The sequence below is a fragment of the Phascolarctos cinereus genome, unplaced genomic scaffold (assembly GCF_003287225.1).
Source record: "Phascolarctos cinereus isolate Bilbo 61053 unplaced genomic scaffold, phaCin_HiC Scaffold_5;HRSCAF=322, whole genome shotgun sequence".
NCBI lineage: Eukaryota > Metazoa > Chordata > Mammalia > Diprotodontia > Phascolarctidae > Phascolarctos > Phascolarctos cinereus.
The window spans coordinates 71343592-71631949 of NW_027555958.1; the positions used below are offsets into that span (position 1 = coordinate 71343592).

A 288358-nucleotide genomic window follows, 5' to 3' on the forward strand; every position below is an offset into this window, starting at 1 on the left:
ATGGCCTGGGATGAGAGTCTAAGAGTTTTGCCCAGGTTCACACACCCAGGAAGAAGCAGAAATAGGATTTGAAACCAGACTTTACTACTTCCTAAGCTGGCTCTCTATCCACAACACCACACTGCCTGTGATATCTTCAACACAGTAGGTACTTAATGAACTTCATGAATGAATGTTGGTTAAATCAAGCTTTCATTTAATTGCTTATAGATCTCTACTGTAGTTGTTACTGTCATGCCCCACTCCATCAACTTGCCCTTCTCTCAACTCAGGCATCACCTCCTACAAGAAGTCTTTCCTAATCCTCCTAGTTGCTCCTTCAGGATTTGAACCCAGGATTTCTTAAACACAAATCTATCTAGTACACAATGATCTTTCTAAATATAAAAAAGGGTTTTCTAAAATTTTGCTGAAAGTAATTGGTTAATGAATGGACCTCCTAGGTTTCCTATTGAAATAAATTATCTTTAAGGACATTTCCAAGTCTTAGGCTCTAAGGCTGACACCAACATGTGGCAGGGTGCTCTTCACCACTAATGCACAACTCCCTGTCTATTTCACTGCCATTCCACATGTGTGTCACAATTACAGATTCAGCCGGGCTCTACATTATTTCTGATCTCCTAACAACTGGGTGTCAAATTTCTCCATGCACCACCCCCATTCACAACAAGATTAGACATCAGCTTCTTTGTTATCCATTTCTATTAAAGATTTCTGAAAGCTAAAAGGAATAAATTAGCCACACTGCATCTGTAACAATACGTATGTCACCATCTGACTGCTTGTGATAGTTTGCTGGTGTATGGCAATCCATATCAAAAGAAAAACTGCTTTTGTTATCTTAAAAGGATGATCAGAAACGGTGACAAGACATACACACACTTATCTCTTGAAGGCCCTTCAATGGAATGTGTAGCTTTATCAAAACAACTGACAAGCATTAAAACTGGTTTTTTCACAAACCTCAATGTTAATCTCATAAAACTAGAATTTTCTGGAATTTCACTTGACTCAATATATATTTTCTTCTTCTTTCTCCATTCACACATAGCCCAAATACAGACTTCCTACCTTACATTTTTCTCTGAAATTCTCTCATTTAGGGTAGTGAATTCAGACAGTATATATGCAATTCTTAGAGTATCATTGGATTTAGAGCTGGAAAGGACTTTAAACAAGGAATTGATTAAGTGACAATTAATGGAAAAAATGTAGAATGGTATTAAATGGCCATAAATCTGAGGCTCTGGAGAATGGACACTAAATATATCTAACAAATGATTGTCTTTTCACTTATCCTGGTTCCCCAGGGTCACTGAACTCTAGGTCAGGTGGCAGGGAACATCACAATTGTTTGCTTGTCAGTCAATGACTTACCAAAACTATTTGGATTTGCATTGGTCCAAGATCTGAGATCTTCAGCCGACCAAAAATTTCCCAAACACCTGCAGCTTTTTGAGAGTAGTTATTACATACTTCTTCATGCCTCTGTGAGTTCTAAGTGCTGTGAGCTGATGAGTTGCTATGACTACAATTTTTATTTGTTCATAAGACAAAACCAAAAGGTTGGCATTTCTCCATGCTTGCACTTGGCTTTGAACCAAAGCAGGATCAAAATTAATAACAGAGAGGTGAAAGACGTATATATAAATGAGAAGTAGCCATTTTATACTGAAAAAAAGTAGAAATTTTCCACAAGTTAATCAACCTAGATGCAAGGGGCAAACTACATAGGGGATGGATGGTCAGTCTTTTTCAGTCAGACAAATAGTTCCACGATGGTACTTTATTTGTAACAATCAACCCCGCCCCCCAAAAAAAGATAGTTGATCTCAAGGGTATTGAGGCATGAAAACTCATTGTTTACAATGTAGAATACAAATCAATTAAATATTTTATCCTATATATTTGTGAGAAACCTACGCAAAGAGAAACTTCATTTGATACAGAGAAATGTGTCTCTACAGAGCAAGGTGGCTTTCCGAATATTAACCATTTCTCAAAGGCACTTATTATAAGCAGAAAGAAAGAAGAAATAGTCATACTGGGTTCATAACTGGTCAGTCATTAGCCTTGGGGGAAATTTGTTGTTTATTGGAGGGAAGACTTTTTTTTTAAAGGCAATTGGGGTTAAGTGACTTGCCCAGGGTTACAAAGCTAGTAATTGTCAAGTGTTTGGTCTGAGGTCAGATTTGAACTCAGGTCCTCCTGACTTCAGGGCCTGTGCTCTTTCTACCATGCCACTTAGCTGCCCCTACAAATATTTTCTGATCTGTTAATCTATCACTGTCTTTGCTGGTCCCAAGCAGGGTGGTCTCTGTTCTTCTTTTGTTTGTCCTTGTACAAAAACTAGGGCAAAGAAAAGTAAAATACAAAAGAAAGATGTGACTGCTCATTTATGCTTGAAAATAGGCTTAAACTAAAATGGTATTACTCATATCCAGTAAAGCACAAATATAACATCATCTCTGCCACAACAAGGGCTTAAAACTATGTTCTTAATAAATGGAAAAAGGCGATTAGTAGTCTTTTTAAACATATTGTAAAACCATTTTAAACTTTAAATACTCTAACATTCAAATGGGAATCCATCGATAGATATACCTGAGACAAGCACCATGAATGGACAGAGTTGGACCCAAGGAGATCCAAAAGAAGGACAGCAGGCTCAGTTGGCAACCTATAAGAAATGCAAAGCTGCTTTAATAACCCCCAAACTTCTCACAGAAATATACGCCCATCCGTTTAGTACCAATATTCGACCACTGTTGCCAGGTGGTTGCAAGTGATCAAACATTGAAGTCTTAAAGAATTAAAAATTAGTTTCACACAGAGAGCAATGACGTGTGAGCACCCTGCAACACAGAATAAACATTAAATTTTGAAGAATTCAAATACAGCTTAAACTTTAAAAATGTATGCATCATACCATTACTTGGTATGTTATCCTAAAGAGGGCAAAGAAAATGAAAAAAAGACCTATTTGTACAAAAATATTTATAGCAAAAATATTTATCTTTTTGCGGTGGCAAAGAATAAAAATTGAGGGGATACCCATCTGACGGGGAATAGCTGAATAAGGTGTGGTATATGATTGTGATGGACTACTATTGTGCAACAAGAAAGGATGAGGATGCTTTCAGAAAAAGCTGGCAAGACTTATATGAACTCATGCAAAGTGAAGTGAACATTGCACACAGTAACAGCACTATAGTAAGGATAATCAACTGTGAAAGACAGCTATTCTTATCAAGACAATGATCCAAGACAATTCCAAAGGACCCATGATGAACAATGCTATCCACTCCCACAGAGAGAACTGATGAACTCTGAGTGAATTTTGAAGACACTTTTTTACAATTTTCTTGATTTTTCTTGGGGGTTTTTTTGTCTGATTTTTCTTTTGCAACATGGCTAATATGGAAATATATTTTGTATGACTTCCAAAAAAAGAAAGAAAGAAAATTTATGTATCCTCATTGCTTAACTCTGATAATGTTTTTTCACTCATGTTTTGAGGACAATCTAGTTGGATCATCATCATCATCATCATCATCACCATCGTCGTTGTTATTGGTCCTTCATTCTCGAAGAGGACCAATGACATCAGGAGGGTGATGTCTTGACTTGCAAGTGAATTGGATTTAAGGATCATTATTACAAGGATGAGGACCCCCAACAGAAAATAGTTTGTGTAATGGGTTGGTGGAGGAGGAAGGTGACAAAACCCTCAAGAAACATGAAAAAGACTGAGGAACCTGACTCCAGAAAATATGATGATAAGTAATGGAAGTACCCAACCACACAACAAGGAAACAAATTGTTAATTATCTGTATAGCCAGAATTGAGGAGAGCTTAAAAGGCACTAGTACTATATACTACATAAAAGGAGTTTGGCAGATTGTTTTTTTCTCAATTTGTGAGAATAATTTAGGTAGTATAGGTATTAATTGCTTTCTGTACATTGGATAGAATTCACCTGTAAAGCCGTCTGAACTAAGTTCCTCCCTACTGTCACTTGGTGATTTCTTCATAGTTGGTTCAATTTCATTTTCTGAGGTTGATTAACAAAGTAATATCTTGCTCTGTTTCAAGTTCAAATGTTTGAGAGTTGTTTTTTTTTTATTTTTGTAGCTAATCTTCTATTTCTTTTGAATACTAGGTTTTGTTGTCAAATAACTGCATATAGTTACCTTACATTTTTAGTTGTCTAAGTACACAGGAATTGAACTTAGAAAACTAGTTTGAATTTTTGCTGTCACCTATTACCTGAGTGACTTTGGTGAGTCCCCTAATCTCACAGGACCTTGGTTCCTTCACCTATAAAATGAGTTTAAATAGATGACCTTTAACCCTTTCCGGTTGAAACTAGGATCAAAGGGTTTTTTTTTCTTTTATACATGAATTGTCAATTTTCTACTTAGATTATGAATATTCATAGGCCAAAGTTGGTTCTAATACTTTGTGTAATTTATAGTAGTGTATAGTGCCCAGTTCAGGTTTGCTCAATTAATTTTAGTTCAATTCAATTTATTCAATGCTTATCTTATTAACAAGGCACAGAGTTAGGCTTTGGGAATGCAAAGACAAAAGTGAAGAAGTCCTTGCCCTCCAGGAACTTTCATTTAACTGAACTGTTCAATAAATATTTCTCCATTTATTAGAAGGTGATTTTAGAATTTTTAAAGTGAGTTACCCTATCAGGCAGGAGTGGGGAAGCTGCAAGACCACATGTGGCCCTCTAGGTCCTCAAGTATGGCCCTTTGACAGAATCTGTGAGGTTTGTGTGGCCTCTAGGCCACAGGTTCCCCATCCCTGCTCTAGGGAGTACTCAGCCTCAGAAATAACTTGTTGCTCTAGGGTCAAAAAGTATGTGTGTAAATTTAAATCAGCAGCATCTGTCTTTATGATGACCTAGAAATGTACCAAAATATCTTTACAGAGATTTTGAAAATGAACAGTGACTTATCTGAGCTGCTGGCTTATTTACTGAGGTTTATTTTTATTGCTGGGATAGTGAAGCTAGGATGTGCAAACAAAATTCCCAAGAGTATTTCAGAAATATTTTAGGATTATCTTAGACAGGGTAATCCACCCCAAAGACAAGGACAATTTAATTCATGGATTATTCACTTCAGGAAAGTGTTCTGGATAGAATATGTCACTTCATTTATATAAAATGTGGCAGATGTTTCCTCAGCAAGGCCTTCAACTTAATGCTAGTTGCGTCTATAATTTATGCACAATGAAATATGAATCTACGGATTATATGAATATAAAGGAGAGCATGATTCAAATGACAGAAATCTGTCCTAGGAAGTAGAGGACATGCATTTTCACTAAAAATATAAGAAAAGATTTGTCAAGCAGTCTTCAACAGGAAGAATCAACAGCAGAGAAGCATAGAAAATATCATAACCTATGACCTACCATGATAAAAATAAGTTTGGTTTTTACCTTTGTGCCCCTTGCATCCAAAAGAGTGACATACATGGATATAAGAACTATATTTATTATTTCATTGCTACAGAGAACTCCTGGGTGATGAAATAAAGGTTGGCAATTTTCTGCCATTTGTAGTTGTAGAGAGTTGTTGAGAATATTGAGATGTTAAGTGATTTGCCCCAGGTTGCACAAGCCAGCACGTGTCACAAGTGGAACCTGAACTTAGCTCTTCTTGAATTATCAAGAAAACCTGCCCTGATATATTAGAACCAGAGGGCAAAATAGAAATTGAAAGAATCCACAGATCTCCTCCTGAAAGAGATCCCCAAAGGAAAACTCCTAGGAATATTATAGCCAAATTCCAGAGCTCCCAGGTCAAGGAGAAAATATTACAAGCTGCCAGAAGGAAACAGTTCAAGTACTGTGGAAACACAATCAGGATAACACAAGATTTAGCAGCTTCTACATTAAAGGACTGCAGGGCATGGAATATAATATTCTGGAGGGCAAAGGAGATAGGATTACAACCAAGAATCACCTACCCAGCAAAACTGAGTATAATCCTTCAGGGGAAAAAATGGTCATTCAGTGAAATAGAGGACTTTCAAGCATTCTTGATGAAAAGACCAGAGCTGAATAGAAAATCTGACTTTCAAATACAGGACTCAAGTGGAACATGAAGAGGTAAACAGGAAAGAGAAATCATAAGAGACTTATTAAGATTGAACTGTTTACATTCCTGCATGGAAAGATGATATTTATAACTCATGAGACCTTTGTCAGTATTAGGGTAGTTGGAGGAAAAAAAATTATATGTATGTATATGTAGATAGATAGAGGGCACAGGATGAGTTGAAGATTAAGGGGTCATATCTGGAGAATAAAATTAAGGGATGAGAGAGGATTATACTTGGAGAAGAAGAAAGGGAGAGGTAGAATGGGGTAAACTATCTCACAAAAAAAAACCCCAGAAAATTCTCTTACAGTGGAGGGGAAACTGGGGAAGGTGAGAGGGAATGAGTGAATCTTATTCTCATAGGATTTGGCTTAACAAGGGAATAACATACACATTCAATTAGGTGTGGAAATCTGTCTTACCCTATAGGGGAGAAGGGGAGAAGAGAGCAGGGGGATGATAGAGAGGAGGCAGATTGGGAAAGGGGGTAATCAGAAGTAAATACTTCTGACAGGGTATAATAAATGGGAGGGCAGGATAGGATTAAGGGAAATAGAGTTAGTTTTTCACAACATGTCTACTATGGACATGTTTTGCATAACTGCACATGTACAACCTATATTGAGTTGCTTGCCTTTTCAATGAGGGTGGGTGGGGAGGGAGGAAGAGAAAAAATTTGAAACCTAAAGTTTTAAAAACACATGTTTTAAAAAAAATGTTTTCACATGCTACTGGGAAATTAGAAATACAGGAAATGGGGTACAGAAGTCTATCCTGCCCTACAGGAAAATAGAAGGGGAAGGGGATAAGAGAAGGGGGGAGAGATAGAAGAGAGGGCAGACTAGGGGAAGGGATATTCAGAATGCACGCCATCTTGGGGCGGGGGAGGGGGGAGATGGGGTGAAAATTTTGAATTCAAAAATTTGTGGAAGTGAATGTTGAAAACTAAAAATTAATAAATCAATAAAACAAAAGAAAAAAAAAACTTAGCTCTTCTTAGTTTGGGAGGCCAGAATCTTTTTCATTACTCCAAAATGCCCAGCAAATAGAAGGCGTTATTAAATTGAATTGAATTGGGTCCAAATTTTCCTCTTATATTTTCTTCCCATCCTCCTATTTGATAATATTATATATGCATATGTATGTATATACATATATATGTATCTATATATATATGTGTGTGTGTGTAGATATAGATATAGATATAGATATAGATATAGATATAGATATAGATATAGATATAGATATAGATATAGATATAGATATAGATATAGATATAGATATAGATATAGATATAGATATAGATATAATGATGGCAATAAGATTCCTACAAAGAATTTTTTTAAATCCTGAAATATTTAATAAGACAAACTTTATATTTATAATGAGAAAAGGTATCCTCAAATTCTCCTTTGGAACTTTTTTCCCCATGGACTATGCATATTTCTCAAAAGGCTAGCATGCAAATGACAAAGCATATATTAGAGATGGTTTTACTGAGAAACAAAGGTCAGTACTTAAAAAAAATTCTTCATCACATACAAATATCTCCACCTGGCCCATTTTCACCATAGAAAGGTATTTGGGTAGAAGAAGATGGCACAAAGTGAGCTAAGATACCAGATAACCAAGTGCATGACTGGAGGAGGCCCTACACTGGCAAAGATGGCATGTTTGATGGAAAGACAATTATCCAAAAAGGGGGCTAAGAAATGGGGCAAGGGACATAGTTACCTTAAACAGTGTTTAACCTGGGCCCCATCCTTCTGCTTACATCCTGTTTCTCCTTGATCTTGTCATGGAAGGTTCTTAGACGTGGTACTTATCTATTTATCATTGGCCCAAGTGGGTTTTAGAATAAGCCTACCATTTCTACTTGCTAGATCAGCAGGCCTAATAATAAAACAATCCACAAATGAAATCCCTCTATAAAAAATCTTCTACAATCAGCAGTCATTTTGACTTAGCAGAGGAGATAGTCAATCTAACTTCTTGGGTCATTTCTCTTCTAATTCCTGCCATTCACCTACTCCTAAAAGATTGTTTGACTGATTGTACCTTTAAGAGACAAAGGGGCAGGATAAGTCCTCAGAAACAACAAAAAAATGAAGTATTACATATTTTGTACCTTAAAGCTTATAAGTGGTTAATTTCAGTTCATGGCTAATGTGTATGTGGGGGTGTGCATGTGCTGTTTTAGCCTTCCTATGTTACAAATTCTGAGATGAAAAATATGCTATCAAAACCCATGAAAGCTCCTTAGAAATAAAGCCTTTTTGCTTTAACATGAGAATTGAGAGGTTTTTTTTCCACTGACAGATGTCCATTTTAATTTTAACCTTCTTTTCCCCACAGATAAGAAGAAAAAAATGGTATCATCAACATGGCAAGCCAAAATGTAAGTAACAGGAAGAATCAACATGGCAACAAAAAGAAAGCAGACATCCCCTAGGATGGTGTTGCTCAAAAGGCAATGTCACACAACATTTTGTGTCAAAGTTTTTATGTTTTCATTTTAATCAAAGGAAAATAAGACATTAAATGGTTAGCTGAGATAGACATGGGTATGTCCCTCTGGATCCTGAGGACTAAGACAGTGGTGACCTTTTTTTCCCAGTCTGCAATATTTTTAAAAGAAGAAGCTGAAGGCAATTTGGCATAGTGGGTAGAGGGCCAACCTCAGAGTTGGGGACCCCTATGTGAAGCTTCTGCAACTGACACAATTCTTAGGTCTTAGGCTCAAATGATTCCTGTAATCTACCATCACAGAGAATGTTCATTTTTGCTTTGATTTCACAGGTTTTATTGTAGAGAAAAGTTTAAAATCTCTAGCTATCCCTAAGCACTCAGTGATACTTGGCATAGTTCACTTGGCCAAGAAATGTCCTTTCTGCCCAAGGATGGGTCATCCTGTTCACACAGCATAGGACTTCTGTTAAATCGGAAGTCTCTGTGGCTGCTCAAATGGGAATAACTAGGCAAAAGATAATAGACTTGTTACTGTATTAGGAAAGATACCTTTAAATCTGAGGCAACCTCCTAACGACTAAGCATATGTAACAGTGGCTCTAAGTTATAGGATCATAAAATGAAAGCTGGAAGGGACCTCAGAGGCCATATCATCTAAACCCTTATTTTACAGATGGGGAAACTGAAGCCCAGGGAGATCGCATGTCTTAACCAAGGTCATATTGACAGTAAGCATCAGAGGAAGGAGCAAGAGGTAATGCCTCTCCCCTCCAAATACCAAATGAAACAGCAAGCAGAGAGCTGGAAAGTTAAGGGGATGGGGACTTTTGATAACTTTTATGCTTAATTCAGCCAAGGCTGGCACCTAGATATAAATTTGGAGGGGTCATTTGAATTTCACATATTGGACAGGACATCTTGGGAAGCTAAAAAGCATATCAGGATTCTAATTTCAAACATGAATGTTGACTGAACAATAACTGAACATGTTAGAAACTTGTACTCTTGCTATTGTTAATATGTATCATGGATATTTGTAATGCAATGAGTTATGAAGAGTTACCTTATTTTGTATATGAATGAGTTGTGGGGATGGAAGCTTTAGTCCAAGGAAAACAACAGCTGGAACTTTGGTGAGGTGTCAAAAATTTAATGGATAAAAAATTAGTTTCCTGCTATATATAGTGGTCTAACTTGGTTATAGCTGAAAACTAGCTGGGCAATTGGTAAAACTGATGTTCATAAGGAACAGCATAGCCAGTTATATACTATTGGTAGAGATGGTATGTGAAATGGTTTGCATTACCACACAGGTAAGCTGTTGATTAGATTCAGTGGTGATTGGTTCAGCACCAAAAAGTCCTCACAAGGATAAGCTCATTGGTTAAGACAAAGAAAAATAGAGGGAAACCCTGGCAGCAACATGATGTTAGAGCCACAAGTTGTAAAACCTTTGGAGAAACTTCCTAGGATGACAAGAAAAATCTTTATTATAGACTTTAGTAGGCCTTCAGGAGAGAAGTTTGATTTCGGGCTCTTGTGGTCTTGAGGAAAGGACTTCAATCCAGACAAGAAAGGCAGAGATGTGAGATGATGTGAGTGGCTATGCATATTAGGGAATGATGAGCTCAGGAAATTAGAGTCATAGGTGGAGGAGTAGGAAGCAGTAGACATTACATCCCCTCTACAGTTACTCCACAAACACCTAGAAAATGCATCATACCAAGTCCTATTGGGAAAACCGGGGGAGAAAAGTAGTGTCATTTTGTGAGTCAAGGTCAGAACAGGGAGACAACCAGACATCTTCAGACACAGAGGAAGGGGTCTAGCCAGGAATGTGGACACAGAGCTTGATGATCTTAGAAAAATATGGATAGACTTGCATGAAATAATGAAGAGTGACATGAGCAGAACCAAGAACACATTGCATATAGTAATAGCAATAGTGTTTTTAGAACAATTTTGAGCAAATAAGTCATTTTGGGTTTTTTGTTTTGTTTTGGTTTGGTTTCTTATATTAAATATTTATTAATTTTTAATTTTTAATTTTCAACGTTCACTTCCACAAGATTTTGAGTTCCAAATTTTCTCCCCATCTTTCCCCTCCTCCACCAGAAAACTGCGGGCATTCTGAATACATCTTCCCCTAATCTTCCCTCCCTTCTATCACCCTCCCTTCTCTTATCCCCTTCTATTTTCTTGTAGGGCAGGACAGATGTCCATATCCCATTGCCTGCGTATCTTATTTCCCAGTTGCATGTGAAAACAATTTTTAACACTTGTTTTTAAAACTTTGGGTTCCAAATTTTCTTCCTTCTTCCCTCCCCACCCACCCTCATTGAGAAGGCAAGTAACTCGATACAGGTTGTACATGCGTAGTCATGCAAAACACTTCCATAATAGTCATGTTGTGAAAAACTAGCTATATTTCCCTTCACCCTATCCCCCCCCATTTATTCTATTCTCTCTTTTTAACTCTGTCCCTCCTCAGAAGTGTTTGCTTCCGATTACCCCCTCCCCCAATCTGTCCTCCCTTCTATCATCCTCCCATTCTCTTATCCCCTTCCTCCCTATTTTCCTGTAGGGTAAGATAGATTTCCATACCCAATTGAATGTGCATATTATTCCTTCCTTAAGCCAAATCCAATGAGAATAAGATTCACTCATTCCCTCTCACCTTCCCCCACTTCCCCTCCACCATAAAAGCTTTTTCTTGATTGTTTTATGTGAGATAATTTACCCCATTCTATCTTTCACTTTTTCCTTCTCCCAGTATTATCCTCTCTCACCCCTTAATTTTCAAATAAGTCATTCTGACTATTATAAATACCCAAATTAACTACAAAACACCCATGAAGGAAGATATTATCTGCATCCAGACAAAGAACTGATAAATAGAAGAATGTATTGAATGATTTTACACATACACAGACCCTCACACACGTATATTTGTGTCTAATGGTAGCCATCTCTAGAGGGAAGAAAAAAGGAAAAAAGCTACATTATAACTTCTTATTTAAGAGGAATAACAAGTTGTATATAATAGATTTGCAGTTTCATGTAAAATCATTTTTTTCCTATTCTACTATGTTATGGAAATGCTTGTTTTATTTCTTAAGTTCAGAATGAAATAAATAAATTTTTAAAAGGGGGAAAAAATCTGCCTCCCAAATCAGGATGACCTGGGTTCAAGTCCTGCCTCTGCCATTTTGGCTTGTGTCCCTAGTCAGTTACCTTTCTTTTAATCCCTTAGCCAACTCTCTAAGACAATAAATTGCAGAGAACACGTTCACCTGCATTGATAGAGGCAGTTTCCCAATCTGGGAGTTCACTGAACTAATTACATCACTGCTCCAATACCTAGCCTTTATCCTAGCTAGTCTGGATAATTCTTAGAATTTAGTGGATTTATATGCTAGTTTGCAGTAAGGAAGCATGAAAACAACTAATATAATTCACCTCTAAACTCATACACACACATATAATACCATAATATAATAATTCCTATGTTATGCTCAGTTAGAATGTAGTTTTAATTTATGAAGAGTATACCAGCTAATAGGTTTGATGGGGTCAAAAGCAGCAAAAGTTTACTGAGTCAAAAAGAAAAACAATATAGGAATTTAAAGCATGTCTCAGATAGTCTTGGAATTGAATTGTAGGTATTATAACTGGCATCTTTAATGCCCCATTGTGTAGATCAGGAGATTATGACACAGAGATTGAGTATCTCAGGATGTTAGGTACTAAAATGTTCAAAACCCAATTTCCTCTCTAATTTACTTTTTCTAACAGGGTGATCAGCAGTATTCCCATCATCTGTTCTACTACATCATCCTCATAGAGTTCGGTATTTATGCTATGGCTTCACAGAGAGAGTTAAGTCATGGCAGAAGGACTTTCGTTTTGGGATAATGCAATGATTTTTATTGGCTTCCATGACTATAGGATTGTGTTAAAAAATGATTGGTGGCTGACCTAGGAAGAACCTCCCAATGAGTAGGCTATAAGAGGAATTGAGGAGAAACAGCTTTCTTTTTATTTCTCTATTGAACATGTAATTTGGAACTCTGTCAGCTCTATCTTGGATTTCTAAAATGTGTGTGGGGGAATTTCTCTCTCTTCTCTTTGTCTAGTAGCAACTATGGTGGCTACACACACATGGAGGCAAGACATAGGCTTTGTGTTTCTTTCCCTGAAACATAATTTGGTAATACGGCTTACCAAATTGTGATCCCAAGAATGAGACATTTCTAACCTTGATTGTACCTCATGAATTTGAAACCCATCAATCAACAATAAATGTTACCTCTATTTTATTCTCCTGGGTACAATCCCTTTCCTCAATGAGATTACATTTTATATAATACATATGGGAAAGCAGTGGCCAGGGAGGGTATATTGTTTTGGAGAGTCACAGGGATGATCAAAGGAGTCATAGGAGAACTGACTGACACACTCTTTCTTAAAGAAATGTAGCACCCTGTTTTAATAATTTATTTATTTTACACTTATGGGGAGATATAAGGGCACCTGTGTTCCACTTGGCTCCCTTCTCTTCAGCTTTAGGGTAGATGAAAAATTCTGAGTTTAGCCATAATCACTCCAGGTACCCAACACATAAATGGAGGTTGGACTCTCTGCCTAACCTTACATTTATACTTATCAACTTGTAGCTGACACAAAATTTGATTTACTGGAAATATATGGGTAATGAAAGATCATATTATATCATATCTGTCAATAGGCATCAGTAGGGGAAGCTGGGGAAAGAGCTGATCTCTCCTTGGGGCTTCTCTCAATCTTGTTCTTCAGTTCTGAGGTCCCTGTAGAGCCCTGTAGAGATTTTTTATCAATATTTCCCTTCTCTGCAATAGCTCGTCCTCCCTTTGCTCCTCAAAGATGTGCAGGAAATGCTATGCTTGCTCTAAATTCTCAAATCCAGACTTAGAATCTTTGAGACAGCATCTTCTTTTTATATAGATTACTTAGGGAGTGACTCCATCTTTCACCAAATGGCTTTGTTCGATTCAAGCAGGTATACCAGGCCTGTTCAGACCCAATTCTGATTGATTCAAGCAAAAAATGTTCTTGATGAAGGTATCTGACCAGTCAATTTGATTATAGTTCCTATATCAAGAGATGGGAAAAGATTGGGGAAGGTGAAAAGAAGGTGCTGAGTGGCTGAATGGGATGTGAGGCATGGTATGGTTGGTCTGGGGTGATCTAGATATAATGTAGTGAAATGAGTAGAGGCAATGAGTACAGAGGCCTTTTTCTAGGAGTTTGGCTGGGAAAGGCAGGAAAGACAAAGGGTGATAGCTTGAGGCTCTACCCTCAAAGTGCTAGCGGCCTCCTTCTAGGTCATTTAATATTCTGATTCTAGGGGTACCAGGACAACACTCATGACATCCATCTAGTATCATTTGCTCTTATTATACGGTCATACTATACCTTTTTTAGCTAGATATTTCCTATATATTTTCTTCATATGACACCTTTTGTGTATTTCCCAGTCACATGTACCAGTACAAAATGATTAAAAACTCAAATGGTATGGAGACAGCAAAGCTAAAATAAATGGCTGCTATTATACCTTTTCTGAAGCTCAGTTTAACCATATCAGGTTTTTCATTTAGAATGCAACAACAGAATTGCTTAGTGGGTCATTTTCCTTTCTAACTGGATGGTCCAGATCATTCTGGGAATTTAGTGAATTGATATGCTAGTTTGCAATGAGGGATCATGAAAACAATAGTCATGGTTCATCTTTTGGTTCAACTTTGCTTTAATCATTAGCATTCACAGAACACTTAAGATTCAGATCTTGCCCAGAAGCCTGCCCTAGAGCTGATCATTTCATTACAATCAGAGCTGGACACGAATGCAGAATCAGAGCTGCTATCTTCACTGCTAGGCTGGTGCAATGATTTTACATTTGAGTCAATAGATAAGATACTAAATGGTTCACGGAGTTAAGTAATGCAACACACTCTTCTGATGATTCAAATTCCCCCCTCCCCCTCAGCCTGCACGTAATCTAAATGCCCTCTTGCTATTTTCTTGCACCTCAGGGCAGATGCTCATGTTGAAGTAAGAGGGAACATTCATGTCATAGAAATTCTTCAGACTAGTACGCCAAATATAATCTAGCAGCGAGTTTTCAATCAGCTGTGTTAAGAAGGTATATTGATACTAAATTCTCATTCAGTCTCACTTTTCAAATGACTTTCTCAAAGAGTCACTAGGAAAATGACAACTGAATGAAATAGTTATCAAGCACTGTGCTTAATAATGAGCTCTGTGGCGCAGTGGATAGAGTGGCAGGCCAGGAGTCAGAAAGACTCATCTTCCTGACTTCAATCTGGCCTCAGACACTTACTAGCTGTGTGACACTGTGTGACTAGCAAGTCACTTAATCCAGTTTGCCTCAGTTCCTCATCTGTAAAATGAGTTGGTGAAGGAAAAACCACTCTAGAGTCTTTGCCAAGAAAACTCCAAATGGGGCCATGAAGAGTCAGATACAACTGAAAAACAACTAGCAGACAGTCTGAAGAACCTCCCACACTAGAATATATGTACATGAAACTAGAGAATATTATAAAGGAATATATAATTATGTCTATAGATGAAAAAGGACTTACTACATCAACAAGATCAGATCTATAAACATGGTGGCAAAAAACTGACTGAGGAATGCCTATTGCCCAGATTATGATATAGTATTTATATCTTTGACATGAATCACAGATGGATAATAAGCTAGGCTTAGAATTCAACAGGGAGAAGAATATGGACTAGACTGCAGTTAGCTAGATGGTGCATTGAATAGTGTTGGGCTTAGAGTAAGGAAGACCAAAATTGGAATCCTGCTTCATATGAGAAGCTATGTGATCTTGGGTAAATCATTTAACTTTTCTCAGCCTTGGCTTCCTCCTCTGTAAATTGGGATAATCTGAGCACCTACTTCACAGAATTATTATGAAGATCAAATAAGATCACATTAAAAGCACTTTGAAAACCTGGAAGTACTATAAAAATGCTAGCTATTTTTATTATTTGGGGAAGTTATACAGTACTTTGAAAAATCTCAAGTTCGTTTCCAAAACAAAAAGCCCATCTTTTTAACAAAAATAATCCTTTAGTGATGTCATGTATGTAACTAAAAAATGATAAGAGATACTAGAGTGGTTTACCATTTACTTCTCCAGCTCATTTTACAGATGAGGAAACTGAAGTAAAGAAGGTTAAATGACTTGCCTGGGATCACACAGCTAGTTAAATCTGAGGCCAGATTTGAAGATAGGAAGATGAGTCTTCCTGACTTCAGGCCTAGCGTTTTATCCACGGTGTCATCTAGCTGCCCTGTACCCATCTAGCTACGTGGTGCAGTGGATAGAGAATTTAGTCCAAATTCAGCCTCAGTATCTTTGTCAAGAAAACCCCCAAATGGAATCACAAAGAGTCAGACACAACCACATTAATAGAATAAGAAGAAGACTATTAACAGCTACAATTTATATAATGCTTTAAGATTTGCAAAGGACTTTGTATATCTTATCACATACTACCCTAGGATGTAGATGACACTATTATCTCCAATTTTATAGATAAGGAAACTGAGACAAACATTAAGTGACTTACCCAAATTCACAGAACTAGTGTCTGAGGCTAGATACGAACTCAGGTCCTCCTCACTCCAAGTCCAGTACTTCATCTATTGCCCCACCTGCTTTCAAATACCTAAGTGCCACAAATACCACAAGCTGAATCTTATTGTTTTGGGTGCAGCTAGTCGGTGATACTATTTGTTGTTTTTGTTTTCTTTTATGGTAGCCAGGTGGAGTGGATAGGATGTCCAGCCTGGAGTCAGAAAAACTCATCTTCCTGAGTTCAAATTTGGCCTCAAACACTTACTAACTGCGTGACTCTGGGCAAGTCACTTAACCTTGTTTGACTCTGCTTTGCCTCATCTGCAACAAGGGCAGGAGAAAGAAATGACAAACCACTCCAGTATCACTACCAAGAAAACCCTAAATGGAATCACGAAGAGTCAGACAATACTGAACAACATTATTAATCCATTATACTAATAAGAAAACTGGGGCTAGAAACTTAAATGTCTTGTCCAAGAAGGCATGATTTGGGATTCAAACACTTTCCATTACATTGTACTGCCTATTCTATAAAAACAATGTATAAAATGATTTGGCAGAGCATTTGCAGACTAGGCACTAAGATAACACAAATGGATATTAAATTTATGGACAACTAAAGTGCTTTTCTATATTTGATATCTTGAATGTTTTGTTTTAAATCATAGTGAAGTGAGTATGAGTCCAAATGACTATAATTCTTCCCTTTTCTCTTTCCCCTAACATCCTACTGCCAGTTGGTAATTCCCTCTTTTTTTCCTCCTTTCTCCCTCTCGGATCAATTTAGCTAATATTTCGTCATTATTATATCACTCCATTAGTCTTAATTATTTTTCAGTTTTCTATGCCTCCTCTAATTTTCAAGACTTCTTCTTCTATTCTTAATTTGGGGTTACATGATCATTGATTTTCTAACTTTTAAAAGCTACATACTCAGGCCATTAGTTCTCTTTTGCTATTATATTAATATTGCCCGACATAAAGTTTTATTTTAGGACATAATTGGCTGCTTCCTATCAATTTTGAGATGTCTCACTATCATACTTTTAACACAGTTAATTATTTTTTCCATGATTTTCCTTTGACTAATTCAGGTTGTCAATACCTAGCCCTCTTTAATTTCTCCATCTTTTACTTATGTTCCCTTTAGCTGTTTTTCAAATAAGGCAAACTGTTACGTTTTGATTTCTCAACAATCTGGCCTCTTTATTTTTTGGGGGGATGTTTAATCCATTGATATTTATGGTTACAATTCTTAAGCTTGGGTTTTCTTTCACTTAATTTAGTGTTCATTTTTTCTCTTTTAAATCCACTTTTAAGCTAGTCCCTCGCTCACTACAGTTCTCTTTACTTACTCTACGTATTTACTTAATCTATTCTTATCCCAGACTCCTACAGATTCCTCATCCATCTACCCGGTTCCTGATTGTTGATAGTTTTTGGTGATGTGTATATGCTACTGTTCACTAAGCTCAGGGGGAAAAAAAAACATTATCCAATTAAGACAGAACTTCCCACAAAATATTTTCATTAAAGTTTTCTTAAAATGTAGGTATATTTCATGGAATACAATATTGACTTCTACATGGAATATCAACTTAGAATTAGTCCTGTTCTTTTGACTCTCCCTGAAAGTATCCACATAGATGTTCTTTCTTTATTTGCCCAATGGCTTTGAAAGAATGTGAGATTTAAAAAAACAATAGCTTTTTATAGCATTAAAAACCACGAAAGCGTTAGTTTGAATTTCAGAATTTTTTTTTGCAAGCTGGATTTGATTAGCTCTTTAAATGTTTCTTTTGATTAAAATGATTGCATTTCAGATTTCCTGCTCATTTCTTTCTTTTGAAATAAGTAAAATTCTTCCCATTTGTTTCAAGTCCATATTTTTTTTCCACTATTGCCTAAGTTTTGTTTAGCAGAATATATTTTTACGTAAACTTTTTCCTTCACTTTTGAAAAATGACATTCTAAATATTTGTTGTTAAGTCATTTTTCAGTCCTGTCTGGCTCGTTTCCTACCCCTTTAATGGGTTTTCTTGGCAAAGATACTGGAGTGGTTTGTCATTTCCTTCTTCATCTCATTTAACAGATGAGGAAACTGAGTCAAAGAAGAGTTAAGTGACTTGACCCAGGTAACACAGGTAGTTTCTGTGGCCATATTTGAACTCAAGTTTTCCTGACTCCAAATTCTATCCACTGTACCACCTAACTGCCTCATCCTACATATACTTTATCATAAATGAGGAGGGTGGAATATTTTTCCTTGACTTCTGAGTTTTCTCTTATCTACTTGATATGCTTATTATTTGCTGTGGATAAGAGTTTGACCAGATGTATATGGTTGAATTAAATTTAGGGTTCCTTCATGTTGATATTACATAGTTTCCATTTTTTAATATTTGTCTTGTTTCTATTACTTCCAGAAAAAAAAAATTCATGATCTTTTTCGAAATTTAGTGTTCAGAATTTTTCTTCTTTTTTTTTCAAAGAACTATAACTTTTAGATGATCTCTGCGAATTCGGGATCAATTTTCTTGACTTATAGAGTTCATGTGTATTTTTCTAATATTGTCATTTGTTTTCATTCAGTTGATATTTCTTTCACATCTGCATTTTTTAGGTCTAAATCTTTTTTTTCAAAATCTCAACTTTTTTGCTTCTTAAGCATGTGATCTAAAAAATTTCTTTGGAATTCTAATTTTCCCCTTTATTTCTTTTCATTTTTCATTACTCTTCTGGTACATTTCATAAGTTCATGCTGTTATTATTAACCTTTCCGTTACATGGTATTTGTTGTATTTTCTCTTTTAACAGACTGTCCCTTCTATTATTGACACTCTCTCACTAATCTTTGATCATTTCTTGTCCACTGGCTGCTTCCACCCTGCCTATAAACATACCAACATCTTCCCCCATCTTCAAAAATTCCTCAATAGATCTTTCAATCCCTGCTAGTTAGCTATCATCCTATCTCCCTCCTCATTTTCACAACTAAATTCTTTTAAAAGAAATCTACAATTATTGCCTCTACTTTCTTTCCTTTCACTCTCTTCTTAACTCTGTAATCTTGTTTCCCAACCTCATTAGTAAATTAAAACTACTCCCTTCATGTAACCATCATCTCTTAATTGCCAACTCTACCAGCCTTTTTCAATCCTTATCTTTGATCTTTCTTCAGTCTCCGACACTGTCAGTCACTCTCTTCTCCACAATATTCTCTTCTAAGTCATTGTGACATAGCTCCTGCTAGTTCTCCTCATCCCTCTGGCCATTTGCTCTCAGTCTCTTTTGCTGGAATAGGATTAGGAAGAATAATATTCTTTCTTTCCTCTTTATCCAGGTAACATCTGCTAACTGTGGGTGCCCCCTACGGCTCTATCATGTGTTCTCTTTTCCTTCTATATTATTTCACTTGGTGATCTCATCAGCTCCCATAGATTCAGTGATTATCTCTATGGAGATGATCCCCAGATCTATTTATCCAGCACAACCCCTCCCTTGCTTTCTATTCTTGTATTTCTGCCTATTGAACATCTTGAACTATATGTTCCACAGAAATCTTATACTTAACATTTCCAAAACTGAACTCATTATCTTTCACCCCAAACTTTCCCTTCTTCCTAACTTTCCTATTAGTGTAGAGGCCACCACCATCTTGCCAGCCACGCAACCTAGTCGTCATCCTCAATTCCTCACCTCTCTCCCACATCCCATCTGTTGCCAAGTCCTACAGCCCCTATCCTCACTGCCACCACCTTATTATAAGTCTTCATCACCACACACCTGGACTATTGCCAACAACAGCCTGCTGGTTGGTCTCCCTGTCTCAAAGTCTACCCAATACCATAGTAACCTTTCTAAAGCACATCTGAACAGACCAAACAACTCCAGTGGTTCTCACTTACCTCTAAGATCAAATATAAAACCTTGTTTTTGCTTTTAAAGCTGCTTATAACCTGAACTCTTTCTATCTTCCTAGGTTTCTTCTATCTTGTATTCTTCATGTATTCTATGACTGGCCTCTTTGCTGTTGCCCAAACAAGACTCCATCTCCCAACTCCATACATTTTCACAGACTATTCCTCATACCTAGAATGTTCCCCTTTCTCACTTCCACCTCCTTGGTTCTTTCAAGTCTCAGCTGAGAGAAGTATTTCTTTGTCCCCCTAAATACTAATGCTTTCCCTTTGAAATTATATCTGAGTTACCCTGTATATATTTTGTACATTGTTGCCATGTGTTTCCCTCCACATTAGATTGTGAGCTCCTTGCAGGCTGGGCTGGGACTGTTTATTAATTTCTTTGTATTCCCACAATTTTTCACAGTGCTTGACACATAGGACATGCTTGGTAAATGCTTTGCTGGCTTGATTTGACTTTAATGTAGCATGCTAATCGGGTGCCTTCACTGTATTTACTTTTTATTTTGTAATTTATAATTTACTATTTTTATTATTTCTTATATTATTTTAATATTATTTATTCATTATTTTAATATTTTATTACTTTATTTTATTAGCATTTATTATTTTAATAATGCTTTCTTTTTAAAAAAAAAAGTTCATTATTCTTTTCTTTTGAATTACCTTACTGTTATTCCGTGATGTTATGGTCTTTTCACTCTCTCTCTATTCTCCCTCTGTTATTTACTTTTCTTTTTAAACTCTATTTGACACATTCCTTTCTATTTTGAGGGGACAAAGTAGAACTGAACATAGCCAGGACCTCTCACTCAGCCCTTTTACCGGATGTATCACTCACCTTTTATTTACTTGGAGCCTTTTCTGCATGTTCTGGGGTAGTAAGAAGGGTTTCATTCATAACCAAACTTTCAATCTAGCTTCCTCCTGGAAGCTCCCTCTCTTTTGTTATACCTATTACTGGATGCTTGGTACTTAAGAAAACTACCCAAAGTGCAAATGCTTGTTAGTCATATAACGCAATTCAAATTCCAACTTTTTCTCTCTTTTTTTTTTCCTGCTAATAACTGTCATCTCAGGGATCACGCACAGTCCTCTGTGCATGGTAGGGGCTTAAATATATTTTGAAGGAATTAATAAATCATCTAAATATGCTGCAAGATCAAGTAACCAAGATTAGCTTGTTTCATTAGGTAATACCCATCTCTCAGTGATGTCACATGTATACTCTTCAATAAGTCTGCATAAATAATCAACTAATTAAGTTTCTTGATGTAACTGCAAAATTAATAAAAACAAATCAAAATGAATGAATGACTTAAAGTATATCATATGTACTTTCTAAAATAAAATATATTTATATTAACTACATGACATATATTAATTATAAGTATATATTAAAATGTTTTTATATTAATACATATTAATTGTAAAAGTACAAAAAAAAGGGTATCTTTAGTGGAGGAAAATATTGTCAAAACTTTTCTGTATAATTGTCTTAAATCTACCTGCTTTTTTTTTAAGGAATTTTATTATATCATACATTTACCCAAACTACTATGAAGGCCACTTTTCTTCTTATTATTTTCATCTTATGCAATACTTCTTAGCATGTCACCATAAAAACACATTATCAAAAAGACCTGATTCTTTTGAGAAATATCAAGGAAATAAAAAATGAACACTCCCAGTACATTTGTTAACTCATGCTTAATTCATGAGCAGGGTACACCACAGTACTGTCAGGTTGCGAACGCAGCATCAAGACAGTAAAACACCTGAACAGAAAGCTACTGAATGCATCATAAACATCAGATCACACAGATTGTAAATTCAGAAAGATACTATCTAAGTTCCCAGTTTAAATTAATGCCACAGAAGCTTCAGTAATGTCAACATCAGGACTTTCTGAGAAAGGCATATTTATTTAATTGGGATAATGAGGAAAGGAATGACATTGATTTCCTTTGTCAATGTAAGAAGGCCCTAGAGAAGAAAAAACAGAATTCCACTGTTAGCACATATTTTCCAAACCAAGGCAAATGTTGGCATTATCTTCAGATGAAAGTGATGTTGTACAGTTTAGATAACATTCTAGGCAAATTAAGGCTATCCTTTTTGGTAATATTTCTCATCTCTGAATTCACCCAAAAGACAGACAAATACTAATATCTCTAAATTCACCCAAAAGATGGACAATAATACTGATATTCTGACAGCACTTTAAATAACTCTCAAATTTGATATGCCCAACAATTCTGGTATGTTGGTGCTAGTTATTATAATCTTTAATTACTGCTGAGGATCTTGGTATCACATAACTCTCAAAGGGACCTCAGAGGCCATCTAATATAACCCCCTTATCTAACAGATGAGCAATCTGAGGGTCATCGAAGTTTCAGTGGACACAAGGTAAATACGTATCAAAAATAAGATGCAAATCCAGGTCTCATTTCCCTCCAAGCCCTGTGTTCATTCAGTTACACTATTCAGTCTTTCGAGCAATGCACACACACACAAAAATTGTTCTCTATCACATGCAGACAACACCTTCAGCGAAAATATATTTCATCTGAAACACATCCAGGTGTAGATAGGAACCATTCATGAAATTCAGGAGTTTCTTATTAAATGTTTTTATTCAATAGAGCCTTTACAACCTATTTAAAATGTTACATCCCAAGTGCAGAATGTTTGAGAAAACAATTACCAAATGCAAGTACTTACAGACAAAAATTTTGGAATAAATGAATTGAAACTAAGCACTATATATATGTATACCACGATCAAAATGCAGGTAAGAACCCTGGAGTACCTGAGTTTTCAAATTATTGGCTTTCCAGATACAGTGACTGCATTTTGACCCAGTTATATTAAACGCAGCCCACCCCATGAAGAATGTCTTTGGTTGGCAGGCACTATATCACCAAAGGTTAGGCAAAAGGTCCTTAGGTATGCTCAAGGTTTATCTTCAGATATTTCTTCCAGATGAAGGTCGGTTTGAGTTGTAAGGAAGGACTCCCATGTGGCAAGGCACTTTGAAAAAAGAAAACACACAAGGTAACATGAGCTATCCTTTCTTTAATCTTGACAAAAACAACACTAGTTGAAAAATGTTAAATTTCACCTCATTTTCTCTCACTCATCTAATCTGGAAACCTTGCAATTATTTTAGCTATTTCTTCTCCCCTCACATCCACTCAGCCAATTCTGCTTTCATAATATCTCTTCCTTGTACCTAATCTCACCTTCTTAGTTCAGGTCCCCATCCCCTCTCCTTAGTATTTGAGAAAAAGTCTTCTGTCTCTACAGCTTAGTGTCTATCCTTTTTAATCCATTTTACTTCTTGATGCCATATTGATCTCCTTAATGGTCGGCTTTCTTCAAGTCACTAGTCTGCTTAAAAAATTCTTTAATGACTTCTCATTTGGTGGTGCAGTGGATAGAGTGTGGGGGCCTGAGAAGCGTACAAGCTGTGGAACTCAGGACAAGTTACTTAACCTTTGTCTGCCTTGGTTTCCTCATCTGAAAATGGGGATAATGAGAATCAAATGACAGAATATATGCAAAGCTCTTAACACAGTGTACTGTGGAGCTGAATAAATGCTTATTCCCTTCTCTGTCTAGCATATAAAATCCCCACTCCTTAGCCTGGCATTCGAAGTCCTCTATAATCTGAACTCCAACCCGTTTTTCTTCCCTGTCCCATGCTACTCTCTTTCCCACGTCCTTTATCTTATTAAATTGGATTATTCAACATTCCCTGAACACATCCCATGTCTACCCACCTCTCTGCATTTGTCTGTACTATTCCCAATACGAGTTTCTCCTCTTTCACCTCTATCTGTTAAAAACCTATCAACCTCATATTGTGCTCCCAAATGGCTATTTCCTCCAGTGAATACTTTCTGATTCTTTTTGTCCCATCTTCCTCGTACACTGACCCAAATATGACAAAAATAGGAGAAGTGATGTGGGAAGGGTTGTTGAAAAATGGACACATTAATGCCCTGTTGATAGAGTTGTGAATCAATTCAACTATTCCAGAGAGCAGTTTGGAATTATGGAAATATAGTGACAAAAATGTCCATACCTTTTGACCCAGAGAGTCCAGTACTAGGCATATAACCCAAAGAAGTTATTGATAAAAAGAAAGTCTCTTATTCAGCAAAATAGTTTTTTGCAGGAGCAACTAAGTGGCATAGTGAATAGAGCACTGGCCGGGCAGTCAGGAGAACCTGAGTTCAAATCCAACCTCAGACATTTGACATTTACTAGCTGTGTGACCCTAGGCAAGTCTCTTAACCCTGACCGCCTAGACAAAAAAAAATATGTGTGTGTGTGTGTGTGCGCACACACGTGTGTGTGCACACCAAGACAGCTATTTATAACACCATTTTTTTTTGTGCATTGGTACATAACTGGAAATAAGATAGATGCCCATTAATTGGGGAATGGCTAAACAAACTGTGTTACATGAATGTAAAAGAATATTATTGTACTGCAAGAAACAACAAATATGATGAATAAAGAAAAGCATGAGAAGACTTATATGAACTGATGCAAACTGAAGTAAACAGAGCCAAGAACAGAGATAATGAGTACAACAATGTAAATGGAAATAATAAAACAAAACAAAAAAACCCAAAAATGTACACTGTCAATATGACAAAAGATAAATATAATCCCAAAGAAAAGATGAAAGGGGATTGGCAGAGCCAAGATGGCAGAGTAAAGGCAGGGACTCACCTGAGTTCTTCCCCAACTCCCTCCAAATACCTTTAAAAAATGACTAAACAAATTTTTGAGCAGCAGAACCCACAACAAGATGGAGTGAAACAAATTTCCAGCCCAAGACAACTTGGAAGGTTGGCAGGAAAGCTCTGTTGCACCAGGGTGAGAGAGAAGCAGTCTAGTGCAGGCTGTGCCAGTATAGACCTGGCCCCAGCAAACCAGGAACAGGCATTGGGGTGACTGAATCAGTAGGGGTAGAAGTGGCAGCAGCTTATGGAGCTCTCAGCCCACAGATTGGTAACAGGGCTGAACAACTGGTCAGAAGGATTTTACAGGGGTCTTTTTGCTAGCACTGAGGCAGTACTCTGTTGCTTTGCACACACTTGGACCTGAGTCCCAGTCCTGGGTGGCAGTCCCAGGGCGAGGAGGAGCACTACTAGCATAGCAGAGCTTGTGGCCATAGTGGATGGGGGACCCTCGTCACAGTTCCAGAACACAGACCAGGAGAGTAGTAAATCCCTCTCCTTTCAGTTCCCTAGAAGTATCTCTGAAAGCAGTTGCACAAAACCCATGAAGCTTGGGACAGTGCACCCTCCACCCTGAAAGCAGAGCCCTACTTTAACAAAGAGTTAAAAGTCAAGTAACAGACTAGAAAAGTGAACAAACAACAGGGGGAAAAAAAAGAAAAACCAAAAACCTTGACTATAGAAAGTGACTATGGTAACAAGGAAGATCAAAACACACACTCAGAAGAAGACAACAAAGTCAAAGTCACTACATCCAAAGTCTCCAAGAAAAGCATGAATTGGTGTCAGGCCATGGAAGAGCTCAAAAAGGATTTTGAAAATCAAGTAAGAGAAATAGAGGAAAAATTGGGAAGAGAAATATAAATGATGCACAAAAATCATGAAAAGTGACTCAACATCTTGGTAAAGGAGACACAAAAAAATACTGAAGAAAGTAACACCTTAAAAAACAGACTAGGTCAAATAGTAAAACAGCCAAAGAGGAGAAGAATGCCTTAAAAAGCAGATTAGGCCAAATGGAAAAACAGGCACAAAAATTCACTGAAGAAAATAATTCCTCAAAAATTGGAATGGAGCAAATGGAAGCTAATGACTCAATGAGAAATCAAGACATTGTAAAACAAAACCAAAAGAATGAAAAAAATAGACCCAGAAGAGATAATTTAAAATTTATTGGATTACCTGAGAGCCATGATCCAAAAAAGAGCCTAGACGTCATTTTTCAAGAAACTGTCAAGGAAAACTGCCCCAATATTCTAGAATAAGGCGGCAAAATGGAAACTGAAAGAATCCACCCATCACCTCCTGAAAGACATCCCAAAACGAAAACTGCCAGTAATATTAAAGCCAAATTCCAGAGTTCCCAGGTCAAGGAGAAAATATTGCAAGCAGCCAGAAAGAAACAATTCAAGTATGGTGGAGCCACAGTCAGGATAATACAAAATTTAGCAGCTTCTACATTAAAGGATCAGAGGGCTTAAAATATGATATTCTGGAGGACAAAGCAGTTAGGATTACAAACAAGAATCACCCTTCAGGGAAAAAATTGGTCATTCAATGAGATAGAAGACTTTCAAGCATTCTTGATAAAAAAAACAGAGCTGAATAGAAAATCTGACTTTCAAATATAAAAAGGTAAACAGAAAAGGGAAATCATAAAGGACTAAATAAGGTTATAGACTGTTTATATTCCTACATGGGGAGATGATATTTGTAATTCAAGAGTTTTCTTATTATTAGGGCAGTTAGGACTATTTATAGACAGAGGGCACAGGTGTGAGTTGAATATGAAGGGATGATATCTAAAAACTAAAGTTAACGGGTGAGAGAGGAATGTACTCAGAGAAATAGAAAAAAAGCAGAAGGGGGTAAATTGTCATCTCACTCTCATCACAACTGGCTCAAAGAGGGAATAACATACACATTCAATTGGGTACTGAAATCTATCTTTCTCTACAGGGAAGTAGGAGGGGAAGGGAACAAGAGAAGGGGGGTGTGATAGAAGGGAGGGTAGATTGGGGCAGGGGGCAATGAGAAGCAAAACACTTTTGAGGAGGGACTGGGTGCAAGGAGAGAGAGTACAGAATAAACAGGGGAGGGAACAGGATTGAGGGAAATACAATTAGCATCAGTAACTGTGAAAAAAATTTAAAAGCAGGTTTCTCTGATAAAGGCCTCATTTCTCAAACATATAGAGAACTGAGTCAAGTTTATAAAAATAAGCGCCATTCCCCAACTGATAAATGATAAAAAAGATATGATTAGTTTTCAGATGAAGTGGTCAAAGCTATCTATAGCCATATGAAAAAATACTCTAACTCACTACTGATTGGAGAAATGCAAATTAAAATAACTTTGAGGAACCTCCTCATACCTATTAGATTAGCTAATAGGACAGAAAAGGTAAATGACCAATGTTCGAGGCGATGTGGGAAAAAATGAGACATTAATGTTGTTTGTGGAATTCTGAACTGATTCAACCATTCTGTAGAGCAACTTGGAACTATGCCCAAAGGGCTATAAAATCATGCATACTCTTTGACCTAGCAATACCACTACTAGGTCAGTATCCCAAAAGATATTTGAAAAAAAAAAGGAAAAGGACCAATATGTACAAAAATATTTAGAGTAGCTCTTTTCTGGGGGCAAGGAATTAGAAACTGAGGGGACGCCCAGCAATTTTGGAATGGCTGAACAAGTTGTGTTATGTGATTATGATGGAATACTATTTTATTATAAGAAATGATGAGCAGGATGCTCTCAGAAAAACCTGGAAAGCTGATACAAAGTGAAATGTACTGTGTACAGAGTAACAGCAACATTATAAGATGATCAATTGTCGATGATGTAGCTATTCTCAGCAATACAAAGATCCAAGACAATTCTGAAAGACTTACGATGAAAAATGGTATTCATCTCCAGAGGAAAAAACTGATGGTGTCTGAATACAGACTGAAGCGTAATTTTTTAAAATTTTCTTCTTTTAAGGGTTGTTTTTGTCCATGTTTTCTTTCACTACATGACTGTTATGTGTCTATTTTACATAACTACACATGTATAACATATATCAAATTGCTTGCCTTCTCAATTGTGAGGAGGGAGGAAGGGAGAATATCTGGAACTCAAAGTTTTTATAACGAATGTTAAAAATTGTTTTTACATGTTAACGGGAAAAATAAAATACTAAATCAAAAAAAAAGAAAGAAAAGATATAAGAAAACATATGTTCTGCCTTCCCAATAGTTTTAGATCTAGACAGAATCTTAGAGGTTAAGGCAGATAAAATTAATAAAAAATCAGGTGTGAGGAAAATCAAGTTACTTATTCAAGGTCACAATTCCAGGCACATTTGATTCCATACAGAATGAGCTAGTGTTCACCCTACATGTAATCAAATATTTTATTTCATTATCAGTGTTTTCTGCTACCCCACTACGATAGATGGTCATAAGGTCTATGGACAAATACAACTTCAAAACTCAGCTCAATATAAATGCATTTTAAGTTAATTGTGATGGAAATTTATTGTAATGCTTTGAAAATATTTTTAGCCAAAAGGAAAATTTATCAGTGCAGTCTGGTTCAAAGCAAGTTTTAAGAAGAAAAAATCAAAGTCCATGAATGTTATTTAAATAGCAGAGGCAGGAAACCTAGGGGAAAAGGAAGAGGTAGGTAATATTTAAAATTTATCTCATCCTATTTGGTGTCTCTGAGTATATAAGTCCAGTGAAGAGTGTTGAATAAGCAGGAACACGTCATCAGCATAAGATGTACATAATGCTTCACTTGGAGAAGCCATCTAGTGATCTTATCTTACTGCTAAGTCTGCTATTTATAACACTCTAGTGCTTGGAGAGAATTTGGTGGAATTCAGTTTCGAATGTGGCACCCAAATGTCACTTAGTAAACCCATCATTAATCCGTAGAAACATTTGACATTTAAATATTCCATCTCCAAACATTTCAGATTTCTTTGTGGTTTGAGGTCCAGAAATCTGAACATAAGATTTATGGAAATATATCAATTTTAGACAACTGAAATTTGGGATAAAATACAGACATTTAGGACTAGCAGTTTCTTAAGGTCATATAGTCAATCTAGTGAAAGCAGCTTAATTGATTTTTAAACTCTTCCAGGAATATGTAGAAAATATGCACATATAAGACCCAGTGGATATGGCGCAGGAGCTAAACTCAAGAAACCATGAGTACAAATCCAGCGTTAGGCATTTATTAGCCAGGTAATGAGGGTCAAAGTTATTTAACCTGATTCTGCCTCAGCTTCATCTGTAAAACAGGGATCATAATATCTGCCTCCTAGGGTTGTCAGGACATTTCCAAAGCGCTTTGCAAACCAACCTTAAAGTGCTATTATTAGCTATTACCACATGGGTAAAGAGGCAAATATATCCATACTTATTTAAAGATTAAAGCTCCATTATTGAAAATGTCCATTTGTAAAAACAAAAACAAAAACAATAACCACCACAAAATAGCCCTACAGGCTCAAGTGAACACTTTGTTTAGGGACAATTATTTGCTTGCTTTTGCAAGCCTTTGAAATTGCTCTCAAACTTTAAGTGTTATTTGAAAAGTTTTTGATTTAATTTGCTTTGTGATTTGCTTAGTCTGTCTCCCATGCATGGAATGTGCTTCTTCCTCATTTCTGCCTCTTAGAATCTCTCATTTCCTTCCAAGCTCAGTACAAACATCAGCTCTTCATGAGGTCTTCCCTGATCCCTGCCAAATTGTTCTGGATTTACTTAGTATATATTCCATACATACATTTAGATGTGCACATTTTGGTTCACTGATAGAATGAAAGTTACTTGATGAGTGGGGCTACTTCCTTTTTTGCCCCTGTATTCATCTCAAAAGTTTGGCACCAAGTAGATACTTAATGAATGCTTGTTAATTAATGCTTTTTTGGATAAAGTGACTACTTTTCTTTCCCATAGGGATCCTTGGCAGATATTGAGGTGGTGACAGTGAAGAAAGCAGAAAGAAACTTGGAGTATTACAAAGTAGGGAAGTTTAACAAACAAATCTTCATAAAGGTTCAGCAAATGTAACTGTTTTGAAGGCCTCAAGTTACTCTCCAGAATCCTAGTTTGAGAAAGTTATGTTTTTATTATTTTATTTCCCCCATAAAGTATCTAAAATGGATATATATATATATGTGTGTGTGTGCACACATATGCATATGTGTATATGTATATGCACATACATGTATGTGTACACACATGCACACATATATGCATATATGTGCGTGTACATACATATACATGTGTGTGTGCGCGCACACACATACACGTATATATTTGTTTATTTGAGGTTTGGGGTTTGTTTGTTTGTTTTGTTTTGTTTTTGGCAGAGAGGACAGTCATTTGGACCTCTGAACCTGAAATGAGGAACATGAGGAAGGGTGTTCCTATAACGGCAGAACAAATGTTGTTAGGCAACTATTATGGCGGATGAGAAAGAGCAAGGCCTTGTTATCTCTGTCTACTTCACTCCTCTCTGTCCCAACCCTCATGAAGTTACTTCAAAAATCTAAAAGAAAGGGGCAGGTAGGTGGTGCAGTGGATAGAGTTCCAGTGTTGAAGTCAGGAGGATCTGAGTTCACATCTGGCCTCAGACACATGATACTCACTAGCTAAGTGACCCTGGGCAAGTCACTTAACCCCAATTGCCTCGGGGGAAAAAAAGGGAAAAAAAATCTAAAAGAAAAAAAAGACCTCAAACGTATTTCAAGAAAATAAGTACCCTATGTAAAATCCCTTCTGCTTCCAGTGATTTTCCAATAAAAAAAAAAGACGGGAAAAAAAGGAACACTGAATCATAAACTTTAAAAAAAAAAAAAGAATATCTTTCAAAAAGTTTACAAAGGCAAGCAAACAACTAAATCTGCCAAATGACCAACGAGTAGGCCATTGGTTAGTTTAGGTAGAGTAAGCCATTATTTTAAGAAATGTTTAAATAAATAAAAATAAGATAAAATATCAAATCCTGCTTATGTAGAATTATATTGAAGAAGGGTTGTCTGTCCCAAAGAAAGCATTCGAAGACACTTTAGATTAGATGGCCTCAACTAACTCTAAGACTGTAATTTTCTGAAAGATAGGCTCACTCAGGGTCACACAGCTACACAGGTGGGACTCAAAACCAGTTTTTCTGTCTCAAAATTCCATATTCTTTCCATTATATTACCCTGTTTAAGTGGGTTCTATTGATTTACTCTTTGGGTATACTAAATCTCCAGGTCACTCACCTTTATCCCCAATGTTAATCGCTTGGGTACTTTACCTTACATATGAGAACCCAAAAACAGTTTAATATCCTCCCTTACTTCCCAAGCCAATTAGGTGGTAAGTGAAACCACAACACAGAGCCTCCCCTATAAAGTATTCTAGATTGGTTGCTTCTCTTAGAAACCCAAGGGAATCAAGTGGTCCTAGTATCTTCCAAACAATCAGGTCTTAGAAAGCCCAAGAAGGAAGCAAGACGTTTCCAGAAATACAGGCAAATCAGAAAGTCATCTCTGCTTCAATCCTCTGGAAAATTCAAGCTCAGCTCAGATGCAAATCCCAGGGAAAGAGGTAAGGAGTAGAGCTCAATACAAATACCTAACTTGACCCAGGAGTCTCCAGCTCAATCCTGTTGCTCAAACTAAGGGAGGTCAAAGAAGTCAAAATGGATTGCATGAAAAGCTAACCCCTGCATATGACCTAAAGGTTATCCTAGTCATCTATCACTTGTTGATTATGGACCATATTTTTAGCAAGATTTGAGTTGGGGTATTCACTTTGAGTCACTTTCCTATGAGCAGTGATCTGGTAAAGAAGGACCTGTGTCCTATTTCTAGGTTCCCCAATGTATGGTTTGTACAATTACTCAAATAACAAGTACTTATTAAAGCACTACAAACATTATTAATTGTCAGGTATTAATGTAATGAGCGTACAAACACACAACAGCTCCTGCCCTCAAGGAAAATGCATTTTGTGGGCCCGGGGGGTGCAAGTAATTGTTTGAGATCAGAAAGGTTTCCTATAGGTGGTGGCAGAAGTGAGGAGGTAATGTATTCTATTGAGCCTGGGCAAAGATCTCAAAGTGGGACATGTAATGTTATGCATAAGCAAGAGCAAATGAGGCAATTTGGCTAGAATACAGAGTACACAAAATGGAGTAATGTGTAATAAATCTGGAAGAGTAGGCTAGAGTAGATAGTGAAGGGTTTTAAATGCTGAACAGAGGAACATGACACTGAAGAGGTAACATAGCTACCCTGAGCCTCGATGTTAAAAACTTCTGGAGAAAACAGGCTATAAAGCAATATACAAATGTTCCCACAGCGAACTGTGATTTAATAAGCTTATGGAATTCCCCCTTCCAAACTGAAGCCTAGGGATTTTCTTGAGGCACAAAAATGATTAAGTTACTTTCCTGGGGTCACCTGCATCAGAGGTGGATTCAATTTCAGGTTTCTCTCATTTTAAGCTCAGAGCTCTATCCACTAAGCAATGCAACCTGCACACATATACAAGCTATATTGGTGAAGGGCACATTACAAAGCAAAATAATCTACATTCAAGTATAACATAAGTATAACATATAAAGACCTGTTACTCATACATTCATGTCCTTCAGCCACAGCTATACAGAGGAAAGTAATTAGCACCAGTGACATCATTCTTAATGTCAAAGGGCAGAAGTATTAGTAAGAGTTTAACACCAAACTCACTGGCACTTCTCTTCAGAAAGTTAATTCAACAGCTATCTGATTTACTGACATACAAAGTTCAGACGTGTGCAAACCTCCCAAAAGGAAACACAAGATGCACTTGTTGAATTGGCTACACTTGCTGATTCGACTTTGGCTAGTCCTGTTACAAGCCAACACAGTTCCTCAGCCCTCTGGCATCACGGTACAGTGGAGAGTGTACTAGCTCTCAAGTCAGAGGTCCCGTATTCAAAGTCTACATGGATACACTTATGACTTGTGTAACCTTGTGCAAGTCACAACCTTAGCTGAGGTCCCAGTTTCCTCATCGATAAAACGAGTGGACTGAAAGGTCTCTGAGGTCCTTTCCAATTTTAGATTTCTGATCCTATGACTCTTTTTTGGATTCTTTTGAATGGAAAAAGAAGAGGCATCACATAAAAACTCAAGAAAGGAGCTAGGTGACATCATCATAGAGAAGAGGTGACAAGTATAAACAGACAAATTCAAGAGATCTGTTATTCTACTTCAGACAAAAATTTCAGTAACAAAATGATTTACTAAAATTATAGTTCAAATTATTCAGTAAGGCTTCACATAATTCTTCACTTCACAAAACCAATTCTGCTTTCTTTTCCCAACTCCCCACCCCCGAAAAAAGAAAAAAAAACGAAAATCCAATCCGCTGGGAGGTGGGGTGGGGTAAAGAGTGGAAAGTAATCACAAAGTCAAGCTAACAAACATTAAGTTCACAAATCACAAAATAGTCAGCTTCCTTCTGAATTCTCTTACCCCTCCTAAGACATTAAATTTAGAGCCAGAAGTAAACTTAGAAGTCATTGTAGTCCCTCTTATTCATTTTATAGATAACTGAGGTCCAGAGAGTTAAATGACTTGTCCAAGCCAGTAAGTTCACAGGACCCAGCTTGGACCAGGCTACCCAACTGTCCTTTGAGGCCAAAAGTCTGAATCCTTTTGAAGGACAGTAATACTAGGACACTTCTAGGTGTCTGTGATCTCATAGGTAGGGGTACTCTCTCCACTAGTGTGGACTGGGTGGAGTAGGAAGAGGCCCGGATATGAATTTAAAGGATGTAGATTCAAAACGTGATTCTCCTATTTCACTGTTTGCCTTCTCTGCTTTTTCATAAAATGAAGGGACGAAGTAAATTAGATGACCTCTAAGGTACCTTTCAGTTCTAAATCTATGGCCTCTATGATTCTCCTCCTGTGAGATTCTCTCCCACATCCATGTATAAATGCTCCACAGAAATTTTTTTCTCAATGCATTGGAGTTCATCCTCTGTGTCTGTTTATATTTGAGGGGATACAATGCATTGCTTGGGACAATGCATTAAAATAAAAAATAAGTTATCAAGATTAAGGGGCTGAATAAAGGAATGAAGAGAAATGGAGTAAACAGAAAAGTAAAAGATAATTTGGGCTTAAATGTCTAAAACAAAAACATGGAAAGATTGCTTAGAAAATGAAATTTTGACTTCAAAATTAAGTTGATTTGAGTTTGACTCTTATTTCTGCTACTTATAACTTTGGGCATGCCATGTAATACTTAAAATTCTCCCTTTGCACTCACTGCACATATCTGTTCTGAAGCCAAGCACAGTTATTTTGACCTTTGCAACATCTCTCCTATATATCCCCTTCTCTTCATAGACAGTGACCACCTTGGTACATGTCCTCATCACCTCTCTTTGGCTTTTAAAGCCCTGTAAAACCTGGCCCCTTCTGACCTTTCCAATTGTTTTACGCTTTCCTCCTATCAGGTGTACTCTACAATCCCAAAACACTGGCCTTTGTGCTGTTCCTCACACAGAACCATCTGTCTCCTGAGTCTTTGTCTTCGCACTGGCTCTCCCCCATGTCTGGACTGCTTTCCTTCCTCATGTCTATCTCCTGGATTTCCTGGCTTTCTTCAAGACTCAGCTCAAGGGTCTCCCCCATCTTGCTTTTAGATCCTTCCCTCTGAGATCATTTTCTGTTTGCAATGTATACATCTTGCATGTCACAGTTACTTGAAGGCTGTCACCTTCGTTAGAATTCCAGTACCCTGAGAGCAAGAACCCTATTTTTGCCTTTCTTTGTATTCTCAGTCCTTACCACAGTATATGGCACAGCACTTAAATAAATGCTACTTACTTGATTGCTAATTTTCCTCAGCTTCAATTTCCTCATCAGGGAAAAAAATGATAAGATAAAATGATCTCTAAGGTCCCTTACAGCATTAAATCTTATGGTCAGAAATAATTCTAACAAAATTAATGTCTAGGTTGGCAAGAAAGTTTTACTATTTTCACACTTATTAGGCAATGCAAAATAATGAGGAGCTCTGGCATCAATTCTAGTTAGCTCTGGTTTTCCACCTCAGTTGGTAGATCAAAGATTTGTATGGAGAAAATAAAAAAATACTAATTTCTAGAGTTTTCCTATTGGGTTAAGTGCTAAATGGTACCGATTTTCCTATAAATTTTCTTATTAAAAAAAAAAACTAAGCAGGTCACACTAAGCAATAAACACTGAAAAATTATAAACAGCCTAAAAAAAGACATGCTGGAAAAGCTCTAGATGAAAGATTTTCAATGGAAGCATGGTACATACATCAAAGAGGGAAGGGATGAGGGCCAGCTCTGCCATTAACTAGCCTGATGCCCTAAGAAACTTACTTCTGGAGGTCTATTTCCTTTTGTCTAAAAAGGGGTTTGGACTAGTTCTCCTCTAAGCTCCCTTCTAAGATGCCATGATTTGTTTGAGTATTAACTTTATTCAGCAAGGAGGACAGGAAGTAAAGAAAATTTTAAATTTGTTCCCTATGCCTGGAAAATTCTTTAAAGTTAGCAAATGACCACAAATCCATATCATTTTAAATCTGAAAGATTCTGGAGGGCAATAATGCACCCATACACTTTCATTTTTCCCATAGTACCTTGAGGAAGGAGTCTAGGATTTTGTGAATTATTGAACAACATGGACAACATTGAACAACAGAATTATGTCATTAATGCATTTGCTATACGTTCCAGATCACCCCTAAGTGAAAAATATTGTAATGCTATTTTCTTATCTCAGCTTTTCTTTTCTTTTTCTTATTTATTTTTAGTTTTCAACATTCACTTCCACAGGATCTTGAGTTCCACATTTTCTCCCCATCTCGTCCCTCCCCCCACCCTAAGATGGCGTGCATTCTGAATGCCCCTTCCCCTAATCTGCCCTCCCTTCTATCTCCCCCCCTTCTTTTATCCACCTTCCACTTCTATTTTCCTGTAGAGTAGGATGGATTTCTATACCCCATTGCTTGTACATCTTATTTCCCAGTTGCATGTAAAAACAATTTTTAACATTTGTTTTTTAAAACTTTGGACTCCAAATTTTCTCCCTTCCTCCCTTCCCACCTCCCCTCAATGAGAAAGGAAGCAACTCAATACAGGTTATACATGCAAAACACTTCCATAATAGTCATGTTGTAGAAAACTAACTGTATTTCCTTTCATTATAACCCGCCACATCCCATTTTTTATATTCTCTCTTTTGACCCTGTCCCTCCACAGAAGTGTTTACTTCCAATTCCCCCTTCCTCAATCTGCTCTCCCCTTTATCATCCCCCCACTCTCTTATCCCCTTCCCCCCACCTATTCTCCGGTAGGGTAAGATAGATTTCTATACCTAATTAAGTATGTCATTCCCTCCTTAAGCCAAATCCAATGAGAATAAGGTTCACTCATTCCTTCTCACCTTCCCTCCACTGTAAAAGCCTTTTCTTGTCTGTTTTATGTGAGATAATTTACCCCATTCTACCTCTCCCTTTCTCCTTCTCCCAGTATAATTCTCTCTCACCTCTTAATTTTATTCTCCAGATATCACCCATTCATCTTCAACTCACCCTGTGCCCTCTATCTATCTATCTATCTAGCTAGCTATTATCCATCTATCTATATGTACGTATCTATCTATCTATCTATCTATCTATCTATCTATCTATCTATCTATCTACATACACATATAATTTTTTCCCTACAACTACCCTAATACTGACAAATGTCTTATGAATTACAAATATCATCTTTCCATGCAGGAATGTAAACAGTTCAACCTTAACAACTCCCTTATGATTTCTCTTTCCTATTTATCCCTTTATGCTTCTCTTGAGTCTTGTATTTGAAAGTCAAATTTTCTATTCAGCTCTGGTCTTTTCATCAAGAATGCTTGAAAGTCCTCTATGTCACTCAATATCCACTTTTTCCCCTGAAGGATTATACTCAGTTTCGCTGAGTAGGTGACTCTTGGTTGTAATCCTATTTCCTTTGCCCTCTGGAATATTATATTCCAAGCCCTCCGGTCCCTTAACGCAGAAGCTGCTAAATCTTGTGTTATCTTGATTGTGTTTCCACAATATTTGAATTGTTTCTTTCTGACTGATTGCAATATTTTCTCCTTGACCTGGGAACTCTGGAATTTGGCTGCAATATTCCTAGAAGTTTTCCTTTGGAGATCTCTTTCAGGAGGTGATCAATGGATTCTTTCAATTTCTATTTTACCCTCTGGTTCTAAGAATATCAGGGAAGTTTTCCTTGATATTTCTTGAAAGATGATGTCTAGGCTCTTTTTTTGATCATGGCTTTCAGACAGTCCAATAATTTTTAAATTCTCTCTCCTGGATCTATTTTCCACATCAGTTGTTTTTTCCAATGAGATATTTCACACTATCTTCTATTTTTTTCATTCTTTTGGTTTTGTTTTACATCTTGATTTCTCATAAAATCACTAGCTTCCAATTACTCCATTCTAATTTTTAAGGAAGTATTTTCTTCAGTGAGTTTTTTGAACTTCCTTTTCCATCTGGCCAATTCTGTTTTTAAGGCATTCTTCCCCTCCTTGGCTTTTTGGACCTCTTTTGCCATTTGGGTTAGGCTGTTTTTTAAGGTGTTATTTTCTTCAGTATTTTGGGGGGGTTTCCTTTAGCAACCTGTTGACTAGTTTTTCATGATTTTCTTGTATCACTCTCATTTCTCTTCCCAGTTTTTCCTCTACTTCTCTTACTTACTTCTCAAAATCCTTTTTGAGCTCTTCCTGTGACTGATTCATATTTTCCTTGGAGGCTTGGGATATAGGAGCTTTGACTTTATTGTCTTCTTCCGGTTGTATATTTTGATCTTGTCACTAAAGAAAGATTCAACAATCTGACTGTTTTTTGCACAGTTTGCTCATGATCCCAGCCAATTACTTAAGTTTTAAAGTCTTTGTTAAGGTAGGGGTCTGCTTCCAGAGTGGAGAATGTACTATTCCAACCTTCATGGGTTCTATGTAGCTATTTTCAGAGGTACTTCTAAGGACCTGTAAAATTTCAGTTCCTCCCAGATGCTGTGATCAAAGGCCAGGTGTTTACTCCTTTCCTGGCCTGTACTCTGGTCTATGAGTGAGCACAAGCACTCTTTTCTGCCTTGGAACTGTGAAGAGGATTCCCTTTGCACTGTCACTACACACTCCACCATGCCAGCACTCCTCCTCACCCCAGGACCACCCAGAACCACAACCAAGATCCAAGTATGTACAAAGCAAAAGAATCTTGCATCAGCACCAGCAAAGAGATCCCAGCAATCCCCCTCTGATTAGCCACTCGATTCCCCCTCAGCATGTGGGCTGGAAGCTCCAGAAGCAGCCGCTGCCCAGGGACTATGCTAGGACTGGGGCTGGGACCAAGCTTCTCTTTCACAGCAGTCACAAACCTTTCCTACTGACCTTCTAAGTTGTTTTTGGCATTTGTGGGTTGAGAAGTCTGGAAACTGCCACAGCTGCCTGTGATTCAGTCCTCTGAGGCCTGCTCCAGGTTAGCTGAGGCCTGGTCTTTACCTGTGTGCCCACACTGAACTGTGTTCCTCTCCCAGCCCTGTGCAACAGACATTTCCAATCAACCATCCAGGCTGCCTTGGGCTGAAAATTTGTTTCACTCTTTTTGTGGGTTCTGCTGCTCTAAAATTTGTTTAGAGACATTTTTTACAGGTATTTGGAGGGGTTTGGGGAAGAGCTCAAGCAAGTCACTGCTTTCACTCCACCACCTTCACTCTGCCATCTTGGCTCCACCCCCCATCTCATCTTTTCTTTCCAAATCCACAATTTCTCTTCTGATGCCTCGTCATAACACAGTAGTGCTACTGAGTTCTCAGAGAATTCCAAAAGATTACTTCAGCAGAAACTAAGTTCCAGAAGCTCTTACTGGAATGGCTCAAAGTGTAGATGGCCTTTAGAATGTTTCAATGCAATAAAAAATTCTTTGTTTCTTTTTCCAGAATTCCCTAAACACTCACCCTAATAATTCTCCTCTACAGTTCCAAGTTTCCTCATGTGAGTATACCTTCTTAATACAGAATGCTAGCACCCTCTCCACCACCACCTTTTATCTATCTTGCTTCTTTTGAATAAGTTATATCCATCCAGAGCTTATGGTCCAGTTGTAGATTTCTTTCCACCAAGTCTCAGTGATAATTATAAATTATATATAACAAAGCTATGAGGTCAAATTTGCCTCCTCAATTAGGACTTTCTCTTGCTTTTTCTTTGCCTAAACTTTGAGCATTTGCATATACACATTTGAGGTCATGGGCTTTATTACTAGTTCCTTTCTTGGAGTCTGTGTGAATTTGTGGATCCCTTAGTCTTCTTTCATGCTATTTGTTGTTTAGTCTTTTTTCAGTTGTGTCCAACTCTTTATGACTCCATGTGAGGGTTTCTTGGTAAAGATACTGGAGTCATTTGCCACTTCCTTCTTTAGCTTATTTTACAGATGAGGAAACTGAGGCAGAGTTAAGTGACTTGCTCAGGGTCTCATAGCTAGTGTCATAAGTCTTCCTGACTCCAGGCCTGGTGTTCTATCCATTGTGCCATCTAGCTGCCTTGTCATCCTATTACATTCTAATTAACTTCATCCAGCCTCTGGACCAATAGCTGGCCCTGGAAAATATTCTCCTTCAAATGGTCCTCAAATTCTCCCAAATTTTGTCAAATTTCACCTCCCCAAATTCAACCTCTGAACTATTTTACTAGTTCAAAGGCCTCCAAGTTACCTACATAATTTCCTTCTCTTTCTCATTTGGCTCAAATCCTTTTGACTTTTTCTGCTGCTTCTCTCACAATCTGCTCCCACGGAGGCTGGAAGTAGAAGCTCATGCAATTTTGTTTACTGTTGCTATTGGATGCATGATAACACCAATCCCTGAAACTCTTTTATCTGCCTCTTCCAGCAAAACATTTGAATCACTCTTCCATTTAACTGCAACTTCCTTTTGTCTTCTGGTTGAACATATAGGAAGATGTTAGCACTGCTGTACTTCAGTTAACCTAGAAGACCTTACTGGTCACTACAAAGGGATGTCAGATTTGAAGTACTAACAGTTAAATGAAATTCTAGATATGATTTAAAAACTGCATGATTCTTAGCACCCCCTGCTCTCTCTTTTTGCTTCTGTGCCAGTCACTGAAAAAGCAGAGGGTGGTCCACTCAGACTCTCTGTGTTTAGATAGATTGGTCCCCAAAAAGCAGATTAAGTCTGTTCCTGGTACTGTACTCAGAACTCTTCTACTATGGTAGAAACTTCTACAGACTTACACCCCAATGGCAACCCCTCCTAAGAGTCAACATCATTATTAATGCCATGATGTAGCTTCAGAGTAAGACTTCCTGGTGTGAGTCTTGAAGTATTGACATATAACTGAAAAATCAGTATTAGGGCATCAATTTAATAGCACTGCCAATATAGGTAGAGGAAATGTGGTTGTGACCAAAATTAGGTTCAATGCTGACCAAAATGAAAACGGTGTTTATAGGTCTTAATCATTAGTCCTATTTTGGTTACTCCGTAAGACCAAGTCTAAGATACTACATATCTAAGCTGCAACTCAATGAGTCCATAATTTTGAAAACATTATTAGATTGTTTACTATATATAAAAACAAAAAAATGTAGGCAAATTACTTTAGAAAACAGCTTTAAGTTCAGAGCAGTGATGATGAAGTATGCCATTCATCTTTTCAAAGAGGTGATAGACCAAAGGTACAGAATGAGACACACATTTTCAGATATGGCTAACGTATTCATTTGTTTTGTTTGGTTGTACTTAAATGATATTCTGTTGGGGAATCAGATATAGGTAATATGAGAGATAGAAAAAAGAAAGAACATTACTAGAACACAAATATCAGAAAACAAAAAAAAAGTTCAGGAAGGATACAAAATAGGAAAATTTTGTCATCATGTGAAATTTAATATGCAATTAATAAACACATTGTACATAATATTTTTATATGCAAATCTCTTTTTTGTCCTCTGTATATTGAGTTTGTTTGAGTGTTAAATTCATAATAAGATATTTTTTAAAATAGTCATTTATAACTCATTAACTGTTTTTTTAAATTATGACTCAATTAACTTTAATTCAGAAAAAAAAATCACACTATGGAAAAAAAATTTTCCTAATATTGCAGAAATCCAAATTTAAATTTTATAGTTTTGAAAGATTATATAGGCACAATTCCAGGAAATCATCTGTTGTTTTGCAGTTTTTGAAATATTAATACTACAAAAATTACTTGGAGTAGAATTTGATCGCATTCTCAGTCTAAAAATTGCTACTTCGTCCCACTCTGTCAAGGCTGGGTATGAAAGAAGTTTGCACATAGAACAATGCCAGAACACTCAGAAGAATGAAAACATCACGGTACAGTACTGGAAATGTCTTATTGGCTATAAACGCCACCTTGTGGTCAATGTTTACAATTTTGCATAGATAAAGCAAATTGGGATTCATTTGTTAAGCTGCCACTTATAACATTCTGTCCTTTAAAAGAAATTTGCGTAGTGATGTGAGAAGCTGCAAAGGCATATTTGCATTGCAGGGGCAACTATACATAATCTTAGGACATTTTCTGTCTTTTTTTTTTTAAGAAGTCACAGTTAAGCTTAGGGGATTGTTTTCAACTACCTTGATATAGTATAGTAACAAAAGCAGCAGCAGTAAACTTATATTTATATAGTGTTTACAATTTTTCAAAGTACTTCCATATGTTATCCTTTTTATCCTTTTATCCTTTGGTACTTCAAAAGATTAATGTTTTTATTTCGATTTTTAAAAAGCCACCCTGATAAAATTGGGATTCTTCCTCCACACTTAATTCATACATACATTCTTATTACAAATGTAAACAGAATAAAGTACTATTATATTCCTATTAGAAATGTAAACAAAATTTGCAGCTAACCAGAAAAAAATAGGTCACAGGTTCTCCTTAAAGAGGCAAATGAAAGAGTTGGCCTAATTGTGTACGTAAGGACAAGCACAGATCTAAGATGTTACGGTTGAGGGGATTGAAGGGATCCATGCTTTTGCCAGGTATCACACAATAAATATTAAGAAACCCCATGGAGGGGAAAAAAAAGAAATGAATAACACAGATGAAAATAGAAACCAACAAAATTTTAAAATGAAGAGAGTATTAATAATGTCTTTAAAAAATAACAGAATGCAAATAATCAGCTAAAATAAAAGAGATGGGAAAAAACTATCAAAAAAATCCTCAACACAATTAAGTAAGAATTGGCAGTTTTAAGACTAATTACATGGCCAAATGAAAGACCTTATAATAAAAAAAATTTTACATATCAGAAAAGAAGTTAAGAATTAAAAGATGTGAGGGGGGAGGGGAATGAGTGGAATCAGTGACAAAAATGACCAATAAATATGTAATGGCATCCTCGGGCTATTTCATCTTGCAGGTCTCCTCCATGAGACCCAGAGCAGCTGCAAAGAGAACAGCATAAAAATACACACAAACAAAACAAACAAAAACAAGTGGATTAAGAATGCCAATTATCAAGATTATGATGCGTAGCTGGATGGCATTGAATTATTTTATTGGTACAAATAGGCACTGAAGATATATGATGAGCTTGGTCCAGAAATAAGACTAGACTCAGAAAGATAGCACTTGGGAAACTGTACAATGTTTTCATGATCCCAAACTGTTATGGACACATAAATCCATCTTTTTAAATAATATTTTGCTAGTGAAACTGCATACCCAAAAAACATAGAGTACCATGATCTCCAAAGAATCAAAAGACAATAGAGAAACTCATGATGGGTATAAATGTGTTATAGCACATTACCAATGAAGACTAATGCAAAAACACATTCTTTCTCTTTCTCTGTCTCTGTTTCTGTCTTGTCTCTTTCTCTCTCTCTCTCTCTATCTCTCTCTCACACACACACACACACACACACACACACACACACACACACACCCCAGAAATACATACGTGTAGTGGAAAAATTATGCACATAAATGAGTTCATGGATACACAGAATACAAAACATTTAATACTTCAAAATACCTATGATTCTTTTACTCTTCACTGAAACTCTCGAAATCAGCAACAATAACTAACCATCAGGTGGCCAACTATCTAGTTGATAAGGCTACACTAAGTCACTTGGGCTGGCAGTCTTCTACCTTATGTGATATCAAAAAAAAGCCAAGGTGTAATCATGACTGCAGAAATGTCGACAGTAAAAATAGACATGGTTAAAAGAGAAGAGCAAAGAAACTAGATTTTGCTTAAAGGCACCATAAGTAATTAAATAATATCTGTGCACCAAATGGCATTATACCAAATTACTTAAAGTGAAAGTCACTTGAATTACAGGGAGAAACAGGCACCAAAACTATTGTAGTTGAGGACTGCAATGTGTCTTTTTCTTACTAAGACATATCTAAGGATAAACAGAAAAGAAGTTAAGGACTTGAACAGAAATTTAAGAAAAATAGATATAATAGACTTCTGGTGATTGCTACAGCACTACATTTTAATTCTTTAAGTTTAAGTGGCTTTTTGTTTAGCCTAATATGCATTAAACTATGTCTTCTCAATCTGTTTTTAAATTTAGTTGCTTTCATAGTAAATACCTCATATATTCTAATTTTTTAGCCATTTTGCTTTGCCTAACAGTTCTTGTCACATTGAATTGGAGTTCTATCTATCCATTTTATTTTGATATTTTTCATGTTATTTTATTTTGTGTGTGTGTGTGTGTGTGTGTGTTAATACAACCTATTTTTGGATTCTACTTTCTTTTCCATTCTGTTACTTCCTCCATTTTATGGGAGAGTTTGCCCATTCACATTCATAAATATAATTATATTTTTTTTCCTTTTCCTTTTGTTCTATTTTATAATTTTAACCTTCCCACTCTCACAATTTTACAAAGAAAAAAGGTTGAAATGGAAAGAAAATAGGATTGACATCAATTAGCTAAAATTGAAGTCATTCAATCCATCCTTGGCCCCTCCTCTCTTTATCTAACCCAGATCCCAATCACTGATTTTTATACTCTTTTCCCCTCTCTTTTTAATATTTCCTTTATCATCCATTCTCTACTCTTGATCTAAACTTTTAATCGATCCACCCTTTGTTGAAGTTTGAATTGTGACTATTCTCTCTTACTCTATCCTTCCTCTTAAACCTTCTTCTTTCTTTCTCTGTCTCTATTGCATTAATTAATTTCTATACTATACTGTGTGTGTGTGTGTGTGTGTGTGGTTTTGCATGGTTCAGTAAAGGGGAAAGTTCACAAGATGCTCACTTTCAACCTCTCCCAACTTTTCCATGTTACTATATTCTTCTTCTGGCATACTCTGATTATGAGAATTCTTAAGGTATTCTCTAGTCTTTATCATTTTTTCCCATGTGTATTCCTTTTTCTTTCAAACAAAAGAGAACAAAATCACCACCACCCTCTCCAATCTTGTGTTAATTTTCTTTTATTCTCTCTATGACACTTGAAGATGGTGGACCTGTGAAGGGACATAACTTTTCTCACCCTAATAGAATTTATATACTCCATTTAGACCCCTTCTAATCACTTGAATACATTTACCTTTTTGGTCTTGTCTCCTGTGTTGAGTTTGAAAGATTCTACTCTGATCTTGTTTTTTAATCAGGAAAGCTTGAAAATCCTCTATGCCATTAAAGATCTTTCCTCAAACCCCATAAAATTACATTCATTTTTGCAGGATAAATTATCCTTACTTGTAAGCCTTTTTACTTGTGCCTTGGGAATACTGTATTCCAAGATTTCCTCTTCTTTAAAGTATAGTCTTAGGTGATTCTGTCATTTCTAGGTCCCTGTATTATTTTTTTCTGGTTGCTTATGGTACTTTTTCTTTGACTTGGAAGTTTGAGATTTTGGCTTTAACACTCTTGGATATTTTAAATTTAAGATTTGCTTGCAAAAGCTGATGAGCAGATTCTTTATATTTTTACCTTGCCCTCTGTTTCCAAAATACCTAAGAACTTTTCTTTGGTGACTTCTTGGATATGGTATTTGGCTTTTTGTTTGGTCTAATATGCATTAAACTCTGTCTCCTCACTCTGTTTTTAAATTTAGTTGCTTTGATAGTAGATACCTCATACGTGCTAATTTTTAGTCATTTTGCTTTGCCCTATTAGCTCCTGTCACATTGAATCAGAGTTCTGTCTGTCCATTTTATTGTTGATTTTTCTGATATCCCACAAACCTGGATAAGACTTTATACTTCTTTCAGCCTGTTTGTTATGTCTCACTCAGTTACACTCCTTTCAACTGGACTCCATAATGACCATGGCCCTGAGAACTTCATCATGCATCACTCTTGATACTCATACCTCATCGCTGCCTTCAGGACCTCTGACTGGAGGGCAGAGTAAAGCACACTTCACAAAGCTCTTTCTAAAGAGAGCTCACAGACCCCATCATGCCGCAGTCCCTTCCCTACTCTCTTTTTCTGTTTTTTTCCTTTTTTTTTCCTCTCCCATTAGAAAGTGAGCTCCTTGAAAGCAAACATTCTTTTTATATTTTCATTCTCAGCACTTATCACAGTTCCTGGCACAGGCTGTGGTTCAGCCATTCAGTCTTGTCTTGATTCTTCGCAATTCCTTATGGGGTTTTCTTGGCAAAGATATTGGAGTAGTTTGCCATTTCCTTCTCCAGAGAATTAGGCAGGGTCATACAGCTAGTGAGTGTATGAAGCCAGATTTGAACTGAGGTCTTCCTGACTCCGGGCCTAGCACTCTATATATGGAACCATCTAGCTGCCTCTAAGGCGAACGGAGGTTAAGTGACTTGCATAACCTAGGCTACAATCTCTGGTTTCTGATGCTACCTCCTAGTTTCCTGATAGGGTTGCTACCCTTGATCCCAATTCTGCTTCCTCCTCTTGAAATCCCCACAAGGGAATATTGCTGCACTCTTCATAGGCCTCAGCCATATAAAGGAAATCATTGTGGTCTTAGGATTCCAAAAGGATTCCCAAGTACAGGCTATGCCTTTCTTCTGTTGGCCCTTTGTCTCCTGCTTTGATTCCAACAGGAGTGCTGGCTTCAGGCCTTTCTGGGGGCCTGAGAATAGCTATAACCTCTGCTGTGCCCTCAACCAGCGTCCCTCCAGCTTCCAGCCTTATTTACAGGAGATTCTGCTGTCTTTAGGCCCCAGATTCACAGCCTTGAGGTCCTAATTACTAGAGATCCATCTGGCTTCTTGCTAACTGGATCTTTCCCACCCAAGATGCCTGAAGGTTTCTAGCTACATCTTGTACAGTCTTTGTAATGTAAGCAGGAATTCACAGGTGTTTCTCTTTGAACTTACTGATCTTTGTTTCAATTGGTGACCTTTTACATATTTTGCTGGGGCATTTGTTAGGACACACATCTCTAACATCTTTCATGCTGCCATCTCAGTGGAAGTCACTATTTTTTTTTGCAGATGCTAGTCCAGAATACATTTGACAATATGTAGCAAAAAATATTAGAAGATAATTCAATGGAACAAATATGAATGTGTAATCAAAGGACCTGGATATAAATGTCAGTTCTGTTTATTGTGTGAACTTGGAAGGTAACTTTAAATGAACCTCAGCTTTTAACATAATTAATAAATATAATGCTCACTTTGGGAAATCACATACCCTCAGTGCAGCCAAACCTAAATGAATAAAATGGGAAGGGCAAATTCTTACCCACACTAATTTATGATACATAATTACTTGGGCACCAAACAGACTGAATGAATCAATCTGTACAGCTAGGTACAATATCCTCCTAGAGTCCCAGTTCTGCCTGTAATTAGGATCTTATGCAGCTCATGATTCACATCTATAACATGATTTTCCTCTGCCACTTAGATATTAAAATCTGACATTCTAACTGAGCCATGAACATTCTGTTTAGTGTGAGGTAACCCAAGGACAAATGATTGGGTCCCATTTCATCTCTTGCTTTAACAACAGGGATCTCTTTTTTGCCTTATTTACGTGTACAAATCAGGTTCCTCAATATGAATTTGATTGAATTACAAAGGAAATGGGAAGACTGGGAAATATTCAGCTTTCATGTCTGGGATATTTTGAACTTAATAGAGAATAGCAGATTGTCCATGCTCATGCCTTGCAGACTTAAAAAAAAAAAAACAATAATAAGACTTGATTATTTAAGGGAACTGTCCTCACAATTATGCTTTCCTAGAGTGCTATAACAAACAAATTTAGAATTATCTATGAAGGGAACAACAGACAAATAACCTCAAAATAAGAGTTTTGATGGCTTCTAAAGTTGGAATAAAAAGCAAAGAAAAAGATTCATCCTAATTTACAAATGTAAAACTCAAGATACTTCATGTATTTATGAAGGTTTAAAAGATAATTTCTGGGGGGAGCTTAAAATGAAGTATACAGAAGCTGCTAGAAAGAACTAAAGAGCATCATAAGATAATATAATTAGGTTAAGTGTTAAGGAAACTAAGAAGTATTCCACATGGGGGGAAAAATGTAAATATGCAGATGATAAAAGTACATGTTCACATAAAGGCAGCTCTAACATTCTAAGCAAATATAGCAGTTTTTGTTAGTATGTAGGTTATGTAACATTTCATAAACAATAATAGCCCAACCTTACCTCTGAATAATTTTCTTAATTAAGCATTTCCACACAATTATCTTATTCTGTTTTCCCAATAACCCTGTGAAATGGGATAGGTCGGTGGCACTATCTTCACTTAACAGATAAGAAAATGAAAGCTTAGAGAAGCCAGTGCAGTGACTTGCCCAAAGGTACCACAACTAAGTGGCAAATGTAGCACTGGAAGGCAGATCCTATTCATTTTCAGTACAGACACCTTCCACTATGTCAGCTAAGTTCTAAAAGAGGCAGTAAATCATCGTGGAAAGAATCCTCAGCTTGGAGTCCAGACACCTGGGTTCAAATCCCCTATCTCTAAACCTGGGCTAATCACTTAATCTTTTATGTTTATCTTTATTTTTATCACTTTAACCAGAGGCAGTTCCCTAAGACTTATCTACTAAGTCACAAGTTTTCCACCGGCTTTCAGGGTGCCTCCATCATCTGGAAAATACCATGCTCATCATTTGCATATTCAAGTAATGATGGTCAACTATTAACGTAAAGAATTGTGATGATACACATTGTTTATTCAACTAAAATATTTTAAATTATTTCATTGCTAGAGACTTTTAGGTATTTATGCTTACGGATTAAAACAAAAACTAATTAAATGAATACTAAGAAAGCATATGTACTAATTACTGCTCCCAAAGAGGCAGTACTTTATTTCCAAACATCTTAGAAATCTTGGACATAGTAGAATGTAAAACAACTGCATAATTTGTCAATGAATCATTCCCCTATCTTCATTAAATTCATATTATGGAATCTATATTTTCTTAAATTACTTTTTTGGAGAACTCCAATTTGTATTCAGAACTGGAAAATTATTATATTTAAAGCAAAATGAATGGTTGGCTCTACCCTGAATCAAGAAATAGTGTTAATATTCTTTAACTAACCTCATAGCTCCCTTTATTGTCTCTTAACTTAAGGAAAAATGAGGCAGTAAAAGAGTGGAACTGAAATGGTTTTCTCCTCAGTCCTCCTGACAGTTCTTCATTCCTTCCCACCTGATCTCAGATCTCCAAAATATAAGGAAGGAGGAAAAAGAAAAAGAGGCACAAACGGGAGGAGAGGTCGAAGGCATTACAGAATATTTTTTAAGATCCCAGGAAAAAAGAGAATGACATTTAAAGAACTTTCCTTCCCTCCCTTAATACAAAAGAAAAGCAAAAAGTAGGGCCAAACATATTATTATTCTATCTCCCTTTCCCAATTTTCCTTATATCAAGGCCTGAAATCTATCTAATTCTTAAATTTTGGCTACTAAGACAATTTCCTTTGTGTGTTTTGGCTACGCCTAGTTTCTGATCTGCAAATCTGAGAAAAGTACAGGAGTTCTTAAACTTTTGTAGGTGTAATGGGACTCTTCGGCAATCTGGCAAAGCCTATGAATCCATTCAAAGAACTATGTTTTTAAATGCAAAAATACATACATACATAGGCTAACAAAGGAAATCAATGAAACACAGTTTCTCTCTCTCTCTCTCTCTCTCTCTCTCTCTCTCTCTCAAATCCTATACCATGGTATAGAAGAAAGTCAGTCCATAAACATTTATTGTCTACTGTGTGCCAGGCACTGTGCCAGTAATGGGGATAAGCTCTCAAGGAACTCACAGTTCAATGAACTGAGAACTGAGAGAGCTTGGTTTTATTTATGTTTTATTTACATCTTTTGTTTTTATACTACTATTACTTCCCTTTAAGTTTCCACTCTCCCAAAGAACTCTGTCTTAAAACATCAATAAATAAGTAAAAGTCACCCTAACTTTACTATAGTCTGCCTCTGTAGTTCCCCATACCCTGCTGTGAGAAGAAAGAAGTGGTTTGTTTTTCAGTTCCCAGGGACTGAGAATAATATCTGGGTTTTAATTCTACCTCTGCTGTTAATTAGCTGTGAGATCCTGTATAAGTTATGTTGCCTCTATGTACCTCAATTTTCTCCCTTAAAATAAAGATGGTTATATGAGTACAAAAGTGCTCTCCAAATCTAAAATTCTGTGATTCTGCCAAACAGACAACAATAACAACAACAGTGATGATGATGATGATGATGATGATAGCCAACACTGATGGAGCACCTACTATGTGTCAGGCATTGTGCTAAGTGCTTTACAATTATTACCCATTTGATCTTCACAATCACCCTGAGTGGAAGGTGCTATTATTATCCCCCATTTTAAAGCTGAAGAAAATGAGGCAAACCCCATTTTACTGGTAAGGAAACTGATGCAGCAGTTAAGTGACTTGGCCAGCTAATAAATATCTGAGGTTGGATTTGAACTCAGGTCTTCTTGACTCCAGGCCCAGCTCTCTATCCAAGGCACCATATCTAAATGTACAGATCTGTATGATAGGGAACAAGGCAGTTTGAATTCTGGCTCTGTCATTTACCTCTCTGTCGTTTCATGAGGCTCAATTTCCTTATAGTAAAACAAAGGGCTAGAATCAAATAACCCCAAAGACATGCCACTTTTCTCTAACTCTGCCCATGTACTCAAGCTGAATTTAAAGCACTAACCAAATTCACTGTTACTTCTGTGCTTCATAAGCTACTTTTTGTGATATATAAATTTTAGAGATGGAAAGGGGGTGACACAGAATAATGCTGATGTGCTTGTGTGAGAAAAACTGAGGTAAGTGTTCAAGACAATTACCTGTTCGTAGTAGCTGATATTTTTTTCAGCCATATCTGTAAATGCCAACTTGATATCATTTTGCATGTTTTGTTTCCATCTGTCCCAGTCAGCTTTCAGAGCATTATTCGCACATTCCACTTTATCTTCTAGTTTTCCAATCTCTTCTGTAAGCTGAACATAGTTTCAAAGAAAAAAAAAACCGATTAGAGAATTCTTTTTTTAAGATTTTGTTTATTTTTGACCTTTAATATTTTATTTTTTCCTCAGTGACATGCAAAGATAATTTTTAACATTCATTTTTTTGTAATTTGAGTTCCAAATGTGCTCTCACCCTCTCTAACCTCCCCCTTCCTGAGACAGTAAAAAATTTGATACAGATTATACATGTTCAATCATGCAAAACATATGATTAGAGAAATCTTGCAATTAGATGATTTCTTCTTTTCTTGGTTAAATATGATACAAATACTATTTAGGGATAAAATGTTGAGACATCACCAACCTCAGGGCATTAACTATGAGGCCTAAGATAATTCTGCTCTTTTGTGGTTTGACCAACTATTAGCTCATTGCATTGTGCTCTTTTGTAGTCCAAATCCTATTCTAATTAAAACAAAACAAACAAACAAAAAAAAGAAAAAAAAAACCTTTCCTATATCCTTAAACTTTTCAAACAAAACCACTTTCACTTCCTAGGGTTAAATGAAATACCAAACACACGTCTTCATCTTTACCCTAGATATTTTCTGCCTTGATTCTGCTACTACTACCTGAGAGGAGCTAATCCGGCTAAACCATTCAGCTTTAAACTCCCAGGGACCATGTGTGCTGCTGACCAAAGCATTTCCTCTCCCTTTTCCCTCCAGTCCCCTTCAGCCTCTGTGAACTGCAATCATTTCACACACACACACATACATACATACATACATACACACATACATACATACATACATACATACATACATGTGTGCATAGGTACATATACACATACACAAAAGTAAGGCAGTAAGGAACTTTTATTCTACTAGAGATTTAATTTGACCTGAGAGTGCCACAGTCCAGCTACTCCTTTACCATACCCAAGATTCTTAAGGCCAAGAAGCAGGGTTGACATATGCCTTGTTTCTAGCATTACTGCTTCCAGATCATTCCTCTACTTCCATCCCCTCAATAACCTTTCTCTCCTTTGAAATCCAAGAAATCTATGTATACAAACATTCAATTTGGCAAATGTGTAGTTGGTAGTACTATGTTGTCTACCCAGCAATGTATACTTATACAAGAATGTCTTCCCTGCTGGTCTCTAGGCTATAGCTGTTATCCTTTAATTCTTAATCTACTGCTCTGAACAGGCCCAAGAGGATGGAAGAGGATATAATATAGCCTAAGTGTATTCAAGAGAAAAGGCAGTGTGGTCTGTGGATAGGACATTGGACTTGGAATCAGTGAGATCTTGGTTTAAATCCCATCTCAAATATAGCTTAACATGAGAACTTAAAGACAGATTTGAGCTCTTCCCAAAGAGAGGTGAACTAGATGCTCTGCTCATCTTGCAGAGAATGTAGCAGAGCCACAAAAACCATCAAAGAGAGGTGAACTAGATGCTCTGCTCGTCTTGCAGAGAATGTAGCAGAGCCACAAAAACCATCAGGCAAGAGATCATACGGTAAGGAATAAAAAAAGAAACAAAGCATAGGAGTTGATGATTCCCTACTCAGGGAGAGAGGCAGTTATTTGTCAATTTAATAACAAAAATAAAGAGACCTGTTTTCTTCTGGGGCACGTATCCAAGATATAACAGAGAACTTCCCTCCCCCATCCTAAGCTTATTAAAATGGATGACAATTATATATGTCTGGTGATTCACATGGGCACAAATGAAACTACCAGAAGGCTTAAACAGGAAAGTATTGCCAATGATTATGGGGACTTGAGCAGGAAGCTGAACAAAGTGGTACAGATGTTTTCCTCACAGTTACCCATTGAAGGCAAAGGATGCAGAAGAGAAAAAATAATTAAGGAAGTGAACAGGTCACTTAAAAATCGGTGTCTGAGAAAAGGTTTTGGATTTCTGGATCACAGCTTACAATATAAGGTTGAGAGATTCCTGACAGGGATGGAATCCATCTAACTTACGGTATGGCTGGTAAGAATGCATTTTCTTGGTGTCTTCAATGGGACAATGAGTAGGGAGAAGGCTGTCTATGTATACTCCCAAAGTTAGATACTATATCTACAAAGAAGGAAGAATAGCAACTGACATACTCAGAAATTCACGGGAGACAAATCCAAGAAAGGAGTTAGTTATAAAAAGCCCTGACTTCAAATGTCTATACATAATCACACCAAGTTTAGGAAACAGATAGGAGAAACTGTAAGTCCTCACTTAAGGAACCATATTTGACCTGGTTAAAACTTGGTGAGGTGAAGCCTATGACTAGACTATGATTCTGAATGGATATACCTAATTCAAAACAAAAAAGGATAGGCAAGACGTGGTGGGGATGAGATAACATAACAGACTAAGAAAGTAAACTCACATGAGGAAATTCAAAAGCCAGAGCAAAAATCACCATGGAGAATATTTAGGGGAAGGTCAAACAGAGGCAATTTTGTCAATGAAGTGTACTATGAACCACATGAACAGAAGTTGGAATTAAATAAGGAGTCTGGGGAAAAGATCACAAGCCCTTTTAGTAGTATGATACGGACGGTAGAAGTGATGGGAATCTTGAGGGAAAGTGATCACTTCACCCTAAAATTTGTGATTCAAAAGGAGAGGACATCTGGGTAAAGTCTGACATGCAAATTAAATTTTAGAAGGGCAGATTGGAAGGATTCAAAGGAAATATAGGTAATGAATGGGATGTCCCAGTGAAGACTTCTCAGTGTAATTAAGGTAATGAATTCAGAAGGTAGTGTGAGAAATGAACTCTCAGAAGTGAAAGCTCCTCAAAGGGTCAAATAATTCTTGATTCCGACTTTCAAAATCCTCCCCCACTCAGACCCTGTTTTTAAGCACTTAACAGAAAGAATAAGCCCTGCCTCACCCCCAACCTAAGCCATTTGCCCTTGGGCCTCTTTCCTTGTCTTTGAATTTCGCACCTAGAATGTAAGCCCACTCCCAGTTAAGGGGGTAAGGGATAGTGGTGGGTGGAGACTTATTTGCGTAGGGGGTGGAGACTTTGCGTGGTGGGCGGAGAATTGCTTTTATAAGGCAGCCCCTGTTACTCTCGGGTGTATCTCTCTCCACGTGTATTGGAGGAGCAGACAGCCATCTCGAGAGATTGTAATAAAGGTAACCTTTGCTTTCCACCTTGAGAAGTCTCTGAGTTTAATTTGGGTAGCAGTCGCTGTCCCACACAGTAAGATCTCAGGAAGTAAGAAGTGCTTCAAGGGAAGTTGCCTCAAGAAGGGAGATACTCAAGAATGAAATTCTTAAGATATAATGGGAAACAATTCCACCAGAAAGGAAAAGTGGCATTTGTCCAAAGAGACATATGGATACACAAGAAACTCAACAATCAATTTAGATTCTTTTAAAACATGAATGGATGGATAGATGAATGGATCAATCAATCAATCTAAAAGAAGATAAATGAATGAACAAATGTGCAAAAAAAAAAAACCAGAAACAAGACCAGGTAACAGAGGTAAACACATAAGAATATGGCACGATACTGTAAAAAGAGCAAATGAAATAATAAAGATCAAAATGAGATGGAACTGAAGGGAGATTCATGTCAACTAATACATCATTTAAAGTTAAATGGGAAGAAAAAGAAGGATCAAAGAAAACAAAGGATCTTGCTTGGGGTAGATGGGATTATGATAAACAACAGAGAGCAGGGATGTTCAGTTAGTATTTTGTTTAGGTTTTCTCTACAAAAGACAAATGACCTTTACATTGGCAATCAGAAAACAAAAATGTGTAACAGAGAGCTGATATCAGAGATAAGTAAGGAGATAGTGAGATAGCACCTTGATGCCATTGAAAAACTCATGTTGCCTGTCTGGGGTGAGCTATAACTCAGTAATATAGGAGGAATATCTACCCGAGCTCCCTAAAATGTGAGGTAGGTTCATTCTTCTCTTTGAAAGATATTAAAACTATCCTTGATATTTAACAGGTTCATGATTTGGTCCATGTTGCTTCCTAGTTTCCTGAGTACAAAGTCCTAAAGAAGCTCCATTTCCTCTTTGATGCTTGAAAGATGGTCTAGGACGGGCAATGCAGAGGGCAAGAATGCTCTGCTTGTAAGATATCATATTATGGCTAAGTACATCTTCCTTTCCTGAACTGCCAAATCTTCTATATTTTGCCTTATTCCAATATCAAACAAACTACCAGGGAACGAGCCTGAGCAGGGCCTTTCCTACAATACTTAAATCCTGAAAGAATCGACAAATATGACTGTTAAGGCACTGTCAATGATATTTGAGTTCTTGGAAAATGGGAAAGTTATTACAATATTGGAGAAATCCAAATGTTTCCCCAATTTTCAAAAATGGGAAGAGAACAAAGCCTGCAAATTATAACTCAGTTGAGCTTTATTTAAATTCCTAGGAAAATTCTAGAATGAATCATTAAAGAGATGATTGGTGAATATCAAAAAGGGGAGTGATTACAAAGAGTCATCATACCTTCAGAACAACTCATTCCAGACTAGCCTTATTTCCCTTTTGATAGGATTCCTAAAACAGAAGATGAAGCAAATAACATTGACAAAACACACCTAGACTTTATCAATGCACTTGTAAAGCATCCCAGACTAGAGAAGACGGAGAAACAAAAAGACAATACTAGATAATAATTAGACAAAGAAATATTCATATGGCTTTAAAACTTATTGAATGGCCTGACCCAGAGTAGTTGTGAAAAGTTCCATGTCAGTGGCATCAGATCTCCAGTGGAGTATCCCAAAGTTCTGTACTTGGTCCTCTACTAGTTAACATTTTTGTCAGTGACCTGGATAAAGACACATGGTATACTCATCAAATTTGTCAATGACACCAAGCTGGGAGAGATAACTAAGAATGGACGAAAGAGTCAGAATTCAGGAAGAGCACTGGGATGAATCTAATAAGCTGAAATTCAAAAGGGATAAATAGAAAATCTGGGCACAAAAAAAATCAGCTTTGAAAATATAATATAGGGTAGCATGGTTAGAAAGCATTTGTTCCAAAAGAAATCTGAGGGTTTTAGTGGTTCGTAAAGTCAATACGAATCAGTAGCGTGATACAGTGACCAAAAGAGTTATTGAGATCTTCAGCCACATTTAGAAAGGCATAGCTTTTAGGAACAAGGACTCTCAAGGTTCAAACAAAGAAACCAGCTTTTTTAAGCACGTTGTTTATGAAATGCACTAAAAATCATGTTGTTATTGGCTAGGCTTCCTATTATTGTTTGAGAGCTTTAAGTTCAAATAAAACAATAACTGGGCTTTCAAGTACTAAACGTTCTTGGATTTTAACTTCCTATGCTTTGAGTGCCTGAGTACATCTCCAGAGAAGAAGCGATAAAGACACACATGACTAGAACATGGGATAGCGGATGAGAAAGGTGCCATACTGGCTGAGTGGTGAGAGCCTATGAACCCTTGTTCCCAGAGGGCTGTTGAAAGTTTCTCTGGAAGAGTAAGCCATTAAACAATTTGAATCTAACTTCTTATCATAGATGGGGGTCAGGGTTTGGGGAGGGAACAGAATTCCTGGAGAGGAAGAACTGATTTGGAACTGGAAAATGGCAGCATCAATGCCTCTCTAGTAACTTTTGGTCTCAAGAGTTCTAGAGTTGGGCCTTCATTTGAAATGAGGAGTTACTGAGGGTTTCTGGGAAGCTCCTGATAGCAAGAGAAGAGGGATTTCCTGGGCAGCACCTTCCTTGATGGTAGCATTTCTAGGAATCCAAAGCTTAACCACAATCAGACCTTCTATGAGAAAACAAGTTCCGAGGCAGAGGTAGTTTCTTAAAGAAGAGGATGATGCACATGCCCCCCCCCCTCCACCAAAGCATGAAGAATGCCAAAGGCCTAAATGTACAATATGGGAGAAGAAGGCATCTGGATTTTACATTTCACTATGAGGACATATGGTTCCAATAGAAGAGGGATGCCAATATGGCATCCTCAAGTGAATTTATCTTTTGGAAACATCGAGACTTCAGAGTAGTACCATAGAAGTAAGTGGAATGGAAGTGGGAACCATATATTCTCAATGATGTAGCAGTTATAGAAAGGGAGATATACTTGGGATAGATCTAGATAAGGAGACAGGTAACATTTCAACTTTTTGGTGAGTCCTTTTTGACCTCAAAAAATCATATACACTTCCAGCCTAATAGAGAAAAGGAACCTTAAGTGGGGGTTCAAGCTACTTTTTTCTGCCACAGGATTAGATTCGGAAATCAGGAACTACCCTTATCATCAGACCAGAACCATCTAAATAATTTAGCATCCTCTAAATTCACCAATATAATCAGAGAATTCTCATGATTAGTCCCCACATTCAACTTAGGTTACCCATTCACAGTTACAAATATAGAATAAAACTATTTCTGAGACTTGGGTCTTTTATTTTTGGTCTATTGATTTTTGAGATATTGGTCAGATTGCATATAATCATCGGGGAATTTATCATAATTATTTTTAATGTGCCCTAAATTGTTATATTCTAATTTATTGTTTGGGGCATATTTGTTTAGAAATAACAGTAGAAAATGACAAACAAGCAAAAGAAAAATTATCCAAAATGCAATCATAAATAAATAAAATAGGTATCTGGTTAAGGAAATATGAATTAAGAAAAATAGGTAACTTGATTGGAGAGACTGATTCATAGGAAAGTAAAGAATCAAACTTGTCCCCTTCCTCCACAAATACTGGGCTTCCTGCCTTACCGCACTTAAAAATATGTCTATAATGAAAACAACTAAAGTACTGCCCTCTTGTGTTGGGATAAGAGACTTGGCATATAAATAAATAATTTAATTTGGCAGTTTATAATAGATACATTTAATTTTTTAAAAAAAATACTATTTATAACAGAAGTTAGTACTGGGCAGAAAATTTCAAAGTTGGAGGAAAAAAACGATTGCTTAAAAAAAAAACCCAAAACATCACAAACCACCACCAACCACTATACCCTCAGCTCATTAAAACACATAAGTGCATTTGCTGTAAACTCAGTTATATTTACTGCTCAGGAACTATTTTTAAAATAATTGTTTTGTTTTTTAGTGCTATGCTTCAGTGTTAGGAAAACTGAAAACTAGCAAATAGGGATGTGCATTTTAGGGTTATAAGATATTTAGATGTGCTGTCTAAATTCAATTAATTGGAAGCTTTCAAATACATTTCACCTATTGAATTACAGTAGAGTGGAAAATGTGACAAAAAAAAAGGAAGTTCATACAGCAACCTTGTAAGCCTTCAAGCCCTATGTAAATAGCTATTTATCTATCATGTCATGTAGTGCCTGAAGAGCTGAATTCAAAGCCAGGAATGCATGAGTTCCAGCTCTGCATCTGAAACATACTGGCTCAGACACTGTGGGACAAGTTGCTTAATTTAATTACTCAGTGCTCTAGACAACTCTCTAAACTATAAGTTTCAGAGTTTCAGAGAAGGCGATCAGCATCAGGAGAGGGTGTTTCCTCAACCAGCAGCTCCCTAGATTAATGAAATAACAGGTTCAACCTTTATAGCAATCTGTCAAATACACGAATATATGTGTGTGCATCTTGTTTGTACATATTCTTTGGCTTGTTGTTTCCTCCATTAGATTGTGAGCTCCCTGAGGGCAAGTTCTGTCTTTTGCCTCTTTTTATATCCCCAGCGCTTAATACAGTGCCTGGCACATAGTAGGCACTTAACAAAAGTTTACTGACTGATGGCCAGAAATGGAAGAGAGTTCTACTTGAATCTCTACATGAGTAGATATTCTCCAAGAATCCCTTCTCCAAAGTAGCTGACAAATGGCTAACCACTGCCCGCCTAATGACCTCCAGTGATAGGGAACTTGCTACCTCCCCACAGATGACAGGGGATAGTTAAAAAAAAAAACATTAAGCTCCTACTATGTGCCAGGCACTATACTAGATGCTGGGGATACAAATAGAGGGAAAAACCAGTCCTGCCCTCAGAGAGTTCACAATCTAATGGGAGAGAAAACAAACAAGCAAATATATATGTACAAGCTATATACATGACTAATTAGAAATAATTAAGGGAGGGAAGGAACTAGAATTAAAAATATGTGGCAGGGAGTAAGGTATAAGAAAACAGGAAAGGTGGAGGAAGCTAAGTTATGTAGGACTTCTAACAACAAACACAGGAATTTTTTACTTGATACTGAAGATGATAGGAAACCACTCGAGTTTATTGAGTAGGGGGAGGTGATATGGTCATACTTGTGCTTTAGGAAAATCACTTTAGTGGCTGAATGAAGGATGGATTGGAGTAGAGAGACACTCAAGGTAGACAGACCCAGTTTATTGTAATTGTTCAGACAGAAGGTGACAAGGGCTTGCACCAGAGTGGGGTCGTTGTCAGAGGAGAGAAGAGAGAATGTTCAAGAAATGTTGTAAAAATGAAAACAGGGGCAGTTAGGTGGCACAGTAGATAGAGCACTAGCCCTGGAGTCAGGAGAACCTGAATTCAAATCCATCCTCAGACACACAACACTAGCTGTGTGAATCTGGGCAAGTCATTTAACAGCAATTGCCTCATCAAAAAAAAAAATTTAAAACAACAGGCCTTGACAATAGATTAGATATGAGGCTTGAGAGAGTAAGGAGCTGAGGATTTCACCTAGGTTGTAAGCCTGAAGGACTGAGGATAGTATTATACTCCACAGTTTTAGGAAAGGTAGGAGGTAGAAAGGGTTTAGTTGGAAAGATGAGTTCCATTTTAGACATGCTGAATTTAAGATGTCTACTGGACATTCAGTTTGAGATGTATGAAAGGCAGTTGGAGATGTGAGACTGGAGGTCAGAAGAGATGCTGGGGCAGAATAGGAAGATTTGAGAATCATTAGCATAACAATGGTAATTCAATTCATGGGCGCTGATGAGATCACTAAGTGAAGTAGCATAGAGGAGAAGAGAAGAGGGTTCAGTACAGAAGTCTGTGGGACACCTAGTTAGAAGGTGTGATCTGGTTGAGGATCCAGCCAAGGACACCCTGAAGGAGCAGAAGAAGAACCAAGAGAAAACTATGTCCCAAATACATAGAGAGAGGAAAGTATCAAGGAGGAGAAAGTGTTTTCTAGTGCCAAAGGCTGCAGAAAGGTCAAGGAGATTAAGGTCTGGGATAAGGCCATTGGATTTGGCAACTAAGAGACCATGAGTAACTTTGGAAAGAACAATTTCAGTGGAATGACAAGGTTGGAAGCCAATCTGTAAGACATTAAGAAAAGATTAAGAGAAGGGAAAGTAGAGGCATCTATTATACATGGCCTTTTCAAAAAGTTCAGCCACAAAGGGCAGAAGAGATAGAGTAGGATCAAGTAGGTGTTTTTTTCAGGATGGGGAAAACATGAGCATGTTTGTAGACAGTAGGGTATGAGGCATTAGACAGGGAGATATTGAAAATAAGTAAAAAAAAGTGAGAGTGACAGAAGGGCAATGTGTTGGAAAAGATGGAAAGGAGTGGGGTCACTTCAGCAGGTACAGGCATCAGCCTCAGTAGGGAGTAAGGTGAAAGAGAAGAGAGTGAAGAAGGCAAATGAGTGATAGGAGATGAGGAAGAGGGAAGAAGAAGGAGTTCATGGCAAATGGATTCAGGCTTATCTGTAAAATATATACAAGGTTCTCAGCTGAGAGAGCGAGGCATGTGGAGTCAGGGGAAGTTTGAGGAGGAACGAGAAGGTTTGGAAGAGCCACCGTGGAGCAGTGAATTGATAAGGGAAATACAGCAGCACCGTGTAGCAGCAGTAAAGGCCCAGCTGAGGTCTGTAGTGGAACCAGTCACAATGGTTGCACGATTTTCTCTACCTTCATTCAGCAGCATCTATGTAAGAGCAAAGCAGGAGAAAGGTCAAGGCTGAGGCTTGAAAGAGAATAATCAGTGAAATGATAAGGGGGCTAGAGATTCAAGAGAGGAGGACAGTGTGGAGTTGAATTAGTTCCCCAAGAGGTCAAGATGGAGAAAATGGGGTGAGAGAGGCTAGTGAAAAGGAGATGGTGAGACAGAATTGAGGGGTCAAGGAACTAGAGGTCATGGTGTGGACAAAAAGTAGGATTTTGTAAAGGAAGACAGGAGAAGTGGAAATTCAATAGATTATACTTGGATTAAGGGGATATAGGAATTCTTAAATGTGGAGGTGGTATATTTGTGGGTGATGACAAGATCAAGGATATGACCATCATCTTTGTATGTGGCTGAGAGTAGGTCATGGGAAGTAAGGAGGCTGAAAAACTAAGTGGTTAGGGTGTTTGAGAGAGTCAATATATGCTTGGAAGTCCCCCTAGTATGACAGTAAGAAAAAAAATGTCAGTCAAGGTTGTATAGGGGCTCTACAAGCTAATCAGAGGCATTCATATTTTATTTTGCAGGCAATAGGAAGTTATAAGAGTTGGTGAAATAAGAACATCACGTGGTTAATCTGTGCATACGAAAAATTACTTTGGCAGCAATATGTAAGAGTGGAGACATAAGAGACTGAGGCAGGGAGACCCAAAATGCAACAATCTAGGTAAGAAATGTTAATTTAAGTGTGAGTGAAGATAAGGGGTCAGATACGAGAAATGTTATAAAGATAGAAATGTCAAGATTTGGGAATGGATATGTGGGGTAAGAGAGAGTGAGGAGTCTAAGATATTGTTGAAATCACAAACCAAAAACACTGTAAAGATAGTAGTATCTTCAACAAACTGGGAAGGTTGGAAGATGAAGGTTTATAGGGAAAGACAATGAGTTCAGTCTTAGACATACTGAGTTTAAGATGTGTGATTATTTACATTAAGTGAGGCATAAAACAGGAAGGTAGAGGCTTTGCAAAGGTGCTCACCACTTTCATGCTCAAGGTCTAAATAGAAAAAAGGTTATGCTGTTGTTTGGAGCATATGTTGCATTAATTGCTCCAAATCCTCAAACTCTATTAGTTCTTAAGTGATATGTAAGGTTTATATATGCAAGAGGGAGAAGGCCTTTGAGCAATGAAATGCCATGATGAAAGTATTAACTTAGGAAGATCTAGCATCAACATCCTGGATGGATTAGAAAGTTGGAGTCATGAAGGCCAGTGAGGATGCTATTATAGTGGCCTAGACCAAGGTAATAAAGGCCTGAAATAATGGATACTGATAATGGGAATGGAATGAAGGGAAGATGTGAAACTGGGAAATAATTGACAATGCTTAATTATTAATGAGATCAGAAATGCAGGAAGACATCAAGGACATCCCTCAGGTTCTAAAGTTGATGTTTCAGTGGTGGGAACACAGTATCTCTCACATTAAACCACTTCTATATTCCATTCCCATCGCTATGATTCAGGCCCTAATTGCCTCTCACCTAGATTACTGTAATATGAACCTAATCATACGTCAACATGCCTCCACTCACTAAACTAAGTCACTTGTTAAAATAAGTATCTTAATGTACTTCCCTCATCATAGCAACTGCTCTGCTCAAAAACTTACAAAGCTTCCCTACTGCTATAAGACAAAATAAGTACTCTTTGGCTTACCTTTTTAAACTATCTGTAATAGGCTCCAATCTTTCTGTCCAGTTTAATTTGGAACAAATTTTACTCTAGCCAAACTTCATTATTTACTATCCCATAGTCCCATCCTTACTCTGCCTACCTCCTTGCATTTATTTATACAGGCCTCTTCCCAAATCTGGAGCACAATCCTTCCTCAGTTCCACCTGCTAAAATTCTTTTCTCCCTTTAAAGTTTGGCTTAAGTACCACTTTCTTTAAGATGTCTTGTTTGGCACCACTAGCTAAAAGCACTGCTATATTTTCAACTGAAAATCCTATCCCATGTTTTATAACATTGATATATCCTCAATCAATTGCACATCCATCTCATAATTCTGGATATAATTCCCAAGATCTTTAGAGACCTATTTTTATTTCTATAAAGTAATTTGATACAAAGAATATAATCAGCTATTTTCAAAAACATTTGATTTGAAAATAAATACTTAATTTGGTTGTATTATGAAGTTAAACCCTTTCTCAAGTTATTCTAGATCTCTTTGACTAGACTCTGCCCTTTGCCCCTACTATATCTTACCTTATATTTATTTGTATATACTTCATATTATCATATATTAGGTTGTTGCATTTTCATCTTTGTATCCTCAAAGGCTATTACTATTCTAGGCACATAAGAAATGCTTAATATTAGTATTTACCGAATTGAATTAACAGAAATGGAAAAGTGATGAAAAGTGATGACAGGTTAACTTATTGGCTGAGAAGCTCTAATAATACTGACTACTGCTTTGTTTTCTGCCCTTCTTTCTGCCATCTCTCTCTCTCTCTCTCTCTCTCTCTCTCTCTCTCTCTCTCTTTTACATATTCTCTTCCATCCTTTTTCCTTTCATGTCTTCTTCTGCCAAACTATTCTTTTGCCCATGCCAAAAGTTTCCATAGGCATCACTTATCTCCAGTTATCTCTAGAATGAAGAGACTACTGACCTTGAGACGAATAGATTCTTATCAAGAGTGAGATTCTTACTTTTGGGAGACTTACAAGATTTTTTTAAAGGTTTGGATTAAATAGTATAAACATTTCCTGACTTTATGGCAAATGTCTTTTCTCCTTCCTTGATGAGAAATATATAATATAGATAAAATTTTGATTAAAATAACAACAATAGATAACATTAATAGAAAATTTTATACATTGCTTGCTATGTGCCAGGCATTATACTAAGCAGTTTATAACTATTATCTCATTTGAGCCTCACAATAATCTTGGGAGATAGGTGCTATTATTATCTACATTTTATAGATGAGGAAACTGAGGCAGAAAGAAGTAAAGTGACTTCCCCAAGGTCATACCGCTAGTAAGTGTCTGAGGCTGGAATGAACTCAGGATCTCCTAACTCTAGGTCGAGCACTCTATCCTCTGAGTCAAGCACGATGTCTTTTAATATTGTATTGTTAGTCAATGTAAAAGTAAAGATGCTGGTTTCTGAGAAGTTAAGAAATGACTCCTCCTCTGAAATCTCAGTGTGTTACATAGGAGATTCCTAACTCTCCAAAGCTGAGATGGTGGAATGCAAGTTCTCACAACTCCTACCAATATAGAAAGGTTTTCACATAGGCCTCCTGACAAATTGTATGTTTTCCACCTAAGGACCAGCCTAGCTAAGCATGGAGATGCTCACTGTCATTTGGCTGTATGTTGCAGTTTTTGTTTTTTCCATGCCAACTCTTAAAGACTATCTTGCTGTTCAGTCATTCAGTCTTGTCCAACTCTTCATAAGCCCTTGGACCATGTTGTCCACAGGGTTTTCTTGGCAAAAAGAAAGACTTTCTACAAAGCTGTAAATCTATAGGTGAAGGATGTTCTCCACTGTGAGGAAATCATCTCACTGAAGTATTAGAAAAGAAATGTCAAAGAAAAAAAAAGGAGGGGAAGCTTAGAATGATGTGGTCATCTTAAAGAAAGAACTAATAATAATTCCAAATCCTTATCACCTAAAATATAATATCAATTCCTTATCTATGACAAGACTAGCTTACAAACCGCTACTAAATGGAAAGAAGCATAGGATTCCCATTACAATATACTCAGGTGTCCTGAGAAGTTCATTTATGTTCATAGTACTTCAAAGGAAACATTTTTGCTTGACTGCCCAGGTTGATTTCTTCCTAGACTCCCACTCTCAATTCCAAGCCAGCCCAAAAATAAGGGCCTTGAGATTACCTATCCATATGACCAACCCATCAGAATCCTATGGTTGTCTTCATCTTGCTTTTTAGGGTCTATGTGCCAACTTAAGTCCGATAATAATGAACCACTAAATAATGGATACTGTTGGGAAATTTTTATGACAAATTGGTAATGTATCAGTACAACATATGTATCTGACAAATCTGCCTGAACATGTAGTACCAACCCTGAAATAAGTTTGTCTCTTATATGCTTATTTGATATGACTTAACCTAATTGATTTCCTTTTCTGTTGATTTTTTTTGAGACCATTTCCCTTTGACAATACTCTATATGCCTAATTTCAGCACAATACCTGCTATACAATAAAACTAAACACTTAACTACAAAAAGTCCTTTTATCTGTAAATGCCCACAAAGGAATGAAAACAGTATTCATCAAACAGTACATCCCAGTGTAACCAACCCACACATGCACTGAGATTGCCTTTATTTCAACCTTAACATTGACCTTGCCTTTTCCTCCCACCTCTAGATCAATTGATCTGTGAGTACCACCCACTTCTTTCTCCTAACAACTTTCTTAATGATGCCTTCCTGAAAACTCTCATTCATGCCTTTCTTTCTTCTACCTTGACTTTTATTTTTCTTTCCCTTCCCCCTCACACATACTTTTTTCTGACTCTAGCTTCATTTCCAGGCTCAAGATAAAGAAATACAAATTTAGGAGTTACAGAATTTAAAATTAAGTCAACACAAATAAAAAAAATACTGAGGCTTTATTATTCTGTATAAAACTGGAATGAATTGGATAAGAAAGTCCATGCAGCAAAATAATTCCTTTGTAAGACAATGTGGGAATGTAGTAGGCAAGTAGTATGCTCCTTAGGCTGAAACTGTACCAACTCAAGATCAGGTAGCAATTAGGGAACTAAATCTGGAGTCAGAAAAACATTATATTTAAATCCCACCTAGATACTCATTAGCCGGGTGACCCTGGGCAAGTCACTTAACTATTCTAGGGCTCAGATTCTTCATCCATAAAACAAGGGGTTGGCTTCACTAACCTCCAAAGTTCCTCTATACTCTAAATCTATGATTATCTGATAAGATGATTTAGTCAATTCTTTTTTTAATGGATCACCTTGGTATAGTAGAAAGAATCTGGCTCCAGACTGAAAGGACTGGGATTCAAATCCTGTCTCTCACATATTAACTATATGACTTTTGATAAGTCATTGAACATCCCTTTCCTCACCTGTAAAATGAATGAGTTGAAGTTGATGGTGTCTCAATAGATGGTCCAGCTCTCTATGATCTAGTCAACTAGGGAGCAGCACATTGTATAGAATGCTGGTCTTGGATTCAGGAAGACCTGAGTTCAAATTCTGTTCAGACACTTACTGGTTCTAGGAACCTGGGCAAACCCCTTTCGCTGTTAATTTCCTCATCTATAAAATGATGATAATGGTAGCACTGACCTGATAGCATTGCTGTTAGGATCAAATGATATACATGTCCATGACTGCAAATCTTAAAACACTATATGAGTGGTAACTATTGTATCTATTATTACCTATGATTTGATATGTACCCAGAACATAGCGGAATTACCTTCATGGTTGGGTTGCAATTCCACTGCTGACATAATAAAGAGAATCCTCAACTCCCTAACACAATGTCTATACTATATTAACACAATGTCTATACTATGGTTTTGAGGCCACATATAGTCTGGAGGCTGCAGGTTCCCCACCCCTGGTATGCTCCTTTGACAGCTCTCACACTATTCTCTAGTCCTGTCATGAAAATATCTCTCTACTTCTTACTTCCTCTATCACTTGCAATCCTAAGCTCCGGCCTCTCCTTTGTCATCTCCTCCTGGACTCTCTCTACCCAAATAAAAGTATTTTACAAATAGCAAAACTTCTAAATGAACTAAAAATGTTTTTTCAACAAACTTTTTTTTCATTTACTCATGACTTCCTAGTCTTTTCTATTGGAATTTTCTGCTACGTGTTAACACTGAAAAGTGGACTTTATGATGCATAATAGAATGCAAGAATTTTTAATGTGGAAAACACATTGTAAAAGTTTTCTGGCAAGAAGACTGTTCCAAGAAACTTTCCACTTTTCTAAGTTCTGTTAAGGACACCTTTCCTCCTACTATGAGTTGTTTGTTTCAAACACACGGAAAATTACTATGGTAATAGCTTATCCATACTACTTATATAGTAACAGTATATTGTAAAGTATGGTAACAATATATTTTATAGTATACATTATATATACACAAATTCACATGTGCATATTTAGAAATAAAATATACATACATACATATATATATATATATATATATATATATATTATATACATGCACTTCACAGGTTGCTATTTATTATATGGCACTATGTGTTCTGTAAAGTATTCTACCTATATTATTTCTGGGCCTCCAACACACTGAGTCTTTAATAAATAACAAATATTACTCCCTTGCTCAGAAAGATTCAGTGTCACCCTGCTGCCCATGGGATAAAATAGAAATGCCTTTGGTTTGCATTTAAATCTCCTGACAATCTGGTAAGGTGATGATATAGATTCTGTCTTTTGCCACAAGAAACCAATTAACCCTTTTCAGTATACATGTAGGTATGCTCTTTCATCCTATCTATTGACTATTCCACCCTACTTCTTGTAAGGGATCTACATACATCACAGAGAATGTGGGGGCTTCTAGATGCAAAAGTTACAGGTATCTGTAAAAGTGCTGTAAATGACTGCCAATCAGCTCTTAGAAGGGGGCTATTCCCAGGAGATGACTTGCCTATATTAATTTCCCTGTAATAATCACTGCTGGAAGGAAACCTAAGTTATATTTTTGGTCAGACTTCCCAGTCTGCATCAAAGATCAAGGACCAAAAGACATCTGGCCAAGTAAACTCATCTTCCCAGATCTAGGAGAGTGATACAGTAGGAAAAGCATTGGATTGAGTCAGGAAGCCTCGGTTCAAATTATGGCTTTGCTACTTACCACCTGTGTGACCCTGAGCAAGTCTCCTCCCCTTTCCCAGCTTTCACTTGTAAAAGAAAGGCATTGAACTAGAAAGGTCTCTAAGATGCTTTCCAGCTCTAAATCTAGGATCCTATGATACAGGAGCTCTTTTCACTTAACCTTTTTTAATTCAGCCCGTGATTTTATCCTTTTGATACCTTTTGGAATCCTGGATATTATTCAGTAATGTTAAGTATCCCACCTGGTTTCAAGTCATTTGCAAATTTTACAATCATTCCATCAACAGTTTTATCCAAAACACTAAAAAAAATCCAGCTACACAGATTCAAAGATAAATCTCTTAGGCATTACATTACAGACATTACTCCAAGGGGACAGTGGCCCACTAATGCCTATCCTTTAGGTCCAGTAACTCAATTAATCATAAATTTACTGTATCATCTAGCCAGTATCATTATGTTTATTATCATCTTATTCATAAGATTATCATGGAAGACTTCAGATTTTACTCTGTGATTAATGCATATAAAGTACTTTGTAAACCTTAATGTGACATAAATGTCATATAAAAAATTGCTATTTCCTTTGCAGTCAAAGATTATTGTCCTTGGAAGAGAAACAGAAGGAATCACATTCAGGTCTCCCTATTTGTAAAAACTCTTCCCTTGTCCCTTTGCAGATTCAGCTTCTACTGGATCTCTCTCCTGTCCATCACTGAAATATTTCCTCCCATGGAAAAAAAAATTTGATTCCTTTATTTCCTTGTACATTCTCACATTCTCAAAATCCTTGCAATCAAGTGCCTGTTACCAATAATACACTGAAACTACTCTCTCTCTCTCTCAAAAGTTACCTCTCAAACATCCCCTTTTAATACTCAGTCTTGGGGCAGCTAGGTGGTGCAGTGGATAGAGCACTGGCCCTAGATTCAGGAAGACCTGAGTTTAAATGCAGCCTCAGACACATAACACTTACTAGCTGTGTAACCCTGGGCAAGTCACTTAACCCCATTGCCTAGCCAAAAAAAAAATACTCAGTCTTCTTGACTTGTCTGACATATTTGGCATTATTGATCATCTACCCACAGGTTCCCAAAGTGGGCGATACCACTGGAACGATCCGGGGGAGGGGGTAGTAGTCTCCGGTGCAATTCGGGTCTGTTGAATAAAAGGTGGAGGTGGGAAGAGATATGTGAGAGGGACACTGAATAATTTTTTTTGAAAAGGGGGTGGTAGGCCAAATAAGTTTAGGGACCTCTGAGTCACCATCTCTATCTTTACTTGATAACCCCCTGTCAGCTTCAGAAACATTCATTTCATAGTTTTTTTATCAAACAATAAACATTTTCTACTTCACCTGTTAAATGAGGGCATTGGACTTGATATCTACAGTCTATAAGCTCCCTTCCAATTACAAATCTATAACCTATTATGTACCAAATATGTGCGAGGCACTATTCTAGACAGTAGGGATAAAAAAAAAAATCTAACTGCTCCTCCAACAGACCTTCATTTTCTTCCTAACCTCTAAATGGGGTTATTACCCCAAGATCTATCCTTGTATCTTTTCTGCTTCTCATTCAGCATTTTAGTCACTCCCTCTGGCTACAAATACTGTAGCATTTCTATGCCCCATTTCTAATGTACCATTTCTATCTTCCAAGTTTATACATCCAGATTTAACTATAGCTAGATCCCCTTTAATGTGAATCATTAATGAAACCTTGGAATTATTATTGAATTATTTGAATTTGTACTGTTCATTTCCATTGGGCTGGAACCAATTACTATATTTCACATTATTATAACTTTGAACAGTGGAAATTTGAATATCTGTAACCACTTCAGGGTGTTATTTACACTAATAAGGACCTAGTTGTATCTCTAGATATCCCACATTTTCATCTCCAGCTACCTCAAGCTGGCATTTATCTTGTAACACAGAGCATTACACCTTGTGTTGATATCATATTCTCCTATTAGGTCATAAGATGCTCAAGGGTAGGTGGCAGGTCTATGTTTTATCTAATCTTTGTATCTCCCACAGTACTTAGCACAATGTTCTCCACAGGACAATTAAAGTCTATCATGGTGTATTCCTTCTCAGTCAGCCTTCTGCCATATAAGACAGGAAGATGGTACCAAACAGGATGGCAAGGATCCCTGCCCCTCATGGGTCCACCTGGCAGAATTTTCCAACACACAGCTAGGCTGGAATCCTATAATATCCCTCCTAGATAATATATAATGAAGAATCAACCGTATTTCCTTAGCTGCTTTCCCTTGGCTTTTCTACATAGTTCATTTACAAGCTATCTTGCTTATGGAATTATTTAACACCAAAGGTGCCTTTTTTCAAGGTCTTGTTGACGTTATAAAAACCACTTTCTTTGCATATGTATGTTCAGTCAAGTATATGCATATATATATAAAAATACAAGCAAATATGTATATATGTTACCAGTGGTGTCTTTCTATATGTCTTTTTTCATTATTTTTCAGTATAGTAGAAAAATCAACAGAATAATATGCTCATTCACATGGTAAAATTTCTCTGGTATTCAGGAAAGCTAACAGATTTTTTTTAAAGTTCTCAGAAACACAGCAGAATGTACAATACCTAAATATAGGGATTTTAGATTGGCACTCAATCACAAGACAATACCAATTATTTTTAAAAAGCAGCTCTAATCTGACAGTTACATACTTCTGAAAAAAAGGTGTTAATTTAATTGTAGAAGAGAGATAAGAGCCCTCTTAACTATAAAATTATAGTATTTTCTAAAGTATGAGAGAGGAAAGATGTGTCTGAAGAATCAGATCCCTGAACATTCCTGATTACATACCACTCTTCAGGTATAGGCATGATTAACAAGCTGCATCTCTTTTTCAGATACCTTTCAATGCATTAGATTTCTTTTTCATTTTCAAATAGAAGCCTTTACCACTGAAACTCATCACTTACTTGATAAAAAAATAAATACATTCTGCCAGAGTCTTTCTAGAAAAGGAAACAATGATAACTCAGAACTCCACAAAATATAATTCAAACCTCCAAATCACTACCTTTGATACGAATATAATTTTAAATAAAATAGTCTAGTTTTCTTTTGGCAAAAGAGGAAAAACTAAAGGACAAAAGAGTTAAGTGACTTGTTTGGATAGTAGGAAAAGGCAGTAGTGGCCCTTCCGTATTTGTTTCTGCCTTACTTTTTTTTCATCAGAATTTCAAGTTTCCTGTTTTTCTTTTCTTAAAGTCTTTAAAAAGGAATGAAGCATGTCTTTAAAGAATAAATCCTCAGTCTTGAAAGTTTTCATATTTTTCTGCCTGAAAAAAAAATTGCTATTATCCAAGGTAGGCTTTGAAAAATGATGTCATATATTAATTTTTGTACTTTTTAGATTAATAGATTATTTCTTGAAAACGTGGAAGATCCATTATTTTGTCTGTGTGGGTACTCCTTTCGAGGACAGATTGCAACTCTCCCTTACAACTTGGTAGAAGACGTCATGTTTCACAGAGGTTATAGATGTGGTGGTACAGTGCCTGCTACTGAGAAGGCTAAGATTGGTAGATTGCTTGAGTTTTGAAGTTCAAAGCTGCAGTGGGGCTAAAGCTGACTGGGTGTCTTCACTAAGTCTGGCACCAATAGGATGACCCCTGTAGGGCTAGGTAGAATAAACAGATTGCCTAAGGAAGGGTGAATGGAGCAGATCAGCTACTCATCAACTGTGGGGTTAGGCCCATGTGAGCGGCCACTCTACTTCCAGCCTAGACAAGACAGGGAGACACAGTATCGAAAAAGAAAAATTTTCCAAGGCACAAAATACTCATCATTCTGTAACTAATCTAGCAATAAACCTCTGAGGGGCATCTAGGTAGCACAGTGAATAGAGCACCAGCCCTGCAGTCAGAAAGAACTGAGTTCAAACCTGGCCTCTGACACTTACTTACTAGCTATGTGACCCTGGGCAAGTCACTTAACCTCAATTGCCTAGCTAAAAAAAAAAAAAAAACCTAAGGCTCTGAGAAATTAGTTAAAAAGCCACTGAAAAACAAAACAGTTTTCTGAACCTGTACTCACAGTCTCTCCCCTTTGGTGGAATCTGCCAGAGCCTGAGTTCCAATGGCAGAGTTTTGAGAATCAAGTATCACTTTCATACCAAGATGAAGAACCAAAGGAAGACTTTAATGGGATAGTTACAAGCTGACTTTTTCTCAGATTTCCACAGACTTGTAAACTATTTTGTGGCCTAGTTAAACATATGATTTCCCAGGTAAATTTCAACATTCTTCCATTTATTGTGTACCTCTTAACCTTGAGACTTGAGGAATAAACGATAGGTTCCTCTACCCCACAGAATATCACATTTGGACCAATTAACCAAATCCTCCCCTCTCTCCACCATTCTAAACTGCTTTTCAAAATGGCATCTACATAAAGTTTTCACTAAAACATGCGACTGAAAAATGGAAAGTAATTCACCCAACCCATAACTTCTAAAACTCCTAGTGCTTCAACCAAACAATAAAATGCAATTATTATTTTGCTACTACCAAATGTAAAAAAAGATAGAAATTGGGACCGTTCCTGTGATTTTATTGGTATGGGAAACTCCACGGAAAAGGAAACTCCCTCTACCAATGTAGGTGGACCTTTCAGTTTTAGGAGATTCCTAAGGCACTGAAAGGTCAAATTTATTTTGGGTCCCACAGCCAGAATGTGTCAGAGCCTGGATTTGAACCTGATTCTACTTAATTCTGAGGCCAGCTCTCTATCCATGTTGTCATGGTGTATCTTCAATTGTAAATATCTGACTTTTGATTTTTAAACATTTTTATTGTTATCTTTTGTTTTTACAATAACTGCATTTCAGAATATAGTTCTTCACCCTTCCCCTACACAGGCAGCTATCTCCTGAAACAAAGAATAAAAATTTAAAGCAGGGAGGAAAAAAATGGTAAAACACATTGATCAGGTCTACCAGTATATATAATTATACAAACCTATATCTCCCCTCCTCTCAAGGAATGAAAGGGGATATAATTTTTCTGCTCTTCTCCAGGGCCATGCTTGGTCATTAAATTACAGAGCATTTTTAAAAATTCTTTCCATTTATATTTAGTTAGCGTATATATTGTTTTCCTGGTTCTATTCTTTTCAGCTTAATATCAGCTCATAAGTCTACCCAAGCTTCTCTGAAATCACATTTACTTTTTCTTATATGACACAGTAATGTGTCATTATATTCATGTACCACAATTTGTTTAGCCATTCACCATATGATAAGCTTTGTCTGCAGGTTTTTGCTACCACACATTCATACACACACACACACACACACACACACACACACACACACACACACACACACACACACACACAGCACTGCTATAAATATGTTGGTATCTATGACACTATGTCTTCGATCTCCTTGGAATACATATTAAAATATATGGATATTTTAGTCACCTTTTTTTTTAAAGCATAATTTCAAGTTCTTTCCAAAATAGCTAGATCAAGTCCAAGTCACAGTTTCCCAAATATTGAATATGCCAATTTTTCCACAGCCCCTCTAACACTGGCTATTTCCATCTTTTGCCATCTTTCCAAATTTGTTGCTTGTAATACCTATAAGTCAGAGGTTCTTAAGCTGAGCGCCACGAAATTTAAATATGTGTGTGTGTATGTGTGTACGTATATATAATATATATGTATGTATACATATATACATGTGTGCGTATTTGGATAATTATATTTCAATATGATTGCTTGCCTTTATAATACTATGTATTTTATTTTATTGATTAAAAACATTCTGAGGAGGGATCCATAGGTTTCACTAGACTGCCATAGGGATCCATGACAGAAAAGTCAAGAGCCATGTTCCAAGTTATTTTCATTTGCAGTAGGGGTTTTTAATTGTCAGTGATTTGTAGCAGTCTTTCATATGATTATTAATAATTTCCAGTTTAAAATGCTGTCCACATCCAAAGAAAGAACTCTGGAGTCTGAATGCAGATGGAAGCATACTATTTGCTCTTCTTTTCTTTTGTTGTTTTGTTTCTTCTTTCTCGTGATTCCTCCCATTAGTTCTAATTCTTCTTTACATCATGACTAATGTGAAAATGTTTAATACAAATGTATAAGTGGAGTCTATAATAGATTGCATGCCACCATCTTGGGGAAGGGGGAGGAGAGAGTGGGGGAGAAAATTCAAAACTCAAAATCTTATAGAAGTGAATGTTGAAAACTAAAAATAAATAAATTATATAGTGTTTTTAATTAAAAAGGTTTCTTGTTTATATTTTTGAGAACTGTTTGTTAATTTTATTGATACAGGGATTTCATAGGAGCCTAGAATTTCTTTGGTACAGGGAACTCTTGGGTGAAGAAACTCCCTCTATCAAAGCAGAAAGTCACTTTATCTGTAGCTGAGTCTCACAGAATTGCCTGGAGCTGAGGTACCAAACACACTTGAATGGCCTGAACCAGATTAAAATGTAACTAGGAAATATTTAACAAAATAAATAAAAGTATAACAGACCACAGATAATGTTAATATATGATTTCTAAGTCAATATGTAGCCCTCGGAGAAACTTACATATGGTTTAGTGGCCTTGCTTCTATTTGAGTTTGACACCAATGGCCCAGTTACTGATATAATTTGTCCAGGGTCACACAGTCACTATTATGACCCTTGAACAATAGCTTTATTAGCTTCAAGATGGGCTCTCTATCCACTATACCACACTCCTTATATTTTCTGTGTCTTTCTATACAATAACATAACATACATTTATTCCTTCAATATCTTAGATATCAGATGCTTATCAGAAATACTTGATGCAAAGCTTTTTTTCTCCCCAAGTGGTCATTTCCCTGTTGTTACCTCTCTTTACTTAATTCTTATTTGTCTCAGAATACAAGTATCTAGACCAAAGGCAGAAATTAAGCCTGCTTATCCCATTTTATGCAAGACAGTGCCCTCTATCACAAATGTACTGAAACTGATGGTTTGTTGTAATAAAATAGTTACATTCTTCACAGTCTATAATAACAGTCCTTAGTTATGAAAAAATTCTATATAATAAGATTCCACAAGGGTTGGGAGTGGGGCTTGATGTCTGCAATATGATGTCTGCAATATGAAAAGATGTATGTACCTTGCCCTCCCCCAACAGAAACACACCTCTAAGATGAGGTCAGGACTAATGGGTATGCAACACTGCAAATCACATCATATTCTTCTAATATTTTAGGGTGTTTTTTTTTTCCTGCTGTCTCCTAACTCTTTTAATATCAATGACAAGAAATGCTTCTCTGGAAGGGGGTGGGGATACAATGGGGAATGTGAATGATGTAAAAACAAAAGATAACAGTAAAATCCTATTTTTTTAAAAGTCATTTCATTTTAAATGAAAATCATCTTATTCTTATTCTTGACCACGTTCTTTTCCACTGCACTGCTCATTTGAAAATTTATTGCCCCATTTAACTTACAATGCTTTGTATATAGAAAATATTTAATGAATGTTAGTTGTGTTGTGTTTCTCATATTCCTGTGAAAAATAGAAGGGAGAAAGGAAAAGATTTCTTCACGGTTCCTAAATTTTGCTCAGAAACCAAAAAGCATTCCTTCAACTTTCCTCATAGTTTTCACCTCAAATCCCTCCCACAAGTGAAAGTCAACCTGTAACCAGTACACCTGCCCCCATCCTGTGGGATTTAGAAATTTGGTGATTAAAAAATAAAACAAAACAGGAATAACACTTCCTTAAAGTGAATGGTAATTTGCTTAGAGGAAAGAGGATTTTATTCCACACAGAAGCACTTAATAAATTCTAGTGGGGGGACTGCATTTTCCTTATTGTGCTCAGAACACTTATTTTTACTTGCTAACTGACTAACAGTCAATATCCAGAAATTAACAAGAGGTAAAGCCAAGAAGGGAGCCCAGGATAAAGCTCGTGGCTCCGTATGGCTATTCACAAATGCAAAATGTATGGGCACTATGAAAGTGAACTAGAGGGATGATATATAATACTAGGAAGCAAATTTTACCACAGAGGCACCTCTGGGAGTTGGAGGGATCGAAGAAAGATTTGGCTCTGAAAGGGTGTGCCTTATTCAAAAGGCACAGGATAGGAGAAAGAGAGGATACAATAGAATTGCATAATAAGAAGCTATGGCATCTTGAGAAGCTATTTTGGGAAGCATTTTGACAAAATCAACAGGGCAAGGGAAGGGAGAAATGTCCTAAGCATATACTACAAACCACATGAGAGATTTAGGAATAGAGGAGGAGTCTGGAACATACAATTCACAAAGAGGCACAGCACAAATGAAAGGAATTCATTTGTTCACATATCTGCTGGAATGCCCTCTTTACCTGAAGAACAGCAAATAATTTCTAGATTCACCCTAATGATAACTTCATTCTTCAAAAAACAAGAGAAAACAAGTAATTACTTTTAGGTCTAATTCTCACTGACAAAAAGGAAGTAGCTGGTAGAATAGAATGATGGGAACCTTGGGAGTAAAATGACTACAGGAACTTAGAATTTATGAGATAGAGAGAAAGCTGGGCAGTCTGACATGCAGCCTTGATTTGGGAGAAGAGATTTCAAAAAGTTCAGAGAAAGCCCAGAGAGAAGTAACTCTTGGGCCAAAAATTCTGTTGGGGAGGGCAGGAAGGATGATAAGCTGTCATGAATGAAATACTGAAGACAAAACGCTTTTGTTCTGAAAGTTAGGGATATAATTGTCCTGGCCTAATAATAAGGAATCAATCGAAAAGTAACTGAATATTTCCTTTGTCCTAGGCACTCTGGAGGATGCAAGATATAGTGTCTCAACCAAGTTTCCTCATTTAGACAAAACCTAAATACAAAAGGAAATTTGGATATCTTTTGGATCATTATATACAACATCTGTGCTAACCATCTTATCTGTTTTGAGTACAAACTTGAACACTGGTTCACAAAAACCTCAGAGATAACATTTCACAAAGCATAGGGTGGGAATCACCAGATTTTTAAACTATTCAATGGTTCTTCTATGTTGTTGTAAAACCATTAAAGATGCACTACCAGAAATATTCATAGCATTCATTTTTCTTCACCAAAATAGCTATAAAAATGTGACAACGCCTCTTTCCCTGCCACCTGCCCTCCAAATGGCTCCACCCCCACACAAATGAAGCACGCATCAAAATGTAGGCAGCAGAAAGCTGGATTTCTACATGTATTCTAAAATGAGTTGTTCCCAAATGTGGTAGCTTCATAATCCAGACTGCCACTGTCTGATAAAAAAATTCAGAATCAGTAAAAAAATGTTCTTCCTTCTCACCACAAATCTTACATATAGTTTTCTGGAAAATTACCCAAACACTTTGAAAATTGTCATCTGTAAAATCCATATGAGTCAATGATCAAGTTTTAGCTTACATCATGGATAGTGATTTTAAACAGACATTAATTGTCACCTAAAGGAGAATTTTCTTTCACAGTTTACAACTCTCGATTTTGATTTAGGAAATCTAGATCCACATTATACGTTACAAAAACCTAATGTGAAGTGTCTCTGAACTTTCAGTTGGATGAGTCACCAACAGAAACAAACCTTCAGGAACTGTCAACAGTTAGCTGGAAAATGTTTTCTTTATCTATGAATCTCCAGGGAGCTAAATTCCATGCTAAGTAGGAGCTTCAGAACTACAGAAACTACTTTAGATTACTTTATACTAAGTTTAAATCTGGGTACTATAAACTTGCTTTTAAAAATATTTTGATAACTATATTTCAATGTAATTGGTATTTATTTTTAAAATGTTATTTTGAAAAGAACTGCATGGACTTTATGAGACTGACTGCCAAGGGTTTCCCAGACAAAAAAAAAAAGGAAAAAAAAAGGTTAAGAACTCCTTCTATAACCTTTTGCTTTTCTTGAATAATAAGATTCTCCTAGGATCCCCCTCTGCCAGAACATAATTCACAGAGAACTACATCAGAGAGTCCTGGTGGCTGGCATAATAAATTAACCCTGACACAGCTTTATTTTAAACCTTAAATTCCAGGTATAATACATATTTAAAGAAAAGCCATGCTTCATATCCCTGTAAAGGCTCAATTTGTTATTTAAATATAACATGTGTCCCATTAGCAATAAAAATAAGCATATTCTTCTCTATCATAATAATAGCTCAGTAATTTAGAAATCTGAGATTTAATCCAAATGGTACTCCTCTTTCTACTGAAGCAAGATCGCTGGACTAGAAAAAATTTTAAAACCCTGTTTAAAACCCTGGTGATATAATACCCCAAACTTATGCAGGCCAGTCTACAGACAAAACATGTATGACCTATCACTTCCTTTCCACCTTCATTGAATCCAAAAGAGCCTGAGCTCTACCAAAAGAGCTTTTGGCACCTCGGGGTCACCTTCACTTCATAATGAGGTGAAGGAGTAAAACAATCAGAAGAGGAATCCACTGTAATTGAAGATAAACGAGAAATGCTTACATGTACTGGTAGCCCAATAAACACTGTAAACGACAGACTCAGAGTTTCCACCTTTAAGCTTCTGTTTAGGGATAAAATAAATATTCTACGAAAATGCTGGTGTCTGAAATATTGCCATGCTAGTAATCTGCCCAATGTCATTTGTGTCCATTTTAGATCCACCATTTCCAGAAGGCAGAAAGAGGTCCATCTTGTTTTGCACAGCACTCAGGAGCTTAACAGGGACTCCTAAATGAGGCAGAGCAGGCACTGGTTCAAAGAAACTAGTCAACAGGGCCAGAAATTTTGAACAAATATGACATCTGAACAGTCAGTTGAACTTAGCTTGTTGGGCTTAAAGTCAGGAAGACCTGAGTTTAAATTCCACCTCAGACATTTATTCACTGGGCAAAGATGAGCAAGTCATTTAATGGTTCTGAATCTCAGTTTCCTTATTTGTAAAACATGAATAAAATACATGCATTATGCTATGTCACAGGGTGGTTGTGAAGTTCACATGAGCTAACATATATAAAGTACCCTGCAAAAAGCAGAGATACACATATATGTGTACATGTAGAAGTTATGATTATTATTATTCTCACCATCATTGATCATATCTTACATTTGATGGTGTTCAGACAGAAATAATGCTGAGACAAATTGCTATCCTGATGTCATTTTTAAATTTAACATTAAATGAACTCTTATTTACAAGAACACAAGTCGTTTACCAATTGATAAATGGTCAAAGGATATAAACAGGCAGTTTTCAGATGAAGAAATTAAAGCTATCTATAGTCATATGAAAAAAATGTTCTAAATCACTATTGATAAGAGAAATGCAAATCAAAACAACTCTGAGGTACCACATCACACCTATCAGATTGGCTAATATGACAAAACAGGAAAATGATAAATGTTGGAGAAGATGTGGGAAAATTAGAACACTAATGCATTATTGGTGGAGTTGTGAAATGATCCAACCATTTTGGAGAACTATTTGGAACTATGCCCAAAGGGCTATAAAAATGTGCATACCCTTTGACTCAGCAATAGCACTTCTAGGGCTATATCCCAAAGAGATCATACAAATGGGAAAAGGACCCACATGTACAAAAATATTTATAGTGGCTCTTTTTGTGGTGGCAAAGAATTGGAAATTGAGAGGGGATGCCCAATGGCTGAACAAGTTGTGGAATATGATTGAAATGGAATACTATTATGCTATAAGAAATGATGAGCAGGCAGACTTCAGAAAAACCTGGAAAGACTTATGTGAACTGATGCTGAGTGAAATGAGCAGAACCTGGAGAACATCATAAACAGCCACATTGTGAGATGATTGACTTTGATAGACTTAGCTCTTCTCAGCAATGCAAGGATCTAAGACATCGCCAAAAGTATCATGATGGAAAAAGCTATCCACATCCAGAGAAGCTGGAATGCAGATAGAGGTATACTATTTACTCTTTTTTTTCCTTCTTTTTTGTTTTGTTTCCTCTTCCTTGTGGTTCCTCCTATTGGTTCTAATTCTTCTTTACGGTATGACTAATGTGAAAATATGTTTAATAGGAATGTATATGTAGAGCCTATATCAGATTGCACGCTGTTTTGGGGAGGGAGGCAAGAAGAAAGGGGGAGAAAATTTAAAATTCAAAAGCTTATGGAAGGCATTGTTGAAAACTAAAAATAAATTAATTAATTTTTTAAATGTACTATTATACAGGTAGATAAAAAATGATTGTTTTTGTAGTTAACTAAAATTATTGGGATATGAACTCACGCTCTATAAATCAAACGAAAGCCTCTTTGAGATAGCTCCAGTAGTGGACAAGATAACAATGATATTTACTTCATCCTATTTCCGCAAGGTTTTGATTTTTTTCATTAGGAGGCTATGTTTTGAGGACATTCTATGTAATTATTAGTACTCAGTATAGCAAAATGTATAAAAAGCACAGATTTAAAATTAGTAAGAGTAGTAGTGAAATAATAAATTCATATTGAAAGCAACAGAACTAAAGAATTTTCTTTTTGTACAATAAATACACTGAGAAAAAGCTCAGATTTTTATCACCAGATCAGTTTCTCAGTGACTCTGCACATTTTGTTAAATGTCAAAAGCAGTCATTTATATTAAGATGCCCTGTGAGAGGGAAAAAACAGCCAGCTCATTCATTCAATACAGTGAAGCTACCGTAGACATACAGCATGACTTAGCATTACAAATGTCCCTTATTTATTTTATAGCTAAATGGTGAAGGGAATAAGATATTTTCAAATCGCAAATCCTGCCTGTGAAAACTTTGGTGAAACCATTATTCCTTGTAGACATCTCCAAATTTTTCTTCTCTGAGATTTTCCCATAACCTTCATTTCCACTACCACGACAACAAAAATTAAATCATTTTGTAGGTACTAGTACATCCACTTTCACTAAAGAAAACTACTGAACAGCTTTTGAAACACTTCACATCAAGCAATTTTATATTTGTCCTAATGCGACCTTATCTAGCCTAATCCCACCATGCTGTTTCATGTCATGCTCTTCTCAGTCTCTAAATACTCTACATTTCTCAAGCAAGGTGAAACAATCAAGGTAATAATTTCTTTAATGAAACTGTTGTTGTTGTTGCTTTTGTTATTTTCCCCTGAAGACCCTGTGCCATCAGTAGCCTCGCGAAGGAGAAAGCTTAGGGAATATGACAGCTGTCTTCAACACTGGAAGAACTATCATATAAAAGAAGACTTAGATTTCTCCTTGGGGTCAGAGGGTAGAGCTAGAAGCAATGGATGGAAGTTAAAGAAAGATTTAGGATTCAATTTAATAAACACTGAGTGACTACCTACCTACTGCAAGCAAAGCCCTGTGCTGGGTGCTGAGCGTACAAAGATAAAAATGAGTCTTTTCCCTCAAGGACCTTCTGTTCTATTAGAGGTGGGAAAAGTATACACACCACGTATAGACATATGTAAATAAAAAATATTAGAGGAGAGAAAGCATTAATAACTAAAGCATTTCAAAGGAGATGGCATTTTGACTTGCTCTTGAAGGAAGAAAAGTTGGGATTTAATTTTTAAAAGTTTGGATGAATAAGACAAGCTTTTTAGGCATCAGAGAATGGCTTGTGGAGATGTCCAAAGCCAGGAGATAGAATGTCAAGTTCAGGGAAAAGCTAGTAATTCAGTGTGGCGAGGATGCTGATTATGGAGTTGGGGGCGGGGAGTGATATGGTTAGATCTATATTTTAAAATGTTCAGTTTGACAGCTGAACAGAGGATGGACTGGAGTGAGGAGAGATGAGGCAGGAAGACCAATCGGGAGGTTATTACAATCATCTAGGAGCAAGGTGATGAAGGGCCTTCAGCAGACAGGGGGAATGTCAAAGAAAAGAAGGGGGCACATGTGAGAGATGTTACAAAGGTAGAAATGAAAGGGTTTGTCATCTGATCTGATATCAAGGGCAAGTAAATAAATACATATTTGTATATATACACAAATGCATTCAAGAATATGAACCCATACATTTTATATATACCTGAATACGTATACATAATACACACACACACACACACACACACACACACACACACACACACATACACAAATACCCCTTGAGAGTGGAAATGGAAACTCCCATTTGAAGACTGCTCTACTCAGACACATTCAGGAGATGAGCAAGCCCATATTTGCAAATATAATGATACAGGAAGACCAGGATAATAGGGCTTCAAACTTTTGGTTTTTGCCTAAATTTATGTTAAAACAATAATCCCTAGGGCATTTTAAGAGTGGGGAAAAAAAGTAAACAAAATCATCACAGTGCAATTATTGTGTAATCAATTGATTACTTTGGTAAAAATTCAAACAGTCAAGTCAGTCCTTATTGACTCATGGCTAAAACTGACAGACAGTCCCATTTATCTATAAAAGTATATGCAAATGTATAAAAGCAAAGAATGCTATTATAGAAAGGGATCTGGGAACTCACACTCCATAAATAATGGCTAAGCAGTGTGACAGAGTAGAACAAGTTTTCCTTGGTTTTCTCATCTGTAACATGGGGATAATAATAATAAAATCATTTTTATATAGCACTTTTATTTTATTTACTTATTTATTTTGGAGGCAATAGGAGTTGTGACTTGCTTAGGGTCACACAGATAGGAAGTGCCTGAGGCCAGATTTGAACTCCTGACTCCAGGACCAGTGTTCTACCCCTGTGCCACTTAGCTGTCCCTCACTCCTTTTTTTAGATACACAGCACTTCAGAAAATATTCTCTTTCTTCATAACCTGTAAAATCAGGAGTCTCAACTATTTGTCTTGTTACTTTTGTCCATCAAGTGACTTCACTAGGTAGTTAATTTAAGGAAATTCACTCTACAAATGCAGAGGTAACTTTGACCAGTAATTTTGGAGAACTGCCTGGAGGTACTGACAAAATAAGTGACTTGCTTAGGGTCACACAGCCAATACACAGACACACACACACACACACACACACACACACACACACACACACACAACCCAGTGAAAACCTGCACTCTGGTCTTCCTGACTCCAAGACATTTCCTCTATCCATTATTTCAGGCTACCTCTAAGACAAATCCATTAACTTTTCTGATAATAATATAGCTACATTTACATAGCACATTAAAAGGGAAAACCTTTTTCCCCTTCATAACCATCCTGTGAGGAAGGCAGTATATTATACCCCCATTTCACAGAAAAGGAAACTGGGGCACAGATAAGTTCGGTTGTTTGCCCAGAGTTACACAACTAGTAAGCATTAGTGAGAAATATACAGACTAGACAGAAGGTAACCTTAGAAGGAAAAGCTCTAGAAGCTGACGAAACCAGGAAAGGCCTCCTACACATGTAGGGATTTGAAATTGAGTCTTGAAAAAAACCAGGAAAACTAAGGAAAAGAGGTGGGAAGGAACACCATTCTGGGCACAGTCTTCTAGAGTCATCCAGAACACCTGACAAGTGAAGTAACTTATCCAGGGTTACACAGAATATATCACAGGCCAAACTTGAACCCAGGTCTTCCAGACTTCGATGTAAGCTTTCTCTATTCAGTATGTCTCATTGTCTCTTACCTTACATCGTTCAGTCATTTCAGTAATGGTCAACTCTTCGTGAATCCAGCTGAGGTTTTCTTAGCATTTACTGGAGAAGTTTACCATTTCCTTCTCCAGCTACCATATGTCATTAAGCACTTAATACATTTTTGTTAAATCAGATTGGGTTTGGACTTCAAAGTACATCAAACAACAGGAAGGCAACTTCCGGTCATTCATTCTAATAGGGTTGAGTCAGACACTTAATTAAGAAAATATTGGCACTACCTGAGCACTACATTGAAGAGTGCTCAGCTTAAACATTATGTTGAAAGACAGGAAATAGATATCATAACTCTTCTTGCCTCAAGTACCTTACTTGGCCTAGTTCATGAAACCCTCAAGTTGTTGACAGATTATGTCTACAGAAACAAAGTCCTCATAATGCCATCAATTCTACGTATGAAGCGCAATAAGCTTATTACTACTTGTTTTTTGTCTAGACCTGGGATTTTATCAGTGCAGGGAACTCACAGTGTGGAAACTCCTTTCACTGATGGAGAAGAACAACCGCTATGTGACCTATACTTTAAGAGACTGGAATGAAACACTGAGAGGTTAAGCAACTTGACCAAGGAGACACAGTTAATGCGTGTCAGAGGCAGGACCTGACTCCTGATTTTCCTGATTCCAAGGCCATGGTGGCACATCAGACTAAAAATGCCAAGACTAAAGCCTGTTAGGAAGCCGGAAAGGCCAAAGGTTCACTACCCATTCAGCTCCTACTGTTCTGTTATTTGTCATACTAAAGGTTGACCAATGTAGTTGATGTGACCCCCTCTTGAATGTCACAACAGTACAGGACTGGACCAGTCACTACTGCCCCATCCCTTTCTTAACTGGCTGTAACTTCATCTGTAACACCCATCTGGGCATTAGTGCTTTCATTTGGATGTGTCTGTGCATACTGATCTTGCAGCCTTAGGCAGGCTTTGGTGGGATGCTGCCCTCACAGCCAACCCAGCAGGAGATCCAAAGATACAGCCCCAGGGTTATCTCTAGAGTGGCTCTGCCAGGGTTGTCATGGAGATCAACCAGCCTACCTGCAGTTCCTTGCCAGGGTCACCATAGTGATTACATTGGAGCTGCTCCCTCACTCAACCTCACTGGGGTGGGTTGCCATGGTTACCTACCACTTGTGAGAGTAATCGAGGCTAGCTTATTCTCAGTGTAACTCTGGCAGGCTCTTCTCAGAAAATGGGAAACAAATGCATTGAATGCTTGGAATGTGTAGATGCCTAGACACTAAGCCATTCATTCGCTCCCGTGAAGGGTTTTTTTTTTTTACTTTTAAAATTTTTGGGATTGTTTTGATCTCACGTTCATGGTCAGCAAAAAATGTGTAGTGCACACATCATGCCTGGAATTATCTCCTGGCTTCCTGTATTTTTTTTTTTTGGTTTAAGAGCTAAAGCTTTTGCTGATCCATGTGATCTTCCTCAAATCTTTCTATCTATTCTATTGTGTATTTCTCCAATACAGTTAAGAAAAACACCTTTATTAAATAGCTACTATGTGCCAATCATTGTGCTAAGTACTGTGGCATTCTCTTCCCTCAAGGAAATTACAGTCTAATTGGGGGAGGCAAGTATAAATGAATGGTGTCAGCAAAGGAGTCTTATGGTTTGGAAAGTTACTGAGGTTGGTTAGTGGAGCCACAGAAATGTGGATCAATATAATCTTTCTAAAAGTAATGATAGTATTGATTTTTTTTATTGTTTTAGAATGGGAAAGGGAGAGGAAGGTAGGAACACAGTTACAAGGCAGTTTGGCAAGATGGTGGGGTAGTAGAGTAAAGCATGGCTAGAGCCTACCTACAATAATGGACCTTGGGAGATGCTCACCAAACAATCCAGCCTTTAGAATTGCAAGGGTTAAGTCTTCGGGACATGGTTTCTAGTCTTGGGAGTAAGGCAGATGGCAAGAAAATTATGGGGGGGGGGAGGCAATTCTTATTTTTTGTTCTGGTGTGTGAACCTGTGACTTTATCCATGTCAAGAATTGTCATTGTGCTAACTTTGACTAAAGCATACATGCTACTCATGCAATTTACAATTTTAAAATGTTGAATGGGGCACCAAACAGTTAAATACTTCACCTATTATCATAAAACTAATGTGTTAGAATCATGATTTGAACCCAAATCTTCTCCACTCTAAAGGCTGCCCCTCTATACAGGAAACCAAACTTTTCTTCCACATATTTATCACAGTGTATGTTTTACTTGTGTATATTATATGACCTTTCCCCAATAAAATGTAATCAAGGGATACTTTTCATTTTTTGTTTTTGTCCTCCCAGTACTCAAAGTTCCCTGAACAAAAGATTCATTTCATAAATTTCCGCTTGATTGATTTGAATTTAACCAAAGCATTTCATTCCATAATCCTGTATAGACACAATTCTCTAGGTAGCCTGTCATATACTCAATTTGAAAGAAGAGTAACCTCTTCATAAATCTTTCAAGCTCAAATGTGGATTTTTTCCAAGAGTTCATAACAACGATAAAATGGAAAAACATTTTTTCCTGTTCTTAAAAAAAACTCCAAACAAGCACTGTTAACAAACAAACAAACAAACAAAAAGGTGTAACATCCTTTTCTGTGGCCATGCCTCAGAGAAATTTAGGTCATAAATACATGTTGACAAATAAGCCATAATGGTTTAGATAAGATAAGTCTATCTAGGAAAGGCAAAGTATCAGGCCTAGTCTATAGTTACTGAAGTCTGCAAAACATTCTTGGGGGAAAAGGTGACTCTCTTTGAGGAGAGAAAACCTAACCACATTGGACTAAAACCATTTTTTCCAGTCTTTGGATTTGGAGAAAATCCCAAGCATATTTTTCCTTTTCATTCGAAAAATTAGCATACTAAAGCCAGTGTTCATTGGAAGCAAACCTATATCTGAATCACTGGAAGACCTACTGGGAACAAATCCTTGGGTTTCAAGCTGTCTTACAAAACTTTTTCTGTGAGACTTGAAAATATTCTTAGAATTGTTTATTACAGATAAAGGATACATCTTAAACTTGGGGGAGGGGGTGCAGGGAAGTGTACCACCAATTCGACCATTCTTTATAATGTACTTGCCTATAAGAGTTGTGAAAGTATCTTGAGTGTCTGACACAGAGAATCCATCTTTTGCATAAGAAGCCCAATTGATATGGACAAAATGCTGTTTCTGCTGCCTCCCTCTTTATTTTCTTTCAGGATCTTGCTTTTACTTAAAAAGTTAAGTAGTCCCATATGACAAAATTAATTATATTATCATGCCCTGGAAGAGTTCCTCATCTTTCATTCACTGTCCTCTGATTTCCTCTTTGGTACTCCACCCAAAGGCAAAAAGAAAGATGATTTCTCCATCAAAGATCATGCTTCTGCACTCTGGCCATACTTTATCTAGCACTCCTACATCTTTCTACTATGCTGTTCATCACAGTATAGCAGAGGACTAAACTTTAGTAGAGTGTGAAAGAATGTCAAAATACAAACTAAACATACTTGAGGTTTTCCTCATGAAGTATGTTTTTCTCTTCCTTTACTAACAAAAAGATGGCTTTTCTTTTCTGGAAGGCATACTTTCCACATATATCTTTGATGCCATCCCTTCTCATCTTCTACAAGAGACTGACTCTTCTTCTCTTCCTTCCCCTGTATCTAATCTTTACTCTTTCTTTACCTGTTTACTGATTCATATCCTTCTACCAAGAAATGTGTCCCAGTTATCCTCATCCTCAGAAAGTCCCTCTAGATCCTATCATCCCCTTAAGGTATCATTCTATATTTCTCTTCCTTTTCTCAGCCAAACACCTAGAAAAAAACTGTCTATGCTCGTTACTTCTACTTCTCCTCATTCACTTATTCTTTCATAGTTTGACTTCCAACCTCATCACTCAGTTGAAACTGCTGATGCCAAAGTTACCATTCCAGTTGGTATTGCTGTTCTTTTATTTCAATTAACAATCATTGATTTTCTCAACCTTCAACCTTTCCACTTAAATTGGGGGGGGCGCAAAGGGAAGGTATGATGAGAGGGAGGGAGGGGGAGAGAAAAAAGGGAGGAGGGAGAGAGGGAGAAGAGAAAATCCTCAAAACAAAAATTCTTAGTCAAAGAAAGGAAAGCCTTGCTTTGACCTTGTCTAAAAACCTATATCTCATTCGGCATTTTGAGTACTTGAGTCACTTCTTTGTCAGGAGATGGTTAGATCGTTTCACCTTCAGTCTTCTGAAATAATGTTTTATCATTACAATAGAGTTCTCAAATCTCTCAGTTGTTTTTTCTTTATAATGTTGTTGCTATTGCATCTAGTTACCTCTTGGATTGCCAAAGCTGATGGGCTTCTCTCCATCATTGTCTTTAGTAATCTCTCAGAAGCATTGAGCACCCTGAATTCCACACTTCTTCAGTTTTTTCTATTAATTTGTCATCTAATTTCCATGTCCTAATTCTTGGTATACCCCAAGATTCTATCCTGGACCCTCTTCTCTCTATATATTCTTTCCCTTGATGACCTGATCAGCTCAGTAGAGGAAGACAGAGGAATAGATAAAAAGGCAATAGTTTATGGTCAGATAAGGGGATTTCAGAGTTCTTGAACATGAAGGTGGTACAAGTGCGGCTGATGATAAGATCAAAGTATAACCATCTTTGTGTGTGACTGAGGTGGGGTGGAAGTCTAAATCATGTGAAGTCAGTAGGCTGAGTAAATGAGCGGTTAGGGTGTTAAAGGGAGCATCAATATGTATATGTATGTTGAAGTCCCCTAGTATAGGGGCAGAAGTTAAGGAGGAAAGAAAGATTGTGAGCCAGATACTAAACTCATTGAGGAAGGAAAAGGAGTGTTCTGGATGTCTACAAACAATAGCTACCAGGATTTTGATTGGATGATAGATGTGGATTGTACAGACTTCAAAAGAAGTAAAAGTTACTGAGTGATGAGAATTTATAATCCATTTATAGAGTAATTATAGCATTTGAAGTCTACAAAGCTCTTCACATGTTATCTCATATGAGATTCACAGGTGACATTGGTGACCTCGTGATATACATGGCACTATTCAACAGATGAGGAAAATGAATACAAAAGAGGTCAAGTGACTTGCCCAGAGTTAAACCACTAGGAAGAATCTGAAGCAGGATTTGAACTCAGGTTTTCCTGACAGAAATGGAGTTCAAGTGATATAGCAAGTATGGTTTTAGGAATATTCATATATGTACATGTATTTATGTATGTATAGCCTCCACAATCTGGACTTGTCACTTTACTCACATGAGGAACTCACAGTACAAAAACTCCTTCCACCAATATAAATTAGCAATTGATCTATAACTTTTAGTTTTTAGTGTATTTAAGGGGATTGAAAATTATTATCACTTGTCCATGGTCAAAAAGCTAAAATTAGACTGAAGTAAGACTTGGGTTTTTCTGACTCTAAAGCCAGACACATATACACTCCTCTACACTGCCTCTCAGAAATCATGGCAAACCAATTAAATTATAACACCTGTAGTGAAAAGGTTTCTACCTTAAGGGCTGTGTCCTTGAAAACTAGATTAAATAGTTTTCTTGGCTGAGGTGTATGGTTTGAATCAAGTGCAGAATGGCTGTTTTTATTTTATTTCTTAAAATGAAAGGTTCCCACACCTAGCATCAGAATCAATTAACATGATTATGATTAAGCAGGGAGTTTTATTTTCTCTTGTTTTTAAGCAGACAATGTCCTCAGACACCCATTCAACATAGAACACAACCAGAATGTGGCCCCAGAGTATAATACGTAACTTTCTTCTTTGATAATCAAAACAAATTAGGTTGTGTGTAAATTTCTTAATTCTGCAAAAAAAATTCTTCAAAATAATGTTTAATGCAGATGATAGAAATGTATTGCTAACAAACATTTACAAGCAAACTTTATATGATTAGAAAAGTAAATCTGCAAACTTACCACCTCCTTTTCGCCCTTTTTGTAGGTCAAAGCTTCAACTCTGGAATCCAACTCTGCTTGAATTTGGTCTCTTCTTTTCATAACGCCCTTTATATTAAAACATGCAGATAGAACACGTTATAGTTCATTCTATTGTTTCCATAATAATCTTATGAAGCAAAATTAATGAGCATTTCAGTATAGACAAACTCTTCTATTAGGAGGACAGGATTACAATATGGCTCCCTGGTGGTTTGTTCTGTGGGTGGTTTTTTGTTTGTTTTTGGTTTTTGGTTTTAGAATTCAGGGCTTTGGTCAATGTGGTCCAAGTTCAAATTCTGAGTTAAAGAATGTCTTAAATAAATTTTTAAAAAGGAAAAAAAAAGAATGTCTTTAAGAAAAGAAGCATGGCATAGAAGATTATGATCTGGACTTGGCATAAGGAAAACCCAGACGTGAATTGTGCCTTTGGCACTGACACAAACAAGTGCAACCTATTTAGCCTCTAGAAGGCTCAGTTTCCTCATTTGTAAAAGGATGAGGTTGGACTAAATGGCCCATAAAGTTCTGAATCTCTAATCCTACGACCTTTTGGAGCCTGCTTGTTTGTTTTTAACTCCCCATTAAAAAGTTAACTTGAAAACAAGGCCTAAAGGGTTTGTTTCTTCAAATCCATTCCATTCTAAGAGATTTTCTGATACATAGTGTCCCATATAAATGTCATAAAGTATAGCGGCTTATGAAACATTACAGCTGTTGTCAGAGGAGGGGGGATATAAGTTTCAAATAGGAATACACAAAGGCTTTGAGGACAATGTTAGAAAATACCAACCTCCAAAATTAAGTCTGATAAAAGCCAATAATATGGGATTGTTTAGCAGAAGTAACTAACTCTAAGAGGTGACTGATGACTGTTTCTAATAGATTAGAATGGTTCTGAAACAAAGCCTTGAGGGTACAAATTTAATGTATAATTTTAACAAAATATGATCTACATCATGGTATTGAAAATACAGGAAATGTTGCCTTGTGGGTGATAAGCACAAGCTGTGACCTCAATCTGAATGAAGATACATCTCTAAAACTCAATTAAGAATATCAATGTGTATCTCAAGAGAATAGTAACAGAATATATTTTATTATAAATGAACTCAACTGAATTGCAAAACATGCCCAAGAGACTGTGACTATAAAAAGCACATGCCTACATATGTACAAACATTTGTATATAAGTGTTTATGTATGTACACACACCTGCATAACACATATGTATAGCTCTATGGTATTTTAATTATTACATATGTAAAATATATTACTATATGTGTACATGTATTCATATATAAGTGGCATAGCTATTAAATAATTCTAAGTATATTTCTATGCATTTATATATGGATAAACACAAATACACATGTTATAGGACCAGATTTTAAACTCCATGAGAACACTGCCCCTCTCTGAATTATCTTCGCATCTCTCTTACCTAATACAGTGCTTTACACTCAGTAAACAATTAATAAGTGCTGCACGAATAACTGATGGGACAATGCATGAATAAATGACAGGAATCTAAAAGAGTGAGGCTTAGCCCAAACTATACATTGTGACCTAGTAAAACATCTAAATTCTGGAACATTAATTACATCCTTCTAATTTCAGGGCAGAGGCAAACAGAACATAACGAGAAAGAGTCAGTTTAAGTTCATTAGTTTTAAAAGTTCCTTTGTATTAAGAGCTTTGCAGGCTGGCTTATAAAAACGTACCATTAATGCTCTGTGGACTGGTGATTAGGAAGTGAGCTGCCAGTGGAGGTGGGGAACTAAAGAGTCACGACACTGCTTCTTTACACAAGCAATCCATCAAGCACTTAGTAACTGCATCTCACCCAAGCACTACGCTAACCACTACAGATGTAAAGACAAAGCAGAACAGCGCCTGACTCTTCTAATGGAAAGACAGCATGTATAGATATAGCTATATACAAAACATCAGTTTTGGAGGAAAAAAATTTCCCGCAGAAGGGGGCACTGGAGTGAATCTTAAAGGAAGCCATGGATTCCAAAGGTAGCTGGTAAGAAGAGACAGGATTTTAGGCAGAGGGTGTAGCCCATCCAAAAAGCATGGAGATCAGAGCTGGAAGGTTGCATAAGGACCAGTAAGGAGGCCTATGTGGCCTAACATGTAAGAAGACTGAAAAGGCAGGATGGGGCCAGATTATGAAGAGTTTCAAAGTGCTTTTGTTAATCTTTGACCCAGAGGAGTCACTGATATTAATTTATTGAGTGGGGGAATGACATGGCCAGATGTGAACTATGGGAAAATCACTTTGCCAGCTATATGAAGTACAGAATGGAAAAGGAAAAGACATGAGGTAGGCAGAACAGCCAAGGAGGTTACTGGAATAGTCCGGGGTCTGAAAGAGGATGGTAGTTGTGGGAAAAGAGAGAAAGGGGCATCATCTGATAGATGATGTAGACACAGAAACAGTAAGATTTGGGAACTAATTAGCTACGTAGGGCAAGTGAGAGAGAGGATTTGAAAATGACACTGACACTGAGAGCTAAGAGGATTAAAAGGCAGCTACATGGTACAGGAGATACAGAGCCAGCTCTTGGAGTCAGGAAAACCTGAATTCAAATCTGATCTCATGTACCAAGCGTGGTGGTGGTGGTTGTTGTGGTTGTTGTTGTTACTTCATTCTGGAAGAGGACCAATGACAGAGAGGGATGTCCTGACTTGCAAGTGAATTGGATTTAAGTGAGGCAGAGTTGTGAAGAGTCATCAGCCTCACTCTTATTAGCTATGTGACCCTAGGCAAGTCAGTTACCCTCTGTCTGTATCAATTTCCCGACTGTAAAGTGGGAATAATAATAGCACCCAGCTCTCAGAGTTTTTGTGATGAACAAATGAGATAATGCTGTAAAATGCTTAGAACAGTGCTTAGCACAAAGTAGACACTTAATAATTGATTGTTCCATTCTCTTCCCTCCTAGAAAAGATGGTTGTATCCTCAACAGTAATATCAAAGTTCATAAGAGGGGCAGATTGAGGAGGAGGAGAGGTTGGAGAGGGATAACGAGTTCTTTTTTAGACATAGTGAGTTTGAGATTTCTACAAGACAAATAGTTTGAAACGATCAATAGTTAGTTGGTGATATTGGAAAGGAGTTGAAGAGAAGGACTAAAACTGGATACATCGTTTGGAGAGTCATCAGAATAGAAATGATAATAGAATCTATGGAACTGACGAGGTTACCAAGGGCAAAAGTGTAGAGAAAGGAGAGAAGAAAGCTAAGGGCAAAATATTGGGGAACACCCACAGCTAGCTTCAGTGACATGAATGATAATCAGCCTATTCAGGAAGACTGAGGAAGACAAGTCATATATACAGGGGGAGCACCAAAAGAGAACAATTTCATGAAAATCTAGAAGAGACACTCTCTACAACAAGATGATCAAGAGTTTCAAAGGCTGCAGAAAGATCAGGAAGGATAAGGACTGAGAAACTGTCAGTAGATTTGGAGATTAAGAAATCATTGGCAAGTTTGGAGAGAGCAGTTTCAGTTGAATAATGAACACAAAAGCAAGACTGCAGAAGGTTTAGAAGAGAGAAAGAAGAAGAAATGAAACCAATCACTGTAGACAGCTTTTTCAAGGATGGGAAAGGAAGGAAAGATATAGGACAGGCACATGTTTGGAACCGGCTCCATGATAACATGATTTTATGGAAATATCCCTTAATTACATCCAATTCCTTCTGCACTAACCACACACATCTTGGTTACTTTATAATTTAGTCCTGAAAAGGGACTCATTCATTTGGAAGGAACAGCATGTACAGCATACTAAGGTATCATCACTATGGCAACAATACTTTCCAAACCAGAAACTGGGACAAATGATATTCCTTTTGAAAAAAAAGTCACTAAAACTATACTTTCTTTTCTGAAATTGTGACTGTCCATGAAAGTTAAAGACTTAGAAATGACATGGAATTTATTTTGTAACTGGTGAGCTGATCAACAAAAGAGGGAAAGCCCTAAGGGAACAACTAATATCAGTTCTCATCTGGCACATATTCCCCTATAAAGTAGTAGTAGTAGTAGTAGTAGTAGTAGTAGTAGTAGCAGTAGTAGTAGCAGCAGCAGCACCAGTAGTAGTAATAGTAGCAGCAGCAGGAGCAACAGCAGAAAAAAAAGTAGTAGTAGTAGCAGTAACAGCAGTGGTAATTATGAGCAGCAGCAATAGCAGCAACAGTAACAGTATCAGCTCACTACAAACATTAGCTCAGTGGATCCTTACAATATCCCTGGCAGGTAGGTGCTGTTATTATCCCCATTTTATAGATGAGGGTAAACTGAGGTAGATAGAGGTTAAGTGACTTGACCAGGGTCACATAGCTAGTAAATGTCTAGGGAAAGATTTGAATTCAGGTCTTCATGACTCCAGGTCCAGCACCCTATCCACCAAGTCACCTAACTGCTTTACCACAGTTTGGCTTTCTGGTTTATCAATGGGATAAGTTGTGGAGCAAGAATAAATTCCCCAGAGCCTTGGGTGAACACCCTTGAGTGAACAGATAAAATCAAGTTCACAAGCCAATCAAGCTAAGAATTAGAGTCCTACCTGAGGACATCACACTATGTCAGGTCCAGTTTATATAACTAGCTAACCTCTTTCCTCACTGTCTCTCAATTTCATTAGCAATTATACAATGCTATATACTCCTCACACAAACACACATGCATACAAACATACATAGACTGCTAATACTTATCATAAAGTTACTCTACATCTCTGACATTTGGTTTCCTTATTTATAAAAAGTTGATATCAATATGTTCATTGCCTATTTCACAGGGGACCAAATGGGATTTGAAAGTCAATGAAGATACTTCAAAGCACTACCCAAATTTGAGGAGTTACTGCCTATAAAAGGAAGCTATGATCTGCCTTGAAGATCTGGGAACCTTACTCAGAACTGAAATAGTTGAAAAATTGAACTTGGATTTAAAAGGGCTAGAAACATATTAAGATTGTGAAAAAAAAAGATCAATTAAAAAGCAAGCATTTATTAAGTACCTACATATATATATATATATATACACATACATATACACACACACACACACACACACACACACACACACACACACACACACGTAATGTGACAGGAAGATCAAAACCAGTTTGGATAAACCAAAGAACATAAGAAGAGGGGGGAATATATAAAACAGCCAGAAAAGGTAGGTTACAGCCAGGCTGTGAAGGATTTTAAGAAATTCAGGAGTTTGCATTTGATTCTAGAAGGGCATGTGCTTTAGAACGACAGCTTCGACAGCTGTGTGGAGGATGGGTTGGAGAGCGTAGAGACTTGCGGTAAGGACACCAATTAGGGTGGGAAATTATAACTTGAAGAAAGTTGCTTAGTTACGGAAGAAGCAAACTGGATAGCAGTGATAGCACTAACAAAATGTTAAGTGTTCAGGAGTGTGTCTGTAAAACTTGCTATCGATAAATCAAAAAGCATTTAGTAAGCCTGTTCTATGTGCCAAGCACCATGCTAAGAGCAAGGGAATCAAATAATTGAAAACTGTAGCTGTCCTCAAGGAGCATACATTCTATTGGAAGAGACATCATTTAAATAAACAGAGATATACAGAGTAGATGTAGAGAGTCTCAAAGAACACACCTGAGCAGGGGAGAAGCAAGTAAATATGTGAATGGAGAAACTAAGAATTTGTACATGACATTTTTGTGAACTGCTTATATTGTTTTTTTCTGGAGTAGGGCTACTACTCACAAAATTATATTTTCTTTTGGATAAATGAGTTGTGTGTGAAGGTATTTTATTCTTTGAATAGTCTGCTAAGGCCAAGACAATTAAGCCCTACTTGACTCAGACCCACCACCTGCACATCAAAGCAGAATGGAGAATAGGATTCAGTGAACAATCATTTATTAAGCAATCATCCAGGCACTGGGAATACAAAGAAAGGCAAAAGACAGCATCAAAGAAGCATTAAACACACCCAAAGAAACTGAAAAAGGAAGATGTGTGATGAAGTACAGGGCAAAGTAGCCTTGTCCAGGAGAATCTGGGAGGAGCTCTCCACAGCCCACCCTTCACACTCTTCAATCAGAGGAAGGGAGGGCCCTAGAGGCAGGGGATACTGAGGAGACATGTTGATGTGACCTAGCAGGTTAAGATTCTGGAGAGTGTGATGAAGTTTAGAAGATTCAAAGAACTGTCACATGTAAGGCATATTAAGGACTGCAAGCTCACGGTTCTAGGGAAATGAAAAAGGAAATGCTATATAACTACCTTCCTCTTACTTTTGCTGGGCATTATGTGTTCTGTTCTTTTAGTTACACTACTATCTTCAAGTATTTGAAGGGCAGTACCACGGTAGAGGGATCCTCTGTGTTCTGCTTGGCCACAGTGGGCAGAAAGAGTAGTAATGGGTGGACTTGGCAAAGAGAAAAATGTAGGCTTGGTATCAGGAAAAATACTTCTTAACAACGACAGCCATTCATAAGTGGAATGGGCTGCCTACAGGTCTTCAAACAGAGGCCCAGTGACCCCTTATTAATAGGGATTCCTTACTCCCTTCTCACATCCTCCCTTGCTTACTCTTCAAAACTGTAACACCGGCCTCCCTGCTGTTCCATGAACAGCACACTACTGACCTCTCTAGCTACCTTTAAGTTCTAATTAAAATCCCTTCGTTTATCAGTTCTTAATTTTAGTGTTTTCCCTCTGTTTATGGCTCCCTATTTATACTGTATAAAGCAGCCAGGAAGCAGAGCGTAGAATGCCAGGCCAATCTGGCCTCAGACACTTATTAGATATGTGACCCTGGAAAAGTCACTTAACCCTGTTTGCTTCAGTTTCCTCACCTAGAAAATGAGCAGAGGAAGGAAACAGCAACCACTTCAATACCTTTGCCAAGAAAACCCTAAATGGGGTCAAGAAGAGTCAGACAGGATGGGAACACAATACCTAGGCTTTTGTGTATTTGTTATCTCCTCCATTAGACAGTGAATTCCCTGAGGGCAAGGAAGAGCCTTTTATATCTCGGTATTCTCAGTGCTTAGTACCAAGCCAGATATAAAGTAGGCATTTAATAAATGTTTAATGATCCATTACATCTTTTGGCTCCAGGCATTTTCTCTAGTAGTATGGATACTGGGAATGCTTTCCCTCCACATCTGCCTTATGGCTTCCCTGATTTCTTAAGTCCCAACTAAAATTCCAACTAGGTGGCACAGTGGACAGAGCACCTGGCCTAGAGTCAATAAGACTTTAGTTCAAATTCTGCCTCCGACACTTAATAGCTTTGTGACCCTAAGCAAGTCACTTAACCCTGTTTGCCTCAGTTCCCTCAACTGTAAAATGAGCTGCAGAAGGAAATGGCAAACCACTCCAGTATCTTTGCTAAGAAAATCCCAAAATGGAGTCACAAAGAATCAGATACAGCTAACAGCAAAAAACCCTGTCTTCTACATGAAGACTTTCCCACTTCCACAAAATTCTAGTACCTTCCCTTTCTTAATTACTCCTTTTTATCAGGCATATATTGCTTGTTTGTACACTGTTGTTGTTTTGTCCTTTCTTTTCTAAGAGGACCAATGACATCACCAGGGATGTCTTGACTTATCTGTGAAGTGGAGACTAACTTAGTAAAGAGTCACTAAAAAAGCACCCTAGAGAAATGGGTGGGGCTGGTAGGCTGAGCTATATTCTATATTAATTAAATTCCATTAGTATCCACTGGTAGAGGACAGGTGAACAGATGTCCCTTTAGGAGGGGCTGTTTAAAGGGAAGGAAAAGGAACCATGACTCCAGAATTACCAACAACTAATATTTACCCTTTAGCCAGAATTTAGTTTTAAGGAAGAAAGTAATTTAAAACCTTGGGAAAAGTTGTATTTCTTCCTTGGAAATATCTGAATGATGAGTCATGAGAGAATAAACCTAGAGAAATCGAGGATCAAGTAACCTCAGATTAGTTTAGATCAGATATCTTCATTTTGTAAACTCTATTTTCAGCAAACTTTTGTGGACTGGGCTTTTTTGTTTATTTTGTTTTTGTTTTGTTTCAATCTTTTAGGAATAAGAGCTCCTTGGTTTTCTCTTAGCAAATATTCTCTAAAATATAATCCAACCTTATCTTGGCTTATTTAAGAAGAAAAGTTTTTCTCATACCTTAGTAAGGTTAAGACGGGAAAAAGAATATGTCCCTAGAGGGTTACTGGGGTGGGGCTGATGGCAATAGCCAGATACTAGCAATTGAGTTCCAAAGAATCAGGTAGCTGGAGCAGAGAAAGTGAGAATCCAGAAGAATAGAGTCAGATTCAGCTGTAGGTATTAGCTACTTTTGACTAATGCAATTCCCTTATTTTACAGACACTAATAACTGGAAGTGGTTCATTTTTTGACCATTTGAAAAGGTAAATTGTCATGGTGGTTCTAGTCAAGCCAACAAAAATGGAATCATACTAGGTATCAAGGCAACTATTTCAGCATTATGAAAATTTAACTTCTGGATTGCTTATGCCAAGCTTTGCGACATTGCAAACAAAATCGAAAGTGAATAAACCTATAAAATAATAATACAAAATTATCTATGCCTCTTTGACTAAGTCCTTCTCCTCTAACAAATACCCTCAGATTTTCCCTATTTTTATAAATCATATTAAAAAAAAAACTTCTTTAGGCATGTTACTTTCCCCTTGTCCCTCCCTCCCAACTTGTCTCCTCCCTTTCATCACCAAATATCTAAAAAGAAGACTGGACACCAATTTTCTCCACTTCCCCACTATTTGATTCCTCTTTAACCCTTTGTAATCTGGCTTCCCCTTCTACCACTCTATAGATAGTGCTCCCTCCAAAGTCGCCAATTATCAATGAACTGACAAATTCGACAGCCTTCTTCTTGATCCTCATCCTCTTTGATTTATCTCTAGTATTTTTCACTGCTTCCTGTTTCCTCCTACTTCTTCATACCTGCTCCTTCCACTGGTCCTGGTGACACTGATCTTCCCTTTTTCCCTCTTCTATCATTCCTCCTTGAACACATTTGTAATCTCGGGGACCAGCACAGTCTGGCACTCGATAGCAGGCACTTAATAAGGTATAATAGGAATAAGAAGAGCTAACATTTATATACAGCTTTAAGATTTGCAAAACAATTTACATATATTATCTCATTTGATAATCACAACAAACCTGAAACAGACGTTATTACTATTCTCATTTTTCAGATGAGGAAAAGAGACTGAGAACAGTTAAGTGACTCATCTAGGGTCACAGAATTAATAAGTGTCTCAGGCAAGATTTCAACTCGGGTCTTCCTGACTCCCAATAAGGTGATCTATCCACTGTACCATTTAGTAGTCTGTTAACCAACTGGTTGAGCAGATCTCTTCCACGGATCAGGAATTACAATAACTGAGGAATTTGAGAGTTGGAAGGGATTTCAGTAACCATCTAGCCCAAAAGTGTCATGAAAGGAATTCCATTACAACACATCTTTCCGTGACCATCCCAGCTGGAGCAACCTTGTCTTTGTTGAATTTCCTGTACCAGTCTGTTTGAATTCACTTATGCACTTAACCATATACTAATTTGTATTCTAGTTATTTACATATTTCTTATTCCTGTTACTGTATCGTAAGCTATAGTATGTGACTGGTTTTATCTTTGAATCTTCAATACTAGCATAGGGCCTTGCACATTTTTGGTTTTTTTAGACCTGTGACTTCATCTGTGTAGGGAGCCAGAAGTCGTATGGAATTCCCTCTACCAATAGATATATGCTTCTTCTCCATAACTTATTTCCTTAAAGAGTTTTCTGAGGCCCTGAGAGGGTAAATGATTTACACGGGATCAAAGAGCCAATATACATGAAAGGCAGAACTTGAACTCAGGTCTTACTAACTCTGAGGCCACCTCTCTAACCACTAAGCTACACTTCCTCTACATCTGTCTTATATGTAATATTGTAAAAAGAACCTTGGATTTGACATCAAAAAACGTGGGATGGAAGACTGGCTCTAATACTGAGTGACGGTAGGTAGGTAGGTCACATTATGTCTCTATACCTCAGTTTTCTAACCTATGAAAAAGGGGATTCAATTAAGTGACTTCTGCTGTCCCTCCAACTCTAGATTCTGTCATCCATAATTTTGCAATAGTATACAATATAAAAATAAATCTGGGTTTTGTAGTTTTTTTCCAACAGCAAAGTGAACTTGCTAACCTAAGTAATATCAAAATTCCATCCTGCTCCTGTTGTGGAGTTGTTTTTCAAACGTTTCTTTCTCTTAATGACTTCATTTGGGATTTTCTTGGCAGAGATACTGGAGCGGTTTACTATTTCCTTCTCCAGCTCATTTTACAGATAAGGAAACTGAGGTAAACAGGGTTAAGTGACTTGGCCAGCGTTAGTAGTAAGTCCCAGCTAGTAAGTATCTGAGGCCATATTTGAATTCAGTTCTTCCTGACTCCAGGCTCAGCACTCTATCCACTGTACCAACTAGCTGCCCACCATCCTGCTCTAGAATGCCATGATATGGAGACTAGTTTGCGAGCCAAACAACTTTTCACTATTCAAGTATCCATAGAACAGGTACAATAAGCAAAGCAAGAATATTTCTGCTCAACTGAACTGGAGTGATTGGCCTATTTGCATAGCATTTCTGTTGTGTTTCACAGAATCCACAAGTAAATGAAGAAATAAATGAAAGACATACTTATGAACTACAGTGGCTACACTGAGAATCTTGACTTTCTGCATTTATTTTCTATCCTCAAAAATGTTTCAGCCTCTGCATATCACCCAGATACAAATTAGGACTGGCTAGGAACTTGAAAGAACAGACCTAGTTTAATTTGAGAAACAACACTGTAGCTTTTTAGTGTGTGAAACCCAAGGAATGTTCCTTAAAATGCATATGTGACATACCAAAGGAGTTTCTGCCTGGAGAAGAAGGACTGCTTAATCTTTTTTGTGTCATGGAAACCATTGGCCATCTGGTGAAGCCTAGGGACCTCTTCCATGAATAATGGTTTTTAAACGCACGGAATACATAGTACTACAAAGGAAATCAATTGCACTGAGATCTAGTTGTCAAAAATTTTTTAAAAAGGAAAAAAGAAAGAAAGAAGGAAGGAAGGAAGGAAGGAAGGAAGGAAGGAAGGAAGGAAGGAAGAGAGAGAGAGAGAGAGAGAGAGAGAGAGAAAGAGAGAAGAGAGAAAGAAAGAAAGAAAGAAAGAAAGAAGAAAGAAAGAAAGAAGAAAAAAAAGAAAGAAAGAAAGAAAGAAGAGGAAGAAGGAAGGAAGGAAGGAAGGAAGGAAGAAGGAAGGAAGGAAGGAAGGAAAGAGAGAAGAAAGAGAGAAAGAGAGAAAGAGAAAGAGAGAAAGAAAGAAAGAAAGAAAGAAAGAAAGAAAGAAAGAAAGAAAGAAAGAAAGAAAGAAAGAAAGAAAGAAAGAAAGAAAGAAAAGAAATGGTCATGGATTCCAGGTTAAGAACTTCTAGGAGAGACAGGTTATTCTTTTCTTGTTTCTATGTTACATTTAGTGCTGAAAACAAAAAAGTAAACTCAGGCAAACTTACCATTAATATTTCACTATAAAGAACATATTCATGTACAACTGGAAGCAGTGTCTCAGAAAGGTCAACTATTCGTCTTTCAGTGGCTTTACAACACTTGTCAATGCAGCTGGCTACACCTTTCAGGGAGTCAACCAGATCTTCTTCTGATGCTGACCACCAGGTGTAGATTGGTCCATATTCCTTCATTTCCTCAAAATACTCTAAAAAGCACAGACACAAACCAAAACAAAAAAGACACATATAACTTCTTAATATGCACCATGACTGAGCAAAAACGGTTAAAAAAAATCACTATTCAAGCATGTTTGAACACAAAACCTTTCCGGATTCCATCAACAATAATTTGTGCAAACTAGCACAGCAGAGAAAGTGCTAGGTCTAGCGTAATGAAGAGCTGGCTCAAACACTGCCTCAGATAGACACTTATTAGCTGTGCGACCCTAGGCAGATCACTAGACCACTCTGATTCTCAAGACTCCTCAACTATAAAATAGGGATGATAAAAGACCCACCTCCCAGAGTTGTTGTGAGGATCAAGTGAGATAATATCTGTAAAGCATCACAATGCTTGACACACAGTAGGTGTTTAATAAATGTTTCCCCCTTCCTTCTTTCCTTGCTTCACTTCTTCCTTCCCTCCTTCCTTGAACATGCTTTATTGGAAATCTGAATCAGCATTCAATATATATTTGGGGTTTTTTATTCTAAAAAAGCTATACTTTTCCAATCCAAAAATTACAAGAATAAGAACACTCACACGTTACAGATTAAAGCCTATTAAACACATACTTTTTGAGCATCTCCTAGGTATGTAAGGCCCTCTGATATACACTTGGGATATAAAGATGCCCTTTAAGAGTTTACAATCTATCTTAAGAGCCAAAAATTACTACATCCTGAGGCAGCCCCTTATCTCCTTATATGAGTCCAATAGTTAGAAAGGTTTTCTTTACATAAAGCCTAATTTCATGTGTTTCAAAAAAAAATTTTTTAAAAAAAAGTTTACAATCTACTGAGATTTAGTGAGTTGTGTGAAGGGGGCAGGGAGATATAAGACATATACATAAGAAAACTATGGGAAAAGCTATACAGACAATTCTAATGAAATGTATAAAGGAAATCTGCCTGGAAACACACAGTATATGAACAAAAGAAATATGAAATTAGAATTGAAAAAGTTGAAGTCAAGTTATTTGTTGTTCTTCAGTCATTTTTTGGTCATGTTCAACTCTTCGTGACTCCCTTTGGAGTTTTCTTGACATAGATATTGCAGTAGCTTGCCATTCTTTTTGAGTCCATTTTACAGATGAGGAAGTTAAAGCAAATGGTTAAGTGACTTCCCCAGGGTCACAAAGCTAATGTCTGAGGCTAGAATTTGGACTCTGAAAAAGGAGTCTTCCTAATTCCAAGCCCAGGACTCTATCCACTGTACCACCTAGCTCCCTTAAAGCCAAATTATGTCTGGTCTTAAATATCAGACTAAGTAACTTGTATTTTACCCCCTATGCAACAGGGATCTACTGGGAAAAAAAAAAGAATTTTTGTTAAACCAGTCTAAGTATGCATTAATCTTACTTTTGTGAATTGATGTACTACAGTTTTTAGTAGTTTTAGTTCATTTTTATGATAAGCATTAAGCTAAGAGGCTGTATTGAAAACCTGTGATAGATGATTAATTGGACCCCTATTTTATTCCAAACAGTATTAATCAGTTTGATATGACTCCACAGGGGTAGTAATTATGAATTCTGATATTAGGCCTCAGAGGCTGTGCACTGCACATTTTAAGTTCACATGATTAACCCTAAGAAGCTAACTAAGAGGACTTCCACCTTGTTTTTCCGTTACAGTGATCCAGCTCAGCTTGGGCAGAAGTAGTAACTCCATGACATGGCAAGTCCTTCAGCTATTTTTATTGCCTCTCTGTCCCTTATCACCCCTCTATTGCCTAATCTGGGGAGATAACAATGAGCACTTGGCCAATGAGTGACCCTCGTTGCCAATCTGTGGCCTGCCTTTCTACCAGCCCAAGGGTGTGCTAGTCAGCACGGCAGGACTTCCAGAAAGGTCAAGATAGGTCTGTCAAGGTCTCCTCATTAGCCTGCCTGTCAACCAACGGGATTCTATATTTTCTGTAGACCTTCCTGGAGAGTCATGGGCAGGGTCCACCCACTTAATAAGACTCAGTTTTTTTAATCTGCTCCACCCATATTATCTGGGCATCAAGCACCATAAAACTAAGGCCCTGGAGGAAGCAGGCATCTCAGATCGTGAGGAAGAAAGATCTGAGGCCCACTGCATTAGAGTAGACCATGGAGCCTTTAATAAAGTACCATTGGCTCAGAGTTCTGCCTCAGTTTCTTTTATTGTTAGATGACTTTAGGATCCCATAACCTTAGAGGCAACAAGACAAAGATTCCAATACTTCCTGTCTAATACATACCACTATGTGTTCCTGTGCCAGTCACTTGACTTTTCAGTACCCTAGGCTAGTGGTGTCACATTCAAATAGAAATGGAGCCTCTAATCCATAGGTAAGGATCCCTCTAGGCAGCATATTCACTTAGTTTTTAAACTGTTATATTATCTGTTTTATTGTATTTTTATTTATTTTGCTAAATATTTCCCAATTACATTGTAATCTGGTTCCAGTCATACTCACAAGTACTATTATGAGACTCACATGTTTCACACTTCTGCTCTAGACAACAATAAAACAATGAGTTGAAAAACAAGTGCTGATACATATCCTGTATCTGCAGAGGAAGTTTCTGTACCCAAAGTTCCCTACACAAATGGAATCACAGGCTCAGAAGCATCTCTCTCCCCATCCCCACATGAAGAAAAAAAAATGCAAATAAAAAAATGAAGTCAATCAATATCTTCTTTAACCTGCCAACTCAGGCAAGTTAAAACTTGAAAGGTCAAAATAAAAAACATTATACTGTAAGCAAGAAGGACTTCAATGAACCAATGGATATTTTTAATTCTGGCAAACAAACATGCCCTGTGCCGTGATGATCTCATCTCCTTTGATGGCAACAAAATCAGGTTTCTATTCTTTTTTTTCTACCATCTAAACAATCTAGAAGGGAAATGAAGAACAGATTCCCAAATTCAATAAGAATCAAAAAGAGGTGCCATGATGTGATTAAAAAAAAAAGCAGGGATTTAGAATCAAGACCAGGGTTGAAATCAACTTTGCCACATTCAACTGACCAGTGTAAATCTGAACAAATCCCTTCCCTTTTTTGAGTCTCAATTTCTTCATCTGTAAGAGAAGAGTGTGGAACTAGATGATTTTTAAAAGGAACTTTTTCAACTCTAACCCTATATTCTAAATACTTTGATGTTAAGGAAACACTTTAAGAAAAAATATTTATTTAAAAATATGTGAAAGAATTATTTCTGAGCTCCAATTTAATTCTCTCATCCATTTATTCAACTGTCAGTGAAGAGCCATGGGTCTTCCATTTCATCTAAGTTTGGGTTTAATTGCACATGTGCTCCAAAGCATATTCTCCTTAAGGTGATATTTCACTGACTCTTGTACCATTGGACAGGAAATAATTACCCCCAGGTAGATTGCTGTCGTTATCCTACTCAGAGCAATTTTAGAAGCTTTAATAAAAAGTAATTTGAAATTTATGAAATTAGTTCTAAATGAATGTTTAATTTCTTTTTTTTTAATCCTCTCTATGTAGTATCCCCATGAGGATCCTAGCTATATCAAAACTTAGTTGGAAATTAGAAAGAAAAAAAAATTAAGACAAAACACTGAGCCCAATATTTTTCAATCATATCTGACTCCTTGTGACAGCAAAGATACTGGAGTAGTTTGCCATTTCCTTCTCTAGCACATTTTACATATGAGGAACTGAGGCAAATAAGGTTTAATGATTTGCCCAGGGTCACACGACTACTAAGTATCTGAGGCCAGTTTGAACTCATGAAGATTAATCTTCCTGATTCCAAGCCTAATGCTTATCTATTGTGCCACCTAGCTGCCCAGGATTCCTTTATAGAATGCTGATTCCAAATGTTATCTTCAAGCACTGTCAAATAAGGCATCACAGAACAAGACCATTAGATAGCTTTTCATCATCAAGGAAATTTTCAAGTGATAACTAATAAACTTACCAATGTTACAAATTAAATCTCTAAAAACTTATTAATTTGCAAACATGCAATGGCTTTAGAATTCCACATAAAAAAAATTACTTCAAAAATAAGTTTGAAAAGTATTACTCCCATGCTTCATCATGTCATGAGAGTGACCTGATATTCCCAAAGACCACCTCTACAAAGTACAAGTTATGAGGTTCTAACACGCTAAAAAGTTTTGAGTACAGTCCCACAAAAGATTATTTGCTGTCTGAGAGCCACCCTAGTTAAATATTTAAATATGGAGAGGCTCATCACCAATTTGCTGTCTCTTTAGTGATGAATTCACTGACCATGACTAGAATACTGATCTCCAAAGAATTTAAATTGAAGATCACTCAAAAGGTAGCGGTGATGTGCATAAGGGAATGAGCAGATTGCCATACCTAAGAATATATGTAGAAGAAACAATGTGGCAAGGAAGTCATCAAAGAAATGCATGAACTAAAAAAAAAAAAGGCTGGTCACACAGAGAGTAAGAGCTAACTCATGGATAATCTGTATGATTGTTGTTACCCTAGTAATATGAAGAGAACTCACAAAAAGTACCTAGTATGTCAGGTGGAACCCCTGTGACAAAAACGGTAGAACCTTCACATGCGCTGCAAAAGGTGGTTATGATATAGATGAGTTGCAATCTGTATCATCGGAGTTAATACCAACATCAGTGAGCTCACAGGTCCATTTCAGTATTTGAGTAAAACTCAAATTTTAAATGAGAAACATGCATGGACTAACCATGATTTTGAAATTTACCAACCCTCTGGGGGCAGCTAGGTGGTTCAGTGAATAGAGCTCTGGCCTTGTAGTCGGGAGGACCTGAGTTCAAATCCAGCCTCAGACACTTAATACTTACTAGCTGTGTGACCCTGGGCAAGTCACTTAACCCCGATCACCTCACCAAAAAAGAAAAACAAAAAGAAAGAAATTTACCAACCCTCTTTCCTCCCTCCATGGGCATGTTATTTTTTCCTTCCATCTTTGCCTACACCACTCTCTCTTCCTTCTACATATTTCTGTTCTTGCTTTTTACTTCTTGTCAACAGGTCAAGGGTAATAAGAAGTTAGCATTATAAAGCACTTTAAGGTTGGCAAACCATTTTCTGTATCTTATTTCATTTGATTAATATGAAAATGTAGTATGTTTTAATCTGTATAATTAGTTAACATAATCCCTGTTCTAAATTATAAAAGCATCTAAGTAGCATACTTTTAACAAAATACATGGCTACAAAACAGTTTAAACTGCCCTTTACTTCATTGCGGCAACTGATTTTTTTTGGGAGGGGGATTCAATAGTTTGCTAAACAAATCAAATGCCTATGCAAAACTGCAGGAGAATAATCTACTAAGACACTTTGTAATCACTTTAGAATTACACAGTTACATATGCAAACAATCAATGAGTTAATTGTATATCACTTTCTTTAATCATTAAAACAGATCAGAAGGATATCTGCTTGGCAAAACCTCCTGGCAACCAGCTTTGTTCATGTTTCTCTATGTATTTGAAGGTAGAAACATCACCTTTGTTGCTGGTGGTGTTGTTTTAATTGTTTGGAAATTTTAGGGTTATCTCACACAAATCAAATCACTCACTATTTCCGTAGGTGGGATATGAGAGCTATCTTGAAGTGTCTGAAAGACTGTCATGGGGGGGAAAGGAATTGCACTCTCTATTTGGCCCCAAAGAACAAAAATAGGAGTAATGGGAGGAAATGTCAGAGAATCAGAGTTGGGTTGAAGAGAAAACAAACAAACAAACAAACAAACAAAACACTCTTCCTAAAAATTAGAGCAATCCAAAGATGGAACAAGCTGTCTCAGAAAGTAAGAGTACTGCCCAGTAATGGGCTTCACCAAGTCAGGATAAATAACCATCACTGAGATAGGTTGTACAGGTACAGCCTGGGCTAGGACACCTTTTCCAACTTGATATTGTGAATGCCTTTGAAATAACTAAGTCATTGACAAGAATTGTTCCTCTTTACTTTCACGTGTCATACATTTTTCACATTCATCATCAGCTTTCACAGTCAGGTCTAGGCCTCTCTCCTTGACTAAAGAATGCCTGAATTGCTCCCAGTCTCTGACCATGAAGTAGTTTGTCTCTTTGCCATGGCCAACCCCTCTCCATCTGAATTTTATCCCAACCCCTCTAATTTCCTCCAGTACATTGCAGCCTCAATCATCATCTCCCCCTCCCTGAGGAATTTTCAACTTCTCTCTATCCACCAGTGAATTCTCTACTGTTTTCAAACATTGTCCTGGTCTCCCTCATGTTAAAACAAACACAAACCCTCATTGGATCCTACCATCCCCTGACGGAACTATCATCCAAGAAAGAAAGATGGAAGGAAAGACAGGAAGGAAGGAAAGAAGGAAGGAAGGAGAGAAGGAAGGAAGGAAGGAGAGAAGGAAGGAAGGAAGGAGAGAAGGAAGGAAGGAAGGAAGGAAGGAAGGAAGGAAGGAAGGAAGGAAGGAAGGAAGGAAGGAAGGAGGGAAGGAAGGAAGGAAGGAAGGAAGGAGGGAAGGAAGAAGGATGGAAGGAGGGAGAGAAGGAGGGAAGGAGGGAGAGAAGGAGGGAAGGAGGGAAGGAAGGAGAGAAGGAGGGAAGGAGGGAAGGAAGGAGGGAAGGAAGGAGGGAGGGAAGGAAGGAAGGAGGGAGGGAAGGAAGGAAGGAGGGAAGGAAGGAAGGAGGGAAGGAAGGAAGGAAGGAAGGAAGGAAGGAAGGAAGGAAGAAGGAAGGAAGGAAGAAGGAAGGAAGGAAGGAAGGAAGGAAGGAAGGAAGGAAGGAGGAAGGAAGGAAGGAGGGAGGGAAGGAAGGAAGGAGGGAGGGAAGGAAGGAAGGAGGGAGGGAAGGAAGGAAGGAGGGAGGAAGGAAGGAAGGAAGGAAGAAGGAAGGAAGGAAGGAAGGAAGGAGGGAGGGAGGAAGGAAGGAAGGAGGGAGGGAAGGAAGGAAGGAGGGAGGGAAGGAAGGAAGGAGGGAAGGAAGGAAGGAAGGAGGGAAGGAAGGAAGGAAGGAAGGAAGGAAGGAAGGAGGGAAGGAAGGAAGGAAGGAGGGAGGGAAGGAAGGAAGGAAGGAGGGAGGAAGGAAGGAAGGAGGGAGGGAAGGAGGGAAGGAAGGAAGGAGGGAGGAAGGAAGGAAGGAGGGAGGGAAGGAAGGAAGGAAGGAGGAGGGAAGGAAGGAAGGAGGGAGGGAAGGAGGGAAGGAAGGAAGGAGGGAGGGAAGGAAGGAAGGAGGGAAGGAAGGAAGGAGGGAGGGAAGGAAGGAAGGAGGGAAGGAAGGAAGGAGGGAAGGAAGGAAGGAGGGAAGGAAGGAAGGAGGGAGGGAAGGAAGGAAGGAGGGAAGGAAGGAAGGAGGAAGGAAGGAAGGAGGGAAGGAAGGAAGGAGGGAAGGAAGGAAGGAAGGAAGGGAGGAAGGAGGGAAGGGAGGAAGGAGGGAAGGAAGGAGGGAAGGAAGGAAGGAGGGAAGGAAGGAAGGAGGAAGGAAGGAAGGAAGGAAGGAAGGAAGGAAGGAAGGAAGGAAGGAAGGAAGGAAGGAAGGAAGGAAGGAAGGAAGGAGGGAAGGAGGGAGGGAAGGAGGGTGGGAGGGAGGGAAGGAAGGAGGGAAGGAGGGAAGGGAGGGAGGGAGGGAAGGAAGGAAGGAAAGGAGGGAGGGAGGGAGGGAAGGAAGGAAGGAAGGAAGGGAGGGAGGAAGGAAGGAAGGAAGGAAGGAAGGAGGGAAGGAAGGAAGGAAGGAAGGCTGTTTTTACTCCACACTTACTGTCTTTACTTCCTTTCCTCTCATTCTCTTCTTAACTTTCAACAGTCTGTCTTCTAACCTCATCACTCACCTGAAACTGTTCTCTCCAAAGATTCCAACAATCACTCAACTGCTAACTCTGATGGCCCTTTCTCAGTCCACATCCTTCTTGGCAGATCTGCTGCACTGCAATCAGTCAATAAGCATTTATTAAGCACTTCCTATATGCCAGACACTGTGCTAAGCACCAAGGATATGCAGAAAAGCAAAAAACACTGTCCCTGTTTTCAGAAAGCTCCTAGTCTAATGTGAGTGATAAATGTGAAAATATGTACAGACAAGCTCTGTAGTGTTCATGGAAGGTGATCTCAGATATAAGGCACTAGTCTTGCAAGAAATGAAGGAAACCAGGAGGTGAAGGTGAAGAGGGAAAGTATTCCAGGCATGAAGGAGAGCCAGGAAAAAGGTCTAAGCTCAGAAGATGAACTGTCATGTGTGAGAAGAAGCAAGGAAGCAAATGTTACTAGATCACAGATTGCACAGAGAGGAATAAAACGTACTAAGAAACGTAGGATAGGATCAATTTGTGAAGGGCTTTAAAAACCAAACAGAGGATTTTATATTTGATATTGAATGTAACAAGGAGCCATCAGAAGTCAATGGGTAGGAGGGTGATACACACCTGTACTTTATGGAGATCATTTCAGTAGCTAAGCGGAGGATAGACCGAAATCAGGAGAAACTTGAAGCAGGGAGAATAACCAGAAAGTTATTGCAATAGTCCAGGCATGAGAGAATGAAAGCCTATTCCTGAGTGCTGGCTAGATGTTACAATGTTGGATATATGGAAAGAATGTAAGACAGGACTCAATCAAGGATAATACCAAGGCTATACACTGGGTGATTAGGAGAATGACGGCATCCTCAACAGTAATAGGGGAGGGTTGGTGTTGAGGGGAGCACATGATGAAGAGTTTGCACCAATGTGGTAGCCGTATGAACATAAAGAAGAGGACTAACATGAGAGACGTCTTGAAGATAGAAATGACAAGACTTAACGGCAGCATGAATATGTAGGGTGAGTGCAAGCGACAATAACAAGATCATGAGCCTAGGTGCCTAGGCTCTGCTGGACACTGTTGGTGAACCCATCTTCCTGGATGCTTTCTCCTCCATGGGTTTTCATGATCCTCTTCTCTCTTGGCTCCCATCTTACCTGTCTGACTGTTCCTTCTCCATTTCCTTAGCTGCCTCATCATACATCACACTCCCAACCACTAGATGTCCCCCTAGGTTTTGTCCTAGGCCCTCTTCTCACTACATTCTCTATCCTTAGTACTTTCATCAGCTCCTGTGTGAGTATGTTTGTTTACACATATATACAATGCATGTATACACATAATATGTGTGTCATATATGTATTATATGTGAACACATACAACGCATATGCATAAGTACATAGTAAGTGTTTTTTGGACTAACTTCTTTTTTATTTTTAAGTAAGAACTTTAAGGCAAAAAAAGTCAATCCTTCATAAAAAAAATGCAAGCTTTTCTTCAATAAAAAAAAGAAAGGAAAAAAAATTAGTGACAGTTCTAATTAGGTCACATAGAAGACAACCTGGCAGAACAAACATAATCACCACCACCATCTCATTTAATGATCTACAATGGAAAGAGCTAAAAGTCAAAGACTGGCAAGTTCATTTGATCTCACTGAACAGTAACAATAAAAAAAGAAAAATAATACCAATAATGAGAGCTAGTATTTATACAGGGCTTTAACATTTGCAAAGCAATTTACTTTTCATTTGAGCCTCACAACCAACTGCATGAGGTGCTATTATTATCCTATGTTCCTATGAGGAACTAAGGCAGACAGAAGAGGTTAAGTGACTTTACCAGGTTCACACAGCTAGTGACTGAGGCATAACTGGGAGGATGAAATAAGGTAATATGGGAATTATGCTTATTTTTTACCATAAAATGCCAAAAAGAAAAAAAAGTTCATTATAATTTCAATTTCAGAAGCATTCTGAAACTTGTATTTCTAAAGATGCTCATAATTTAAAATGGGATACATTAAGCTGACAAAAAAATTAAAATCTCTTTCATTTGAATATGAAATAACCTAAGCAGGCTGAATGGACCATCTGGGACAACAATTTCCCAAAGCTACAAAGAATAATAATCTTATCATTTTTAAGAAAATCCAGTTTCACATTCTAAAAACAAAGAATGTCCTTAAGTTTTGGATAGTGACACTCTAATATGTTATATTTTACATGAACTCGCAAATCAGATAATGTTCTCACTATACATTTGGATTCAAATTTACAAGATCTATCCCAACATCCAGTTTTCCTAGAAAATATCTTGATAAACAGTATGGCTTGGGGATTATCTAAAACAGCTACCTGGGGCACATTTATATTCTATAAATACTTTTAAGTATTGTCAAGAGATTCTAGGGAGCTTTCTATATAGTCATCCAAATCTATGCATACAGAATCTACATTAAAAGACACTTTAATAGAAAACAAAAGAAAATGGCCAAATGATATAAACAGGTACAAACCAAGAAAGATTGTCAGAGTATTGGTGTAGCATATAAAATACCAGCATACTGAGAAGGAAATGAGTAATGGGGATGGTTGAAATCACAGGATCATAGATAAGGAACCTGAAAATTCATCCAACCCAATTTCTTCATTTTACAAATGAACAAATTATGGAAGAGAGAGATTAAGGACTTGTATATACAGATTCTAACAAGAGCTAGGATTTGAACTCAAGTCCTGTGACTTGCCCAAATCCTCGAATTATTTTTGTCTCACCAGCACCCTACCCACCCAGGAATTCATTTTGAGCCACTTCTTCTCTTGATAAGGCACTTTTCACCACTGTAGTTTTTCAGTCTTTGCGGTCACGTACAACTTTTTATGACCCCATCTGGGGTTTTCTTGACAAAGATACTGGAGCAATTTGCCATTTCCTTCTCCAATATTTTATTATTACTCGTCTTGTGCCTCTTAAACAGAATATTAAGCATATTTGTAACAGGTATACTACTAGAATAGTGTTCTCTGAGAAAATGCTATTTAAGCCAATACATACATATAAAACTGTTCAATATTTGATGATTCATACATCTTAAGAATTCTTCACTTAAAGATTTACAAAATGTTCCTTTAAATAGCAAGCTTACCAGTGCATGCAAAATGACTTCACTTGAAAAAAAAATCATATACAATGTTTCAAACAGAAAAGTGAGACCCACTTACAAACTACACTTTTTCTCACTGATCAAAGTGCTCTCTTTCTTTGCCCCTATAAGTCAACTGACTAAGATATTATGCTTCCATTGAACAGGTATAAAAGGGGAAAAATTAAAACTCTGTGAAAGATCAGCTTTTCCTGCCTAGGTACAACAAAGTAAAATTCTAGATTATGTACTATATCTACAAATTACTTCCCAGGAGAGAGTGAAAGTGAATGACAAGACGAAACATTCTTTTTTCTTACCTAAAATTTAGGAGAGTTCTTTATGACCCTGCTATAATGCAGGGTATCCCCCAAAATCTTAGCAGTGCAGTTTCAAGCTTTAGTAACTTCAAATCCCAGTAAGCCACTTGCAGCACCCTGTACCATTATCTTTTCCTCCTACACATTTACATGTCTTGGTCCCAACTTAGCCTTCACCTCCCACACATACACCCTTTGAGAAGAAGGACTCAGTACTATTTATCACTGCCTCTCCCACATTGCCAACCACGATGCTTTACACGTTTTAGATTCTCCACAAATATTTGTTGAAGTGAACTGGTATTAGTGAAGATTCACTTGATTTCACTTTATAAAAACAGAAGATTATGCTTTTTTTCTGTCCAAAAAAATGCCAATGGAGCAAATCTTAACTGCCAAAGTTGAAGAAATTTTTAAAATAGGGAGAAGACAGGGTAGAAGAAAATGGGAGGAAGAGGCATAAAACTCCTATCTGAGAACTCCCACATGCCTTTCTGTGATTAGGTCCCCTGACAAAGGCCACTGTCCATAGAATTACTAGAATATGTGGTGATTTTCACCTGGAAATTCAAGGTTCATTATATCTCATTTTTTCTAAAACTCATTATATCATAGATTTAGAGTTAGAAGAGATCTCATCTAATTCAACTGCCTCATTTTATGGATGAAGGAATGAAAGTGTAGGAGGATAAATGACTTGCCCAAGATAGCACTGGGGTTTGAAGACTTGAACCTAGGTCCTTGACTCCAAAGTCAATCCTCTCACCATGCTGCCTTCTTAAGATTTGGGGAATAATACAAAGGCAAAAATGCAAGTCTCAGTGCTCAAGAAATTTACATGGCAGAGTAAGAAGGGTAGATAGGAAGGGCAACATTCATAGATAAGCAAAATAAAAAAGTGTGTGTGCGTGTGTAGTAACTTGGGATTGGTAGGGGGAAAAGGGGAGTACTAATAATTGGGGGTCTCAGGAAAGTATAGATTGAACCTTTCAGAGAACGTAGGAGTAAGGAAAGAGACTATTCCAGGCATGAGGGATAGCCTAAGGGAAAAAAATGGAGGTGGAAGATGGAACTTCATATACATTTAACAAGCAGGTCAGTTTGGCTAAAAGACAAGTTTGTGAAATAGAGTAATATGAATCAGTCTACAAAGAGACCAATTGTGAAGGAATTTAAATGCCAAAGGGGTTTCCATTTTATCTTATAGACAATAGGGAGTCCCTGGAGTTTCCTGACCAGGAGAGGGATATGGGCAAATCCAAGTTTCAAGAATATAATTTGGCCCTTGTGTGGAAGATAAAAACTGGAGACCTGGAGAGATCTGAAGCAGGGAAATAGATTAGGAGGCTACTGAAACAGTCCAAGAGGGCCAGCAGTACAGTGGTAACTGTTTGAGTCGTAAGGAGAGGGAAATGAGAGATGTTATGGGAAAATGAAGGAATGGGATACTTTTCAATACGTGGGATACCAGGTATTAATCTTAATGACCCATCATTCGAACCCAAACCTCAGGTCTTCACTCCTTTTTGGTCATCTAGTCTTCCTTTGCAAGATAGCTAGTACCACTTGTTAGTAATCAGACCCTGTAAAATAGGTGCACACATAGAGACAGAGAAATGTGCCTCCAGATCAGGGATTAGCTTTGCAAAGGACTAGGTTTTTGTTTTAAAAAAAATTTTAAGTTGAAATTTTAATTTTAACATGTATATCCCAAAACAGCAAATGTATGATAAACTGCAAGAAGAGAAAGATTAAGGTCACTAATTTTACATACCCTTTTCTTCCTTGTAAATTCTATGTGATATTTTGTCTATTAAGTTTATCTCCTGGCTAAATGTTCCCACATAATCATTCATTTCGGTGAATTCCTCTGGGCGGTTTTTAACTCCTCTCACTGAGGATGCTACAGCTCTGACTGTCTGCCCCATCCTGCTAAGCAATCCGGGACCTTGTTTCTTGTGAGAAGACAATTCCTAAAAGTAAAACACAAAATAATGAAAGTAAGGTAGTTAACAGTAGTAATAATTAGTAGTACTGGTGGTGTAAATTCCAAGAGCTAAAACACACACACACACAAAGTGGAGGAGAAAAATACAGCTTATAAAAATAATGGTATACAGTTTATAATACACGGTACAACATTTGGGGGGGCTGAATAAATATATATTTAAATATTTTTCCAGGTGTTTCTTTTTTCCCTTCCTTCTTTCCTCCCTTCCTTTCTTTCTTTCTTTTACTGTTCAAATTCCATTTTAAATGATTGCACAAAAATATATTAACCACAAATAGTGGAACAACAGGGGAAGGGAAGCACAATTAATGAACAATAAAAGAAAGGGTTTAATGTAAGGATAATGTGTCTGTGTCTAGACCTGTGATTTCACTGACGTAGGGAGCTCTTGATATGGAAGGCTTCATCATTGCAGGGCACTAACTGTCATTTATAATGTGCAGGGTCAGACACACACACACACACACACACACACACACACACACACACACACACATACACACACAAATTCACAAATAGCAACCAGACCTTTAAATAAAGGTGATCTGCACCATTTCTGTGCCTAAGGTCCATTCTGATTTTAATTTAGGAACTGACACAGCCTCTTACTGAACATTAGGGTATTTAGTGAGTCATTGCTAATAGAATATGGTTGGTCTTCCAGCACTACAGTAATTCTAGTTGCAACACAACATTTTTCTCACTGTAACACGTAAACAAAAAGAAACTCTAAAGGACAGTAGTAAAGCACATCATCAAGGAATTCTTTGAAAGGAAGAAAAGATGGGCTGGTCACACAGCAAGACAGAGATGAGAAGTAAACATCCACAGTACTCCAGAGGTAACTTTGTGATGCCTAAAGAAGGCAAGCAGGGTCTCCAGTGCACTGGATGCCCCACTGTGGTAAACTTTTGGGATAACACAGACCAGAGTGAGACAAGATGGGATGGTGATCTTCATCATTAGACAGAACTTCCAAATCAATCAGATCAGAGATCCATTGCCACATGTTAGCAAGATACTGAAGCACCTTCTTTGTGAGCACACCCAAGTGGGTAATTGTGGACTTGGCAAGCAGAAAAAAAAATTACCCAAATGATACTCAGATTTATGGCATCAACAATATAGTATAAACATATATACTTTGCCAGGACCCTTTTGGTTTGATATCCTGCATCCTGAACAGTGTCTGGGACATAGAAGCCACTTAATAAACAATTGTTGGATAAATGTTGAATGAATCTGAAAGGCTGAGAAATAATATGAGACAAATAGATAAACTTGCCTCTAATCATAAGGAACAGTGTAGGTCTTTTGAAGCATAGAATTTGGGTCAAATATGAATTGAAGAGACATATCTACAACAAATAAGAATGGGTGCTGAAAGTAGGGATACTGACTGATCATCTATGGATGATAGACATTTTAGTCTATTTTAGTCATTGCCTTAAAAATAAATAGAAAAAGGAAAGGTATATTATAATTGCTTTTTTCCCCACAATTCCCCAAACTCTACTTATCCTTTCCTTTCTCTTATCTATGTATTAGAAATAGCTGACTCAATTCATGGCAGTTTCCTTTTCATAGTAAACATTTCCCAGGTGCAGGAGCTCTCCCTAGCCATCTAATTTAGCCAATGCCTGTATACGAATGTCCTCTAAAAACATTTACAATAAATGGCAGCACAATCCTTGATTAAAGCCTACTTCAGTCTACCACTGTTCAAGGAAGCCCATTTCTATTTCGGCTATTTCTTTTGGGCTGCTTTAACTTCAAAAAAGTAATTATTTACATTTTTAGCCAAAAACTCATGCCTCTGCAACTTATCCATTGCCCATAGTACGGCCTCTGGGACCAAGCAGAATAATTCTAATTTCTCCTTATTCCAAATGACAGCCTTTCAAAATCTCAAAGACAACTATCTCATCCCTTCTAAGTTTCCTCCTCTTCAGCCTAAACATCCACAGTTCCACCAAACAATCCTTATAGATCATGATCTCAGTGAATCTAACCATCCTGGTTGCTGTCCTCAGAACTATCTTTCCTAAAATATGGTGTCTGGAATTAAATACACTTGTGTGTTCTGATGAAAAGAGTGAACAAGGGAGATTCTCGCCTTCCTCCCATTTCTGGACACTACGGCAGTTAGGTGGTGTAGTGGATATAGCACTGGGATTAGAATAAGGAAGACATCTTCATGAGCTCAAATCCAGCCTCAGATACGTACTAGCTGTGTGACACTGGGCAAGTCACTTAGTCCTGTCTGCCTCAGTTTCCTCATCAGTAAAATGAGCTGGAGAAGGAAATGGCAATCTTTGCCAAGAAAACCCCAAAATGGAGTCACTACGAGTGGAACACAACTGAATCAACTGAATAATAACAAAAACAAGTATCTCTTTTATAAACCACTACTTTTGGGGTTGCCATGTTATACTATTGACTCATACCATGCTTGCAATCTATTAAGACTCCCTATCTTTTTAAAATAAAGTTATGTCTAGCTAAGCAGCCCCCATTCTCGACCTGTATAAATCACTTTAGAATCCACCATCAAATTACTTGTCCTTTTTCTATTACTAACTTATTGATGTCTTTAACATTATTTCTCTTTCTCTAGTACATGCAAAGCAAATGAACTATATAATAAAGGATTGTAAGAAAATGATGGTAATGTTAGGATCTGGATCTCCCACAAATACTTTCAGTAAAGTTCTAAAAATGCACTAGAAAGAATAGTAATTAATGAAGGCTGTACAAAAAGAGTCCCAGAATCCTGCAGAAGCATGGAAGAGTGAGAATCTAGGGTGGTTGGAAGGCCAAATGTGAAGCGGTCTGATCCCACAGCCAGGGCAGGACTCAGCACATGCAGTCCTGGAGCCCCATCTGTGACAAGAGTCAAGGCCAGACCAACATTCCAACAACCTGGGCCCAAACCAGAGCAGGGGGCAAGGACATAAAATTCCTGCAGAAGACAGAGCCTAGTTTTAGCCCCCAAACTCAGGATTTAGCAAGATCTACAAACATCATTGAAGAATACAGGAAAGGAGTTTGAATCAAACACAAGGCCCCAGTCTGGAAAATGTGGCTAGAGATATGAGCAAACCAAAAGAAGAAAATGCCAAACATAATGAAAAAATAACTCCACAACCAGTAAAAGCAGAGAAAGGAATGTCCTAACCTCAAGGACTACCACAGTATCTGGAGAAAAAATGAAATAAGACATACAAAATAGAATAGTGAACGAGGAAAGAGGCCATGGAAAATTAGTAGTTTAGAACAGACAGTGGTAACCTTACCCCAGAGTTGAAAAATAGAACAGGCCAATAGAAGACAAAAATCAAAAGATTGAGGATAGGTAGGAGGAAGCAGAAGGAAATGAAGGTATAGAGAATTAAAAACAACCGACCTGGAAAAATAGATCAAGTAGAGATAATTTAAGGGCCTTGGACTACAGGAAAATCACGATGTAGCAAACACTGCTAGGTGGCTCACCAGAGTCAGGAACACAATCCCGGGCCATGGAATAGAGTAGCACTAACCGGCCAAGACAGGGATTAAATCTGTGACCTTGATCTTATCAGCACCATATTTTACCACCAGCTTTCCTTTCGAACTCCTACAATGTTTTAATATCACTTTCAAAATTATGAATCTCTGTTTTCTTGTGAACCCCTGTACTGGTAGCCTTATACATCTGATTTGGGCTCTGAGTTCTTTCTTCATCTTTAATGGAAGAACAATAATAGCTACTTAGCTATCCTGGAAAGATAAGAAAGGAATTAACTCATTTTTGTTGTTTTGTCATGTCAGTGTGTTTAACTCTTTGTGACCTCATTTCGGGTTTTCTTGGTAAAGATAATGGAGTAGTTTTCTACTTCTCAGCTCATTTTACAGTTGAGGAAACTGAGGCAAACAGGGTTAAGTGACCTGCCCAGGGTCACACAGCTAGTAAGTATCTGAACTCAGGTCTTCCTGACTCTGGGCCAAATGTTCCATCCACTGAGCTACCTGGCTGCCCCAAAAACTCATTAGTACTGCCCAAATTATTTTTTCAAAGGCCTCAGACAAGAAGCCATAGAAGCATCAAGTACTGGAAGCAGTGTGGGAAAAAAAAGTTCCTAGTTTGTTACACGTAAGGTGAATATATCCTAGGTTTGCACTTAATACCAACGTGACCGTGAGAAAGTCACATGATCTCTCTGAGCCTCTGTTTCCTCATCTTCAAAACAGAAATTATTATACATAAAAAGCTACTAAAGAAAACACTGGAAGAAGGCCAGGGTTTGAATGGAGGCTCAGCCATCTACTAACCACCTAAGTAACCTTAGGCAAGTCACCTAAACTCTTTGTGACACCATTTCCTCTCATATAAAAGGAAAATTTGATAATGGTCTAAAATGTGAGAAACAGAGAACTAACATAAATACAGTTCAAAGGCTTTGTCCTAATAGAAGAGTGAACAAAGGATTTGAATAGAGGATTGCTAAAAAGAATTACAAACTATTGATAACTATATGAAAGGATGTTCCAAATTACTAATATTAAGATGAATGCAAAGGAAATAGAGATTTCAACTGACCTGCAGAAAGTTGGCAAAGACAATAAAATGGGAAGATAGTGCTGGAGTAAGTTGCAGAAATACCGATAAGCTAAGGAGCTGTAGGAAGACAGAAAAGCTAATTCACTGCGAAGCTCTGAAATGGTCCAATCATTCTGTAAAGCATTTAGAAGGATGCTAGGCATCTACTCCTTAAGGAAGTCAAAGAAAGAAAGAAAAGACCCTTTTATTTATAGCAGTGTTTTTTGTAGCAACAAAGAACTGGAAACAAAGTAGATATCTATCAACCAGGAAATGGTTAAATAAGCTGGGGTATATGAGTGTAATAGGAATATCACTATGACATAAGAAATAATGAATATAGAGAAGCATGGGAAGAGTTATATGAACAGATACAAAGTTAAGTATGCAGAACCAGGAAAACAATATATACAATGATCACAGCAATGCAAATGGAAAACAAAACAACACAAATGAAAAAAAAAGGCTATGAATTAGAATGGCCAAGCTTTTGTAAGGAAGGTGGGGCACTTGGGGTATTAAGTGTGTATAATTTTGCATATAATGGTTTTGATTAGTTGATGTGTTACTTTTACTGTTGCCCATAAAGGATGGACACCCAAAAGAGGTTACAGGAGGGATATGTTGAAGAATGTTCATAATATAAAAAGAAAAGATATCATTTTTTTTTCAAATGATAAGGGTTAGACTGGATGACTTCTAAAGTGCCTTCTCATTTTACATCTGTGATGTTATGATTTTAATGACAGAAGTACTCCTTGACTAGATAACACTTTCATCTATTAGCACTTAAGAATGTTTTGTTAGCATTACTATTACTTATTGTTTTAGGCACATACGATTAGCAGCCACCTTCTTAAGCAACTGTGTCTTAGACAATTTCTAAGGGTGCACTATAGACCTGGAGTTAGGTTATAATATCATCTCAAAAACATAACAAAGACCATCCAGATATCAAGACTATTTGGTTTTTAATAGATTGGCCTAACATGTAACAGGCATAAAAATACATAAAACTTCACTGTCAAGCAATAAAGTACATAGTCCTTTAAACAACTCATCTGTTGATCTAAATTAATAATAAAAATATAGCAAAGAGTGCTGCACTACTCTGTTATAAACAAGATAATAATTTACTCTTTTATAGAACTTTAAGAACATCTTACATCAATCCTGTGATAGATAATCCAATTATTAACCCAATTTCACAGATGAAGAAACTAGGGATTTCAGAGGGTAAATGACATGCCCAAGGTCACACAACTAGGAAGTGCCTGAGGCAAGATGATCTAATTAAACCTGAATGTCCAAGAATTGTGGGCAGTCCCCTGGGGGAGGAAGTATCCTTTGGTTGTCTTTCAGACGGCTTTCAAAAAGATGTAACGTACCCAGAACTGATGCACACCATCACATCCTGATTCTCAAAGATGCCAAGAAAAATAAGATTTTTTTTAAAGCCCTGAATATTTATTCAACACAGGCAAAGAACAACTTGAATTTTTAAAAATCATCTTCAAAGAGAAAAAGAGGACTATATGTGGGAGGAGATACATGGTTACAAACAAAAACCTTAAGGTTTTTCAGTACTTTTAGAATTAACACAGGCACCTATCTAAAGGGCAATTTACTCATTTAAAAAAAACTTCATCTTCATTCATTTCAAAGAGAACACTGCACACTGAAAATAAAAATTAATATAAATAGTAAAAATAAAATCAATACAGCATTGAAATGTGTAAGAATAATAGAACTGAAAAATCAAAGATTTTTACCCAGGCTTGTGCAGTAAGAAAAACTTTGAAGTCTTCGTTAAAAGTTAAAGTTGGATGATCAGCAATTCGATTTAAGAATTTATGCAGTGCCTTTCTTCGAGTCTCAATGAAGTCATCATTAAACCGTTCTACCATGCCTTTCATGATGAATTTTTCTGGCAAAGGCTAAGGAAACAACACAACAAGGCATTACCCAGAGTAGGTGGGTGTTCCAAAAGTCTTAAAGCAGTTTTAAGTTATTAAAGCTTAACTCTGTACAACTGCAAGAGACTTTAGAATCCACCCAGTTGTAATCTCCTCATTCTGTAGAAAATAAAAAGGAGGTGATGTGGTCAAATGGATAGAGTGCTGGACTTTGAGTCAAGAAGACCTGGGTTCAAATACTGCTTCTGACACTTACTAGCTAAATGACCTTGAGGAAGTTACTTAACTTCTCTTGTGCCTCAGTTTCCTCATCCATAAAACAAGAGGTGGACCAGATGGTTTCTAAGCTCTCTTCCATTTCTAAATCTATGATTCTATTATCCTAACTGACCTCCTCACAATCACACAGGTTATTTTCCTATTTTTATCCCTGAAACTTGACATACAGTAGGTGTTTAATAAACGTTAATGACTAACTGAAGTAGAAGATCCAGGATTTGAATCCAGGATGATATGACAAGTTTGATGATACAGCTGTCTGTAGAAAAAAAAATCTCTAAAAATGATTTAGCGGTACAGCTGGAAGTAGAAAGTAATAACACAGTTTGGGCATAATATAAAAAAAATCAGCTTTCCAATTCTAGCAAAAAAAATCAGTCTTGATTGCTTTTTTTTGTTTGCTTTTTTCAAAAAAGCAAAAGCATTCTCAAAATAAAATTGAGCTAATTTTCAAGGCTTGAAATGAAGTTTTAAAAATATTAAACTTTTTTTTTAAGTGTGTGGAGGAAGGGGTTGGAAACTTAATCCATCTGTATAGGTAATTCCCACCATGGAAAATTCTTCAATCAATGCAGATCAGCAACCTGTCTATAACTTATTGTCTTTTTTTTTTTTAGGCAATTGGGGTTAAGTGACTTGCCCAGGGTCACACAGCTAGTAAGTGTCTAGTATTTGGTCTCAGGTCGGATTTTTATGAACTCAGGTCCTCCTGACTTCAGTGCCAATGCTCTATCCACTGAGCCACCTAGCTGCCCCGGTAACTTATAGTCTTAAAGAGTTGCTAGGATCACAGGTAAACTTTAAATGACTTCAAATCATCACCCAGTAGATATGTATCAGAGGCAGGGCTTGAAGCCAATCTTAACTCCCTGGCCATCCCTCTATCCACTACACCAAAGTATTAGTATCATGGCCTGAGGGAACAAGATTAAAATAAAATTGGGAAGAATTTAATGAAATATATAAAAATATGATACGACATAGGTAATGTTAATTTGTGGTTTTCTAAATCACTACATAGCATGGAGGGATCCAGTTTCTATTTGAGTTTGATACCGCTATAATATACTATGTTATCTCTCATGATTAAATATTTGCAAGGAAAAAAATAGTTACTGAAGTTTGAAAAACTAATACGCTTACAGGAATAATGAGGGTGGGATGTGCTTCTTCAAGTTTCCCCTTTAACCAAAGGAAATCTTGGTAACGTCTTCGAACTTCAAATTCGCTAGAATCAAATTCACCCCGAGATGTCTGAAAGAAAATAAAAAGACAGAATAAGTAACTCAAGATGTATGGTATTTGTTTATTATTTAGGACATTCTGGAATAAATCTGAGTCTGGAAAGCAAATTAACAAATAGTAATTATTTTGTGTTTTTCAGTTTGTATATTATTTTGGTGCAGTGAAGTATCTGCTCACGTAGCAGATGAAACAAAGCACATTTAATGTTTCTGAGAAAAAGCAAGCATCTACCTAAAATTCCTTTAGCTTTGAAAATCAAAGCTGAAAAAAAAATGTCTTATAACAGCCATCTGCCAACCATAAAATTTTATAAAATCATTATATTGGGCCTGCTTTTCTTCCTAACATATATGTATGCTCTGAATATAATGTCTAAAATTACTGCTTTTCACCAACTAATTAAAAATCCAAATTGGAGGAACATCTTTTTTGTTTTCCTTTTTATTATAGTCTGGTGAAGATTCTGATCTTAATTGCAAAGAAATATTTCCCAGGAGTTTCCTCAAATGAATCTCTTTCCTACAATGTGCTGATAGTATGTGAAAGATCTGGCATCTTTGCATAGAGGTCCAACCACCAATGAATTCTACTAATATATTATTTGACTCACAAAGAGAAATTCACAATTGTTTCCAGGGTATTTTGCTGAGATATGAATTTGTGTCTTGCAGCAGAAATCAAAGACATTAAGGCAAATATTTTCACAAAGAAGGAAGTGTCCATTTAGAGTGACTGAGATAGTCCCAAGCCAAATAAGAACAAAAATTCTCTAATTAAAAAATAAGAATAATATTTATCACGCCTCCCAAGAGCTCTCTCTCTCTCCCCCTCTCTCCTTCTTCCTCCCTCCCTCCCTACTTCTCTCTCTCTCTCTCTCTCTCTCTCTCTCTCTCTCTCTCTCTCTCTCTCTCACACACACACACACGCACAGAGTAGTCTTTTTGAAAAAGTTCTGTAGGTAGTATTTCCTCCCTCTAATTGTACTGAAATTTTAGGGAAAAGATTTTATGACTGTAATGTCATTGTTGAAATTTTTTCTGTAGGAGGAATGGTAGGATGAAACATTGTTAAATTTCTTAAAAACAATTTAGAATGTACATTTCACATATTGGAAATGTCTATCACATATACTGATTAAATCTACAGTTTGCTACAAGTTATAAAATGCAGAATTAATTGTCATAAAGTAAGGATCAGAAAGCTATTAATGCCAACAGGTTACTCTTGAAAATGACTGCTTCAAATAATACACACTGTCAAGATATTTCCTTTGTAATGCATTAAAAGGGAACAATGTGATCTCCCAATTTCAAAAACATGATCTTTAGAAAGTGCTGTAAAACTTTCACTATTAAACAAACACACAGAAATTAATCAAGTATTAAAAAATAAGAAATTATATATATGGAACACTGTCAAGTAATTTAATAACATGTATGCTGGTTGGGTTGTGTACTTCCCCCACAGTTTCCAATCCTGGAAATGGAAATTAAAATTATCTAGGTCCAAGTCCTACAAAAACACATAAAAGAAGAATAATTCCTTTAGCTTTACCTATTCTGAAAACTTAATTTTATATTTGATCTCAAAGAACTATGCTCATGTTTCTCTTATATGCCAATTTCATTCTACATAGTATTATAGTTATTCGTGCAGCTCGCATATCCTCTATTGGTTTTATGCTGTTTTGAGGTCAAGGGGTGTGCATCTTCCCTAAAACTCAGCACAGTGAATTACACAAAGTAATCACTTAATAAATTGCTTTTAAATTGAAATGAAGTAGACTTATTTTAAGGTATAGTTCAAAAGGGCACTGAGGTAGTGCTGTGAATAGAGTATCAGATTTGGAGACAGGAAAACTCCCCTTCCTGAGTTCAGATCCGGCCTCAGACACTTCCTAGCTGTGTGACCCTGGACAAGTCACTTAATCCTGTTTGCCTCCATTTCCTCAGGAAATGGTAAACCGCTCCAGCATCTTTGCCAAGAAAATGGGGTCATGAAGAGTCAGACAGGACTAAAACACAACTGAACAACACAACAAAATAATTCAAGCTTAAAAGAAGAAAATAACTCCCTCCTCCCCACTCCCACCCCGTTTTTTAACCTGTCAGAAGCTTGGACTCTTCATGCCTACTTTTAGCCTACACAAACCTGAGACTAAACCAATCCATCAAGCCTCTAGCTGCTTCCTCTGCTTTGTGTCTCTTTCTAAGAGCACAGGGGACCAAATGTTAGTGATCCTAAAATGGTATTTCTAACTTTGGCAGTAACCTTATGAATTTGCTTTTTCCGAGATCACAGGAAAAGTGATCTTGAGATGATTATCTCTAACGTGTTTATGAAATTAAGAATCCCTAGATAATATCTGTAAACCACGGCACAGTGTTTGGCACATGGCAGGTGCTTAATAAATGCATATTCCCAATGCTATCCACAGCCAGAGAAAGAACTATGGAGTCTGAATACAGATCAAAGCGTACTGTTTTCACTTTGCTTTTTCTTTCTTGTGGTTTTTCTCTTTTGTTCTGATTCTTCTTTCACAACCTGACTAATGTGGAAATGTTTAATATGATTGTACATGTATAGCCTATATTAGGTTGCATGCCGTCTTGGGGAGGGGGGAGGGGAAAAATTTAGAACTCAAAATTGTATTAGAATAAATTAATTAATTTAATTTTTAAAAAATGAATATTCCCTTCCCTTCATCTAGGTCTGGATACTATCTGCAAGCCTCAGCAGGCCCCCCTCCCCCAACAACTTTTGGAGGCAAAGACCACTATCACAATAATTAGCTCAATCCATGCTCTGACTTGCCAGATGATAAAGACTTTGAATAAGTTTCATGGACTGTACAGAGCCACAGTGAAGTTGAAATGCATGTTCAACGACACCAAAAAATGTTTCATGTCTTAAGTATCACCCCAACCCCTGAGAATACAAGAGAAGTACAATAGGGTCACTGTACCATGCTTTAACTATCTGTCAGTATACACTCATGAGTCCTTTGTGATTTAAGCATTTCTTTTGTGGCAGAGAAAACAGATGTTTTCTAGCTGACTTACTCTGCATAATTAGTACCTTTGTAGACTGACCCCATTATTCCCTTTTGGGGAATCAAAATTTAGCTTTAAGAGACTGAGTGATAATGAGCTACAGAGCACAAGAAGAGCCTGACTCCCCTCTTTCAGGTAGGGCTCCTCCAAGATTGAATTCAGTACACAGGATCTCTGATATAGAATCTCTTAAGGGGAAAAGGGGCCCTTTCCCCAGGCCACTGGGGCACTAATACATGTGTTAATTCTTTATTCCCCTGTATGTGTACTTAAGATCATCTCCATAGGTGAAGTCCATCATAGCCTAGATGGGATACTTGCCTCTGATACTTGCTAGCTATGAAACAAGTGAAATAAACTATACTCTCTCCTTGACCACCTCTTAGAATTCTTCATTTTCTTTGAAGTTAAGCTGAAGCTCTATCTTTTAAATAAGGGATTTTCTGATCTCCCAGGCTGCTATTGTCTTCCCCTCACCACAAGTATCTTTTACATATTTAGTACATACTTTTTATAGTTTTTAGAAATTGTTTCTACTAATATAGAATGTATCCTCCTGCAGGTTAGAGGTTGTTTCACCTTTGTATTCCCAGTATAGCTCTTGACATATTTTTTACTAGACTTGTGATTTCATTGGTATAGAGTAATGGTGTCATATTCAAATAGAAACCAGAGGCACCAGACCATTCAAAAGGATCCCTGTGGGCCACATATCAACTTGATATTAAAATATGCCATCTATCTTTTGTTGTATTTTTTATTTATTTTGTTAACTATTTCCCAGTTACGTTTTAATCTGGTTTGAGCCACATCTGCATTGGACATTTTGATACATTTTTGTGTATAGATCAGCACTTTCTCTGCTGAGGTCACTAAGTAGATAAACTGACTTTCACAAGGTCACATAGCCAGTGTATGTCAAAGACAGGACTTGAACCTAGGACATCTTTGTTTCAAAGTCAGTTCTCTAGCCACTATTCCACAATATCTGATATACAGTTGGTATTTAATAAATGCTTGTGGATTAGTTGATTGAAAATGGGCAAGTCATTTTACCTGTCAGTGTCACAGGCAACTCTCTAAGACTACAAGTTATAGAAAGGATGCCAATTTTCAATGGTAGCAGGAGTTTCCCAATAGCAAACATCTTACAATAATAAAATCATAGATCTAGATCATTTTTTAAAACTCAGACATGCATACATATGTTATAGTAAATATAATGTAATATATATAGTCATGTTTCAATACTTTTGTCGTTCAGTCATTTCAGTCACGTCTGAATCTTCATGATCCCATGTGGTGCTTTGTTGGCAGATACAACAGTGGTTTTTCATTTCCTTTTCCAGCTCATTTTACAGATGAGAAAACTGAGGCAAACAGACTTAAATGCCTTGTCCAGGGTCACACATACTAGTAAGTGTCTAAGGCCAGAGTTGAACTTAAGTCTTCCTGACTCCTGGGCTGGCACTCTATCCACTGTGCCATCTAGTTGCCCACTTTAAAGGTCAACCAATGACACAGACTTTAGCACCTCTACAACTTGGTAAAATGTCCTTGACAGCTACTGTGATTAAAAATTTCCTCTCCCTGAAGCTAAGATGATGAAAAATATCTCCAAACTTAACCTTGTTTAGGAGATCTGTGATTTTTGTTGGGCTAAAGTCAAAGCAAGATAGGAGGGGAAAAAAAAACCAGGGACACAGTATATAACAGCAGCACAAGAAGATAATTTGACAGATTGAAAGACACTAAAATAAATAAACAATCAAAAGGTATTGATTAATTTCTCAATATGGGCCAGGCATGGTGCTATATGCTGCAGATATAAACAAGGTAAAAAAAAAAAAACACAGACCCTTCCCCCAAGGAGCTCACCTTCTAATGAGGGAGACAATATGCAAACAACCATGTGGATAAAAAGCAAATGCATTATAATGGGTGCAGGTAATCTTAAAGCAAAGGCACTAGCAGGAGGGCAAAGGGTCAGGTGGAAGAACTGCATGTGTATGTGTGTATATGTGTATGTGTGTATATGTGTATGTGTGTATATGTGTATGTGTGTATTTGTGTGCATGTGTATACATATGTGTGTGTGTATGTGTATGTGTGTGTATGCTGTGAACTTTTGTTACGTTATTTTCTTGAAAAAGTTTTGCCCAAGGAAGTCAAAAATAAACTCTGTTCCCATCTCTTAACTTGGGCAATTCTGGTAAACTTTCCATACAACTCAATTTCTATGCCTATAAAATGGGGGCATTACCAACTACCTTTACTTTGTGAGGACCAGTCAAATCTTCAAAAGTGCATCAGAATATATGTTAATGTATGAACTTGATAAATGCTAAATACATAGTCGTGCAATGTTTTGTCTTCGAACCCTAAAGCCATTTTCTCCATGAAGGGTGTTTTTATAATGTTGTAAACTGAAAGAAAAAACACAACAATTATATACTTGTCATTACAGACTGGGCACAACTGCTTTGAAACGGATCATTCTGCATTGTAGCTTCAACAGTGTATCTGAATTTAACCAAACTCTTCAGAAGCAGCTGGCGGACAGAAGAGAAAATCTGAGTGGTACAAAATGCTTAAGGCAGTGATGAGCAATTCAGCGCTAAATCCTTCCAAGATTCCAAAATGCCAAGTGGAAAATCAAGTGGAAGCACCACTAAATTTCCAAAGAAAACACTTTTGATGGAAGAAAAAGAGAGCTCATAAAAGGGTTACCTTAGTTGTAACTCTGTAGGTGATGAAAGTTTCAATTGTAGTAATGTGGCTTTCGGGATTATCAACTGTAATGAAAAGGTCCTTTGAGTCTGGCTCATCTTCAAACTTGTACTGGTTTATCATGGATAAAGGGGATGTAGGCATCAAAGGACTGAAAGAGTTCATGTCCATCAGGGAGGCATCCTAAGGAAGAAAACATTGGAAGATAGGATTACCCATGGAAATACGTCTATTTCTGTGACTCCTAAACACCAACCATTTTAATGGAAAATGACAAATGTAATAAGCCCGTAAACTGTAGCAAATTCTACAAAATGCAAAATAGTGCTATCTTCTTTATACAAAAATGAAGTCCAGTAGGAAATATATTTTTGAATCACATCCAGCAGTGGTAATGATGGTCCAGATGGCAAAAGATCCAAATTAAATAATTCTACATTTAAAAAAAAAAGTTAAATAGATTGATAGGAAGAGAAATTAAAACTTATAACTATATAAAATATAAAATGTATAATTCTATGAGTCCTTTAGGTCCCTCTGACTGTCTCTGAAGAAACATAGATTCAGCTTATTTCTAGGATCCCAAAGTCATAAGATTTAGCATAGGATAAGACCTTAGAAATCATTTAGTCAAACCCCCTCACCAGATAAGGAAACTGATGCCAGCTACAGGAAGAGAAATGACTTGCTTAAGATCACACAGTTACAAAGCACCATGATCAGAGTTCCTTTCTTTACTACTGAGTGACCTTAGGAAAGTCATTTAATTTCACTAGGCCTCAGTTTTTCATTTGCAAAATTAGAGGGCTGGCCTTAGACGATCTTTAAGGTAAACTCTAAGCTTTAAAATAAGATCCCATCCTCTATGTCCTTGAAACCCCCTCAAGTGATAGATAATCCCCAAATTAGATTCTAACTTTTAAGGATTGTCTTTTGGGGTTTTTTTGTATCCCCAGCGATTAGCTCAGTGCCTGGCACATAGTAAACACTTATAATTTTTTTTTAAGTCACTTGGGGTTAAGTGACTTGCCCAGGGTCACACAGTTAGTAAGTGTCAAGTGTTTGGTTTGAGGCTGCATTTGAACTCAAGTCTTCCTAACTTCAGGGCCAGTGCTTTATCCACTGCGCTACCTAGCTGCCCTATGCACTTATAAATGTTTACTAAATTTTTTAACTGAAAAAATTCTTTAAAAGTCCCTCCTAGAGTTAGCCATTTAAAAAAAAATTTCCAAAATTTAAAAAAAAATTGAGAAAAATGATGATCAATTCCAAAGTATAGGCCAAACATACAAAAACTTGCATTGAAACTGCCTGTTCTGATTAACTATTTGGGTTGGGGCCTTTCAAACTTCATCTTTCTATCTAATTACATTACATCTAATTCTACTGGGCTAAATGATGGGTTCAAAATTAACAATCAGTTTCTTCTACCTTTAAAAAACACAGTCTTTTGTAGAGGAGGAAAGTATGCATGATTTTTGCAAAGTTACAGAATATAGCAAGCCTAGTAAGGCATCTGAGGAATGTTTCCGTATCAACTAAACAAAAATGAAATTGCAGCCACAAATTCAGGAATATTTGAGATTTCTGAAGGATGGAATGATGTGTACAGGCCATTTCATATGCATTATTGAAGTCCTGAGCAAAACCCTGACAATGGGTATTATTCATAACGGATTAGGAAGATCTCAATTTGTAAGAGGCTTGCACTATGTCATAAACAGCACAAAAATATTTTGTTGTTAATTCCTTTTCATTTGCTATTGTTTTTGTTTTTTAGGGAAAAAAAATAATTAGCTAAAAATGAACCGTTGCTAACCTTTTGCAGCACATTCTTTTTGAGGAAATGGTAGGATGAGTCAGCAGAGATGACAAAGATCTTTAATCTCTATGAAAAGCCGTGTCCATTCCTTTCAAAACCTTGCGGCATGGATTTTAATGTCTCAGGGCCAACACCACAGCTGTGATTTTATCGTGTTTTGGGCAAAAAAATCTTTGCATTTTCTCTTCCAGATTTTGAAGAGAAAAAGAATCTGTGTACTAAACTCCTTTGCTTTACATAAAACCAATTAGCATAATATAAACAAAAGCAAACCATCTGAAAAAAAAATAAACCATTTTAGCCTAATTTGAGTAAGTGAAATAGAGGGGATAAAGTCAGCGTTTCACTGCTAATACTGTTCCCTACCCTTCAATGCTAATTTTCCAGACAGTAAATTTATTTACTGTGGAACAAAGTTTTTAGCACCAATACTGAGGTAAAAGGATATAGGATCACAGATACTGAGCTGGAAGGAAGCTCAGAGGCAAAATAGATTCATTTTCCAGATGACAAAACTGAAGCCCTGAAAAGTTGTGGCTTCCCCAAGATTATGTAATGTGAAGAATAACTGACAGATAGGGAAACTGCAGCTGAGAGAAATTAATTGACTCACTCATGGCCATGTGGTTACTAAGTACAAGATTTGGGATTTGAACCTGGGTCTTCCCTAAATCCAAGTTTAGCCAGCACCCTTATCTATTATACCACAAAGAATGTCACCCTTAAGTTCCTTTTTCAGTACTGGACCTTAATGCTATAAGCACTATCTTAGTGAACTGTCATCATTACTAAATGAGTTTCAGTTCTGCTGGAGAGATGATCCCTCACTTAATATAGTCAATTCCTGGGGTTGGGGGAAGAGAACGGAATTGGTCAGTTTCAAAAAAAAAAAAAGTTTAAAGATTCTGTTTGGGCTCTGTTACTACAAAAATGGATTTGAAAATTTAGAGTATATTAAAGAAAAGTACAGCTACACTTTAAAATGATTAATTGATTAGCTCGATTTCTACAATATGCATTTGATAATGGTAAACATCCCAGAAAAGCAGCAGAATGGAAAGCTGATGGCTCCACCTTCTAGATTAAAGCTTGGAATTGGAGAAAGCTTTATCCCTCACTAACATGCTCCTCAGAAACTTCTCATCAATTTGTCAAAAACCACGAGAGTTATTACTGGATCTCATATACCATCTGCACACAAACAGCTTTTTGCTTCTTCCAAGCAAAGAGAAAGTCACTGTGAGAAGTGTGCTAAGTTAGAATGCTGGCATGAAAAGACTATGCCAATAAAAGTGCTGATGTGGAAGAAACACGCTCACCAGGCATGAGACATCTGGCTAAAAAGCAACTTGATATGTAGAAGGAGTTTCAGAAACCAAGCCTGTTAAAGAGGGACACTCATCTCGACCCATCTAAAATTAGACTCACCAGCTGTGTTTCGGTTTAAAAACCCCTCCAATCTGCCTGCTTATTACAATAATAATAACAATGCTGAGGCAGGCCAGGAGCAGACTACGTCTGGAAGTGTGATTTAGGGAAAAGGCTGTCTATGACATGCTGTGAAAGTGGGGAGGAGGCACTTGGCCTTCCTTGGACTAGTTTCCCTTCCATTAAAAAAGAGCTTAAGACAATAATCAGTGAGCTGCTAGCCAGTGCCTTCTGTAACGAAAGGGTTGTCCAAGAAGTCCAGGTGTGCAAGGCCCCAGGGACTTACCAGCTCAGTAAGCAACCAAGGCCCTGCTCTGGCTACAGTTCTCTTCTTTAAAACGCCTTTAAATATTAGTTGTACACTGACAAAAATAAACTTCTGGAAATGGAGAAGATCAGTTTCGTTTTTATTCCGCACGTTGTAGATTGTCCTCATATGAGCTTCTGGCGCAATATGCGTGTTTACATGTGTCCACATGTACAAAGATACACTACTCCAACCTTCAATTCGATAAACATTTATTACAGGGAGGCCTGTGTTAGAATTGAAGAGAAAAACAAACAGTTGCTGCCCTCAAGGAACTTATTTTCTAGGAAAGAGGAGATACTACACACATACAGATAAGGAAATAAAAATTACATGCAAAGTAATGCAAGAGATTAAAGAGTAAGTGTGGTATATACTAAGATAGAAAGCCAGCTTCCAGAAGCCCCAGATTCGAGCCTCTTCTGTGACACATTACTGGTTGGATGACTCAGACCAAGTTACTTAACTGAGTAGGTGCCAACCCACATAAGTAGAGGGAGTTCCCCAGCAGGAAAAATGAGGTCTAGTTTAAAAAAACAAAACACAACACTAACAACTGAGAGGATCTGAAAAGGCAAGGGGGGAGAGGGGCAGGGCAGTCCCTGAGCTGTGCTTAGAAGGAAGTTAGGATCTTAAGAAATGTAGGTGAGGAGGAAATGTATTCTGGTCAGAACCAAGAAGAGGGGCAAAGCCCCCTGGACATAACGGCTTAGAATGGTATTTCTTCAGCCTATTGTACTATAAGGAAATGGCCCAAAATGCCAAAACAACTTCCCCTGGTCCCCCACAAAAAAAGGCTGAAAATCTGCCTCTGGATACAATGCTATTTTGTGTCCAAGTTCTTCCAGTTCACCTACCAGATATCATCATCTGTAAGCTTTCTAAATTATAACAGTATTAGAATATGATAAAACAGAAGAGATAGTATCTTTTCTGCTGGTCTCATTTGTGGACAAGAAAATAACACAATATATATTGTACACATCTGCCATACAATGCAAACACATTGCATACAGCACACAAGTTCTGTGCTTAACAAACTAATAGGTAAATTTTGAAGGCGTAGAGAAATTTTTCTAAGATCCCAACTCTAGGACAGCAAGGTTGGTCATGTCAAGTGTTAACCAATGCATGGGATACCTTTACTGGGAAGAGGAACAGAGCTATAATCTCAATGAGTTAATGAACAGTGGGGCTAAGATTTCTTTCTGCAAGATTGCAATACCCTAGAGATAGCTTTAAGCCTAAGCATGCCCACTGAAATGAAGGGTAGAACAGTTACCATTTTATTATTTTAAGATATTTCAGTCTTTCTCACTTTTTCCTTGGTGGTATACAAATGTTCAGGTGATTTTTGTGGGCTTAAAAAAGACAGAACTAAATAAGGCCTCAGACACATAACACTTACTAGCTGTGTGACCTTGGGCAAGTCACTTAACCCCACTGCCTAGCCAAAAAAAAAAAGAGGCAACTAATGCTCATCACTAGGAAGAGTAAGGCAGCACTAAGTAATAGCTCAGGTTTTATCCAGTGCATCTTAGAGTCATATTCAAGGTTATCAGTAATAATCAGGAACCTGGAAGAGCTTATCAACACAGTCTTCTAGTTCTCTAAGAATATGGCAATTTGATGGCTTATAGATATAGTTTTGTGGGAGGTTTTGCTTGTTTTGTTTTTTAATTCATGAGATGGCTGACATTCAGTAGCTACTGTGAGCCAGGGACTACAATCTTTAAATATTCATACAACAACACCTAGAAAAATTATGAATCTTTTTTATATGACTGAGGCGGAAAAAAGTTCTGATGAGCTGAAAATGTCATTATGAAATTCCACTGGGGCATCCCTCCAAATACCTCAAAGTTGTCATTTCCTAGTTATCCCAACAGGCTAAACAGAAAGCCAAAATCAAGAAGGTCTTGATGTCTTTCAGAAGGTTGGCAGAGAGAGTCTATTGACCAGGTAGGGTCAAGTCAAAAACCAAATTAAGGTCAATTTCCAACCTTTCCAGTGACTATGAGACTAGGAAGGAAAGAATGAGATCAAACTTATGTCATTGGTTTGTTGGGCTCTTTTTTTCCTATTTTGGTCTGGATCTGCGATTTCTATCAATATGGAGAATTCTCTGTGAGAAAATTTCCTTCACTGATGCAACTTGTTTGAAACTTGTAATTTAGAATTATCCATTGGTCATTAAGAGATTGACTTGGCCATCGTCAAGTCTGTATCAGGAGAACACAAATCCATGTCTCTGTGATTTTAAGACTGGCCCTCTATAGTTGGTGCAATGTTCTAGCCCCTCTACCAATGCAATCCAGGCTATTTTTTTTTCTTTAAAAAGCACTGGAACCATCCTCACGACCTGGTTGTCTCATGAGATTAAAGACCGGGTTATTGACATCACTTGCCGGTAGCCCAAGTATGAAACAGCCACAAGGAGCTCCAGGAGCCATCTCTGATATTTTGGCTGGTAGAAAACAATGGCCAACTCAGGTTTAGGAGGTCTGCTTGGCTGAATTAATTCAGTGTTCTTCATGTAGGTCTTTGATGAACATCCTTTCTGGGACAGGCTAAGTAAATCTCCTTTTGATAACTGTTGGATGACCTTTGAAGTGTCTCATTTTATTTCATTATCAAGCTTTAGCTACAAAGAGACTGGCCTGAGACAGACTCAGTTCAGAAAACATGCCTACTATGCCATGTTACATCAATGTTACAAAATAAATGGCAAAAAAAGATCACCAATGACCCATAATGGAATCAATCAGCCAGCACTGGAGCCATACTTCCCACAACACCATCATGTGGGTCTAGGTAACAGGCGTAGAAGGTAGAAAACTGCTAAATGCCCCATTACTTTGCTATAAGATGTGCTGAGAACAAGTAGAGCAGGCAGAAGATATGTTAGCAGTCTCACTGAAGCAGAAATGTGGAGGATTTGGCACGCCTGTGGTCAGGAGGGAAAACAACAAACCAATCCAATGCAATTACAAATGGAATGACACTTTTAGGAAAAAGACAATATGGCAGACTGTGAGGTTAAAGGGACACAGCTACAAATTCGAGCAAGTCCTACAACTTGAGGCTGTAACCACAAAGCAAAGTACAGTATTTACATTTGTATGCTGTGGAAATCATTTGTCATACCTGTAAATGTGCCCAGCAATGCTGTCAGCAGCCTCCACTCCACAGAAGAAGGATCAGAATCTACATACCTGTTTATAACAGGAACGCCAATGGCTACTGAAACTATAAATGGGGGTTGCTCCAACATCTAAACTCCAAAAACCCAACATTCTAGTAAAGTAGAAGAGAAACGAATACGTCTAAGGAGAACTCCAGCAAATGCCAACATGAAAAAGTCATTTTGCTAACCTTCATCCTCCTTTGAGAGGCAAAGTCGTATACGTGGATAAAGCATTGGACATAGTTGGAAAGACCTGACTACAAATCCAACCTCAGACATTAACTCCACGTATGGCCCTAGATAAGTCACCCACCTCTCTTTCTGCCTCACTTTCTTCTTCAGTAAAATGAGAGAAGTAGACTCAATGGCTTCTAAGGTCCCTCCCGGTTCTAAATTTGTGGTCCTATGGCCTATATGCCCATATGGCCCATTCCTATATATGACATTTTATGAGTGATTTGGCAGTTAGGGCACCACTCTAAAATCTTACTGAATGTGTTTAGCTTAGCACAACCTATAAATCACTTTTAGCTACCCTTGAAATTCTTCTCCTATAGGTAGCCTTCCTTGACTAATTTAACTATGAACAAGCTGAATTTATTTTAAATGTAATCACAAATATTTGCAACATTATCATGATCTACATTATAAGGTCTCAAAGGGAAGGAAATAACATATTCTTCACATCCCTTACTATGTAGCCATTGATATTCACTGTCTCCATTTTCTCTCCTCTCACTCATATCTAAACTCTCAGCATTTGGCTTTCAGCCTCATCATTCAAATTAAACTGTTATCTCCAAAGTTATCAGTCACCTCTTAATTGCCAAACCTAATTGGCTCTTTTCAGTCTTCATCCTTCTTGACCTACTTGTGGCATTTAATATTGTCGATCATTTTCTCCTCTCTGGGTTTTCATGACACTACTTTCTCATGCTCAGTTCCCTTCACTGGATCTTCTTTATACTCTCTTTCATCAGTTCCCTTAGATTCAATTACGTCGAGACAGATGGTCCCCAGACCTTTAGATCCAGCACTGGTCTCCCTCCTAAACTCCAGTCCAATATCAGAAATAGTCTATTGGACATTTCAAACTGTACGTATCATATATAGACATCTCAGACTTAATAGATATAAAACAAGCCTAATGTTCTTTCCCTTCAACCCCTTCTAATCGTACTAGTAACATAATAATGATAATAATTAGAATTTATAGAGTTGTTACTATGTGCCAGGTACTGTGCTAGGTGCTTTATAAATATCTTATGTGATCCCTATGACAACCCTGTGAGGTATTAGACCCATTTTACAGCTAAGAAAACTGATGCAAACAGAGCTTAAGTAGATGGACTGGATTGGATGGATTTTCCAATCCATCCTTAATCGCAAGGTTACACAGCTAGTAAATGTCAGAGGCTGGATTTGAATTCAGGTCATACTGACTCCAGGTACAATGCTCTATCCACTGTACCACCTATCTTTACTACTACTACTACTACTACTACTACTACTACTACCATTGCTATTGAAGGTACCATCATCCTCTCTGTAACACAGATTCATCCTCAATATCTCACTCTCTGATAAATTGCCAAATCTTGTTTCTATGTTCATGATGTCTTTGGAAAACACCCCTTTCTCTTCATTTACCTCCTAGTTTAGGCCCTCATCACCTGCACTATTGCAATAGCCTTCTAACAGATTTCCCTACTTCAAGCTTTTCCCTGCTCCAGTCCATCCTCCAGACAGTTGCCAAAGTGATTTTCCTAAAGCATGAGTCTAACTAAGTCTTCCCCCTACTCATTCCAACGCTTCCCTATTACCTCTAGGACCAAAAATAAAAGTATTTATTTGGCATTTAAAGATCTTCATAAACTGGCCCATCCCTACCTTTCCAGTCTTCTTACACTTTTTCCCCTACATCCTCTTACTCTGTGTCCCATCTCTGTGCCTTCTCACTGGCTGTTCCCCCATGACTGAAAATTTTCCCTCCTCTTGTCCCTCTCTTAGAGTCTCTGGCTCTGTTCACCTTCTTCAAGAGGTTCCTTTCATCTTCTTCTTCCTGATGCCCCCAAATTCTAGAGCTTTCCTCACTAAAGTCAAATTCCCCATTCTCTGTATGTATCTTACATACCTGTTGTCTACCCCCCTTAGAACATGAGTTCCTTGAGAGCAGGGACTCCTTTACCTCTTTATCTCTGTAACCCTATCCTTTAATATAGTTTCTGGCACAAAAGTTCTTAATTAAATACTTAATGATGGATTGATACAGCAAGCCAGTTTGCTGAATAAAATACAGCTCCTCCTCAAGTTAAAAACAACCAGCCCACAAACACCCAATCAAACCCTATTCCCCCCCCCCCACCACTTCCAAAAAGACAGCCTGGTTCCTCATCTACCTTACTTAATGCAATAACGGAGCTAGCATAAATTGATCTCCACCTAGTGGCCAGTGAAAGGTACTTTCCCTTCCCCTCCCCCCTTTTCCTCTGCCTCTCCCTGCACACAGTTAAAAGTTTGTAAATACTTCAGTCAGTGACTTTCCAGACTTTCTGACACATACACTTTCTCTTTTCCTTCTATTGTCCAAATAGCATAAGATAAAAAGCTCTCCCTTCTCTTCATTCCAACTGTGGCCCAAAGAATGACTTCTACTCTCAAATGACAAATTTAACACTTAAAACCAGTGGGCAAGATGGAAAGGAAGGAAGGAAGGAAGGAAGGAAGGAAGGAAGGAAGGAAGGAAGGAAGGAAGGAAGGAAGGAAGGAAGGAAGGAAGGAAGGAAGGAAGGAAGGAAGGAAGGAAGGAAGGAAGGAAGGAAGGAAGGAAGGGAGGGAGGGAGGGAAGGAGGGAGGGAGGGAGGGAGGGAGGGAGGGAGGGAGGGAGGGAGGAAGGAAACATTTATAAATGAAATTAGAGATAGAATACTTGCAACAACCAAGCCCTGGAAATCACTTTCTGAAGCTCTATAAAACTTCAATCTCCACTTCATCCTCTACTTAAAACTTGCTTTCTTCAAATGCCAACATTCAAGATGCAATAAAATGCTATTTTTATCCTACTGAAGTTTTTTTTCTCTTAAAAGTCATACAGCAGTACTGAAGCAGTAAGAATTGTCTGCTGTTTTTCACTGCAAACACATAATATTTCAAAGATAATATGTTTTTTTATTGGCTATTCTGGGAACTTACTGACAATTTTTAACACTGTCTCTACAGGAAAGGGTATTTTGAGTCCTAAACTAAATGATTTACAAACGAACTTTTGAGGCATAAGCTGCTTGTGAGATGGAGATAAAAGGATAGACAACTTATTTGGGCACAACTGTTCTTGACACTATTTACTGCGAAATATAATGAAAAAGTAAATCAGTAGTATTCAACATCAAAGGAAGCAGAAGGAAAATAGACACACTACTGCAATTTTGGTGGAACTATAAATTTGTCCAACTACTCTGCAAAACAATTTAGAACGACCAATCAATCAATAAGCATTTATTAAGTGCCTAATATGTTTCAGGCACCCTGTTAAGTACTAGGGATGAAAAAAGAGATAAAGACAGTCCTTGTCCTCAAGGAGCTTACAGTCTAATGGGGGGACAACCTGCAAAGAAATATATATATATGTCAATATACATACATACATATATCTATACACACACATACATATATATACACACACATACACACACACACACACACACATATATACACACACATAAAATAGATAGGAAAAAACTGACAGAGGGAAGGTAATGGAATTAAGAGGGGTTGGCAAAGGCCTCCTGTGGAAGGTGGGACTTTAGGTGAGACTTTAGTGGGGCTTAAAGAAAGCCAGAGAGGTCAGTAGTTAGAGCAGAGGGGATACAATAAAGGTGACTATACTATTTAGACCCTGTGACACACAGATCCTGTTCCTGGAAATGTACCTCAATAAAGTCAAAGAAATATATGCCAATATATTGGTTCAATATATGCCAAAATATTGGCAGCATTGTGGCAATAAAGAAATGGTAACAATGTAACTGCCCATGAATTAGGAAATGGATGAATAAATTATGGTTTATGCATGTAACTGAATATGGCTGCCTTGTGGGAAATGATGAATATAAGGAATCCATATGAATTGATGCAGTGAAGTAAGGAGAACCAGGAAAACAATATATACATCTAAAATAATGTAGCTGAAAAGAACACTGTATATTTATAATAGTTCAAGATGGGCTGCAAAGAAGAGTTGACAAAATCAGTCTCTCACTCCAAAAGTAAGGGACTATGGATGTGGAATTTTGTATATACTAAAAGCAAGGACCACTGTTTCAGGTAATTTTTTTTTTGTTACAAAAAAAAGGTCCACTGCTTGGGATGGCAGGGGTGGAGAGTAGAGGCAGTAAGACTTAAGATTCAGGGAACTGTGACATAAAAACCAAAGGCATTATGATAGTTTCATATAAATAAGTAAATAAATCACTAGAGAGGTGGGCTAACCTAGTGTATAGAGTCAGCTTCAGAACCAGGGGGTTCAAGTCTTGATTTTAACACATATAGGCCACGTGGCCTGGGCAAGTCATCTAACTACTTAGAAGTGTGGACAATTTTTGAAGAATATAAAGACACTGATATGCATTGGTAGAGGAGGTTTATCTTATAGGAAATTCTCTATGCCAAGGAAATCACAGGTCTAGTCATTAACCAGGTTAATTAAAAAGAAAAACTCCTTTTGGATCTGCATCTTTTTATGGTTTTTGCACCTAACTACAACAACAAAAGCAAAGGAAGAAATTTACCATAAAGGACACTGCATGTCTGAATACAGAGTGAGAAATTTATTACAGTTGCCAGGGATTTTAATGCTGAGTGTTTTCTTACTACCATACTTTTCTGCCACCTGGAAACAGAACAAGGCATAAACACGCGTATGTCTTCATTGATGATGGTTTACAAATATTTATCAAAAGCTAAATTTATGTGTATATGTAGTTCACGTCACCTCAGTAAGGGAGCCTAACTCTGCCACAATGGTTCAATGATTATCAATTGAGGAACAGGGACAGGGCTCTCCCTAGGCAGCAATGGTAATTGCTCATTTAAAGTAAATACATGACTTATGTAAACAAATTAAAATCCTGCCTCATACAAGCTACTGGGTGAGGGAAGCAGGGAGGAACTGTTGTTATGTATAAGTTTTACTAAAGAAATGCCATTTCAGCTATGCATTGAGCCAAATATAAAGCAAACCAGCTTGAGAGAAGATTCTGCTATTTCCTTTTGAACTCAGTTCACTTCTTCTTTCACATACAATCAGCTTAGGTTTGCTTCCATGTCTTCTAAAGAAGAACTGATGAGACCTGTAAACAGAAATTGTTTCACAAATACTAAGGGTAAATAAGGCTATTTTGGTCATTGAGATATCTGCTTTTCCTTATTAGAAAACACACTTCAATTTCAGCTATACAGGCTATCCAACTCATGAACTAAATGGGTATTGTTCCAAAAGTTCATTACTAAGTCTCTTTGCAGCTGATAATGCATTTTCTCATATAAACACCATTATATGTGGTGATTAGGTTTCTAGGTCAGCCCACAAAAGTCCATTTAACTCATAAGGTAACTAAAATAGACAACCAGGAGTAATGTTAACAGTAGTATTACAATTGACATTTATATAGTTCTTTAAATTTGCCAAAATGCTTTACACGTATTAATTCATTTGAGCCTCACAACCCAGAAATACATATCTCAGTTAGATGTTATGGGCAATAATAGCTCTATTTTACAGATGTGGAAAAGGATATTCCACAAGTTTCAGTGATGTGCTCACAGCCACATTAGGCTATGATGTATGAGGGATGGGATTTGAAACCAAGTCTTCTGCCTCCTCCTACAAGGAACCTTTTCTAAGCTCTGATAGCAAATGTTTAAGAACTGACTGAGGGAGGGGAGGAGGAGAAATTATTCGCAAGATACATTTTTAAGCTTAATCTGCATTATTAACATTTTCTCTATCACTTTAAGTCTAGACAATCAATAAAACAATAAACCAAGCGCCAATTTATAATGCGTGTTGATTTCCTGGGTATGAATGCTCACACTGAAAAATTTAACAATCACCTCTTGAAAGTTCTAGCTGGCCCCACACGTCTTTGTGTATACATAATATCTGCTGAAATGTGGGCATTCCTTCCTTTTTAAAATGGTGAGTTCCTTGAGGACAGAAGCTGTTTCGTTTCTTTTTCTTTATATCCCCAGGACCTAAGACTTATGCCTAGCATATAACAGGCATTTAATAAGTCCTTGTTGATTGATTCCTGATTAACTCTATCCATTGAACCAATTTGCCTTTCCAGAATCTAACAAGTAAGTGTAAACATGATTTCTACAGGAGTTTGAATCCTGAGTTGATGCCAGGCATCCTGGCACCAGGATGAATGGTACAATAGTCCCACTGTTCTTTGCCTTGGACTGACCACCTCTAGAGTGCTCAGTTCAGTTCTAGGCACCAAATTGAAGGAATGACAGTAAAAGAGGCATATTCCACACTCCTCCCTAAATAATTACAGAAGGCCTGGACTTGATGATTGAATCATCCAGAGGTATAAATTAGAAGGGAACAAAGTCTCAACACTGCTATGGAATCAATGCATTAAAGACATCAGATTAGGTCCTAACAGCCTGGTTAATCAAGTAGGGAAGGAGTGGAAGGCTTCCAGGCATTGACTAAAATTGAATTGAGGCTACATTGGAAGTATACTGAGATGAACAGAGGAAACTGTCATATCCTGTAGGTTTTGCATCAAATAGTAAGCTAGTTCAGAACCCCAGCAGCATTTGAATGCCTGATGGCCAAGAAAAAAGAACAGTCCAACCAAGCCCTTAATTAGAAATCTCTTTGTGCTGAGGACGAGGAAGAGGATGGAAAGAGAGGTTAGAGAAAAACCTCTGTCTCCTCCCTAGCCTCATTGACCAAATTTGCAGCACTTCTTTAATGTAGGTTTCAAGCCCATATGGGGTCATGAAAAATTTGGCAATGGTAAAAGGTTTCTGAATGCATGACGACCAAAAATTAATTCAAATTCAAATGTATATATGAATCCTAGGTGCTGCAATCCGCAACTTCACCGTAGCCTCAGTTCTGAATACAAAGCATTTGCACCTTTTACTGGGCATGCCCTCAGGCCATGCAACCCCAACCAACACAAAAAGGAGTCAGGAGCGGACAAAGCTTAAGAAGCCCTGGACCAGAGGATGATTATAGGAACCTCAAAGGGCCAGCTGATTTGGATTTCTTATCAGTGCTGTAGCAATGGTTACATTGGGAGCTGGGGACAAACAAGGTATATTGAGGAAAGATAGCTTGAGGCCTCTAGGAACCCACCAGAAAGCAACACCATGCCCAAGGGAAGTGCACAAGGCTCTATGAATGAGACAAAGGATTTCTAGCAAAGCAATTTCCAGAGCTGTGAGGAGTTATTCCTTTCCCACATCATCTACTCCAAGTTTGAACCCACTTTTCCGGGCCTTTGTATGTATCTTTGGAAGAGTATGCCCCTGCTTTGAAATGATCTGCTTAGGTAATGCTTGTTTCTAATGGCCAATTAAGTCTGGCTAGGAAATGATATCAAATGATCAAGCATCCTGATAGGGAAGTATTAGCTACACTATGAGAAAAAAACAAACAAACAAACAAACAAACAAACATGCCCTAGGGATCCTGAGAAGAGAAGCTGGCAAACTAGGATACCAGGGCAAATAAGCAGTGGGAGAAAGGGACTACAGTCTTTGCTACATCAGTAAGGTAGGATTTTTTCAAAAGGAATGCAATCTGAATAATGAAGGAACTCAAAATGAAGTCATGAACAACAATTTATGGAACTGGTGCTATTTAAGGCTAAAGAAAAGAAGGCTTTGGTGGGGGTGGTGATGGCTATCTTCAAGTAACTAAAGGGCTGCAAAGGGCTTGAGAAAGAAAAGCTAGGAGCAACAAATGTGTACCTGTATGCAAAAACTTGGTACAAAGTAAAATAATCACATTATTTTTATCTCTAAAAGTTTGAAATGTTCAATACTTATCATGTTATAATTATTTGTTTTACATAATTTGCCATCATTAAAAATGACCTTTTCTCCCCCCCCAATTTTCAGTATTCTAGGTTTTGTATTGTTTTGCCTACGGCAAGCATTTTTTTTCTTTCATAGTAAAGGATAGCAGTTTTTTATTTATTTTTTATTTTTTTTTACTAGTCCTCTCACTACTCTTCCAACTTCAAGAAGGCTATGATGCACTATGGAAAACTCAGTAGCAACTTTTCTATTTGCCACATCCCTCTGAAGGACTTATTTGTTTTCCAAGTATTACTTAGGCTATTTCAAAGCAATATCTTGTTAATTCATGGTATGGGTGTTCACTTTCATCTAAATTTTCCTCTACACTTTGATACAACTAAGACTGTTTCATTTTGGCCTTTAATGATTCTTGAAACGTAACTTTCCCAGACAAAACCAAAAACTTCTGCGATATCTCTAGCAGTCACTGAGGTGTGATCTCTGAGAATTACAATTCTTGCATGTTTCCATGCTGTAATATCCATTCTTAATAGCCATAGAATTAAAAGCACAACAAAAGAGGGCAATAAACCACAAGTGTATGGCATGAAATACAGCAGTCAACTGACAGAGCACCAGCTGAAGTTGGGGAAGCTAATTCAATCTAATTTCAGTTGATCAAGTTTGGAAGTTCTATGTCAGCCCAGTATTAACAGAAGCACACATATGACCGCTGAAGTCACAAAATGAAACTATATTAAAATTGTTGCTTGTCTTAAGCAATTCAGACACCATTAAAAGTTCTAAAGAGGCAGATACAAATTTCAAGTAAGAAAACTTTATAAAAATTACAATTATCCAAAACCAGAATGGGCTGTCCCAAGAAGTAGTTTTCCCCTGCACCTTCAAGCAAACTGGATAACCCTATGCTGTAGAGGGCATTCTTGTTCAGATACAGGTTGCATGACAAGGCTTCTGAGGTCTCTTTCAATTCTGAGATTCTATGATTAAATTATTATATACTCAGAGCTAAGAAAACTATTTAACTCCTATTTTACTTCGGTATTCTCTGCCAAGAATAATCATCTTTGGACTGGGAATGAGATGCCAAAAATAAATGGCTAACAAGGATTTGAAATCTAAGATAAGAAAGGGGACAGCAAGAAACAACTTCAGATACCCCAAAGAATCCAAGTCACCAGTCCAAAATGAACTGAAAGAAATGGCAAATGTGATTATGGAGTCATTGTCAGTGATCTTTGAAAATTATGAAAAATAGGAAAGGTGACAAAGGATTGGAGAATGGCAATTTTTTTTTTAGGAAAAAGAAAGTTTGCAAAAAATTGTCCTACTATGTACCAGACGTGATGCTAAGTGCTTTATAAATACTATTTCATCTGATCCTCATATTACATGCATAAATATACTTCCTAATTCTTCTCTTGTGTACCCATCAAAACGGACATTAGATCCAAAATCCTGATTAATTTAAACACTTCTTATTGCTATAAGAAATTGATAGTTTCTCCATTTAAATTTCCTTCATAAAATATTCTGCTGCTATCACATGCTTATGTCCAGTTGTCAACAGACTCTAAACAAATGAACAGTGAGATAACGATAGCCTATAAAAGTAGCAAAACTAAGGTTTGAAACCATAGTCCTTGATGATCCTTTAAAGTAATTCAGGTTTATGTTTATGATTGGTTAATAGTTGATAGTAGGCTATGATAAATACCACTTGCCTCACAATTTTAACTTTCCAAATCACCAGTTCTATTGAATCACCATTTGTTCTGGCTAAGATCTCCACCAATGCCCTGGGAATGGGGAATTCTGATTTATTAAGTAAAGTGGTTAATAGTGAGTTAAAAGCCTTTAAACACATAATTTAACTTTTTATTGTCCAACTCTTTGTAAGAGTTATAGAGCCCTGGGGTAGCTAGGTGGCGCAGTAGATAGAGAACCGGCCCTGGGGTCCAGAAGACCTGAGTTCAAACGTGAACTCAGACACACCACTAACTGTGTGTCTCTGGGCACGTCACTTAACCCCAATTGCCTCACCAAAACAAAAACAAATCAAAAGAGTTATAGAGCCCTAAACTACAGTTAGTAACTGCCAAGGCTAAAATTTAACACATGCACCAAAAAAAAAAAAAGAACTGGATCACTCCCGGATCACATGGATCATTTGTAAAGCAACAGAAAACTATTATGTCTTAATTCCTCTAGAGTAGCACATGTGCCAATGGCTATCATGATCTAATTGTAACTCTATGAATCTTCTCCAGAAGAATATCATCAGAAAAGAAATAATACAGTTTCAATATTAAGAATCCTTGGCTTAATCTCGTGGGTGATTACTCTAGTTTATAAATCATTTGAGGGCAGGAGTGAAGGTGTTGATCTTCCTCCCTCTAGCACTCAGCACAAGGTGTCTAAGTGATTAATAAAAGTTTGCTGAATGAAGAAAAGTACCATTCATACTCTCAATCCATAAGGCAGTCTTGCAGGGATAATATCACTTCAATTTCATTCTCTTCTTAACTTCATTTCAAGCTTCTAACAAAAATGCAGACACGTGCAAATTTCTTGGGCATTGTCATAAAAAGCTACACCTTCCTGAATTAGTTTTAAATAGACCTGTTTCTCAAATTATAATCTTCCACAGACATATTCATGAGTAGCCATTCTACAATACCTCTTACATTGTTTCTATCTCCTTGCATTAAGGTTGAATTTACCTGCTTGTACTAACACTTCTTGTCCATTTTCTTTAATTTATCAGATAAAATATCTGCAAAAATGTAAAATGGACAATAGCCATGTGAGGCCTTTAAAAAGTCTCCTGACTCACTTTCACTTATTTTCTTCTGGGAATTACTAGGAACCTGCTTCATCATTGTTCTTTTTTATCTCTCTTCTTTTTCCTCCATAGTATCCAGTTTTATAGTGGATATTTTTCTACTTTTTTCCTCAAATCTGTGTTTAAATCTCTTGGTTACCTCAGTGACACTTCCTGCCAAAACTTCTTCCTTGTTTGTATAAGATGCACCCTAGGCATAGATCTTTTTATCAGGAATCTATCTTTGACCACGAAATGTGACTTTGGTTCTAGTAATATAAGCAAGATACAGTCTAGAAAGCCACATCTTAGTATTTTAGAGCTGATTAATTTATTCAACAACTTATTAAGCATTTCCTCGGTTCAAAGTATTGTGCTAAGAGAATTATAAAGATAAAAGTAAACATGATCCTAGGCTGTGAGTTTACAATTTGGTAAGAGAGATGACACCCAATTAAAAGTGAATGAATACTTATTCGAGATCAATATGTATAAGACACTTGGCTAACTACTTGAGATACCCAAAATAAATAATTACATCAATAGATGAACAAACAAATAAATAAATGAATAAATCATAAAACATTCACTGACAAAACATTCAATGAGCTTATAGTCTACGTGTCCAGAAATAACTATTAAAAAGTGCTTTGAGAACTGATTGTTAGGTTTTTTCTGGCTACCAGAAGACATCAGAGAAAATGTTAGGAAGGGGTTAATATTTGAGCTGAACTTTGAAATGTGGATAGGACATTAACATATATGAAGTTTAACAGAATAAGATAAGGTCAGAGTTGAAAAGCTTTGAATGCCAGGCTAAGGTATAAGTAGTTTATTGGAAAACCTCTAGAATTTCACTGAAGGTTCTCAAGAAGTGAAGAGACATTATCAGAGCTATTCTATAGGATGATTTATTTAGCACCGACATCAATCGATTAAACAAACTATTTAAAAGTCATCTAAAATATGTCCCTCAGCTAAGGAAAGCCAAAGGATTCCTTTGCTAATGCTGTTCTCACTCCCACTCATCTTTCAATTCCTCAGATCAAGTCCCATATCCATGAAGCCCATGAAGTGGTTTCACTGTCATTTGGAAATCAAACCGTAACATTTATGGTTCACATATACATAATTAAGTAAACTATTTTCCAACATAGATTTTAAGATCTTTGAAAACAAGAATTATCTCTTGTGTTTTTTAGATAGCCTACAGATTGGGTCACACTGCTTTATGCTCAATATTTGTATATCCACTGAAATATAAACAGAGAGATAACTTAAAAGTCTGCAAACTGTCATTCCATTACTGTCAGACTTTATCCAACATTACTAGACCTTGAGCCTTGACAAACGCTCCATTTCAACCACATATAAGCATTTTATAGTGTATAACCTTAGACACACTGAGAGGCAATGTGAAGGGAAAGAGGCCAACCAATTCCTGTGTAATGTGAACATGGAGTGTAAGTGTATTTGGAGCTGATTAATTTATTCAACAACTTATTCAACTAAATTGTCCCATGAGATCAGAGATCTGAAAGGCTTGCTGTATTACTTTTCACATTGGAACCTAAAGGAATTCTGGTTTTTTTCCCCACAGAAATTAGTTTTAATGGAAAGGTAAAGTGGGAGAATATTGTAACATTCTATTTAAAGAACCTAACGATCCTAAGGGCATATGACACGAAGAACAAAAATACAGTATTGGATGTTTCCTTTTACATTTAACATTCAGAAACTGAATATTATGAGCAAGACAATCAAGGCTTAGGAACAAAAAGATGTGGGGTGAGGCAGTTCTTGCTGTCAAAAAGTTTACAATCTCATTCTTCTTTGAGGCAATTCAGGCTACAGAATCAAGCCAAGGACTAGCCAGTCCACTTACCCACCTTTCTTCACAGTCCTGAGTATAAAAGACTGGTTATAATTAAGTTCACTTACACAGACCTCAATGTAACATTAACTGCTGCAAAAGCAGTGGTAATTAATACATTGTTTTAATCTCAACCCACTGCTTCCACTGAAAGCAACTTGGGAGAAGCAGGAGTTTCATTCACCCCAGTCCAAAAAGCATTTTTTTTTAAGAATAACTATTGATGAAAAAAAAGACAAGCCTGCAAGAACCTAGGGTCTCTCAGTAATCCTGCAGCACAAAATGACCAAGGGCTCATGAGACATGTCATTGCTCTAATGAACTAGTTTCCAGTAGTATCTCCCTCTCCCTAAGTCGATTCTTTGGATCTCATTTCTGTTTGAATCCCCTTCTATTCCCTCCAGGGTGGTGGTGGTTAAGGCAGGGAGACAGGCACGGGACTCTCTCAATCAAAAAATCTAAATCAACTGGACATCTATGTGTAAACCTGGGGCTTCTGTTCTCAGTCTCTCAATCAAAAAATCTAAATCAACCTGAACCCTAGGCGGACTCCCTCTAAGCCCCAAGCTCTTTCCTCTTCTGAATTCTCAGGGAAGGGAAAGGAAGGCAACAGGGCAAGGATAGAGTCTGCTTGCATCTAAGCACCCTGACCAGGCAAGGGTACAGTCTGGTCGGGCCAGGCGGTGCAGAAGGGAAAAGAGTCGAAGATGCCGGGACTGAACTTTTCATTCTTGACCCTAATCGGAAAACAAAACTATGCAGTCTTTAAAAGCGAGACACGCTCACAAGCACAGAGGGTCAAAGTGCGGAGAAAGGGGAGGCTGAGAATTGAAAGCCCGGCTGCTTGATTCCACGCTACAAACTTCTTTCCGGACAAAGGCTCGGAGGCTTGCATGTCTTGCATCCAGAAAGCTACAGGATAAGACAATCGGAAGAGGAAAAGAGAAGGAAGACAAGGAAGACGACGAGGAGGAAGAGGAGAAGGAAAAGGAGGAGAAAAAAGAAGCTGGGGAGACCCCCACCCACCCTTTCCCTTCACGTCCCTCCCCATCGCCCCCCCCAAATCTCCTGGCAGGACCAGGCCCCGCTGACAACCTCGGTGGCAGCTCTAGAAGAGGAGTTGGGAAGTTTCCCCGGAGACGCACCCCGGCGTCTCCCGCCGCCCTCACCTTGCTGAAGACCTCCAAGTCATCCTCGTCCTCATCTAGGTCCAGCACCTCGGGCTGCAGCAGGACTGCGGCCCCATGGCCTCCTCCGGGACTCTCCCCGCTGCCGCTGCCCGCCCCACCGCCGCCGCCGCCGCCGCCCGGGGGCCCCGGGGAGAAGGGCTGCGGTACCCAGCTCTCGCCGTCCATTCCGTCCGTGTGTGTGAGCCCAGACGGCCGCCCGGGCAGTTTCGACTCCCCCGAGCTTGCCCATTGGCTCGGCACACATCCTCCGCCTCCCCTCCCCGTCCTCTCCCCAGCCCCTGGGTCCGCCGCGCTGCGCAGAAGCGGAACTACCGGGGTGAGAGCCGTGCTACGCGGCGCGGAGGCTGAACCGAAGCTGGGCTGCGTTGCGCTGGGCTGGGCTGGGCTGGACTGGGCTGGACTGGGCTGGACTGGGCTGGCAGCCACAGCTGTCACGCCCTGGGCAAACCACTGGAGGTGCAGAACACTGTCCCGGGGCCGATGGGAGACGGAGAGCCCCAGGGAGAGAAGAGGCTCTCAAGCCCTTAGATTGGATGGGAGCTCTCCCCAACAGTGCTCCTCTGAGAAAGAGCAGACTTGGAGGCTAAGAGGGGGTCCCGAAGGACCTCCAAAGTATAAGGAAAACCAGAGCATACCGGTGTGGGGCGGGGTGGAGAGAGGTCGGAGAAGAATTTAGGGAGTAGTGGACGAACAGAGTTTTAGGGAAGAAAAGCAGAGGGTTCTAATTGAATAGATAAGTATTGGAAGGAGAGAGATGACAGATTTCCTATATTTCCCCCGTGTTGTCATTGCCATTCCATTGTGCTCAGACTACCAAGTGTATATCTGGTTTACTTATGTAAAAAAAGAAAACACACACACACACACACACACACACACACACACACACACACACACACACACAAACGAAGCTATTTCACTCAATTAGATGGGTGTTGAGGTTTCGGTTTCAGATCTTTTTTCCACTGGCAAATCTTTAAGTCAGATACTCTGTATGAAACAGAGGAAAGAGCTGGAAAGATGCTTGGACTTTGAGCCAGGGAAATCTGGTTTAAAAAATCCTGGTTCTGCACTCTAGTTACCTAAAGGAGGGATTGGACTGATAACCTCTAAGGCCCCTTTCAGTTCCAATTCAGAGCCCAGTTTTACAGCTGAAAGAAAGAGGCCACTGGAGTCCAGCCCCTCATTTTAAATGAAGAAACTGCAGTCAAAGAGACTTCCTTGTCCAGGAACTAAATAGGTAGTAAATGTCTGAGTCAGGATCAAAACAAGTCTTCTTGACGCTGAGTCCAGTACTCTCTCCACTGTGTCATGTAACTGCTACTATGTTCTTTGAGTATACTAGAATGGGAATGGCAGGGAAAATCCAGAATTGATGTCTGCTGATCTGGACTTGGCAGTAGGAAAACAGATCTGTGTTTGAAACCTGCTTCATACACTGAACTGTTTGACCCTGGGTAAATTGTTTAACTTCTCTGGACGTCAATTAACCTAAAATCTAAGATCCTTAACAATCCTAAATCTATCATCTTGATTTCCTCGTATATGTGCTGATATACCCCATGAGTTGCCTCTCAAAACAGCTAAATGGCATTTATATAATGCGTTAATGTTTGCAAAGTATTTTACATATGCTAGCTTATTTAATCATTACAACAACCCTATGAGGTAGACACCGTTATTAACCCCAAATTAAAGATGAGGAAACTGAGACTGGTAGAGACTTCAGTGACTGGTCTCTCTACTCCTTTAAGTGGCTGGTGCAGGAGTCAAATCGGGTCATCAGCACACTGCCCACAACGCCACCTAGGGGCCAATAGAAGGTAAGGTCTTTGAGAGCAGGGAGACTTCTGATTTTGGCTTTATATCCACAATTCCTGGCATACAGTAGGTGATTAAGGACAACAAGCAACCAAGTAGGTGTTTGATAAATGCTTTTTATTTTTAATAAATTCTTTTAATAAATGATTTATTATGTGACCTTGGATGTCTCATTTCCTCATTTTCTGGCATAATTTCATAGGACTGTTGCAAAGAAAACATTTTTGTAACCCTCAAATTCACTTACCTGTGTGAATTGTTAGCATTAAGTAGATGCAGAAATGTTGCAAGGGCCAAGTTAAAGTAAGCAAATTTCAACACAACAATACTCTTCAAATTGGGTAAAGCCTAATTCTGTGCTGTTCAGATAAGTGAGTCCTAATGCTGTCTAGCTGACAGCAGACCCAATCATTATTCTCTCTAATCCCAGACTGCTCTCAGACCTGCCTTACCTCAACATGATCCTTCCCCCTTTTCTACCTCTTGCTCTGGGAACAATATTAAAATCAATATTGTCATTGACTGAAATTGACCGTTCTATGGCTCCACTCATCTGTGTAACTTCCCAGACCAAAATACCTTTCTTGTCCATCACTCTCATATATGCTTTCTCTCTCTTTGTTCAGTCGTTTCAGTCATGTCCAGCCCATTTGGGGGTTTCTTGGCAAAGATACTGAAGTGGTTTGCCATTTCCCTCTCCAGGTCATTTGACAGATGAAAAAACTGAGATAGAAAGGATTAAGTGATTTGCCCAGGATCACACAGCTAGCAAGTGTCTGAAGCTAAATTTGAACTCAGGGCTTCCTGAATCCTAGGCTGGTACTCTATTCACTTCATAATCTAACTTCCCCTTCCTCCCCTCTGTTGGAATATGAGTTCTTCAAAGGTAAGAAGGCTTTTGTATTTTCACCCCCTAGCACTCACTTCAGTGCCTGGTAGCTAGTAAACCCTTAATAAATGCTTTTTCTTACACTCATTAATCAGAGATTAACCAAAAAGGCATTTTTCTTGTTCCTTGAACATGACCCTCCCTTTCCAGTATCTGAGTCTTTTCACTGGCTGTACCCCATGCTTGGCATGTTGTCCCTCCTCATCTCTGCCTACTTGCTTCCCTGGCTTCCTTCAAAGGAGACCCAAGATAAACACATGCTATCCGTTATAGAGAGGTAATGGATTTGAAATGCAGAATTGAACATAGATAATTTTGTGTATTGTTATTAGGGAGATTTGCTTAGCTATCCATATTTGCTACAAGAAATTTGTTTTTTATTTTATCTTTAATGCAGTGGGGGTGGGAGTGAAAGGAAACAGATTGTGTTGATTTTTTTTAATAGGAAAGAGGTACTACAGATGCGAAATGCTGCCTGCACTTTTAGATGGGGTCATTGTATTGTTAGTTTTAATTTTCTATTACATTTTGTTATCAAAGACCTGTCTTGAAATGGGAGCAATCTATAAATGTATGTAATGTGATAATAAAACATATTAATAAAACTTTGTGAACAAAAAGAGACAGTTTAGATCACATGCTTTGCAGGATACCTGTCCAGGTCCTCTATCTCTTGCACTTCTGTGTATAACTTGTATGTACATAGTGGTTTGCATGTTTTTTCCCTCATTAGAATATAATCTTGAAGGCAGGCACAATATATTTTTTGCCTTTTTTTTGCATACTCATCACTTAACACAATTCTTAGTACACTATAAACCATAAGTACTTAATAAATGCTTGTTAATCAACTTATAAATTGCTATTTTAAAATTTTAGAAAGCTCTAGGCCAAAGATTAGAGGTTTTGTTTTCATGCTTTCTTTTTTTTAATTTTATTTTTATTGCTATCTCTTGTGTTTACATCATCTTCATTTCTGAATACATCCCCTCCCCTCCCTAGTGAGCTATCCTTCATAACAGATTTTTTATATATATGAATTTATTTATTTTTAGCTTTCAACATTCACTCCCACAATTTTTTGTATGAATTCTGAATATCCCTTCCCCTAGTCTTCTCTCTTCTATCTCTCTCCCGTTCTCTTATCCCCTTCCCCTTCTATTTTCCTGTAGGGCAGAATAGACTTCTGTACCCCATTTCCTGTATTTCTTATTTCCCAGTAGCATGTGAAAACATTTTTTTAAACATATGTTTTTAAAACTTTAGGTTTCAAATTTTCTCTCTTCCTCCCTCCCCACCCACCCTCATTGAAAAGGCAATCAACTCAATATAGGTTGTACATGTGCAGTTATGCAAAACATGTCCATAGTAGACATGTTGTGAAAAACTAACTCTATTTCCCTTAATCCTATCCTGCCCTCCCATTTATTCTATTCTTTCTTTTGACCCTGTCCCTCCTCAGAAGTATTTACTTCTGATTACCCCTTTCCCAATCTGCCCTCCTCTCTATCATCCCCCTGCTCTCTTGTCCCCTTCTCCCCCTATTTTCCTGTAGGGTAAGACAGATTTCCATACCCAATTGAATGTGTATGTTATTCCCTCCTTAAGCCAAATCCTATGAGAATAAGATTCACTCATTCCCTCTCACCTTCCCCTGTTTCCCCTCCACTGTAAGAGACTTTTCTTTTCTGTTTTTTTTTTGTGAGATAATTTACCCCATTCTACCTCTCCCTTTCTTCTTCTCCATGTATAATCCTCTCTCATCCCTTAATTTTATTCTCCAGATATGACCCCTTAATCTTCAACTCACCCTGTGCCCTCTATCTATCTATCTACATATACATACATATAATTTTTTCCTCCAACTACCCTAATACTGACAAAGGTCTCATGAGTTATAAATATCATCTTTCCATGCAGGAATGTAAACAGTTCAATCTTAATAAGTCTCTTATGATTTCTCTTTCCTGTTTACCTCTTCATGTTCCACTTGAGTCCTGTATTTGAAAGTCAAATTTTCTATTCAGCTCTGGTCTTTTCATCAAGAATGCTTGAAAGTCCTCTATTTCACTGAATGACCATTTTTTCCCCTGAAGGATTATACTCAGTTTTGCTGGGTAGGTGATTCTTGGTTGTAATCCTATCTCCTTTGCCCTCCGAATATTATATTCCATGCCCTGTGGTCCTTTAATGTAGAAGCTGCTAAATCTTGTGTTATCCTGATTGTGTTTCCACAGTACTTGAACTGTTTCCTTCTGGCAGCTTGTAATATTTTCTCCTTGACCTGGGAACTCTGGAATTTGGCTACAATATTCCTAGGAGTTTTCCTTTGGGGATCTCTTTCAGGAGGAGATCTGTGGATTCTTTCAATTTCTATTTTGCCCTCTGGTTCTACTATATCAGGGCAGTTTTCCTTGATAATTTCTTGAAAGATGATGTCTAGGCTTTTTTTGATCATGGCTTTCAGATAGTCCAATAATTTTTAAATTCTCTCTCCTGGATCTATTTTCCAGGTCAGTTGTTTTTCCAATGAGATATTTCACATTGTTTTCTAATTTTTCATTCTTTTGGATTTGTTTTACAGTGTCTTGATTTCTCATAAAGTCACTATCTTCCAATTGCTCTATTCTAATTTTTAAGGAAGTATTTTCTTTTGGACTTCCTTTTCCATTTGGCCAATTTTTCTTTTTAGGGCATTTTCTCCTCATTGGCTTTTTGGACCTCTTTTGCCATTTGGGTTAGGCTATTTTTTAAGGTGTTATTTTCTTCAGTATTTTTTTGGGTCTCCTTTAGCAGGCTGTTGACTTGTTTTTCATGATTTTCTTCATCACTCTCAGTTTTTCCTCTACTTCCCTTACTTGCTTCTCAAAATCCCTTTTGAGCTCTTCCAAGGCCTGGGACTGATTCATATTTTTCTTGGAGGCTTTGGATGTAGGAGCTTTGACTTTGTTGTCTTCTTCTGGTTGTATATTTTGATCTTCTTTTTCACCAAAGTAAGATTCTATGGTCTGACTCTTTTTGCGCTGCTTGCTCATGATCCCAGCCAATTACTTGAGTTTTAAACTCTTTGTTAAGGTAAGAGTCTGCTTCCAATGTGGAGAATGTACTGTCCCAAGCTTCAGGGGTTTGTATAGCTGTTTTCAGAGATACTTGTAGGGACCTGTAAATTTTCAGTTCTTCCAAGGTGGTATGATAAGGGGCAAGGTGTTTACTCCTTTCCTGGCCTGTGACACAAGTACTCCTTTCTGTCCTGTAACTGTGAGGAGGGGTTCCTCTCACAGCCACTACAAGCTCCCAAGCCAGCGTCCTCCTCACCCCAGCACTGCCGCCCAGAACTGTGCCCAGATCCAAACAGGGCAAAGCAAGAGATTCCTGCCTCAGCACTGGCAAAGAGATCCCTGCAATCCCTCTCTGATCAGCCACTGGATTCCCCCTCAGTCTTGGGCCTGGAAGCTCGGAAGCAGCTGCCCCCCCCCCAGGGCCACGCTCTTGGGGAATGGAGCTGAAACCCCACCTTCCTTTCTCAGCACCGACAGAAACAGACTTTTCCCACTGACCTTCTAAGTTGTCTTTGGCATTGGTGGATTGAGGAGTCTGGAAACCTCCACAGCTGCCCGAGATTCAATCCTCTGAGGCCTGCTCCAGGTTTGCTGTGGCCTGAGTGCCCACGCCATGCTGCACTGCGCTCCCAGCCCAGTGAAATACACCTTTCTGATCAATCATCCAGGTTGTCTTGGGCTGGAAATTTGTTTCACTCTGTCTTTTTGTGGGTTCTGCTGCTTCAGAATTTGTTTAGAGCCATTTTGTATGAGTATTTGGAGGGGTTTGGAGGAGAGCTCAGGCAAGTCACTGCTTTCACTGCCATCTTGGCTCCACCCCCTTTTTTTCTTTTTTTTTAAGGCAATTGGGGTTAAGTGACTTGCCCAGGGTCACACAGCTAGTGTCAAGTGTTTGGTCTGAGGCCAGATTTGAGCTCAGGTACTCCTGACTTCAGGGCCGGTGCTCTATCCATTGTGCCACCTAGCTGCCCCCATGCTTTCTTATTTGATGCCCCTAGATGAGATTCCTACTCCCCAATTTAACTGCTTTGGTCATTGACACTGGAACATTCCCAGTCAACTTTTGATTCCTTCATCAATTCAATTCAATTAATTGTGCATTTATTAAGCAAGGCACTGTGTTAGGTTGTGGACATAGATGAAAAGAACCATCTTTCCCTCAACGAGCTTTACATTTTATTAAAGAAATACATTATGTGTGCAGATAAGCAAATTCTAGACAAGGAGAGACTCGATCTACCTTGCTGTGGAGGTAACAGATTTCTTATATGCTCTCTATATCAACTAGGAGTGGCCTAGACTGTGGCAAATTTGAATAGGATGTGCCAAACAGTCCTTCCCTTCAAGAAGCTCATGTTCATATTGTCTAGAGACAATGGAAAAATAATTAAGTACATATAACATATGTACAGAGTAATTAATCAACAAGTAATTAAGTGCCTACTATGTTCTAAGTTAGGCACTAGAGGAACAAATACAAACAAACTGGGAAAGGCCTCCTATAGGACAGGAGATTTGAGCTGGGTCTTGAAGGAAAGCAGATATTCTAAGAGGCAAAATTGTGAAGAACATTCCAGGCATGGGGAACAGCCAATGCAAAAGCACATGTGAGGAACAACAAATAAGCCAGTATTACCGGGTCAAAGTGTGGATGGAGGGGAGGTAATACAGGTGGAAGTATATGAAGGTTGTAAAGAGCTCTACTTGTCAACCAAAGAACATTAGATTTAATCCTGATATTAATAGGGAGTCGCCAGAGTTTATTGAGTAAGGGAGTAATATGACCAAACCTATGATTATATTCACTTTATAGTTATTATATATATATATAGAAAATATTTATAAATCACTTTATCAGCAAGCAGAAGATGGTTTGAAGTCAAGACAGATGATGCAGGGAGATCAATTGGAAGACTATTACAATAGTCCATGTGAAAGTTGATGTAGACCTGGACTAGCATGGTGGCTCTGTGAAAGGAGTGAAGGGGCCACAAAAGTGTTGTGAAGACAGAGATAAAAAGAATTGAAAATACATTAACTATTCCACACACAAAAAGAGAAAAAAATTAATAAATATTCATTTCACTGTCCCTAGTGCCCTCTGTAACTCCTGCACCAAAATTAACAAAATTCCTTTTACTTTAAACTTCTGCCTGCTAGCCCTCCCATTTTCTTTGCTTCACCAAGACCTTCCTCCCAGACATCACTTCTAGTACTGGTTGCATTTTCTCTCAAACCTCAATCTCAACCCAATGATTCCAACAAAGGAGACAAAATACTCTTAACTCACTACCACCGCTTCCAAACTTTTCCTCTACCACCATTACTCAGCATCTTCTCTTTTGAGGTTCATGCTATCTAAACTTATTGCCCAATTCAGATCCTGGTTGTCCTTATCAACCAATCCCAAGACATTCTTTCTCCTTTTCTTATGTATTAATAGCCTCACAGTATTTTTTCCCCCACTCTACTTCTGCCCTCCTACTAGGAAACTGCAACATATCCTAATCTCCCAATTCCTCCATCTCCTCAACTTCTGCAATCTACTCCTCCCCTCCACTTCACATTTCACAGCTGAAGCCATAAATTTCATCCTTCTGTCACCCTCTGGCATTTAACTTCCATATTCAAGAACTCTAAAATTCATTTGTCCAGTCACAATCATTTACCTTTCTGTCTCTATGCCTTACTCTTCCTAAACCTATTCATCCTCACTGAAACCTCTAACCCCTGAACTTTCCCACTTTATCCCTCTTCTAGTTACGTTCTCCTCCTTTCCTATACTTGACCCATTGGTTAACCTATCAAAATCTACACAATACTTGCCAAATCACAATTCTGGATTATTCCAACCATCAATATACTTCACTTTTACTCGTTCTACCAAATGAACTTGAAGGAAGTCACAAAACCATATTGGCGGTGTCTGACAAAATTTTGTTTTCTAAGCTCAGATGGTCCCTTGCTTCAGGAAGACAAATTTTCTATTCCTCCTTGATTTAGTTGCCATCACAATCACCAAAATAGTTATTCAACTAAGAGAGAGTCCCGGATATCACCCAAGGGGAAAATTCCTCAAAGTCTCTAGTGTAACAAACAGGTAATAGGGACATGATGGAGGTTGTCAGCTTCTCCACCTAATGGCTTTTTCTTCCACTCAAGACCTGAAGAGTGTTTGGTTTGGAATGATGCATTCTCTCTCTCTCTCTCTCTCTCTCTCTCTCTCTCTCTCTCTCTCTCTCTCTCTCTCTCTCTCTTTCTTTCTCCAGGCCAGAAGGCAGAAGCCCAGATTTGTTTTCTCTCCAGCTCTCACTCACCAACTCCAACCCTGTCACACAAGTGTGGGACATCAAGACATTTAGTAGTCAATCTCCACAAAAATCAGGACACACACACACACACACACACACACACACACACACACACACACACTTTTTCCTCTTTAATTTTTTTTTCCAGGGGATATAGGCCTAGTAATGGTATTGCTAGGTCAAAAGGTATATACATCTAGGTAACTTTCTGGGCATAATTCCAAAATGGTTAGCCCAATTTAGAAATCCACCAACAGCACACCTGTTTTTCCATAGCTTCTCCAACGTTGGTTATTTTCATGTTTTGTCATCTCTGCCAATCTGATAGGTGTGAGGTAGAGCCTCAAAGTTGCTTTAATTTGCATGTCTAATTTTTATACATATTATTCGCCTCTACACATTTTAAAATTCAGCCATGCTGGACTACTTCTTCCTCACAAAGAACACTTTCTCTATGCCTTTGTCTGTAATGCTCTCCCTTCCTACCTCCATCTTTCAGAATGCTTGATTTCCTTCAAGATTCAGCTTAAGTAACACCTTTTACAGAAAGCAGCAGGCTGCCATATTGAATAGAGAGCTCTGGCTTAGAATCATGAAAACCTGAGTTTGAGTTCAACCTCAGACATTTACTAGCTATGTGACCCTGGGCAAATGACTTAACCTCTCTGTCTTGGTTTAGTTTCCTCATGTGTAAAAATGCCTGCCTTACAGGGTTGTTTTAGTAATCAAATAAGATATTTGTAAAGCTTTGCAAATCTTAAATTGCTGTATAAATACTAGCTATTATTCCATTAGAATATAAACTCTTTGAGGGAAGAGACTATAGTTTGGGGGGGTTTTAACCTCATTTTTATCCCTAGCTATTAGCATAGTGCCTGACACATAGGTAGTTTTTAATATATACTTGTTGACTGTGATCTTTAGTGAACTCTAGCTGCTAGTGCCTTCTCAAAGTTTAGCTTCCATGTGATATCTGCAGAATAAAATTAAGGGGTGAGGGAGGATTATACTGGGAGAAGGAGAAAGGGAGAAGTAGAATGGGGTAAATTATCTCACATAAAACAGACAAGAAAAGGCTTTTACAGTGGAGGGGAAATGTGGGAAGGTGAGAGGGAATGAGTGAATCTTATTCTCATCGGATTTGGCTTAAGGAGGGAATAACATACACACTCAATTGGGTATGTTAATCTATTTTACCCTACAGGAAAATGGGGGGGGAGGGGACAAGAGAGCAGGAGGATGATAGAGGGGAGGGCAGATTGGGTTAGGGGGTAATCAGAAGCAAACACTTCTAAGGAAGGACAGGGTCAAAAGGGAAAATAGAATAAATGGGGGCAGGATAGGTTTAAGGGAAATATACTTAGTTCTTCACAACATAACTACTAAGGAAGTGTTTGGCATGACTACACATGTATAATCTGTATCAAATTGCTTGCCTTCTCAATATGAGTAGTTGGGGAGAGAGGAAAGGAGAAAATTTGGAATCCAAAGTGTTAAAAACAAATGTTAAAAAAAATTGTTTTCACATGCAACTGGGAAATAAGATATACAGGCAATGGAGTCTAGAAATCTATCCTGCTCTACAGGAAAATTTAAGGGGAAGGAGTTAAGAGAAGGGGGGGAGAGATAGAACAGAAGGTAGAGTAGGGGAAAGGGTATTCAGATTTCGTGCCATCTTGGGGTGGGGGGGAAGGGATGAAACGGGAAGAAAATTTGGAACTCAAAATCTTGTGGAAGTGAATGTTGAAAACTAAAAATAAATAAACTAATTTTAAAAAGTTTAACTTCCATCTACTCTGTATCTATTATGTAACTGTTGTTTCCATTACTAAAATGTAAACTTCTTGAGGGCATGGACTATTTTTGCTTTTTTATGTCTTTCAGTGCTTAACACATTCCCTGGGCACATATTAAACAATGTATAAATGCTTGTTAGTTGCTTCATTTATAACATATGCACACCATTGGATTTGTCAAATATAACCAAAAGTGGATTATTTTTTAATGAAATCAATAAAATTATGAAGATACAAAAGTAGAATCAAAAGCCATTCCATCAGTGACATCCTCATGAGCTCAGTCAATATTTCAAAAAAAAGAAGCATTGCCTCAGAATCTTTTTTCTATCTGAACCCCATTTTATCTCCTATAAATGTCTCTATGTCTTGCTTGGTCATGAACTCTTCCTCTATCTATATATCTCATAGGTAATTTTTTCCACGCTCCTCTAATTTGCTTATGAAGTCACCCTTTATGTCTAAATCGTGTACCCATTTAGAACTTATCTTGGTAGATGGTGTAAGATGTTGGTCCACAGCTAGTGTCTGCAGCACAGCTTTCCAGTTTTTGTAAAATAGTGAGTCCTTGCCCCAGTAGCTGTGTCTTTGCAACACCTCATTTTACAGACAAGGAAACAGAACAAAGAAGTTAAGTAATTTACCTGGGGTCACACTCCATTACCTACCTGAGGGGAGCCTTGAATCCAGCTTTTCCAGTTTTCATAGTCACCTCTGTACATTTACACTGTATATAACTTGTTTGTATAAAGTTGTTAGCATGTGGTCTCTCCCATTAGACTGTGAGCTCCTAGAGTGCAGGCACTATCTTTTGTCTTTATTCATATCCCCAGCACTTAGCACAGTACCTAGCATATAGTAGGTACTTAATAAATGTTTATTGACTGATTGACATTTTACCATATTGCCTTTCTATATGTGTTGTCCATGCCTTGCAAGAAAAAAAGTAGTGTCAAAATCATCTCACTCTAGTTTAGACTTGATGCTTTGACTAGATGAGAATATATCTTAATCAAATAATTGCTTATAGGCTTTAGGCTAAGTGCTTAAAGGCCTTAATATTGGAATAAAGTTGCATAACCATGTTCAGAGGGACTGAGGAAACTTGAGAATGAGAGAATTTATGTGAATTTTCCAAAGTCAAAATCCAAGTCCTCTGACACCAGTTTCTAGTATGTTCTATATATTACTTCAAGATATGAAGTAATCACAGTTGTCAAAGATTTGACCTGCTTTCAGTTTCCAACAAATTTCACAACAAATTTTTTAGCCTGTGATTAAAGCTAAGTTTATCTTAAAAAAAAAAAAAGTGAAGCAATCCTGTATTTTGGGGGAGAGGAGTGACCCATTGCTGAAATGTAAATATTTTGAACACACTGATCTGGTATAAGCCAGATAGAAGTTCCTACCTTGCTATGATCTCTTAACAGCAGAGCATTAAGTCAGTTTCATGCTTTGTAAACAATGATCTATCAGTAGTGGCTTGTATGACCTTGATGCTACTATCAAATCAAGTCCAAATGTACTAACACTCAACACTCAAAATTTGACCCTAACCAAATATTTTTTTAAATTTCTTTTCAACTAACATAAATTTATATTCTCCTCAGTTTCCCTTCACTCCCCCTTCTTCGCCCCCCACCCGAAGGAAAGAAGTAAGAAAAACAAAATCCTGGTGACAAATATGTATAGTTAAGAAAAACAAATTGCTGTGTTGGCCACGTCCAAAAAATATATGTCTCAGTTTTCACCCTCAGTCCTCTATATTTCTGCCGGGAAGTAGGTAGCATGCTTCATCAACATTCCAAAGGTGACTAGTCACTTTGCCAATCAGAGTTCTCAAATCTTTCAAAGTTGGTTGTTTTCATGTGTTGGGTTTTTTTTTTTTTATAAATTATTCTCTTGGCTCTGCTCATTTCTCTCTGGAACAGTTAATACAAATCTTCCCTGGATTCTCTGAAACTGTCCCATTCATCGTGTCTTACAGCACAATAATATTCCACACATATACCATAGCTTATTTAAGCATTTACCTATTGGTGGACACGATCTTTGATTACAGTTCTTTGTTACAACAAGAAGATGATTATATATTTATAAACTTATATATGTATATGTGTGTGTATATATACACATATTGTATGTATGTATATGTGTGTATATATACATATATACATAGTATGTATGTATATATGTATGTGTGTGTGTGTGTGTATAAGTCCTCTCCCTTTTTCTTTTTCTTTGATCACTTTGGGATATAGGCCAAGTTGTTTCTCTAAACTTTCTAACTTTACCTTTTTAGGGAAGTTGCTTCCCCATTCAAGGCTTCATTGTCTATATTTACAAAATGAGGGTTTTGAACAGTTATTTTTTGAGTTCTCTTCCAGCTCTGATTCAGTAATCTATGATCTAAAGGTCTTTCAAGCACATATTGTTTTAAGGAAGCAACTATGATAATAGCCAATTGCTATTGTTGTTATTCAGTCATTTTTCAGTCATATCTAACTCTTCGTGATGCTCATTTGGAGTTTTCTTGGCAAAGATACTGGGGTGATTTGCCATTTCCTTCCCCAGATCATTTTATAGATGAGGAAACTGAGGCAAACAGGGTTAAATGACTGGCTCAGGGTCACACAACTAGTAAGTGTCTGAGGGCAGATTTGAACTCAGGAAGATTGTTCTTCTGAACTCCAAGTCTTGTACTTCATCCGTTATGCCACCTAGCTGCCCTAATATCTGCTTACAGACCCATTTTAAAATGGTCAGGGTTGAGCACCTTAGTTGAAATACTAGTGTATCTCCCATAAGAAAGAACCCTAAAATCTGAAACAATTTTAGAAATAAATTTCTTAGGTCTTTTGATAGGGTATAGTAAATCAGAAAGGATGTGGCTCCCTCCAGTCTAGACTCTGGGAGTTTTTCATTATGTACAAGATTTAGACAAGATGTCTGTACACAAACCACCAGAGAGGGCATCTTGAAAGCAAAGTAAATTGAAATGGATATTAGTAAATAGAAATAAACAATACAATTTGAGCAAAGCCAAAACATAAGCTTGGGTGGACTCAAAATAAGATGGGTGAGTAGATCCAAAACATAAATGTTTTGAGTGAATGCGGGACCAGGGGAACCCCAAATTCCTTGTCACCATCTCTGACATTCCTGAGAATTACTGAAATCAGGGTTACATTCTGGTTCAAACAATTTCTAATCACATGAAGTTAAATTTAAACAGTATAATAATTAATAAATTTTCTGAACAATATAATAAAGCATTTTCCATAGTAGCTCTCAACTCCGTACAAATATCATCCATATTAGTAATATGCAAAGAGGAGCCCAATTCCTCTGAAACAGAGAAAGCATGTCAGCATAAGCCTCTTTCTTTTTTAACTCATATAATTAAGTAGAAAATGTCAGTTTGCAGAGGAATCAAAATTAAAGCAGGAATACGATGCTCACATTCAAGTCCTCCTGCTGCACAATGATGTTATCTCTCTTAACATTTCAGATAAAGACATATGTAAATAATCTACCATCTCTATTAACACCTTAAGTCATGAAATTATATTATACCTTCTAGAAAGAGTCTCTCTACTGTTGGGGTTTTTTTTCCCCCAGCAGAAATCTAATTTAGGTTTGCAAACTAGATGGCACAAGCCTTTTGAAATTAAAACCCAAATCCAGTTGAGACAGTAGAGTAACTTTGCTTTGTTGATATTCATAAATTCAGAGATACATCTAAGCAATCAATTCTGGGTGATTTATATGAGGCAGAGAGAAGCTGATTACCAAGAGCAGAGCTGATGGAGGGGCCATAAACCCAAGCCTGTCATTAATCCCCAGACATGTTCTAAATCAAGGTTATTACTCTCTTAATGAATTATGCATCTCAGTTTTAAAGAGGATGGTATTGACTAGGTCCATTATTTGACTTGATATTTGCTATTTGGTTAGATTATTTATATAACAATGAATCCCTTTGAAAAGTGACAGAAATGTAACTCTAGGTAACAAAAATGTTTCTTGCCCCTTCTTACTTTGTTTAAGCATGTAGGTGATTTTCTTTATTATAAACCTGAATAAGAAAACTGGGGTATGAAATAAATAATGAAACAAATTCTTGATTGGATCCTTGTATTCTTCTTTGAAGCCATGGAATTCTGTATCAAAAGCATGTGATCTAGCCAGCAGCTTTCACATAAGTTTTGTTGTTTTGTTTTGTTTTTTAATTACCGTTTTAAGAGTGCTATGGTATTTTCTTGTACAGTTATGTACTGCAGCAGTGAGGTACTTAAAAATCATTCCTATGTTTTTAAAGTACTTACTTCATCCTACTTGGGTGATTTTATTTGTTTCCTCCATTTCCTACTTAATTTAATAATAAATCACATGCTGTAGGATAGCATGGCCATCTGATTTTGTTGTTGTTAGAATTTTGTAATTCTTAGCACGTTGCTAGAGTTGCATCTTCTCAGGCCTTGAAAACCGGAGCCAAAACCCCAGCTAACAGCCAGGTTCTCTGTGGTTTATAAGCAAGTTAAAAGGAACTCTCTGAAATTAGTTATCACAAGGGTGAAAAATCTCCAGCCTGACATCTCCTTCTGGTCCTCAGGTGAAATTCAGATGGTTCAAGGGACAGCTACCGAGAACTGATATTTGTACCTTCTTGCAAAAAAAAAAAAAAAGTAATATGGCTTCACTGGTTTTTAGCAGCAGTACCCCATAAGGCCACAAGTTAGAGATATTACTCCATGAAATCAGATGACCTTTTTCTTTGTAAAATAGATATGATAGTCAATTTCCAGAGAAGGAAATTAGATTTTTGTTGTTGTTGTTGTTGTTGAAAATGAAGGAAAGCCTTTGTAGAACATCTGTGCCAAAGAATATAACCAAATGTCACAGACCTGCAAGAATGTCACAAAGGCCAGAAAAAACTTAAACTTGTGAAAAAATGTTCAAGTCATTTTTTCACCTCCCACCACCTTTTTTAATCATGAAATATCCTCCCTGGTTCAATCCCCCAAGTATTCTGGATGTCAGTTACCCTCAGGGATTCTATCTCTTTTCTTGTTTTTTGTTTGTTTGTTTTGTTGTTGTTATTGTTGTTTGGTGGCAATCAGGATTAAGTGACTTGCCCAGGGTCACACAGCTACTAAGTGTCAAATGTTGGAGGCAGGATTTGAACTCAGGTCCTCCTGACTCCTGACACTGCACCACTTAGCTGCCCCTCTATCTCTTTTCTTGAGTCAGGATAAGTGTTCTTTCCAAGAACCAAATACCTTCAGATTATACCCATTGCAAGGTCTCCATCTTCCTTTATAGAATATCTCTCTCCTCTCATAGAAGCATTCATCAGTGGTACTTGTTCCCACCATAGAAATAAAATTTTCCCGTTCTCTGTCCCTCTAGCCCCACTTTCCACCCCTCTCTTTGCCTCCTCACCTATTTTTCCTGGAGATTCTCTTTGTCCTCAGAGACTACACAATTATTTTCACTTCATCATTTATTTTTGACTTGATTAGGGTACATTACATACTCCTCTCTATCGTGAAAAATTATTCTCAGAGCTTCCCCCCAAGCCAGCCCCCTTCTGAAAAGCTCTTCAGAGCGACATTATTGGCAATAAGATGGAACTGAGTCTTATTCTGTTCAAACTCCAACCCAGACTGGAATTGATTTAATCTGCTCAGGTTTGGGTGGAGACAGATTCTTCTGCCCAGATAGCCCAAGGCTGAGAGTGGTTTGATTGGAGGGTGGTCTGACAGAACAGGTATTTCCTCTGTCCTGGAGGTAGAATGATGGGGTATGTTGAAGAGGTATGAGGATTAAGTGACCTAAGTCACTTACTCAAGACTCCTCATTTACTCAAGACTCCATCTTCAGTGTGTTGACCAATCAGGGTTAATTGACACCCCTTGGGAATACCTACTCTTCGAAGGGCATATAAACCTGTACTCCCAAATACCAAAGGGAGCAAGTTCTGGACTGGACCCCTTAGAAGGGCCCAGTTCTGGAACTGTAACTCGCATGCAGTGCACGTCAAGCCAGTTTGAGAGAAATAAAAACATGGACACATATGCACTAATCCGTTTGTCTCCTTAGATTAAACTCTGTTTTTAGGGCAACACTATCTCTTCCCTCTTCCCTTTTATGTGTCCCCTTAATTGTGTAATTTAGTCCTACACAGCCATTGACTCACCTGAAAGCAGGGTGTCTTGAGGGTTAGTCAATGATATTCCAGGCCCATTTCTCCACCATGACTTCTGTCCAATGTCTCTTTTCCCCTTGTTACTTTGTGTTCTTTTAGAAATAAATCTCTTAATTGTCTCTGTCATTTTATTGTTGTCCTTGGTTTCTGTGTTTCCATTGCCTAGGGTATTTGCAAAGCAAATAACATGCACATCTGAGTTTCTTTCTAGGAATGCTTCAAACACCTCTTTTTTAATTGAGTGTCCATTCCTTTTAGATAATGGTTAGGCTTAGATTCACAGAGTATGTCACTCTGGGTTACATCCCAAACCTGTTTGCTGTTTGGAACATATTCTATAGCTCTGTGGTTTTAGGTGGGTAAGGGGTAGATTTTTGTTATTCAAATTTCCATTCTTTTATGTTTAAAGCTATTTTTCCTGGCCACTTTTAGAATTTGGCTTTTGAATTGTTAAATTTAACCACTATATGTCTAGAAGTTTGTAACAGGGTGCTTTTGTTTGTTCTTATTTATTTGTTTGTTTATTTGTTTTGCAGGCAATCTGTGGATTGTTTAGATTGGCACTTTATTTTCCATGCTCAGAAGTAATTCAGGCTGTTTTCTAGTCTTATTTTTTGCATTAAGAGATTGAAGCATCTGGTGGCACAGTGGATAGAATGCTGGAGTCAGGAAGACCTGAGTTCAAATATGGCCTCAGACACATGGGCTTCTGGCAAGTCATTTACCCTCTGTTTGCCTCATTTTCTTCAACTAAAAAATGAGGATAATGATAACATCTACCTCCTAGAGTTGTTCTAGGAATCAAGTAAGATAATGTCTATAAAGTGCTTAGCACAGTGCCTAGCACAAATGTGTGCTATATAAATGCTAGCGAATGTTATTATGTTGTTGTTCGTTTTTAAATTTTTTTTTTCTTCTGGGAGACCTGCACCCTGCCTTAAAAAACAACATATTTTCATTTTATGTTACCTTTTTAATATTATTGCTTTTTGTTTCTCTTCTTCCAGATTGTCCTTTACTTCTGTGTATTTGCATTCCCAGTCAGCTGTTTTCTCTCTTGTTTCTTTGATGACACTTGCCACAATGGATTCAAGCTTATTTATTTTGCTGATTATTTCCGCTATGTAGGCCATACATTCTTTCACAATTTTTATTTCTCTTTTAAACCATTCTGGAACAGTCCGTTATTGTTTGATTCATTCTTTGGAATCCATAGGCTGTTCTGCTTCATCAAGCATTGATTCACTTTCCTTTGTCTTGCAATATTTATTCTTAGATGTCTGGAATCTTTTAGCTTATCTAGAAGCCATATTTCTTTCCGTCATTAATATCTTTCTTGTTGGTTTGTTTATGTTCAAGATCTTTGGATTTTTCTCTTTTGAGACTTTAGGAATCATCTCAGAATCAAACTTCTACTCTAGACCAGTGCTTCTTAAACTGTGGGTTGTGACACCATAAGAATTGCTGAAGGGAGTGCGAGTGGAAAAAAAAAATTAAGAAGCCCTACTCTAGACTATATCTGACAAGGCTTATTCTTATGACATTCCCCTCAAGTAATCACTCAGCCTCTGCTTAAATACCCCTCTGGTAAAGAAGAACTCTCTGCTTTCTAAGGCAGCCCCTTTCACTTTTTCACAATTTTAATTGCTGCAGTTTTCCTTATGTTAATCTGTAATCTGCTTTTCTACAGCTTCCAAACATTGCCCAATTCTATCTTCTGAGGCTTTGCAGAGTAAATCCAATCCCTCTTCTTTAACACAACCTTTCAAGTATTTGAAATCAGCTATCATGACCCCCTAAATCTTCTCTTCCCTGGCTCCTTTTCCCTCCACTTCCTTTTTGAAAAGATCCTAGTTTTTTTAAACTGATGCTGATGTTTCAAATGAGCCCCAGATCTCCTTTCCGACAACTCAAATGGGCCAGTCTCTTCAATGAATCCTTGTAAGATTGAATACAGCGGCAAAAATCATTGTCACTGAGGAAGGTCAGCGGGTGACTATTGCTTACACTGCAAAGGGCATGGGCCAAGTATGTAGGCAATACTGCAAGAGGAGAGGGGGATTTCCATTGACACTTCTCATTTACAGAACACACCCAGCCTTATTTTCTACACTATTCTATTTTCTTTGGCAGTCTTGCAGATCAGTAGGTAATACTGAGAAGGATGGGTGAAAGGATACATAAAGAAATGGAAAGATTAGTGAGAAAGGGAGTCATTCAGTGTCAGTGATAGAGGCAGTGGGGAGTGGAAGCCAGCAGCAGCCAGTTTGGGGCATGTTGATTTTGAGGTAATTGTAAGACATTTAAGTGGAAATATTCTGAAGGAGAAAGGGACTGGGAAGCAATTGAAAACAGAAGTTTGAATTTGTGCTACTTTATCTTGCTTTAGATGTATTGTCTATTTAAAAGGAAAAAAAAGGGGAAAAAGAGAACCAAAATGGGAATAATGATTAAATATTACAGAGCAATCCTAATCTTAAACTTTATTTTTTTTCACTCATTTTATGCAGATGAAAAACTCACAAATAAGTAAAGATGACAAGACAATGACATATCAACAATTTCCCTTATGGAAACCAAGGTGAATAATGTTCCCAGAGCAAAACCCTCTGAGAAATTAATGTAAGAAAAAATGTCAAATGATTTATTATTATTATTATATTGGACCTAGAAGGAAAAAAGTTACTATTTACTTCCTAAAAACTAACCTACTTTTTTTGAGCTACTTTTTGGTTGTAAACAACATGGCTGCAAAATAAATAAATAAACAGCATTCAAACTGCAACATTTGAATCCTCCAGGAGAAAAGCAAAATTGGTGGTGAATTATTAATGTTCTTCGAGGACATAGGAAATGATGGTAAATGTTTAAATGTAATTGACAACTGCTTTTACCTTGACATCCTGGTTTTACAAAAGTAATGGCTCTCAACATCCCAAATTATCTGCTGGTTTCTGGGATATGGTTCTGAGTGTTGGCCAGACTTTGTAGAGTGAGACTCTGTCCTTCAACAGAAGGTCAAATCGAATATACATTTTTTAAGAAGGAAAAAAATGATCAAAGTTGATAGGAAGAAGCTATATTCTTGACAGCATTCTCCTCCCTGCCTCTAAAAAACAAAAACCTCACAACAAAAAAACCCACTTTGATAAAAGGCACCTGTCCACAATAAATTAGGACTACTTATGAAAGACATCTATCTTCTCTTCCCTTACTGCTGGAGTGAAGAACTGAAACATGTTTCCAACAATGTAAGAGATCAGTATAATTAAAAGTAAGGCATGTCTTGTTTGTTTGTTTTTAAACAACTAACACAATTTCGAGACTAACCTACTACTTTTGAATATAATTCATTATTCAAAAGGGAATTTGCTTGCCTATGGATTGTCATTTTGTCAGTGAACACAAACATGCCCCGCCCCCTTAAGAGTTTTATGTTTTAGTCTGGGGCTAGAAAGCCACAATAATTAGATTTTGATCCTGCTTCAATTTGCTTTAATAGCCATTTCTATAAATGGCCTCAGACGGGCTGAATTTAATTCCATCTCGAGGCTCTTATTGACCTCTCGTTATGTCAGAGAAGAGTTTGCTTCCTACTAGGGGCTTCTCAGTACATTCCAAATTTAATTACTAAAGACTACTTGGTTGTTTGGGTAGAATCTTTTTTGCTTTGTCCCTGGCAAGTAGACCAATTGTAATACATAGAAACGTTGTTTTAGGATAGACTATAGCTACTACTACATAGAAGAAACTCACTTCAAAATTATCACTAGGATGGCATGACCCAGAAATTGGCCATGTGATGATTATATATTACTGGAAAGGTAGAAAAGTGCATTATCTTTATTAGCCCATTTGAGACTCACAATTCTGTGAGGCAGATAATACAAGTATTATTATCCCCAGATCACAGGTGAGAAAACTGAGGAAATGGAGGCTGAGAGAGTAAAGAACTTGATCATGGTCACATAGCTAATAAATATCTGGTAGAATCTGAATCTAGATCTTCCTGCTTCCAAGTCCATCAAGCTGTTCACTATGCTCCACACATTCAATCAGTCATGGAACATCAATCAGTGAAATATTTTTAAAGTGCTTACTACAATAGGCTAGGCTCTGTTCTTAAGCAGGCAACTACGTAAAGCATAGTAGAAAAAGCACTAGAACTGGAATCAGGAAGACCTAAGGTCAAATATGACCTCAGACACTTGCTGAGTGACCTTGGGCAAGTCATTTAACCCCTTTTTGCTTAAGTTTCCTCATCTGAGACCTGAGGATAATAATAGCACCTGCTTCCCAGAATTATTATGAGTACCAAATGAGATATAATTATAAAGCACTTAGCATAGTACCTGGTATATAGTAAGCACCATATAAATGTTAGCTATCATCATCGTTCTTGTTATATGGATGCAAAAAAAGGGCTAAAGACGAGTCTTGCCTTCAAGGGACTCATAATCTAATACCCAGCTCTTAGCTCTAAAAAATGACTAAGGTGAGCAAGGCCTCAAACAAACAAATGAACAAATCCTACCATCATCCCCTCAGAATCACCCTAGTGCTACCTGATGTTCTATACATTTGTCTTCTGGCTCTTTACTGGGACATGGAGGTGACCCTGGTTACTCAAAAGCTTTATCAGGAAAGCATAAAACCAGTGGTTTCTGCCGTGCTGGAAAGGCCTTAGGTACAATCTAAGTAACAGCTTGTGTTTGTTTTCTTTAGGCCCGTCTTAGTTAAGTGGGGAAATTCATCATCAGCAAGCTGGCCATTTGGTGGTGTTTTCTTTGGCCGTAGAATCCCATCAAATGACAAAGACCATCATGAGACTAAGATGGTGCCAGTAGCTGGAATAAAATGCCTTCACAACCTCAAACTGAGACGAGTATTTCCACATAAGAATTGATATTAACCAACTATTTTCATTGTAATTGCTCTTTTAAAAATAGTTTTTAAAAATTAAAATGTGAAAAACATTTTAAGTTTTCAAACACTAACAATCACTGTGAGGATAATTACAGCAGTGGAATTACATAATTTCAAATTTTAGAAACTGTGAAAACAGAGAAAAAAGGAGAAATTTACTTTCTACACAGTTATGGGCAAAACCAAAGGAATAATTAGTTCAATTCTATGCTGAACACATATTGCCCTGATTGGTAATTGCCTCATCTGGCCTACTACCTCAGGCAGGCAAGCCTGCTTCACACTTTGACAACCACTTTGCCAGCACTCCCCCTATACTTCTGGAACTGTGATGAAAAAAACTACCATTTTTCCCTGGAAAAAGTTTTGTCAGTCAACTCCCCAAGGGCTCACTTTACCATCACTCTGACTTTCTAGACTAAAACGTGTCTGGACTATAGGACCCTGAATATGTTTTCTTCTTCTTCTTTTTTTTTTTAAGACTATAAACTCCTTGAAGGAACTATCTTTGTTTTTGCATGCTTAGCACTCAGTAAGTGCTTAATAAAGGACTTTTTTTTTTTACAAGCACTTAATATGTGGGATTCAAACTGGTTTTTGTGAGCCAGACAAAAAGGCCCAATACAAGGAAAATTTCAATGATAATTTCTAATATTTTTAGACAAATAATTATTAAAACAAATGATGTAATATAGTTTTAAATGATTTTTTAATGTTCCAATTTTCCTTTACTATGGAATCAGAGTATGTTGCATCATTCCATTGGAGAACAGAGAGTTGGCCTCCTATCTAGGGAGACTTGCTTTCAAATCCTACCTCTGACATACTGGCTGTATGTCAAGTCACTTGAACTCTGAGTAGTCTAGGCCATTTTCTAAGAATGTAACTTGTTGAGAAAGTGTCAAGTTGTACTAGAAGAGGGAATTTTTCTCTTCTGGGTACGGTCCTAATTGTTATGGAATCATAGGAATTACACAAATTTCTATAGGATTTAAGGTTGAAACAAATTTTTTATCACTGAAGGCATCAGGATTATTAACCTCATTTTAGAGATAAGGAAACTGAGGATCAAAAAGACTACCAAAGCAGAAGGAATGATGAATTTTCAGTCAGAAAGATGTGGGCTCAGATCTGACCTTTCATACTAGCTGTGTGACTATGGGCCAGTCAACTGACCTTTCATACTAGCTGTGTGACTATGGGCAAGTCAACTAATTTTTCTGTGCCTCACTTTCCTAATTCACAAAATGTAGATAAGACCTGTAGCACCTACCTCATAAGGAGATTGTGAGGCTCAAAGGAGATGATTCATGTAAAGCATTTAGTTTTTATTATTTTGCCATATCTCTTGTACCTGATCCCATCTCTCTACTTGCACAATCTCTTCCTTATTATAGACTTCAGTACCACTTACCCGGACTATTGCAATGGCCTCCTAATTGGTCTCCCTGCCTCAAATCTCTCTTCAATTTGTCCCCCATAAAGATGATACAATGATTTTCCTTAAGTATAGATATGATCATGTCAGTATCCTATGCTATAAGCCCCCATTGCTTCTGATGGGAAAAGTATAATTTCCTTTGGTGTTTAAAACCCTTCATGTCTTGATCTCATACCTATGTAATTGATTGCCTAAGTACCAAAGTGTCTAAAAGTCCAAGTGTCAGAACACCTAATTGCCAAAGGGATTAAGTGGAGCTACAGATGGCTAAGCAAAGAGGGGCTGGTTTTCAACAGCAGGCAGACAAGCCAGAAGGAGAGAATCATTCATTTTCTGCTCCATTCAATTAAACAAATGTTGACAAATATTTGAAGCTATGAGAAATATAGAAATAAAAAAAATTCAAGACCTGCCCATGAAAAATCCCCAAACTTTGACCCTTTGAAATTCACAAAGTGCTCTGTGGTAGTTCTCTCCCTTCGGCACTCCAGTTTCCCTCTCAGGTGCTTGGCTAAAAATGCTCTCTTACCTCCACCCACTACTCTTTTTCCAATGTGGCAGGTTCATGAGTGTGGAATACTGCACACGGATTCCGATCTTTTTAGATGTATTGATCAGTTTTGCTTATTTTCCCCCCTCTTCTTTCTCTTTTTCTTTTAAAAATTCTTGTTTTATAGATGACTCCCTGGAAGAGCAGAGAAGGAAGAATACAGGGGGAAATTTAGGTGATACAACAACAAAAGAAATCAATAAAATTTATTTTTAAAGCAGTAAATCTAATGGAGGGGGTGAGGCAGCTGAAGGCTGATCCAAGCAAAAAGTCTGCTCTTTGCTCAGGTCATATTGAATCATGGATTTCAAGCTACAAGGGACATTTAAGGTAATTTGTCTTGGATAAAAGGCCTAAGACTAACCAGGCTGCTAAAACAGAGAAGCAGCCAGTGGCATGCATATCTATAGTTGAAATGTGGACATCATTTTAATCTTTCTCTAGAATTGTTTTAATTTAGGAATATAATATCATAATTACCAGTCTTATCAGGCTAAGTCTACCAGTTGGAAGGGAAAAAGAGGAAATACCTATAGTGTTTAGGGTTTATAAATTTAAAGGTAGAAGGGAACTTGGAGGGCATCTAGTCCAACCTATCTAATTTTATAGATAACAAAACTGAGGCTCAAAGAGAAGTGATTTGTCTAACATCCCACAGGTAGTAGGGAGTAAATTCAGAATTTGAACCCAGAGCCTCTGACTCCAAATTTAGCACTGTATCGACTTGAGCTGGTAATGTTCTGACACCTATTTTAAATACCATACAATATTCATCTCTTATTCTTCTCAGATTTTTAAATTCCAAGGCCTACAGATGGCTAATGGGAGACAGGCTGGCCTTCAAAAGTAGGCAGACAAGACAGAAGGAGAAGATCATTAATTTTCTGCTCCATTTAGTTAAATAAATGTTGACAAATACTGAAGCCATGGGGAATGTAGAAGTAAGAGACTCTTCACAACTTGTCCATTTCCTTCCATTTTTGTTTTCTTACACATTACTCAGGTCCAGGACTACTTGATTCCCCATATCCACACCTTTGTACTGGTTGTGATGGGGTGATGGGACCTGGACCCCAAAAAGAAAAAGACAATGTCTTACAAAGCCACCCCGTTCCTGAATTTTCATCTACAGACATTCCTTTCACTGTTGCACCTGGCCCATCCGACCACTTCTTAATCCCACCCAGATCCTTTCACGGTCCTTTTGTATATAAGCATCTGCCTCACCCCCATTAAGTTGCAAGTTCACTGGGAACCCTGCCCACTTCTATGGGCGTGGCAATAAACTGTGCTACATGACAGAAAGATGGTTTGAGTGCTCAAATTCGTTCCAGGCACACACTGCCCTGTACCCTGACATTTCGGGGTTCCCAGCAACCCTAAACCAAGTGAGTTTCCCCCCACTGCCTGGAATGCTCTCTTTCCTCACTTCTGCTTCGTGGAATCCCTGGCTTCTTTCTAGACTCAGCTCAAGCTTCCACCTTCTGAGGTGGGAGGAGCCTTTCTTATTTCTACCTTCCTCTCCACGCCCTCACTCCAGTTGCTAATGGTTTTTCCTCCTAAGTTACCAGGTACAGTATCTGCTTTGTATCTTGTATCTATCTATCTTGTATTTATCTGTTAATGTATACTTTGTCTCCCTCGTTAGATAAAAACTTCTTGAGGGTAGGGACTATTTCACTTTTATCTTTGTACCCCCCAGGGCTTAGTAGAGTACCGGATACTTGCAAAACAAATCTTAAATGCTTGTTAGTTGATTTGAAAGGCAATCCCTGTAGGGTGCAGACAAAATAGGAGGTAGGGAGAGACTCATGTGGGCCAGTGTCTAGGAAGGCTTCCTGGAAGGTGGACCTTAAGCCGTAACCCTTGGAGGGTGTTCCAGGCCTGGAGGAATCCCAGCACAGGAGAAGGCTCAGTGCCCTGATGTCCCCTGGCACTGCCCCAGGCTCTTATTGTCTGCTCAAAAACCCCTTCCTCTATACTTTTGTGGGGTGGCATACCCTTCCAAATGCCTGGTGCTTCTGCCCTAGACAGCCAGGTTTGGTTTAGTCCTTTCTGTACCCTCACAAGAATTCCCTCTACACCAGGTCCAACAAGTGGTCGTCCAATCTCTACTGGAAGACTAAGGCTGAATGAAGGCAACCAGCAATCACATTCCACTTTGGGGGCTCTCACATTGTCAGGGGCTTTCCCCTTCCCTCAAGTCCAAATCTGCCTTTGTGGTTTGTACCACTTGTTTCTTTTCTTTTCTTTTCTTTTCTTTTCTTTTCTTTTCTTTTCTTTTCTTTTCTTTTCTTTTCTTTTCTTTTCTTTTCTTTTCTTTTCTTTTCTTTTTCTTTTCTTTTCTTTTCTTTTCTTTTCTTTTTCTTTTCTTTTCTTTTCTTTTCCCGGCTAGGCAACAGGGTTAAGTGACTTGCCCAGGGTCACACAGCTAGTAAGTGTTATGTGTCTGAGGCCAGATTTGAACTCAGGTCCTCTTGCTCTATCCACTGACCACTTCTTTGTAATTTGGCTTTATAAGGCCCAACAGAACAAGTCTAAGGCTTTTCCCCCATGATAACCCTTTAAACGCTTTCAGACTGCTACCACTCTTGAGAGCCCCTGCTGGTATTGGTGTTTGTCTTTCTCTTCTCTCAAACAAACCCAGACCAGTCACTGCCCTTCCCTCACCAGTATGGACAAAAGTGTCAGCAATGGAACTCACAGATCTGTGGGACTATAGAACATGGAGAAAGAAATGGGACCTACTATTTGAAGTGAGGATTGAGGGCCATTGCTGGGGGTGGGATAGAGGGGCTCTGACAGTCTTTCTCAGGCTATCAAAGGTGAGTTGTGGGATATATGTGGTGCTCACAGACAGGGGACAGGTGTGCAATCATTCACATTTATGTAGATAGTAGGTGCTCAACAGATTTCATTCAATTGAATGGAGGCACCTAGAAGCCCAGGAACTTCCATTACTACTATTCTTCTTCTACTCTGTCATTCAGCTAAACCGTTCTTGCCATTCTTCATATATGGCACTCCATCAACCATCTTCACTCTTTTGAACTATCCATTCCTTTGGCTTAGAATATGCTCTTTCCTCACATGAAAGTGAGGAAGTTGCAGAATCCTTCATTTCCTTCAAAACATAGCTCATATGCTATATTTGGTCCAAATCATCTTCTGATTCCTCTATTGTACTACTTCCATCCCTCCCTTATTACCTTATTTTTTTAACTACCTGGCACTTGTTTTCTATACTTTATCTATCTATACATACTTTATCTACATTATGTCATTTCCAATAGAATATAAGTTCCTTTAGATTAACTATTTATGACTACTACTACTACTACTACTACTACTACTACTACTACTACTACTATCATCAATCAGTCTGTTTATTCCCAGTACCTGTACTGTAGTAGACTTTAAAATTTTTCTTGATTGGTTATTTCCTTAATGATTCACATTAAGGGTGAGAGTTGGAATTTGTATGCAGGTCCACCTGTCTATCCTTGACACAAAACTGAGCCAAAGAGTGCATTTTTTAAAAAAAGAATCATCTCTTCCAAAGTTATGATTAAAAGACATGCCAATTTGAGATCCTATTAGACCCTACCAGATTTAAGCCTAGATTTCTACTCCCAGGGAAAAGAACTGAAAAACTGGGTAGAAAGCTATTTTTGAATCTTGAACCAAGCCCTGGGATTTCCATCTACGCGTAGTTCTGGTTGTCAAATAGATGGAAAGGTCGTTAGAGAGAGCTAACTAAAATGATCAAAGAGATAAATGTCCTCCATTGAAGGTTAGAGTCATAAGTAGGATGAAGCAACTAGGGATTTTCTGTTCAGCAGCAGAAATAACTGTGCCTAATGTCTGGGTATCAAAAATAATTAGGTAAAGTAGGAAGCTACCATATAGGGGATGGGGGAGTGTTTCCTTCTATCTCCCCAGAGCAGTGGAATGCTTGAAAGGTCCTCTCTGCTGTTGTCCCCAAGTGACTCCTCCCTGCTTGCAAGAGGCAGTTTTCCATGATTTCTCTTCTTAAATGAGAATTTATAAGTAGTGCTTGGCCCAGTATCTGACATATAGTAGGTCCTATGTCAATGCTTGTTACATTCCCTTCTGTCCTTTCTCACACGGTCTTATGTCCTTCCTCCATTTCAACTGAATTGTCTTAAAAGTTGACTTCCAAGCTTTTCCTGGCCATGTGTAGTGATACTTATCACTTGTCCTGGGTGGCTGGAATCTCTCTGGAATAAAGGACTTGAGACTTTTTATCTTAGAAAGACAAGGAGAAGCTGAGGTATGGATAACTATTTAGAGATATAACTAGATTTTATTAATGGTTAATCAGAGGAGGGAAAGGAAAATAAGCATTTACATAGTACCTACCAGTATTATCGAATTTGATCTTCACAACAACCCTGTAAGGTAGGGTTACTTGTCCAGGGTCTCACAACCATCATTAAATATCTGAGGTTGGATTTGAACTCAGACCTTCCTTACTGTAGGACCAGTACCAGATCAACAACACTACTTATCTACCTGATTAGGTTGGGCTCACGTGGGCAATAAAACTGGGTAACTTTTTTCCCCCCTATGCATCCAAACACAATAATATATACATATACATATACATATACATATACATATACATATACATATACATATACATATACATATACATATACATATACATATACATATACATATACATATACATATACATACACACATACACATACATGTATACGTATACACATATATACAATACACACATACACATGTGTGTATGTATGTGTCTATATGTACCTGTGTATGCATGTATAAATATACATATATATGTATAAAATACATATATAATACACATGTATATGTTTATGTGTGTATATATACACACACATACACATATAGTATACATATCTAAATGATGACACTTCAGCAGCTTCCTCCTCCTCTTTAGCTTGTTGTCTCTTCCCTTCCCAACCTAATCTAAAGCACACAAATTGAACTCCTTCATAGCATTGTAGCCTGAAGTTTTTCTCCAGTCCATCCTGCACCATCCCCCTCCTCCAACTTTGTGAACTATACCTGGTTCTAGGTATGATGTAGTTGAGAATCTTTTCCAAACCACAGTTCATGAACCCCTACCATTGTGTTTTATTTTCACCAGGACACAAATTACATAACAAGGTCATTTAACTAGGTAGCAATGTAATTAATCACAGCATATCTCTTTCTATAAACATTAAACTTACTCTCCCACACATCCATACTCACTCAGCAGGAATGCTGAAACTTTATAGGATTTATGAAGAACACAAATACAAGCACATGTGAGGGATTCATTTTATTATGTCCCTGGAACCTAGAGCTAGGTCAGCCATGCCAAATAAATGCTTATAGATAATGCACAAACAAAACATATATGACCAGAGAATATCCACTGGGGGACAATTCACACCTTTGACTCTGCAAAGCTCCCAAGCTGGCTGCCAATTTTAATCATTCTACTCTTTTCTAGCCATTGCTTTCTGTTGCTTTCCACAAGAGGTTATCTTCTGATGTTTCCCACAAAGCATTTATTTTTGATATTTCATACCAGATACTGCTTTCCACCACCTCCCCTTCAAGTGATCATTAACTCTGGTTATTTTTAAGGGTCTCCTGATATCCTGAACAAACGTAAAAAGGATTGTAAGATACTAAGGTAAGGAAACTCTTGACCTCACTCCAGGAATCCTACTGCTCTAAACAGAAAGGAAGAATTGAAAAAGCTATAGCTTCTTCTGTATAGAGGAGAGGCATATTACCTCTATCACCAGCAGTTGCCAGTGGATAGGATAGTGACTCTAACAACTGGGATTGAAAATCAACCAGAGAAGACAACAACACCTTTTAGTGAAAGCAGCAGAGAGCAGCACCTCTAGGTAGGGAGAAGTGGAGGGTGACACCTGGTAAAGAAAAGAAGAGAAAATAGCTAGCAAAGAGGTTGTGTCCAGCAATGGGCAGCATGATTATATCTGCTCTGGCTAGAAAAGTCCGAGAGTCTGTTTTGTGACAGTCCTCTGGCATAAGAGAGTCACCCCTAGAAGGTAGGGTCCTGCTATTGACCCTTGTTTTCTATGACTAGCTCATGGTGTCATACTTCTGCTGTGAAGCTACAACCGTCAATGGGTTAAATCCTTGTTCGTGCACCCAGTTTATGTCTAAGGAGAAGTCTATGGGCTAGCCAGAAACATCAGGTAAAATAACCTGTTTGGATGCTGAGAATAACATGTAAAACAATGGGAATTAGTTCAATACAAAGCTTTATTGCAAGCAATGGGGAAGAGGGAGAAGGGCAAGGGAAAAGAGGTCTTGATGTACAGCTCAGACATATACACTAACACAGGGTGTGACTGAAGGGCAGTGTCACATTGCGGTGCACAGAGATACAGATCCATCCAGCAGGGAACGAGTGCTCCAGTAGAAAGGTGTCCTCCAAAGTGCTCTTCTTTTTCTTTGTCTAGGCAATGGGATTAATGACTTGCCCAGGGTCATGCAGCTAGTAAATGTTATGTGTCTGAGGCCAATTTGAACTCAGGTCCTCCCAAATCCAGGGCCAGTGTCCTAATCACTGCACCACCTAGGGGCTCCACCAAAGTGTTCTTCTAAGAGTGGAATTCTTCTACTTTGATTTTGGGTGCCCCCCCCCCCCCGGAGATGGCCAATTTGCATATTGGTGGTCAGGGCAAAGTATTATCTTGGAGGTTTATTATCAGGGAAAAAATAAAGTGGTAGTAGACAAAATATCATTTTGGGGTATTGCACATCATGGAGAAACACAAACTGATGGTAGACAAAATATTATTTGGGTGATACAACTTTCAAAAAATATTATTGTCAGTGTTTTTCTATGAACGAGTATATTCTATAAGCCTAAGGCCTCTCTTAAGGGGAGGCCATCATGATGGCATCAAGACCACCAAGCTTAATCTTATAACAATGGTTTCCAGGCACATATTTTATAAGGTAAAGATTCCCTTAAGGGGAGACTGTCATGGTGGTCTTAAGACCACCAGGCCCAATCTTAAAACAGAGTCGAACAGTAAGCAGCTTAATGGCAGGACCTATATCCACTATTTTCTTCACTATGTTCAATATTGTTCATGAATTGGACTGCTTATCAGATCCCAGAATACTGAAAGAAGACATGTCTTGAAGATTGGAGGAGAGCAGACAAAATGAAGAAGGATTATGAGATTAGAACTGAAAGGAGAAAGCAGGGGTCATCTAATGCAACCTTTACATTTTGTGTTCAAAGAAACTGAGGCACAGAGAGTTTAAATGGTTTGCTCCAAATCCTACAGGACATAATTTCTGGCACTGGATTTTAAGCATAGTTCTACTCACAACAAAACCAGGTTGCTGTTTTTTTCTTTGTTTTTGTTGTTGTTTTTGTAATATAACCATGCTGTGAAACTTAGGGTACTTGTTACTTCTAACTGATAATACCTGAAGGATCTGTAATTTGTACAACTTGGGGAATTTCAGTATAAAAACTCTCACTTTTCTGCACCCCTCACTCTCCCCATCCCCCTCAAACCTGTCAATTATATATAAGTCTTCTAAGGAGTTGCCAGAGAAACAGAGGAGTTAAATGATTGATCCAAGATTCACAGCTAATAATGGTCAGAGCAGAACTTCAACCTAGGTTTTCCTGACTGCAAATCTAGCATTCTATCCAATATGACACTGTGCTTGTCTCAAAATATATTAGCCTGAAATGTAAATGAATTCAAGAAAGGGTTAAGTAAATTAATCAATGATAAATGGATATTAAATAATTTGGACAGATGACTCTGACCTTTCAGAATGAAATTATGGAGGGCAATTATCATGTTACCTCATTATTCCTTAGTGGCATTGTCAGGGCCAGAACTCAGGGTGGTATGTACCAACTTGTTCTCATCCCACTTTTGATATCCTTATTAAGCCATTTTCTTCATTCTTTTGTATCATCACATTCTCAATATGACAACTTCCACTTTGATTAATTTAAAAAAAAACTTTATCCAAGGAACATTTGAGTGATTTATACTGTTATTTGATGTAGTAATTAGGCCATTTTTCATGTTTCATAAATAAATTCTCTGTAAATTTTTCCTCTATTATCCCGCCTCCCCCAAAGTCATTCAGTACAAAAGCAGTGACTCATACATCCTATGGTTGGCATCATTTGTCAGAAGGAACAACATTGACAACAGGAAAGTTAAAAAAAAAACCTTGGCAACATTGGTACCCTTAGGGATTTGAAATATTGTAGAGTATCACGAGACCAAGTAAAGTGGTTTGTATTTTTCCATAATGAGTGGCACACTGAATAGAGTGCTCGACTTGATGTCTGCAGATGTGGGTTTGAAATCCAAGTTAGATTATGTTAGCCATTAAACTTATCAAAAACTTCAGTTTCCTCATCTGTAAAATGATAATAAAAATGATTGTTCTACCTACCTCTCAGTGCTGTTGTAAGTTTTTTTTTTGTTCAGTCAGTTCCATTTGGAGATTTCTTGGCAAAGATACAAGAGTGGTTTGCCGTTTCCTTTTCCAGCTCATTTTTACAGATGAAGAACTGAAGCAAACAGGGTTAAGTGACTTGCCCAGGACCACACAGCTAATAAGTACCTGAGGCCAGACTGAACTCAGGAAGATGACTTTTAGGCCTGGCTGTATCCACTGGGCCACTTAGCTGTACTTTATAAACCTTAAAGGATGGATTATTAGTCCTGCAAGTCCGTGATATACTGAACTCCCAGATAAAGAAATGTCTTCTACCAATGAAGGTTAATTCTTTTTCTGTAAATTGCAAGCTTAAAGCAGTGCCTAGAACTTTTAGACTTGCCTAGGATCACACAATGTATATTAGAGGTGTAACTTGAACCTAATTCCTAGGTTCAAGACACCTCTCTATCCACTATGTGCTGCCTCCTAGAGGTCAAAAATTTAGTTGTTCTGAAAATACGTGATAGCAAAGCATTGGTTTATACCTGGACTTTGCCAGCAACGAGAAAACATTCTCAAGACAGGAGGAAGTCACATTAACCCTAGGGTTTAGGCACGGGCAAATAGGAGGAATGAAGCCTATGGTTCCTATAGAAGCCTAAAGCATGGGCCAAATGGAGCTGTCATTGGTGTTCTTGGCAAAGCAAGCTTTAAAACATTATAGTAGAAATGTGAGTTATTTTATTATTAGACCTCAGATTTGAGGAAACATACTTACTCTAAGGATGTCATAGTCTGTGGTTTACATTAGATCCAATTACATACAAATGTTTGCTGAACAATGAGGCTTCCATTTTAAGGTGTTTTGTGTTTTTTTTTTAATTGTATAGGCCCAATACAGGAATACTTCTGAAGTCTCTTTTACCCACTTAAGTGAAACTTTATGGTTTCAAGATATCACATAAGCATTTGATTTCAGTCATCCCTGCCAACTTTTAAATAAATTTTGAATCTGAGCAAATTTAGTTTGTTTAAGAATGAAATAGACCAACTTTAATGGAGAGGAAAGTCCGGGAGCATGTGGTCCTGTCTGGTAAAGAGTGTACAGGATGACTGAAGAAGTGGGTACCAAAGGGAACATTTGTTTAACTCCAGCTCTAAAAATAAACATCACAATTTTATCCACAGTCAACTTCAGTCATTTTTTTTTCTTTTAGAGAAATATACAGTTGGAAGAGACTGTTGCAGTAATGTAGTTCAGACTCCTCCTTTTATAGATTAGGAACTTAAGGTCCAGAGAAGTTACATGATTTACCCAAGATCTCATGAGTCATCTTGTATACCTGGGTACATAAGCACCTCTGTGCTCAAGCAGAAGAAGCAGGATTTAAATGTAACTCTTCCAGGTCTTGAGCTTTTTCTATTGAACTTTGATACTCCTATTATATTCAATACATGTTCCAACTATCCTCGTATAGCTGTCAGACTAATCATGGGAATTTATATCATGGGAATATAATCTTGGGAAAGTGTTTTATTGGGAAAGGGGAAAGGATTTAGGAGACTAAGACAAGGTTTCTGGCCACAATGGGTGAGCAATCTATTTGGTAATGTAAACATTAAACTACTGGGGCTATTAGGTACTATAAAATTTAGAGAAAAAGAAAAAAAATCATTATGGTTGGAGTTAGTAGGGAATAATTCAGGGCAGTAGATCTTGAATTGAGCTTTGAGGTTTCCATTTGGGAGATGGATTTCCAACACAACTTTGCTGATAGGAAGGGATAGGGAGCTCCAGTCGAGCTAATAATAACATAAGCAGAGGGATGAAAATGGAAACATGCATGCAATGTTTGAGGAACAATGGGAGGAATGTAGCTTAACAAGGGCAGATAGCTCCTGAATTAGGAGAGTCAGGTTTAATCACAGCTCCGTCATTAATTAGCTGTGTGACTGCATCACTTCTCTGCTCCTCAATTTCCCTACCTATTAAATGGGTGAATTAGATGATTTCTAAACTCTTTTCTAGCTTTTATAATTTAGTGATCTTTGATTCTAGGCTAATTGTGCTATACACCTGAGGCGGTAGGAAGAAAAGCTGAGTAATGAATAGAGCATGGGACTTAGAGTCAGAAAAACCTGGGTTCAAGTTCTATCTCAGACAATTCTTAACTGTATGACTCTGGACATATTACTTAAAACTGTGTTCCTCGGGTTCCCTATCTGTAAAATGAAGGGATTGAACCCAATAGCCTATAAGGTCACTTCCCTCTCCAAATCTATGATCCTATGATCTAGCTTCAAATCCTCATATATACTAGCTTTATAGAGTGAAAAAATCACTTCAACACCTAAATGTGCCCCACGCAACTCCCTTAAACTTCCAGGAAGGTGTTACTTCATCGTATCTGATGAAGGGAGTAACCACAACTTTACATAGGGAGTTCCTTCTCTTGAAAAAAAATCATTCATCCTGACCAAAAACAAACATTCAAAGTGACAGCAAACAAAAATCTAAGAGCCACAACAAATTCTTTAGGCATGATCAGAGCAAGGAAGCAGTGGACCAACCCACTTCAACTGTTCCACCTTGGTATTGGTCCAAATGACAGTCCTTCCTCATTTGTTAATTTCCTAGCACAAGGGAATGGAACTAGATAATAGTAGGCATCACTTCATTATACTTAGAGCTTCTTAAGTACAATTTAAAGAAAAGCAATGTCATATAGAGGAAAGACTAATGGAAAAGAACTCAAAAAACCTTATTTTTAATTATTTCTTCTCTCTGGATTATAGTTTCCTCATTTATTACAGTAATAACTGACATTGATATAATACTTTAAAGACTCCAAAACTTATTTTAATGCATTATCTAGTTTGAGCCTCATAACCACTTTGTGAAGTAAATACTCCAACCCTAATTTTACTAATGAGGAAATGAATTCTCAGAGAAGTTGTGTAACTTACCCTAGGTCATACAGCCTAGAAATATCAGAGGCAGGAACTGGAACCCATGTCTTCTTGACTTCAGGTCCAGCACTTTGCCCATTAAAACATACTACTTTTCACAGACAACTGGGTGGTATGAAGTAAATGGACTGAAATATTTGATCTCCAAGATTGCTTCCAGCCAAGAACACAGTTCTATGGGTCTGTATAAAGTGCCCAGAATAGTGCCTGGCACATACTTAGTGCTCACTAAATTTGCATTGAATGAATCAATGTGGTATAAATTCAAATTTTATTCAAAATTCCAACCAATGCATTTCCCCCCTGAAGCTAAGCATTTGCATGTTAATAGAAGCTTTGTCATGGGATGAAGTATGTTACCCAGGTTAGTTGATCAAAGAAAATTAAATTTTCTCCGTGACAGTAGACAGAAGTCCCTTGAAATACATGATCAGGACATATTCAGGTTCAGAACAAAACCAATATTTGAAAGTGAGAAAATTTAATTGCTTGTTTTGAAGAGTCAAAGAAAAATTACTGATGTGTTAGTAAGTCAATTAGGGATTGTATGTTCATGTATCAAGTGTCAGAATCCACTTTAACTGTGAAAGCCAAAGTGAATTGACTTTTCCAAGATGATGCATGCTAACAAATGGTAAAGACAACACGTATATTAACAAACATTTCCCTGATGTTTACTCTTTCCCCCTGGATACAAAAGTAAAGGGGAATTGGAGTAGGGGGAGACAAAAGAAAAATATGGTTTTCAAATTTTTTTCTGCAGAAAAAAAGGAAAATCTAATTTTCTTTCTAATCAGTTGTGAATTCTTTATAAAAAAGAGTCACATTCCATATTTTCAATGATGGAAACATTCTGTCTTAAAATAAACTTAAGAAAATAAATTCATATCTGAAAATTTCCATTTATTAAATAATTCATGTGTCTATTCTACAGGTCCATAAAGTCACTTTATATTGAGGGGATTGAATCTTCCACTAAGAGAGCCATTTTGATTTGTAATGAGTTAAGCAGCCTGGAATAATGGATAGAGAGCTAGATTAGAAAGCAGGAAAAGCTGGATTCAAATTCCACCTGAGACATTTATTGGCAAGGTGACCCTGGGCAAATCATTCAACCTTTTTGGACCTCAGGTTTATCATGTGTAGAATGTAGATTGTAGAATAATAGCATCTTCCTACTATGGTCATTGCAAGGAGTGAATGAGATTATATGTATACTGGGCTTTGCTTTGCAAAAATTGAAGTGAGAAATAGTTTGTTTTGTCTATTGTATTCTTTTTTTGTGAGGCAATGGGGTTAAGTGACTTGCCCAAGGTCACAGAGCTAGTATGGGTCAAGTGTTTGGTCTGAGGCTGGATTTGAACTCAGGTCCTCCTGACTTCAGGGCCAGTGCTCTAGCCACTGCACCACCTAGCTGCCCCTGTCTATCGTATTCTTTTAAAAATGTTTTGATACTCTAAAAAAAAAATTACTGTCCAAGTACACCATGTCAATATATATATAGGCTAGGCAATGGGGTTAAGTGACTTGCCCAGAGTTACACAGCTAGTAAGTGTTATGTGTCTGAGGCCAGATTTGAACTCAGGTCCTTCTGAATCCAGGGCCAGTGCTGTGTCCACTGTGCCACCTAGCTGCCCCCAAAAATAATATTTTCATGATTATTTTGAGACCTATGTCTTGGTCCACTCATTACCTTTCCTCAGGGAGGCATCTCACAAAGTTTGAAGTATCAAACAAAGTTTGATAGAGGACAAGGTGGCTGTTACCAATCTTCAATGTTCATTTCTTAAGACCCTATTATTTGCAAGGTACCATGATAAATATTAAGTGAGATATGAACATTTAAAAAAATCTGGATTCTGTTCTCAAGGAGTTTACATTAAAAAAAGAAACTAAGATGAACAATAGGTAATATGCTAAACTCTTTAGAGATATGAAATGATGGGGAAGAGGAGAATAACATACCTCTTCAAAGTACAGCACATTCCCCTTTCCACTGTTAGGTGTAAAGATTAGGGAGGAGAGGTGATCTTTCGTATGAGAGGTGGAAAGATCCATGGAGAGGTTCAAAGAATGAGAATGGCTGGGTACCTTGGCTAAGCTTGTGACTTTTAGGTTCATGGTATCTTCAAATCGTGTATATATTTTGACTGGTTGGGGTGCCTTTTTCTTAGGAGATGTCTTCACTCCTGGGTAATAAGAAGACACAAGTTGATATCAGAAAATAGGAATTCATAGGGAAGTAAAGAAGGTTCTGTGTGAGGAGAATGTTCTTTTAGGCTCAAGGCTTAAGGCTCAAGGAGAAGTTGGACCTATAGATCCCTACCTTCCTCATCCAGTCCAGCTCATCAGAGTAGAAAAGAAAACAAGAATTCAGTGTAGACATTGTAGAGTAATAGAGATTTCATAACTGTCCAGAACTTCCTTGTATTATATTTCACAGGAGTCTAAGCTCTACAAATGAAGTTATGGTATTGTAAAGCTTGTACTAATACCAGTAACAACAGATATAGCTGACATTTATAAAACACCTTAAGGTTTGGAAAGATAGATTAGATAGATAGATGTGTGTGTGTGTGTGTGTGTGTGTGTAAAATCTCATTTGATCTCATAATAGCCTTGTGAAATAGTTACTATAGACATTCTTATCCTCATTTTTACAAATGATAAAACTAGAGTGCAGAGGTTAAGTAACATGCAATTGGTCATATAGCTATTTTCAATAACACAATTTGAACCCAAATTTTTCCTGGCTGTAAGGACAATGAGTTAATGGTGAGGACTTTTCTAGAAGATAAATAGGTTTCATAGCTGTTATTCCTCATCCTTAGTTGACTCTGGTGTTATCATCTTGTCATATTTTGCAATTAGCTTTTTTTGTTTCTTTTTTAGTGCTTAATACACGCAAATCGTTGTTCAAGGTAGGTCTGGTGGGGGTTTAAAAGGCACAGTACCTGCCTTCATTGGGCTTGCAGTCTAGCAGAGGACAGAAAACATGTACAAATTATTGTTATATAAGCAGAATATGAGACTACCACCAGAGGAGACACCACTTCCTCCTAGGATGACTCAGAGGAGTATTCATGACAGAATTGTCCTTTAATTTGGTAGAGAACTGTGGAGAACAGGAACTCCCAGAAAAAGAATTGGCATGAAGAAAAGCATTGGGAATTAAAAAAAAAAATTCGTAGACTGGTTTGTGTTTTTGTAATATTTAACCATTTCATTTAGATTGTCAAATTTATTGGCATATGATGGGGCAAAATAGTTCCTAACTATCATCTTAATTTCCTATTCGTTGGTGGTGAATTCACCCCTTTCATTTTTGATATTGGTAATTTGGTTTTCTTCTTTTCCTTTTAAAAATCAAATTAACCAACGGTTTATCTATTTTGTTGGTGTTTTCATAAAATCACTGTAAGGGAAACTGAGGAGATCCTCCTCAGCCACTGGTGTAACTGCCTCGTGACCTGCCATAAAGAATGTAAATTGGCATTAACATGCACGGCCAAGGGTACCAAAGAGACGGAACATTAAGTAACAGACAAACTACATTACCCGGGAAAGCAATTCTTCTCAAGAAACATTTTTCTTAAGAAAAATGTGTATCTGTCCAAGGAACTGATCACTCGTTGGAGAGTTACACAGCAAACAGGTATTTGGGGCTCTGATCAAGCTCCAACCTTTGTTAAAACGTGTGCGTGTCCTGGCAAGGATACGTACACAAAACAAAGACTGTTTTGCCCTGGTTTACATAGATGTAAAAGGGTCATTTGGAAAGGGATTTTTTGGAGTACTTTGATTGATGCCACAGATAGGGACACTGAATCTCTGTGGTCAGAGGTGGATTGCGTGCACGGCCTCTGATTTGAATCGGAGCGCGATGCCACTCGGTTGCCTCCCTAACCAGACCTCTCCCCCGTCTTTAGTCTCCCTGGTCTAGTAGGTATTTGAGCTCGCCTGGTTAGTGAGTGTGTATCCTTTCTCTTCTTATTTTCCCTTTTCTTGATTTTGATTATTACTTACTGTATTGAATGTTATTCTCACCTTTGTTTGTATTGCCTTAATCATTATTAATCATTGTAAAATAAATGTGATAATTTAAGTTTATATTGAGTGTGTGTCATTATATCTTGAGATCCGAACCTAAAGTGAAAGTACTGCACCGTCTGTAGTCCTTTCAATTACAATACCTTCTAGTTTTATTTATTAGTTCAATGTGTTTTCTTGCTTTCAATTTTATTAATCTTTCCTTTGATTTGCAGGATTTCTAATTTTGTTGTTTAATTAGGGATTTTAAATTTGTTATTTTTCTAGTTCTTTCAGCTGCATGCCCAAATTCAATTACCTGTTTTTTTTCTATTTTATTGATGTAAGAAATTAAAGATATAAATTTTCCCCTAAGTACCACTTTGGCTGCATCCCATAACTTTTGGCATATTGTCTCAATATTATCATTTTCTTTAATGAAATTGTTAATTGTTATTATGATTTGTTCTTTGACCCACTTATTTTTTAGGATTAGATTACTTAATTTCCAATTAGTTTTTAATTTCTCTTTCCATTGTCTATTATTGAATGCAATTTTTATTGTATTATGATCTGAAAAGGATGCATTTACTATCTTTGCCTTTCTGCATTTGGTTGTGAGGTTTTTATGTCCTAATACATGGTAAATTTTTGTGTAGGTACCATATGCTACTGAGAAAAAGGTATGTTCCTTTCTATTCCCATTCAATTTTCTCTAAAGATCTATTATATCTAACTTTTCCAGAATTTTATTTACCTCCTTAATTTCTTTCTAGCACCTAGGGCAGGGCTTCACTAGGTCAGCAATGGGGTCAAGGCCTCTCTGGTGTGTTGTGCTGGGTGTGGGGTAGCTGGGGTGGGGCCTTGCTGGTGGATTTTCCCAGGTTTGGAGCCTTGCTGTAGGCCCCCTGCCATGAGGCTGGCTGCTGCTGCTCTTGGACCTCCCACCTCTCCCACCCCAATGAGACAGACATTTCCTCTCATGCTGGTAAGCTGCTTCCCTGCCTCTAGATGAATTCTGAGGCATTTTTCTAGTTGTTTTGAGGGGAATTTAGGAGGGCTTCACAGTGTTCATTTCTCACTTGGCACTGTGAGTCCTTCTCTGTTCTTGAGGAACATACTACCTAATAGCAAAAGGCAATACATATATGAAATAAGGAGGTAGTAATGTAGATGGAGAGGGACAGATGGATGCCTGTTATATTGTAGAGGTAAGGCTGACAACTTATATACTAATAGATGTGAGGAATGAGGGAGCAGAAGGGAGAAAAATGGAACCAGTGTCAAGTCCAGGTGACGGTAAGGCACTTCCAAAAGAAATAGATATATCAGGAGAAGGAGCATATTTGAGGAAAAAGATGAGTTTTTGACCTGGTGAATTTAAGATGTTGGCATCCAGATGGAGATATCCAGAAAAGTGCTAGATATTTAGGATTAATGTTTTGAAGTCAGCATAGGGCTAGAAATAAATGGATGTTCATCTGCATAGAAATTATTGTTGAAGCAGTAGAAGTGGTTGTGATTTTCAGGGAAGAGTATAGAGAGAGACTGTGTGATGCCTACTGGCTTGCATGCACTTTACTCCTTCTACTGGTGGATTAGGGTAGAATTTTTCACTCCCATAATAGTCTAGGGGATGACTAGAATAGGAGCCAATTCTCATCCCAGGGTACTGGCTCAACCATTTGCTCACCTAACCTTATACTAGATTCATGTTTTCTCTCTCCTCCCACAGCCACAGACTCTGGGAACCACAAAAGTGATCCTGGGTCTCCCTGACACACAGAAAATAGGGCATACGTTCTTTGAAAGTTGGCTGCAGCTCACACAACTCACAAAACCAGGAAGACAGGCTAACCATGAACCCCTCACTGAAGGAATACATTTCCCAATCAAATTTGTTTCAACAAAGATATGCTGACAATCAAGTCTACCAGGGATATTACTTGGAAGATCCTATTCTGAGTATGCTAAAAAAGGGCCTGGTGTAAAGAAATTTAAAAAGCATGGAATTCCCTGGCTTTTGGTTCTTCTAAGTGTCACCAATTTACATTGCCACGAGAACATACAAAGCCACTATACAGTCTAAGTAGCAACAACTACTTACAAATAATAGGGATTATTTGCTTACTTTCAGTACACAAACATTAAACATTGGGGTTCAACTGTGTCAGCTCTTTGATCAGAGGTCAACCCACTGATGCTGACAGAGGAAAAGATGGACAAGAACAGAACCTTGATAAATTCCAACACTTATGGAATGAGAAGAGGAAAGATAACCAGAGAGATGGGAAGAAAATAAGGTGAGTGCATTGTCATAAAAAGTAAGAAAGAAAGGAATTGCAAAGTTAGAGAGAGGCAGAAAATGACTCTTATTTAACAAGAACAACAAAATGATTCTCAGAGCAGGTAGTGGAGATAAGGGAAAGGAAGAAGAATTTATACAACACCTACTTTATGCCTGGCACTGTGCTAAGTGCTCTTTACAAATATTATCTCAGTTGATCCTGTCCCAGTTCAATACTTTGCAGACATGAGGCACTTATCAAGTGGTGACTGGCTAAGTGGATGAACAAATGAATAATATTACAATTCAAGAAATTTAAAGGTTGTGATAATCAAAGTACAATTTTGAGAATTAACTGATTGAGATTATGAGATTTGATAAAGTGATAGAATCATGAATTTTACAGCTAAGAGAAGCATCGGAATTTCTTTAGTCCAGAACTGTCATTGTGTTAGATAAAGAGAATCACAGAAATGATTAATGACTTGCCCAGGCTCACACACTTAGTTAAAGGAGGGGCTGACTCTAAAACATCAGACCTTTGGCTCCCCAAACAGTACATTTTAATGAACCATGATGTTAAAATATTGAAAAAGAAATTATAACCCCAAACAGAAGTGATATGAAGATTGTGGGTGAGGGGAAAACCCCTTCAACTAAATGGGAAAAAATGAAAATTTTAAGGAGCTACTACAATATTCTTGTCAGGTGCTATTTCCAATGTATCTCATTATGTAGCAGGTACCAGACTGGGGAATCCAATTTTTTTTTTAGTATCATTATTGTTCATAATAAGACTAGGTCACCTTGGAAATGCTAGGAAACATTTCATTTTATGTTTATTTGTCATCTTGCTTTCTACTTTATCTCTAAATGTTCTTGGGGTGATCTTATTTCTCTAAGTATCACATCCAATTCTCCACAGGCTAATTATCTGACATCTTACACTCTTTTTTTCTTTTCTCTTCTCTTCTCCCCTCCCGATAATATTGTTTATTGTCTTCTGTCATTCCTTGTAATGTTTCACAAATGAACTTTTATACTAAACCAGTATTTTCCTTGACCTACAGTTACATGCCATATTTTTCTTCTATAGATGTGGTAAGTTGTATTAGATTCTATGATGGATGCAATCTAACAAATCACTGTTCAATCATCACTGAATATCAAAAGTAGCTTTATTGCTTAGACAGATCCCACCTTTGAAAATAAATTAACTTGCCATATAAAAGTTTGAAATCCATTGCTTAAGTTAGATTGCCATTAAATTGTTCAATGGTCACAACCTTTATGTTGATATATAGAAAATAGTTAATATTTTGGGTTTTTTGATTACATTTTAAAGATTATATCATGCTTTTAACTACCCCAATGTGTTCCCTGCTGCAAAAACAAAACAAAAACCAAAAATAAACAAAAAACCCCTAACCATTTTTATACTAGTAGTATTGTAGAGATTCCTGAAAATCATGGGTAACATCAACCCAAGAAGACAAAATTACTGATGGTCCAAAGGACATTAGACAAGATGGCATTGTGGCTGTAAGGAAAATGTAGCAGAGGCAGCTAAGTGGCGCAGTGGATAGAGCACCAGCCCTGGAGTCAGGATGACCTGAGTTCAACTCCAGTTGCAGACCAGACATTTGATACTTACTAGCTGTGTGACCCTGGGCAAGTCACTTAACCCCAATTGCCTCATCAAAAAAAAATGTGGTGTATTATTAAAATAACGTGAATATGAAAAGTGTCATAAAAGGAATCAACTAGGACATGTATGGCCAAAAAAGATGTATGCATGCCTTATTTATGTATCTCAAGCACAGGATAGCTAATGAATCATAGGTTTTGAATTAGGACAGCCATTAGAAATAATACAACCTAAATCTTTCATTGTATATATGAGGAAACTCATGCCACTAATATGCATGACATATTACAATTTTCTTAAGGTGTTTTATGACATTGGATAGATACCATTTGGAAGATTTCCTGAAAAAATATATGAAGAAGAATTACACAGAAAAAGAATGGGACAAATAGCTTGTGATCTGTACCAGATGACAGAATGCCTTTTATCAATCAGATCATGAATATACAAAAAGTATGAAAATCCTGAAGTTATCTATTACAATAGGATGGGCAATAAACTCAACTGAATGAAAGAATATGTAGATCTATAGGCTTACATATCATGTATTTAGAGATTGTCTATATTATCAATTTAAAATGGTGAAGTTTCTGATAAATGGAATATTTTCTATACATCAATGCAGATATTTTTAATGTTTCTATCTAATTGTCTGACCTCAGAGGACATCTAATCCAAGCCCCTCATTTTATAAAAGAGAGAATTGAGGCTCCATTAAATGGTTAAGCAACTTATTCAAGATCATATAGGTAATATGTGTCAGGGGGATTTGGATGTAGGTCCATTGGCTACAGAGTCAATTCGCTTTCCATTACAGTCTGTGACTGAAGGTGCCCTGACTTCGGAAATGTAACAAAATCTACTTTTAGCTAACCTAATTAGTTGTTACTTTTGTTACAATTTGGCATATTTCTAAACAATCAAGCCAGCTCTCTAGTAAACCATCAGGATTGAGTGAATGATTTTTTTCTGGGTGAGTTGGTTTGTTTATTTCTCTCTTGGTACAGAACTGTAGTTTTTGACAATGGGTCATGTTACACTGACAGCAATGAGAGAAATATGCCATTCTTTTTGTCCCAGGTGGATATAATCATTGAGGCATCATGCATTAGCAGCTTATGAGAATCACATAGCCTTTAAGTCAATGCTATACATTGTCTACCTCAAGTCCTGTTTTTTGAATTTAGTTTGACAACTTAAGGCAAATGTGTTTTTGCTAATGTTAGAAATTACCTAGGTGAGTACCAAAAGCAGCATTGTCATTCAACGAACTACAGTTCCAAGAACTAAGCACTTAGCTGGAACTAAGAGAAAGCCTGAAAGATAAACTCAGTGCGTCGTTTAATATTGTATTAGAAAACAAGGGACACTATTTGTATTTTATCTATATTTCTTATTACTATTAAATAGAAACGCAAATCTTGACCGAGGTCATAGTAATAATAATGACTAATTATAATAGCTTGCATTTATACAGTGCCTACTACGTCCCATGCACTGTATAAATATTTGTAAATATTACAGAGTAGTTAGTTGTGAGGATCATATTAAAAATAATCACACAGCACCTTAAAGTGTGACTTTATATAAATGCTAAGGACCACTAAATAGAATAAAGTGTGTGGGGTTTATGCCTCTGTTACCTGCTGTGTTAAAGCCTTAAATATTTCATGAGCAAATTGACTAATTTAATTTGAAGTAGACACATTAGAAACCATAGAAGAGATGAAATTAAAAAATGTTATAAGTAGAAACGAAAAGCTTTGGCCTAAAATGCATGCCAAATTGAAGCTGTTTCCTCATGTTTAAACCCTCTTGAACGATAAATATTGAGGGTCAGTTAACACTTCTCTTTCCATATTGTAATAGTATCAAGGCAATGTGACATAGAAAAGTGCTAGGATTCTGGTTCAGAAATTCAAGTCAAATTAAAAAAGGTGTGTAAAGTACTTTCTTTATACAAGCCATTGTGTTGGCCCCTGGGGATAAGAATCTCTATTTCAGGAAGATCTCATTAAAAACCTGCCTCTGACAGTAGTTGTGCCAAATCACATAATCTCATGTGTCTCAGACACTTCCCTGGTTTTGTTCAGTCATTTTCAGTTGTGTCCAACTCCATGTGACCCCATTTAGGGTTTTCTTGGCAAAGATACTGGAGTGATCTGCCATTTCCTTCTGCAGCTCATCTGACAGATAGAGAAACTGACGCAAACAGGGTCACACAGCTAATAAGTGTCTGAAGTCAGATTTGAACTCTCAAAGATGAGTCCTCCTGACTCCAGGTCTGGTGCTCTATTTACTGTGCCACTTAGCAGCCAGAAAAGTCCCTAGGTCTGATTTATGAAATCATAAAGAGATTCCTATCTATACTTGTGGATAGAGTTCACACACCCAGAATTCCATATACTGAAGAAATCACCAACCGTGTATTTGAGACTTGTAATATTAATGTTCTTCCAACCTGGTTCAGCCCTCACTCCCTGAACTACTTTCCCACCTCTAATCTAGTGGTTTTCTCATGATGGCATCACCTTCATGACTTCAACCTCCTTTCCCCAGTGGTGAGTTCGTTCCTGGAGCCTCCATTTGAGGAAGTTCTCACCCAGCCAGCTTTCTTCCAGCTTGGTTCAGTCCCCGATTTCCCCAGACTCTCTTAGTTTGTCCTATCTTGCTTTCCGGCCCCCTTTTATGGGTTGTCTTCCCTCACTGGAATGAAAGCCCCTTTTATTCCCTGATTTATCACAATACCTGGCAAGGAAGAACTTAATACATGCTTTATCTAATCTAATCTAATCTGCAATAAGGGCAGAGTGACAGATGAGGTCACCCTGGCCAATGTTTCAGCCTTACTACTCATGACTCTCCTTCATATACTTTTTGAATTGGCCATCCTAACATTCAAGCTGTTCCTCATGTATGACAATCCATCTTCTCATGCCCCTGCCTTTGCACAGGTATTCTCCATGCCTGAAGTGGCATCCTGCTTCCCTTCTGCCTTTCAGAATTCCATGCTTCCTTCATGACAAAGTTGAAGTGCTGCCTTCTACATGAAACCTTTCTGATTGCCCTAGCTTCCAGTGCTCATCCCCTCAAGTTACATGGTATCAATTTTGTGCATCTATTGTGTTGTCAATGCTTTATATGCCGCTAGAATATTCCTTGAGAGCAGGATGTGTTTCACTTTTGTCTTTCTATTCTTAGAATCTCCTGTGGTTGCTGGTACATATAGGCAGGTTGCTGGTTTATTGGTTCATTGGTTAATTTGTTGATTCCTATACCTCTCCTGGTATAATGCCTCAGCTACACACTGGGATGCCGTGGTCTTTAGCATAGTAATTTTATTTAGAAGGAAGATAAGATCATAGAACCATAGATATAGAGGTAGACCTGGAAGATCCCTGAGAGGTCATCTGGTCCTCACCCCTCATTTTGCAAATAAGTCCAGATGGAATAAATGATGATCATAGTTACATGAGTTGTAAGTACAGGATTTAAACTGAGGTGCTCTGATTCTAAAATCTAGCACTCTTTTGACTGGACATGATTTTAAATGTCTCTCTACATTGTATGTGTTGTAATTTTACCCTATTTCACTTCCACTCAAGCTTTTTCAGTATAAGGAGACAGATTCTCCATTTCATTCTCCCAGAGCAAGGTTTACTTTACAACCTGCTCAGAGTTCTATGTTACCTTTTAGAGAGTAGGAGTATCTATCTTTCTTCAGTGTTATTGGCTTGATTCCCCTTCCTCCCTCCTTCTGAAATGTTCCTCCTTCTCTTGGGTAAGAACCATTGATTAGTGCCCCAGTTCCATTTAAGCACTAATAGCTTTTAAAGAGGGATATTTGCATTGAAGATATGGCAAGAACAGAAGTTAACTACATTCTCTCCTCCTTCCCCACCTCCCAGCCCTTGACACTTGTGGGCACATCCTGTCCTACACCATGTTGGCTTCAGTGAAGAATGTCTTTCAATTCAACATAATATTCTCTCCCTACCCCACTTCCTCAAGTTAACTTCCAAATTTGCCATAGCAGATGGTGAATTGGTATAGCTCTCTCTCTCCTGTTTTTGTATATGCTGGTTCAAACAAGTTGCTTATTATTTAACTCTACAATTTCTGGCTTCCAGACAATCTCCAGCTCCCAGAGTTCTGGTGGGTCACCATTCTGACCTTTTGAAGGTCACAAATATACAACTAACCATCTATAATATTCCTTCACCTAAAATCAAGAAGAAGAGGCCCAACAGACAGAGGTAAGAACAGGGCCATGTGCTCACAGCTCCTATGACTCCAGGGGAGAGAGAAATACCCGAGGCTTCTCTCTAACCATTCTCGGCGTAATCCTTGCCTCCACATTTGAACATAGTCTGCCAGGAATGAAGATGTGTCTAACTTGGGACAGTCAGTGCTTTTTGAATGCATGCCTGCTCCACACCCATCACTAATAAAAAAAAAAAGGCTCCCCTTTACCATGTGACTAATATACTTATTATATCAGTTACAGAATGTCTGTGCAGATTTAAGAGTAGTCCATGGGAGGATTTCATCATCTTAGCATGTTATGCAGAATCATTAGGACTAGGTTCATTGGCTGGTTTCCCCTCCCTCTCTACCCACTTGCTACCCCAACTGTTATACTAGCGCTTTGATTTTATTTTATTTATTCTTACTCCCATTTTTTAAAAGTCATTCATGAAAGCAAGTTCTCTGTGACCTCTTTGGGTATTATGTAATAGGCACGCAAAAAAGTTTCTCTTTATTTATAAAGTATTCTACACCAATTGTGGCTTTCTCCAGGTAGGTTACATTTGTACAGCATTTTAGTTCTCTTTACGTACCTTGCTTTTGTGTGTTCTGGTGAGATATAATCAATTACTCCCCAATTGCATCCAACAGGATTCTGGTGCTCAACTATAGGGGAAGAGGATGGGCTTGTCTCTGTAGGAATGGGAAACTGCCTGTTGGAGGGGATCTGAAACAAAGGTGGAAAAAAAACGAACACTAAGATCAGCACAAGTGTGAATGCTGGTTCAGGATCATTTATTTATTTATTTATTTATTTAGGCCATTGGGGTTAAGTGACTTGACTAGGGTCACACAGCTAGTGTGTTTGGTCCGAGGCTGAATTTGAACCCAGGTTCTCTTGACTTCAGGGCCCCTGCTCTATCCACTGCACCACCTACCTGCTCCTGGATTTTTTTTTTTAAATATGCCTACCGTTCCCTAAGGAGTCATGGTTAGATTTTAGGTTTTTCATTAATTTGGGTAGTATAAAAATTGTATCTTGATTTTCACTAACTTTTCACAGAAACGACTATTTAAATATTAGTTATTTTAAATTCAGTTGTTTGAAAACATTAGTCTGAGGCTAGATATTTAAAGTTTCACCAAAGGGGTCCATGATACAATAAAAGTTAAGAATCTCTGTGCTCATGTGATCAATATTGTTCAATATCTTGAATCAACTTAAATATATTCACATCTTGCTAGTGACATCACTGGATCTAGATAACAAGAAATCAAAATGTATGTTTGTATATGTGACTTTTATTGTATATGTTCCCAAATGAAATGTGTTGTACTATGCAAAGTTTACATTTAAAATTTTTATTTTTTTTAATCAGACCTGGCATTTTTGTGATACAGTGAAGCTCTCATGCAGAAACTTCATGTACCAAAGTAGATTAAAACTTGCTCTATAACCTGTAGTCTTAGATATTTGTCAGGGGCACGGATTGATTAGTTGACTTGCCCAGGGTCATACAACAATTATGTTTTAAAGGCAGGGCTGGAATCTCAGGTCCTCTTGACTACTAGACCAGCTTTCTATCCACTATGGCAGGCTGCCTCTCTCTAATAGAGTTTAATTTAAAAAGAAAACAAAAGAAATCATTTTGGTCAGTAAGGGAAAACCAGCTGAGATCATGCCAAAACTGGCAGCCTTGTTGGAGAGAAGAATTTATAAGACGCATGTGGCCCAAGTAACATAGGAAAGAAATTGAACAGTTGTTTGAGCAGCAGTAGGCCTTAAAGAGAATAGAGGTAAATGCTGATTCTGAATAGGCATACATCAGACATAAGACACAGGGTCTGAGACAGATGTTTTCTCCCCTAGAATTTCAGCTTGAGTAAGAATTAGGTACTAAATGAAGGCAGAGGAGGAAAAAAACAAAACAAAAAACAGCAGCACAGTATCAACCTCTTTCCAGGGGCAAGGAAATCCCCTTTTAGAGTGATAATCTTTAAGTAATTCATTAGTTCATGAAAAGGAAGTTTGTAAATTAATCTGCAGCAAGTTTAAAAAGTAACAAATTCAACAATTTTTTTTTAGGTGCACAGGGGATAAGAAAGCGGGGAGAAAAAAAGAGATTCTGCACACACTGAACTTACCATATGGTGTGTGTGTATGAAAAAGGTTATAATACCTTTAGGATCTCATCTGCATTATAGCTGTATAAGAGGAATTGAAGACAGTAGCATGAAACATTTCAGGAGCATGACATTATTTCTAGTTAGGGGTGCAGTTTGGGATGGGAACTAAATGGACTTCATGGGGGACATGGCACCTGCGCTTGACCTTGAAAGAAGAAAAAGTAGAGAAGACAGTCTATTCCAGACAGGATTTGTGTGAGCAATTCATGTATATATTTGTGTCAGTATCTATAAAAGAAAGAGCAAGAAGGAAGAGAAGGGAACAAGCAGCTATCAAGTGTGGCAAGCACTGTACTAAGTGTTTAACGAACTTTATCTTGATCTCACTGTAATCCTGTGAGACAGGTGCTATTAGGATCTCCATTTTATAGTTGGGAAAGCCAAGGCAGATGAGGTTAAGTGACTTGCTCAAGGTCACACTGCCAGTATGCATCCAAGGCTGGATTTTAACTCAGGTCTTCCTGACTCCAGGCTCCAAATAAGCTATCTACTCTGCTACCTAGCTGCTCAAGGGAAAGAGAATACTGAAGTTACAAACCTTTTTGACGGGGAGAATGGAGCCATAAATGAAAATCATTAAGTTTAGAGGAGGGAGACTTTAGGGGAAAATGATTATAGTATTGTGATGTGTAGAGCTGGGATGGATCTTAGGCTGATTATCTAGAGGGGACCTGGAAGAAACCATGTAACTCAAATTCCTTATTTTATTGATTAGGAAAATGAGGCACCAGAACTCAAGTCAGTTTTCCAAGGTCAAAAAGGCTGCAAAAAGCAGAGTCAAATCTGAATCTATGTCATTTAACTTCAAATTCAGTGCATCAAAATGTCTCCCATTAATTCTGTTCAATAATTAGAATTTGTGGTGATAGTGGGGTATATATGTAAAGCTATTCAACGTGGAATTGAAAATTTAGCACTGGAGCTCTATTTAGAGGTCAAGTCCAAAGACTTATGTATAGATGATTATTGAAACTATGTAAGTGGATTTGTCAAAAGCAAAGCAGCTGGGGAAGTATAAGCACTTACCTGGAGCTTAGGGGGAAGGCAGAAAGAAGAAATGAGTAATTCGATTTCATTAGATTAACCCTTGCTGATAGATTCTGTTTATCCTTACATGGCTGACAAGGCTTCTGTTTGTGTTGAAGATAGAGAAGCTAAAAGTGAATTGGAGGCTAAGAGGGGAGGGAGAAGACCATACACATAGAATCAAAGAAACATAGAATTTCAGAGCAGCATGGTACCACAGGGGCCATAAAGTCCAACCTTTAGCTCACCTTGATTCTTCTCTACAACATCCCTAGTATATAGTTTCCAATCTCTATTTGAAAACATGTAGTGAGGAGTAATCTACCACCTCCTGAGGCAGCACATTGTACTTTTATACAACTCTGTTAGGAAATTTTGCCTTATTGTGAACTTAAACTTCCTCTTAGCAACTTCTATCTGTTGTTCTTAATTATATTCTCTGGGGCCAATTAAATCAGATCTAATCCCTTTTCCATATGATAGCACTTCAAAAATTTGAACACAGCTGCCATGACCCTATATATCTTTTTTTTTTAACCAAAGGAAAATGCACGTCTGAAAAGTTTTATGAACAAAATAGAAAAAAAGAAACAATAATCTGAATATTGCAATTAAAATACTAGAAAGCAAACATGTCGATAACCTAAAGCTAGCACAGAAAAAAAAAATCTTGAAAATTAGAGAAGAAATAGAAAAAATTGAAAATAAAAAAGAGCATATAGAACTAATAAAAACTGATTAAAAAAGAGTCTACAGAACTGATAAAAAACTAAAACCTATTTTAAATATTAAGAAAATAATTTATTTTCTAACTTGATCAAGAAAAAGACAAGAGAAAGATAAACTTACCAAATAAAGAGATGAATCAGGTGAATTCACAACAGAAAAGAAATAAAGGGAATTATAAGAAATTACTCCTCTCAATTAAATGCTACCAAAACTAAGAATTCAGAGGAAGTGTCTACACAAAAAAATTAAACGTACAAACTAAAAAAAAAAGCTAAGAAATGGATATCTTTAACTATCTAATATTAGAGAAAGGAATTAAGCAAGCCATAATTGAAACACATAAGTTTTTTATGTGAGAAACAATAATCCTAGGCTATATGAATCTGTTAGTGAAATCTATCAGATATTTAAATTGTAGTTAGTACCTGTGCTGTAAAAATTAATCTTCAGAGACAGAATATACCCTGTCAAATTTCTTTTATGAAACAAATATAATCCTGATAATCAAAACAGAGTGAGACAAAGAAGATAAGAAGAATATAGAACAACATCACTAAACATATTGAGGCAAAATTTAAATAAAATCATAGGGAAAGTATAACAATATATTCAGAAAATAACTTTAAGTGATTAAGTTGAATTCATGCCATTGATAAAATAGAGCATTCAATTATGTTAAAAATATTGCTTAATACCATGATCATAGAAGGGCCTTTCTCTAATATTAACAAAAGCATATATTTAAAACCAAGAACTATCATTGCTAGCAATGGAGAAAAGTAGAAATTTTCTTAGAACAAAGAAGAACAAAGGCAGAATGTCCCCTCTCCCCACTGTTATCTGACAGTTTGGGATTATTAGCTATAGTAATAATAATAATAATAATAATAATAAAAATAAAATACTATTAGTAGTAGTAGTAGTAGCAGCAGCAGCAGCAGCAGCAGCAGCAGCAGTTACTATTTATATAAAGCCTCCTATGTTCCAGGCACTGGGTTAAGTGCTTTACAAATATGGCCTCATTTTATCCTCAAGACAACCCCAGAATTTAGGTGCTATTATTATCTCAGTTTTATATTTGAAGAAAGCAAGGAGCACAGGATTTAAGTGATTTACCCAAGGAAATATCTGAGGCCAAATCTGAACTCAGGTTTTCCTAATTCCAGGCCTAGAACTCTATCCATTGCATCACCTAGCTTCCTAGAAGATAAATGAATAAAAATAATTGTTGCATAGAAAAATTGGAGAAATTAACAGTATTAAAGATATAGACACTGTCAAAACTGTAAAGTAGTCTTACAGAAATAGGGTTTAAAATGTTTATTTGATGTCAAAAGCCACAATAAGCCCTAAACTGAGTGTTGTTAACCTGGGGTCCACGCACCTTCAAGCAATCTATACATATAGATTTCATGGGATTTATAGATTTAGATAAGGAAAAAATGGGTCTTATTTTTCACTGATTTCTAACTGAAATTTGGAATTTCCTTCAAAAGAAAATAAAGCAAAAACTTATTCTGGAAACGGGTCCACTAGTTTCAATGGATGGCTAAAGGGATCCATGACACAAAAAAAGATTAAGAATCTCCATTCTAAATGGATGTATGATCTGACTATTAGAGCCTACATCATTTAAAAATATGGAAGAGGTCAAAATCAAGTACTTCTCACAATTTTGGTTGGAGATAGGGAAGACTTCTTAATCAACTAGCAACTATTTATTTATCAGCTACATGCCTGGCACTGTCTCAGGTCCTGGTATACAAAAATGAAGCAGTCCCTGACCTCAAAGAACTTACATTCATGAGGGGAGGCAACATATACATATGTAAAGTATACGCAAAATAAATATGAAGTGATTTTTAGAGGGAATCACTAGCTACTTAGAGCAGCAGGAAAGAAAAGCTTGATTCTGAAGGTGTTGATTGAGTTTAGTAATAAAGGAAATTAGGAACTATAAAAGGCACAGATGAGGAGGGAGTGAATTCCAGGCATGGGGGACGGCCAGTTCACAGAGCGGAGACAGGAAATGGATTGTGGAGGAATCATAAAAAGATAAATTTGATCTGATCATAGAGTCTTGGATCAAATAGGGGATAGAGATAATCTTAAAAGACAAAACAAATTTAATTACACAAATTTTAAAGGTTTTGCCCAAAGAAAGTAAATAAAGTGCAATATAAAGTGGAAACTACCAAGTGAGAAAATGTTTACAACAAAATCATCAGGAAAAAATTGATTTTCAAGTTACAGATGTCACCCATAGCTCAGCAGATACTACTTTCATAATGAACTCTGTCTCTGGACTCAGGTTAATTATATGTGGTCTGATCCCAAAGCTAAGTAGGGAGAGGAATGCTTTGCACTAGGGTAGGAAGTGTCCCTTATAGAGGAGATCATGGATCCAATGAAATATATACATTCCACAGTTATACTTGTTCTCCTTTAACTGATATTATTTCCTTTTCAGGCTCTACCAGATTTGCATTTTTCTCCACAGCCTCTTAAATTTCCCACTTCCCTTCTTAAAATGGTCTAACATTTTAAATGACCAGATAGTTTAAAGGGTCTAGTAAATATTAAAAAAAAAAACTTAAATAGTGGGACAGTCAACCTTCTACTTAGCCTTTTAATTTTTAACAAATTATAATAAAATTGAAAAATAATTGTGGTTTTTTTTTTTGAGTTTTCATATAATGGACAAAGAAGGGGGAAGAATTAGGTAGATTTAGAAAGTATTATGAGATAATCCTAGACAGTCAACCAAAATTAACTGAAATAACCAATAAACAGTAAAGTTGCAGGATATAAGCTAAATCCATATAAAGTATCAGCATTCCTATGTATGATCAACAAGACCCAGCAGGAAGAGCTAGAAAATGAAATTCAATTCAAAATTAGCACATGAGCTATAAAATACTTGAAGAGTATATCTACTAAGAGCCACTTAGCAACTATTTGAATCACAACTCAAATACTCTGCAGAAATAAAGACAGACCTACATAATTGGAGAAATATCAAGTACTTATAGGTAAGTAAGACAAATATACCAAAAATGTAAATACTACCAATTTAGTTACTTATTGAGTGGTGTACAATCAAACTTTCAAAAGAACATTTTGTAGATCTGAAAAAATAATAAAATTTATATGTAGAAACAAAAGGTCAAGAATCTCAAGGGTAATAATGAGGAAAAAAAGTGGGAAGGAAGAGGGTATATCAGTAACAGATCTCAAACTGTACTTCAAAGGAGCAATCTGGAATGTGATTTAGTTAATAATACAACATACAGGAGCAAACAGATACAGGAGCATCATATTTGTTAAACTCAAATCAAAGTTTAATAACTCCTGTGGGAGATGGACTTAATATTAGTCAAAATCCTCTGAGAAAACTAGATAGCAGGCAGGAATTATATGTATAATTTCATACCATAAACAAAGGTAAGATCCAAATCGATAGATGACCTAGATAAAAGAAATCATATCATAAATAAACTAGAGGAGCAAGGAAGAAATTTTTCAAGAGTTTATAACTAAACATGTAATAGAAATAATCTTATAGATGAAATTCACAATTTTAATTATATAATATTAAATTATTTTCTCTATAAATATAGTAAAATTTAAAAGAGAAACAAGCAATGGTGGAAAACATTATAACAAGTTTCTTTAATTAATGTCTTATGTCAAAGATGTATAAGAAATTGATTCAAACTGATAAGACTAAGAGTTATTCCTTGGGCAGCGAGGTGGCACAGTGAGTAGAATACCGGCCCTGAAGTCAGGAGGACCTGAGTTCAAATCTGACCTCAGACCAAACACTTGACACTTACTAGCTGTGTGACCCTGGGTAAGTCACTTAATCCCAACTGCCTAAAAAAAAAAAGGAAAAACACTGGAAAGAAAGAGTTATTCCTCAATAACTAAGTCGCCGAAGGCTACGAACAATCAGTTTTCAAAAGGAAGAGACTAAAGATATGAAAAATAATATAAAAATGCTCTAAATTACTGATAGAATAATGCAGATTAAAGCAACTTTGAAGTTCCACCTCATATCTATCAGACTGGCAAAGGTGACAAAAGAGAAAAATGACAAATACTGAAAAATCTATGTAAAAACAGGTACAGTAACATAATAATTAGTGAAGTTCCAAAATGGGCCAACCACCTTGTAAAATCATTTAAACTATGCCCAGGAAGTTACCAAATTGTGTATATCCTTTGATCTAGATATACTACCACTAGGCTTATGTCTCAAAGAAATCAAAGAAAGAGGAAAAACATCTTCATATTAAAAAAAATAGTAGCTCTTTTTATTGTATTAAAAAACTGGAAACAAAGGCAGTAATATTGTCCCAAATACCTTCTACCTTATATTCCTACTAATTTCCCTTTACCTCCTATCTCCCTGTGTTTACTGTTAACTCCCTGAGGATAGAAACCATATATATTTTTTTTCATCTTTGAGTAATAATATACCCATTTCAGATTTTGCTGATTGAAAAAGCAACACCAATGTGAAACTTCTATATTAAAAACACTACGAAAGTATGTCACACAGATAAGACACTTACCAAAGCAAAGATGGCTATAGTACATTGTTTCTCAGCCCAGCATTAGAGCAACAGGGAAACATCTACCAACAGAATAGCCTACCTAGCAACTGAGGCACTGGCCAAGACAAATATCAGGTCCTTCAGTGAATGGCTTGAGCACTATTCCCACGAATTTTAAGCTACCTGGTTTACATGTGTTCCCTACATTTCTACCTCAGTGTCATGTCTTTAAATTTGTGTTCATTCCTTCTCATGGACACTATTATATGTTGAAAAATTGTGGCCTCAAATTTATTGGTGGAATGAAGTGTAATTATTATTTTTGCCTCTCCTTTTTCAAAAGAAAATACCTCTAAGATTAAAAAAAAATAGTAAAGAGAAGGGAATGAAAATCTTATTGGGGAGACGAGGAAACATGACACTGTGTGGTTGCTGTCATCATTGGGATTATGGTCTACATGAATCCCTGAAGTATGAAGGAAGTAGTTCAATAAAAATAAAAACTGTTAAGCCATGGAAAATATATTGAGAAGAGAAAGAAATGATGGAAAATTTCTTCCTTTCTTCTGCATCCACACTGGAGGAAGAGTTTTTCCATTCTTATGTAAGTTTTGTCCAATAGTTTTCCCTCCATCTATCATCTCAGGAGGTATGGCAGATTATGTCTATTTGTATACTGAGTCTAAGATTGGCCTTTTTGCACATTTTTTCCTCTCTTGTTATCTAAATTATTAAAAAAATAAGACAGTAATGATTAAGTATTTCCAGAGTCCTAGAGAATTCTGAAATTTTTTACTTAATTAATACATTAACATAGAGGACTATTGTTTTCAGTCATTTCAGTTGTGTTTTACTCTTTATGATCCCATTTGGGGTTTTCTTGGCAAAGATACAAAAGTGGTTTGCCATTTCCTTCCCCAGTTCATTTTACAGATGAGGAAATTGAAGCAAACAGGGTTAAGTGACTTGCTGAGGGTCACACAGCTAGTAAGTTTCCGAGGTCGGATTTGAACTCAGATCTTCCTGACAACTCCAGGCCATGCACTCTATCCATTACACCAACTGGCTGCCTTTTAACATAGGGTGCATTTCATCTTAGTTGTTCAGTAACCCAAACACTAAACATCAAAGAGCTAGACCCTTTAAGAAACTAAAAATCAATGACCTTTTTGAGGTTTGAAGATAAGAAGCCAACATTAGTGATGACCACATAGGCCAAAAGAGTGAAGTTAGATACTGTCTCAGCCAATTGGGCAGCTAGGGATCTGTGCAAGCATGTTCAATTTGCAGCATTTGTTACAAGTCCAGTGAATGAAGAGGTTGGATAAATAATCTCTGAAGTCCCCTCCTGCTCTAAACCCTCTGAGCCCCAGAGATCTTCCCCCTTTCCCTGCCAATTTCCAACAGAACTAAAATATGTTACTTAGAATATAGGACAACTTACTTTTCTCTCACTGGAGATTTTTTTGGGTGCCAAATATTTATTTTTATTCAATTTTTATGTTCTGAGGACGCAGGTACTGCTATAATTGTTACTTTTTGTATAGGTGGAGGTTTTGCTGCTGGAAAGCTATAAAAATTGAACTATAACAGAGTTTGACATCAGTTCTAGCTTAAATATTAGCAGTGGAACTGCCTAATAAACTTAAAAATGGTCAAGTAGCAAGAACATAAGAATGATATATTCTCAAGTACTGAGATTTTGTCATCATATAATCTTAGTTTTCTGTTTTACAGATTTTGTTTATTGTTGTCATGTTGTATTGGAGTCCAAGTGAAAGCTCAGGAGGTACTTGAATATGATTGAATTTTCTTCTCCTAACTTATATACCTTTTCTTAACTCATTTATCAAATTTTTATTATTTTTGAAAATTTCTATTTAATATTGTTCTTCTTTTAGAATTTTCTTCCCAATGCAAGATGCATTTTGGAGGATTACAGCCTAATATTTCTTTCCAAAGTGTCAATCTTGTCATGAAGTCTTGCAAAGCCTTAGTGCTCAGGATTTCAAACATAAAAAGGACTCAGATTTAGGAGGGGAAATTACAGTAGGGAAATAATAGGTCACTAGCTTTTTTATGGGCAGCTGGCTGACAAAACAATGTTAGTTATCTGAGAGCTTGAAGTATAGCAGGACCTAGCCAATCCTCTCATTACTACTTCTTAGTTGTATCCTGAATGAATAAACCTAACAACTGAATGTTGAATATATACAAGAGTATAGGGGAGGCGAGATATTAAGTTTGATAAAGTATTATGTATCATCATATTTTAAAATACTGTATTTGAAAGTAATGAAATAAAAAAAATCTACATTTTACTTCTGAGTACTGTGGTATTGTCATAACATATTTGTTATCCTTTTATTATTTGTTTTTTAGTTGTTTCATTCATGTCTGACTTTCTGCAACCCCATTTGGGGTTTTCTTGGCAGAGATACTGGAGAGTTTGTCATTTCCTTCTCCAGCTCATTTTACAGATGAAGAAACTGAAGCAAACAGGGTTAAGTGACTTGCCTAGGGTAACATAGCTAGTAAGCGTCTGAGGCTGTATTTGAACTCAGGCCTTCCTGACTCCAGGCCCAGTGCTCTATCTGATGTGGTTTAAGGGGACCCCAAAATCACAACATGCAGGTCCTGCCTGAAAGAATTTGACCCAAGCCTTCTTTCAGCCAAAGACAAGGTTTATTAGAACATCTGTCGCATTGGGCAGACTCTTAAGGAGTCTGAACATTAGTAAACTATAGGCCAGATTATAAGAATCTAAACAGTGGCTAGATTTTAAGAATCTGAGCCATGGCTAGATTATAAAAATCTAAGCAATGACTAGATTATAAGAATCCCAGCATCTTAATGGAGACAAGATGGACCTTACATACAGAAAGCCTGTGGGAGGGTTCTAGGAGTGGCCAAGTAGTCAAGTAGTCTATGAGGTAATAGAATTCCAGGGAAATGGAACCTGGATGGGACCAAGTTTGGGAAGCAACCTTGGACCATAGGGAGGCAAGACAATGGAGGGTAGATTGGGTGTAGCCACAATGAAAGGCCAGTTGATGGGATTATAGCCTAAAGTGACTCCGCCAGAGATTTGGCCTTGTGGGAAAGTCCTGGGTTTTTCCTTTCTGGGGCCCAGATCCCAGCCCCATCATATCTACTGCACCTCGTAGGTGCCTGTTATCTTTCTTTGCTTGTTACCTAATCTAAGATACTCTGATTTTGTTGAGAGTCAATTCTCTTAGCAGCTTTTGCTCACTGGCGACTAGAGTGCTTTGAAATAGAGCCCTAAAAATAAAGACTGGAAAGTATTTAATTAAAATTATCAAACATATGGACTTCACTTGAAATTTTTATCCCAATGATAAACATACAGACTCAAGTGCAGATTGAGACTTATCAAGCGCATGTGTAATCAGCGAAAATTTCTAGCTCAGGGAAAACATACAAATCTAACCAAAATGGCTCCTTCATAATTAGAATGGAACACTTAACAATGATCCTAAAATTATAAGCTATGTAATTATTTCCGAAAGGAGGAAGCAAAGAAATTACCTCTCGTGAGCCCGGTTGGGTCTGCCTCAACATAGCCTACGTAGACTTACTTACTCCTAGGAGAAGAAGAAAACACAGGAAAGGAAAGAAAGAAAATTAGCTTTCTATTTATATATGCTGGCAAGGAAGTAGAGGAGCCTACTGCTCCTTCTTTTAGAAGGGTAGAGGTAGAATAAAGAGAATATAACTCCAAAGCTTCTGTTGTCTTGACCACTGATGAGAAGAGAGGCTGAGAGCAGAGCCCAAAACTGGCCACTTTTTCGATTAACCAGCAAAGAAAAGAAACACAGGGAGCATGAGAGCAAAGGTAAATCTCTATTCCCCTGGTCTCTTACTTGGTATGACGGAACAAAGAAGCAAGACCCTGCAACACTTGGATCACAAATCCCCACATACTATTTCTGGTCAAGTCAGGTCAGGAGCTTCTAATCATATTCTTTTTAGTCTCTACCTGTGCCTTACTTTGCCAAATCAAAAGATGCTTTTCAAGTATAATTGGATTGGAGGTCTACACACATAAATGTTCAATGATTGGGTGTAGACTAATCCAAGCAACTATTGTTCTACTTCTGGCCATGATGACTAAAGAGTTTGTATTGTCTGATAGCAAAGACTTCCAGATTAGTTGTATAGCTGGAAGAACTGATGACAAAGGTTTTGGAGCCAGAATCCAATGGATTTACAAAATGGTTGACCTACCCTTCCTTATTCTTTTTTTTTTGTGGCTTGAAGTGAGTAAGGATTCAAGTGGAAGAAGGGTACCTGCCCAGCCACCTGGCCAGCTATTGCCACTGTGAGCACATGGCCACTTTTGCTTCTTTTTTGTTCATACTTTCCTGCTCTTAGATCTTGGAGGCCTTTTGAATTTGCAAGATTCAATGGTCTGTTTCATGGTAGAAACTCAATGGCAGATTTGGGAGCTGTGGTCATTAGATCTAGTAGCACTGCCCACCAAAGAATGAGTGGATGACAAAAGGAAAAAAAAGCTGCAGTTGTGTCCAGAAAGGAGGTCATCTGGGGGCAGCTAGGTGGTACAGTGGATAGAGCTCTGGCCTTGGAGTCAGGAGAACCTGAGCTCAAATCCAGCCTCAGATATCTGACATTTACACAATGTGTGGCCCTGGGCAAGTCGCTTAACCCTGATTACCTCACCAAAAAGGAAAAAAAAAAGAAAGAAAGGTGGTCATCTGAGGAAGGCAGCAGCTTCAGGGAATATGGCTTCCTAGCAAAGGGAATTGCCACTATGGACTCAAGGCAAGTGCAGATCATGGGATGCCCACAGAGTGCTGTACCCAACAGAGAGCTACATTTAAGAGGAACTTCATGAGGGCACAAAGAGAAAAAAGGATTTCTAGGGCCGGGGATTCAGAGATACCATTTTGCCATGAAAGTGGAAAGCTAGGAGGCAGAGTAAATGGAGTGCTGGGCCTGGAGTCAGGAAGACCAGAATTAAATCCAGCCTCAACCACTTTATAGCTGTATGATCTTGAGCAAGTCACTTAACATTTGTTAGCTTCACTTTCCTTAATTGTAAAATGGGCATAATAATTGCACCAACTCCCAAGATCAAATGAGAAAATAATTATATTCTTTTTCCCCCCCTTTTTTTTTTGGTGAAACAATTGGGGTTAAGTGACTTACCCAAGGTCACACATCTAGTAAGTGTCAAGTATCTGAGGCTGGATTTGAACTCAGATCCTCCCGAATCCAAGGCTAGACCTCTATCTACTGGGCCACTTAGCTGTCCCTGAGAAAACAACTATAAAGTGCTTAGTTATATGTTTGGCAAATAATAATTGTTGTGATCTGATGGTGACTAGTCCTTCCTAAAACCTATTCTACTAGCTTGAGTGAAGTGAGGGAGGGATGGGTTATACTAAATCTTTCCCCAGCAATGAATTAATTAGTTATCGGTTTTTATGAAAATATCACCAAGGATTGTTAAGTAGGTAGCCACATAAAGTGCTATATTGGACTTGGATTTTATTTGAGATAAAAAAGAATGGGAAGTATGATATGCAAATATGTATTATAATATAGACCTACATATGCAATAAAGAAGTTCAGACTCTTAACTCAATATTTTCTGTAACTTTTTAGATGGAGAAATTGAGTGATGGAGAGTTTTTGTCGTTTAAAGTAGGACATAGATAGAATTCAAGATGTTGTAGTAGGCTTGGGAGGCAAAAAACATTTGTCTTATGCCCTATAAAATGAATGGATGAAGATTTATGAAGTTCTTACTATTTATCAAAAGTAATACTAAGTCTTGGGGATACAGATTCAAAAACAAAGACAGTCCATAAATTTTATTTTACTTATACTTTTTTTTTTGCCTAGGAGAATGATCTTCAAACTGAAGACTTAAATAAAAATACTTAGAGGAAAGAAATTGAAAGTTAAAGTAAATGAGTGAACTTCAATGAGATCTAGTCATTAGTCATAGATGTTTATGTCCTTGGGTTCTTAAAGAACTGATGTGATTGTTGATATGATCAGCTGTTGATTATCTTAGAAAAAAATATGGAGGGGGATGAGGTCACAGAATTATAGATTGGTATATGTTTTTAAAATTTCCAAAAAAAGTTCTAGAATTTACTACCAAAGAGATGTTTTGTGAGCATTTAGAGAAGGAAATTACTGTTACAATCCTGGTTTCCCTTCTCTGAGTGAACTCCAGGTTATCAATGCCCTTCTAAATGAGATATTAGAATTCAATGTAATACTCCAAATGTGGTCTGAGAAGGACACTGCTTTCTAACTCTTCTCCCATTTTGAATTTTAAAAGTATAGCACTTCTTTGATCTGTCAAGCTTAATAACCAAAACAGAGCTATTAATTTTAATTTTTTACTAAGAAATAATGTTAGTCTGGAATTAACTGTATCTAATGAAGCTATCTTGGTGCACTGTGATCCCAGCTTTCTTTTTTAGGTGTTCACGAACTGTTTCTTAATAATATAGTCTAGACTTTTTCTATGAATCAAATTTGAGGTCAGTGGCCTATGGTATGTAGGTTTCATTTGATTTCCTTTTTTTTTTTGAAGTAGTGATAACAGTTGACTTTACTGAGTGCTGTGCACTTAATTAGCTCATTAGCTGCCAACATATTTGTTTTTCCTTGATATTTATGTCATCTGAAAATCTGACAATCATACCATCAAGTCCTTTATTCAAGACATTGAAAATGTTGGTTAGCACAGGAGCAATGGTAGTTCCATAGGGTATTCTAGTAAACATCTACTACTATAATGGCATTTCTTCAATTCTTTGGGTGTCATCATTCAACATTATTCAACAAGTTTCAAATCCACATAACTACTGTCATACAACTCATTTCTCTCCATGTTATCCAGAAATATAGCATCAGAAATTTTGCCAAATGAAATGATGAAATAAAAGTATTCTATAGGGGATATGCCACACAGTACCTGGGTGACTTTGGGCAAATCACTAGACTACTCTGGGGACTGATTTTCCCATCTTTATTTTTTTCAATGTAAATGGTATTTCATTTGTTTTCCAATTACATGTAAAGACAATTTTCAACAATCATTTTTTAAACAAGATTTTGAGTTTCAAATTTGTCTCTTTCTCTCCTCTTCCATCCCCTTTCCCCAAGATGGCAAACCATTTGATATGCAACCATGTAAAACATTTTCGCATTAGTCATGTTGTGAAAGAACAGGAATAAACCTTAAGAAAAGAGCCCGAAGAAAGTGAAAATAGTATGTCAATCTGCATTTCAGACTCCATCAGTTCTTTCTCTGGATGTGGATAGCATTTTCCATCATGAGTCTTTTGGAATTGTCTTGGATTATTGTACTGCAGAGAAGAACTAAGTAAATCATAGTTGATCAGCACACAATGCTGCTGTTACTGTGTACAATGTTCTCCTGGTTCTGCCCACTTTGCTCAGCATCAGTCCTTGTAAGTGATTTTCTCATCTTTAAATTGAAAGAGTTGAATTGATCCTATATCTAATACTAATAGCTCACATTTATGTATCACTTTATGTATAACCTTTACAAAATGCTTTAAAATTTGCAAAATATTTTATATGTATTATCTCATTTCATTCTCAAAACAGGCCTGAGATATCAGTGCTATTATTATTCCAGGTTCAGAGCTAAAGAAACTGAAGCATATAAAAGTTAAGGGACTAGCCAAGGGTCACACAGTAAGTATCTTGGTCAATGTTTTAACTCATATCTTTATGACTCAAAGCCCAGGACTCTTCTCCAAGTTGCATCCAATGTCTACAACTTTGTCCCAATACATGTATCTAATTACCATGTAAAATATATATTGAAATGAAGTAAGTTTGGCATGATCTCTTTTTGATGAAGTCATGTTGGCTTTTAGTAATCACAGGTTCCATTTTTAAGTATTGACAAAAATACCTTTAATAATTCATTCTAGAATTTTTTCAAAATAGAAGTTAATTGACTTACAGTTTTTATACAACACCATCTTCCATTTTTTTTGAAAATTGGGATATTTGCCCTTCTCCAATCCTATAGCATCTCTTTTCTCTAAAAGGCTTCATTCAAAAGCTCAAAAAGGGGGGGGGCAGAGCCAAGATGATGGCGGAGTGAAAGCAGTGACTTGCTTAAGCTCTCCCCCAAGCCCCTCCTAATACTCATAAAAAATGGCTCTAAACAAATTCTGAAGCAGCAGAACCCACAAAAAGACAGACTGAAACAAATTTCCAGCCCAAGACAACTTGGAAGATTGATCAGAAAGGTGTATCGGGCCGGGCTAGGAGCACACAGCGTGGGAGTGCAGGCCACAGCAAACCTGGAGCAGGCCTCAGAGGAGTGAATCCCGGGCAGCTGTGGAGGTTTCCAGACTCCTCAACCCACCAATGCCAAAGACAACTTAAAGGTCAGTGGGAAAAGTCTGTTTCTGTCGGTGCTGAGAAAAGAAGGCGGGATCTCAGCTTCATTCCCTAAGACCGTGGTGGGGGGGGGCAGCTGCTTCCCAAGCTTCTGGCCCACAAACTGAGGGGGAATCCAGTGGCTGATCAGAGAGGGATTGCAGGGATCTCTTTGCCAGTGCTGAGGCAGGAATCTCTTGCTTTGCCCATGTTTGGATCTGGGTCACAGTTCTGGGCGGCAGTGCTGGGGTGAGGAGCACTGGCGTGGTGGAGCTTGTAGTGGCCGTGGAGAGGAACCCCTCCTCACAGTTACAGCACAGAAAGGAATACTTGTGGTCACAGGCCAGGAAAGGAGTAAACACCTTGCCCCTTATCATACCACCTTGCAAGAACTGAAAATTTACAGGTCCCTACAAGTATCTCTGAAAACAGCTGTACAAACCCCTGAAGCTTGGGACAGCACACTCTCCATATTGGAAGCAGACTCTTACCTTATCAAAGAGTTTAAAACTCAAGTAATTGGCTGGGATCATGAGCAAGCAGTGCAAAAAGAGTCAGACTATATTATCTTACTTTGGTGACAAAGAAGATCAGAATATACAACCAGAAGACAACAAAGTCAAAGTTCCTACATCCAAAGCCTCCAAGAAAAATATGAATCAGTCCCAGGCCTTGGAAGAGCTCAAAAGGGATTTTGAGAAGCAAGTAAGGGAAGTAGAGGAAAAGCTGAGAGTGATGAAGAAAATCATGAAAAACAAGTCAACAGCCTGCTAAAGGAGACCCAAAAAAATACTGAAGAAAATAACACCTTAAAAAATAGCCTAACCCAAATGGCAAAAGAGGTCCAAAAAGCCAATGAGGAGAAGAATGTCTTAGAAAGAAAAATTGGCCAAATGGAAAAGGAAGTCCAAAAGAAAATACTTCCTTAAAAATTAGAATGGAGCAATTGGAAGATAGTGACCTTATTAGAAATCAAGACACTGTAAAACAAATCCAAAAGAATGAAAAATTAGAAAACAATGTGAAATATCTCATTGGAAAAACAACTGACCTGCAAAATAGATCCAGGAGAGAGAATTTAAAAATTATTGGACTATCTGAAAGCCATGATCAAAAAAAGAGCCTAGACATCATCTTTCAAGAAATTATCAAGGAAAACTGCCCTGATATAGTAGAACCAGAGGGCAAAATAAAAATTGAAAGAATCCACAGATCTCCTCCTGAAAGAGATCCCCAAAGGAAAACTCCTAGGAATATTGTGGCCAAATTCCAGAGTTCCCAGGTCAAGGAGAAAATATTACAAGCTGCCAGAAGGAAACAGTTCAAGTACTGTGGAAACACAATCAGGATAACACAAGATTTAACAGCTTCTACATTAAAGGACCGCAGAGCATGGAATATAATATTCTGGAGGGCAAAGGAGATAGGATTACAACCAAGAATTACCTACCCAGCAAAACTGAATATAATCCTTCAGGGAAAAAATGGTCATTCAGTGAAATAGAGGACTTTCAAGCATTCTTGATGAAAAGACCAGAGCTGAATAGAAAATTTGACTTTCAAATACAGGACTCAAGTGGAACATGAAGAGGTAAACAGGAAAGAGAAATCATAAGAGACTTATTAAGATTGAACTGTTTACATTCCTGCATGGAAAGATGGTATTTATAACTCATGAGACCTTTGTCAGTATTAGGGTAGTTGGAGGAAAAAAATTATATGTATGTATATGGATAGGTAGATAGATAGATAAATAGATAGATAGAAGGCACAGGGTGAGTTGAAGATTAAGGGGTCATATCTGGAGAATAAAATTAAGGGATGAGGGAGGATTATACTCAGAGAAGAAGAAAGGAAGAGATAGAATGGGGTAAATTATCTCACAAAGAAAAAACAGAAAAGAAAAGTCTCTTACAGTAGAGAGAGGGGAAACAAACTGGGGAAGGTGAGAGGGAATGAGTAAATCTTATTCTCACAGGATTTGGTTTAAGGAGGGAATAACATACACATTCAATTGGGTATGGAAGTTTGTCTTACCCTGCAAGAAAATAGGGGGAGAAGGGGACAAGAGAGCAGGGGGATGATAGAGAGGAGGACAGATTGGAAAAGGGTATAATCAAAAGTAAATACTTCTGAGGAGGGACAGAGTCAAAAGAAAGAATAGAATAAATGGGAGGGCAGAATAGGATTAAGGGAAATAGAGTTAGTTTTTCACAACATGTCTACTATGGACATGTTTTGCATAACTGCACTTGTACAACCTATATTGAGTTGCTTGCCTTTTCAATGAGGGTGGGTGGGGAGGGAGGAAGAGAGAAAATTTGAAACCTAAAGTTTTAAAAACATATGTTTAAAAAAAAGTTTTCACATGCTATCAGGAAATAAGAAATACAGGAAAACAAAAACAAAAATGCCCCCAAAGCTCAAAAAGTACATGTGACTTTTCTTTTAGTATTTTAGGATGTAGTTCATTTAGGATTGTTGACTCAAAACTTATACTCAAGTTGTATGCCATTCATTAATTTTAGTTATCTTGGTTTCCATTCCTTGCTAATTTTTTTTATTCTCCTCAGTTCAAAGATATAGTTTTTTTTTTCTTGGAATAGAAAGTAGTAGTAAAATAAAAGTTGAGTAGTTTACTCTTCTTGCTGTTATCTGTTATCATATCTCTCGCATATTTCCATCCTAGGCTATGTCTGATCATCCTTTTACCTCCAGTACAGTTTTAACTAATTTACCCTTTTAGTTCTTAGCACTCATCAAAACCCCAATCTATTCTGGCCTTTAGCATTTCTGACACAATTCTTACATATGTGTGCTACTTTTTCATTTTTGGTGTTATTTATCATCATCATTATCATCAGCTTCATTTTTGTCATCATTTCATTGCCTTTGTTTTCATCTTTTACATATTTCTTTTTGAAATCTGAATTTGTTATTGAGTTCTCAGTTTATCCATATAAACCTCTCTGGCACCTCTCCCTTTAACTTTTCATTGGTACTATTTCTTCTTCTGTCTCCAGAATTTCATTCATGAGAGCTCCCTCCTTTTTTCCCCAGCTGTTTTTGAAAAGGAGCCCCAGGATCTTTAAATAACTCAGCTAGCTCCTCCAGAGGAATTTAGCTGAACTGGGAAACAACTGGGCAGAGATTGAAATGGGTGTATTTCAGAGCTGTTCAGTGGGTAATATGGTAGGAAGGTCAAACCTTGTGGTTATTGGGAGAGGACAACAAAGTGCAAGAATTCAACCTGAGCCAATATGGACTCACCTAAAGAGATCTTGCTCCTCTATGTAATCAGAGGTCAAAGAAACCACAGTTCAATCAACAGAAAACTGCACAAATAAATGTACATTTTCCAAATTGTAATACAAGTAGTCTGGGATTCTCCAGGCCAGCCGGTCCCCTGGGAAAGTGAATTGATGCCATCTTCTGGAAGTTGAGGAGAACTGCAGGACATGTGGACTTACAGGCTGTGCAATGGGGATGGAGGGGGAAAAAAATCATGTGATGGAGAGTAACAATCTGTTCCAGTACTGGGAATTGTTGAGAAATGTAGGAGACAATTAATCAAGCAACAATAATGCTGCAAAGATAACTATGGGATCTGTGGAAGGGGGCACTGCCATGAACGAACAACTTCTGGGCACCCCATTGTTTGATCCTAGCAAGAAAACTCATAGAATAAAGGATTTTGTGGTATTGTTCTTCATTCTTTTTTTTTGTAAAATTTTATTAATTTATTTTGATTTATCAACAATCACTTCCATAAGCTTTTGAGTTGAAAATTTTTCTCCCCTTTCCTCCCCCCCCCACCCTCCCCCAGATGCCGCACAATCTGATGTAGGCTATACATTTACATTCCTATTAAACATGTTTTCACATTAGTGAAGTTGTAAGTAAAAATTAAAACCAATACGAGGAACCATCAGAAAGATGAAACAAAACTCAACAGAAGAGAAAAAAAATGATAGTGATTCAACTTCCATACTTCTTTCTTTGGATGTGGGTAGCGTTTTCCATCATGAGGCCTCTGGAGATGTCTTAGAGCCTCGTAATGCTGAGAAGGGTTCAGTTTAACAATATTAGTCATTGCATAACGTGGCTGTTATTGTGTACAAAGTCCTCTTGGTTCTGTTCACTTCACTCAGCATCAGACCATATAAGTCTTTCCAGGTTTTTCTGAAGTCAGCCTGTTCATCATTTCTTATAGCACAATAGTGTTCCATTACATTCATATACCACAACTTGCTCAGCCATTCCCCAATTGATGGGCATCCTCTCAATTTCCAATTCTTTGCCACCACAAAAAGAGCTGCTATGAATATTTTTGTACATGTGGGTCCTTTTCCCATTTGTTTGATCTCTTTGGGATATAGCCCTAGAAGTGCTATTGCTGGATCAAAGGGTATGCACATTTTTGTAGCCCTTTGGGCATAGTTCCAAATTGTTCTCCAAAATGGTTGGATCATTTCACAACTCCACCAACAATGTATTAGTGTTCCAATTTTCCCACATCTTCTCCAACATTTATCATTTTCCTGTTTTGTCATGTTGGCCAATCTGATAGGTGTGATGTGGTACCTCAGAGTTGTTTTGATTTGCATTTTTTCATATGACTTATAGATGGCTTTAATTTCTTCATCTGAGAACTGTCTGTTCATATCCTTTGACCATTTATCAATTGGGGAATGGCTTGTGTTCTTATAAATTTGTCTTAATTCTCTATATATTTTAGAAATGAGGCCTTTATCAGAGAGACTGGTTGTAAAAATTCTTTCCCAATTTTCTACCTTCCTTCTAATCTTAGTTGCATTGGCTTTGTTTGTGCAAAAACTTTTCAATTTAATGTAATCAAAATTATCCATTTTGCTTTTCATAATGTTCTCTATCTCCTGTTTGGTCATGAATTCTTCTGTTCTCCATAGATCTGATAGGTAAACTATTCCTTGTTCTCCCAGTTTACTTATGGTATCAGCCTTTATATCTAAGTCATGAACCCATTTTGACTTTATTTTGGTATATGGTGTGAGATTTGGGTCTATGCCTAGTTTCTGCCATACTCTTTTCCAGTTTTCCCAGCAGTTTTTTTCAAAGAGTGGGTTCTTATCCCAGAAGCTGGGGTCTTTGGGTTTATCAAATAATAGATTACTATAGTCATTGACTACTGTGTCTTGCATATTTAACCTATTCCACTGATCCACCTCCCTATTTCTTAGCCAGTACCAAGCAGTTTTGATGATTGCTGCTTTATAATACAATTTAAGATCTGGAATTGCTAGGCCACCTTCCCCTGCATTTCTTTTCATTAGTTCCTTTGATATTCTGGACCTTTTGTTTTTCCAAATGAATCTTGTTATTTTTTTTCTAACTCTATAAAATAATTTTTGGTAGTTTGATTGGTATGGTGCTGAATAAGTAAATTAGCTTAGGTAGGATTGTCATTTTTATTATATTAGCTCGGCCTACCCATGAGCAACTGATGTTTTTCCAATTATTTAGATCTGATTTTATTTGTGTGAAAAGTGTTTTGTAATTGTGTTCATAGAGTTCCTGGGTTTGTTTGGAGGTAGACTCCTAAATATTTTATAATGTCTACAGTAAGTTTAAATGGCATTTCTCTTTCTATCTCTTGCTGTTGGGCTTTGTTGGTAATATATAGAAATGCTGATGATTTATGTGGGTTTATTTTATAGCCTGCAACTTTGCTAAAGTTGTTTATTATTTCAAGTAGTTTTTTACTTGATTCTCTAGGATTCTCTAAGTATATCATCATGTCATCTGCAAAGAGTGATAGCTTTTTTCTTCTTTGCCTATTCTAATGCCTTCAATTTCTTTTTCTTCTCTTATTGCTAAAGCTAAGTTTCCAGTACAATATTGAATAACAGTGGTGATAATGGACATCCTTGTTTCACCCCGATCTTATTGGAAATGCTTCTAGCCTGTCCCCATTACATATAATGCTTGCTGAAGGTTTTAGATAGATGCTATTTATTATTTAAGGAAGACTCCATTTATACCTATGCTTTCTAGTGTTTTTAATAGGAATGGGTGTTGTATTTTATCAAAAGCTTTTTCTGCATCTATTGAGATGATCATGTGGTTTCTGTTGGTTTTGGTGTTGATATGCTCAATTATGCTGATAGTTTTCCTAATATTGAACCAACCCTGCATTCCTGGTATAAATCCTACCTGGTCATAGTGTATTATTCTTGTGATAAGTTGCTGCAATCTACTTGCTAGTATTTTGTTTAAAATTTTTGCATCTATATTCATTAGAGAAATTGGTCTATAATTTTCTTTCTCTATTTTGACTCTTCCTGGTTTAGGTATCAACACCATATTTGTATCATAAAAAGAATTTGGTAAGACTCCTTCTTCACCTATTTTCCCAAATAGTCTATATAGTATTGGAATTAATTGTTCTTTAAATGTTTGATAGAATTGCATGTAAATCCATCTGGCCCTGGAGATTTTTTCCTAGGGAGTTCATCAATGGCTTGTTCAATTTCTTTTTCTGAGATGGGGTTATTTAAGTATTTTACTTCCTCTTCGTTAATCTGGGCAATTTATATTTTTGTAAATATGCATCCATTTCACTAAGATTGTCAAATTTGTTGGCATATAGTTGGGCAAAATAATTCCTAATTATTGTTTTAATTTCCTCTTCCTTGGTGGTAGCTTCACCCTTTTCATTCTTGATACTAGTAATTTGGTTTTCTTCTTTCTTTTTTTTAATTAAATTAACCAAAGGTTTATCTATTTTATTGGTTTTTTCATAAAACCAGCTCTTAGTTTTATTTATTAGTTCAATAGTTTTCTTAATTTCAATTTTATTAATTTTTCCTTTGGTTTTCAATATTTCTAATTTGTGTTTAGTTGAGGATTTTTAAGTTGTTCTTTTTCTAGTTTTTTTAGTTGTATGCCCAATTCATTAATCTCCTCTTTTTCTATTTTATTTATGTAAGCATTTAGAGATATAAAACTTCCCCTAAGAACTGCTTTCGCTGCATCCCATAGTTTTGGTATGTTGTCTCATTATTGTCATTCTCTTGAATGAAATTATTGATTGTTTCTATGATTTGTTGTTTGACCCAATCATTTTTTAGGATTAGATTATTTAGTTTCCAATTATTTTTTAGTCTATCTTTCCATGGCCCTTTATTACATATAATTTTTATTGCATCATGATCTGAAAAGGATGCATTTAATATTTCTGCCTTTCTGCATTGGATTGTGAGGTTTTTATGCCCTAGTACATGGTCAATTTTTGTGTATGTGCCATGTACTGCCGAGAAAAAAGTATATTCCTTTCTATCCCCATTCAGTTTTCTCCAGAGGTCTATCATACCTAACTTTTCTAATGTTCTATTCACCTCCTTAACTTCTTTCTTGTTTATTTTGTGGTTAGATTTATCTAGTGCAAGAGGGGGAGGTTCAGGTCCCCCACTAGTATAGTTTTGCTGTCTATTTCTTCCTGTAACTCCCTGAACTTCTCCTGTAAGAATTTGGATGCTATACCATTTGGTGCATATATGTTTAGTAATGATATTACTTCATTGTCTATGGTGCCTTTTAGCAGGATGTAGTTTCCTTCCTTATCTCTTTTTGATTAGATCTATTTTTGCTTTTGCTTTGTCTGAGATCAGGATTGCTACCCCTGCTTTTTTTACTTCAGCTGACGCATAATATATTCTGCTCCAGCCTTTTACCTTTACCCTGTATGTGTCACTCTTTTTCAAATGTGTTTCCTGTAAACAACATATTGTAGGATTATGGTTTTTAATCCATTCTGGAATCCCTTTCCGTTTTATGGGAGAATTCATCCCATTCACATTCATAGTTATGATTACTATCTGTGTCTTTTTCTCCATCTTTTTCCCCCCCATTCATGCTTTTCTTTCTCCTTTTTCCTTTCCCCCTTCACTAGTGTTTTGCTTTTGACCACTGCTCCTTCAGTCCTCCTTTTATTATCCTTTCCCTTTCTTCCCTTTACTCTTACTGCTTCTTCCCTCCCTTCTTTCCCCCCCTCCCTTTTCTTTCCCCTTTTCCCTCCTACTGCCTATAGGGCAAGTTAGATTTCTATACGTGATTATGTTATGCCCTTCTTGAGCCAAATCTGATGAGAGTAAGGTTCAAACAATGCTCCCCCCTCTTCTTTCCCTCTGCTGTAATAGGATTTTGTGTCTTTTCCTGTAATGTAATTTACCCTTGTCTGCCTCCTCCTTTCTCAGTACATTTTCTAAGATCAGATTGATCCACTTATTTGGATCCATTTAACCCACTTGTTTAGATTTTTTTTTATCATTACATCAAAGTCAACTAATATCCACCCTCTTTATGTATACTTCTTTAACATGATGTAATAACAATACAGTTCACAAGGATTGAAAGTGTCATATTCCCTTGTAGGGGTTTAAACAGCCCCCCCTTATTAACAACATATTGTATCTTTCTGTCCCATTTACCTTTTTATGTCCTTCTTGAGTCCTGTACTTGAAGATCAAATTTTTTGTTGAGCTCTGGTCTTTTTATCAGGAAGGTTTGGAAGTCTCCTATTTTGCTGAATACCATCTCCTCCCTTGAAAAATGATGCTCATTTTTGCTGGGTAATTGATCCTTGGCTGCATTCCAAGCTCCTTTGCCTTAAATATCAGTTCCGCCCTGCGATCTTTTAACGTAGAAGCTGCAAGGTCCTGTGTAATCCTGACTGTGGTTCCATGATATTTAAATTCTTTCTTTCTGGCTGTTTGCAGCACCTTCTCTTTCACCTGGTAGTTTTGGAATTTCGCTATTATATTCTTTGGCATTGTCAATTTGAGATCTCTTTCAGGTGGTGATCAGTGGATTCTTTCTATGGTTATTTTCCCTTCTGGTTCTAGGACTTCCAGGCAGTTTTCCTTTATGATTTCCTGAAAGATACTGTCCAGGCTCTTTTTTTCATCATGATTTTCAGGTAGTCCAATAATTTTCAAATTGTCTCTCCTGAATCGATTTTCCAGGTTGGTTGTTTTATCAATGAGGTATTTTATGTTTTCATCTATTTTTTCATTTTTTTGTTTCTGTTTGACTGATTCTTGCTCTCTCATAGAGACATTAGTTTCCATTTGTCCAATTCTAGTTTTTAACAGATTGTTTTCTTCTGTTAGTTTTTGTCCTTCCTTCTTCAATTGGCCAATTGTGTTTTTTAGGGACTTGTTTTCTTCAGTGTATTTTTTTTCCAATTGGCCAATTGTATTTTTGAAGGACTCTTCTACCTCTCTCATTTGACTATTAAAATCCTTCTTGAGCTCTTCTAAGAAGGCTTTTTGGGCTTCAGACCAGTTCATATTCCCTTTTGTTGTTGCAGATGTGGGTTTGTTGACAATGTTGTCCTCTTCAGAATTTCTGTCTTGATCTTCACTCTTCTCATTATATGAATCTATGGCATGTTTCTTTTTACTCATGGTGTTTCTTTACTCCCTGGCCTTTAAAGAGATTGAGCTCTCCTGCTGGGGAGCAGAGGGCACTGACCCAAGCTTCTTGTGCTGGGAGCCTAGGTCTTCTTTGTCACTGGCTTTGTGTGCTGGGGTGTCTTATGTTGGCGATTGGAGGCTGTAGGTTTCTGGCAGCTTACCTCATGTTGGGCTGGAATCAGCAAGGCTGGAACTTTCAGGCAATTCTAGGTTGCCTGCTTTTCCTTTCCTTTATCTTTCTTCAGCTCCTTTTGGATGAGTGCTGCAGGGTGTTTATCTGCCTGAGGCCCCCTGCAGTGTTGTCTCCCTCCTTTCTGCTAATGCACTGGGAGATTCCTTTGCGGTAGAGCGCCAAGGCGCCTGCTGGTTTTCTGAGCTGGCCTCCACTGGTTCCCGAGGCACTCGGAGGTCCAGGTATTGGTGTTTGGCTGTTCTACCACCTGGGCTTCCGGATTTCTTCACAATTGGAGGCTGCAGGGCTCCGACAGCTCACCTGATGTTGGGCTGGAACCAGCAAGGCCAGGGCTTTAGGAAGCCTTTAGGTTGCTTTCTTCACCTCCTTTCAGATGAATGCCTCAGGGTACTTATGTGCCTGGGTCTCCTTGTAGTTCTGCCTCCCTTATTTTTGCTGAGGCACTGGGAGACCCATTTGCTGGGTGCTACACTGCTGCTCCCTGTCTTTCTTCTAGTTCAACTCTTCCAGGGTTTTTTTCTGGGGTGTTATTTTCTGGGTTTTCAGAGGTTGATAGGGGACAGTGAGAGCCACTACCATTTCACTCCGTCATCTTGGCTCCCAGAAGTGGAAATAACTATTGTCCTTCATTCTTGAAGAGGACCATGATATCTGGAAGATGATGGCATGACATGCAATTGAATTGGATTTGAGTGAGGGAGGGCTGTGCAAAGTCACCAGCCTCACTTTCTTCTCCAGAGCCATCTGGGTCCAGTGGTGAGATATAGATCAGGTCAACTGGAGATGGTCCAGTCTGCAGTAGGAAACCTTGGCCTTTTTTAAGCTAATGTCTTTCTGAGTTCTCACTTTAACTGAGGCAATATCCATTCAGTGATTAGGCCTGTTTAAGAATAAGGATTGAAACTATTCAAGCCTCTGGCAGAAAGTTACATGCTTGTAGGGGAATTGGGCAGATTAACTGAGTAGAGATGATAAACCAGGAAGCGAGAAGTTCCCCAAATGTACCTAGACCCTATGTTAAGAAATGGCTTTTGACATGATTTATATTTGATTCCAAAAATGTATGCTAATATAAGCCACAAATAAGCAAGATGCTTGTGTCATGGAATGAGAGAGAAGACTAGCTACATTTGGAACACAGAAGAACAAATAGAAAGCTCACAGTACGATTTCTTATTTAGACTAAGCTGTCTCCACTCAAGACAGTAATATACAATAATGCTTCCAAGCTTCCTAGTTTTATTCCTTCTGGAGGCAGCATGTGGTAATGAAAAGAATTAAGATTTGGAATCAGGTGACATGGGTTGAATCCTGGCTTTGCCACTTACTACCTATGTGACCTTGGATGTCACTTAGCCCCTTTGGGCCTCAGTTTCCCCATGTATAAAGTGAAGGAATTGGATTAGATGACCACTAACATCTCTTCTAGCCTTAAATCTATGAGCTATAGTATTTATATATGTATATATAACACACACACACACACACACACACACACACACACACACACATATATATATATATATACAATCTATATTATGTACATTTTTATCTTGCTGTGTGCTACATTACCCTATGCTCATTGAGATGCTCCTTTCTGATTAGTCTTTGTACATCCATTGACCAGCAGAGTACTTTGCTGAGGCACTTAATGATTGTGTGTTCGATTGTGATAGATCTATGATTCTATGAAATCACATCGTATAAGTTTAATGCCTTGGGATTTTCCAAGAAATTAAAATATATTCACATTTAAAATTGGACCCCAATGGCTTTGATTACATCTTAGTTTAAAAGAATTGCTCGTATTTCTGTAATAATTTAAGGTTTACATTTAGAATTGGAATGGACCTCAGAGATCATCAAATCCAAATACTTATTTTTTTTTTATTTGAGGAGGCATCAGGGAAGTTAAATAATATACCCTAGGTCACACAGATAATAAGCATCACATTTAGAACTGGAACCCAAATCCTCTGACTGTAGGGTAAGTGTGCCTTCTATTGTGTAATATATCTATTTTTGCCATTTTACAGATGAGCAAACTGAGACTCTCAGAAGTTATATGACTTTCCCTGTATCACAGTCAAAAGGTATGGGGTAAAGACCTATATGTAAGCCTTCTGATTATATAGCTACTTTGTAATGATATATCTTGAATGATTGTCCATCACAGTGGAAGTATAAACTGGACCCAAGTACATGCCTAAAAATGCTTCTAGTAGAATACCTGCAGAGGTAGCATTGATATTTGAATGTAAACAGAATTGCATTCCAACATGAACTTATACCTTACTGAAATACATGTTATAATAGTGCACATTATAGTTACAGTACATAATTGAATCAGCATCTGACTGTTGTGTAGCAGGGTGCCTGTCCTCAAAAGGGAGGCTCTGTTAACTAATAGAGAACCACATGGACCCTTAAATAAGCAATATGTGGTAGGAGAAACATATGACCTTTTAAATCAACACCATGTTGCCAAACTCTGTTTATTAGGAAGTGACCCCAGAAATAGTGATGCTGAAACAGGGCCCCAAGGAAAGACAAAGCAAAATCAAGATGTAAACTCAAAGGAGATGGATACAATAGGTCAATTTCAAGCTGATATTAAGATAGGAGCTAATAGAAAGGGGCTTCTTACATTATATATTTCTACTGTATGATGAAAAATAATTTTTATGCTATATGGAAGTATGTTGTATTATTTTGTTATGTGGAAGAATGTTGTGAAATATAATCCTTTAAAAAAGGACTTGGAATTTTCTAATACTTTTAAGTGACTTCATCATAAGAAATAAACACCACAGACTGTGCATTTTGTAAACAATGGGTATTTCTTTTCTGTATATTCCTTTTCTTTATCCCTCCCCCCCAACCAATAGCAATGATGATCATGATGATGCTATCACTGTTGCTTCCAGTTGTTAATTCTTTGCACAACCAACAATGATCTCTTTACAGTAGCTAGTAAGCCATTCCAAATTCTTGAACAAATAGAATGTGCAGACATAGAAACTGAACAAAAGATTGCCCAGAGCCCTACAAACAAGTCAGCTACATGTGATCACATGCTGTCTTGCTACCATGATTTAGATTTTTTAGTAGCTAGAATATATGTACATGATTAAATCCTGTTCCATTTTTGTCTGCTACAAAACCACAGTAAATAGTGGCTGTCTTAAAGAGTTACCTTTTGCTTGATTACGGAATTCAGTACCTTGCATTAGGAAATGTGCTGGTATTTGGGATACTGGGAAAATAGGAACACATTCCCCTCAATTCAGAATAGAACACCTCTCTTGGCTATGTAAGAAAATGTAAACCATTCTCATTCTTAACCAAGTTATTTTAAAAATGAATCTAAGAAGAGTTGGATTTTTCATTCTCCAGTTTACCACAGAGCTATCCCAAATGTGCTTTAAAAATAGAATTTGCTGTTTTCACTCAGCTTACCTTTCTATAGATATCAAACAGAAACATTGAGGCACCATGGAGAATAGTGGGCTAGCATCAATTCCTAACTAAATTATCAAGTATGCCAGTGGGATACTGGATACCCTTAGGAATTCTCTTACTCTTAAAAGCGAGAAGGACTTAAAAAATTCTTAGGAAATTGAACATTAGCGCTAATCTGTTAGGAACTAATTCAATTAAGATTAGCATGTAAAAATGGTTGATTTGTTTTATTTTTCACAGAGCAGAGAGAGAAGAATATTAGCAAACTATACGCTTTTTCCTTACCAACTAAGGAAATTCTTCCAGAGACAACACTGTGCTTCTTGTTTCCATAGTTACCATTTAAAAAATATTTTAGTTCTCTAAATTCTTTGTCAATCAATACTTAGAGGTTTTCCTTCCTCTTAAGTTGTGCAATTCTGCCAAATCTTAGACATAAATGTATGCCAGGTTAAATATTATTGAGTCCTCCATTTTTTTTGTGCATGTGTGTTGCACTCATACACATGCAAGATCTCAAAAACATTTTCTAAGACTCCCCTAGAGCTGAAGGTATTGATTTCCTTATTGGGTACACTTTTCTCAAATGGAATACATCTCTTAAATCTAGCATCCATTCCTTTGTTGAAGGAGCAGTTTCTTGTTTCCAAGCAATTATCATTCTTCTCTTTGCTCTGATTAATGCTGCATTGAAGAATGCATTTATTTTATCGAGGAAATATAATGTTGGCTGTCTACTCCAGAAGGCAGAAAGCCAGTCCAATGGGAATACATAATAAGCAACTGTAACTTTTATATGGACACCTAGATTTTTGTTTCTTATTTTACATACTGCTTATCCTCCATGAGAAAGGCAGTGAGTATAATAATAACTAGCTTTTGAAACTACAGTTTCATTTATGATTTCTTGAAATAAAGCTCTGGAAGACCAGGCTTTGATAAAACCCAATAGAATTCAAGTGTAGCTACTTGACTATGCCTTAAACCCAAATTACTCTGGCTTTCACTGATTGGCCAATAATAGGTCCTAGTTCATGTCTTATTATGTATTCCCATTGGGTTTTGGTGGCATGGAGTGAGTGTAAATAGCAATTGTTTCTGTTCTGTCCAGAAACCGTGAGGGTCTTCTCCCAGATTTCTTTTTTTTTTTTGAGTAGGCAAACTAGTCCATCTTTGCTTCATTTCGTACTTAGCCTTAAATCACTGAATCACTGAATGGGTGTTGCCTCAGACAAACTGGGAAACCTGGGAAAGACCTCAGCTTAAAAAGGCCAAGGTCTCCCCGCAGCATCTGGGGCCATCTCCAGTCATCCAGACCTATGTCTTGCCACTGGACTCAGATGTCTCTGGAGGAGAGAGTGAGGCACAGCCCTGCCTCACTTACATCCAATTCACTTGCAAGTCAAGACATCACCATCCTGGTGTCATTGGTCTTCTTTGAGAATGAAGGATAAACAACAAACAACTGGCATTTATATAGCATTTTAAGTTTGCAAAGCATTACAAATGCTATCTTGTGATAGAGGGTAATAGCCAAGATAAAGGCAGAGTGACATGAGATAAAGAGGGGAGTAGGGGGAACTTTCAACCTGTGGCTTCATTTTTTTTTTCGGTGAAATTTGAGGTAAGGTTGTCATCTGAAAGGGTGAGGGGAACAGTCATGGGAAGCTTAAGGAAGGATGAAAAAGCTTGTGAAAGCTTCTGGTGAGTTGTGCAATCAGTCAATAAGGGAGGTCAAAAAGGATTTCTAGACAACAGTGAAGGTCTAGTTGAGATAATATAGTATACATTTGTAGTGAACCCAGTCAACATGGTTTTGTGATTTTCTCCAGTTTCATTCAACAGCATGTAAGGAGAAACAAAGGTAATAGATGGTAAAAGTAATCCAAGGATGAGGTTTGGAAGGGCAATATCTTCAATTGGGAAAGAACTGAGAGATTGGAGATCTTGGTGAAGAGAAAATACAGGGTGTGGTGTTGCAAGGCAGAGGAATATGTTCAATGAAATCAGACTGTGATCAGATAAAAGAATTTCAGAATTCATGAATATGGAAGTAGTACATTTGCGAATGATGACAAGGTCAAGATGACTAGCTTCAGTGAAACAATAGGTCAAGGGAAATGAAGAAGTTGAAGAACTATGAGGTTGGAGTGTTTGAGAATCAGTATGTATGTCAAAGTCCTTTGGTATGAGTGCACAAATTGAGGAGGAGGGAAAGATGGTGAGCTAGGCGCTAAACTCGATGAGGAATAAAGGAGAGATTCCTGATGGTAAGTAGACGATATCTACCAGAATCTTGATTAGATGATAAATGTGGATTTTACGGACCTCAAAGGAAGAGAGGTTATTGAATGATGGTGGTAGAGAGTGCCTAGAAGTGGCAAAGGGGATCAAGGAGCATTCCAACTCCATGACCAGTGAGTCATGGGTGCTTGGAAGAGTAGCCAGAGAAGTTAAGTCTCAATGAGTACAAAGAGAAGGAAAGAGTGAGAAAGGAAAAAAAAGGTTTAAATTTAAAGAAAGTTTATTATATGTGGAGCAGGCATTCCAGAGAGCACTGAGGAAAGGGTGGTAAGCTTTACAGTGAGATGTTTGAAGGAAAAGGGCAGTATGGGATGAACAAGAGGGTTTGAATGACAGTAAGGAATAGGGTGTAGAATCACTTGGAGAGGAGATTATATGGTAGCAATACATTAGTCACTGATGAATGAGATTAGTTTGGCTATGATTGTTCATAAATGATCAGCTTGGGGATGGAATAGTCCCAAAGAGGTCAAATAGTGGTGTGTTGCTGGAAATGTGCCAGGGCCCATGCAAACTGACTGCTGTGGAGTTTGGGAGCTCAAAGATGTACCTTTTGACAATGACTCAATGTCAGCTCTAGAAGGAAATGAAGCCCTCCCTAGCAAGTAGAGGTAAGCTACCTGCTTAGGAGTTTGGGGCCAGAAATTTTTTTATGTTTATTTTATTTTTAATTTATGGAATAAAACAAGCATTACCATAACTTAGTATAATAAAAAAAAACCCTGCCAATCTATTATGTACAACTTGCTATTCCTTTTAAATGTATAATAACATTACTATGTAATTTTTTCATTTTTTTTCTTCTTCCCTCCTATCCCCTGCCCCTGATGGCCACTATTAACTTAACCCTTTGTGGGGCCAGAGATTATGCCTGAAAGGCCCCTGTGCAAGTTGCCTGCATTGAGTTTAAGTGTCTTGGTGGTGGTTCTTACCTCCTCTAAGAAGCAGTGCTATTGTGGGAATCACCTCTCGCTGGGGAGCTGCCAGAAAACTCAGGAACTAATGTTGCTACCTGTTGGTGGTTGGCCTATGCCTAGTGAAGAAAATAGAAAGCAGAAGAAGGTGGCCAAAGACTCAGGTTCACCTGGGTAGATGCATGCTCTTGCTGCCACATGTTTATATCTGCCATTGTCACTGGTTGGGGATGGGAAGGAGCATATGGGAGAGATATCTCTCTCCTCCCCTTTGTAAGGATACAAGGGAAAGGATGTCCTAGAAGAATCCCCAAAGGGGGTGATCTAGGACTGTTTCTCCTCTGTGGCCAATCATCTTCAATATAACCCTCATCACTGGTGGATGACCAGAAGCTGCAGCATTATCTCAACTAAGGGAAAGTTCTTCAGCAAAGGACCAAAGCACATACATTGTACTGCAGAATGATTTTGAAATCTAGGGCAAGAAGCAAGAAACACATACATTTGTCAACACACTTTCTCTCTTTTAAAAGAAATAAAGAAGAAATGCCAAATAAACCACTGTAATTTTTGCATCTCATGGTTTATTGAGAGACAGCATGGTGTAATGAATAGAAGCTGATCTCAGAACCAGAACCTATATTTAGGTTCTACCTCTAAAAATATATATCCCAACTCCTCAAATCTTTAACCCCTCCTTATCAACAGATTTCTTCCCTATTTCCTTTAAACATGCAAAAGTCTGGTCCATCTTAAAAAAAAAAGAAACATACCTTCAATAGGCCCACCCATTCTCTCATTATTATTCTATATCTTTGCTCCCTTTCTCAAACTCCCTGAAAAAGCTGGCTACATTCATTGCCTCTGCTTCTCAGACTTGTGTAGTCTGCTTTTTCATATCGTTATTCAACTGAAATTCCTTTCTCCAAAGTTTCCAGTGATCTCTTAATTGCTAAACATAATGATCTTTTCTCATTAATAATAAATTAAAACAACTCAAGTTCCACTTCATATGTGCTGTCTGACCATCTTGTTTTCTTCGGCCTGTGAAAGCTACTTTTGGCCCCTGATCTCAGGTCATAGTCTTAATTCTGGATTGAGATTTATCTCAAATGTCAGGTCCTCCCCTATTGATATACTATGTGTATTGCTTACACAAGGGACTTCCTAAAATGTGGCTTTTACTATTCCCAGGTAGATCAAATGTAAATTTCTCTTCTCACTTTCAAGCACTTGTACCCTATTGGTCAAAATGTGTTCTATTGTTTCAGAGTATTCTTTTTGCACTCTAGTTTCATTACATGACCCCTCAGTCTTTATCAAATGGTCAAAATATATGAACAGGTACATTCCAAAGGAAGAAATCCACACTATCAGCAGACATATGAAAAAAAATGATCCAAATCACTAATAACTAGAGTAACATAAATTAAAACAACTTTCAGGCTCTGCCTCATATCTGCTGAAAAAAGAAAATGGCAAATGTCAGAGAGGTTGTGGAAAAACAGGCACAATGATTCACTATTGATAGAGCCATAAATTGGTACAGTCACTCTGGAATGTCATTAAACTGTTTATATCCTTTGTCCAAACAATGCCACTACTAAGCCTATACCCCCAAAGAAATGAAACAAAGAGGAAAAGGACCCATAAGTACAAAAATAGTGATAACAAGTCTTTTTGTATGACAAAGAACCAGAAACTGAGGATGTGACCATCAAATGGGAATTTTTGTTATTGTTCCTTTCAGTCATGTCTGACTCTGTGTGACCCTATTTGGGGTTTTCTTGGCAAAGATATTGGAGTGGTTTGCCATTTCCTTCTCCATCTCATTTTGCAGATGAAAAAACTGAGGCAAACAGGATCAAGTGACTTGGCTAGGGTCACACAACTTGTAAGTGTCTGCACCCAGATTTGAACTCCTGAAGATAAGTCTTCCTGATTCCAATTCCAATGCATTAGCAGCTATTCCATCTAGCTGCCCCCAAATAGGGAATGGCTGAATATATTATGATATATCAATAAATATAAATTAAATTCTGAAGACATAAAGACAAGTTATCATAATGAGGAAGAAAGACGATAACTGCCTAAAGCAATTAATATGAATATATAGAGACTTACAGATAAATTCAAATTTTTGAAAAGAAATGAATAACAATAACAATACTTGAGGATAATGAATACTTCATAATTAAATATTATTAATAATAGCAACATATTATGTCAGTCTATAAATAATAAGTGCCTAACAAATGCCTAGATAGAACTGACCTTTTAGCTAGAATTACATATCTGAAATTCTTTATCTTCCATGAACTATCAGAGGACATACCTCCATATTACAAGAATTGACTGTAAATATCCCAGAGAACTTGACTAATAAATTGTACTGAACTACACCATCATTACAAATAGGGCTATTGTTCACGTCACTCTAATGGAGTAACACTAATGCATACAAACTTAAAAACAATGTTCTAATAGATATTAGCAATAGTCATTAAGCATTTACTAAGTATCCTGCATATGGAGTCAGAATCCTCTATAAAGAGAAGCTGTGAGAGGAATTCATTGCTCTGTCTTTTAGCCCTCCAAACTGGGGCAGTATGCAATTAAGGGTGCTGAGGAGGTGTTGAGTGTCAATGCTGAATTAATTTCCAAAGTTATAAGCAAGTGATGAGCTTATCCTGGAGGAAGCTTGATATCATGCAATCAAAACCAAATAGAGCAGCTGATAGTAAATGACTATTGTACCAAGTTACATGTAATGGGAAGCCTTCAAATTATAGAGACCTAACTCAGGGGATCAAAGTCATGTTGGGTTAGGAAAGGCTAATATCATCTCTGTTGTACTGGAGTTGAACCAAGGATGCTTAGACTGAGTTTACAGAAGATGTATTTATGTCCTAATACTTTTATTAAACTGCTAAAATCAGCTAATTTTATTCATCTGTGCAACAGTGTATAGAACACTAAATATAGAAGAATATTAAGAAGATAGCAACTTATACCAGGACAATTTCTATCTGTGCCACATCAAAAGGGATAACAACAAAAACAGATTTTAAATAGCATTTTAAATTTTGTTAATTTTGCATTAGACTGTGACCTCTTTAAGTATAGGGACATTTTCCCCCTTTCTTTCTGTCTCTAGCACTTATAACAATATGCCTGCACATAATTGGTGATCAGTAGATGCTTATTGACTGAACTGACTGACATTCCATTTGATTCTCAAAACAGCATTATGAAATTGATACTACAAGTATAATTATGCCTATTTTACACATCAGGAAACTGAGAATTTAAGTGACTTGGCCAAACTTATCTACCTCAAGATGTTGTAACTTCAATGAGAAATGTATATGAAGTTCTTTGCAGAGTTTAAAACACTACATTATAACCATCTAATTTGACCATCACTGCACCTCCTCTCCATTAGAAAATGTAAACAAGGAGAAGTAATTGAGGATGAACACAAAAGTCTTGTACAATTCTATGAGAATTGTCTTAGGAGCACTGAAGTCCAAAAGCACTTGAGTCTGGGAATGAAGACAAAATCAACAAAAGTGTTTTTTTTTTCTGTATTAGAGAGGAAGATCAACCATGGTATTAAACTGTTGCTAGAGGTAGTGGGATGATGACAACAAATAATGAGGAGGATGAGCTACTGACCTCTTAAATTGCTTTTATTATCTTTTCTAATTGAACCATTTGGACTGAAAAAGAGAAAAAATGGAATGAAAACCTAGGAAAATTGAGGAGATAAGTTCTATCATTTAATTGCTCTCAATCAACTCCTTTTCTCCTGAGGTAGCCCATTACATTTTAAGACCTCTCTAACTATTAGGCAGTGTTTATTTTAGCTCTGAAAATTTTCCTTACATTTAACTCATATCGGTTTCTCTGTATCTATAATCATGAGACCATGTTCCACCTTATAGGACAAAACAAGAGAATGTCTAATCCTTTTTCAACATGACAAGCCTTCAAAAATTTTAAAAGCTGCTTATATACTGTTTCTAATTCTTCCCTTCTTCAGACTACACATCCCTAGTTTTAACAAAAGATCCACACATGGTTTGGTTCTGAGTGTCCTCACCATCTTGGTCATGCCCTATCACGTGAATTTCTTCCCTAAAATGTGACTCTCACAATAGAATCATCAATACAAATAATTATTGGAGTTTTAAAATATTGCACCAATATTTTTCTTTGAATAATTTGTTAAACTGAGAAAATTGTTTACTGTAACACATACATGCACACAATCCACACTTAACAAATATCTAAAATTTCAGTCAAGCCATTCTCCGATATACAAATCATCAGAAGCTACTAACTGGTAGTTTTTTTTAATATAAATTTGTTTATTTTTAGTTTTCAACATTCACTTCCACAGGTTTTTGAGTTCCAAATTTTCACCCCATCTCCTCCCTCCCTCCCCCCACCCCAAGATGTCATGCATTCTGAATATCCCTTCCCCTAGTCTGTCCTCTCTTCTATCTCTCTCCCCTTCTCTTATCCCCTTCCCCTTCTATTTTCCTGTAGGGCAGGACAGACTTCTGTACCCCATTTCCTATATTTCTTATTTCCCAGCAGCATGTGAAAACATTTTTTAAAAAACATATGTTTTTAAAACTTTAGGTTTCAAATTTTCTGTCTTCCTCCCTCCCCACCCACCCTCATTGAAAAGGCAAGCAACTCAATATAGGTTGTACATGTGCAGTTATGCAAAACACATCCCATAGTAGACATGTTGTAAAAAACTAACTCTATTTCCCTTAATCCTATCCTGCCCTCCCATTTATTCTATTCTTTCTTTTGACCCTGTCCCTCCTCAGGAGTATTTACTTCTGATTACTCCCTTTCCCAATCTGCCCTCCCTCTCTAGCATCCCCTTGTTCTCTTGTTCCCTTCTCCCCCTATTTTCCTGTAGGGTAAGACAGATTTCCATACCCATTTGAATGTGTATAACAGGTAGTTTTTAAAGAAGGAAATCTAAGCTTTCAAGAAATCATATAAAAATCCTCCAAATCACTAATAACTAGAGAAATTCAAATGAAGGACTTTGAGGTTCCATTTCATACCTATCAGACTCACAAATATGACAAAACAGGAACATGACAAATGTTGGAGGGATTTTGGGAAAACAGGCCCATTAATGTACTATTAATGGAAATATGAATTGATCCAGCAATTCTGGAAAGAAATTTGAAATTATGGGCAGAAAATTGCTAAGTTGAATGTATTCTTTGAACCAACTATACCACTACCAGATCTATACCACAAAGGAATAAGAAAAAGAGCAAAAAGATCTATATGTGCAAAAATATTTATAACAGCTCTTTTCATTGTTCCTAAAATTTGAAATTAAGCGTCTACCTTTCTATTGGGCAGTATATGAATGTGGTATGTGAATGGTATATAATATTATTATTGTGCTGCAAAATTATGAATTGGACCATTTCAGAGGAAACTTAGAAGACCTCTATTAATTGATGTGCAGTAAAAGTGAGAACTAGGAGAACAATTTGTACGATGATAACATTATTAAAAAAACTTAAAAAAATTTAGAGTGTTGATCAACATGTTGATAAATTGTAAGTTCAAAATCATGAAAATGATGCATGCCATTCATATCCTGACAGAGAAGTGATGAACTTGAAATGCATTAAAAAACATGCATTTTTCAGACATGGCCAATATGGGAATTCGTTTTGCCAAGTTATTTAATGAAGATTTTAATTTTATTTTTATTTTTCAAATTTGCCCAATGGGGATAATGATGGTGGTAGGGAGAGTTGTAGGAAGAAAAAATAATTAAATATTTATTAAATTAAAAATAATAATGAATTATTAAAAATAAAATGTCAGTCAATCCTGGATCCTTTAATCTTTAGGGATGGTGCTCTTTTGAAATCTGAAGCTGATCTTGGCTGCTTAAAGTGACTAAATGCACAGTTTAAAAGCACCTTTCCTTCTAGTTTCATGAATCTAGAAATTCAATTTGAGGTCACAATTTTTTTCTCTATGAAGGACAGCAGGGATAAAAGTTAACTCTGAAAAGAGAATGAGTTCTTAATTTTCCAATACCTCTTCTGGCCCTTTTAAATGTGATTCATTTTATTTTCAGTGAAGTCATTAAACTCAGAAACATTGGAAGATGGCCCTGGTTCTTGAAATTGAGTTGTGCAAATATGACTTTTTATGAGGATGGTTCTTATATCTAGAGTTCAAAATTAATCAGGACTTCATAAACCAGTGGCATTTTAGATTATTATCAAGGAATCTCTACCCAGTGCGACTTTAGTAAGGGAAAAGTCACAAATATTCTGATGTGATTTTTTTTAAAGGAAAATAAGGATAAATCTTTAAAAAAGCATCATCATCACTATCCTTTATACTTTTTATTTTGTTATCAGAACCATATTAGGCCTTAGTTCTAGATGAGGTAGTCCTTTAACATTTAAACACAAGACTTTTCTCTGACATGTGGGATCTTCCATCATTTGGAAAGATGAGCTATTTCTTCATTGGAAAACCTGGAAGTATAGCTTAATTTTGGAGAAATGTGGGAATTTCATTCATATATAGGGTAATGATTGCTGGGGATGATCATAAGTTTATATAAATATATGTATATATACATAGCTGTAAAGTATATAGACATGTATCATAATATAACATATATATATATATATATATATATATATATATATATATGTATATGTATATTCAAAACCCATGATCTTTTCCCCCAAACTTCCTTCTTCTGAGTTTCCTTATTTCTGTCAAGGACACCTCCATCCTTTTAGGCTCCCAGGCTTGTACTTGCTGTCTCATACTTGACACCTCACTCTCTTTCACTCTACATTCTTATCAGTCACCAAATTTTGTCATTCCCACATCCACAACATCTCTCATATCTGATTCCTTTTTACTACTTGCATAGTTATCAACTTAGGTCAGGTCCTCGCCTGGTATATTACTTTTTCTCCTTGTCTCATCTCTCCTCACTCCAATCTGTCTTCCACACAATTGCCAAAGTAATTTTCCTTAAGTACTTATCTGACTATGTCATTACCCTGTTCAATAAACAGCAATGACTATCACTTCTAGGATAAAACACAAGCTCATCTATTTGATATTTAAAGCCCCTCCACAACCTGACCTGAAACTACCTCTCTAGCCTTACTCTATACAATTCACCTTCACATATTTTGTGAGTCAGCTGAACTTACCTTCTTGCTTTTTTTTGCAGACAGGACATTGTCTTCTTTCTCTGTGTCCTTGTAATTGTTAGTGTTTACACTCCCAAAGTTTTCTTGTGCCTCTTTTTAAATATTCCATATAGATCTATATATATATACATTTTGCCTCTCTTATTATAACATAAATTTCTTTAGATAAAGGGCTGTTTGACTTTTGTCTTTGTAATTTGAATACCTAGTACAGTGTCTGTTACAGTAAAGGCATTTATTAAACGCCTGATTAAATCATGAGTCAAGAATCCCATTATAGCAACAAAAGCAGAATAATGAAACAAGTTGGCATGTCAGACATGGAAGAACAAAGACCAAGAAGCAGAGTAGTAATTAGACAGTAATCAATAATTGTATACACACTGATATTCATCCTCAAGTGTGTATATGTATATGGAGTTTTACAGTTATAAAATAAGATAACAGACTTAGAACTAGAAGGAATATTAGAGGTCATGTAGTTCATCTCACTCATTTTACTGATGAGGAAATTGTAGTATCACCAGCACTAGTAGAGTGATGGATTCGTAATAGGCATTTAATAAAGGCTTGCTGAGTTGAATTGACTAGGGTAAAGCATTGGGTAATCTTTTTATTTCAGTATAACAGAATGATTTTCTGAGCACAACATTTTTTTCTTAGAGCTATAGGAACTGTTTCTTTGACATTGTCTTTAATTAGCAGTAAATGTGATAACATAATTTCTAATTAATGCCTTACGGCATCCATAAATTAATAGGTGAACTAGCAAGAGGAACATTTGTGTCAAAAAATAGATTTATGTAATTTTGACTAACATGAATCCTCATAGCTCTGAATTTTAAAAGTTTAACTTTTCCCTCTGGAAGAAATCAACTAGGAAAATACATTTTTCCATAAGGAGACCAGAGTGGGATAAGAGGTTCATCAATAGTGTGGCATATGGTCAAATTTCACTGGCATAAGAAAGAGTAAAAATATAAATTCTGGATAAATATATGGGAAACTTGAAAACAAAATACCTATTTTTATGTATGGAGTGGAATTTCCCTCTATTTGAACTCATTTTAACAAACATAAGTAAGTTCACTGATACAGAAACTGTAACAGTGAGAGGTGATCCAATATTGCTCAGCTTCAATCAATATCCAATCACAGCAAACAAATATGCCATTGGAGTGAAAAAAAAACCCTAGTCTGAGAAGAGAAGCAAAGTGTTTTTTTTTTTTGTCTCTGTTGGCCATGCTAAAGCCATGAAATGGAGTAATTGAATAGAAGACTTTATGAATAGTGTTCCAGGCATTTTGCAGTAGAAGATGCCAGCATTGCTCCCCCCCCCCCAATGTGCATTGATAGAGTAGATATCATCAGGGTACAGAATATAATCCTATAAGCATTCTTGCAGTTTAGGTTGAATTAGACTGCTTCTTGTAGGCCTAATTTGGGTTACCGAGACACGAGGTCATGCAGCTTTTGGAGCTCCCAAACAAATAGAAAGGTGGAGATATTGTGGGAGAGAGAGAAGGACTGGAGAAATAGAGGAAGGGAAGGAAGAAAGAAAGAAAAGAGAAAGAGACAAAGAGAGCGAGAGAGAGAGAGCACCAGACGAATACTGCTTACAGTTTTTGCTTTGCCTGGTCATACCATATATGACATGAGTTGAGTTCTGGACATCACATTTTAGGGGGAAAATGATAAGTTGGACAGCATCTAGAGGAGGGCCATCAGAATGGTAAAGGTTCTTGACTTCAGGCCATATGAAGAACATTTAAAGAAACTGGGGATAATTAACCTGGAGAAGACTTAGGGTTTGGAAATCTCGAGTAGTGATATTATGATAGTTGTTTTCAAGAATATGTAAGAAGAATTTGACTTATTCAGATTTCTTCCAAGAGCATAATAAGGAGCAATATGTGGAAACTGCAAAGAAACAAATTTGAACTTGATGCAAAACAAAACCAAATCAAACCTAATTCTCAAAATGGGTTGGATTGCTTTAAAAGGTAATGATTTTCTCCTCACTGGGGATCTTTTACCAAATAATGGATGACTAACTGTCAGCTACTCTGTAGAACTCTCCATTTTTTCCCTGAGAACTATTTTTAGAATAGGTAACACTTATGTAGTACTTGAGATTTGCAAAGTGCTTCATATATGTTATTTCATTTATTCTAACAACTCTGTGAGCCTAGGTGCTATTATTATCCCCATTTTACAGATAAGAAAATTGAATCTGATTAAGGATAAGTGACTTGTTCACGGTCATGGCACAAGCAAATATTTGAGGCAGGATTTCAACTCAATTCTTCCTGAGTGCATGTCTAGGACTTTTTCCACTTCTTTCCCTAGAGGCCACCATTCTTATGGGTGGAAGTAAATTAAGAAAGGGTCAGTTTTTATTTACTAAGTTTTAATCAGCTGTAACACAATGCTCCTTATCCTACCTTATTCAACAAGGGACATTTGCAAGGTATTACGGAAATTACAATGGAGATTCACAAAGTATTGCTCCAGTGACTCATTATGGCCTGGTGTTTACTCTTTGTTATTAAAAGCAATGTGAGTGGAATGTAAGCTTTGTCAGGTTCTGCTATACTGGAAAGGTTTGGCATTGAATCTTAGCAATAAACGGAGTTTGCCTTCCAAGGATTAACCTAAGTATGGGGAAGCTCATCACCAGGAGACTGGAAATGTGGGGATGTGGGAATGAATTCTTTGTCCATGGGTGACCCAAGAAAAAAAATGAGATGATTTTTAGTCCTGTGAATCGCTCATGTGCTTCCGTAGCAATGATGGTAGAGTGGCAGAAAGGTGGGATGAAAGGACTAAGCATTACTCAGTGTCCATGAACTTCTAAAAAATCTTTTGATAATTCTTTCAATATAATTGGTTCCTTTGTAATCCTATGTGTTTTATTTTATGCATTTAAAAACATTCTGAGAAGAAATCCATAGACTGCACTGAACTATCAAAGGGGTCCATGACACAAAAGGGGTAAGGATCACTGACTTAGACCATTTAAAATGCGAACTTGGCTCTTAGTACTCTGAATGTGAGATCCATGACAAAAGCTTAATTAATGGATCTGCAGGAACTGAATTATTTGTATACTGACATTCTCACTGTAAATAAAATCAAAAGCAAAGAGGAAGTTGCAGAATTTAAATGACTTGCTCAGGGTCACACAGCTAGTAATGATCTGAAGCTGAATTTGCCTGGAAGATGGCTCCCAGTTTTATAGGATGCCAAAAGGCAAAAAGAAATATCATTTCAGGGGCACTCGGTCATCTCATACTGAAGTGTTTGCAGAAGGTGCTCCATGAAAATAAATGTAGCTTATGCACCAACATCAGGCATGTGAAAAGTTTGACAAATTCTATGAAGAATTTGCTAATGCCTTACAAATTAAATCTACATGTATTTTGATACTCAGTGACTACATAATAAGGATGGTGAAAAATATTAGAAAACATTGGTTGGAAATAAGGAATGAAGAGGTCAAAAATTTATAACTACGTAAGCATAGTTATACATTTCTCTGTATAATGACTACTTTCTTTGATAAAAGAGTCAGCATATACTGGACATAATAAGCAGCAAATAGCATCACAAAAATTAAACTGGTTATATTTTAACAGGCAGAAAATGATTTGTTACTGAGATGGGAGTCATTTCTGAATCATCTGGCTGTACGTTCCCACTACCAGTTTGTTAGAGCAAAGATAAAAATTTGCACAAAGCTAGAATAAAGAATAACCATGAGAAAAAGATACAGTGTATGGGCTGAAACAAGTCAATACAGAAATATGAAACCAAACTATTGATAACAAAATATAGGCTATAGATGGAAGAAACGATGTTAGCACTGATTAAAATAATTTTATATAGATTAACTGGTATAAATCAGTTGCCATAACAAGGAGACAAAAAGATCAACAGACATTTGACTTGAATACCAAATGATGCTTTAGGAAATAAAGTTTTTTTTTTCCTTAGGGGCAAAAGGCTGCCATTGTAGTTTAAATTGAGGAAGGAAAATGAGAGATTTGAATTTGAAGAAAATTACTTTGACAACTTTGCTGAGTAGGTATTGGTGTGAACAGAATCGAAGCAGAGAAACCAAATAGGAGGCCATCATAGTAGTCTAGAAGAGAAGTGAGGAGAGCTTGAACCAAAGCTCACGCTATGTAAGTAAAGAGATAGGAAAAGGAAGGAAAGAAGCCACATCCTAACCAGTGCCAAGCATTGTCTTTAGCATTTTGCAAATATTATCTCATTTTACCCTCACAACAACCCTGAGAGTTAGGTACTATTATCATCTCCATGTTACAATTGAGGAAACTGAGACAGACAATAGTTAAGTGACTTGCCTAGGGTCACACAAGTAGTAAGTGTCTGAGGCTGGATTTGAGCGTGTCTTGACTCCAGACCCAGCATTCTATCCACTGTGCCACCCAGCTGTCTCTACGTGTGAGGGATTTTTTTTTGAGGTAGAAATGGCAAGATTTAGCATGGATTGGATATTTGGGAGGATGGAGAATGGCAGTTGAGAAAAACAAAAAAGGTAATGAATTGGCAAACAGGTATATATGAAAGAGAAAGAAAAATTTTCGGTCTTTATAAAAAGAGAAAAACATGCCCAGGAGAATATTAGTAACTGAATATACATCTTCTTTAGCATTTATTTCAATTTTTAAATTGAAGAGCATAATCAGTGATGTCTCACTAGAGAATAGACATGATTTCAAAACCAATATTTCATAGTAGATAAACTTTTATTATTACACAATTGCCTGAAAGATGTAGAGAATATAGGCTACTATGCTTTTTTTTCTTATAAGAATAAAATTTGATTCAATAGAGAAAATATAGCATTAAAATATAATTTCCACAACACTATTTGGCTGACATTTTGAAAGTATCAATGAAAGAGGAAAAATGCTTATATGTGAAAAATATTAACAGCCCCTCTTTTTGTGTTGGCAAAAAACTGGAAACTAGGGGAAAGCCCATTAATTGGGGAATGATTAAACCAATTATGGCATGTGCATGTAATGGAATACTATTATGTTGTAAGATGGGAAGAGAATGAATTCAGAGAAACTAGGAAACCTTGGATGAACTACAGCTGACTGAAAAAGCAGAACCAGTGAATAATTTATACTACAATATCAATATTGAAAAAGTGAACAACTTTGGAAGACTTTAGAAGTCTGATCAATGCAAATGAACAACCATAATTTCAGAAGACTGAGGATGAAGAAGTCTACTCTCCTCTTCACAGAGAGGTAATGGACCAAATATATAGGTTGAGACATGCATTTCTGGACTTTGCCAATGTGAGAATCTATTTGCTTGACTATGAATGTCTGTTGCAATATTTTTGTTTTTTAATATAGGGGAAGAGGAGGAGAAAAAGAAAAATGCCTGTTAATATAAAAATGTAATTTTTAAAAGCTAACTTCAAAAAAGGTATCTCCTATACATATACCAAGATTATTTAAAACTGCTTTAAAGAAAGAAGCACATAGATAATGTTCAATGACCTTCTGATTGTATATTTAAGATGAGAATGATGAAACATGCTCACTGAAAGTGTTCAGCACTGAAAAAAAATCTAAGTTGAAGACAGATTCTTTGTGCATGGTGAGATTCTTCAGAAGCTTCTGTTTGTAGTTGACATCACGATTGATTTATCAAGCTTTGGAACATTGGAAAGCCTCTTGGAAGAGTTTCATAACTGCTCAAAAGAGTTTGATCTTGCCATTGACACAGATGAAAAATGAAATGAACAAGAGGATGAAGAATATCTGTTGCTTAGATTATGGAATGTGGAAGGATGAATAACCTATTAAACTTATAAATCAGATTATATTTCTGGGATAGGACAATATGCATGGTCCAAAATCGGGTCCAGATTTATAAAGGAGGAGGACAGTATGGATCACCTTCAGGAGATTGCAAAGCTCCTTTAATGAGCTCAGTCTTCTTCTAGATGAAAAGGCTAGTCTTTTCAATACCAATAATCTCTTGGTGTTGCTATACGGCTGTAAGAAATGGATGGCAACTGTATCCAATGCACTGCAAATGTGTACTATATAAAATGCAATGAAGAAGTGCATGTTGAGTGTGAGCAAGCAGAGACATATAACAAAATAGGAAAGTTTAAAGGAAACAAGAAGAGAATGTTGTGAGGAACTTAGAATCATTATAGTCTTATGTTTTGGAAGGGACTTCCAGGACCATCTTATCAGAAATGAATAAACCTAAAATCTGGAGGATGGGTGATGTGGTGAAGGTGAGAGATAATAGATAGATATCCTAAATGCTCTACTAGATGAAAGTGATGAAGGCAGCTCCACAGGTGGTCTCCCTTTGGTGATTTTAGGGGAGGATATGGACAAGCCATATATACACAGAAATGAATAAATTGGGATCTATATTGCTGAAAAGATCATTGAAATTAATGAAATCACAAATTCATTTTAGCATTTGAGGATGTATGTTTTTAAATATCCCTAGAATGTGATATTTACATGTAATAAACAACAAAACCTATATTTGGCAATTATCCTCTGAAGGTATTTTATCATGTAAAGGGGGTATAGTGGTAAGAGTATTTGATTGGAGTCAGGAAAGACTTTGGTTCAAATTCTGTCTCTGACATTTATTAATCATGTAACTGATAAAAGGACACTTTCAAGATCTTTCTGAAAATCTTTGGCATTGATTGTGAGAAATAGGAAATATTGGCAAAGGACCACCTGGCATGGCATGCCTACATCAAAGAAAGTGCTGTGCTCTATGAGCAAAGCAGAATTACAGTAACTCAAAAAAAAGGTGAGATTTGCAAATTCAGAGACAACACTCCAAATGTTCATACAGACTATTTGTGCCCTACCTGTGATAAAGTCTTCCTACCTCGCACACTGTAGCTTGACTCCAGCATAGAAATGTCATTTTCGTTCTCTTTGAGCACAAAGGACAGCAACCAATTACATATAAGCAGGCCACTTAACTTTTCAATTTCTCTCATTTTTGAAATGGACTTATTTATAGCATCTACCTCACAGGGTGTTATGAGCATCAAATTAATATATACATATACATGCATACATATGTAGTATTACATATATATGTAGAGAGAGAGATGGATATAATTATAAATATAAATATCTAGGTAAACACACATACAAAGATGCATACACATTTATGAAATTATCTATTCAGCTATCAATCTACTATCTGGTTAGATATCTTTATAAACATGCACAAATCTATGAGTACATATATACATGTATAAAATGCTTTACAATCCTTATGTAAATGTTATCTATTACTAAAGAAAAATAAGGAAAAATATTAAATTTCCTTCCTGTCACTTAAATTAATTAAAAAGAGTTCATAAATTATCTTGTCTATGCTAAGCCCTTGGATCTTCACTTCCTCAAGGAGCACTCTTTTAGAAAACATAAACATGAATTTTCAATTTTTTTTGCTGAATCAGGTTGGTGTTCACCTTGGTCCACATTCTCTTTTCTATTCTGTGAATTAATCAACAATACAAAAAATGCATCATGTATCAAATGATTTCTTATTGACCAGTGACTGACAGCATGCTCCTTAGGCCATGCTGCACCAAATAATGATTTGGGACGTATTCATTTTGGGTCAATCTAGTCTTGCAGGTATTTTAGAAAATATAGAATGAATTGTAGGATGTATCATCACAGAGCATTATCACAAGAGGCCATATTGTAGTATGCTGACATGATGGGGAAAATTTTTATCTTAGCAAAGGACTATTAAACAGTGACTTTTTTTGATCCTGGAAGAATAATCTTATATGCTACTTAAAGCTCATGTAATTGTCAAAACATGTAGTTTAGTAAAATGAATAAAAACTGCCCTTTCCAATAGCATTTATGAAAATGCCACGTATTTGGAGATTTTCTTTATGATTTTGAAGATTTCTAAGAGGAAAATTTTATTCTACATCTTTTTAAAACGTGTTAACTTGTGGATGCTAGGGACTAGGCATATAGTTGTGTCTTAAATCTTTCTTACATGGATAGATGGATGGATAGATGGATAAATTTTGGCTTCTCTATTATATGGAATATTCATATGAACATTTATGCTTTGGAAATGTGCAAGTGGTACGTCATTTAAACGTTGAATAAAATTAAGATAGACCTGGCATTTTAATATAGTATTGCAATATAACTGTTAGATAAATGCCTTAGAAATCTTTAGTCTTAGAAATAAAGGCTCCACTTATCGATCTACTTGAACCTTACTACTCCAGGAGCAACATCATGCTTTATTAGTAACATATTTAGGTTTACTTTTAATTGCAGAATAAATGAAACGTAAGATTTTTTAATACTTCAAGGAAAGTATGATCTTATTGACTACTGATTTGTGTGTTCCCATAAGTGATGTAGATCATAAACTGATCACATTCTTTTACTTTGGCAACTTTTCTCAGGGTTCTACCAGAAATCTCTTCAGGTGCCCACTCATTGTTCTGGCAAAATTATTTTAGATCCATTGACATTGCATGGATTCCAAAAGAGTGTTGAGCTCTGTCCACTGGCAATCTATCATGATAGGAAAAAAGAAGTTGGTTTTTTTTCTTCAAATAGAGACAACAATAAAACAAATACAAAACAAAGAAGAAGTACAAAATAAAAGGTGCAAAATAGAGTTCATGGAAACCATTTTTGCCCTTCACACAGTGTAGTTTCCTTGAATTGTAAGAATGCATCATTAGACACCTTATTACCGAAGCCTGGTAGTTCTGTGAGCAATTTCAAGCTAATTTTTCAAAAGAGAGAGAATGAATCTGAGACTCTAAAATAGTAATTTATATTCAATTTAATTATACATACATTAAGGCCTACTGTGTGCAGAAGTACCAAGGAAGATACACAGTTTAGATAAAACAAATTCCTTGACCCTCTGGAGCTTCCAGTCTATTATTATTTTTTTTTAACCTGACTTTCTGGTATAAGTAACACCTTTATACACATGCCATGGAGTTCAAATATTTTAAGGAAACTTGTCAGTGCTGAAATTAATTTACAGCACATAATCTTTTTAATTGAAAATATTGGCTGTTCCAAGGGACAGAAATTTTACTTTAAGAACTATTGCTACAGTTAAAACAAAATATTCCTTTCTTTGAGTTTGACTTTAGGACTGAGTGATCCAACAAAGAATTAAATACATTCCTTTTCTGAAACAACTGCAGGTATTGCCCGTGAACAAATAACTCATCCACTTGCCAATAAAAAAAAAATCTAGTTTGTTGTTGTATGTCAATATCCAGTGATTCTGTGACATGTCAATTTCACTCATAATTCCATGAGATTTCAATTCATCAATTTAGAAAATTTATTGACAACAATTTTATTTTAATCTAAGTGGCCCAAAGTCAAAGTTCAGAGGTATCATGATACCTTTTAACTTTTTTTCTTGATTTAACAGAGTAATAATCTCTTTATTCTAATAAATCAGATGAGCAGCAGAGAATGTGCATGCACATAAGATTGATATCACTTAGTCACAATAAGTTTAGTGCTTCAGGAATTATTCACATTTATCTTGAATCTCAAAATATTAATATGTGGGCTTTGCAAAACAATTTCAGTGTTACTGTTGGATACCTTTGCTCTGTGATAGTGACTATTGAGGAATATTGTAGTGTAGAGGACAGCAGACTGTGACAGGAAGAACCAGAGTGTCAGAAATGTCCTTTAATTAAGCAATTTGATGGAAAGCCTAGTAATTTAAGAACCACAGTGCTAAAGCAAAGTGGAATATAGTTGGCTTTCCCTTTGAAAAGGGTGGATTAATATCCTCCTGGATTAATATGCATTATCTTGGCCTCTAATTCCTCTGTTACAAGAGAACACAAATAACCTGTATTTATTACTATGTGTAGAAATATTCTGTTAAGTAAAACCCAAGGAATTTTGAGCCCCATACCAATTTAGGGGAAAATCAGTCAAAACTTAAAATAATCATAGGAGAAATAAGACAATGTGAAAAATGAAACATCAGATTTAAATAGAGAGGCCTCACTTCTTTCAGTCAATTATTTGAATTTCTTAAGCATTTTTTCTCTAAAAAGCCTTTTAATTTATCTCACTTTTCTTTGCCACGTTGCAAAGAAATACGTAGGTGGTAGTGTCTTGACACTTTATAAATGTTTATTAAAAATGAAATGTTGGATATTTACAATTTCTTTGCCTGCCTACTTCTTTGCTCTATGATAGCGCTCAAAGGAGCTTACTGATGTTGATTAAATTTAAAACATTGCTAATGGGCATCATGATATATGTGAATTTTGATTTTTGGTGAAATCTTCAGTCCTGGCAGCTGCTCCAACTTTTCAAAGGCAAAACTGCATTTTTGGTCTTCAGTGAACTTTTATTCACAGGCAAAAGCTATAAGAGATGGATATATTTTGATTTTAGACTATTTAAAATGATAACATTGCTTATAGCATTTAGAATCATAGACTTATAGAAGGTTAGAGACAAAAGAGACCTTAGAAATCATCAAATTCAACCCACTCTTTTTACAGATGAGAAAATGATGGGCTATAGTGACTACTCAAGGTCACATAGTTATTTAATGGCAGAATCAAGGTGTGAATTCAGATTTGTCTTCTAATCCAGTGTTCTTTGTACTAAAAGTTACCCCTCCCACATATATACATACACACATATGCAAACATACATACATGTTTATATATATATATATATATGTATATGTGTGTGTATATATATGTATAAATACACTAGCCCCTTATTTACCAATTGATGTAGGTTGATAATAACTATTAATTAGTATCTGTCTGGGGGAAGCTGGTGGTCTAATGGATAAAGCTCTGAGACTGGAGACCTGAGTTCAAATCCAGCCTTATATACTTACTAGCTGTGTGACCCTGGACAAGTCACTTCACTTCAGTTTCTTCATCTGTAAAAAGGGGATTTGTGAGGATCAAATGTGATAATATTTGTAAAGCACTTAGCACAGTGCCTGGCATATATTAGGCACCATATAAATGTTAACTATCATTATTATTCTTAACGTAAAGGTAAGACAAACTAAAGGGTTTAGACATTGTCACTTGGTCCTCAGCACACAATTAGACTAAGGTTGCATGTGTGAAATAAGCAGACTGCCATGATTTTCTTGGACTATTGCAAAGGCTCAACTTAATCAGTTTGACTGTAAGGAGGAGTTTAAAAATACGGCTGACAATTATATAGTGCTTTGAGGTTTGTAAAGCACTCTGCATACTTTTTTCTCGTTCAGTCCTCAGGACAACCCTATGTAGTATATGCTTTTATTATTCCTATTTTATGAGTTATATGAAGGAATTTAGTCTGAGGGAAGTGAAACACTTTGACTAGGGTCACAGAGCTGGTAAGCTTACAGTGCAGGATTTTGGATCCAGATTTTCCTTATTCTAAGTCAAGCGTTATATTCAGAAATACTATAGAAGCTTCTTCATTACAGCTTATTAAGAAAAATGAAATGACTGGAATGTCTGATACTTCAGAAGCATTTTTGGTCGGTATAAGAATCCAGGACTGCTGACTCCATGTCCTCAGGCTTTACTCTGTTTCCTTGGACTAAGTGTTAGAGTGGTAATATTCTTTATTCCACCATGCAATATCCTTTACATAAGTTCATTGAATAAAGGGTTTCTTAAAAAAATTCTGTACAGTATCTAGTAAAGTCTTAGTACTATTATCATTTAACATTCTACAGATGACTATAGTAACTCAATGTCTTCCATTTTATGTTACAAATGAAAGCTGATTGCTTAGGAAAACATTATCTTTTAATTGAATTGAATTTTACTTTCCATTAATAAGCAGATTCAGGCAACCATGACAATATGCTAAGCCCACATCCTAAAAAATGAAGAAACCAGACTGAGCATAAAGGAAAATAGATAGTGGACTTCATGAAAAATTAAATATATTTTACTATCTCTTTTCTCCAATTTTCTTTTACTCAATATTAGGGGAATATAGAGGAGCTCTGACTATATTTGCTGATGGTAGATACCTAAATGCTAGCTATCTAAGAAAGAGGGAGAATGAGAAGGAAGGAGGCAGAAAAATCTGTTCAACAGGATATATATTGAGTTGTGTACTATTTCGGCTGAAAGGAAGTTGTATCATATAGATGGGTGGCTCAGGGGATTGTTAATGAGATTTTTCTTACATCATAATGGCTATATATGGGGCCTGTCTACTGACAGTTTAGTTCATACATTCATTCTTATTTGCTCTCTCATAAGTAGTAGTAAAAGGAAGGACAGATGGCAGGAATGAGTGACATGGCTCAGTGGCGAATTGGCTAATGCACATTTTAGGAACCAAGTGGACAATTTGAGAGAGTAGGCAGGAAGGGATGAGAATGGTTTTGGAAAACTCTTTGCAAAGGTAAATAAAGTTGCCTCACTTGGTAACATTATGTATTACCAGATGGACACGTCTAGTGAATGGGGATCTTATCTTCGTTATGATCTATGCAGAGAATACTACATTAGCTCTCAGGAATTTATGGCTCCTTTCTACATGGAAGCCAAATCCCATTACTCTCCTCATAATAGCACAATGGAAGAAGCTGTCACCATTTACTAGAAGGGGTACATGTGCTCTTAGTCTCCCAAATAATTACTTGAAATACATTTCCTTATGGAAACCAATGTTATTAAAAGCAGTTAATTATTATGAAAATATTAGTAGAATTGAAATACTACACTTGAGATACAGTATTGGTTAAGTAGGCCTGTGTAGGCTGGATTTTGAACCTATCATCTATAATTGAAAATTAATGGAAATTATATTTCATCTATTGATGGAAATGTATTCCAAGTTTACAAGAACCTTTTGCAAGTTGGAGGCTTCCTGGGAACATTTGACATGATGTCTTTGACCACAGGCTTAGAAATATCATAGACTTCAGTAGTAAGGGATACATGACTACAGTTCTTGTTAGGCCACATTTGGTACTTTTTGTACAAGACCATGTGAACAGATTTCTCTCATGGGGAACTTGTTCATCCAAATGTGTTTTCAGGAAAATTGTTTTGTTATGGAAGATGTGTGTGTGATCAACTGATTATTTTTCTTTTTTAGTAAATATTTTGGCATGACCTGAGGTCATAATGTGACTTCATCACATGGCATCAGAGAGCTGCAGGGTTGGATGTGTCCTCAAAGGTCATGTGGTCCAATCTGCACCTGAACAAGAATAAATTATATAGCATATACTTGAAAAGTTTGTAACCAATCTCTGCTTACAAACCTCTAGTAAGTATGAATCTAAGATCTTTTAGATGAGACCATTTTTCTCTTGTTTGGCTCTAATAGTTAGGAAGTTTTCCTTGCATCAAGAGTAAATTTGCTTCTTTGTAACTTCAGCTAATTATGCCCTACAGAGTCAACTAGAATAAACCTAATCCTCTTTCCCCATGGTGGCTCTTCAAATACTTGAAAACAGCTTTTATGTTTTCCCTAAGTCTTCTGATCTCCAGGCTAAACATCCCAGTTCCTTCGCCTCATCTTCATAAAGCATGATGTCAGGATGCTTTACCATTTTGATCACTCAACTCTACCTAAAGTCTAGTCTTATCAATATGAGATAGGGTCTCAACCTGTGATTTCATTAGTATGGAGAATCTAGGTTGAGGAAAGTGTCTATACCAATGTAGGTCAGTAGCTTCTGTCCAACTTATAATCTTAGAAAGTTGTCTGGGAAGTTAATTGATTTGTCCAGGGTCATAGCCAGTATATGTCAGAGACAGAATTTGAAGGCTTCAAGGTTGGGTCCCTACTCACTAAGTCACACTGTCCTTCCTAAAATGTGGTGTCCAGAATGGAACACAGTATTTCAGATTTGAACTGACTGGAGAAGAATGGAATTTATGATATCAAATTCATGAATTTACAGTGTAGCTGGCTCTTTTTAAAGTACTTTTAAATATTAGATTTATAAGGCAAAGACTATCTTATTGCCATCGATAAAAGCAATCTGTCCTTAACCAGATGTTCATTTCCAAAATCTGCCTCTGCCTTTAGGAGTCTACACATATGATTGTCACTTGTATTAAAATCTTTCTTCTATCCCTAAGAACATCATTGTCTTGTTTAACTGTACACATTTTTTCTGAATGGACACTTGGAAAAACATCAAGGACCTGTTGAGTATTTCCCAGGACCCAGACATAATTTATGTAGTTGTTATGGATTCTTTTGAATCTGAGAAATTTGTGTGTGTAGGGGGGACAGTGTGTGTGGGATGGAAATCTATTCTTGAGACAGAGAAAACAGGTAACATTCACAGGGGGCAGCAAGAGCCCAAAACCTTAAAAGAAAAAACAGTAAGGGAATGGCCTAGCGTACTAAGATGGATGGTTACGCTTACATGCAGAAAAGACAAGCCAGGGAGAACTTATTCATGGTAACTTCAATTTAACCTCAAATTCCTCAGGGCTATGATAGTCTTAAAAAAGTGAGTAGTAGAGGACCTCTGATGTGGTGGCCTAGAGTATTTTATTAATTATTAGCTAACCATTCTGTCCCATTTCCTAGTCCATTCATCATTCTGTTGCTTTCTTCTATTCTAACATGATTTTCATTTCAATCTTCATCTAATTCTGCAAATGTGTAGTCTGGGCAGTCAGACATCAGCGTATCTTTCCTTTCTTTGTAGATGATTCCCAAGTCTCTACATTCAGACCTATGCTTGTTCTTGAGAATCAGTCCCACATTAGCAACTGCCTATTGAATATTTCATAGTGGTTACTCCGTAGGCTTTAAAAATCTACATGTCCAAAGCAAAACTCATTTCTTTTCCCATGAAACCCCAAATTGCCTCGACCTAAATCCCCTCTTTCAAAGTCACTGTCATTCTTCCAAGCAAGCATGTTCACAACCTATTAGTTTTCTTCAACTCTTCACTCTCACTCAACAGCTGTAACCAATTACTTTGGAAATCTTGTCAGTTCTATCTCCTCAAATCTCATGCATCTACCCTCCTTCTCTATTCACACTACAAACACCTTAATTTACTCCTGCATATCATCCTACTTGGACTAGTGAAATAGACTCCTAATTGATCTCTTTGCCTCAAGCCTCTTCCTTTTCCAATTCATCCTCCACATATTTGCTAACTGATCTTTCCGAAGTTCAGGTATGACCATGTCATGCCTTACTCACTAAACTCCAAAGGCTCTCTATTGCCTCTAGAATGAAGCATAAATTGCACTACTTGACATTTAAAGTCCATCACAATTAAGAACCATTGCTCAATTGATAAATGATCAAGGGAGATGAATAGATAGTTTTCAGAGGAAGAAATCCAAGCTATTAATAGCCCAATGAAAAAATGTTCTAAATCACTAAAAGAGATGTAAATTAAAAAAGCACAACAACTCATATATCACATCATACTTATTATATTGGCAAAGATGACAAAAAATGAAACTGACAAATTCTGTATGGCTGTAGGGGAAAAGGTATATTAATGCATTGCTGGTGTAACTGTGAACCAGTTCAGCCATTCTGAAAAGCAGGTTGGAACTATCCCTGAAAAGCTATAAGACTCAGTATATCTTTTGGTCCAGCAAAACTGCAACTGGGTCTATAGCCCACAATAATCAAAGAAAGAGACAAATGACCCATATGTACAAAAATATTTATAGCAGACTTTTTTTTGGTGGCAAAGAATTTGAAACTGAGGGGGTGTCCATGAATTAGCTAATAGCTTAATATGTTATAGTATATGAATGTAGAAATGAAGAAGGCAATAGTTTCAGAGTAGCCTGGGAAGACTTGTATGAACTGTTACAGAGTGAAGTAAGCAGAATTAGGAGAACAATTTATACAGCAACAATATTGTAAAGACAAAGAATGTTGAAAGATTTAGGTCCTCTGAGCAACACAATAACTAATCACAATTCCAGAGGACTCATGATAAAACCTCCAGATAGAGAGGTGATGGACTCAGAGTGAGGAGTGAGTCTTTTCTTGACATGGCCATTATGTGGATAACTGTTTTGCTTACCTATGCATATTTAGAATGGATTTTATTTTTCCTACTTTTTTATTATGGTGGGGCAAGAGGATAGGGGAGTGAAAGAATACAGATCTGAAAATAAAATGAAATTGAATTTAAAAAGATTACATATTATTCCCTATCACAATTTGATCCTGCAGCTAAACTAACCTACTTGTTATACTTTATAACATGACATTCTGCCTCCTGCCATTGCATGGGTTATTTCCCATGCCCAGAATGCTTCTTTCTCACCTCTGTCTCTCATAACCCTTCCTTCTCTTCAAGGCTCAGTCTAAATGCCACTTTCTTTTGTAGACATTTCCTGAGTCAATCAGAAATAACTTTGTATTTATTTTGTATATTTCCCATATTTATTAGTTTCTGAGCATGGCATGTCCTTTTAATAGAATGAAAACACTTTGAGAACAGGGAAGATTTCTTTTTTGTCTTTGTATTTCCAGTGGCTGATGTAATTCTGGTTTATAGTAGGTGGTTAATAAATGCAGATGAATGAATTCAATGGATGAATGAGTGAATACTGATTGCATTTTTTATGTTTTTATTGATGTCCTTTGTTTTTTAGATCATCATCGTTTCTATCAGTATCCTCCCAATCTACCTCCCAGAAAGCAATTCCATATAACACATATCTTAAAGACAAAAAAATGATTCGGAAGAGAAAAATTATCACAACTGATAAATATGCTGAAATCTTCCAAGAACATGTGCAATATGCAATACTTCTAGACCTCCCAAGCACGTGAAAGGGTGAGATGAGAATATTCTGTCATATAATTTCATTCAAGTCATACTTGATCTTTATTATTTTACTGCATTAACTTTTTTTTGGTATAGTTGTTCTTTCTATTAACATTGTTGTAGTCATTATGTATATTGTTTTCTTGGTTTCATTCTTCATTCTGCATCAGTTCACGTAGAGCTTTTCAGGCTTCTCTGTTTTCATCCCATATAATTTATTATAGCACAGTAATAGTACATTATATTGATGAACCACATTTATTTAGCCATTCCCCATTTGATGGACATCCACCTTGTTTCCATTTCTCTGATATTACAAAAGTGCAGCTACAAATATTTTAGTGGATATAGGCACTTTCTTCTTATCCTGGTCATTCTTAAAGAAAACAAAGAAGGGCAACTGGGAAACCTGTCTCAGAAAAGCTTATATTAGAATAGAATGAAAACATTTATTAAATCACATATCTTTCTGGAGGAGTCCCAAGGAAAAATAATACAGATTATAAATATAGATCAATTTAATGTCATGTTCTTATGGATACTAAATAATTAAGAAATATATATTTATATTCAGAGGCAACATAGTACAGGGGAAAGAACATTATCTCTGGAGTCAGAGAGCATGTGTTTAAATCTCATTTCTGCTATATATGTAATCTTGGGCTAGTCATTTAACCTCTCTGGGTCTCAGTTTAATCATATGTAACATGAGGAAGTTGATTGAACAAAATGGCCTTTAACGTCCCTTCCAGGTCAAGAATATGATCCAAAGAGCTTACTAATAATGTATAGAGAGACTCTGTCCTCCATTAGTGTCCTGACAATGTCAAGAGAATTTGAGGAAGGCTTCTCAGTTATTGAGTGGACCCCTGTGACAAGGTCTTAGAAAGACATAGATGAGCATTATGTGGGATAAGCAGGCATGTTGTCATGTTGCAGTCTGCATCATTGCAGACAATAGCTGAATCAGTAAAATCATGACTCCATTAAAACATTGGAGTGTAGATACTTTCCCATATAATTAATTTCTGCAAAATGAACAATAGTGATAATTTTATTGTTTACTTATTTTAGAGAATATTAGAAAGTTTTGAAACTTCTTGTAGAAGCATTTGACATTTTTGGATTTTTCAGCCATCATATGTTGACCTTCAGAGAGGGCTAAAGTTTTGGTAACAAGATTTATATCGTCAATATTTGAACTGAAGTCCCACAATTCTTCTGCATACTTTATAGCAAATGTAACCTCTTCTTTGACACCTTAAACTATTTGATGTATTGTATTGAAATATGACTGCATTAGCTCTATTCCTGCATGTTAGAATTTCCCTGTTGATAAAGGGAGATAAAGATAAGAAAACATAGAGAACAAGATAAAAAGACTCTATTTAAGATCTGGATGTGACTGCATATTTGCTGCTACAGAAAAAAAAGCATATAGATATGAATTTTTCATTCAGAGTCATGTTGAGGTATATGACCCCTTTGTACAAGCTTTTTATGTAGTCCCTAGATTACTGAAGGAAAATTCTGTTTCATTGTGGCATACAATGATAACGCAGGCACAGACACACAAGTTTAGGCCTAGCTTGATCTAAAATCCCTATTTTCCCTCAAATCCAACCTGAAAGAATTTTACACTTAAAGGAATATCATATACTTGCAGTCAAATAAAAAATGAACTGCAGATGCTCTCATATGAATATGAGCTTTATGTTGGGAGCTAGATGCAATCATTTCTGTTTGAGATCACTTCCTTCCACATTTCCTTTATAAAATACTTTTATCTAGCAAAAGCCAAACCTCGTAGATCTGAAACCTAACTGAGACTCACATTTTGTAATGTTATGTGACATCCCCAAAAAGGTACTGTGTCCTATTAGCCTGGGTAGGCATTATGCCAATCAGTACTAAAAATGTAAGAAATCTGTCTTCAAGAGGCTTTTAACAGTATGGAAACAGGTCTGGTCAAATGAATAAACTTTTATTTAAAAACAAAAGCAATACAAGTCTGGGAATGGGGACACAGTTTAGAGTTAGAACAATGACATTTTCCCTTCTCCTGTAAATGTGGTGGTGGAAAGTAACCATTCTCGTTAGACAAAACAATAGGAAGGGACCCTAATTAGTGCAGAGGGCTCGGTTCCCTCAGGTAGCATCTTTTAGCAGTACTTGAGACTTGACTAACAAGGCATGCTGATTTACGTTTCCTAATATTTCTTGCCCCTCCTTGGCTTTCACCAGAGTGTACTGTTGGGGCCATTTTTCCTTAAATTTTAATTTGCTCTCTGATGTATGAGCTCGTTTTCCTGGTTGAAGGAGTAGAATACTGCCCACAATACAATGAAAATGAAAACTTCAATCATGATTCCAGGTTATTGGGGGAAATAAATGACAAGCTTTTTTAATCCATAGGTGTGATGAAATATGTTTAGTTGCTAAGTTTAACATTTTATTCACTATCACTATTTTTAATGTTCCTTTCCCCCACATTTAATTCTTTCCTCTGTGATTTTTTAAATGAATGGTTTTATTTTTATTTGGTATTTAAGGCACATAAATTTAGCATTTAGGGAACATAATGTTTATAAAGCCTTTGGAAAATCAAAATTTATTGCTGGAAAATGGTTGGTTTAATTTAAACTGTGATTATTTTCATTTTAGAAGAGCCGACATTTCAAATACATTGCTCTCTTATTACAGATTGTTATGGATATATTAAGTTGAATATTTTTAATATAATGTATTCATCTAAAATAAAGACTCCTATGTTGAAATGTTAGGATATAGGACATGAATACCAGATTTAACCTCCACTTGTAAAATATTTGTGAAAACATCATATTTGTAAAATGTGCCATGAAATTTTCTGCAAAGCACATTTATTACTCGTAGAAGCTATGACCTGTTTTCTCATGCAAAAATGAAATAAAACACTTTGTACTCTAGCAAACAGGATCTAGCAATCTTTAACAAAGGTACTGTAATGAACCAAGTCGATTTTCAGTCTAATTTGCTATTAAAATCTCTGTTTCAATAGTAGGGGGTTTTAGTACGACAGTAAATCTTAGAGGCTATTTAAAAATAGTTCTAGCGACGTTACAGTGAAGCTAGGTGGTACGGTGTAGAGTGCCAGCCCTAAAGTCAGGCTTTACGTTCAAATCTAGCTTCTGAAACTTATTAACTGTGTAATCCTGAGCAAGTCACAACCCTGTTTGCCTCAGTTTCCTCATCTGAAAATGAGCTGGAGAAGGAAATGGCAAACCAATCCAGTATCTTTGCCAAGAAAACTCCAAATGGGGTCCATGAAGAGTTGAACATGACAGAAATAACTGAACAACAAAAGTGACACTGTACAAGAAGTGAGAAACCATGGGCTCTACTCTTTTCTCTGCCGCTTACTAACAATTTGACTTTGGTTCAGTCACTTCATCTTAATTTCTTCATCTGTAAAATGAAAGACTTGGCCTTTATAATCTCAAAGTCCCATTTTGTCTCTAAAAACTGTATGAGTAATATGAAACCATATCTAATGTTATTACCACAGTAAAAAAGTTTAACAACAAATAACATTTAAGTGGATTGTGTTACAACAAACTTAAACTGTATAAGTCAAATAAGGAAGAAAAGGTAATGTTCTACTTTTATAGAAGAGAAAGAACAGGTCAGTAAAAATTGGATGGAAATTTAGACATTATCTAGTCCAAACTTCTACGCAAAGCAAGAGTTCTTTGATTTTTGCATGGCTATAATCAGAATTGGATATAGAACAAATTTCAATATTTTAAGATCTTTGGGTTTGTTAGTATGAGTACTAAGAGGTGCTTTGAACAACAACAAAAAAATCTATCACCCTGAGGCCAACATGTTGCTAATTTTTTAAAACAGTGGCTATAACTTTTCTTTTCAGCCACTGCATTCTCAAGTTTTTAAATCCATTGAAGCCAATATAGTGCAATGACAGTCATAGTAATATTAGTCATATGAGCAATATTAATACCCTGGCCCATTCTATACTTGTCTATGAATTTATAGACATAGTTGAAAACAAGGGAAGAAGGAGTGAGATTACTTGCACAGAAAAGTCAGGAGAAACTTTTTTTCCAGTTTATGCTATGCTTTTCCTATTTTTTCTGGCTGCAATCTGATCACCAGGTCAAATCTGCTTTCTATTCTTCGTGTTAATATTTGCTGCTTTTTGTGTTGTGAATATTCAGTTTCTCAAGTGTGGAGTGAAGAGGAACTGCTTCCTACTACTCCTTATTCTTTTCCTTAAAGCAAATTTATCCTTACTTGAGGAAAGAATTATAGCGACCGATCAACTTTAAATTCATTATATATCCAGTGCCTCAATTGTATATCCAGTATATCAACCAATGGACTGCACAAAATCTTGTGCTTTTAAATGATACCTTTAAAATAACATAGAAAACCACAGGAATGGGTGCCTCAGAGTTACCACTATAAACCAAGGAATATATTTTACAGTTTGAATGACTCAAGCTCTCCCTGCTCTAAGCCACATTAACAAATGTAGTTACATTTAAGGAGTCAAAACAGAATCCTAAAGGAGCATTGCGACAAAGGTTTTACCTTTCCACCCATGCAGAAAATTAGGTCCAATAGGTTTTAAATAGAAAGCATCAAAATCATCTCAGAATCATCAAGTTATGAATAAAAAATAAAAGTATGACTTCAAGATGAATATTTATCTTTCTTTTTATCCCTAGGAAGAGATTCAAGCTCAATTTGACTTATAGTTCTATTTCACTCTGAAATACACCTTTATTTTCTTTTCCACTTTTGTAATGAATATCATTACAAACTTCATCTGGGAATGCATTGCAAATTGTAACTCCTTTATTTTAGTCATGGTCCTTCAACCTTTCTGAGAACTCAGCAAAACTAAAATATTTAACCTTTGCTTTGAAAATGAAAGTCAGCTAAAATACATGAAATTTTCATTATTTACAATGTTCAGTTCTGTGCTCACCATGCAATGGAATTAGTATTGTTGTTTTCAATATGAATTTTCTCATCTTCCTCATAATTATTTTTGATACCACCATTGATTCCTATAGTATATGATCAGGATTATGTATATTCCAACAGTCTGCACTGGATAAAATTAAACATGCACCTATCATTGTGTTATTTGCTATGAGAAATAAAGAGAAATGTATGTATGGTCCCTGGTTTCAAAGAGCTTATATAATGGTTGATCTTCTATTTTGCCTCTTTCTTTTTGTGTTTTTCTTCTAAATAATGCTTCATTTCCTCCCTGTTCAGTGCATGGTGTAATACACCCCTTCCACTAATGGACGCTTCTAGTATATTTTCAGTTTACACACATAGCCAGGGATGCCTTGTGATTTGATGTGGTGCTTGTGTCATTTGAGTGGAACCAATTGGATTTCTGGTTTGATTGGCAAACTGACAGCTGATCAAAGGGTAAATTGAGGTTTTAAGAGATATGACATATAGGATGTGATGGACCTGTCTGAGCCAAGGAAGAAAAAGGGAAGTAGGAGGAGACAAATGGCCATAGAGCAAAGGGATGTCTTTATGTTGTGTCATACTCCTATTGGGTCTAGCAGAAGACTGCTTCTTAGCTGAATTTAAATCACGGTTATTGCTGCAGAAGTGCTTTGCAAATGTTGAGGCATCACCTCTTCCACACTGGAAAGCAGCAATCATCGGATAGCTATATCCATCAAAAACATAACAATGAACCTGACATCACTACTTCAGTATTCACTCACTGACCAAGCCAATGTAGCCTTTCTGTCCCCTTGCTTACAATTCTTTGCTGATTCAACAGTATGGAAAATACAAGTGGACTTTCACTCTTCAAGAATTAAATGTTTAGGAGAAGTTAGCGTTGGGAAATTGGCATCAAAATATCTATCTGTTGGCTCATCAACTAGCCAGACTTTTAATTCACAAATTCAACTCATCAAACAGAGAAGGTAGAATCAGGACAAATATATAGAAAATACAAGGAAACATGCTTTGGCTCAATATAAATAAGAATGTCCTAATGAATGGCTATTCAGTCTATTTCATATGAGGTACTTAGTTTTCCATTTTTGCTTTAACTGGATACATTCAGGCAGGGAAAAAATGTTATAAACACATTCACATGTATTTGCATGTACATAATATATACATATAGCATGCGTACATTTTGCATTGTACATAAATCTTGTTTTATATATGTGTGTGTATATGTACATATGTAACATAAAGAAGTTCTTTACAAAGATCCTAACATGTGGTTATCTCTATTCTGATATGTGTGTGTGCGTCTATATGTGTGTGTGTGTGTGTGTGTGTGTGTGTGTGTGTGTATATATATATACACACACACATATACATATATATATATGTATATACACACATATAGACATACACACATATACATATAAAATTCCATGACCATGACAATGATAAATAGACTAGTTTAGTCCATAAGTACTTTCAGTGAAAATATGACAAGTAAGTCATATAGCAAGGATGCTGGCATAGATATTTCACTCAACTAACTGATAATTTCCAACAGGACTTATAAGTGCCTTCCTAGGAGGTGCAAAATTCAGTGTGGTAAACTGATAGTCACATACTTAGAAAGAGAGAAACTGCATATTCCCATGTTTATCTTATCTGCATTCACATCCTAATGACAACAATTTGAGTAGGTTTTAGACTTGGATAAGACACCAGAAATATCTATTTCAATGCCCTTACTTATCAGATGAGGAAAACGAGACCTATATTGATTAGGTTACTTGTCCAAGGCTACACGGTCTTTACTATCATAGCTAGAAATTAATCACTGGTCATTTGATTCCAAATCCAGGATTCTTGTCACTGTGTCAACTCTTTAAGATAGACGTATTCCTTGACTTACCAGGCGCAGTGTTAATTTCATTGATTATTTTAGATGCTTCCAAAAATCATTCTGAGAATTGTGAAATGTTGATAATCATCATATTGTACCCCCTCTTCTTTCATTTAATTTTTCCCAATCTCTTTTCAAAGAGACAATTTTTCAAACTCATTGAACTATTTAATATATCTAATATAGTATCTATTAACATTTTGTGGGTATGGGTGTATATTCATCTCTATTTCTCTGTCTTTGTCTGACCTTTTCCCTCTCATTTTATTCTATTTGTCCACAGCCTCTACTAAAATCTCATCATTATTGGAATACAGTCTTGAGTTCTAAAAGGCTATAGAAGCAGAACATACCCTCTGGGTAGTCTTGTCAATTTGGAAGGGGCCTAATGAGGCTGCTAGGTGACACAGTAGATAGAGCACTGGACCTGGGGTCAGGAAGACCAAGTTTAAAATCTTTCCTCAAACACTTCGCAGCTATGTGACACTGGGTAAGTCATTTAACCTCTGTTTTCCGTTTCCTCAACTATAAAAGGTAGATATTAATAGTGCTTGCCTCATAGAGTTATCATGAGGAACACACAAGGTATTTTAAAAATACTTTGCACAGTGCCTGGCACATAGCAGGTACTTAAAAGTTTGTTCCCTTCCCTTTTCCCTTCTTCTACTATCTGAATTAGCCTAAAACTTGACATCACCAGAATACTGGACACAGACAATTATAAAAGATCTGCTGAGTTATAAAAGAGATATAAACTACATCAATAGATAGAATAGTTATTCTCACTAATGAAATATTAAAACTTTTATAGTTTCAAAAATGTTCATGTCCTTATCTAATTTGAACTTCTCTTATGAAAAAAAAATCTTTCTGTATTTCAAGTTTGCTTAGTAATTCATTATTTCCTGTTGATGAAAGTCTTCCATTTCCACCTGTTTATTTCCCAAACTCCTTGAATTTGTGCTCCCTAAAGAATACTACCTTTTGCTTATAATTACTGTTTACCTATTGGTGCAGAATGATTCTATCTCTCTCTCTCCCCATTTGTACATTGAAAGCATAAAGTCAGAACATCTGAGTAGAACAAAGGCTCTCCACTTGTCCTTGTGGGGAAGTTATAAGTAGAAGCAGAAAATTTACCACTTCTTGTTCTAATAATCTAACAGATGATTTTTGAATACTTCTACAGGCAAATATAATGTTTCTTTAAGGTGATTCATAGAAGGATTAAAAGAAAGTTCTGTAACACTCCTTTATGATAAACCCAGAGGCAAATTAATAGTGCAGTAAGTGCAGAGTGCATGTCATCAGATATTTATTTCTTTGGCAAATGCTGAGTGAACTATTTAGAAAACTTTTCCCTCCTCTAGGGGATGTTGTTCCATGCAGTGGAAGCTAAGCAGAGCCGCTGATGGAGAATGAGGTTACCAGGAAGTTTGTGAGCTTCCTGCGGGGGGGGGGGGAGAACCTGCAGCCTCGGGGCCACACGTGGCCCTCTAGGTTCTCAAGTTTGGCCTTTTGACTGAATCCAAACTTCACAGAACAAATTCTTTAGTTCGGATTCAGTCAAAGAGCTGCACTTGAGGACCTAGAGGGCCACATGTGGCCTTGAGGCTGCAAGTTCCCTACCTCTGCATAAGGGAAGCCTTTGGGTGGATTAGCGCTCCACTCTCCAACCCTCCAGACAGGAAAGGCAACTGAGGGTGAGTTGATAAGGCTTAGATTATCCCAAACCTGAATCATTCTTCATGGTGGTAAGATTTCTAGTGATCAACTTATCCTGAGAGAAAGGGAAGGGGGAATGTTGTTCTGTGGAGTCTAAGCCAAGCAAAGCTTCTTTGGTTGACAAAAGGAAGCTGAAGCTAAGAAAGTTTAATACTTTACTCATCTTGATCTTATTTGATAGTAGCAGAGTCAAGACTAAATCCTAGGTTTCTTGACTTCCAATCTACTGCTTTTTTAATTAAGCTAAGCAAGTTCCCTTGTTTCTTCTAAGTGTTATATGAATATATGACCCGACATTTAAGAAAATATCAGACTTAAAAATGGATATTTTTAATGGTGAGAAGACTCATGTCATGTGCTGTCTCCTACAGAAAGTCTTTCCTCTACATTTTAGTCGCCAATGCTCTCCCCCTACTCAAATTATCTTGCATCTACTCATCTGTGTAAGTCTTGTGTCTGCCAGGAAGAATGTAATCTCCTTGATGGAAGGTACTTCCCATTTAGTCTCTATATCATTAGTGCCTAATACAATGCTTTACACATAATTAATTGATCAACAAGCATTCACTTTTACAGAGGATGTACACAAGGCTAACTGATGGAGATATAAAGAAAAACAAAAAAGTAGTTCCTACCCTCAGGAAGCTTAGATTCAAATGAGGCTCAGAACATGTACACAGACATATATAAAATACATGCAAACATAGATACAAGAGGAGAAGACACTAGCTGTTGGGGATTCTAAGAAAGCCCTTCTTTCTAAGGTGGTATGGGCTGAATCTTGAAGGAAGTTGTGGATCCTAAGAGACAGACATGAAGATACACACATATGTGTATGTATATATGTGTGTATATGTATATGCATATACATACACACACACACATATATATGCATTAGGGACAGCCAGTACAAAGGTATGGATTACATATTGGGAAATGATATGTCTGTCATGTGTGAGCAATAGCAAGCAGGCCAAGATGACTGGATTATAGAGTGTTTAATACATTTAGATATTTAATAAAGTTATTTCATTTAATTGTCATTATTATTATTATTATTAAAGGCATGCTTTTTTCCCCTAAAAACCTTTGGGAATTCACGTATCATACAATGGGAAAACTTGAAGGAAAGTAAGTATTCTGGCCCCCTTTTTGACCACTTAGTTAAGGAAACTTAAATCCAGGGAGACTGTGACTTGCACAGGCCAGGTGGCTAATTAGTGGCAATAACTAGAACTTCTATGTCTTTTAATTCCCAGTATACCATTACACCTTATGGATCTTGACCTCTTCTCAGACAATAACAGAGATACAAATCTGAGCTTGGATTTTTTTACACCCAAGTTCACAAAGTGATACAATGGCAAAGGAGTTCAATATTTTGAAGTGCCAATTCTCTGCCAAGTCCTGCGGAGAATCACCAAATAAACAAAAACCATAAAGTCTTCATAATTTAAGATTTCTTCAGGAGAATTAGGGCCTGGAATGGCACTCACAAAAATTCTGTTTCCCAACCTCCATCTGTGACTTTCTTATGTGGAGAAAGATGTGAGTAACATGGATCAAAAGGTAAAAGGAAAAATCTGTGCTACTGGACATTTCCAGTCATACTCTACCAGGTTTCCTCCTATCAATACCTGACTGTTCTGCCCGAGTATTACAACCAGGAAGTTTTGGTATCAGATCTATGCTGCTTGTGGTGAAATCTCCTGAGAGTCAAGCCCAGAGTTCTTTGCATTTAGACTTGAGCATAAGCCATTCCAGCATATGCTTTTCCTCATGCATATTTGATAGAATTTAAAATGAAAACACCTTTTCAGTGGTCAGTTGACAACATTTTAGAGACAACTGTACTAGATGACTTGAACACAAGCTGCTCAGTTTCAGTAACTGAGGAGAGAAATGATGGGAGAAATCCACTTACATCTTAGCTTTCTCTCTAATTAGTGAAATATCCTTCCTCACTCTAACCCCTCTGATGTTAAATTTATAGAAACAGTGCCAAATTCAGTCTGCAGGTTTCTTATTAATAAGAAAATTGTTCATATTTCAGGGTGCTTTTTTTGCATAATTCTATTCATTGGTCATTTAAAGCTTATGATGTCCCTTTAACTACCTGGAGAAAATGCACCACATAAAATAATAATAAAACGATAACACACTTGAGGATAAACGGTGTTCCTGTGCACTCATACTGTGAGCATCATGACCATCTTTCCACACAGGTTGCCTATAAATGAGACCCCTGGCTGTGACAGGGAAATTCAGTTAGAAATGGGAGTAAAAGGAAGATAATCATCTTGATTATAAAAGAAAACTATTTCCAGGGTAAAGGGAAGCTGGGGTGTTAAATACCTTCCAGCCGTAAACTGCTCAGTCAGTAGCTCTTTCAAAGCACCAGATGGTAAATTACCTCTTTCAGGACACTAAATGATACCTTGATGTCTTGAAAAAAAATTAACAGGTGAATAGTTTACTCCAAGAACATTTTATTCCCTCTGGGTCAATATAGGATTGTGCCCAATTAAGTAGTGGCAGGCAGTATTTGGCCTAGAAAGAGAAGCTTAAAGGTCTAGAATTATATATAGTGGCAATATTGAAGCTAGTCCCTTATGTCTAGTGATGGTAGGGCTCCTCACTGTGGCTAAGACTTTCATTATCTACAGAGTTATTACATTTCCCTCAGTGACCAAAAATAAAAGCCCACCATTAGGGAAAAGAATAGATTGGCATAACATATATATTTTTTGCATTTGCCTGAATTCCATCAACTATTTCTTGGTTTTACCTAAAATGTTCCAAGGACTTTGGACTGTGATTTGATGGCATTAGTAAAAGAGGAAATACCCTTAGTGAACCAGGTGAGCAAACATCACTGCTGTCTCTACAAACATATTTTCTTAGTTCTTTTAGCTTAATGGTTTAAGAATGCATTACAAAAGCTCTGGAGTCAAAAGAATAAAATGGAAGTAGTAGTGGATTTTGAAAATGTTTATTTCTTCAAAAATAGAGGGGACGTTTTGTTTTGGTATGATTATTGTGAAGTTACTGTTCTAAAACAGAACAAATTAAATAGACAATCAAATTAATGAATTTTTTTCTTTCAGGAAAGTAGGCTTTAAAGTGTCTGACATCCTTGTGGTTTTTTTGAAACAAATTACATGTTTCTCTTGTTTGTCCATGGAGAAAGTATTTTAGAATTATATAAATTCAGTACAAAGGAGTAAATCCATTAAGATATTTTGTCACATAAGGGATTGTTACTATCTCATATTGACCATTGTTAATGAATAATAGTCAATATGAGATAGTAACAATCCCTTACATGATACAAAGCACCTGCTATTTCCCTCTCTTTCTATTATTCTGTCTCTTCCTCTCTGGGTCTCTGTTTCTGTTTCTCTGTCTCTGACTCCATGTATCTCTATCTTTCTTTCCTTATGTTTCTATCTATGTCTTTCTATATGTTTCTCTCTCTACAATGATCTTGGGGTTTTTTTTAACCAGTTTTCTTTTCCTTTGTCTGAGAGACTTGTGGGAAATACCTCCATCAGATTCAGGACTAGATCATCTTGTCTAATCCTTTCATTTTACAGACAAGGGAACTGAGGCCCTAGGAGGGGATATGACTTGGGTAAGGTAACATCAGTAGTCAATAATATAGCCAGAATTCGATCCCATGTTCTGCTTCCGAGTTCCTATTAACAACAACAACAACAGCATCAACAATGACATTTTCCTTGATTGGACATTGAGGCACAAAGATAGACTTTTTTTGGTTTAAAGCCATAAACCAGTGAGATGTGAGTAAATGACAGGGAAATGGAGAAGACTAAGTTCTTCTCAGCCTACCAATATCCTATAATCTATAGCTCAAGGCCAATCCCTTCTTAACATGACAACTCTTCCAATGCTTGTCCATAGCTATCATACTCCTCCCCCGCAAATCTTCCTCTAGGGTGTGTGTGAAATGACTAAAGTCTTCCATGTGGAAATAAAATGAAATTAAGCATTCTATAGCAATAATAATAAAGCTTGGGCCTAGCAAATATCTGAGAAAATATGCATTTCTTCTTTTGTTCAAGAGATGGGAAGATGGTGGTATGGAATTTTTAATATGCTTTCAGAGAAAATGAATATATTGGGTTTTTTCTGAACTATTTGCTTTTATTTGTTGTTTGTTTATTTTTTCTCTTTGTTATTAAACAGTCTGATGTAGTGGTTAGAAAGTAGAAAAAGTTTCAATATGCATTTGTATAGGGAGTAAGGGAAATTCCTTATCCAGTGGAATCATAGGCCTGGTTAAAAAAATACGTCAGGCACTTTGCATCTCAGTTAGGACCCAGCTCTCTGTATAAGTGTTTTTAAATGGATAGGTGAATAAATAAAAGGCATTAAAACTTTAGAGGATGTAGAGAAATAGGACAAACTGCTGTGGTGATGATGCTTGATTCTTTATTTACGGATTTTAAAAACAGGTATAGATGTGTATATATACATGTGTGCATGCATATACACATATACTTTTTCAACATCACCTTTTGAACGTACTCTTTGCTCATCCCTTGTCCACTGAGCCTTCCATTGCAACAAAGATTTTTTCCTTCAGACATGATTTCATTAATGCAGGTAGCTCCCAGTAAGAAATGGTCTCTACCAATGTAGGTTGACACCTTTACTACAACCTAGTCTTGGAGAGTTGCCTGGTATAGTGACTTACCCAAGGTCACATGCTATAAGTGGTGAGATTTGACTGAATGTATGCCTAGCTACTGGGCTAAATTTCTGTCTGTTACATCATACTATTCCTCGTAATGATTATTAAAAACAAACAGCACATCAGCAAGAAGAATAAATACATCATCAAATCTGATAGCATCTGCCACATTCCACATACCTTGCTCCTAACTTTTCAATGAAAGGAAAGAGGTAGATTTTCTTGGATTTTTTTCTGGAATCAAGTTTAGTTGTTATAATGATATAATGTTCAGTTTCATTCCATTATTATCTCCATTTCCATTGTAGTCATTGTGCATATTGTTTTTCTGGATCTGAGTACTTCATCCATTCTTCATTCTTTTATATTACGGATTTATTTACTTCATTCACATTTATGATTATAAGGTTTAAGATTTTCTTCTTCCTTTTTTTGTATTGATTTTATTCACTTCTTTCTTGAAGTTACATTTGACCTCATGACTACTACTGTCAACACTACTCTAATTCTAGTCTTTTCCTATAGACTAGCCCATTATTTCATGACATGGTTAAGTTACTTGAATTTAATTAATTTGTTACTTAATATTACTTCAACTTTTTTTTCTTTCTGTTCATTGATTCATTAATTTTGTTTCCCTCTTGTCTTATCCTCTCTCTTTCTTCTAAACGCTCTACAATTTGACTTCCAGACTTATCATTCAATTGAAATTGCTCTCGCCAAAGTTATCAATGATCTCTTAATTGCTAAATCAAATAGCTTTTTCTCAATCTTCATTCATGACCTCTCTGTAGCATTTGACACCAATAACCACCCTCTCCTTCTGTATATTATCTTATATCTGTGTTTTCATGACTGATCTCTACTGTTTTCCTACTACCTTCTCATTCTCTTTTGCTAGATCTTCATTTATGTCACAACCATTTACAATGGACTCTCTTCTCTCTTCCTTTTATACTGCCTCACTTTTGGGATATTTTCTACTCTCAGATGTTAAATCTACATGTACATGCTTCCCAAATTTATTTATCCAGCCCTAGTCTGTCTCCTAAGCTCTACCACCAATGACCTGTTGGACATTTCAACCTGGATGGCCCATAAATATCTCTAACTCAAAATGTCCAAACCAGTACTCATTTATATTCTGATACAAACCATCCTCCCTTTTTCAGTCTCCCCAATTACTATTAAAGGCACAGCCATCTTCTAGTTACTCAAGTCTTCAACATTTGTGGCGTACTCTCCTTCTTGCTTGCTTCAAGTATTCAGTCAGTTGCCATATCTTACATATCTCCTCTCTCTTCATACAGACAGTTCAATTCCTCATAGTCTCTCACCTGGATGATTGAAAGTGTGCAAATTGGTCCCTCAGGCTTAAAGATCTTGCTACTCCATTTCTACCATTCAGATGATCCATACACACTCAATGATCCAGTATGCTACCTTACTTATTTTCCCTCAAACATAGTACTCACTCCCAGGTCCATGCCTTTACGTTTCCCATAGTTAGAATGCCCTCCCTCCTTGTTTCTTTTAAGATTCAACTCCAGTGTATTCTTTTTCAGGATCCCTTTCCCAGTTCCCCAGGCTCTTGTGCCATCCCTTGTAATATTATCCTCCATTTATTATGAATGTTCTGATGTTCTGATTTACTTATGTTGTCTTTCCCATTAGAATGTAAGGTCCTTGTAGGCAGGAACTGCTCTTTTTCTTTATATCCCCATACAGTACCAGGTACACAGTAAACTTTCAATAAATGGTTGATGACTGATGGATTAACTGAATGATGTTGGCATTTTTGACCCTTTTTTTTCACTATCCAGATAAGCATGAGGTTTAAAATCTTACTACGAATCTCTTAGCTTAAGTATAATTCTTTTGTGGTACTTTTCCCTGACTTTTTATTTACATGGTACACATCCTTATTTCTATCCCCTTCTGATCTTTATTTGAATTATAATCCCCTAGGCATGGGCTATGCCTATATTCCTTCTTTATTATGTATCTCTATATTGAAGGTAGAGCTTCTGGATTACCAAATTCGAGTTCCCTCCTCTATCCCATTTCTTTCTGAGTACATTTATACCTCTCACCACATCCCTCCTGCCCTTAGTTATTTGTTTATCTCTTTTATTTTATTTATTTCAGTTTTGGTGGGACCATTTTTTGCTATGTCTCACTCTTAGAAATAGCAATTCATTAAGAAGTAATGTCAAATAAAAGCAGTGTAGTTTAGTGATGGTCATTATATGTCTCAGGCCATGAAGCTAAGATGTCCTCTTTTCCTTTGCCATGATCACTCACTCCTCCTAAGGCCAAGTTATCCTATCTCTGCTTCTATATGCGCTCCTCCCTTACCACGTTCTTCATATGTTCTTTCTAATTGGTTATCTTTTACTCCCTTTTCCCAAATTTTCTTTTGTATTTATAATTTTGATCCCAAATATTTCATTTTATTTTTGTCCAGAACCTCTGTTTCTTTGATGAGATTCTCCATTATATAGCCTAAGTTCTCTGTGCTGGTTTTTTTTTTTTGTCATTTTGAATGCTGATTTGAGACCTCCGATTTCTGAATATCCTCTATGCATTTCAAACTAAATATAGATACACACACACACACACACACACACACACATAAACATATGGAGTTCTATTCATTATCTTTCCTTCCATATCTTCTCTTATCCCTGACTTTCCTATCACTGTCATTGGCTCCACCATCATTCCAGTTACCCAGGTTCCCAAATTTGTTATAATGCTCAACTTCTCATTTGCACTCATCCTTTTGTAGTTGCTTTCTGGTTGGTGTCCCTGTTTCAGTTTTCTCCCCTTCTAATCTATCCTCCAGTTAGTTGCCAAGGTGGTTTTTCTAAAGTTTTTTCCAAAGGTTTTTCTATGTCACTCCTTTAACTCAGTAAATTTCAATTACCTCCTATTACTTACAGGATCAAAGATAAAATCCTCTAACACTTGAAGTCCCTTTCAACCTGGTCCCCTCCTACCTTTATAGTCTTCTTAAATTTTTTCTTCTCTCTTTCTATTTTATGGTCCAGATCCATTGGTCCCCTAATTCTTCCTATAGGGCACTTCATTTACCGACCCTTATGCCTTTGCACTTGCTGTCCCCAATGCCTGTAATTGTCTTCCTCCTTTTCTCTATCACTGAGTTTCCTTGACTTCCTTCAAAAGTCAGCCCCGCCTCCCGAACATACCCATTGATACAGCTCTAGCCTGAAATATCTTGAAGATCAAATCTTGACAGATCTACTGCTGTTCAGAAATGGAGGAGGTTATGTGGAGAATCCTGGTAGAAGTTGGGAGCTGTTCACAGCAGAAACTAGCTCTGAGAAACAGAAAGGGCATATATATGCATCACATATGAAGGTTATCACAGATATAGTTATTTTCTCCATGAAGAGCTTCACAACTTTTCTGTGGATTCTCTGTTAAGCCTTAAACAACTTGGAATGTAGTTTGCTCTCTTCCTATGACTGTCTATTTCTGTGTTACTTCCACATATGCCTCTTGTCTTTTGCTTTATATTTTGTTATCACTGTTCTGGTGACTGACCCTCCTGTTGCATATAACATTTTGAGTCTTGCATTTGGGTCCTCATTAATTTATACTTAATTACTATGGGTTTTCCTATCCCAACTTTCCCAGTCCTATTAGCATTACTCCCTCCATACCTTATCAATCACTGTGGAAGACTCTTAGAAAAGCCCCTGGAAGACCTTCTCCTGATTTTACCCCTGGAAGGGACCCATAGACAGCTAGAGACCTCATACTGAATGGAAAAATGCATCTGACTTAAGAGGTTTTAGGACAGGGGGTACTAGGTTATATATTTTTATGAATATTCTTTAAGTTAAACTATAGCCTGAGATCTTTTTAATATTTTTTTGCTGCAGAAGCTCAAAAAATTTGCAATATTTTATGTCACTCAAATTTCAGAATATTTCTAAATATATTTATTTCTATCTAAAACACATTTTTCAACTCATGCTTCTCTTGGCAGTCCTAAACCAATGTAGATTCCAAGCTTTTTTCATGCAAATTTTCTGTTTAGATAAATCCCTATAGCTACAATAAACCTCCACATCTACATTCCTTGCTAGACTTTTCCACATAATAATAATGTCACATTTCAACAAAGTTTTATGTTTTACACAGCACATTCCTCACAACAACCTTATAAGGGAGGTAGTGTAAACAGAATTATTACCTCTTTGGGGGTAGCTGGTGGTACGATGAATAGAGCTCTCGGCCTAGAGACAAGAAAACCTGACTTCAAATACGGCCTCAGATATTTACTAGCTATGTGACCCTGGGCAAGTCACTTAACCTAAGTTTTCTCAACTATAAAATGATGATGATAAGAGCCAAAGTATATAGATACTTATTCCATCCCTTTCCCCATTTTGCTGAAGGGGAAACTGAGCTTTGAGAGTTTAAGTGATTTGCCTGTGATCTAAAGCAATAATTATTTGTTGAGCACCTACTATTTGGACAACACTGTGTTATGTACAGAAAATCCAAAGCCCCAAACTCCTGTGCTCAAAGACCTTATGTTCTACCTTTAGTACACAAAGCACAAACCTATAAGTAAATGCAAATTAATTTGAGGAGGTTAAGAACACTCAAAACTAGGCATATAAAGAAATGATTCAAGGAAACCAGAGCTTTGAAGGCAGGTAATAGTTCTAAAGTGGAGATGAAGATGTCGCATAGTGAGTAGATATGTAACAGCACCTTTTAGATAATTCGTGTGGCAAAAGGTTGAGTCATAACTGTTGGTTGGATGGAAGTCCTCTTCTCTCTTCGTGGAGTTCCCTTGAAGTTTCTCATAGGTCTATCTCTTTGCTGGGTTCTGAGGGTCAGGACCCTTGTATCATTCTAAAGCTGCCTTTCCAAAGTGTGTTCTCTCAGATGCTGGTGCAAAACAATGACAACAACAAACCTGCCGTAAGTTGCTACTGTCAAAGGAGCACAGCTACTGTTAACAATCAATAGCAAGTCTACATTTGCTGACCTTTCTGAGCACACAAGATTATTCTCTTGTCAAGGGTGAGGAGTAGAGAACTCAATCTTACTACCCCAACTCTGACCCTTTCTGTCTTCTGCTTGCTGGTTGGGGGGGGGGTCTAACTTCTTCAGTCCAGTCCTCTGGAAAACACCATTACTGGAGAAGAGATTGGCCTTCCTCACCTTCCACATCTATGGCAGGCAAACCAGCCTGGCTGAAACAGCAAGACCATCTGAGGGAGATAGATAGGAAGTGGCTTGTGACAAGAAAGACACCATCATTACCTCCACTTCCACCTACCCTCAGCTGCCAATATATGGAGATATCTTAGGACCCTAAACCAAAGAGCCTTGGGGATAGCAGAACCCCCCACTCCTATCCTGCTTCTAGCTCAAATATCACAGCCATCCCTGACTGGAGCAATCACTGTGGAGAATCACATTCCTTACCATCAACAATACCAACTCTCGATCCGTGGCTACTGACCTAGGAGTTACAGGTCCCCTAACCCCAAGACCATTTGCACTTTTTAAAGCCCAGACATCACAAACATAATCTCAGGGAACCACCCAATGGAACAAGGATCTAAGAATGTTTTCTGCAAATATTGCAGTCCTACTTCCTTAGCAGCTACACTTACTTAACTGCAGACCCGGAAAAGAGTGTTGTCACCACCAAAGTGCTTGGCGCTGTCAAATCCTTCATTAAAAACAGATATGTTTTTATTAGTAGAAATGACATGAAAGAAGCTGCATTACCATCTGTTTTTGCCTAAGGAAGATGGGGCCTTTCTATCTGACTTGCAGCTGACTCCTGTTATGTAAGCTGTCTCCCCAATTCAAATGTGAGTTCCTAGAGAGCAGGGACAGACTTGCTTTTCTATTTGTATCACCAGAAAATAACATAGTGCTTTGCATATAGTAAGCACATATTAAGTACTTTTTCTTTCATTGTTTTTCCTTCACTGTTTTTCAGTCATGCACTTTTTTTTTTTTTGCTTTTTGGTGAGGCAATCTGGATTAAGTGACTTGCCCAGGGTCACACAGTTAATAAGTGTCAAGTATTTGAGGCTGGATTTGAACTCAGGTCCTCCTGACTCCCCGGTACTCTATCCACTGCACCACCTAGCTGCCCCTCAGTCATGCATTCTTAAGAGCCCTCCCTAAACTTGACTCCCTCCTGTTTGAATCTCCTCTTCAATATACATAAACCCAATGGTCAATGAAATTCTTTCAATCAATTCCAAAGCATTTCTGTGCAGTGAAATTTCATTCATTGACTTGAAGCACCTCACTCTTCCCATATTGATTTAAAATTGTTTGAATCTAGTTTACAGCATTCAGTGATTCAACAGAGGTGTCTATGACTTTTCCACACTTAGTTTACACTTTATATTGATTGATTTTGTAATACAATATAAAAGGCCTCCTCACCTGTTAAGAGTATCAGGGAATAGAGTATCTTGTTAGCTCCATTTTGGGGGGGTTGAGGGGGTGACATGTTGCTCTTACAAGTACAGGCATACCTTGGTCTATTGTGCTTTCCTTTATTGTACTTCACATTTATTGCTTTTATTTTACTTTATTACAAATTGAAGGTCTGTAGCATTTCTGTGTTGAGTAAGTCTTTTGCTGCCATTTACTCAACAGCATTTGCTCACATTATATCATGTCTCTGTGTCATATTTTGCTAATTCTTGCCATATTTCAAACTTTTTCATTGTTATTACATGTTATGGTGATCTGTCATCAGTTATCTTTGATATTACTATCATTACTGTTTTGGGGCACCTTGAAATGAGTCCATATAAGATGGTGAATTTAATTGATGAATGTTGCATCTATTCCATGGACTGGAAGTTTCCCCATCTTTTTCCCTTATCCTCCAGAATTTAAGAGGAACATACAGGGAATTCTTCTGACCATTTCCCTTTGGCTGCTTTCCTGGATTTCATCATCTTCTGCGAGATAAAATTAACTCCAAAACTCATATCTTCTTGAAGGTAGAGGCTGCGTTATGCCCCAATTTGTATCCCTAACACAGTACAATGTCTGACACACAGTAAGTGCTTAAAAATGTTTATTGATTTTCAGGTTTCCTGACCTAAGCTCAGTACTATATCCATCATATTGTGCATATGATAATCAGATACTTCTATGTTAGATATGTAATTTCTTGTCTTATAGTTTCATCTGTAGTTGAGAAAATGATCTTCAAGTAGCTGGTAATTCTACCTTATTCTATCTACAGCTCATTGGGGAAAATGTGACAGTTACCATTTAAGTCTCCGCAAAATCACTTTTAAATAATGTGAATACTGTGGCATTTGGGCAGTCACTTCCTCCATTTACTCCACAGGATTTATGGATTCATACGGTTTGGTAGTGGAAGGGACTCTGGATTCTACTCCATACTATCTGTGTATCATTGGGCAAATTACTTCACTTTTCTAACTATTAGCTCATCATTTGTAAAATTATGGTATTCTCCTAAAAACCACTCAAGTTCCTTTAATCCCAAAGTAGGAATACAAATAAATGCTTGTTGATTGTTTGACTGATAGACATAGTTGAAAACAACCCTGCACTTGAGTACACTACAGATCTGTTAAATTATTAATCATATGTATTAGTAACTATTATCTATAAAAGAAAATTAGGCTGAGACAGAATATCTACTTTTTTCTCTTTTTTGGCTAGGCAATGGGGTTAAGTGACTTGTGCAGGGTCACACAGCTAGTAAGTATCAAGTGTCTGAGGCTGGATTTGAACTGAGGTTCTCCTGACTTCAGGAACAGTGCTCTATCCTCTGTATCACCTAGCTACCCCCAGAATATCTACTTTTGAATCCTAATTCTGCTACTTATTGTTTGTTTGACTTTGGTAACATCATGTAAACTCTCTTAATCCCATTTTCCTCTTCTGTAAAATAAAGATGGTCAGACAAGATGGTATGTAAGATTCATCTGATTAGCTTTATCTAGTCGATGAACCTAAAAATGTCATTTTTGTCTCAATGTTTTTTTCTAAGTTTTCTTGCTGAAACTATTCATCTTCTACCTACTAGGCATGGGTGCTTCCCAAGGTTCTGCTCTAGCCCTCATCTCTTCTTTTTCTGTACTATATCTTTTGGTGATCTTAGCAGCTAACATGATCTCAATGATCATCTGTAAGGAAATGACTCCCTAATCTATATATCTAGCCATAATCACTCTCTTAAAATACAGGTTCATATCTCCAATTACTTACTGGATAGATATCATTACCTGGATATTCCTTTGCCCTTTAAAACTCAAGATGTCTAAAGCAGATCTCATGATATTTTCTCCCAAGTGAACCCTTCCTTCAAATCTTCCTACTTCTTACAAATAGGTGTCATAGAGTGCTGGATGTGGGTGGGAGGAGTAGGAAGATGTGACTTTGACTCAGATACTACTGACTATATAACCTCAAAAAAATTGTCACTCAGCTTCAGTTTCTTCATCTTTAAAATGCCTTATTCCATGCCTCAGTTTCAATCATCTGTAAAACAAGGACCATTATTGCACATGACTCATGGTGGTGTTATAAGGATCCAATGAGATAATATGTGTAAAGTATTTACAAATCTTATAGCATGCTATAAATGTTAGCTATTATTACTATCCTTTTGTTCTCCTAGGTTTGAAAATTTGGAGTTTTCTTTGATTTTATGTCTTTTTCATTCTCTCCCTATCCAATCAATTGCCAAGTCTTGTTGATTTCTCTTCACAGCATTTCTCACATTTCCCCCTCTATCTCTACTCACACAGCTTTTGTCCCAGTTCAGGCTCTTGACTTCTATGGTTTTGACTATTGTAAGAGCCTACCAATTCATTTCCTTGCCTCTATTCTCCATTTTGTTCAATATGGCCTTCTAATTGCTACCAATTGATGTTCCTAAGACACAAATCTGATCACTTCATTCCACTGCTCAAATATCTTTATGGCTCCCTTGTGCCTTCCAGAATAAAATACAAATTCCTGTTGTGACCCAAGCTCTAAAGCCCGCCAGCATAGGAATCTCTCCTCATTATTTGAGATCAATGCTTCCCACCTGTGTGAATGACAGAACAAATTAGCAAGAGTGAGAAAGAAGAGAGATCTCTTCAGACTCTTCAAGGTCTGCTAACTTCTAGCATTAAGAGAGAAGATGTACATGATGCCAGCTATTCTTCAGGTAGATTAACGGAGAAAAAGACTCTGGGAAGAAGCTGACATATAGAACTTTGATCATCTTCTTATTTCCAGATTGCTACAGTAGAGATATTTGGGTGAAATTTGGGACTCTCTCTCCCAATCTATCTTGGTTGAGCTGTTTGTTGATTTGTAGGTTTCCTGACCTATGTCCAGTACTACATCTACCAAACAGTGCACATATTGATTGGATTCATATTCTCTTGGTAACTCACTCCCAATGGGAGAGCTCCTTCCATCTGTATTGTCTCATGTATACGCTTTCTTACTTTTGTTTTGCTATTGACTTGGATAAATGGCTTTACTTGCTACTTGCTATGGGTGTTCATTGTAGAACTGGCATTTTGTGGGAAGGGAGTGAAACCTCTGCTATAAATCTTGGGGCTTTCCTTTCCCCATTAAGTAATAGTGATTGAGAGTTTACCTTGAAACTTAAAGTTATGTTCCCTAGACTAATATATTTGAGGGAGCAGAAAGATATAAATCTAGCCAAATCTCCTTCTCTCTGATGAGAGCAAAATGTCCAGGCTCTGGACTCAATCTCTAGCTTCATCCTTCTCCCACTACCCCAGACAGAATTTAAATCTCGTTTGGAAAAAGGTAGGAGTAGGAGATGATAGAGATGTGCATTCTTGCTTTTCTTTGAGCCACATCTACAAGACCTCCTGTCATACTCTTTTTTGGCATTTACATGAGAAACTGACTTTCATCTACCTTGCCAGATTGAATTCATATTGTACCACTCCACGTTGTCTACATTCTAGCCAAACTGACTTATTAGCTATTCTATTGGCAACTAGTCACTTATCCCTTGTTTGTCTTAGTTTCCTCAGCTGTAAAATGGGGATAATAATAATACCTACTTCACTAGTTATTGTGAGGTTCAAGTGAGATAATATTTGTAAAGTACTTACTATGTGCCTGGCACATAGTAGGTGCCTAATAAATGCTAATTCCGTCCCCTTATTCCCTTTCCATCCTTGAACTTGGCTTTCCATTTCAATTCTCCAGGTCTTTATACCAGTCATTCCTACTTCCCCCACCTCATGTCTCTCAATGCAGTTCTGCTCACCTCCATCTTGCAGAATACTTAACTTCTTCCAAAGCTCAAATTAGGTGCTAACTCCTATATGGAACCTTTCCCCCACTCCCTAGCCATTAGTTCTCTCTCTTTACCTTCTTCTTCTCTCTCTGTCTCTCTCTGTCTCTGTCTCTCTCTGTCTGTCTCTCTCTCTGTCTCTCTCTGTCTCTCTCTCTCTCTCTCTCTCTCTTCTCTCTCTCTCTCCCTCTCCTTTTCTGTATGAACATGTGCCCTTAAACCCCTTAATCCCACTCCAGAGAAATGTAAGTTTGTTGAGGGCAAGGACTTTAAAATTTTTATCTTTGTAACACTAGTGTCTAGCAAAATGCTTTATAAATAAATATTTTTAAATTGAATTGAAGATGAAATTTTTTCCCTTTGAACACTAGATGAAGCAGAGAATATCTCTGTACTTCTCAAAGCAAACAAGTGTTGACATAGGTTTTATACCCCTTTTACTCAGATTTAACTCTTTACCTTACTTATACCAACTGGTCAATATGGGTACTGTACCCAGTGTTGTCTGTTAACTTCTGGTGAGCAAGAACTTTCAATATACTCACTAATATCCAGTTCTGTTAAAAAAATAATTAATTTCATTATTTACAGATAGCATTATATGAAATACATTTTTGTTGCTCTTCATATTTACTAACATTATTATTGATTGTTATTTTGCTATTACTAAGTTTTTCAGTAGTATTGAGAACAGTTTCAAAATTAGCATAAATTACAAACCTAACATCTCAATATTCTTTAAAAAAAACATATCGCTTCTTTCCTACAATTTACAATTCAGCTTATGATGACTGCTGGTGTTTTGACCTCTATGAGGTTTCCTGATTCTGTGGGAATGTCATTTGATTTATTTTCTTTATTAAAATATCTATAATTTTTTTTAAACTGGAGATGGTTCTTCTCTGTATTGCCTTAGTTTAAATTTTAGCTGTTATGTCAGGTATGTTTTTGAGACATAGGAGATATCTAATTTCCTGCTTCTTTCCCCACTCTTTCTAAACTGAATTCTACCAACATTAATGGTGGTAAATCTAGGGATTTATTTCAATTTCTTTTCCAAATGTAGATGGATTTTAGGAACAAATAAGGGAGATCCCTGCCTAGATGCACTTTTCTTTTTCTTCCTAACATTTCCAGGCTGTTCCAGACATTCTGGAGTCATGTTTATTACTCCTTAAACAATTGGCAGCTGTATCAGGAGAGATATTCTTCCCATCTCCATTTTAAATCTAAACAGAGATTAAACTATGAAAATGTAGAATTTATTATTTCTTTTCTTACACCCGACATTGTGGCTTTGCTAGGAACTAGAGCTGTAACTAGCACTTAAAGAGCCCATTTCTCTTACAAATATGAGTTTGTCTTCATGCTGCCTCTGTTCTTCCACATACCATCGTGGAAAGGTTTTCTACATTATGGGATTTAATAATAAAATGTTCCCAGAAGCTTATCAATTTATCTGGTTCAGAAAGACATGGAAGCTAAATTAGTCAAGTTCTAGATCTCAAGGAATAGCAATACAGCCATATACTACATAGATATAACTCTATAAAGATGTTTTAGTTATATACCAACCGTGAATGGCACACACAAAAAAAGTTCACAGATACATGTGCCAGTCATGTACTCTGACCTTCCATTTTCTCATCTTTCTATCCAACTCCATTGGAGGAAAACTAGAGCATATTCTAGGTTCAGGGAATCCTAGCCTTATCTAGAATCCGAAGTTAAATTTAAGAAGCAGCAGATGTTAGGAATGGTCTAGTCCTCTTACATTACTCTAAAAAGTCATGATATCTGGAGCCTTCCTCAAGTGCACAAATCCAATCCAATCCAGTCTAATCCCATCATACAAGTGTATATTAATTACTTATTATATGAAAGGCACTATGCTGTGCTCTGGAAACAGAGATAACAACAATAACAACAACAACACTTTAAAAAAAAGGTGGTGGTGGGGTAGGAGGAGATTGCCTTCTTGGATCTATCAATAACTAATTCTATGTATATGTTACTCCTCGGCATGGAACACAGTCTACCTGGCATGAACCACAATTTATGAGGAAAGCAACTCGATATGCTTACAACCACTCATCAATGCTATAACGACTTCAAACCAAATTTGAATGCACAATTCTTCAAGGCACATATCAATAGTTTTGTACAAATGTATTTAATAACCAAGTGGTTTTAGTTATTTTCTGGGGGCATCTCCCACTCATCCTAAAAATTTGTGTATTCCCTGATGGGCAATACGCTGAGTAAGTGCTTCTCAAAGAGTCATTGGGCTTTCCTCATCTATACTCATGATTTGTACTTGATATAAAGGTTGTGTGGATTGTATCTTTACTCAATTACCAATTAACTCTGACCTCCAACCCCTAGTGACCCAGCTCTCCTTTTTGAACTGGCTTCACATGGCCTTGGCATAGTAGAATTTACTTTCCACAGAAGCAGACGAACATGCTTGGATGTGGGTCTTTATTCAGTGTAGAATCAATAACCAAATAAGTAATTATGTAATAATGTGAACAAAACTACTAATTAAACATCTACCGAATGGCTGTGAACTCAACATTCTCTTAAACCTGTGAAGTTACCCCAAACATAGAACTGATCTGGACTTGGGAGTTAACGGGGCATGTACTGCTTGAGTTTATTTAGCTCTCCACAGCTCTGCTCTCTGTGAGCATACAAACATGTGTAAACAATACTCTTTCCATTAGATAGTCATCACACATTTTCAATAGGACTGGTTATCAAAAGAAGAGTTCTGAACTCTAGGGAAAATATATATGTGGGACCTGTGGCATGGGAGTGTGAAATTAGGGGTCTGATGTGAACTAGAATGGGGAAGGGTTGGTGATTGTCCAAGCTGGGCTAACTGATCAACTCTAATAGCTTTCAGTCTCAGCTAGACAATTGCAGAACAAGGCGAGAAATAGTAATTGTCATTACTATTTCCTTTTCTTTACAGTCGTGACCTTGAGCCTGTCATCTCTTTGTTATGGTTGCTTTTTTCTCATTTCCTGTCACTGCTTTCCTCCCCCTCTCCTTCTCCCTCCCCCAAGCCAAATTCCTGCCACTCTGCAGCAAGGTAGGGGATGGAGAGATAGGGAGACAGGGTGAGAGCAGAGACATGGAGATAAAAAGTAAGTAGATAGATATGAAGAATCCTATGATTTCTACTGCTCTTCAATTTCAGAACACGTATTTTCAAATCAATCAATGGAAACAGAATTCCATGACCAAATACCCTAGATAAGTTTGTCCATGCTCAGAAGAATGCTTCTTAACATGTAACTATCAGATTTAATTTGTTTAGGCAAAGATCTTAGCATGCCATCCCGCTGATCAAAACTCTTTAGTACTTTCCTATTGCCTGCTGATGAATTCCAAGTTACTTTGTATGACATTCAAGGCCTTTTTAGTGCCACACTACTTTTTGGGCCCATTACCTAGATCTATGCTCTACACACTAGCCAAATTGGACCTCATGTTGTTGCTCATATATGTAGGTACACTTTCACCTCTGTGTCTTTCCTCATGCCTTTTCCAATGCTTCTAATGGTCTACTGTTGCAATCATACTCATCTTTCAAAATATAGTTCACATGGCACTTCCCCATGAAGACTTACCAGATTCACCTAGTCAGAAATGACTCCCTTCTTAGAATTCATATAACATTTTGCCAATGTTCCATTATATATTATGATAATTAGTGGATATGCCATATCACCCTACAAAAATGTAAATAAAGTTGTATCTTTTTAATAAATTTGTTTGCTTATCTTTCAATGCATCAATAGATCTATTGTTCCTTTCTTTTCTCCTATCCTGAGATTTTTGCCATATAACTATCACTTCATAGTATTTTAGGTGAAAGTAATTAGACCTATGACAGTAAGTCTGCAACATACCTATCCCTTCTCGCTTGGTAGAATTCTTGATTGTAGACTTCTTTAATTCTTCCATAGAGGATCTTCTCAACATGCTGAGGCCTTTCATATCTTGTCAATACCAGTGAAACTCAGGCTGTCTGCCTGTTATTCTCCACTCTCACTACATGGCTAGCCCACTTCCTTTTCTAGTTATGCATATTCTGAATGATGGGTTTTGCATAGTCAAAGTGTGTGGCATAGTAAAAAAAAAATTAGATTTAAAATAGTTGGGCTTAAATCCTCTCTTTGCTAATGTCACTGCTTTCCTCCAAATCTTAGTGTGTGAGACTGCTGAGTCAATTCTCCACTCTGGTTTTCTTCTGTAATATCAGGCATTCAGTTAGATTATTTCTGAGATCTCTTCCAACTCTAACATTAAGTGAAACTTCTTGGATGCATGAAATAACCTTATTTGATAGTTGTTATTAAAATAAAATGGGTCATTTGTAAAAGTGGGGTTGAACTAACTTTCAAATCCTCATGATACTGGGTCATTGAAAGTAGTCATTACTGTGTCTTCCCTTCTGACCTATTGGAAAATTACATAAAGTGCAAATGCCCAATCATCTTCTGTGCTAGTTTCACCCTGGATAAAACCCAGGATTTCTTTGGGGACCTACTTTTGTATGTCATCAACAAAAAATGAAGGCTTTCCATGTAAGTAATACTCAGTATCTGGCTTCATCATTCAAGGAATCTATAGCTAATAGGGGAAGCTATAAAAATAATGTTAGCCAGATAATGCCAATAGCAATTTTTTCACAAATGACTCTTCTGATAAAGACCATCAACTCTTTCCAAGCAGTACTTTTATCAAAATGTAATTTGTATTTAGTCTTTTGGGATTTTTCAGTGAAATGATGGAATTTCATATCTCTCCCTATAAAGCTTTTTGGCACCATATTATTATTTCTTACATTTATAAATCACTAATGATGATCAGGGCAGGAATCTGTGATTGGTCTTGTTGTGAAACACAGTCATTCTTATAGGGTTATATTTTTATTCCTTTGGTTTTCCTCTCAGGTCAATCCATCTCTTACCGCTACTGAAGGGTTAGTAGCTGCCAAGGCACCACAAAACCTTCCTTCAGGATTTACTGCTTCAATATCATAACTTCCCTTTCTTTCCTCCTATCCTTAGATTTTTGCTATATAAGTATCACTTCATAGTATTTTTGGTGAAAGTAATTAGACCTATGACAGTATAGTTGCAAATTACTTTCCTACTTTCTTGACAAATGCAGTTTTTAATATAGTCAAAATTTCCATTGTAAGCATCTTTTCCCCCCACCATCCTCTCACTCTGCCCATCTATTTTTATTTGAAAATTTTAACACAAAATCTCACGCCAGAAAAGATTTCCCTCCACCTACCCCCAAAAGCTGTAAGGAAATGATTTCAAGTTCCAAGACTGTAAAAACTGAATATGTTTGACTTTTTCCAAAAAAGATTCATAACACTTTTTTTTTTAACTAGGCACATTCCAGAACCAGTTACTTTAAGATCAAACCTTACAGATGGTACCCACACTAAACTAACAGGTAAGGTATTTTCCAAAAGTGTCAAGATCAAAAACCGTAATTAAGGGTTATTTTGGAAAAGGCTTGAGTCCATATCGCTAGCACAAGAGGAAAGGGGAAAAAAGATTTTGTGCCAAGTAATTGCTGACAAAAATATTGTAACCCAAGGTGTCATTTGAAAACAATTGAATTCCTGGTATTTTCATTGTGGAACTTCACTTTTCAAAAGTGATAGTTAGGGTTACAGTCTAGCATGCTGACTTTTTCTAAAGATCATGGGTTATTTCACAGCTGTCATAGTTGTAGAGCTGTCTCCCATGTAGCCGGTTACCACAGCTCTTCCTTGGTGGCTGATAACTTCATGCCAACCCCTCATAATATTTAATCATCAGCAGAATGGAGGTGACATTATTATACTCCAGTGCTTACAGTGATGAAATTTTTGCCTTCTAATAACACACATGTTAAAATTTTATGCAATGGGGCAAAAGTAGCCCAATAATGAATATCTGTAGATTAATTTTCATCACATCATTATGGAAGTGAAGTAAATATCAGTGTGACATGAGTAATTAATTGAGTGGTCCAGTAGCTTAAAGAAGGAAATTAATATCCATGATTAAAATTGCATGTACATCGCCATGGGCTGTGAAAACATGCCAATTTTATGCTTGTTAATTATCGGGGCAAAAAAAGGGAAATAAAAAAATAAAATATATTTTATATTTGACCAAACATAGTCTTGATAATAAAATTGCTTCTGAACGTATACATTTTCACTGAAGTCTGCTAAAAATGGTTAGATTCAATCATCTGGCCTTATGGGATAATTGTTTACCTAATGGCAAAAGGTTGATGACTAGTTTTTCCCCCTTTATAGCCAGTTTTTACAAACATAAACTTTGTTCTATGTAATGCATCTTTTTATTCTCTGTAATTTCCTAGGGTTTAAATAACTCATTTTTTTTGTATCATCTATAAGGTACATGGAAAAGCTTTATGGCAATAATTTTTTTTTAAAATATAAGATTGTTGAATAGCTACAGTTCATTTTTTATGATTAAGATAATAGCTCTATATCATTTCTTGTTACTAGGATACATGTGAGTCAAAATATCTATATGTTGTTTGTCCATAATTGAAAATGGGACTCATAATATTGGGACAACTGATATCAGGACAGTGAGTTGATTATAAAATATTAACATGACAGTAAAATTTTATTATAACCTCACTTCCATCCAAGCCTGAGACTGTTTTCCTGAAGAACAGTTCTGTGATGTCTGCCACATACAAAGGAGACGTGACTCCTCATTGGTTAAGAAACTGAAGACTTCCTCTCTGCTTCTCCTAGACGGTTCTCTGAATATGAACAAATCACTTGTTCACTTACACAGGCATACAGTGTCAGGAGCTCAGCAGTCTCTCAGACAATCAAGAGTCACATTTCTCTCTGCCTATATAATATACAATTTTACAGGGCAGTCCCTCAAGAAAATCACTCAAGGCTTTGGTGGGAGTGGGGTTCCAGTATGGCTAATTTCAGATCTTTTTGCAGCATGCAGTCAACTATTTATTTGTCCTTGCAGGTTTAGCAGAAAAAACTTTGGATTCAGAGTAAAGGACTTGGATTTGAATCCTGACTCTATTAGTTACTACCTCTTTGACTATAGGCAAATCACTCTATCGCTTCGTGTCTCACTTCTTCATCTGTAAAATGACAGGATTGAATAAGATGGTCTTGAAGGCCTCCTCCGTTTGTTTGTTTGTTTTTGGCTAGGCAGTAGAGTTAAGTGATTTGCCAGGGTCACGCAGCTAGTAAGTGTCAAGTGTCTGAGGCCAGATTTGAACTCAGGTCCTTCTGACTCTGAGGCCAGTGCTCTCTCCACTGCACCACCTAGCTGCCCCCCCCTCTAGTTTTAATCTGCGATTCTATAACATGATTTTCAAAAGTGCGTCTTATGTTTGCACACCCAAGGTTTCACAGTTAGGTGCAGGAAAATAAAGGTGAATAATAATTTCTTGAAAAAAAAAACTACACCACTCCCCACCTCCAACTATCAATTCACTTTAAAAAAATGAACTTTTCTCATCATTAAAAGATCATTTTTGGAAGATAAAGGATCTTTCATTCACCCCAAATGAAAATTTCAAATGCAAAATTTTCAAAATGTTGTCCTTTATTAGCTAGATATTTTTCAGCTTTGAAAAGTGACTATTAAAAAAATCTATGTGACCAAATTCTAGCTTAACTCTGTGCCTCCTCTCTCTCTCCCTGTGGAGAAGATAAGTACTATACCCTTTGTCTTGTTCAGAGTTGAACCTCAGTTAGCACTCAACAAATAGTAAGTCGTAATGATAAGTACCAAATCTAATTTGAACTGGTAGGGGGGGATTCAAGTGGCCCAAACTGATGTTTGAAGGGTTAAATTCCTCTTTGAAAGAGCTGCAATCGCAGACTTTTTTATGTTCATGAAATAATTTAAATTATTCTGTTCTATTTTTACTCTGTGGATGGGCTGCAGAGATTTTCACACTGAAGATTACAGCCGTGGCTCTCACCCAGCTGAAACCCCAGCTCTAATGGGATGATCCAGACAGGACCAAACTTTAGGAGAGAAATGTAGGGTGTTGCTATGGCAATTCCATTTGTTGGGATTTTTTTTTTTTGCTTCTCCCTGACATTACATTCTAAAAAGAATCATTTGAAAAGGTGTGGTGGCGGCAAAGACATGCATACAGCCAAGGAGAGGGAACATTTCTCATCTTTCTTTTCCCAAAGAAAGTTATATATTGTCAGGTTTTAATTCATAACTAATGGAGCCAGGGACTGTCAGGTAAGGTACCATCCCAAGGAGTGCCTGAAACCTTTGCATATACTTCTTTTCTTTTTCAATACCTGTTTGTAACTGCCTGGATGGCCGCTAGAGAAGACAGGCTCAAATAAGCTGCAAGGTTCCTAGGTTCCAAATACTGATAACGAGGATTCATCTACTGGCTTTTAGTGGGGGTCAGATAACAAAATATCTTTTAAATGCAGGTACCAAAAAAGACATTTATATGTGTATACACACATATGTATCCACATGTATGTATATATAGATACATATACACATGCAATACATATGTGTATGCATATCTATAAAAACACACAATTCATATATATATATATATATACATATATATATATATGCACACACAGAAACACCCCATAAATATATTCATACATTTCTATATATACACGTATCTATCTATCCATCTATCATTTATCTATCTATCCCCAGAGTAATAGTTTAGACAGGCCTTCCAGGAGCAAAGTACCTTCACTCTTAGGTCATTTTAATGTTCCCCTAAACCGAAATTCTTCACCTTTTTTAATGTCATGTACCCCATTGGTAGTCTGATGAACATATGGACCCCTTCTCATAATAGTGGGTTTGAATGCATCAAGTAAAATACATAAGAATACAAAGGAAACCAATTATATTTAAATCCATTATCAGCACATTAGCCAAATATAAATCCATGGGACCCCAATATAAGAATTCCTGTTCTAAACCATACTTTTAATGTCTCTGGATAGTCCCTTGGAGATTTTGTAGATGACATTCACATCTCAGATATGGGTTAGATCAGATGATCCTGAAAGTCCCCTTCAAACCCAAGATTCTACAATCTAAATACCTCTTGTTCACCTCACCCTTCATATATATACAATCAAATATTCATAGAAAGATGATCATTAAAAGTATTAGATATACCCAAACAAATAGGCAGGACAGTTATAGAAGTAGGCAATGATCAGTACTAAAATGTAAAATATGATTAGGAGTAGTTATAACTGATCCTTATAGCAACATCTTTTTTAATTAGGCAATTAAGATAACTAACATAATGATAACAGCTTATATTTGTATATGTTTTAAGATTTGAAAAAGACTTTACTTAGATTATCTCATTTTATACACATAACATCCCTGGGATGTAGTTATCATTATTATCCCATTTTGTAGATAAGGAAAATGATGTTCCTGTTGGTTATTTGTCCAGAGTGGCAGAACTATTGAATTTCTAAGATGGGCTTTACATTTAAATATTCTCGACTCTAGGTCAAGTACTCTTTTCATGACATTGAACTAATTCTAGGTTTAGGATGTCTATTCTACCGGGATAAAAGCCTCCATAAGCTCTTACCTATCTTACCTCTTACTAGAAATATGTCGATTAGGTTTAGGGGTGGACAGAAGAGAACTAGAAATTTCTCTTTCTTTAAATGTTTGAGTAAGGTGGAGAGGTTCAATTCTCAGTAGCCATTTTTTATGAGGTCCTTTAATAATGTTTTCTTATATCATCAAATAGGATCTGCTTAAAGTAAGGTAATAGAAATTCAAAGACATTAGTTTATTACCTCATTAAAAGGAGAAAGCTTTTGGTCACAAAGTTACAGATTTATTTCCTGTGATTTCTACATCACTCAGACAATTTTAGTTTCCAAGATTCTGAATTATTTCCACTCACTGAACAGAAATTAAATTCTTGCTAAGTTCAAGGTAGGAAAAGCATGGCAGAGTGGATAGAGGGCTGGTTTTGAAGGTAGGAAAATCTGAGTTCAAATCTTGCCTCTGACTCCTGCCAGATGTGTGACTGTGGACAAGGCATTTAGGTTTGTAATCACCCAGGTGATGCTCTACAACTGTAAACTACACACAAATTGCCTTTTGGCATAATCAGAAGGCATTTCTACAATAGTGGAAGTTCTGCATGCTAATTTTTGCCAGCACTTTGCTGAGCACTGCCTTTGTGCAAAGCAGTGTTTTAGATCAAGGAAAATTACAAGGGAGGAGAAAAACACAGCCCTACAAAATTTAACTGATAAACATTTGCACAGAGGAGTAATCTTTGCTGCTTGTTTCATGTGTAGCCATATTTTTTCCCTCAAAGGAAAAACATTGACAAGACTCTTTAAAAAACGGTTATTAATTGTAATGGTAAGGTAAGTATTCACAGTGATGAGACAACAAATGCCCTGGAACTTTTTTCATTAGAACCGAAGGATGGAAATGTTGTTTTGCCTATAGTTGCCTATAGTTCCAGTCATATTCATTCATTCTACATTAATGGAGTATCTACTATGATCAAGGAACGCAGCTGAGCTCTGCGGTGGGAATGAGTCAATGACACAATATCTGCTGCTCAGAAGCTTAAAATAAACACATGCATATATACACACACACACATATATATGGTATGTACAGGTATAGATATAGATCTATTTATCTATACACATTTCTATTTGGAGTGGGCTTTGAAAGTATAGAATTGTGATTTCCTCCATATAGGGCACTTCTGGTGTGGGAAACTCTCTCCACTGATACAGATCAGCAGCTCTATTGTAATTCATAGCTTAAGAAATTAAGTGACTTGCCTATGGTCAAACAGTGTCAGAGTAAGATTTTTCTGTCTCAAAGATCAGTCTTCCATAAATCAAGCAACTGGCAATTAAGCATGTCTTATATGCCAGGCATTGTGCTAAACATTAGAGACAGAAAGACAAAATTAAGAGTCCGTGCTCAAGGAGTTCAAGGGGAGACAGGATGTACAAATACTTTGTAACTCTTACCTGTGGCTCCAAGAAAACTGTAGCATGCCTAGCAACCACACACCAATAAAACTATCTTGGCACATGGGCTATACTTGAGGGTAACTTACAGGCCTCAAACCTATCAGGGAGGTAGGGAATGTCTACCTCAAGCATGTAAAGACTTCCCCTTGCAGAATGGGGAATTGAGAAAAATTTCTTTCAGTGGCCATGAAGGTGGCATGAGCAGGTGCTTAGAACTCGGTCAGACACTGAAGACACCGAGGTCATCCACTGCATCCCAGGCCATTGCCAGTCATATCTTTTGCCCTGCC

The 288358-nt window shown here is 37.1% G+C and overlaps 1 protein-coding gene across 2 annotated transcripts; it reads right to left on the reverse strand.

Moving 5' to 3' along the window:
- Positions 1 to 22792: 22792 nt before the first annotated feature.
- SNX7 (sorting nexin 7) lies at positions 22793 to 148518 on the reverse strand. 2 transcript variants are annotated; one of them, XM_020998156.2, is made up of 9 exons: positions 148262 to 148518; positions 127588 to 127770; positions 121703 to 121813; positions 120137 to 120301; positions 113549 to 113747; positions 100342 to 100541; positions 88742 to 88828; positions 50311 to 50463; positions 22793 to 23208 (listed from the first exon to the last, which is right to left on the reverse strand). In XM_020998156.2, the coding sequence occupies exons 1-9, from the start codon at positions 148445 to 148447 to the stop codon at positions 23131 to 23133; spliced, it is 1362 nt and encodes a 453-aa protein (XP_020853815.2). In that variant the 5' UTR covers positions 148448 to 148518; the 3' UTR covers positions 22793 to 23130. The 2 variants fall into 2 exon arrangements, with proteins under 2 accessions (XP_020853815.2, XP_078011126.1); XM_078155000.1 differs by lacking the exon at positions 148262 to 148518 and adding an exon at positions 131124 to 131144.
- Positions 148519 to 288358: the final 139840 nt, after the last annotated feature.

Bases quoted from the DNA above. Each gene is read 5' to 3' on its own strand.
- SNX7 (XM_020998156.2), bottom strand. From the start codon at position 148,447: ATGGACGGCGAGAGCTGGGTACCGCAGCCCTTCTCCCCGGGGCCCCCG. The intron at 100,542-113,548 runs GTATGTAAAATT...TGTGCTTTTTAG, and splicing joins AATTTACAAGGAAGAAAAGG to AGTATTTTGAGGAAATGAAG. The intron at 23,209-50,310 runs GTAATTGTCTTG...CTTTTTTCAAAG, and splicing joins ATATCAGCTACTACGAACAG to TGCCTTGCCACATGGGAGTC.